This window comes from Schistocerca serialis, chromosome 1, assembly GCF_023864345.2.
Source record: "Schistocerca serialis cubense isolate TAMUIC-IGC-003099 chromosome 1, iqSchSeri2.2, whole genome shotgun sequence".
Taxonomy (NCBI): Eukaryota; Metazoa; Arthropoda; class Insecta; order Orthoptera; family Acrididae; genus Schistocerca; species Schistocerca serialis.
Window position 1 is genome coordinate 1,257,210,686 of NC_064638.1, and position 288,358 is coordinate 1,257,499,043.

The 288,358-nt window shown below is 43.2% G+C and overlaps 1 protein-coding gene and 1 non-coding gene across 2 annotated transcripts in view; one reads left to right on the forward strand and one right to left on the reverse strand.

The window, feature by feature from the left end:
* Positions 1–6,825, forward strand: part of LOC126456763 (uncharacterized) — a 9,210-nt gene extending 2,385 nt beyond the window's left edge. The window contains exons 3-5 of the mRNA XM_050092523.1: positions 601–3,189; positions 3,238–5,139; positions 5,188–6,825. Of these exons, the coding sequence (XP_049948480.1) occupies positions 601–3,189; positions 3,238–5,139; positions 5,188–6,825 (6,129 nt within the window). The remainder of the gene's footprint in view (positions 1–600; positions 3,190–3,237; positions 5,140–5,187) is intronic.
* Positions 6,826–98,098: 91,273 nt separating this feature from the next.
* Positions 98,099–98,173, reverse strand: Trnat-ugu (transfer RNA threonine (anticodon UGU)). Its single transcript has one exon. It is a non-coding gene; the product is annotated as a tRNA-Thr (tRNA).
* Positions 98,174–288,358: the final 190,185 nt, after the last annotated feature.

A 288,358-nucleotide genomic window follows, 5' to 3' on the forward strand; every position in this document is an offset into this window, starting at 1 on the left:
TCCTTCCATCCTGAATTTAAACCCACTCCTGATCCTTTCATTTACTTTCGTCATCATTTCGCTGATGGGCAGACTGAATAGTATGGGCGAAAGACTAGGTAGAGCCCTGAATTTTCCTGAGAAACTGAAACATATTCCACTATTTTACATCGTGGAACCCTTTTTGAGGGTCAATAGTTTAATATAGTGAACCTGCCTACATAACCGTAACTTGTACGTATACATGACCATTACATAAAAAGTGGACACATCTTAAACTGCTGGGATAAACGGTATTGAATATACACGTAATTCGGAATTATATCTTGCATCGCGTTTGCAGTCATCTCCATTCTTACCTGAACACACACGCAACTGAAAAATTCGTACTGAAACATTAAACTCAAATAAGTACACACATAAAGGTCCCGCATATTACGGCTGCACCAAACGAACATTAATAATGAGACATCAAGTATTTTTAAAATTGTTCTCCTTCTACCTTACAGTTAAAGGCAACAAAGTGATAGTTACAGAATTATTCTCGTAATATATATTGAATAAACATATATGATTTTGTGTTCCATGTCTCTTACCGAGCTTTCTGTATTCTGCCAACAGGAGTGGACTCGCCAATACCATCCCGCTGGCAGAAGAAGGCTAGATGAGAAAACAAATCAGCTCGAGAGAATTGCCGTGCCACCAGCATCAGAAGCCGCGAATACTGCAGAATCCCTATCTCAGGCCCCCGATACGCAGTTAGAGATACGTGCTAGACCACCAGCAGCCTCAGTGGTATCTTTTGCAGAATGGCCTGATGAGTGCTCTAATGAGAAGTTGGATGTAGATGATGAGCCACCAGAAGACTCAGTAGAAACTATTAGAGAATGGGCTGATGAGCGCTCTAATGAGAAGTTGGATATAGATGATGAGCCACCACCAGACTCAGTAGAAACCATTAGAGAATGGGCTGATGAGCGCTCTAAGGGGAAGTTGGATATAGATGATGAGCCACCACCAGACTCAGTAGAAACTATTAGAGAATGGGCTGATGAGTGCTCTAATGAGAAGTTGGATATAGATGATGAGCCACCACCAGACTCAGTAGAAACTATTAGAGAATGGGCTGATGAGCGCTCTAATGAGAAGTTGGATATAGATGATGAGCCACCAGCAGACTCAGTAGAAACTATTAGAGAATGGGCTGATGAGCGCTCTAATGAGAAGTTGGATATAGATGATGAGCCACCACCAGACTCAGTAGAAACTATTAGAGAATGGGCTGATGAGCGCTCTAATGAGAAGTTGGATATAGATGAAGAGCCACCAGCAGACTCAGTAGAAACTATTAGAGAATGGGCTGATGAGCGCTCTAATGAGAAGTTGGATATAGATGATGAGCCACCACCAGACTCAGTAGAAACTATTAGAGAATGGGCTGATGAGCGATCTAATGGAAAGTTGGATATAGATGATGAGCCATCACCAGACTCAGTAGAAACTATTAGAGAATGGGCTGATGAGCGCTCTAATGAGAAGTTGGATATAGATGATGAGCCACCAGCAGACTCAGTAGAAACTATTAGAGAATGGGCTGATGAGCGCTCTAATGAGAAGTTGGATATAGATGATGAGCCACCAGCTGACTCAGTAGAAACAATTAGAGAATGGGCTGATGAGCGCTCTAATGGGAAGTTGGATATAGATGATGAGCCACCACCAGACTCAGTAGAAACTATTAGAGAATGGGCTGATGAGCGCTCTAATGAGAAGTTGGATATAGATGATGAGCCACCACCAGACTCAGTAGAAACTATTAGAGAATGGGCTGATGAGCGCTCTAATGAGAAGTTGGATATAGATGATGAGCCACCAGCAGACTCAGTAGAAACTATTAGAGAATGGGCTGATGAGCGCTCTAATGGGAAGTTGGATATAGATGATGAGCCACCAGCAGACTCAGTAGAAACTATTAGAGAATGGGCTGATGAGCGCTCTAATGGGAAGTTGGATATAGATGATGAGGCACCAACAGCCTCAGTAGAAACTATTAGAGAATGGGCTGATGAGCGCTCTAATGGGAAGTTGCATATAGATGATGAGCCACCAGCAGACTCAGTAGAAACTATTAGAGAATGGGCTGATGAGCGCTCTAATGAGAAGTTGGATATAGATGAAGAGCCACCAGCAGACTCAGTAGAAACTATTAGAGAATGGGCTGATGAGCGCTCTAATGAGAAGTTGGATATAGATGATGAGCCACCAGCAGACTCAGTAGGAACTATTAGAGAATGGGCTGATGAGCGCTCTAATGGGAAGTTGGATATAGATGATGAGCCACCAGCAGACTCAGTAGAAACTATTAGAGAATGGGCTGATGAGCCCTCTAATGGGAAGTTGGATATAGGTGATGAGCCACCAGCAGACTCAGTACAAACTATTAGAAAATGGGCTGATGAGCGCTCTAATGGGAAGTTGGATATAGGTGATGAGCCACCAGCAGACTCAGTAGAAACAATTAGAGAATGGGCTGATGAGCGGTCTAATGGGAAGTTGGATATAGATGATGAGCCACCACCAGACTCAGTAGAAACTATTAGAGAATGGGCTGATGAGCGCTCTAATGAGAAGTTGGATATAGATGATGAGCCACCACCAGACTCAGTAGAAACTATTAGAGAATGGGCTGATGAGCACTCTAATGGGAAGTTGGATATAGATGATGAGCCACCACCAGACTCAGTAGACACTATTAGAGAATGGGCTGATGAGCGCTCTAATGGGAAGTTGGATATAGATGATGAGCCACCAGCAGACTCAGTAGACACTATTAGAGAATGGGCTGATGAGCGCTCTAATGAGGAGTTGGATATAGATGATGAGCCACCAGCAGACTCAGTAGAAACTATTAGAGAATGGGCTGATGAGCGCTCTAATGAGGAGTTGGATATAGATGATGAGCCACCACCAGACTCAGTAGACACTATTAGAGAATGGGCTGATGAGCGCGCTAATGAGAAGTTGGATATAGATGATGAGCCACCAGCAGACTCAGTAGAAACTATTAGAGAATGGGCTGATGAGCGCTCTAATGAGAAGTTGGATATAGATGATGAGCCACCAGCAGACTCAGTAGAAACTATTAGAGAATGGGCTGATGAGCGCTCTAATGAGAAGTTGGATATAGATGATGAGCCACCACCAGATTCAGTAGAAACTATTAGAGAATGGGCTGATGAGCGCTCTAATGAGAAGTAGGATATAGATGATGAGCCACCACCAGACTCAGTAGAAACTATTAGAGAATGGGCTGATGAGCGCTCTAATGAGAAGTTGGATATAGATGATGAGCCACCACCAGACTCCGTAGAAACTATTAGAGAATGGGCTGATGAGCGCTCTAATGAGAAGTTGGATATAGATGATGAGCCATCACCAGACTCAGTAGAAACTATTAGAGAATGGGCTGATGAGCGCTCTAATGAGAAGTTGGATATAGATGATGAGCCACCAGCAGACTCAGTAGAAACTATTAGAGAATGGGCTGATGAGCGCTCTAATGAGAAGTTGGATATAGATGATGAGCCACCAGCTGACTCAGTAGAAACAATTAGAGAATGGGCTGATGAGCGCTCTAATGGGAAGTTGGATATAGATGATGAGCCACCACCAGACTCAGTAGAAACTATTAGAGAATGGGCTGATGAGCGCTCTAATGAGAAGTTGGATATAGATGATGAGCCACCACCAGACTCAGTAGAAACTATTAGAGAATGGGCTGATGAGCGCTCTAATGAGAAGTTGGATATAGATGATGAGCCACCAGCAGACTCAGTAGAAACTATTAGAGAATGGGCTGATGAGCGCTCTAATGGGAAGTTGGATATAGATGATGAGCCACCAGCAGACTCAGTAGAAACTATTAGAGAATGGGCTGATGAGCGCTCTAATGGGAAGTTGGATATAGATGATGAGGCACCAACAGCCTCAGTAGAAACTATTAGAGAATGGGCTGATGAGCGCTCTAATGGGAAGTTGCATATAGATGATGAGCCACCAGCAGACTCAGTAGAAACTATTAGAGAATGGGCTGATGAGCGCTCTAATGAGAAGTTGGATATAGATGAAGAGCCACCAGCAGACTCAGTAGAAACTATTAGAGAATGGGCTGATGAGCGCTCTAATGAGAAGTTGGATATAGATGATGAGCCACCAGCAGACTCAGTAGGAACTATTAGAGAATGGGCTGATGAGCGCTCTAATGGGAAGTTGGATATAGATGATGAGCCACCAGCAGACTCAGTAGAAACTATTAGAGAATGGGCTGATGAGCCCTCTAATGGGAAGTTGGATATAGGTGATGAGCCACCAGCAGACTCAGTACAAACTATTAGAGAATGGGCTGATGAGCGCTCTAATGGGAAGTTGGATATAGGTGATGAGCCACCAGCAGACTCAGTAGAAACAATTAGAGAATGGGCTGATGAGCGGTCTAATGGGAAGTTGGATATAGATGATGAGCCACCACCAGACTCAGTAGAAACTATTAGAGAATGGGCTGATGAGCGCTCTAATGAGAAGTTGGATATAGATGATGAGCCACCACCAGACTCAGTAGAAACTATTAGAGAATGGGCTGATGAGCACTCTAATGGGAAGTTGGATATAGATGATGAGCCACCACCAGACTCAGTAGACACTATTAGAGAATGGGCTGATGAGCGCTCTAATGGGAAGTTGGATATAGATGATGAGCCACCAGCAGACTCAGTAGACACTATTAGAGAATGGGCTGATGAGCGCTCTAATGAGGAGTTGGATATAGATGATGAGCCACCAGCAGACTCAGTAGAAACTATTAGAGAATGGGCTGATGAGCGCTCTAATGAGGAGTTGGATATAGATGATGAGCCACCACCAGACTCAGTAGACACTATTAGAGAATGGGCTGATGAGCGCGCTAATGAGAAGTTGGATATAGATGATGAGCCACCAGCAGACTCAGTAGAAACTATTAGAGAATGGGCTGATGAGCGCTCTAATGAGAAGTTGGATATAGATGATGAGCCACCAGCAGACTCAGTAGAAACTATTAGAGAATGGGCTGATGAGCGCTCTAATGAGAAGTTGGATATAGATGATGAGCCACCACCAGATTCAGTAGAAACTATTAGAGAATGGGCTGATGAGCGCTCTAATGAGAAGTAGGATATAGATGATGAGCCACCACCAGACTCAGTAGAAACTATTAGAGAATGGGCTGATGAGCGCTCTAATGAGAAGTTGGATATAGATGATGAGCCACCACCAGACTCCGTAGAAACTATTAGAGAATGGGCTGATGAGCGCTCTAATGAGAAGTTGGATATAGATGATGAGCCACCACCAGTCTCAGTAGAAACTATTAGAGAATGGGCTGATGAGCGCTCTAATGCAAAGTTGGATATAGATGATGAGCCACCAGCAGACTCAGTAGAAACTATTAGAGAATGTGCTGATGAGAGCTCTAATGGGAAGTGGGATATAGATGATGAGCCACCAGCAGACTCAGTAGAAACTATTAGAGAATGGGCTGATGAGCGCTCTAATGAGAAGTTGGATATAGATGATGAGCCACCAGCAGACTCAGTAGAAACTATTAGAAAATGGGCTGATGAGCGCTCTAATGGGAAGTTGGATATAGATGATGAGCCACCAGCAGACTCAGTAGAAACTATTAGAGAATGGGCTGATGAGCGCTCTAATGAGAAGTTGGATACAGATGATGAGCCACCAGCAGACTCAGTAGAAACTATTAGTGAATGGGCTGATGAGCGCTCTAATGGGAAGTTCTATATAGATGATGAGCCACCACCATACTCAGTAGAAACTATTAGAGAATGGGCTGAGGAGCGCTCTAATGAGAAGTTGGATATAGATGATGAGCCACCACCAGACTCAGTAGAAACTATTAGAGAATGGGCTGATGAGCGCTCTAATGGGAAGTTGGATATAGATGATGAGCCACCACCAGACTCATTAGAAACTATTAGAGAATGGGCTGATGAGTGCTCTAATGAGAAGTTGGATATAGATGATGAGCCACCAGCAGACTCAGTAGAAACTATTAGAGAATGGGCTGATGAGCGCTCTAATGGGAAGTTGGATATAGATGATGAGCCACCAGCAGACTCAGTAGAAACTATTAGAGAATGGGCTGATGAGAGCTCTAATGGGAAGTTGGATATAGATGATGAGCCACCAGCAGACTCAGTAGAAACTATTAGAGAATGGGCTGATGAGCGCTCTAATGGGAAGTTGGATATAGATGATGAGCCACCAGCAGACTCAGTAGAAACTATTAGAGAATGGGCTGATGAGAGCTCTAATGGGAAGTTGGATATAGATGATGAGCCAACAGCAGACTCAGTAGAAACTATTAGAGAATGGGCTGATGAGCGCTCTAATGAGAAGTTGGATATAGATGATGAGCCACCAGCAGACGCAGTAGAAACTATTAGAGAATGTGCTGATGGGCGCTCTAATGAGGAATGTTTGGAAGCCACCTCTACCTTTGCAGCATATTGTCGTTTTAGAGCTGCTCTTAGTTGTGGCCCTATGAAACTAACGCCCTTAAAAACAAGACCATTTCCGATCAAAACAGCTTTTATCGTTACAGGCCCACCGAAGAAGAGGGCCTTTACTCAACGGAAGGTGTGTCCTATTAAGGCGGCCTTCATAGTCACAGGCCCGCCAAAGATAAAAGCATTTACTCCAAAGAAGGTCTGTCCCATTAAAGCATCCTTTTGTGTTACGGAACCACCGAAGAAGAAGGCATTCACTTGTAAATTGCTTGTACCAAGTTAAACTCAAGTCTCTGATTTTGATGTGACTGACAATGTGAAGTGCCCTTCAAAATTGCGTCAGTCTTGATTGTAGCCTTGTCATCACGAAAATTTTAATGTACGCTTTTTAGAAGTTGTTTGAAATGAATTTGGAAATGTCTTCAATAAATCAAAATTTAATGTGAACCTTCGTTTGCTTGTATCTTATTTACTCAGTTGTTGTAGAAATACAGCGAGGAAGATTTTTTTTTTTTACTTTTATTTGTTTGGATGACTGTTTTTGTGATGGTACTGGCTTGTATAGTGCGCTAAACTGCTATTTCGTCAGCACCCACACTTAACAAAAAGAACACAACTGTGGTTATTAATTGTTAGGAGCAACCAACAAAACGTAAATTAAAAAATGTAATCTACAACCATCTTGGAGTTGTCTTCCTCACATTTTTTCACAAGCAGCAAGAGAGGGACAAGCCAGGGCAGTGTGTGAGTAAAATACATTGACTGTAAAGACACAACCTCAAAATAGTGGAACATGAAAGTGTGTCTTCACGGGCAACAGGAAATGAAACGATGTAGCAACCATCTTACAGACAAAAGTAAATTCTTCTACCTAAGCCACTATCGACAAGACCAGTCATAAAATAGAATCTTAACACACGAACCACATTCAATTCGTCATCTAAAACAAAGGTCAACTGGTGAGTGGGTTGCTTGGTATAAAGCGCATTTAGTTACAGTTTGGCGTAGGAAAAGGTTTGCACTACAAGAACTGTACACAAGTGGGTCTTCCTGCCGAAGGAGGAACCCATGCGTCAAACAACATTATCCTATCCGGAGAACCGTTAAAAGTACTTGCTGCCGTCGCTGTCGCCGTAAGGAGATGCGCTACGGTCGTGTCGTCGGTTTCAAGGGCCTCAGCTTGTTCTCCAACGGTAACCACTCCTCCCACAGACGCACGAAGTTGCCTCTCAATGGCGAGGGAGCTGCATGGACAGTGAGAGGACATTCAGAAATTGTAATCTCCAGACTGGCATCATTAGCCGCTGCATCTGCTGCTACGTTGCGTTTGCCTAACTGAAAAGTAATTGTTTTTTCTGCGTTTGAAGTATCGAATTTATCGAGGATTTCAAAGAGTATCTCTGGAAGTTTTGAAGGGTGCTGCCCTGGCTGGACCTACAAGAAAAATTAAAGTAAATTTAACGTGAGAGCCAATCACTACGAGGTTTTCTGCTGGATGTACGTCAGCGTGGAATACGTAAACGACTGCAGCTACTTGCTGCAGTCGCGCTTGAGCCTAAACGTCGAATTGTAGTTCACTGCTGCAACGGCTCAGAACAGCGAGCAGGAATGTGCAGCTGCAGTAGTTTTAAATGCGTCCATTGGTCCGAGAGATTTCGTGACGATGACTGCATGCCAATAAACGTAGGTTGAAGCTATACTGAAGAAAGACGAATGCTTATCGAGCTCGTTAGGTTATTTACTTCATTTCGTATCCTTTCACGTGTTATTCATATTCTTGCGTCTCACTGCTGGCGATCGCTGAGGAGGAACAACTTGTTTTGACTGTCAGAGAAAGCAAATAGCGGTATTAAGAGCCTTTATAGAATGATCAGCCAGAACATTATGTCCACCAACCAACTATCGTTATAAACCCGTCCAGGCGATAGCAGCGTCACCTAGCGAGGAATCACTGCCAGTCAGACACAAACATGGTGCATGTATTACATGTACATGTATGCTGTCTGTGTGTAGAATGGGGAATGCGGGAGATGTACCTGAGTCTGACCGAGGGCACATTATGAAAACCTCTAAGGCTCGGTACTAGCATTTTGGAAACTGCGCGACTTGTTGGGTGTTCGAGGGGTGCTCTGTTGAATGTCCTCAACACGTGGCGAAACCAATATTAAACCACGTCCGGACGTCGTGGGGTTGGGCGTCCACCCCTCATTGCAGATGTCGGACGTCGCAGGCTGGGCAGACGAATAAAACAGAACAGCAGTCGAACTGTGGCGGAACTGCCATTTGACTTTAATGCTAGGCAGAGTACAAGTATGTCTGAACACAGAGCGCACCGAATATTCCTAACGATGGAGCCTCCGCAGCTGACAACCCATGCATGTGTCAATGTTAACACCGCGACATCGACAATTACTACTGAAATGGACACATATCCATCGATACTTGGCGTTGCCACAGTGGCAGAACGTTTCACGGTCTGATAAATCCCGAAACAGCGTATCCAGACACTCTGGGATGATGATGGCATTGAAACAGAGGATGACACGCGTAAAGCTGAAATACTAAACACCTCTTTCCAAAGCTGTTTCACAGAGCAAGATCGCACTGCAGTTCCTTCTCTAAATCCTCGCACGAACTAAAAAATGGCTGACATAGAAATAAGTGCCCAAGGAATAGAAAAGCAACTGAAATCACTCAACAGAGGAAAGTCCACTGGGCCTGACGGGATACCAATACGATTCTACACAGAGTACGCGAAAGAACTTGCCCCCCTTCTAACAGCCATGTACCGCAAGTCTCTACGGGAACGGAAGGTTCCAAATGATTGGAAAAGAGCACAGGTAGTCCCAGTTTTCAAGAAGGGTCGTTAAGCAGATGCGCAAAACTATAGGCCTATATCTCTGACATCGATCTGTTGTAGAATTTTAGAACATGTTCTTTGCTCGCGTATCACGAAACCCAGAATCTATTCTAGGAATCAACATGGATTCCGGAAACGGCGATCGTGTGAGACCGAACTCGCTGTATTTGTTCATGAGACCCAGAAAATATCAGATACATGCTCCCAGGTAGATACCATTTTCCTTGACTTCCGGAAGGCGTTCGATACAGTTCAGCACTGTCGTCTGATAAACAAAGTAAGGGCCTACGGAATATCAGAGCAGCTGTGTGGCTGGATTGAAGAGTTTTTAGCAAACAGAACACAGCATGTTGTTCTCAATGGAGAGACGTCCTCATACGTTAAAGTAACCTCTGGCGTGCCACAGGGGAGTGTTATGGGACCATTGCTTTTCACAATATATATAAATGACCTAGTAGATAGTGTCGGAAGTTCCATGCGGCTTTCCGCGGACGATGCTGTAGTATACAGAGAAGTTGCAGCATTAGAAAATTGCAGCCAAATGCAGGAAGATCTGCAGCGGATAGGGACTTGGTGCAGGGAGTGGCAACTGACCCTTAACATAGACAAATGTAATGTATTGCGAATACATAGAAAGAAAGATCCTTTATTGTATGATTATATGATAGCGGAACAAACACTGGTAGCAGTTACTTCTGGAAACTATATGGGATTATGGGTACGGAACGATTTGAAGTGGATTGATCATATAAAATTAATTGTTGGTAAGGCGGGTGCCAGGTTGAGATTCATTGGGACAGTCTTTAGAAAATGTAGGAGGTGGCCTACAAACACTCGTTCGGCCTATAATTGAATATGGCTCATCAGTGTGGGATCCGTACGAGGTCGAGTTGACAGAGGAGATAGAGAAGATCCAAGGAAGAGCGGCGCGTTTCGTCACAGGGTTATTTGGTAATCGTGATTGTGTTACGGAGATGTTTAGCAAACTCAACTGGCAGACTCTGCAAGAGAGGCGCTCTGCATCGCGATGTAACTTGCTGTTCGGGTTTCGAGAGGGTGCGTTTCTGGATGAGGTATCGAATATATTGCTTCCCCCTACTTATACCTCCCGAGGAGATCACGAATGTAAAATTAGAGAGATTCGAGCGCGCACGGAGGGTTTCCGGCAGTCGTTCTTCCCACGAACCATACATGAGTGGAACAGGAAAGGGAGGTAATGACAATGGCACGTAAAGTGCCCTCCACCACACATCGTTGGGTGCCTTGCCGAGAATAAATGTAGATGTAGATGTACCTTCTTCATGAAGCCGGTGGGAGGGCGCGAATCCGTCCTCTGCCAGGGGAAGAGCTCCTGGGCACCTGAACGGCGTGACGGAAACAGACTGGCGGCGGCTCCTTTGTGTCCTGGAGAACATTCACGTGGGCATTCATGAGTCCGGTGGAGATCGTGCAGTGCACCACAACGGCCAAGGAGTATCGAACACTGGTTGCAGACCACGTGCTCCCTTTCACGACGATAATGTTTCCCAATGGCAGTGGCATTCTTCAGTAAGATAAGGCGCCCTGTCAGAAGGCCATGAGTGTGATGGATTAGTCCGAGAAAGACAGTTGCGAGCTCCACAATTGATTTGGTGGCCCCCAACTCGCCAGATCTGAAACCAATGGAACACATCTGGGATGTGACAGAACGCGGCGTCAGAGTTCATCGCCCTCTCCCTGGAATTTACGCGGATTAGGTGACTTGTGTGCAGATGTGGTGCCAACTCCTTCCAGCAACCTACCAAGGCCTAATCGCTTCCAGGCCACGAAGCGTCGCCGCTGTTATCCGAGCCAAACTTGGAAACACCGCCTACTAGAGAGGTGGTCGCAATGATCTGGGCGATCAGTGTGAAACCGCCGGTCGTTCTTCTAGCGGCCAGCTGGTGTTCCAGCGCTCTGCTGTTGTCTCTGGGCTGACGGATGTTCCCTGCCGCCATCTCCCGAACAAAGCTGTACAAGGTATTCTACTACTACACAAATGCGCAACATACATTACACATAAAAAGTTACAAAATTTTACATGTCCCTTCACCAATTGTTTATTTGTCTCTTGCTGTTTCAGTAGAGTGAAGAGAAACCTAAGAAAATTACATCGCAATAACATGCGAAAATATTCTGTCCCAGCACAAATTATGCAGATGAATTCAATCGCTGTATCGCTGTTGACAGGCTCTCATAGAACTCTCAAATTTAGGGAGTGCTGACTGCAACGCTCTACTCCCTGTTTCCCCAATGTTTGTATGAGATAAAGATTGTGCGATTGAAATGTGCTGTCGAGATGTGGTATAGTACTTTAGCTTATCGCCTCCTCCTCCCCCCACCCTCCCCCCCCCCCAAAAAAAAACTGAAGTTAAAATTAATGTGACTGAATAATGTCTAGTTATTTGAATTGGAACTTTGGGCGAGAGAAGTCGCTTCCCCACTAGTTTTAAACAATCCCACAGGTAGAAATTTGGTTACTGCTTTGAATTCCTAAGTGCATAAAACAAAATGATTACAAGTTACAGCTCATAATCATACTTTGTCTGATTGTCGTTGTCGAAGTTACCACCTGGAATAAAATCTCTGTGGCTCTACGGAATTGTGGCGATCTTAAAATAATCAGACGCACATCGTACGCCGTGGGGAAATACGTATTGGGTGCTGTGAAGTTCTCACTGTGCAGCTTGGGAATCACTGTCCAAGTCGTGTGTCAATTTTGATAAAATCCAGAATTTAGCCTCTTAAAATAGAGCATAAACGACCGTAGTGCAGGCTCCACTGATTTCCCAGGATTCAAATTTCCCTACGAGTTAACGACACAGCAAATATTGTTCCGAGCCGCAGACAAGGGAGAAGTTAAAATAACCAAAGAACTGAAAATACTTCTCCCATTTACAAAATTATATTTTTCCATATGTGATCGTCCTAGCTATATTTCAGTATACATCATCCTCTTGTATGAGATGAAATGTTGTCATAATTCATTAAAAACTACGTTCGATATTCAAAAAGTCAGTTTTCAACAATGCCGCTAATCACAGTTTCGCTTAGATCCTACTCTGCGCAATTCTAAATCAGAAGTAATCAGTCCGTTGTACACGTAATGTTCCACATTGTATAAGCATTCCTTGTAAATTGCGGCTGGAACAACTGGAGGAAAATGAGTGGAGTGTTGTATGACAAGAAGGTGAGCAGCGGATTATACTGGTAAACAAATGATTGTAGCATGCGATAAAATTACAATCACATTTCATGCATTTTTTAATTAGTCATGAAAATACCGAAACGAATAGGAGATAACGAAACTAAATAACAAGAGTTAAAAACCTATTTTCATGCCTTACTCTCGTCATTTATGCGAGTAGAAAGACACAGAAAACCTTTAAAGTGCATTACAGTAAAGCGCTTGGTGAAATCATACTATTACAAAATAGCATTAATTTTACTATTAATTATTAAGTCACGCGTGAGAAGCGCTGACAAGCAGGACGGGGAGATTCGGAAATGTAGCAGAAAAGCGAGCCAATGAAATGAATGACAATAAATACGAAACACTAGAATTAAATGAGGAGAAACCGACACACTGAATTCTAAAGGAAAAATCAGTACACAACTAAAGGAATTCCACATACACTGTGTAACCGCTCAATGTCATTCAATACGATCACGACGATACCCCTCGATCGACGTTAACACTCGTGGTGTCACTCGCCTTCATACATGGCAGTGGATGTTTGAAAATTCGTGACGCTAGCTCATTGGTCGTCTATTGATTTAAATACATTTCCCGGCTGACTCTTAATTCAATTGCTGCCACGGGGGTGAGGAGAAAGAACACATCCTGGTGGTGCCAGCATTATACGTACTTAGAATTTCGATTAATATGGTTGGTTTGCAATATTCCAGCGATTCTATTCGAACTCTATGCTGATGTACCGACAAGGACCATTTTCGAAGATAAACATGCAAGTACGTAATGGATGTTCAGTTTCTCAATATAGTTCGTCGCACTCACACATTATACGTCCGCTGTAAGAACAATTTCATGCATTTACATTTTTGGTGTCCCACAATATTGGTTGGCTAAATATTATGACGATACGTTGCGTACGACTTCCACAGATATTGTTTATCATGTTGTCAAGACTACGTAATGAAGCCAAAATCGTGGATAAAATTGAAATGTAGTTTGTTTATTAACACTTCTCTTTTCATTAATTAAATATGAAATATGAATCGGGATTGGAGGTGATGATCCTATCCTTATTTTTTAGTATTTTAGGTCCCCGTTAATTAATATCTGGTAGTTAATAAACAAACTATTTTTTATGCTGGCGCGTTGTTTGTATCAGTTAACCCCGCAACCGTCCAAGGATAATATTCTATTTATGTTCCGCGCACACACGTTTCACCATTTTATAAAATGCAGAATTACGTAAACTATAGCTTTCCGTTGCGCACAACTTTCGTGGGTTCCACAACCGTAATAGTTTCCCAAGAGTATTTTTCCCAGCTAACACAAAGTTCGAATTATGTAGTCGGATTCATTTCCACTCCACCCGACAATAAACGGTTCTGATCACTTCGTCACACGTAATGTATTTTAAACGTGCTTGAAGAGTCTTTAAATAATCTCCTTAACGAATTTCGCAGTCGCGTACCACTTTTTCATCGACTAGCCCGATCGCGATAACTGAAGGTAGAGAGCTCAATAATGTGTTACATGTTCTTTTATATTTATTAGAAAACAAACGCGCCCCTATAACTTTCTGTCCCGCTTGGTCTTTGCTACTTTGCTTTTTATTACTTTTCATTATATTGCTTCTTAGTAATATTGTGCAGTTATTAAAGTTTCGTATAACTTTCCCCTTTTTAATTCTTCCAAAATAAAGTCTATTTATCTCCCATTTTAATTAATATAATGCTAATTGACACGCCTGCCCGCAAAGTACCGTTATAACTGGAATCGATATCTAGAATTTGATTTGTCTGTTGTGATAGAAGAAAAAACAGGGGTCGATTTATAGCGATGAAATGAACAGGAAATGCAAGGAAGCCAAGGCTAAATTGCTGCAGGAAAAATACGAAGAAACTGAAAAACGTGGTCGCCAGAGGGACTGATTCAGCACATAGAAATGTCAAAGCAACACACGATGAAATTAAGCCGGCCGGAGTGGCCGAGCGGTTCTAGGCGCTACAGTCTGGAACCGCGAGACCTCTACGGTCGCAGGTTCGAATTCTGCCTCGGCCTCGGGCATGGATGTGTGTGATGTCCTTAGGTTAGTTGAGTTTAAGTAGTTCTAAGTTCTAGGAGACTGATTACCTCAGAAGTTGAATCCCATAGTGCTCAGAGGCAGTTTTTGATGAAATTAAAGGCAAGACCGTCAACATTGACAGAGCAAGAGAAATTCCGCTTTTAAATCCAGAGGTAACAAACAGGGAAGAATAAACTGAAGGCCTATCTACGAACGACAGGAACTGTCTGATAACATGATAGAAGAAGAAATGGGAGTCGATGTGGAAGGCAAATGGCCCCAATACAAGAGTTTAATAGAGTTTCGGAAAACTTGCGATATAATAAGACTGAAGGAAGAGCGAACATTCCGTCGAAATTTCTAATATCTGGGGGATAAGTAACAAACAAGCGACTGTTCAACTTGGTTTGTAGAAACCATTGCTCTTTCGCAAAATTCTCATCCACTTAATCCCGAAGACAGCAAGAGGAGGTCCGTGCGAGAGTTATCCATCAGCTTAGCATCTCATGCATCCAATTTTTTCAGTTTACTCATTTTGACGCGCAAGGGACGATTTCTGATAACAGATTAAAGAAGATAAACTTCTTTGCCAGGCTCGCTAATAATAATCTTTATTCTTGATAAACGCTTTCTGTAATCAACGTTACTATCTTCAGATTTGGAAAGAATTTACAAAATGTAACTGTACGCAAAGTAATTGTAATATACAGTATCAGATAGAATGTAAAAGAAAAATGAACCCTGATCTGTTCTGTTGTGAATGGCACAAGACAGATGTATGTGGTGATGTGCTGTATATGAAATTGGTTTAATTCTGAATGCCTATGTATCAGTCCTCTAGTCATTGCGTACCTGCCAATTCATGAGAAAGAGTACTTTTACTGCTAATTTAAGAAATATCTGGGGGATACCTGTCTGTTCAGGTGTGATGTATTTCTGATTCTTTTTCTTCTATATATTGATCTGATATTGTTTATTATAGTTGTTTCCCATATAGTTATACTGTATAAATGCTTTTCAGATGTGAGGATGGTAGCACTGATTACTGAAACCCGTTATCGGGAATAAAGATTATTGTTGGCGGTCTTGGCAAAGACGTTTATCTTTCCTATCACTCATACATACATATTGCGATAAGAATAATACACATGAAAATAGAAAAGAAAGCGTAATATCTGCTAGATGATGATCAATTTGGATTTTCTTAAAGGTAAACACACCAGAGTGAATGTTCATAGGATCTGTCGACGTATAAAAAACAATGGATAATGCAAAATGGTCGAAGTTGTCAGAAAAGTAGTTGCAAGCTATGGGCGAAGACAGGTACATGCAATACGTACATGAACTGAGATGGAGAGATAAGAATGAAGAGAAAAGTGTTAGAATTAGAAAGCATAAACCATAGGGATGTAATATTTCGCCTCTGCTGCTCAATATTCACCGAAAAAATACCGACGGAAATAAAATCTTTAGCTATGGGATTAAAATTTTGGTTGAAAGGGTATCAATGATACGATTCGTTGGCAACATTGCTGTCCTTAGTGACAATGAGGAAGAATTACAGCATCTGTTGAGTGGAATGATCAATCTGCTGCGCATACTCTTTGTATTGAAAGTAAATAGAAGATAGGTGAATGTAATTCGGAGTAGCAGAAATGACATCCATACAGGCTTAAAAGATATATGTACATATGGATATATGTATATATGTTCGACATCTCCTTCTAAACCGCTAGACTGATTTCAACGAAATTGGTATACTTATCATTTACTCTCAGGGAAAAATGATTGTGGGGATAGGAACGATCAACCAATCAAAGAGGAGGGGGCGGGAGGAAAAAGCAATGTAGCCCAGGACGCGAAAATATCCATAGTTTAATTATCCAGTATTTGAAAATGAGAGCACTTCGACACTTGCAGCAAATTTTATACATACCGTAATTACAAACCTTAACAAAACCTCTTCTCGCTGACTGACTCCACAAACTGATGAAAGGAGAAAGGTTTGTCGCCAACGGCCTTGACGCAGTGGTAACACCGGTTCCCGTCAGATCACCGAAGTTATGCGCTGTTGGGCTGGGCTAGCACTTGGATGGGTGACCATCCGGTCTGCCGAGCGCTGTTGGAAAGCAGAATGTACTCAGCCCTTTCGAAGCAAACTGAGGAGCTACTTGATTCAGAAGTAGCGGTTACGGTCTCGTAAACTGACATACGGCCGGGAGACCGGTGTGCTAACCACATGCCCCTCCTAACCCGCATCCAGTGACGCCTATGTTCTAAGGACGACATGGCAGGCGGTCGGTACCGTTGGGCCTTCACGGTCCGTTCGGGAAGAGTTAAGTTAAGAAACGTTTGTCGCTTACTACATTTCCGCTGTTCATGCAGTAAAAATGCCACATGAAGCATGACGTTTAAATTTATTACTTCTTTACCAGTAACTGCATTAGTAATACATTTTGCAGACGGTATTCACATATAACAATGAATGTACCAAAAAAAGACATCATTGTACTACATGTAGTTCCGGAGAAACGACATTATAGACACTGAATGCGAGGAAAACTGCTCCACCATGCTAGACGTTTACATTTGTTTCTTCTTTGCTACTAAACCTATTCGCGACACTTTTCGCAGACTGTATCTAGGATTGCCGCTGAATTTATCTACAAAAAGGTATCGTTGTACGACGCTTAGTTCAGGATACATGACGCCAAATACTGAGATGGGTTAAAAACTGCCACATCATGCATGACTTCTTAATTTATTACTCTAACTCGATTCGCAACGAATTTCGCACACAGTATCCACACATGCTGCTGAATGTACCTAGAAAAATATATCATTTTACGACGGATAGTTCATGAGATATGACGTCACAAACACTGAGATGCGTCACAAATTCTTAGGTGAGAAAGTGGGGCGGCGGGTGGAGAAGCAAGGACAGAGAAAGGAGGCGGTGGAGATAGAGAGAGGTAGGCTTGGAGGTGATGAAGGGGGTACAGAAATAAGGAAGGAGAAGATGGATGGAAAAGGGAGTGAAGGAGAACCACTAAAAGAAATCTGGAATAAAGAAGTACCCGTGCAACACCGGGTTTCTCAGCTAGTTAGCGATAAACTTACCATCGAAATTGGGGTAGACGAAGTGAAGGAATTCTGCTGTCTTGAAGGTAAAATAAGATATGATGGACGAAGTAAAAAAGACGTAGAAAACCCAAACAAAGAGAGCATTCCTGGTTAAAAGATGTCAGCTGTTTTCAAATATAGGCCTCAATTCGAGGGAGAAGTTGCTGAGTATGTACTTTTGGAGCACAGTATTGTAAGGAAGTGAATCAAAATAGAAGAGACTCGAAGCATTTAGCATGTGGTGATACAAAAGAAAGTGGAAAATTAAGTAGACTTGATTAAGAAAACAAATAAGGAGGTTCTCTGCTGAATCGTCAAGGACAGGAATGTGTGGAAAACACTGACAAGAAGGAGGAACAGGACGATAGAGCTTGTTAGAAGACATCAGGATACTACAGGCAGTTGTAGAGAGTAAAATTGTAGGGGAACACAGGGACTGGCGCATTTTTACCATATAATCATGGACGTTTAATGAAAGTGCTACTCTGAGATGAAGACATTTGCATGGGAGAGGCACACCTGGAGGGCAGCAGCAAATCAGTTGGAAACTGATGATAGAAATGAAAAAACAGAAATCAAACCGTCGTTCCGATCATTTTAAATGTACTGCATCCCTTAGGGGGACAGAACTTAAATGGTGTCAAATCGAAGTACTTCGCTTTTAATGTAAATTATTTCTGTATTTTGTTTTCCCAACAATCTCTAAAGCCAAGATTTGGTGATTTCGTGGATATGGATCTGTGGAATGAATAATTCATTCAGTATTTTGTCCAGTCTATTGCCAGTTTAATACAATATAACACAACTAATGGAAAAATTGTAGCCGGCCGGTGTGGCCGTGTGGTTAAAGGCGCTTCAGTCTGGAACCGCGTAACCGCTACGGTCGCAGGTTCGAATCCTGCCTCGGGCATGGATGTGTGTGATGTCCTTAGGTTAGTTAGGTTTAATTAGTTCTAAGTTCTAGGCGACTGATGACCTCAGAAGTTAAGTCGCATAGTGCTCAGAGCCATTTGAACCATTTTTGAAAAATTGTATACTAGTTTCGTTAATGGAAAGGGGAAGGAAAATTAGTGGTTAACACCCGGCACAACTTGACTAGAAGAAGGGATCGGTTGGTAGGACATGTTCTGAAGCATCAAGGGATCACCAATTTAGTACTGGAGGGCAGCGTGGAGGGTAAAAATCGTAGAGGGAGACCAAGAGATGAATACACTAAGCAAATTCAGAAGGACGTAGGCTGCAGTAGGTACTGGGAGATGAAGAAGCTTGCACAGGATGGAGTAGCATGGAGGGTTGCATCAAACCAGTCTCAGGACTGAAGACCACAACAACAACAACCCCTTTAGTAATGATATCCACACAGCAGAGCATAAGCTAGGACTGGAAGAAAACAGGATAAGGAGTCCATCATTTCTTTCCAAGAGACCACCTAGTCATTTGCGTTTAGCGAATAGGTGAATAGAGATAAATGTGAGTACGTTTAGCCTAACGAGGCTTTCAACCATACATCTGCCATATGCGAGTCCAATGTGCCTAACGTGCCTGGTAGTACGTTTTTTCCTCTAAGATATGTGTAGGAATAGGATGGAAAGGAAAATAATAACACGTTTAAGAAATTGCTGGCCTTTAAGATATTAAATTCACGACAGTATGTTCAAATTTGTAAGGCCATTCGTAACCTACATCTGTGAAATACGGAACTAACAGGTACTGGTGAGCAACAGCTCAGCGTAATTGAAGGCAGGGTTCTGCGCAAGATCTATGGACCGATTTAGGAGATCAATGGTTTCTGGAGATATAGAGCGAACACTGAACTGGGTCGTTCATACAGGCAGCAGAATTGTAACAATGAGAAAAAGTAGGAGAATAGCCTGGCTTGGATATGTCCATAAGATGGATACTGGAAGAACAGGTAAAATGGTTTGTGAGTGGAGGCCTGCTGGAAGAAAACAAAGAGGCAGGCCATGGAATCGAGCGAGGTGGCGCCGTGGTTAGCACACTGGACTCGCATTCGGAAGGACGAAGGTTCAATCCAGCGTCCGGCCATTCTGATTTAGGTTTTCCGTGATTTCCCTAAACCGCTCCAGGCAAATGCTGGGTTGGTTCCTTTGAAAGGACACGGCCGACTCCCTTCCCCATCCTTCCCTAATCAAATGAGACCGATGACCTCGCTGTTTGGTCTCTTCCACCTAATCAATCCCCCAACCCCAGGCCATAAATGCGGTGGGTAGACTATGTGGATGCAGATATAAAATCTCTCAGAGTCGGGGAATGGAGGAGAACTGGACTGGAGAGGGCAGAATGGTAGAAAGTTAAAGTTCAAATCTTCTGGGTTATTAGGCTGCATAATATGAAAGGAAATATGACGCGTCCTAACAAGCCAGAAGATATTAACTTTAGTGACAACGGCCGCGAAAGCCTGCGGACTTACCTAAAAAGTTTGGAGGAAATTTGTTGAATTGGCCAAGAGTCAAGCAGGGCTGTAACGTCATTAGAAGAACAAGAAGGGTGCAAAGTCCACCATTTCTTCCCAAGATACACATCTAGTTGTTTGCCTTCAGGGCATAGGGAAATAGAGGAAAACGTGAATGTGTTTAGCCTACGAGGAATTTGGACGCTACACCTACGATAAGCTAGTCTACGGTGCTTCCAGATGCCTCACATTTCACGGTAGTCTATTGTTTTCTCTACAACTTTGTGATGTAGAGATTCAATGGTACCACAAAAACGACGGTGCACTGATATATTTAAATTAGCGCTCTATGCAGTGTGAAGAAGGCGACGTTTGATGACCACCACTGTGACCTGTCCTGGGACAGATAAGTAAGGACAGCATCCTACCGCCTGCTCTCACTGAAGAGTGATTTTGATATGTAAATACAGAGTGGCGCACGAAATGAGTTACCAATTGTTTTTTTCACAATTTACGACGCACATTAGATATCCCGCTGTGATCTCTACAGCAGTACCAGCAGAGCTTGGAAAAACAAATGAGTTACGAAATGACGTGTAATTCACGATACTGCCGCTAGGAGACTAGTAAGCAGCAATGGCTGACAATGGGAGACTGACGACACAACAATTGTGTTACTTTTTCATGAAACGAAAAGCCTTGTTGTGACTCAAAGGCGTTTTCGACAACAGTTTAACACATGATAGGTCCCTTGCAAGAAGACCATCCACAGGTTGTACGATAAATTTGTACAGGAAGGAACAGTATTGGAAGCGAAGCGACCTCGGCCTAAGCCTGTTTGTTCGCCGGAGAATACTGAAGCGGTACGAGTTGCTGTACAGAGAAGTCCCGGGAAATCGTGTAGAAAGGCAGCAGTGCAACTGGGAATATCTAGACGCTCCGTTCAACGCATTCTTAAAAGTGACCTCTTTATGTACCCATACAAGATGACCTGTGCACAGGAGCTCACTGAAGAACACAAGCAGCAGAGACTACTGTTTGCTCAGAGGGCGGAGGATAGGGAGGAAACTCTCAACAACGTTTCGTTTTCAGACGAGGCGTGTTTTCATTTAGACGGTGTGGTTGACAAACAAAATTTATGCTTTTGGGCCACTGAAAACCCACAAGTGCTTCATGACCGACAACATTATGCTCCGAGGATTACAGCGTGTGCAGCAGTTTCCAGTCACGGATTTATTGGACCCTTTTTCTTTGAAGAAAATGTGAACAGCGAGCGTTATTTGAGCATGCTTCGCAATAGCTTCATTCCTCAGCTTCTTGCTACTGTCTTGCCCTTCAACACGCAGTGGTTCATGCAAGATGTAGCAAGGCCACATACTGCAAACACTGTGTTGGAGTTTTTACACGAGCATTTCGACATGCAGATCATTTCACTCAGGTTTCCAGGTCGCTTCAATGACGGCCAAAATGGGCCCGCCAATAGTCCAGACCTCAATCCATGTGACTTTTTTCTATGTGGGTACCTAAAGGAAAAAATTTTCCCGAAACGTCCACGTGATTTAATGAAGCTCAGAAGACTTATTCTTAAAGCTTGCAGTGAAATTACGGGTAATCACTAACTTCAGTGTTCGTTTGAAGGAAGTTATGAAACGAAATGGTGAACATATTGAGCATGTGCTGAGTTAGAACAAATCTCCATGGACTGCTCTTCATTCTAGTATATGTTCCTTTCAGATTGTACTGACAATAAAGTTTATATTCAAAAACAAAATGGTAACACATTTCGTGCACCACCCTGTATATTTCAGTGGCCGCGTATACCTCATGCTAACACAGTTCGTACATGGGTGGGAGAGAAAGGAACAGAACGAGGTATTACGTAGACGTCTGTTACAACATAATCTCTCGCTTTTCCTCTTCTTTCCACAGCTAATGAGGTCTTTTATTCCCACACAGACAGCACCGCGCCCGGTCGATTGTACGTGACGGAATAAAAAAGGTCCTCGCGAGATGCGGCATGGGCTTTTACTTTAGCGCTTCCCCCTGATGATGTCGAGAAACCGAATTGAGCTCGTCATTAACCGAGAGAGTGGCGAACTTAATGGAACACGCCGCTGTTCGCGTGGGCCTCTGTGTTCACGTCCAGACGAGCGGCAGAAGTCACCGCAAGTTGGCGACTCATTCTTTTCTTCCCCGGGACGCGGCGGCGCTTGCTCGCTCATGAATATGCAGCGACCCCTCTTCCCCGAACGCTCAGGAATGATTAAGGCAGTCGGCAAACAAACTGCAGGACGGCATCCATCGCGTACTCGAACTGCAGCCGCTTCGCTCCGCGCTGCTGCGTTCACACAGAGGGAGGAAAAACCCTCCACCCTCTCCACTCTGCCCGGCTCCGGAGCGGCGCTACCCTCCCGCCGCTCCCCTTGAACGTAATAATCTGGCCCGCGCGTAATTAATTACAGTTTTACCAGCGTCCTCTCCGTTCCTCATTAAGGGCCCGTCATTTTCTCCGCCGGCGTTCGACGCTTCCCATCGCTCGCAGATTCACCCAGCAAAGGAAACCATGATACCGGGTACTTTGGACGCGCCACGGCGCGGTCGTTTCCGGGCTCCGTGACCTCGCAATGGTGCGTTTAATTGCTCTCATCTTTACAACAGTAAAAGATTTCACGTCGCATTTAAAAATCAGAGGTCTTTCAGGCGGTAAGCTGTATATTTAAAGTAAACAGCTGCAGTGACTATATTCAGTTGGAAACTTAACGTAGGCCAGATAACTACTTAACAAATTCTCTTCGTTACTATTGATAAAAACGTACCGTTGCTAATCTTTACTTCGGTGTAAAACTGAACTCCAAGCACAGAAACCTATATCGAAACAAAAAGCGACAACAGCGGTAAACGGTGTCTTGTAGTAAAACTGCTATGTTACACTGTGGATGAGTTTATTGCTGACTGCAGACGAAAAAGAATGGTTCAAATGGCTCTAAGCACTATGGGACTTAACATCTGAGGTCATCAGTCCCCTAGACTTAGAACTACTTAAACCTAACCAACCTAAGGACATCACACACATGCATGCCCGAAGCAGGATTCGAACATGCGGCCGTAGCAGCCGCGTGTTTCCGGACTGAAGCACCTAGAACCGCTCGGCCACAGCGGCTGATGACTGCATACATTTATCGTTAACGTATAGCTAGTTAAAAAGATACATCTAAGAATGCACGCAGTGTTTCATATCTGTTATCCGCTACAGAAGCTGTAAGTAAACATAACAACTGTTCACCACTGAGAATGTTATTATGCAGACACTATATCGTGCCAGTTTTGGTTCAAATGGCTCTGAGCACTATGGGACTCAACTGCTGTGGTCATAAGTCCCCTAGAACTTAGAACTACTTAAACCTAACTAACCTAAGGACAGCACACAACACCCAGCCATCACGAGGCAGAGAAAATCCCTGACCCCGCCGGGAATCGAACCCGGGAACCCGGGCGTGGGAAGCGAGAACGCTACCGCACGACCACGAGATGCGGGCGTGCCAGTTTTAGGTGGGTAGTCTTTTGAACTACGGTAGCGTAAGATATCAGTAGAGGTCGGGTCTGAGCTACCAGTTCCAACAACGGTAAACAATTGCCCTGTAACCACTATCAAATGTTCGATAAAAAGAAACTCAAATGATTCGAGGTAAATTTATTTGTACCAGATCTATGGAACACTACAAAATGCTTTGTGTACTCCCATTTATTTTGTGTTGTGGATTGATTGTTTTGTTTTCTTATTTTCAAATGAATAGAGAGACTAATCCTGGTGCATAAAGGGATTGGAATGCGCCTCTCATCACAACAAAAGGTATCAGCGATCCCTATGACCGTTATGTAGGTTCTGCTTTCGTCAAAGTACAGAACGCGGACTAAGGATGGAGGCGGGGATCATTCCCCACGCCACTTCTCGTCCCTCGGACAGTGTAACTTCTCGATTGTCTATGGTCACGGCTGACTACCATGATATCCGCTTGATACGCACCAGTCGTCAAAACTGTGATATATTTACTACATCTACATCTACATCTACATCTACATTGATACTCCGCAAGCCACCCAACGGTGTGTGGCGGAGGGCACTTTACGTGCCACTGTCATTACCTCCCTTTCCTGTTCCAGTCGCGTATGGTTCGCGGGAAGAACGACTGTCTGAAAGCCTCCGTGCGCGCTCGAATCTCTCTAATTTTACATTCGTGATCTCCTCGGGAGGTATAAGTAGGGGGAAGCAATATATTCGATACCTCATCCAGAAACGCACCCTCTCGAAACCTGGCGAGCAAGCTACACCGCGATGCAGAGCGCCTCTCTTGCAGAGTCTGCCACTTGAGTTTATTAAACATCTCCGTAACGCTATCACGGTTACCAAATAACCCTGTGACGAAACGCGCCGCTCTTCTTTGGATCTTCTCTATATCCTCCGTCAGACCGATCTGGTACGGATCCCACACTGATGAGCAAAACTCAAGTATAGGTCGAACGAGTGTTTTGTAAGCCACCTCCTTTGTTGATGGACTACATTTTCTAAGAACTCTCCCAATGAATCTCAACCTGGTACCCGCCTTACCAATAATTAATTTTATATGATCATTCCACTTCAAATCGTTCCGCACGCGTACTCCCAGATATTTTACAGAAGTAACTGCTACCAGTGTTTGTTCCGCTATCATATAATCATACAATAAAGGATCCTTCTTTCTATGTATTCGCAATACATTACATTTGTCTATGTTAAGGGTCAGTTGCCACTCCCTGCACCAAGTGTCTATCCGCTGCAGATCTTCCTGCACTTCGCTACAATTTTCTAATTCTGCAACTTCTCTGTATACTACAGCATCATCCGCGAAAAGCTGCATGGAACTTCCGACACTATCTAATAAGTCATTTATATATATTGTGAAAAGCAATGGTCCCATAACACTCCCCTGTGGCACGCCAGAGGTTACTTTAGCGTCTGTAGACGTCTCTCCATTGATAACAACATGCTGTGTTCTGTTTGCTAAAAACTCTTCAATCCAGCCACACAGCTGGTCTGATATTCCGTAGGCTCTTACTTTGTTTATCAGGCGACAGTGCGGAACTGTATCGAACGCCTTCCGGAAGTCAAGAAAAATAGCATCTACCTGGGAGCCTGTATCTAATATTTTCTGGGTCTCATGAACAAATGAGGCGAGTTGGGTCTCACACGATCGCTGTTTCTGGAATCCATGTTAATTCCTACATAGTAGATTCTGGGTTTCCAGAAATGACATGATACGCGAGCAAAAAAACATGTTCTAAAATTCTACAAGAGATCGACGTAAGAGATATTGGTCTATAGTTTTGCGCATCTGCTCGACGACCCTTCTTGAAGACTGGGACTATCTGTGCTCTTTTCCAATTATTTGGAACCCTCCGTTCCTCGCCGGCCGAAGTGGCCGTGCGGTTAAAGGCGCTGCAGTCTGGAACCGCACGACCGCTACGGTCGCAGGTTCGAATCCTGCCTCGGGCATGAATGTTTGTGATGTCCTTAGGTTAGTTAGGTTTAACTAGTTCTAAGTTCTAGGGGACTACTGACCTCAGCAGTTGAGTCCCATAGTGCTCAGAGCCATTTGAACCTCCGTTCCTCTAGAGACTTGCGGTACACGGCTGTTAGAAGGGGGGCAAGTTCTTTCGCGTACTCTGTGTAGAATCGAATTGGTATCCCGTCAGGTCCAGTGGACTTTCCTCTATTGAGTGATTCCAGTTGCTTTTCTATTCCTTGGACACTTATTTCGATGTCAGCCATTTTTCGTTTGTGCGAGGATTTAGAGAAGGAACTGCAGTGCGGTCTTCGTCTGTGAAACAGCTTTGGAAAAAGGTGTTTAGTATTTCAGCTTTACGCGTGTCATCCTCTGTTTCAATGCCATCATCGTCCCGTAGTGTCTGGATATGCTGTTTCGAGCCACTTACTGATTTAACGTAAGACCAGAACTTCCTAGGATTTTCTGTCAAGTCGGCACATAGAATTTCACTTTCGAATTCAATGAACGCTTCACGCATAGCCCTCCTTACGCTAACTTTGACATCGTTTAGCTTCTGTTTGTCTGAGAGGTTTTGGCTGCGTTTATACTTGGAGTGGAGCTCTCTTTGCTTTCGCAGTAGTTTCCTAACTTTGTTGTTGTACCACGGTGGGTTTTTCCCGTCCCTCACAGTTTTACTCGTCACGTACCTGTCAATAACGCATTTTACGATTGCCTTGAACTTTTTCCATAAACACTCAACATTGTCAGTGTCGGAACAGAAATTTTCGTTTTGATCTGTTAGGTAGTCTGAAATCTGCCTTCTATTACTCTTGCTAAACAGATAAACCTTCCTCCCTTTTTTTATATTCCTATTAACTTCCATATTCAGGGATGCTGCAACGGCCTTATGATCACTGATTCCCTGTTCTGTACATACAGAGTCGAAAAGTTCGGGTCTGTTTTTTATCAGTAGGTCCAAGATGTTATCTCCACGAGTCGGTTCTCTGTTTAATTGCTCGAGGTAATTTTCGGATAGTGCACTCAGTATAATGTCACTCGATGCTCTGTCCCTACCACCCGTCCTAAACATCTGAGTGTCCCAGTCTATATCTGGTAAATTGAAATCTCCACCTAAGACTATAACATGCTGAGAAAATTTATGTGAAATGTATTCCAAATTTTCTCTCAGTTGTTCTGCCACTAATGCTGCTGAGTCGGGAGGTCGGTAAAAGGAGCCAATTATTAACCTAGTTCGGTTGTTTAGTGTAACCTCCACCCATAATAATTCACAGGAACTATCCACTTCTACTTCACTACAGGATAAACTACTACTAACAGCGACGAACACTCCACCACCGGTTGCATGCAATCTATCCTTTCTAAACACCGTCTGTACCTTTGTAAAAATTTCGGCAGAATTTATCTCTGGCTTAAGCCAGCTTTCTGTACCTATAACGATTTCAGCTTCGGTGCTTTCTATCAGCGCTTGAAGTTCCGGTACTTTACCAACGCAGCTTCGACAGTTGACAATTACAATACCGACTGCTGCTTGGTCCCCGCATGTCCTGACTTTGCCCCGCACCCGTTGAGGCTGTTGCCCTTTCTGTACTTGCCCAAGGCCATCTAACCTAAAAAACCGCCCAGCCCACGCCACACAACGTGTTTCGGGACTACGTTATCCCATTATCAATCCCATTTTTTCCGTTTAGCAACAAAAGGGGTTAAATTTCTTTCACGACGACAAACTGGAGCAGAGTTTCTGATTGTTGAGATTTTATGCAATTTACGAGAGGAATTCGTGTTAAACGAGAAAACATACGTGCCCGAGTGACACTTCTGCGCCCCATCTTTGCGACGTCCTCCTTGAGAAGCAGCCATGTATCTCCGAACGAACATTCCAGCGAGCTATACAGACACTGCAATAATGAATTCCGTACCAAATCCAAGGCAACCAGACCAGAAAAACAAATGTCTCTCCCTATGCGGGACTCGTACAACGGTGAGAGCGATATGGGATGCACAGACTAGGTAATATAGAGATTTGAGTCGGTCCTGTAAGTGTGCTCAGATAGCCGAAGTTGTGATAGTAGAACCAGGACAGCGACCAGCTTGAGATGTGGGGGAGGCATCGTGGACAGGCCATGGGATTCGACAGCTTCCCACCTTGTCTCTACCCATCCTTAAGCTGGCTGTGTCCCTACTTCCCTGGCCGTACAAGGGAAAATTTGCCAATATGCAAACGTCCCGAGAAAAAAGTGTGTAATACTGGCAATCCATTACCTCAGGTTGATTCATGCTGTTACCAGTTTTATTTTCGTTTTATTTTATTCCTAAAAAGAAATGGTCAGCATCGCGACATTCTGATTTTGCGCCTCGTGTTCAACCCCCAGTATTTTTATTTTATTTTTATTGTTTGCAACTATCTGCCCATGACCGTGGCCGGCTTATGCAGGAAAGTTTCTTATCAAATCAGGAGATACAGGGGCGTTATATAATTGTGAAATTACGCATTTTTTGTAGTACATATTTGTATAATATGTTGAGGGGTTACCATATTTTTAAATTCTCATATTCTAATATTACATTCTTGTATCAATTATTATATTAATTGTCATGTTTTACTCATATGTTCATTCTTCAGGAAGATTTGGTGCAAAGAAAAGCTGTTCAGGCGATTGCACGTAGGTTCGAGTCCCACTCCTGAACAGAGTTTCATATGATTTTAGTATTGTAAAAGTTACTGCACTGTATTAAGAAAAGTTGTTAAAAATTCCAAAAGTATGTACATTGTATCTGATATTAGCACATCTGATAATAAAATTAAAACAATTTGGAACATTGTTAAAAGGGAACGAGGGTAACCGAGAGCACAGGAAGACCGTATTTCCATCAGACTCAATGAAAAGTTTGTTAACAAGAAGTCAGAAGTATAAAACAGTTTTAATAATCATTTCTTAACTGTTGTAGAGAAAATAGGATCCACGTGTTCTTCAGAAAATGCAAGGCAATATATGGAAGAGACAATATCTATGCAATTTGATAAAATTGAAATCCATCCCACCTCTCCTGCTGAAATTAGGAAAATAATGAATTCACTCAAACGTAGAAGCTCACATGGAATTGATGACATTTCCAACAGAGTGCTAAAAGCTTGTTCCCAATAGATAAGTAGGATTCTCAGTCACTTATGTAGTAGCTCACTGAAACAGGGTATTTTTCCATATAGACTCAAACACGCCATTGTTAAACCATTACATAAAAAAGGGGATAAGTCTGATGCTAACAACTACCGCCCAACCTCACTTCTGACAGCATTACCCAAACTTCTCGATAAAGTAATGTATTCAAGAGTAGCATCACATAATTGTAAAAATTAAATACTAACAAAATGACCACTTGGTTTTCAGAAAGGCTTTTCAACAGAAAATGCTATATATGCATTCACTGATCAAATATTAAATCCATTGAGTAACTGAACATCACCCATTGAGATATATTGTGATTTCTTAAAGGTTTTTGATTGTGTGAGTCATGAAATTCTTCTAGATAAGCCTAAGTATTGTGGTATGAGTGGGACATTGCACAAATTGTTTAATTCATACTGAACTGGAAGAATGCAGAAGGTTGAAATTAACAGTACAGATAGTCTGCGAAAATCGGCAAAGTCCTCTTACTAGGGACATATCAAGAATGGTGACCCACAGGATTCAGTCTTCAGTCCCTTATCGTTCTTAACATGTATTAATGACTTGCCGCTCTCTATTAATGAAGGTGCAATGCTAGTGCTTTCTGCTGATGATACAAGCGTAGTAATCACACTCAACAAACAACAATCAGCTGAGGAAATTATAAATAATGTCTTTCAGAAGATTATTAAGTGGTTCTCTACAAATGGACTCTCACAAAATTTTGAGAAAACACAGTATATGCAATTCTGCACAGTAAAGGCAAAACACCATTGACAAAAATAGACTGTGAACAGAAGTCGGTCGATAAGGCAGAATATTCTACATTTCTGGGTGTGCACATTGATGAGAAATTGAATTGGAAGAAACATATCGATGATCTGCTGAAATGGTTAGGTTCAGTTACTTATGCTATTAGAATTATTGCAAATTTTGGTGGTAAACATATCAGTAAATTAGCCTACTGTGCCTATTTTGATTCATTGCTTTCATATGGCATTATATTTTGGGATAATTCACCATTAAGAGAAAAAGTATTCATTGCACAAATGCCTGTAATCATTATAATAACTGGAGCCCACCCAAGATCACCTTGCAGTCATTTATTTAAGGAACTCGGGATATTCACAGTACCTTCACAATACATTTATTCACTTATGAAATTTGTTATTAATAACCCATCCCAATTAAAAATGTAAGAGTGAAGTTCAGAGCTACAACACTGGAAGAAAGAATGATATTCACTATTCTGGGCTAAGTCTGACTTTGGCAGCGAAAGTGGTGAATTATGCTGCCATAAAAGTCTTTGGTCATTTGCCAAATAGCATTAAAAGTCTTACAGATAGCCAAACAACATTTAAAAACAAATTGAAAATAATTCTGAATGGCCACTCGTTCTACACAATAGACAAATTTTTAGATATGAATTAGTAACTGCAAAAATAAAGAACTACGTAAAAAATTATTTTGTGTAAAGGAAAGTTATGTTAACAGTGACACATCATTATGAAATGTTGAATTCATGATCTATGGAACAAGTATTAATGTATGAACGTATGTATGTAGCTGTTGTGGTACAGTATTTGCAATATGCTAATACACTTCATGATTATTCTGTTTAGTGATTTTAAAGTGTCCTGTTGGTCAATCTATGAGGATACAGACACTGCAGCATAAGTGAGTTATCGTTTCTATTGTTGTGGATGGGTGCCAGTAGGTACCGTATTAAGACTTTCCAAATGATTTATTCTTTATTAGTTTCGGTGCCCCATTCACCTCGGTCCGTGTCACAGGGTCCCTCAATGCTGAGGCCACCGCCCCAGTGACCCAGTACAACACGCTGTGTTGAGCTGGCCCTGTTCTCCAGCTGCAGAGTTCCGATTACGACAGGATGGCTGCGCCAGCAGCCGACTCAGCAGCCACCTTCCCCGTTGTCTCCGTTCTGCTCTGCTGGGAGACATAGGCCGGCCCTGTTGCTGCCTCTTCCTCACTGGCATAGCTGAGATAGCGGCAGCAACAAGCGCCCGCTATCTGGCGTCCGAATCTGTGGCCTTCACCTCGGGAAGGCTCCAGCGTGTGTAGGGAGCTGAGACGACTACCCGCGGTAGCGAGACGAAGAGTGGCCCGCCGCTGGCTGGCTGCGGACCCCGCATCAGTCTCAGAGGTTCAAACCAACGACCCGCCGTGGACTGGGACGCTGGTGCCCCATCTGTTGCTGCGTGTAGCCGCCGGTGTGACATGCTTCGCCATCCAGGAGAGCTGCCACACTTGACTGAATCTCGTTAGGAAACAGCACCTATTTATACTCGGCTGTGTGCCTCTGTTTTGCCAAGCATGCCGTTTCGCACCACACATGCATAACACTTAGGTTGGCCAGTGGTCCTGTTCTGCTTGTGACTTGCGCCATGGAAACTGCAGTGTGCGCCCTCTACGGCAGTTCTACACCCCTGTGACCTCTATTTGCCTTCGCAACTGCTTGTATGCTTAACGTAATGCAATCTGGCTCGCACCTGGCTGTAACTCGTGCTCTGAATATCGCACAAAACTAACTTTCCCTATCCTAAACGGTGGAGCTGGTACAGTATGAACTGCAGAGACTTGATATATTGTTCAAAGATTATACGATAGAGAGTAGCATCGTTGGCAGCTGTGATGTATGCGTAACAGGATAGTACTATCTTTGGTAGGTGAAGGCAGCTAAATCCACTTACAACTGGGGCGTTCTGAGAGTATTATGCGCCAACATAAGGTGTTCAGGACGAGTTTTGTGTTTGAAAATACATGTTCGCCGCTGTATTTTTACTTCTAGGTCATAGAATCTTTAAGACATGTTATACTCCATGACAATATAGGTATTTACATCGTTGCCAGTATGTGTATGTATTGCGATGTATTGTTTTGTTTGCTTGTATTATAGCGCTTTATAACGAGATAACATAGTTCCGAAACATGTTTCAATAAATACGTCAAATATCTGGCAACTGGTGCGTAACATTCTCAGTACTGATTCGAGAGACGATTGTACGATGGCTTCACAAGACGTAAAAAGTGTTGAAGAATTGTCACTTGCGAAAATGCTTCTAAAATTATCTTCTTAGTTAAATATGAAAGGGGAACCTTTAACTGGTACGCTAGTTCAGAATAGTGCATGTTTAATTTTATTGCACACGTGATTAAGTTTGTTTTAGGTACGTTTCTACTGTTTGCATTTCCTGTGATGTATGCAACTAAGTGCCGCCCATTTCGTGGCGTATGAATATGACAAGTGGTTCTGGCGTGTTTGATGTTGTATCCGTTATGGCGACTGCTTTCTTTTTCCGATGAGGCCAAACGATTGATAGATCACTCTAACACACACGAAACAGTCACAAACATTACGACCACTGCCCACGGCGACTTTGGTGCCACCTGGTCGTGTTGCCGGCACGTGATGCATTCACTAAAGAATGTAAGCAGAGCATGCACTGACGGGGGATCACACTAGCGAAGATATGGGCTGCAAATGGGAAAACCCATTGAGATAAGCGACTTTGACAAAGGGCAAATTATTAGTACGCAGACACTGTGAACGAGTATCTCGAAAACGGCGAAGCTGTGAGCATCTACGGAAAGAGGTAGAAGGCCAGTGAAACTATCACTAGGCGCTGTGAGGTTGGACGTCCACGACTCTTTACACATCGTAGGGTTCGAAGGCACCTCTCCCGAAAGAGCACAATGCTGTTGCGAGCACAAGTGTTTCGGAGCACACCGTTCATCGCACATTGTTGAACGTGGAGCTTCGCAGCAGACCACCGTTACGTGTTCACATTTTGACCCAACAACATCGTCAATTACGATTGCAATGGGCATGGGACCATCGTGATTTGAACGTCGGTCAATAGAAACGTGTCGGCTCTTGGGCTAAATACATTTTTGCTACACTAGGTCGATGGTCGTCTCTACAAACGCAGTCATCAGGGTGAACGGCTGCTCGGAACGTGCAGCGCGCCTTGGACGTAGGCTGGTGGGACGGCATGATACTACAGGAAACATTTTCCTGCACTTGGGTGGGACCTGAGGAAGTAATCGAAGACAAGTTGACAGCTGCGAACCACCTGCATCCATTCAGGCTTGATGGCTTCCCCGACTGCATTCCCATCTTTCAGCAGGATAAGTTACGGCAAGAAAGGAAGAATGAATTGATTGTTGGTGTTAATAACGATCATCCCCCTTTACCTCCTCTGCATTACTGCAGACGACGTGTCACTGAGCACATTTGTTCTATGAATGCACCACACGTGAGGCGCCTGGTTGTTTCCACTGCACTGTGCGGAATACGAAGGTTCTGTTATACAGGGTGATTCAAAAAGAATACCACAACTTTAGGAATTTAAAACTCTGCAACGACAAAAGGCAGAGCTAAGCACTATCTGTCGGCGAATTAAGGGAGCTATAAAGTTTCATTTAGTTGTACATTTGTTCGCTTGAGGCGCTGTTGACTAGGCGTCAGCGTCAGTTGATGCTAAGATGGCGACCGCTCAACAGAAAGCTTTTTGTGTTATTGAGTACGGCAGAAGTGAATCGACGACAGTTGTTCGGCGTGCATTTCGAACGAAGTATGGTGTTAAACCTCCTGATAGGTGGTGTATTAAACGTTGGTATAAACAGTTTACAGAGAATGGGTGTTTGTGCAAAGGGAAAAGTTCTGGACGGCCGAGAACGAGTGATGAAAATGTAGCACGCATCCAGCAAGCATTTGTTCGCAGCCCAGGAAAATCGACTCGCAGAGCTAGCAGAGAGCTGCAAATTCCACATCAACTGTATGGAGAGTCCTATGAAAAAGGTTAGTTATGAAACCTGAACGTCAACTACCCGAGGCGATGGATCGGCCGCCAGGCAGCCCGTGACAGAGCACTTCATCACTGGCCTCCAAGAAGCCCTGATCTTACCCCCTGCGATTTTTTCTTATGGGGGTATGTTAAGGATATGGTTTTATGGCCACCTCTCCCAGCCACCATTGATGATTTGAAACGAGAAATAACAGCAGCTATCCAAACTGTTACGCCTGATATGCTACAGAGAGTGTGGAACGAGTTGGAGTATCGGGTTGATATTGCTCGTGTGTCTGGAGGGGACCATATTGAACATCTCTGAACTTGTTTTTGAGTGAAAAAAAAAACCTTTTTAAATACTCTTTGTAATGATGTATAACAGAAGGTTATACTATGTTTCTTTCATTAAATACACATTTTTAAAGTTGTGGTATTCTTTATGAATCACCCTCTAGTTCACTAACCTGCTGTCTTCAGGTTGATGTCCCCAGCGCAGAAAACAGCACGCAGGTCGTACGTTCTGTATCTTGAGGCTGAAACTGACTTTTAGCGAGGTTCTGTTCTGAAATAATGTATCACTTCTTTGCAATGCCACTCGCGTATTTTAATATAGCCACACAAGTAGACTACATGATCTTAATACAACACCTTCTGATACAGCAAAGTTCCTTGATCAAACACAATGTTACGAAAATGTATCTTTATACTATTTGTGGTACGTGTCTGTGCCTCATGACTACTGGAGTGAATCTTTTAATACTGAATACTGGCAAACACAGCCTGCCACAGACAACATGACTGTACATCTCGACTGCCTAATCCAGAGTGACGAACAGGAACTTAAGTAAAAATTGTAAACACATCCTACGACAGACAACATGTCTGTTCTTCTCGACTGCCTAATCCAGAGTGACGAACAGCCCGAAATACTTCGCTCGCCATACCAGAAAAGGCGCGACCCAAACGCTTCCGAAGTGCTTCGTCTGTAATTTCGTCAGTCTTTTGTTTTTGGTTTAAATTGTTTTTAATAATTCTAAAACGACTGATTGATAGTCAGCTGTTGGGAGACATTTATATTAAAAAGTGAAGTCATTCTAATGAGTAGTTTAACTAATAATAATAACTATACCGTATTGGCGCCCTTGCTCCGAACACAGCAGCCAATCACAGAGAAGTAGCGTTATGCAGGCGGTCTTTCTCAAAAAATGGTTCAAATGGCTCTGAGGACTTTGGGACTTATCTTCTAAGGTCATCAGTCCCCTAGAACTTAGAACTACTTAAACCTAACTAAACTAAGGACATCACACACATCCATGCCCGAGGCAGGATTCGAACCTGCGACCGAAGCGGTCACGAGGTTCCAGACTGTAGTGCCTAGAACCGCTCGGCCACAACGGCCGGCTGGTCTTTCTCACGGGAATGGTACCGAATCTAACATCTGTCACAGGTACCTCACACCCATTTCGTCTTCTTTATACTTCTTGCATCTCCACTGCTCTGGGACAGCTTCTTGAAGCCTAGTGTGATGGCTGACTAAGCCAGAAATATTACAAACTGACTTTTTCTCGGAGCCAGAATCGTGCTACAGTGGTTTGAGGAGCATTATGTGAACTCACGTTGATGTCTCGGCCACCAAATTCGCCTGATGCAAAACCTAATGAATCCATCTGGGTCGCTATCGACCGCCATCTCCGCGTGCGCATTTCAGCGTCCCGTTGTTTAAGCGAATTGCATGACCTGTGCGTAGACATCAAATGCCACATGCCTCCACAAACCTATCCACCAAAAAACTGTCGAATCCATCTAACGCAGTATCAGTATATATTTAGCTCAAAAGACGGGCAAACAAGCTAGTTACTGGAAATCTAAATTGCAGCAAAATTTTGCTGGAGTGAGCAACCGAAGAACGATGAAGCCTACATTCTATAGATATTTGGACTGTATAGAAGATTACAACTGAAGGCCACAGAGACGACGACACGAAGCGGAAACTCATAACTTCCACGTTAAAGTGCAGTTTCAACACTTCGTGTTTCACCTTCAGTCTTGGCTGGCATTACAAGTAGCAAACATGCCGAAACCTATTGTTGTTACCTAAGTAGAGATTTTTATGTTTCATTCCATTTACTTCCTTACACATTTATTTATTATTATCGCTCCATGTTAGTCCCGAAGGTGGTGTGGCCATCGAAGTGTAAGCCGGTACTCGTTTTTGTTGCATGGGTTTCTGAAGTGCATTTGCAGAGCTGGCGGTTTATTGCTAGAACTTCCTAGCTGTTTCTCGATATCGATCCTTCAGTCGCTGTACGTTACCCATATGCAGTTCTCGCGCTGGAATAGTCCCAAGGAAGGTGAAAGTCAGTCACAGAGCCCTGTTCTGAACTTGTTGCAGCCATCGGATGTGGACTCGAGAAACGGCTGCATACCAGAGAAAAGGTCGTATTAAGCGCTCTTAGTTAGCAAGAACGGCATTAGTGGGCAGCGTAGAGTTTGGCTTGAATCGTCCAGAGATCCTGTCACGTACTGGTCTGTGCGTTGGCGCCACGTTAGGTACCTGTCCAGTGTGACACCGAGGTATCGGGGCAGGTGACTTCCAGTTTATGGCTGTTCCCTTGACAATGACGGTCGACAGAGCTGCTGTTACCACCCTCTTCGTAATGATTTGGCCTGCCTTTTGTCTGAGATGAAAACTGGCCACCATTTTGTCGCCCGTTCGCCGAGTTAATTTATAGTTGTCGGGAGTCTTCGTTGCAGTGACTGTGTATTAAAGCTCTAGGTGCACAAGGCTGTGTCATGAACGTGTAAGCTCAGCTTCATCTGTAGAGATGTCTGTTGTATACAACGCATACAGGGTGCGACAAGTGCTGACCCCTGTGGTACATCGGCTGCTCTGCAGTAACTCGATGTCGCTCCTTCCGCAGCACGTACATGGAAGGTATTTAGATCCAAGTAGTTTCCCTCTGGTTTAAAATGTGGTGTTGAGACTAAGTAAAACCAAAATATTACGGAAGTAAAAGCTGTAGGCGTAGCCACTAGGGCATAAGTCATTTACTTTAAAACACACTAAAAACATGCACCACAAGGGAAGCATCCGAATGGGACGGAAATTGGTACATGTGTACACAAGCAAATGATTACAGTTTCGGAAAAATTGGACAACTTATTCAAGAGGAAGAGCTATACAAATTGATCAAGCCAATAATACGTTGGTCAACCTCTGGCCCTTATGCAAGCAGTTATTCAGTTTGGCGTTGATTGACAGAGTTGTTGGATGTCCTCAGGAGGGTTATCGTGCCAGATTCCGTCAGACTGGTTAATCATCTGTAATGTGAAAAATAAAAACAGTGATATGTAAAAAATATACGACAGTCTGCCAATGTAATCGTATTCGTATTGACTCAATAGTAGCGGCTGAAAACACTTCTTTGAAAATGACTCACAAGAATGTTCTTAATAGTGCAATATCTTTTACGTTAGCCCGACGCAGATCAGTAATTAATAAAATAGTCAGTGCTCAGGGTAGTTACGTAATCGTCGATGATTAATTGATCTTTCCTTCTTCACCCAGCACCACAGATATTATTCCAGGCTTATGAGAAATCGTGTGCTTATTGCACCAGAGAATATTTCACAAGTCTGTTCCATATAAACTACTGCAATACATAACTTAATGTCACGGTTTCGTCTCGATACCCCAATATCAGATAAAAAGAGTAGCATCTACAAATAAAATCCTATAATGAAACTGGAACCTTGTTACCATATCTTTTCTGCCTGGGATGGTATCTCGTTGTATAAAGAAAAGCTGTAAGTAATGTAAGTAGGCTGTTTATGTTTTCTCTATGTAAGTAGGCTGTTTATGTTTTCTTATTGGCAACGTTACGTAGCGCTCAATATGAAAATCACTGGCTGTGCTGTGTGCAGTCTGTGGCTGCTTTGCATTGTTGTAATACTCGCCATTGTAGTGTTAGGCAGCTGGCTGTGAACAGCGCGTAGCGTTGCGCAGTTGGAGGTGAGCCGCCAGCAGTGGTGGATGTGGGGAGAGAGATGGCGGAGGTTTGTAATTTGTCATGAACTGCTATATTTATATATGATGATATCAAGGTAAATACATTGTTCGTTCTCTATTAATATCTTTCATTTGCTAACTATCCCTATCAGTAGTGCCTTCCATAGTTTGAATCTTTTATTTAGCTGGCAGTATTGGCGCTCGCTGTATTGCAGTAGCTTGAGCAGCGAAGATTTTTGTGAGGTAAGTGATTTGTGAAAGGTATAGTTTAATGTTAGTCAGGGCCATTCTTTTGTAGGGAATTTTGAAAGTCAGATTGCGTTGCGCTAACAAAATATTGTGTGTCAGTTTAAGCACAGTCATGTATAATTGTTGAAAGGGGACGTTTCATATGTCGACCCTTAGCCTAGGATACCTCACTGGAATCTTCTGATTTTTTCTTGTAGTTTGTGTAATTAGTATAGCTTTTGTTTATTGCTAGCGCGTAATTGTAGAGAGAATCCCCTTTGTAGTTGTAGCCTTTCATTGTTGTACAGTAAAACAGTTGTGGCATGCATATAGATTTGCACCAAGTATTTCGCAGCTACGCTTGCAATTAACTAGATATTATTTTCAGTGCTATGTTAATGTGTTCTCCTATTTTTGCACTTCAAATTGTGCTTTTCTGTGTTATCGTGTGAAATATTGTGACAATTATGGCGTGTGAAAAACGTAACACTAGGCTCCAAAGTAAATTGAGAAATGATAGTGACGACGAGCGTAGGTTGCCAGCACCACTGGGTAATGAATTAACTGATGTTCAAAGTAGTAATTTGGTAATTGCGCATAGGGAAATGGAGCGGGCGGCAAACAATGGTGTAGACAGTGAAACAGGTAGTGAACAGGGAAGCGTTATCGATCGATTGGTCGGCAACAGCTCGCCTCAGGAATCGGGAATGACAGAACACAATATTGCAAATACTACAGACTCAGGTTTTGGGTTCTTACCGTTTTCTCAAATGAGTCAAGACACATTTTCCGCTTGTCAAAATGTGAATGTTGCCGGTGCAAATTCACTGCCGAAAAGCACTGAGGAACATGTTTCAGACACCAGTGCATTGTTATTACAATTAATGCAACAAATGGGACAAAAGCTTGAAAAGTTAGACACAATGGAACAAAATCAGAGACAAACACAGCAAAAGTTAGACACAGTGGAACAAAATCTTCAAAAGTTAGACACAATGGAACAACACCAGAGACAAACACAGCAACAGTTAGACGCAATGGGACAAAATCTTCAAAAGTTAGACACCACACTTGAACAAACACGTGAAGATTTAACTAGTGAGTTACATAACATTGAATCGAAATGTCAAAAAGTCTGTAATGACATAAAAACACAAATTTGTGAGCATTTTCAACCCATTTTTTCGCGGCATGAAAATGTATTACAGAATCACGAAGCAGCCATAAAAGAACTGCAAACCATTGTTCATGAAAATCACAACACCTTGCAAGCTAAAATTGACTCAGTTGCATCTACCGATTCGGTTACGCAACTTGCAAAAACTCAGGAAAACTTAAAGGACACAGTAGATACGATTTCAACACAAATGGACACTCTGAAACTTGGTTCAGAAAAACACGCTGAGGAAATGTGTTCACTATCGGAGAAAGTAGCCGAACTTTCGGATAAGGTCACTAACTTATCTACAAAGGTAGATGATGATCTGAATGACACAAGACCCGTAGCCTTCACTGACACAGAAGAGTATGAACAAATAAGAAAATTCAAACAAAATCAGAATCAAATTAATACACAACACCAAAGAGAAATCCGAGAAGTACAAGATCAGCTGACACAGGTAATACAAGAATTACGTATTTCAGAGGATACTCGCGCCCCAATACGGGAAGAGGGACACAGAAATACGGAACAGCCACAAAATAATAACACAGGGCATTTCGGAAGTTATGAAAGAAATCGGCAATGTGCACCGAATTTTGAGTTGGAACCGCCGAAGCGACGTAACAATGACCGACATGCGACTCGCCGACATGATGATTTTGACTATAAGCTGTTCATTACTACACGTAAATTCAAAACATTTAAGAATTCAGGCAACGACATTCATCCACAAGCATGGCTCCATCAATTCTCTCATTGTTTTCCTCCCAACTGGTCGTTAGAACACAGATTAGAAGTTATGTGTGGCTATTTGGAGAATGAACCAGCTGTAAGAATGCGATCGGTAATTCACGATTGCCACAGTGAAGGAGAGTTTTACCATGCCTTCCTCTCAGCATATTGGTCTCAAGCCACACAAGATCGAATAAAACATAGCATCATAATGATGAAACGTTTCGAACAATCTGAATTTTCCAGTATTGTGAAATATTTTGAAGACATGTTGCATAAGAATCAGTATCTTTCAAACCCATACAGCCCCTCAGAACTCATCCGCATTTGCTTAATCAAACTGCCTGAACATTTACGCCATATTATTTTGGCAGGACGTTGCAAGGACGACATTGAAGCATTTCAGGGACTGTTACAAGAACTGGAAATTGACACTGACAATCGCGGAACGCAGGAGCACAACAATTACAGATCACGTCCGTCGCAATTCCGCGATGAAAGAAATAATAACTGGGCACAACAAAGCTATTCTCACAACATATATCGTGACCAAAACAGACACCACCCGTACGACAACCGTTGGCAGAGTAGTAATAATTACAGGGAAAGGTCACCTCTCCGCGGTAGTGACTATCACAGAGACAATCAGAGAAACAAACAATATGGGAACCAAAATAATTATTACTACGGGATACAGAATAACTTTAGACGCAACGGTCCAGCGCGCAGTTACGATTCAGGGAGAAATTCTCCACCACTTAACCGACAAGAAAGAAACTACAGGAACTACCGACATGACGACAGACGATGTGATCGTAACGACAGACCTGAATTGCATCAGAACTGGCGGGACTTAAACAGGGCAGGGCCCTCTCGTCACGGTAAATTCGTAGAAGTTAGGTCTCCAAATCCCAATAACGACGCACGCCAACAAAGGAACAGACAATGACTCGCACAGCAGGCAGCCGCGTGCGCCCGCTGGCTCCGAGAAAAATAACATAAGACGCTAACCTTGAGAAATATTCCAGTATTCTTTACCGACGTATACCGCACGATAACTGGGTTGATGTTGAAACTCTGAGTACTATGAAGAGTAAAAGATTGTACCAAAATCCAAATGTAAAACCGTTTATTGAAAGATAATCTGCTTTTTAACTTTGTCTTTGCCATATAACTTTTCACTTTACATTACTAGTATGCTTGTCAGACTTAGAATCTGTTAACATGCAACAATGTTTGAAGTTAAATATCCAGTCAAGAACCAAGAGAACTTATTGAAACAGAAATGACGAATGCATTGTTATAGTGAACAGACATCACAGTGTTATTGTGTGTGTACATTCTTGCTTGTTAGTTGCATGATTATGGAACGACTATAAGGCTTACATACTTAGAACATTTACCAGTACTGCTAATGAGATTTTAATGCAACATTTTGGTTTACTTGAAAATACATTCTGGGTTTAAAGTTACCAGACGACACAGTGGTTAGTTTATGTGACAACTACACGGTTTTATCACGACGCTACTAATGTGTGACAATTTACATTGTTGCTTTTGCGGAGTATCTGTTTTATATCTGCACAGTTTTTCTGTATTATTCTGGAAAGTAAAACATGTTTTAATAGTAACTTTTGTGATATAGCTACAATGAGACAGCCTTTTCCGTAGCACAACAATACATTACAGCACAGTAATTTATTCATCACAACAATAAGCATAATAAGTAAGATATCTATACGCAAAGCATTTCACTTTTGTTTATCATGAGGTAAGTACATTGGCTTCTGCAGAACTTAGCTTTTGGAGGACGATAACTACGACACTTCCACAGAGATTATCTTACAACAAGATGCACATTTAGCGCTGCAGGACACGCATTTCAGTGATTAATGTTGTACTTAAAACATTTATTTTTAAAGATTTTTGAATTACAAAGAAAGTTTTCCGTGATACATTTCATTCCATTGCTGTAATTTGTAACACCTGGGAGTATAATTACATTTATCCTCAGGGGGGTATACGCCTACTTTGTGTACCATGTGTTTGGCAACCACAAGGAACCCTAGCTAATATGGTATTTGCTTATACAACTTTACACATCGGTACCATATTTCTCTAACACACAAATTACACAGCTATCTGATCATGTAACTGAGAGATAAACATTTTTTTTATTACATCAGTGACATATGTTTACGCAATTACACAGTTGGATAACTTCACACTTATGAAACTGTATTTTGTCTGTACTTTGTAAACTGTTCATATTTTTTTGGAACCATTGTGATACTATGAGAGCTTTGAATGATGTATTTGGTATGGATTCATGATTTTTAAAGTACGTTTGAGGCATATGACACTTTTGACATGAGCAGAGAATTTTTTTAATTCTTGGAGGAAGCTACGACGATTTTGAGATTTGACTGAGGTGTTATGATGTTATTTTTACGACGACGATGTGTATTATGCTGTTGCGGTATGTTTATGATCAATAAGCTGATGCTGTATGAGTTATTTTATTATGCTACGTATCTGTGATGATGAAATATTGAAGAGGTGTCTACGAATAAGGTAAGAAATAATGAGTAGAAGTTAGGGACTCTGATTTGTGGAAAAGGTTGTTGGAAACCAAGAATCGTACTTTAAGAGTTATGAAATGTGTGTAAATGCATGAATGTATCACAATGCCGACGAAAACGTTTTGAACACTGTTATATCAATAGGATTTTGTTTCTACAGATTTGTAACCCAAATTCTTGACCTCTGAAATTTTTTATGTGAGACTGCCACTGTAGCGGAAACTGTTGTCGTAAATATTTCCATAAGAAAATTAAGTGACCACCTGCACGTAATGCGTCTAATGCGTCGTGGGCACCCAGCTGTGTCAGACGCCTGGAGAAAAAGCCATTAGCGCGTGCCTTTCAGAGCACAGGAAGAAAAAAAAAAAAGGGAGGACATTATCCTGGCCATTGTCATTCCTTTACAGAAAGCATCGCAAATCCGACACGCTGATTACTTGGAAACATATCGTACTTTCTGATATTTACTGAAATGCCTAATGAAATGACAAGAAATAGTTTATCTACACACCTGATTATGACAAGCGTCTTTCTATGAGAGTTGAGAGAATTTCTACTAACTTATGAAATGTCACATGACTACTGAATGATATTTTTATGCTTTGCTTTTCATAGTTGCTTATTTCATTTGATATCTGGTTTCCAGCTGTGTTGCAGCATTGCTTTTATAAAATGAAATGCATTTGCTAATGTGAACACTTTCTGTCAACAGATCTATTAAATAATTATTTTATGATCCATATTCTTTAAAAAAGGAGCACTTGGAAAGGAGAGAACAATAAGAAGGAACTAGTAACAGTAACACATAATTTTCTTTTCAAGTACATGGTAATATTTTTTTTACAATAAGTTGTTATGGTGCACCACTTTAATTACGTAGACATTAAGATGTGAATATACATTTCCTTTATCTGCATTGTTGTCTTTAGTGTAATGTTTTTTTTTTTTTTTTTGCTTGAGCTATGTCATGTTTACGTATAAGTTACTGCTGTTTGCCAGGCATAGTGTTACTGAATTTGACTTTGTGTTACTCTGTTAAGCTAGTTTTACTACTGACTTATTTTTCTTGCTACTGTACATTGGCTCATATTAGTTGTAATGTTGAATTGCTTGGTAATTTAGATTTACTGTAGCTTGCTTTGCGATTTTCCATTTTTTTTTTCATTGATGTTTATATTAATTGTTTTATGTGCTGCTGCATTGCCTCGACCCTTAGTTTAGCATCTGAGCTCAGTAGATTTAAGTTAGCTTAAGAGGGGGTAGACTATATAAGAAACGAACTATGGAGAATAGGGAAAGAATGCTTTGAAAGTTATATGAAAACGATTTGGGCCTAAATGAGTATTGTACAATGAGCCATATTTATTTTGAAAGAAATATGAATAGAATACAGAAAGCAGGTATAGATAGGACGTTTTGGGAATAATGACGAATGAAGGGAGATCTCCGAGAAAAATGCAAAATACTGCAGTACAACAAACCCTGTCCTTTCTGTTTGTGTTATCCCACTATATGTTTGTGTACCATTGTGTATTTGTTCTCTTCCTGTCTCTGTGTAGTTTCATAGAATTTTTTCTTCTTTTAATATTAAGCTACATTCACTATGATGAGGAATACTGTTATCCTCGAATATAATTGGCATTAATAATATGTTATTTACTTTGTAAAGATGTTCAGACATTATTAATTCTGTTCTGTTTAATGCTCATGTGTGAAGTTGATGTTTCAAAGGTTATTGTGATCTTTTATGTATGTACTCATGTCATAATTCCACTGATGTATATGTCTATTTCTATTCTTTTGTAACGCCTGTTTTACTACAAATGTTATCTGTATTGTTATGTTCTTTAATGATGTATTTTGTACCTTTGTAATTGTATTCTCATGTTACCAAATTGTAATTGTTACCAGTTCTTCAAATTAAGTAACGTTTCACTGCACACGTTTCTGTTGGTCATAGTATATGGACAATATGTGAGAAGTAGGGACTGTTAGTGTTTGCACGTGTGTTAATAATTCAGCAAGGGACTGTATAACAGCATTGCTGGTTCTAAAGACAATCCCAATAACTTTGTGAATGCACAAGTGGTGGTTATGGACTTGCTATATTATTCGCAAGACTCTTCGATGGTGATTGTGCACCTGCACTGTCGCAACAGATCGCAACAGATGGCTGCTGGCCATCTCTACAAGGACTACAGTGGGTCTGCATCTTTGATGACCCACCAATACCATGATTACTACAAGGACTGCAGTGGGTCTGCACCTCTGGTGGCCCACCAATACCACAATCTCTACCAGGACTCCAGTGGGTCTGCTCTGTGATGACCTACCTACCAATATTCTTCAAAACTTCGAATGACTCTGCTGTGGGTTTGCTCCATTGTGGCCCATTACCTGTCAGCATGTCAAGAGTCAGCACTGTCTTTCCGTTGGAAGGACAACACTACTTCTTCAAGACGGCATGGAAATCCACTACTTCTGTGTGCATTGTCTTTTACTGCTCAGACTTTGAGAAAAGAAACGGCAGTTTCACTGTGATTAATGATCAGGACTGTCTTTATAGACTGTGAGAAAATTTTAGCTTTTGACCAACATTGTATCAATAAGTGTGTGCATTTGATATCTTTGTTATTGTAATTATGAAAAATTTTTTCAAATCTGTGTTGGCCACTGCCCAATCCAATTTGTAAAAATTTTTGTGGGGAGCATGGGGGCTATGTAAGTAGGCTGTTTATGTTTTCTCTATGTAAGTAGGCTGTTTATGTTTTCTTATTGGCAACGTTACGTAGCGCTCAATATGAAAATCACTGGCTGTGCTGTGTGCAGTCTGTGGCTGCTTTGCATTGTTGTAATACTCGCCATTGTAGTGTTAGGCAGCTGGCTGTGAACAGCGCGTAGCGTTGCGCAGTTGGAGGTGAGCCGCCAGCAGTGGTGGATGTGGGGAGAGAGATGGCGGAGGTTTGTAATTTGTCATGAACTGCTATATTTATATATGATGATATCAAGGTAAATACATTGTTCATTCTCTATTAATATCTTTCATTTGCTAACTATCCCTATCAGTAGTTAGTGCCTTCCATAGTTTGAATCTTTTATTTAGCTGGCAGTAGTGGCGCTCGCTGTATTGCAGTAGCTTGAGCAGCGAAGATTTTTGTGAGGTAAGTGATTTGTGAAAGGTATAGTTTAATGTTAGTCAGGGCCATTCTTTTGTAGGGAATTTTGAAAGTCAGATTGCGTTGCGCTAACAAAATATTGTGTGTCAGTTTAAGCACAGTCATGTATAATTGTTGAAAGGGGACGTTTCATAGTAAAAATTGTTCAATTACTATCAGCTGCCGCCGGGCTTGTAGGATATGAAAGATAGTTAATAGTCCTAACCGATGGCACGTCTCGTACATGAGCTAAAAGAAAACTATTAAAGATTTTCTAAGATGGTGCCTAACAACGAAAATTCTTTGTGAAGGCCCATATCTACTTAGGGCAATCCAGGTATCAGATTACAAATTGATTGACCGCATACACAAATTCTTTAGACAAAATAACCTTTACATTTCGTTGTTTTAAGTAAAACTTACATTATTAGCTGGTACAGCAAAATGAGCTTTACACAAGAACGTCCTCTTAGGTCCAAATCCAAGCAGATAAGATAAGCGAATGACAAAGGAAAGATAGTTCATGCATAGAAACGCAAGTGTCCATGGAATTTCATGTCCATTGTAGTTCTATATCTTCTTCCTTGGCGTAACTTGTCGGTTCTTTATAAAATTTATCGTAATATTTAGTTTACATTTTCTTAAACCCAAGACCACCCAGGAGAAACAGTACACATCAAAATAAAGTGCTGATTGGAAGGCTTTGCCGTTAATGTTCGAAACATTCTCAATTGGGGAGAGACTCGGTGAAGTCACTGGTTAAGGTAGGGTCTCGCAAACACGAAGACAAACAGCAGATACTCTCATCATGTGGAAGTGGCCATTATCTTGCTGAAATGTAAGCCCAGGATGGTTTGCCATGAAGGGCAACAAAATGGCCGTAGAATATCGTCGACATACTGCTGTGTTGTAAGGATGACAACCAAAGTGTTCCTGCCACGAAATGAAATGGCATCCAAGGCTTCACTCCTGGTTTTCTGGCTGTATGGCGGGCGTCATTCAGGCTAGTATTTCACCGTAGTCCAGGCTTCTCCCGACACGTCTACGCTAGCCATCGGGGCTCAGTTCGACGCGGGACTCATCACTGAAGACAATTCAACTCCAGCCAATGAGATTCCAGGCCGAAGACATGTCTGTGGAAGCCCCAAATAATAGTGGGATACCAACCTGGTTGTCGTCGGCTATGTGGCCCGACAGCCTGGAGTGAGTACCTGGGATATTACTTCACTTCATAGCAGGACCGCATTGGTTAGCATTGGCGGCACCCTTACAGCACAGCGGTACGTCTACGATATTCTGGAGCCAGGTTTGTTGGGGCAAACCATCTTGGGCCTGCATTTCCGCAATATAATGCCCTCCTGCACACGGTGAGAGTTTCTACTTGTTGCCCTCATGCTTGCAAAACCCTAACTTGGCCACTAAGGTTCTCAGAATCTCTCCCCAACTGAGAACATTTGGAGCATTATGGGCAAGGCCATCCAACCAGCTCATGATTTTGACTATCCAGCCAACTGGACAGAATTTGACACGACATCCCTCAGGAGGACATTCAACAGAATTGTCAATCAATGCCTAGTTACATAACAGCTTGCATAAGTGCCAGAGGTGGACCAACGCACCATTAACTTGATTAGTTTGTGAAGCTCTTTTTCTGAAACTGTAATCATTCGTTTATCCGTACACTTACATCACATCCACCGACTTCCGTCCCATTCGGATAGTTCCTCCGCGGTGTGTTGTCTTTTTGGCATAGAGTGTACATAAGGCAGTGGTTAGTAAATTGCATTGTCAGATATGACAGGGAGATATAAATCACTGAATCGGAACGTGTGCCAAGGACAAACTGCGATTAATATTGCTCTGTTGTTGCGAAAGCAACGTAAATTTTGTATTACATGGCTCAAGCTTTGGTGGAATCTTCTGCTCTGCAAATATGCCTCAGTGTCTATAGGACGGGTTGGGCCATGTTTGAAACGTCCCCTTAGAACAATTATACATGACTGTGCTTAAACTGACACACAATATTTTTAGCGAAACGCAATCTGACTTTCAAAAATCCCTTCAAAAAAATGGCCCTGACTAACATTAACCTATACGTTTCAAAAATCGCTTACCTCACAAAAATCTTGGTTACTCGAACTACTGCAATACAGCGAGCGCCACTACTGCCAGCTAAATAAAAGATTCAAACTACGGAAGGCACTAACTACTGATAGGGATAGTTAGCAAATGAAAGATTTTAATAGAGAACAAACAATGTACACTCCTGGAAATTGAAATAAGAACACCGTGAATTCATTGTCCCAGGAAGGGGAAAATTTATTGACACATTCCTGGGGTCAAATACATCACATGATCACACTGACAGAACCACAGGCACATAGACACAGGCAACAGAGCATGCACAATGTCGGCACTAGTACAGTGTATATCCACCTTTCGCAGCAAACCAGGCTGCTATTCTCCCATGGAGATGCTGGATGTAGTCCTGTGGAACGGCTTGCCATGCCATTTCCACCTGGCGCCTCAGTTGGACCAGCGTTCGTGCTGGACGTGCAGACCGCGTGAGACGACGCTTCATCCAGTCCCAAACATGCTCAATGGAGGACAGATCCGGAGATCTTGCTGGCCAGGGTAGTTGACTTACACCTTCTAGAGCACGTTGGGTGGCACGGGATACATGCGGACGTGCATTGTCCTGTTGGAACAGCAAGTTCCCTTGCCGGTCTAGGAATGGTAGAACGATGGGTTCGATGACGGTTTGGATGTACCGTGCACTATTCAGTGTCCCCTCGACGATCACCAGTGGTGTACGGCCAGTGTAGGAGATCGCTCCCCACACCATGATGCCGGGTGTTGGCCCTGTGTGCCTCGGTCGTATGCAGTTCTGATTGTGGCGCTCACCTGCAAGGCGCCAAACACGCATACGACCATCATTGGCACCAAGGCAGAAGTGACTCTCATCGCTGAAGACGACACGTCTCCATTCGTCCCTCCATTCACGCCTGTCGCGACACCACTGGAGGCGGGCTGCACGATGTTGGGGCGTGAGCAGAAGACGGCCTAACGGTGTGCGGGACCGTAGCCCAGCTTCATGGAGACGGTTGCGAATGGTCCTCGCCGATACCCCAGGAGCAACAGTGTCCCTAATTTGCTGGGAAGTGGCGGTGCGGTCCCCTACGGCACTGCGTAGGATCCTACAGTCTTGGCGTGCATCCGTGCATCGCTGCGGTCCGGTCCCAGGTCGACGGGCACGTGCACCTTCCGCCGACCACTGGCGACAACATCGATGTACTGTGGAGACCTCACGCCCCACGTGTTGAGCAATTCGGCGGTACGTCCACCCGGCCTCCCGCATGCCCACTATACGCCCTCGCTCAAAGTCCGTCAACTGCACATACGGTTCACGTCCATGCTGTCGCGGCATGCTACCAGTGTTAAAGACTGCGATGGAGCTCCGTATGCCACGGCAAACTGGCTGACACTGACGGCGGCGGTGCACAAATGCTGCGCAGCTAGCGCCATTCGACGGCCAACACCGCGGTTCCTGGTGTGTCCGCTGTGCCGTGCGTGTGATCATTGCTTGTACAGCCCTCTCGCAGTGTCCGGAGCACGTATGGTGGGTCTGACACACCGTTGTCAATGTGTTCTTTTTTCCATTTCCAGGAGTGTATTTACCTTAATAGTGTTGAAAAATTATAATATACATAGCAGTTCATGGCATCCAGTCTTACAAATTTCAAAATTCCGCCATTTCTCTCCCCACATTCACCACTGCTGGCGGCTCACCTCCAACTGCCCAACGCTATGCGCTGTTAACATCCAGCTGCCCAACACTACAATGGCAGACAACAATGCAAACTAGCCACAGACTGCACACAGCCCAGCCAGTGATTTTCATACAGAACGCTACGTAACGTTGCCAATAAGAAAACATAAACAGCCTACTTACATGTTTAGTGGCTGTATGCTGCCATCCGATCAAGAGCTTTGAATCTCCTGTTATCCATTCTGTGGGAAATTTGCCACGTGCTCTTGACGCCATGTGCGGCGTTAACTACTTTGTTTAAGGCGAAATCCAAATATCGATACACTATTTTTTCTGTTAAATATCGTCTTTGCACCTGCTGCAAAAGTTTATATCACTCTGTCCGACGTAGAAATTGTCCCAGTTGTCACAGTCACATAGATATCTGACTTTGTTTACGAGTAATCTTTGTGCTTTATTCCACAAATAGTGGTTCTTAGTGAGTTTTATGTCCGAAAACTGCTTTGATCTTCGATGTCTTATTCAGGTGCACACATTTTCAATAACTTACCAGCATCCTTACAAAGCTTAATAACCAATGAAATTCAGTTTAAGAGAAGCCTAAAGGATTTATTAGTGGCCAACTCCTTCTACTCCACTGATGAATTTCTCAGTAGAAACAACTGATTTGTGTTTGTGTTTGTGTGTGTGTGTGTATGTGTGTATGTGTGTTTAAGTGCAACCTTAGTTCTGCATCCTTTCAGTGCAGTAATGTGTTCATTGTAAATAAGTATTGTAGTAGTTCTATTACATGTTTATTACCTTATAAATAAATTAAACATTTACTTTATTTTAAATTCAGTGCATTAATGCGATCTTAGTAAATGAGGGTTTGTAAAATGATTCTTTCTTTTAGAGTTCATTAAAAAAATGACGATCATTCCACTTGGGACCTGTGGAAGGTACATTAGCTTATTTGTTTCAGTTGTAAATATTTGTTATGTATTATTGCTTTTCTGGCATGTTCTACATCCTGGAACACCTCCTCACTACGTATCACTTGGAATGAAAGTACATCTAATCTAATCTAATCTAAAAACACGAGCCACACAAGATTCTGATTTGTGGGATAACTGCAGACCCGGGTTTTTCTTTTACAAGAATCTTTTCCCAATGTAATTTTCTTGTCCACTACAATTTGTAGAGAGCTGTGGTCCAATGTCATTCTTTTTGCAATAGAAGGCTCGTTAGATTAAGGCGTAGATATGGACGAGGTCTACAAATTGTCACTTATCAGGTAACAAGGGAAACAAAATCCACCTAGGTTTTCAGTATTGATTTTCCTTTCCTTCTGTTTCTAAATGCAATCACACGTCAGGATGGATCAAAAGCAAACCAGGAGATGCTACCAATGTGACAATAATACGGTCGCCAGCCTAATTAGGCGTTAACTGAGTTTCTTCCTTGTAACACTGTATAATACAGTAGAATTTTAGAACCATAAAATCTATTGAACTGATAGTTTCACGTTCTGTACTGATATGGAAAATCATGAATACATAACAGTACACTACAATGTTTACTACAAAACTTTATACTGTCTATTAATCTGATTAAAATCGGGCATACGTTACCCTAGATATTGTACTTTCATGCCACACACAAAATGTCAATTTTGATAAAGATAAAACACTGATAAATTTTGACTTTTATATTGACTTCACTTTTGCTGGTCAAACCAATTTAGAACACTTCAGCATTTAAATGAATGAAGGGGGGACCCTGAATCTGTTATGATCGTTGTATTTGAAAAAAATGATTACTCAATTTATTATTCATTCAAGATTTCCACTGTATAAGTTACAACTCTTTTCATCTTATTTACTGCTCATTTAAACGCCTTTAAATCTGTCTCGAAATAATAAACTTCATTACTACATCAATACTAAAGTTATCTTTCAACTTCGTTAGACCGCAGCTATTCATTTACTGGTTCATTAACAAAACATTTCTTTAAACACCATTCTAATACAGCTAGTTCTGCAAATAATTATTATTAACACTTTTTTTAATTTTCATTTCGGGACACTCGGATTGCACAACGTTTGGAAAGGACCCTGTCTAGGTTAGTTGTGAGGATAATTGAATGATGGAAAAGTTCTGGTAAAATTTAGGTTATTATTGCACCAAACAAACACAGTTCACTCTCTGATCCATACGAATACAGTACTTCTTAGCTTCGCAATACTTTTCCATTTAGTGCCTATGGAATTTTGCCACTCTGTGTGGGCGCTGGAACGGCATACCCGAGGCTCACTGGAGCTATATCTTCCAGGAGAGCCTCACGGTCCAGAAGGTTTTGCTTAAACCACTGCCAAACTCCAACGACTACTGTGCCCGCTGTGCCGTGCAGTGCCCGCGCGCATTTTCCCGCGCTCGCCTTCCATCCACCTTTTACCTCTCCCTGACAGACCGGGTTTTCACCCGAGGTTTTACATTCCACATATCCTAACACATTGCCTATGTATGGACCAGACGCACAGTTACAATTTTAAACATCTTACAACAGTTTCAACATTTGTTACATTTCAATTCTATTACAATATTACTTGACATTTGACATAAATATTAATTTTCACATTGAAAATTATTTACAGTTTTCTTAACATAGTGGCATGAAACAAAAAGAAATGAATTAGAACATCAATTACACAAGTTTATCGTAAAATAAGATGAAGAGAATTACTTATATGTACAATAGTACAGAGCTGTTGTTGTTACGCGGCCACCCCTTAAATTAACAATGCCAAGTCCGTCAATAACTACGCCGACTCTGCGCTGATGTGGGATAGAGGCACAAGGAAAAGAAGAGGGCAGCAGTTACTAATACGGTGTACACACAAATGGAGAGTTTACCAAGATTTTTCCATAATTTTACGGAAGATGGGAGACTATTTAACAAATTATGTACCTGGGAAAGCATCAAGTCATTTCCAGTCACAACATCTAAGTAATTTCTTTCATGAAAATATATCCCTCCCAGCAGTAGGCAGTAGAGTTCTTGAAAGATGTGATGTTGAATATTCATAAAGAAATATAGTTTCAACAGGATGACGCATGCCTGCTCCTTTTTTGCAGTTCCTTTCAGAGACAATCTCTATGCGACATTTAGGGAAAGGTCAACAGGTCGAGCTGGATCACATGATCGGGCACCAAGGTCCTCCTAAGACCTCATGTTGTTACATTGCACATGATATTGGAGCTGAGATTACCGAAAAATCAGAACACATTCGTAGGATTTGTAGATCTAGGTAAACAGTATGACAATGTACTCGTAACATGGTGAAAATACGTGTAATATACAACATGTGCAATAACCAAGTAGGCAAAAAAGACTATAAGGATTAAATAGAAATGCTAGAATTGAAAAGGTAGTAAGCAACGATATATCTTTCACTGTTTACATGTACAGTAAAGAGTTAATGACGAGAATAAGAGAAAAGTGAAAGAATGTCAGTGATAAAATTCGGCGATGGCGTTGTTATCCTTAGTAAAAATGAGGAACAGTTACAAGACCTGTGGAATAGGGTGAACAGAGTGACTGACAGAATATGTACGGGGAGCTAGCCAAAGAAAGGCAGAAGAAATAAGGAACAGGAGATGAGATCAGCGATTAACTCAACATCAAACTGGGGTTCACATTGTTGGCCAACTGAAGGAATTCCCAAACTCACAAAGCCAATTACATAAGAAACATATTAGGGCAAGCAAAAGTATGTCCATTAGTATCAGACATGAGAGTTTACGCGAAAAATTTGTAGAATGAGCATATTGGAAGTGGGTATTGTACGGAAGTGAACCTTGGACTACGAGAAAATTGGAACAGAAGACAATCGAAGAGTGTGAGATGTTTTATTATAGAAGGAAACCGATACGTGCTGTGATAAGATGTGAGGAGGCAATTTACAGTATCGGCGAGAAAAGCAATGTGTGTAAGACACTGTAGAAAAAAAGGCGTGTTCTGGTATTCTTATGATATCAGTGAGTAACCGTCATGTTAACAGAGAGAGTCGGAGATGGAAAAAACTGTAGCAAAAGACAGAGATCAGAATCCCTCTAGTAGATCGTCGAGGAAGTTTAGTGTAAGAACTGTTGACATATTGAGCGAAAGTGTTAAATTTATTTTGGAAACACACCATCCTTCTCTTTCATCCGCAGATGTTTCAGTGTATTTCATATTCGTCAGTAGGTTCCCTACATTTTCTTAATAATACATATTGTTCTTCATGTAACTCTCTGTCGTCTGCAGTACAGTTAATATTTTGGTATGGTCTGTCATCTCCAGTTTGTGTGTTTCCCGCGTTGTCATGATTCCATGAAACTGTACAGTACTCTCAGAGACAAACGCTGCCGTTCCTTGGGAGTTGAATTTTTACTTGAATCCAGACATGGAGACAAGAAGTAGCATTGATTTTAAAACGAAAGTGCGATTGGCTCAAAGGACATCAAAGCTTTTCTCTCGTTACCAGCTTAGGTTTTACTTTCATTCATTCGTCGTGTTTCCTAGATACTATCAAGATGGATAACCTGAAGAGCTAGAACGAGCCAAGGTATACGTTAACACAGGGCAAGTACGCCACAGAAACGTAATCTCCACACCCTGTCAACAATAAAAATATCTGTACTCCTTTATTCTACTCATGCTGATGCTGTCCAAATGTCGACAATCAGTAAGAAAGGTGTTACCTTAGAATCTGTTGCCTCCTCAGTTTTACTGTATAGCTGTTGCTTGTGTACTATTAGTAGCTTAACATTTACTTGATTATAAATCATGTTTTTCAAATAAAACCTTTTTTACGTCTGTAAAGACTGAGTAATATGTAGACTACATTATTATTTGTGATACAGCTTTACAATAAATACTGCCATTTGCCATGTAGCCAACATAATTTTCAAATCCCTGTATGTAGATATTTGGATAAACGAGTACGTTTCTAATTTTTATCTGAATTGGTAGGCGTTCATAATTTCTTGTTTTGTGCTAGATGGGAATTTGTTGATTATCTCACCACCAGATTTTACGTTTAGCTCCATTCTGAACACTGGACACGGAGGCAAACTCTAGATAAAAATTAGTTTTCTGCCTTCTGTTGTCTTGGAAAAGATGAAAACATCAGCCAACTAGTACCGTGACACAGGTTTATTATTAACGTTGACATAGGTTTCGATAATTATAAATAGTCTTCGGATGGAGGTATAACGTCTAAACATAACACACTGTTTACAGACGTTTAAGGAAACCAGAAATAACAAATTCGGATACATTACATGCCCTAGATGTCAAGAGTACAAACTTACTTATTACATCTTGTTTGAAAAGCTGTATTATAATAAAGCCGTTTGACTCTTGTCAAGTAAATATTTCACCTGAAAAACAACAAAATTGCGAGTCATGGATATCAGATAACGTCAGGGTGAACTTTCCGGATAAAAATTTTCAACTGAGTAATGTACTACGCTCTAAGTTAAGACTACCTCCGTGTAGAGGGCACTGCATGTATAAAGCGCAAAAAATACGCAAATAAACATGCTGAGTGGCTTGCGTAAACTTGGCTGAGAAATAAAAACAGCACATGACTATGAGTGCATAATAATGCTGTGTAGCTTACGTCTAATAATTGACAAAATAGTGCTCGATTATCGAACATTGTAAGCCTACCAGAAGCAGCTCAGTAACAAGAATTTTATCGACGGCTTGCTCACAGTCATTGAACCGTTGTTTGTTGCCTGCGCTTACTCCGTGGAGGATGTCATTTTCCTCAGCCACACTTTCGTATGTCACTTATCCAGCACTACATACTTTGTGTTGAAGTCCAGTAGCCGTACCGCAACAAATTACTCCTATGTCTTTATATTGACAACTATTTTCAGACATCATGTTTTATTTTATATCCTCAGAATTTTAATTAGAATCTAAAATATGTTAGCACTACATTTCATCTGCTAGAAGCAACAGTTTATGTTACTAGAGAAGGTTTTAACGACATTATATTTTTGTAGAGTATTTTTGATGTCATGAGTTTTAAGGCAAATTTTGTCAGTAATTTTTTATTAGCATCATTTAATTCGCAAAATATTTTATGTCCTACATTTCTCTGGTTTAGGTAGCCTTATTGTGTTCATATCAAGCTGTGTTTTATTTGTCAGTTATTACTAAACTAAGCTGTAACAGCTATTGGTCAACTGATATTAGGAAAGTCACTCAGCAAGCTTATTTCTTGCATGTTACACATGTACATAGGTGTATAGGGAAGTCACCTTAACTTAGGTCTAGTACTTTAGTCAGTTGACAACTTCCATCCGAGAAGTTCACAAGTTATCTGATGGCCATGTCTTATAGTTTTAATCTTTTATTAAGGTGAAACTTTTACTTGACAAGAGCCAAACGGCTTTATTTTAACGAACCTTTTCAACATTAGATGTAACAAGTAAAAGCGTTCTTCGAAAGACAAATCTTAGTTTCAGAGGAAACAATAATTCATTGACGCGTTTCGCCCTTCAGAAAATTTTAATATACCTCAAAATTTGGATTCGACACATCTATGGGGACCTTTGCTTGTAGATTAAACATAGTTAAAAAGTAGTTGAAAAAGCAGTGCTGATCCCGGCGTGTTTGAGGTACAGACAATGGTCCCCACAGGTGTGACGAATGAAAATTGAGCAGTGTTGATGGCGCCCAGGAAGGAACACACCTGTGACCAAAAATATTGTTTCCACTGCGACCAAGACTTTTTTCTCGAAATACTACTTACGATTGCTGTAACAGATGTTCTATGGACAGGGAAGAATTGTAAGTGTGTACTCCTGGTTTCCAATATTTTATTCACATTTTGTCTTGTTACCAATGTGTAATTTTTAGGTGTTACATATCGGCATTTTGTATTGTGACCAGTGTGTTATTTCTATACATTACAGTTTCTCTGACGAAACTTGGGCCAAGGGTTCTAATAAAACTGCAATGTTGGCTGACTTTTTTCCTCCTTTCCAAGACAATATCATAACACTTGCTGTCTACAGCCATATTGAAGATCATGTGTTGTGGTTGTTTATATTAGCTTTCAGCTGAAACTAATTTTTAACATCAGTAGCAGAAACTATTAATTTATTAAAATGTGACTGTAAGAATCCCAAGATCCTTAAAAAGGTTTGCATAACAGGTACGGTTGATCACTTTACACAAAATTCTTACTGCTCACTTCTACTGAATGAACACTTAATTTACTTTCGGTGCACTTCCTGAGTGGTACTACCATAGAACGACATGATGTTAAAATATCCAAAATAAGTAAACTCCCCTGTTCTCAGGTTAGTGTGATAAGAGCTGCTTTTAAGGGGTTTTGTACTCACCGTTCACATTTTGTCAACTTTTTGGGCTCCTGACGATTATTTTGTTCTATTTTGTTTCTGTGCACTGTACTGAACATAACGTAAACATGGAAGAAACCAAGCCCTTGTTGGCTTGTCATCTTCCACGATTTTTGGTCCATTTTTAGCACTCACTCGGAACGTTCTTGTTGGAAGCAGGCAGATGAAGGTAAAGTGATCGGCTACTGGGAGCTCTACATTCATTTCTTCTGGAGCTAGTCTCGTTTCTATATTTTTCTCCTGAATCTGTGTGCGTGGCCGCCGCTCTGTGATTAGTGGTGCACTTGAGAGAATCGCCTGTGGTCCGGCCAGAGGGTTCCCGGAAGGTGGCAGGTCGGTGACAGTAGCGGGGTGTCGACAGAGGCTGTTCCTGGGGAACGGTCTGCGGTAGGCCTTTGTATCAGTTGGGATGTGGAGGTCGTCGGCCCGGATGAAGTTTGGACCGACAGGCTGGAGCCTCGCACAATAGCGTCACTACTGACACCATGGGGATGCCCCACAACGCACCAAACGTAGTCTTTATTTTGCAGTTCTCGGGCACAAATTCTCACGCATGTGTCATTCCGCGTGCTGCAAAAAGGAGTGAGATGGTTGGAGGACACTATAGAGTGCTACTCAGATTCGGCATGTAACGCCGGAAATGCATATCCTCCATCTACTGTACCATAAATTTTTTCCTTATTTTGTTATCTGAAGATATGACATTTATGTGGCTTTATATATTGTAATTGTTTCATAATTTATATATATTTATTTATGCATTTATGTCGATGTATAATTTGTTTGTTTTGTAAATATTATTTGTATTTTTGCGCTGGGTCTGGTCAAGGGAAAACTATGCCATCGAAAGATTACATCGATAGGTCGTGTGGAGAACCAAAGTGTTTAGGATCTTTGGTAGTGTTAACTCTGCCGCATGGAGCGCGGGCAGAGGGAGTCTGGCTGGAGTAGGACGGTGGAGCAGGTGTGTTGTGTGACGCTCCCGCGAGTTGCCGCGCTTTCGGGGTTTGGCAGCATGTAATTGCACTCGACTTGGTATGATAGTTTCTGACTCGGTGTCGCGGACGGGAAACATTAGCTGGCGCACATCAAGAGCCCGTTTCGCCTGGTGACAGTGCCGCCAACATCCAGCTTCTGCAACAGCGACGAATGACAATGAGTGACTGTCGCCACCTCCTCGATCGACGGCTTCAAACCTTCAATCAATCAACAAGGAAGACTGGAAGCACGTAAAGTTTTAGAACTGTATGGCAGACCTCAGCTTTTAAAATTTGCCTCAAAACTACAGCAGCTTAGCATGAACATTTGTTGCTCATTATCCCCATTGCATTACCAAGCAGGGTCCCTTCCTCTTCCGGAATGTACCTGAGTGTCGTTGAAATTCAAACGCCAGCATTGAAGTAATATCATTCCATTTCACTGCTTTAATTTTAAAGTTCAGTTAAAGTATTCATAGCTGGTTACAATATTTAGATTACACAAGCACAAATTAAGAGAGCGAGTTTTGTTACCATATTTTAGCTTACCTGTGACTGCATCTCAACTTGGTATGTACTAAATTTTATTATTGTTAAATGTTCAGAATCATTTAATTCAAGTTCAAAGTTAAATCTCTTATTTCTAAATTGCGTAGATTCAACTAGCTTTTGAAATGATTGTTGAGGTAGTCCAAGACTAACCTTATTGTATTGATTTTCGTAGTGCTTCAGAAACAAATTTTAGTCATTAAATTAACTTTCAATTTTTCGGTTTTATTTATTCTTTTGCTAAATTACGTCAGAGTGTAGCGAAATTTATTACTTCTGACAAACATTCAGTTTTCACACAACACGTGTCAAACTTCAGTTGCCACGCTTTTAGTGCTAGTTATATGTGCATTAATCTTTCATTTTCAGTTATTATAGTAGTTGCCCATAGGATTGGCGACCGTAATTTTCCCCAAATCACAAATATCTAATTAACGCCAATTAATTGTTAACGTAACGACCACACATTTATTTTCTTTATTAATTTTACCCTTTTCTCAAAATTAATTTCCATCAATTTCATTTGCATTTTTCCTTTCATTTAGATGTAACCCTTTCCTCCCTGTTTACCGACAAATCAACTTTGCTGACGATTGCTTTTCCCAAATTTCCATTAGGTGCACGCAGTTTAATTTTTCACTGTCATTAAGGTCGATAAGTGAGAGGGAGGTTACACGTGGCGACCTGGTGACAGGACAATCTGCGGATTTGAGATTGTTCTGGACACGAATTTTGCGTTGTGCAAATCTCATAACAAAATACTGATTACGAACAGGTCGTTACGTCAGCGAGAAAAAGTAGTGGGAGGAATTCTAATTAGATTTGAGACTTGGCATTTATGTAGAAAATTGGTAAAATGAGTGAAGTCAACAATTACCAGACTTTGGTAGACTTGGGTACGGAACAATCGGTCGAACAGTGGGAAACGCGCACCGCGGAACCCACTGTTCAGGGGCAGGCGGCTAGCATGAAAGACGCGACCGCCGAAACGCAACAAAGAGCAGAAACGGAATTCCAAATTTTAGAAAATGATTCGGAATCAGAAGTGAAAATCAAATTTGAACCAATTGATGAGGAATCGGGGGGGGGGGGGGGGGGCAATTAAAGAGGGAGCCGCTATGGAAGTAAAACCGGTAGTTTCCGGGAATTTAACTGATTTATTGAATGTTTTGATTAACGAAATCACGGCTCAGTCTAGCAAGATAGGAACCCAATCGGCAAAAATTAAAGCTCAGTCTGAAAGAATTGACAGGAAGCTAGACAATCAAAACAAAGCTATTAGTGTTGTTAACAACAATGTTGGAGTTGGTACCACAAAAGTTGATTAAATCAAAGAAGATATTGCTGCGATTAATTCCGAAATCGGTAATCTTAAACAGGAAATGATAGGAGTTCAGGCGGAAATTCCGAGCATAAATACACGTTTTGATTCCGAAATTAGCAGAATCGAGAAAAGTGTAGGAGAAGCAGTTGCTTCGATCATCGAGAATAAGGTTGCGGAACAAATTCAATTAGTGAAAAAAGAGGATCAGCAGAAGGTGGAAACTTTAAAGGCCTTAGTATCCGAATTAGATACTAAAGTGAGGAAGCAGGCTAATACCCGCGAAGAGAAAATGAGGGAAGTGGATACGCTTGCAACAACCACTTTCCAAGTAATTACGAGAGTGTCGGAATTAGAAAAGAAACTTGACGAAAAACAGAGCTATGTGCCAATCTGTGCATATAGTTCGGAATTGTTGACGAAAGAGGAGCGGTTCAACCCCTTGAAAAAAGGCGGTATACACGCGACGGATTTCATTAAAAATTGTGAAAGAGTTTTACCCAGATCAGGGACTAATGAGAGAAAAATTAATGCGGTTATTGGCGTGTTGGCTGGTGATGCCAAGCGTTGGGGCTTAAACCTCAGCATCACGAAGCTGACTTTTGACGAGTTTAAAAACTTGTTTCTGGCTGAATACTGGTCAGAGCAAAATCAACAAAATGTCTGGCGCGAATTTGTCGTATCGAGGCCTTTCGATGCGAATTCGCGTGGTTCGATGAAGGAGTTTTGTGAGGGCTGGATCCGCGAGTTGGAATATTTGCGTGATCGCCGCACGGAATCCGAAATAGTCTGGGAACTCTACAAGAAGCTTCCAGATGATACAAAACGCTATGTAGGAAGCAATTACAGGACAATCAATGATTTCCTGGAAAGAGTTGAGGACGAGGACAATTGGCGCAATAATCGCGACAGTGGTAGAGGCCGTGGTCACAACAACGGGTAGGACAACAACCACAACAACGATAACCATGGGAATAATGCATACCGCAACCATGGTAGCAATAACAATAATGGTTCAGACCGTAATAACAATCGGTACAATGCAAATAATAACAGGAATGACAGAAACCAGTATCATACTAACGTAATACGGGCTTCATAGAATAGTAATAACGCCAGAGGGTGTGATCAGCCGCCTCAGCAGCATCCGGGGAGCAGATCTGCTGGGACGAGACAGGGAAACCATTAACCGCGCCGGTGAGGGGCCGACCGAACGTGGAGAAATTTTGGCGTCCTAATAACAGTAGAAAACCGACTTGTAGTCGTTATGAAAACTCCGTGTTGAATAATCAAAGGCGGGAGAGTGTGCCAGTGTTAGGAGAAAGGAGTGCGCCCACAAGTAGTAGATCGGTTGTAGAAAATACATTCACTGTCAGTGAGAACAATTTAAGTAGTGTTCCGGAAATCGATTATAAAGTCGAAGCTGTAACACCCACAGCGGAACTGCAGAATGAGTTTAAGAATGATTCGCAAGTGTTGAGAGGAGATCAGATGTCGGATAAAACGTCCGTCATTGAACGAGGGGATGCAGAGAGGGATGAGGTCTGGTTAAGGCAGTTCGGTCGCTTATACGACGTACTAACAGATTATAGGGGCCTGTATGGGAGAAGTGTTTATGGGGAGCGCTTGCAGGATTTGCAGCGTCTCGTCCCGCAGGAAGATAGTGTTTGTGAAGTGATAGAAAGTTCTGGCCCTAACCGGCAGACTTTATCAGAAATAGTTGATGTTAATGGGGAGCACGACCAATATTCGTCGTGTTTCGTCCCGCAGAAGTTAGATGTTGAAGTAGTAACGGAAAGTTCTGGCCCTCACCGGCAGACTTTACCGAAAGTTATAGTGGTGGAAGTGGCCGACCCATCCGACGCAAAACTCCAGTTTAAGCATTGCGAAAGTATTAAGGAGAAAGATTACGAGAATTTTAGTGACAGCCGGACACGATTGGTAGAAAAGCACGCAGATTACAGCGTATATGAGGTTAGACCTGACGTTATACGGTCGGACGATAGCAGTGTGGGTTGCGCAGATCCAGAGGAAGTAATTGCAGATACACTGGGCACATTCCTCCAGGTAGACTGGCAGATGAGATCAATCTGACCAAAGAGAAATCAAAGAAGGTGATAATTAGTGAATTGATAGCACAGCAACACTCACTAGTTGACGAGTTACAGTAAAAGGTTTCGGTATTGGAGGCGAAGCTACAGACTAAGCCTCAGGACAAACGTGTTGAAATTAAAACTGTATGTGAACAGAGGCTGAAAAAGCCGCCAGATAAGCCGGATTTAGGATCAAAGCCGGATGGTTTTTTCTGGAATGACCTGGATATAGACGAGGATTTATTGTGGGAAAATAAAGAAACAGTCGAGGACAAGTGTAGACAGACAGTAGTGTCTGTTAATATGCACGACCTACAACTAAACGTGTTGATTGACACCGGTGCAGAATTGAGTGATGTATCTGGGAAAATATTTGAGTTACTGAAAGACAGACCTGGTGTCGAAGTTATGCCAGTAAGAGGAGTGAAAATTATCAGTGCTACTGGGAAGGCCAGTAAACCGGTCACAAAACAGATTTTTGTCAACTTCTAGATATGTGGGGTACGATTTGAACAAGAGTTTGTCGTCGTGCCATACTTAACTACGGAAGTAATTATCGGGTTAGATTGGCTATTAAAGTACCGTGCAGTGATTAATTGCGAAAGCAAAACTTTGACATGTACGTCACAAGATAAAACAATAGTAGTTAGTTTTGACGGGGCAGAATATGGTGTGCATAGGCAATACCAGCCTATATACATTGTTAACTGGCCGGATGCCATTGACGTAGGTATGAATTTGAACTGCTGTGGGAATCTCGGCATTCACAATAGTGTAGAAAGTGAATTGGAAACTACTGTAGACGGTGTGTCAAACGTAACACACGAACAAAGAAGAGGCCTATATGAAGTGATAATGAGGAATAAAAATGAGTTTTCAGACAAACCGGGACTTGTGGGAGAGATAATCAAATTCCCTCCACGGATTGACATTAGTATTGGTGTGAAAAAAGATCGTTTGCGATAAATAATGAAGCTAAAAGCCGATGCTCGCATACGTCGTCATGACGCTAAAGCCCGTTTTGCTAAGTTTGCAATCGGAGACTTAGTACTTGTAAAAGCTCATGAGAAATCGAGCGAGATAGACAATGAAATCTCTAAATTTAAGTTTGTTTTTAATGGACCATATAAAGTCATTGGTACACCTCACACAAATGCTTATTGCTTAGAGTATCCAAGCTCTCGAAAACTGTTAGGTATACGGAACATTGTAGTCTTGAAATTGTACCAACCTAGGATTGATTAATACCACAGAATGGGTAACTTGTACAGGATGCAATAGAGTGTAAGGTTTTAGGATTTACTAGGTTGCCATGCTTTTGCCTGACCAACTAACACTGTGCAAACATTTTGAATAGTCTTACATTATTATCAAGTACCATTCTGGTGCCTTCAGTTTTACGAAACCCAAACTGATTGTCTAATAGGTTGGCAAAAATTTTCTAACACCAAAATCACATACACTACTGGTCATTAAAATTGCTACAACACGAAGATGACGTGCTACAGACGCGAAATTTAACCGACAGGAAGAAGATGCTGTGATATGCAAACGATTAGCTTTTCAGAGCATTCACACAAGGATGGCGCCGGTGGCGACACCTACAACGTGCTGACAAGAGGAAAGTTTCCAACCGATTTCTCATACACAAACAGCAGTTGACCGGCGTTGCCTGGTGGAACGTTGTTGTGATGGCTCGTGTAAGGAGGGGAAATGCGTACCATCAGGTTTCCGACTTTGATAAAGGTCGGACTATAGCCTATCGCGATTGCGGTTTATCGTATCGCGACATTGCTGCTCGCGTTGGTCGAGATCCAATGACTGTTAGCAGAACATGGAATCGGTGGGTTCAGGAGGGTAATACGGAACGCTGTGCTGGATCCCAACGGCCTCGTATCACTAGCAGTCGTGATGACTCAATGTAGACCAGTGTAATGTGCTGCGAATACATTGAAAGGAAGATCCTTTATCATTTAGCTACAATATAGCAGGTCAGCAACTGGAAACAGTTAATTCCATAACTTATCTGGTAGTAGGCATTATGAGTGATTTAAAATGGAATGATCATATAAAGTTGATCGTCGGTAAAGCAGATGCCAGACTGAGATTCATTAGAAGAATCCTAAGGAAATGCAATCCAAAAACAAAGGAATAGGTTACAGTACACTTGGCGCCCACTCCTTGAATATTGCTCACCAGTGTGCGATCCATACAAGATGGGGTTGATAGAAGAGATAGAGAAGAGCAGCGCGCTTCGTTACAGGATCATTTAGTAATCGCGAAAGCGTTACGGAGATGATAGATATACTCCAGTGGAAGACTCTGCAGGAGAGACGCTCAGTAGCTCGGTGCGGGCTTTTGTTGAAGTTTCGACAACATACCTTCACCGAGGAGTCAAGTAATATATTACTCCCTCCTACGTATATCTCGCAAAGAGACCTTGAGGATAAAATCAGAGAGATTAGAGCCTACACAGAGGCATACCGACAATCTTTCTTTCCACGAACAATACGACACTGGAATAGAATGGAGAACCGATAGAGGTACTCAAAGTACCCTCCACCACATGCCGTCAGGTGGCTTGCGGATTATGGATGTAGATGTAGACATGTATCTTATACGCATGGCTGTAACGGATCGTGCAGCCACGTCTCGATCCCTGAGTCAACAGATGGGGACGTTTGCAAGACAACAACCATCTGCACGAACAGTTCGACGACCTTTACAGCAACATGGAGTATCAGCTCGGAGACCGTGGCTGCGGTTACCCTTGACGCTCCAACACAGACAGGAGTGCATGCGATGGTGTACTCAACGACGAACCTGGTTGCACGAATGGCAAAACGTCATTTTTTCGGATGAACAGAATCATCATGGTCGCATCCGTGTTTGGCTACATCGCAGTGAACGCACATTGGAAGCGTGTATTCGTCATCGCCATACTGGCGTATCACCCGGCGTGATGGTATGGGGTGCCATTGGTTACACGTCTCGGTCACCTCTTGTTCGCATTGGCGACACTTTGAACAAAGGACGTTACATTTCAGATGTGGTACGACCCGTGGCTCTACCCTTCATTCGACTCCTGCGAAACCCTTCATTTCAGCAGGATAATGCACGATTGTGTTGCATGTCCTGTACGGGCCTTTCTGGATACAGAAAATGTTCGACTGCTGCCCTGGCCAGCACATTCTCCAGATCTCTCAGCAACTGAAAACGTCTGGTCAATGGTGGCCGAGCAACTGGCTCGTCACAATACGCCAGTTACTACTCTTGAGGAATAGTCGTATCGAGTTGAAGCTGCATTGGCAGCTGTACCTGTACACGCCATCAAGCTCTACTTGACTCAATGCCCAGGTATATGAAGGCCAGAGGTGGTTGTTCTGGGTACTGATTTCTCAGGATCTATGCACCCAAATTACGTGAAAATGTAATCACATGTCAGTTCTAGTACAATATATTTGTCCAATGAATACCCGTTTATCATCTGCATTTCTTCTTGGTGTAGCAATTTTAATGGCCAGTAGTGTATTTGCATGTGTCAGACCATAGACGAGTAATCTTATTCGATCACCGTTCCACATCGTAGTTGAGATTTTAGCCTGTTTGAAATTTCAGCCTGCTCACAATAGAACGTAGGTAATCGTAATTGCATAATAGGACCCACCAGCCTTTGCCAACACCTCATTCTAAGGTACCTTTTCTGTTTGCGATTACATTACAGAATTATTTGGCTGTATATTGAACTACCTCCGTATCCTAACAAATCTCATAGTGATACCCAATCTGATTATCACTTCAATAGTTATGGTACGAAATTCAGTATCCCGTCCCTGTGCCATATATTTTTGGAGGATAGTAATTAAACAAATTGTCACTAAAATAAATTAAGCTGCAGGTCTCTACTGTAACTCTCCACTCTAGAGCCTACATAATTTCTTGAAACGTTAATTATTGTCCAGTGCGTGACAGTAAGTGGCAGCACAAGGGGGGGTTGGGCTGTACCTGTATACAGATTTATATAAAATCGGGTGACCATGCCACCTCTCCTCCCTGGCAACCCGCAAACATCCGTACAACTTGTCTTCGTATATAATTTTTGTCCCTTAGCCTGTTTAGTGTTCTTTTGAAGCACATTCTGTATTCATCGCGAACTAGCAGAAACAAGCCTTGGTGTGTAGTGGTAGGGGGGGGGGGGGGGGGGGGGTACAGAGGAAAGTGTGCGATGGGATGTCACATGGAGTTCGTACATCCATATACATCATACATACTCTGCACTCTGAAGTGAATGGCACATGTTAGGGTTTCTTCCCATTCCAGTGGCGTTAACTGTGTGACATGTGATGGTTGGAGCTTTGTAAAACTTGTTGATTTAACGGGATTATGAGACCACTGTGCCAATTTGCGAGCTGCTAAGCGATTTGTTAAATTACACTGACGCAAAAAAATTGCAACACCAAGTATGGGTTATGCGACACAAATGAAAACTGGTAGCCGTGTCTTTCATCTGAAAGATGGTGACTATTCACATTCTCCGCCAGTCGCATAGTACTGACGCTAGCAGCGCCACTATGAGAAAACAAATCAGGCTTGCTTTAAATATACGCTGTAACCGTCATGAGAGTTACTTATCTTTGAGAGTGGACGTGGTACGTTGACGTTATTTAAGTATGTTTTAAGGCGACAGAGAGACCGTATCACGGTATAACTGTATATTTTTATTTTTATAATTATATATTTTACAATTTTGATTGGGGTGGCTTTAAACATTGTGAGCTAGCGTGAGACTTTTAGTTAACTTATACCGCGATAGCACTCGTACGAACATCAGCTGCCCCGAAGTACGTACTATATAATATTTTTTAAACACAGCGCGCGACTCACCGCCTTCTAGTAAATAGTTTACGTGAGCGCTGATATTTAGAAAAGAAAATATACGTATTCTTACGCAAACTGTAATTATTAATATGGGTCTCAGGGGTTACTGGTTATTTATGTACCAAATTACATAAAGATTAACTGAGATATTGCGGATTGTAATGATTTTCAATATTTCTTTTTCATTATTTGCAAGGCAAAACTGGAGAGAATCTCGTTCCATTAAGTTTCGGGTGTGCAGCCGAAACTTAATGGAACAGTCTTTGCGCCGCCAAAACCTGAAAATTCACATGGAGAGAATCTCGTCTGCCGTTAGGCGGCCAAAATGAAACATAAAAAAATGGCTTTGAGCACTATGGGACTTAACTTCTAAGGTCATCAGTCCCCTAGAACTTAGAACTACTTAAACCTAACTAACCTAGGGACATCACACACATCCATGCCCGAGACAGGATTCGAACCTGTGACCGCAGCTGTCGCGCGGTTCCAGACTGTAGCGCCCAGAACCGCTCGGCCCCCCGGCCGGCAATGAAATATACTGAACTCATTCAGTGCTGTGAATTTTGGTAACTGAAATTAATGAAAGATCAAAATTGAGAAGTCTCTCGCATTTTCATCTAATATTATGGTATGAAATTTTAATTAAATAATACAGTCAGCGTAATGGCCGACTAAATCCTGCTAGGGGAGATGAACTCCCTGCACTACGAATTTCTGTAAAAATTTTGTTAATTATAATTAATGGTTGCAATCTTGAGAGGTGACAACTAAGTCAATAATACACTCTTTCTAATGACGATTTCTATTATATTTTTCAAAAATACAGATAAAACTTACGTTAATTATCAGACAGCACTACATTGGCGGCCTACCGCTAGATGAAACAAAACAGGAGAGCTAGATCAATCAAAGCATTGTCTTTGATCTTCATGGCCTATGTTACACAGAGATTATACCACAAAAACTGTGTTTTGTTAATCACATCGATATTTGTGTTTTGATAATAATAACTTACATTCTTTACTATTTGTTATACATCGCGCACACGTACACAGTCTTGAAATAATTTATAATTCACACGTCGCATAACAAAAACTTCCTTTCCCTTTCTCCAAATCTACATCTACATCTACATCTACATTTATACTCCGCAAGCCACCCAACGGTGTGTGGCGGAGGGCAATTTACGTGCCACTGTCATCACCTCCCTTTCCTGTTCCAGTCGCGTATGGTTCGCGGGAAGAACGACTTTCTTAAAGCCTCCGTGCGCGCTCTAATCTCCCTAATTTTACATTCGTGATCTCCTCAGAAGGTATACGTAGGGGGAAGCAATATATTCGATACCTCATCCAGAAACGCACCCTCTCGAAACCTGGCGAGCAAGCTACACCCCGATGCAGAGCGCCTCTCTTGCAGAGTCTGCCACTTGAGTTCGTTAAACATCTCCGTAACGCTATCACGGTTACCAAATAACCCTGTGATGAAACGCGCCGCTCTTCTTTGAATCTTCTCTATCAACCCGACCTGGTACGGATCCCACACTGATGAGCAATAGGTCGAACGAGTGTTTTGTAAACCTCCTTTGTTGATGGACTACAATTTCTAAGGACTCTCCCAATGAATCTGAACCTGGTACCCGCCTTACCAACAATTAATTTTATATGATCATTCCACTTCAAGTCGTTCCGCACGCATACTCCCAGATATTTTACAGAAGTAACTGCTACCAGTGTTTGTTCCGCTATCATATAATCATACAATAAAGGATCCTTCTTTCTATGTATTCGCAATACATTACATTTGTCTGTGTTAAGGGTCAGTTGCCACTCCCTGCACCAAGTGCCTATCCGCTGCAGATCTTCCTGCATTTCGCTACAATTTTCTAATGCTGCAACTTCTCTCTGTATACTACAGCATCATCCGCGAAAAGCCGCATGGAACTTCCGACACTATCTACTAGGTCATTTATATATAATGTGAAAAGCAATGGTCCCGTAATACTCCCCTGTGGCACGCCAGAGGTTACTTTAACGTCTGTAGACGTCTCTCCATTGATAACAACATGCTGTGTTCTGTTTGCTAAAACCTCTTCAATCCAGCCACACAGCTGGTCTGATATTCCGTAGGCTCTTACTTTGTTTATCAGGCGACAGTGCGGAACTGTATCGAACGCCTTCCGGAAGTCAAGAAAAATAGCATCTACCTGGGAGCCTGTATCTAATATTTTCTGGGTCTCATGAACAAATAAAGCCAGTTGGGTCTCACACGATCGCTGTTTTCCGGAATCCATGTTGATTCCTACATAGTAGATTCTGGGTTTCCAAAAACGACATGATACTCGAGCAAAAAACATGTTCTAAAATTCTACAACAGATCGACGTCAGAGGTATAGGTCTATAGTCTTGCGCATCTGCTCGACGACCCTTCTTGAAGACTGGGACTACCTGTGCTCTTTTCCAATCATTTGGAATCTTCCGTTCCTCTAGAGACTTGCAGTACACGGCTGTTAGAAGGGGGGCAAGTTCTTTCGCGTACTCTGTGTAGAATCGAATTGGTATCCCGTCAGGTCCAGTGGACTATCCTCTGTTGAGTGATTCCAGTTGCTTTTCTAATGTCCATTTATGTGACGTACCGTCACAACTGCCATCATCACCTCACTGAGTTTGAAAGAGATCGTGTAATAGGGCTACGAGAAACTGAATGTTCCGTCTGCGGTACTGCAAAAGGACTTGGCAGGAATGTAGCCACTGAACATGACTGACGACAGCTGTGGTCACGGTAATCCACTGTTGCAAGAAGATCGGGCTCTGGATGGCCACGTGGCGCTACCGAGAGAGAAAACCACCATGTTCTGCTTGTAGCTCTTCAATAGTAATCTGAGTAGCATTTGGCACTATACTAACTCAACGAGTTGTTACAAGTCGGTTCCTTCAAAGGCAGCTCCAAGCCAGCCGCCCTGCAGTGTGCATTTCACTGACCTCAAACCATCACCATTTGCGACTTCGGTGGTGTCAAGCGAGAGCTCATTGGAGGGTAGGATGGAGATGTGTTGCGTTTTCTGATGAAGGTGATAAAGCTGGTTCTGCCTCGGTGCTGGTGATGACCGTATTTTGGTTAAAGGGAGGCCTGCTACCAACCTGCCTACGTGGTGGACACACTGGACACCTGGAGACGTAGTCTGGAGTGTTACAGCAGGCCCACTCTCCTTAATATCACACCCACCCTGACTGCAGAATTTCAAGATACTGGACATTCCGTTCAGCTGCTCTTCTAAGGTCTTTGGTGTCTGTGACAGAATTACAATGTCATCGATAAACAACCTCAAAGTTTTTATTTCTTCTCCCTGAACTTAAGTTCCTTCTCCTTTACTCTTTCCTCAGTTTACAGATTGAACAACATCAGGGATAGCCTTAACCACTGCTTTCCTTAGGTGCCCCCAACTCTTATAACTGCCATGTGGTGTCTGTACAAGTTGTAAATAGCCTTACGCTCCACTTACTTTACCCCTGCCACCATTAGAATTTGAAAGAGAGTACTCCACCCAACAACAGCAAAATGGTTCTCTAAGTCTGTAGATGTTATAAACGTAGGTTTGTCTTTCCTTATCCTATCTTCTATGAGAAGTCTTAGGGTCAGTATTGCCTCACGTGTTCCTACATTTCTCCGGAATCCAAACTGATCCTCCTGGAGATCGGTCTTTACCAGTTTCTCCATTGTTCTGCAAAGGATTTTTGTTATTACTTTGCAACCACGCCTCATTTAACTGATAGTTCTGCAATTTCCCCACCTGTCAGCATCTGCTTTCTTTGGAATTGGAATTATTATCTTCTTCTTGAAGTCTGATGGTATTTCGCCTGTCTCATCCATCTTACTCGCCACATGGAAGAGTTTTGTCATGCCTGGCTCTCCCAAGGCTATCAGTAGTTCTAATGGAATGTTGTCTATTCTGGGTGCCTAGTATCGACTTATGTCTTTCAGTGCTCTGTCAAATGCTTCACGCAGTATCATATCTCCATTCTCATTTTCCTCTACGTCCTCTTCCGTTTCCATAATATTGTCCTAAAGTACATCTCCCTTGTACACACCCTCTATACTCCTTCCACCTTTCTATTTTCCCTTCTTTGCTTGGGACTGGTTTCCCATCTGAGCTCTTGATATTCATACAGGTGGTTGTCTTTTCTCCAATGGCTCTTTAATTTTCCTGTAGGCAGTATGTATCTTACCCTTAGTGATATATGCTCCTACATCCTTACATATGCCCTCTAGCCATTCTTGCTTAGCCATTTTGCACTTCCTGTCTATCTCATTTGTTGTACTTTGTATTCCCTTTCGCCTGCTTCATTTTTTTTTCTTTTATATATTTCCTCCTTTCATCGATTAAATTCAATATATCTTGTGTTACCCAAGGATTTCTACTAGCTCTAATCTTTTTACCTACTTGATCCTCAACAATTTTTCAAATGTTTCGTTTCATAACGTTACAAACCAATGGATGGGCCATGTGGGTCTCCCAGTAGCAGTGAATGCTAGGCATTTGAGCAAGTCCTATTCTGAGGAACATGCCTAACATTGGTTCCAGTACCGACTTGCTTGTTTTCGCTGTATGCTTTACTGATTCCAATTGTCTACCAAGATGTGAAGGATGTCATCCATCACCAGAGTTCTGAAATTTTCCACGGGACTCATTAGTCCAGTAGGAAATTAAACAGGAAGAGGAACAAAATGGCTCAGTGACTGGTGCAAAATCACCCTTCTCCCACAGTAGTCGATGAAACTTTTCTCCAATATTGTCGTCCCCCTGCATGCATTCTTCATCTTCTTCATCTAAACAACATTCAGCTTCATTTTCAGCAGAAAATGGAATACAAGAGGATACTTGTTCACGTCCTAGCGGGTCTCTTGTCATAACTGCAATTGTTTCATCACAGTCGCCATCAGCACCATCTCAGAACAAATCTTCTGTGTCACTGACATCAGGCTCGTCCAGAACGGAAAGTACATCTTGGATGGATGGGTACAAAAGCGATAAAGAGTAATTATTACTTCAATTTTATGACGAGTTCCATTGTTTTATGAAACGAAATAATTTGGGATTCATCCACAACTTTATTACTCACTGCCAAACGTAATAAATTTGTAACATGCGTATTCAACCCTGTTACTGCACACTATAGAATAATTATTCCATTGCCAGACAATATTTACTATTTGTAGAATGTCAACATAAAGCAATAGATCAGAATATTTTTTAAAAACTGCAGTAATATGAAAACAAAGAATGCAACAATGTGACCCAGCGTGACATCGCTGTTCACAGCCAGGGGTCGGATGACGAAACTACGTTGTTGGGCCTTGTCCGCAACACTGATTCATACACTATGTGATCAAAAGTATCCGGACACCTGGCTGAAAATGACTTCCAAGTACGTGGTGCCCTCCACCGGTAATGTTGAAATTCAGTATGGTGTTGGCTCACCCTTAGCCTTGATGACAGCCTCCACTCTCCCAGGCATACGTTTAACCAGATGCTGGAAGGTTTCTTGGGGAATGGCAGCCCATTCTTCACGGAGTGCTGCATTGAGGAGAGGTATCGATGTCGATCGGTGAGGCGTGGCACGAAGTCGGCGGTCTAAAACATCCCAAAGGTGTTCTACGGTATTCACGTCAGCACTCTGTGGAGACCAGTCCATTACAGGGATATTATTGTCGTGTAACCACTCCGCCACAGACCGTGCTTTATGAAGAGGTGCTCAATCGTGTTGAAAGACGCTATCGCCATCCCCGGTTTGCTATTCAACAGTGGGAAGCAAGAAGGCTCTTAAAACATCGATGTAGGCCTGTGCTGTGATTTTGCCACGCAAGACAACAAGAGGTGCAAGCCCCCTCCATGAAAAACACGACCACACCATAACACCTCCGCCTCCGAGTTTTACTGTTGGCACTACACACGTTGGAGATGTCGTTCACCAGGCATTGGCCATACCCACACCCTGCCATCGGATCGCCACATTGTGTACCGTGATTCGTTACTCCACACAACGTTTTTCCACTGTTCAGTCGTCCAGTGGTTACGATCCTTGCACCAAGTGACGCGTCGATGGCATTTACCGGCGTGATGTGTGGCTTATGAGCAGCCGCTCGACCATGAAATACAAGTTTTCTCACCACCCGCCTAACTGCAGTGGATTTTGCAGAGGAAGCTGATGCAGTTTGGGATTCCTGTATGATGGTCCGGATAGATGTCTTCCTATTACAGATTACGACCTTCGTCAACTGTCACCTAACATGAAAAACGTATGTTTTTGGGGGTTTCCGGATACTTTTGATCTCATAGTGTATAAACGACACCAGAGATTGCCAGGGAGGCATTAACACATGTGTCGCCCCAGGCATTAAGCCAAAAGGGAGCAAATTGTTGTCTCTGCAGCATTTCAAACCCAGTGTTACACGTCAGGCAGGGCACGAGAGGGTTAATTGTCTCTTTTTGGTTGTATGCGTGATGTTTATCAGACGGTTGAAGTTTAAAATTATGTTCTCGTCTAATTGGAATTGGATCTGAATGCAGTCAGCTGCCTCTGCTCTCTCATGGAGATTACAACGTTAAAACTTGTTGGTCCTCTATTCGAGTGCTGTCAGTGGACATGTAAGAACGTGTCTTGAATATTTGGTTCAACTTGTTGCCTTTGCCGTTGTGATGACAGCTGTTAATGCGTCAGGATTGGCCAGGAGGGGAAAGCGGTAGCCACCCGTTGAGGTGAAGAAAGAAACATAATTTAGCCTGTGTGAAGTTTTAATGCCGTAAAGAAAGGCAGGCCTGGAGAAGCCGCCGAGACTGAATGGGCAGCCGCCCAAGAGAGCAGGTGAAGAGGGCGCCTGATCGGTTTGGAAGCTGCCAGCAGAAGAGAGCGGACGGCGTGTCCGCTCCCGGCAGCTGGCCGCAGTTCCACCCCCACTTGACCACCTCCAAGCCTCCCTATTGGTCGGTCAGATCGTAAGACGCGTAGTTCGGTAGCGTTACCTCGTCAGTAGCACGTGAGTTTAGCTGCTGATGGTTCAACACGTGATTTTCAGGGTGGTTCTATCCGGTTCTGGGCAAAGTGATTGAGACGCTGCAGATTACCGCCAGGCAGAAGGCACTGACGAACATAAAGTGAAAAAATAAAAATCAAATTTTTACATTAATAAATGCTTTCAGTATCGGCCCTCACTGTACACAGCTAACATTAGCGTGAATTGCCTGCTTCAGATTCTCGCTCAGTAGGACTCACCATCGAATTATGTGTTATTTCTTGCAATTTAATAATAATAATAGTAATCATTTTTTAATTTTATTTAAGTGATCGCGTGAGGAGCGCCTTTTATTAGTAACTAAAGTATATTTATTGAAGTTTTAGCAAGATTAATTGCGCCTGTAGTGGGTGCCAGGTGTGATTAATTCTGTATATGGTCCAAGATGCTACTCCAGGCGGGTGTAAAATGAATGTGCGCAGCGGAAATACTGAACGCGAAAATGAAGGTTTGGCCCTGTTTGACTACCCCCTGAAGCAGGTCTCAGGATCTGTTAATGGTGATTATCTCCTTCTTGCTCTTTAACATATAAATTACAACATAAACATAAATTAATGATTAAGGGAACTAGTAACTACCAAATGATAAATGCTGTATCGGCTTATACGATTATTGTAGATGAAAACCCCTTATATATTAAAAATGTTTATACAGGGTTTTACAAAAAGTTACGCCCAAACGTTCAGGAAACATTCCTCACACATAAATAAAGAAAAGATGTTATGTGGACATGTGTCCGGAAACGCTTAATTTCCATGTTAGAGATCATTTTAGTTTCGTCAGTATGTACTGTATACTTCCACGATTCACCGCCAGTTGGCCCAATTGAAGGAAGGTAATGTTGACTTCGGTGCTTGTGTTGACATGCGACTCATTGCTCTACAGTACTAGCAGGCATTGTTGGTGATGTCTTGATTGGGCCCCATGTTCTTACACCCACGCTCAATGGAGCACGTTATCATGATTTCATACGGGATACTCTACCTGTGCTGCTAGAACATGTGCCTTTACAAGTACGACACAACATGTGGTTCATGCACGATGGAGCTCCTGCACATTTCAGTCGAAGTATTCGTACGCTTCTCAACAACAGATTCGGTGACCGGTGGATTGGTAGAGGCGGACCAATTCCATAGCATCCACGCTCTCCTGATCTCAACGCTTTTGACTTTCATTTATAGCGGCATTTGAAAGCTCTTGTCTACGCAACCCCGGTACCAAATGTAGAGACTCTTCGTGCTCGTATTGTGGACGGCTGTGGTACAATACGCCGTTCTCCTGGGCTGCATCAGCGCATCAGGGATTCCGTGCGACGGAGGGTGGATGCATGTATCCTCGCTAACGGAGGACATTTTGAACATTTCCTGTAACAAAGTGAAGTCACGCTGGTACGTTCTGTTGCTGTGTGTTTCCATTCCATGATTAATGTGATTTGAAGAGAAGTAATAAAATGAGCTCTAACATGGAAAGTAAGCTTTTCCGGACACATGTCCACGTAACATATTTTCTTTCTTTGTGTGTGAGGAATGTTTCCTGAAAGGTTGGCCGTACCCTTTTGTAACACCCTGTATATCCATGTCCAATGGACAAAGAGAGTTACAAATGAATTTCTTAACTAATACGTTTGATCAATTGCTCATATCTGCCCCTTTTCGTGGCTACGCGATCTAATATAAATAGCGCGAGACGACTGACATCATCTACGTACCAAACACTAGAAGACACTACTTTTATAGATCACCTACAGTGGTGTGCAACCTCAGTCGAAATAAAATTTACGAGATCACAGCTGTTTAGCTTTATAGCCCTAATAAGCCGACACATTTAGCAATATCACCGTACGTACTGCATCCTGCGCATCGGAGTGATGGTTCTCGTACACGTCTGCGACGATAGTATGACCCCAGCCACAAAATAAAACTCTTTCAAACACTAGGACGGAAGAAGGCGGTCCTCCGACTATACTGTCTTCTACTCTCTGTGTTCTACAGACAAGAAACGCGAACTCCCAGCCACAAGGACAGAATTCAGATAACGTCTCTACGTGAGTATAGACAGATGAAGTGCTCTCAATTACTGAACACTGCATACTCAATGGCGACTCCCTACCCGGAGGTCAAATCCAGAATCGTATAAGTTCGCAACAGTATACCGTTCTGACTATAAAATATCCCGAGAGCAAAGACAACAAGTCGGTCTGTACCAACAAAAGCTGATACTGAGCGACCATCAAACCTGGGCGCTCAAAACGGAAGACCTCATTCTCTCCACAACTGGCTTCCCAGCAAAGCTCGGCTCCCCTCCCTCGTAACTCAGAAGGCGAATCATATTCTCGAAATCACGGAATATTCTCCCTCTCTACAGATTATTCTGAACGCCGACCAACCATATTTTAGTCTTTTGTTGTCCAGCGCAGGAAGTTTGCGAGGAAATACCTACGCTCATGCAATGGGGCCCTTCTCAGGAATAACCCAGCCTGCGATTTCCAACATAACACTTCCTCGTTCCTCTGTGCTGTGTCCAAGATTTTCAGAGTTTCCAAAGTATTCTCCGGTTATGTTTCCTGCTCCTGCTACCTGCCGGCCGGCCGCTGCTGTATTGTGCTTCCGCACTCAAGTGTCCATACCGTCCGTTCTGGCGCTTCCTGTGTGAAGCAGGACCAACACGTCTGTGCGGGCTTTTCCACTCAGGGCTTGAGTTACGCCTGCCGTTTCATTTCCACCGGCGTTCCAACCTCTACTAGTGTAGGCAATAATTCATTACGTCATTTCGATAATAAAAACAGTCCGTCACCTTTCATGTGATAAGCGTTAACAATTGTTTACAAGGTGTACGTGACAGTGCCAGTGTTGGTTAAATACAATGTAGAACCTTTCAAATGATACCTAATTCCGGTTTTAAATCACGGCAAAGTGTAGATGAGTGCTTGTAATGTGCGAAATTATAGCCACCTTACAATAGGACCTGCGTCAGTAGACTATTTATGTTTTGCTTGCGTAAAACAATTAATCATGTGAATCACTGTGGTTTACCTCGTTGAATTTTGTACGGTATGATGTGTCAGCTTTTGTTAAAATACAGTTAAAATACCAGTGTTGAAACATTCCTTGGTGTTTAATAGATTTACCAAGAGCAGGCATTGTCTGCAGGCGGAGCGACTCTTTTCGAAAACGACCGCAAGTCCCACTTTGTATTTTTCATTAACCAGTTTCGGCGTTCAAATGAACAAGAGCATCATCGGAATATAGTGTTTGAAAATTGGCTGGCAGCATTAAAGATTGCCTTTACGGTTGTCTGACAGCTATAAAGATTAAATGTGGTTGCACTATAGCGCTTAAACTTACGTTCAAGGTATACAGTAGTAAATGATGACATTGAAAGCGCTGTCAATCAAGCGGCCTATGTCATCTGAGTACAAAGATTCGTAACATTCACAAAGTAGCTGCGGATGATCAGTAGTATCTGTTTCTTCATACGTGAGTTCATGTCTGAAAGAACGTTGTATAGTGTGAATTGTAGACGCAGACATCGTAAAATAAAATTATAAGGAACGAAGTTGTGCCATTTATTACTATTACACTACTCAGATCTTACAGTGTGGTTTACACAGTATCAAGATTTTATCTCATTCTTTACGGTTGTTGTTATTTCTTTTTCACTTATTAAAGTTTTTTATATTCAGCCGGCATTTTATTGCTGTATGTACTTTATAAACATAAAAAATATCTCTTCAGTCCCTCCCCATAAATACTGTATTGTAAACACTGTAATGTACTGTATTTCTGCTACTTTTTGAAGTTTTAACTATATGGCATCCTAAAAGTTGGAGATACGAAATTTTTGGCACAAAACAAAGCAAAAATACTGCTTGCACGACTCTTAGCTATAACGACAGTAAGCCGCCGGTCCCTTTGACATTATAAGCGCTTTCAACTGTATTTAATTTGTACTTTTTAATAAATGATTGTCAACGATATATTATTGTCAAATGTTTTTTATTCCAGTCTTAGATCACAATATCAATTCTTTAGACTATGAGCGGTTTCAGTCCGTAATGACCATCCTCAGATCTTTTTTGCACCATGACCTAAAGTAATAAGGGCATAATGGCTTCGTCAAAACATATAAATATAATCAGCACAGAATCGTCACATAGATCTAAAATAAGGTGTAGAATAGGCCACATCGTCCACACAGTCATTATTGCAACTGGCAATCACTTTAGGACATGGTGTTTAAAAGATCTGAGGATGGTTATTACGGACTGAAACCGGTCATCGTGTAAAAAATTGATATTGTGATCAAAGATTGGAATAAAAAACATTTATAAAGGCGCTGCAGTCTGGAACCGCAAGACCGCTACGGTCGCAGGTTCGAATCCTGCCTCGGGCATGGATGTTTGTGATGTCCTTAGGTTAGTTAGGTTTAACTAGTTCTAAGTTCTAGGGGACTAATGACCTCAGCAGTTGAGTCCCATAGTGCTCAGAGCCATTTGAACCAAAAAACATTTAACAGTATTGGCTCTGAGCACTATGGGACTTAACTGCTAACGTCATCAGTCTCCTAGAACTTAGAACTACTTAAACCTAAGGAGATCACACACATCCATGCCAGAGGCAGGATTCGAACCTGCGACCGTAGCGGTCGCATGGTTCCAGACTGTAGCGCCTAGAACCGCTCGGCCACTCCGGCCGGCTAACAGTATTGGATCACTGTTTGTATACACGACTACGTCGCAGCTGGTGATAAATAATTGTGCTGCCCGTCTTAGGTGTTATGGTAGTGATCGCCCTGTGGCGAGAGTAATTGCAAGCGTAAATACAGGAATTACTTTTCTGTGGTAGGTTGTTCAGGTCCTTCCGTCTTTCACATTCGGCACCCAACTTGTTTAGTGAATACTGCAGTATCAGTTGAGGGATATTGTTTTTTTTTTCTTTTTTCAAATATCTGTCGATTGTTATTAATACAAATAAACACGATATGTTACGTATTGAGTTGTAGTTATTTTCAGGATTTTTCTCGATTTACGGAAACAAGCGTGTATGCCAGGATAACCAACGAGCGAGCACAGCCAGCGGAATAGCAGCACTGCGGAGCGGGCGGCGGACAGATGAAAGCCGGCTTTTGGCAGCGACGCCCCCGCCGCCCGCGCCGGGCCATCCAAATTTTAAGCCGCGCCCCGGCAGCGGGGGCGAGCGAGTTTGCCGTGCGTGCCGCTGCCGCTGCCTGCGCCGGTGGCGGTGCTTGCTTTGTTCCCCGCGTTTGCGCAGCGCCATCGGCGCGTAACGCAGTTTGCCGGGCCCTGCGAGCTGTCGCGCCGGCCACTCGTCCGCTCTCTGCTGTGTGGCGGCCGGTTGCCCGGGGTTACCGCCGCGCGAGCACATATCGGTCGCGCAACACGGCGTAAACAGGCAGGCAGCGGCGCCACCGCCGACGACCAGCCGGCAGAGTTTCGGATTGTCTGCACCAGCGCAGCCACACATCGGGCGAGCCAGACGCCTGTCCCGAGACTGCAGGCAATACAAGGACCTCTGTTCGCACAAGCCGTAGAGTAGTAGTCAGGAACCCAGATAAGCTATGCGAGTGTTTCTGCTAGATAGGGCGGATGGCAAGTTGTTAACATCTCAAAATTGTTCAAATGGCTCTGAGCACTATGGGACTTAACCTCTAAGGTCATCAGTCCCCTAGATCTTACCTAAATAAACAGTTTTCATAATATGCAAAGATCAGCACATTCCTCAAACTGGGGAACTATCAGGAATGGGGTTCCACAAGGGTCGGTCTTGGGTCCTTTGTTGCTCTTAATATATATTAATGACTTGCCATTCTACATTCATGAAGAGGCAAAGTTAGTTCTCTTTGCTGATGATACAAGTATAGTAATCACACCTGACAAACAAGAATTAACTGATGAAATTGTCAATAATGCCTTTCAGAAAATTACTAAGTGGCTCCTTGTAAACAAACTCTCACTGAATTTGGATAAGGCACAGTACATACAGTTCCATACAGTAAATGGTATGACGCCACTACTAAATATAGACCTTAATCAGAAGCATATAGCTAAGGTAGAATATTCAAAATTTTTAGGTGTGTCCATTGATGAGAGATTAACTTGGAAGAAACACATTGATGATCTGCTGAAACTTTTGAGTTCAGCTACTTATGCAATAAGAGTCATTGCAAATTTTGATGATAAACATCTTAGTAAATTAGCTTACTACGCCTATTTTCACTCATTGCTTGCATTTTGGGGTAATTCATCACTGAGGAATAAAGTATTTATTGCACAAAAGCGTGTAATCAGAATAATAGCTGGAGTCGAGCCAAGGTCATCCTGCAGACATTTATTTAAGGATCTAGGGATATTCACAGTAGCTTCTCAGTATATATACTCTCTTATGAAATTTGTTATTAACAGGCAAACCCAATTCAAAAGTAATAGCAATGTGCATAATTACAACACTAGGAGAAAGGGTGATCTTCACTATTCAAGATTAAATCTAACTTTGGCACAGAAAGGGGTGAATTATACTGCCTCTAAAGTCTTTGTTCACTTACCACATAGTATCAAAAGTCTGGCAGATAACCAACAAGTATTTAAGAAGAAATTAAAAGAATTTCCGAATGACAACTCCTTCTACTCCATAGAGAAATTTTTAAATATAAATTAAGAAAAAAAGAATAAAACCAAACAAAAAATTATTAAAAAAATAAAAAAGTTGTTATATTAACTTAATTATGTTGTTAAATTAACTTAATTATGTCATGTATTGGAAAATTTGACTCGTTCCACATCGTTACGAAATATCGTATTCATCATCCATGGAATTAGTATTAATCTAATCTAATCTAATCTAACTAACCTAAGGACATCACACACACCCATGCCCGAGGCAGGATTCGAACCTGCGACCGTAGTGGTCGCGCGGTTCCAGACTTTAGCGCCTAGAACCGCTCGGCCACCCCAGTCGGAGTTAACATCTCACCCAGACATTGATCTGATATCACTTAGTTCCAGTGTTCCAGTAAGAAGGTTGGTTGGTTGATTTAGGGGAGGAGACCAAACAACGAGGCCACTGGTCCCATCGGATTGGGGAAGATTAGATTAGATTGGATTAACACCTGTTCCATAGATCATTAATACGACACTTTGCAATGATGTGGAACGTGTCAGGTTAATAAAAGGTGTCTAAAGAAGATATTACATTACACAAAATATTACATGACACTTAATATTGTTGACTTTTTTTTTTTTTTTTTTTTTTTTTTTTGCTGGTGGGTGGGGAAGTTACCCAGTTACTATATCCAAAACTTCATCTAATGAGTAGAAGGAGATTCAGAAATTCTTTTAATTTCCTCTTAAATGCTATACGGCTATCTGTCAGACTTCTGATGCTATTAGGTAAGTGACCAAAGACTTTCGTGGCAGTATAATTTATCCCCTTTTGAGCCTAAGTTAGATTTAACCTTGAGTAGTGAACATCATCCTTTCTCCTAGTTTTGTAGCCATGTACACTGCTATTACTTTTGAATTCGTTCCGATTGTTAATAACAAATTTCATAAGTGAATATATATATTGTGAGGCTACAGTGAAGATCCCTAGCTCTTTAAATAAGTGTCTGCAGGTTGATCTTGGATGAGCTCCAGCAATTACACTGATTACACGCTTTTGCGCAATGAACACTCTTTTACTCAATGATGAGTTACCCCAGAATATGATGCCATATGAAAACAGAGAATGAAAATAGGCGTGGTAAGCCAATTTACGGAGATGTATATCGCCAAAATTTGCAATGACCCCAATAGCATAAGTAGCTGAACTCAAACGTTTCAGCAGATCTTCAGTGTGTTTTTTCCAGTTCAACCCCTCATCAATGCATACACCTAGAAATTTTGAATATCCTACCTTAGCTACCGATTTCTGATCGAAGTCTATATTTATTAATGGTGTTATTCCGTTTACTGTGTGGAACTGTTTATACTGTGTTTTGTCAAAGTTTAATGGGAGCCCATTTGCAGAGAACCACTTCATGATTTTCTGAAAAACATAGTTTACAATTTCACCAGTTAAAGTCGGCCGTGCCCTTTCAAACGAACCATCCCGGCGTTTGCCTGAAGCGATTTAGGGGAATCACGGGAAACCTAAATCTGCATGGCCGGACCCAGGTTTGAAGCATCGTCCTCCAGTAAGACGGAGGTAGAGAAATTATGGGCAAAGTTTAAGCACATTGTAAAACGTGCTCTGCAGAGGTATGTGCCTAGTAATTGGATAAAGGATGGAAGAGACCCACCATGGTTTAAGAACGAAATTCGGAAGATGCTGAGGAAGCAGAGACTGTTGCACTCTCGGTTCAGAAGAGAACGCACAAAACACAAGCGAAGGTTAGTAGAGATTCTTGCGTCTGTGAAAATATCTACACACAGGCTCATAAATTAAGGATAATTGGTGAATGCGGTGACACGCAACGTGGCACTACACAAAACGGGCACTAATAGTCTAGGCATATAGGGAACACACACGACACAGATCTGTAAGTCCACGGTATTGGTTCAAAATGATTCAAATGGCTCTGAGCACTATGGGACTTAACATCTGTGGTCATCAGTCCCCTAGAACTTAGAACTAATTAAACCTAACCAACCGAAGGACATCACACACATCCATGCCCGAGGCAGGATTCGTACCTGCGACCGTAGCAGTCGCGCGGTTCCGGACTGTACGCCTAGAACCGCTAGACCACCGCGGCCGGCACAGTATTGGTGATGAATTGAGAAAATCGCCCGGAAACACATGTGCTACAAAACGCTACTGTTTCCTGCGCATGTACCCCTACATCAATATGGGATATGAGCACCATCCACACGTGCACAGACCGCACAACGGGTTGGCATACTCTGGATCAGGTGGTCGAGCAGCTGCTGGGGTATAGCCTCCCATTCTTGCACCAGTGCCTGTCGGAGCTCCTGAAGTGTCCTAGGGGTTTGAAGACGTGCAGTGATACGTCGACCGAGAGCAACCCAGACGTTCTCGATGGGGTTTAGGTCTGGAGAACAGGCAGGCCACTCCATTCTCCTGACATCTTCTGTTTCAAGGTATTCCTCCACGATGCCAGCTCGGTGGGGCCGTGCGTTATCATCCATCAGGAAGAAGGTGGGACCCACTGCACCCCTGAAATGGCGGACATACTTGTGCAAAATGACGTTCCGATACACCTTACCTGTTACAGTACCTCTGCCAAAGGCATGCAGGGTTGTACGTGCACCAATCATAATCCTACTCCACACCATAAAACCACGACCTCCATACAAATCCCTTTCAAGGACATTAATGGATTGGTATCTAGTTCCTGGTTCACACCAGATGAAAACTCGGTGAGAATCACTGTTCAGACTATACCTGGACATGTCCCTAAACATAACCTGGGACCACTGTTCCAATGAACATGTACTGTGTTCTTGACACCAGGCTTTACGGGCTCTCCTGTGACCAGGGATCAGCGGAATGCACCTTGCAGGTCTCCGGGCGAATAAACCATGTCTGTTCAGTCGTCTGTAGACTGTGTGTCTGGAGACAACTGTTCTAGTGGCTGCGTTAAGGTCTCGAGCAAGGCTACCTGCAGCACTCCGTGGCCATCTGCGGGCACTGATGGTGAGATATCGGTCTTCTTGTGGACGTCCCGTACTGTAGCGCCTGGACACGTTTCCTGCCTGCTGAAATCGTTGCCATAATCTTGAGATGACACTTTGTGTTACACGGGGGGCCCATGCTACGACCTGCTGTGTTTAACGTCATCAATATGTATTCTTTGAGCCATTTTCAACACACAGTCACCATTAGCATGTCTGAAAACGTCTTCACACTTATTCGCTGCACCGTACTCTGACATGCACCAGCACACCTCTGCGTATGTGGACTGCTGCCAGCACCGCATGGTCATACCCCGAGGTGATTTAAACCCGCAAACCCTCCACCAGAGCGTTGTTTCACCATGTTTCAGCATTATCCTTAATTTATGAGCATGAGCAACAGGCAGAGAACCCGAAGAAATTGTAGTCCTATACGAAATCGCTAGGCGTGGCTAAGGCTTCCATTCAGTTCCTTATTGACCAGTCCGGTGTAGCAGTTGAAAATAGCAAAACGTAAGTCGAAGTTTTAAATTTAATGTACGAGTAATCGTTCACACAGGAGAATCGTTCGAACATACTTCCATTTGACCATTGGACAGATTCCCGTATGGACGGTATAGTAGTAAGCATTCCTGGCGTAGAGGAACGACTGAAAGATTTGAGAGCAAATTAATCGCCAGATCCGGATGGAATCCCGATTCGGTTTTACAAAGAGTTTTCTGCGGCATTGGGCTCTTATCTAGATTGGATTTACCGTGAAAATTTCTCCCGACACAAACTCCCAAACGAATGGAGAAAGGCCTAGGTGACTCCTGAATGTAAGAATGGTAAAAGACCGGACCCACAATATTACAGACCAATATTCCTAACTTCGGTCTGCTGCAGAATCTTTGAAAATATTCTCAGCTGGAATCCAATAAACTTTCATGAGACTGAGAAGCTTTTGTTCACAAATCAGCAAGGTTTTAGAAAGCATTGCTCTTGCAAAACACAGGTTGCCGTTTTCTCACATGATATACTGAGAACTATGGATGAAGAGAAACAGAAAGGTTCCATATTTCTAGATTTTTGGAAAGTATTTGACACGGTGCCCCATCACAGGCTGTTAACGAAGGTACGAGCATGTGGAACAGGTTCACAGATATGTGAGTGGCTCGAAGGCTTCTTTAGTAATAGAACCAAGTAAGGTAAGAGTATCGTCGGGTGTACCTCAGGGAAGTGATTTTAGACAGCTATTTTCTGTATACATAAACGACCTATGGAACAGCATCGGCAGTAATCTACGGTTGTTTGGTTCAAATGGCTCTGAGCACTATGGGATTTAACTTCTGAGGTCAAGAGACCCCTAGAACATAGAACTACTTAAACCTAAGGACATCACACACATCCATGCCCGAGGCAGGATTCGAACCTGCGACCGTAGCGGTCGCGTGGTTCAAGACTGTAGCGCCTAGAACCGCTCGGCCACCCCGGCCGGTCCCCCCGCCCTTCCCTTTGATATTAAACTGCTGATTCCTTGATGTCTGGGGCTGTGTCCTATCAATCGATCCCTCCTTTTAGTGAAGCTGTGACACAATTTTCGTTTCTCCACAATTCCTCATTATTTACGCGATCTTTCTATCTAAACTTCAGCAAGCTCCTGTAGCTACATATTTCTAAATTTTTTATTCCTCTTTAATTTAACCAGCTTATTGTCTACGTTTCACATCCATATAAGGCTATACTCCAGACAAATGCCTTCAGAATACACTTCCTAACATCAAAATTTATGTTGGCTGATAACAATTTTCTTTTCTTCAGGAACCCATTCCTGCGATTGACAGTCTACATTTTGTATCCTCACTACTTCGTCCATCCTCAGTTATTTTACAACGGAAATAGCAAAAATCGTTTACTACGTTAAGTGCCTCATTCTGTAATGTTGATGCTCATTTTATATCCCCCTTTTAAAAGTGGTTCAAATGGCTCTGAACACTACGGGACTTAACTGCTTTGGTCATCAGTCCCCTAGAAATTATAATTGCTTAAACCTAACTAACCTAAGGACATCACACACATCCATGCCCGAGGCAGCATTCGAATCTGCGACCGTAGCGGTCGCGCGGTTCCAGACAGAAGCGCCTAGAACCGCTCGGCCACTCCGGCCGGCTATCCTCCTTTTTAGACACGGTCAGTCCCGTCCTGCCTCTGACAGAAATGCAGTGTCATCGGCAAACCTCGAAGTTTCTAATTTTACTTCCTCAATTTCAATTCCTTTTTTCAATATATATATACGAGGGCCATTCAGAAAGTAACCTCCGGTTGATTTAAAAAAATACACCAAGTTAAATAAAAAGATTTTAATATATACATCTTACAACTACATCTTTGCACTATTTTTCTACATAGTCTCCATAGCGATTGAGGCACTTATCGTATCTCTTCACAAGCTTTGAAATTCCTTCTGCATAAAAATCACCCGCTTGTGCCTGGAGCCAGCCTGTGACCGCATCTTTGAGCTCTTCGTCGTCATCAAACCGCTGTGACCCGAGCCATTTCTTCAAATGTATGAAGAGGTGATAATCACTTGGCGCCAGGTCTGGGCTGTAAGGTGGATGGTTGATAACGTCCCACTTGAAGGACTCAAGAAGGGTCGTTGTTCTGTGAGCAGAGTGAGGACGGGCGTTATCGTGCAAAAAAACGATACCGGAAGTCAGCATACCACGGCGTTTGTTCTGTATAGCCCGTCGTAACTTTTTTATTGTTTCACAGTACACGTCTTGATTAATGGTCGTACCACGTTCCATGAATTCAACCAACAACACCCCTTTGGCATCCCAAAACACCGTTGCCATCAGTTTTCTGGCAGAAAAATCTTGCGAGGCTTTTCTTGGTTTGGTAGGCGAATTTGAATGTGCCCACATCTTTGATTGTTCTTTTGTCTCAGGGTTCACGTACTTAATCCAGGTTTCGTCACCGGTCACGATTCTGTTTAACAATGGTTCTCCTTCGTCCTCATAACGTGACAGAAAGTCTAATGCAGAGGCCATTCTTTGAGTTTTGTGGTGGTCGGTAAGAATTTTGGGCACCCATCGTGCACAGAACTTACGGTAACCCAATCTTGCTGTCACTATCTCGTACAAGAGAGTCTTAGAAATCTGTGGAAAACCAGTAGACAACTCCGACATTGAGAAACGTCGATTTTCACGAACTTTTGCATCAACTGTCTGAACGAGTTCGTCAGTCACCAATGATGGTCTACCACTCCTCTCTTCATCATGAACGTTTTCTCGTCCACTTTTAAATAAACGTACCCATTCACGGACAACTCCTTCACTCATAACTCTTGGTCCGTACACGGCACAAAGCTCACGATAAATAGCTGCTGCAGAATATCCTTTGGCTGTAAAAAACCTTATGACAGCACGCACTTCACATTTGGCGGGGTTTTCTATTGCAGCACACATTTCAAACTGCCACAAAAACTGAACTAGCGCAGGTACGACGTTCACTCGACCACGGCTTGATGCCGACTGACCTGTTGAGTGCGTGAACGCAGAGATGGCGTCGCTACTCCCCCCACAACCCACACTGTGACCAATCGGAGGTTACTTTCTGAACCGCCCTCGTATATATATATATATATATATATATATATATATATATATATATATATATATTGACAAAAGGAATTGAAATTGAGGAAGTAAAATTAGAAACTTCGAGGTTTGCCGATGACACTGCATTTCTGTCAGAGGTCAGAGGCAGGACGGGACTGACCGTGTCTTAAAAGGAGGATAGCCGGCCGGAGTGGCCGAGCGGTTCTAGGCGCTTCAGTATATATATATATATATATATATATATATATATATATATCGAAAAAAGGAATATTTGCCCAATGAACAGATTAAATTACATAGCGGGTAGGCTGCAACACTATCTCACTTCCTTCGTGATCAAGGCTTCCTTTTCATGTTCTTTGACTTTTCTAACTGCTGTCTAGTTTCTGTGCTTGGCTCCCCGTATTTTAGCCCTGCTGCCTTCGAAATTTCAGAGAATGTATTCCGGTGATCATTGTCAATAGCTTTCTCTAGGTCTCTTAACTGGTGTTCTGAGAAGAATCCCAGCTCCGTATTGCCTCGCGTAATGCTACGTTTGTCCGGAACCAAAGTGATATTCCACAAGGTCGACTTCTAGTAGTTTTTGCGTTGTTCTGTAAATAATTCGTGTCAGAGTTTTGCAGCTATGTTCTATTAAACTGGTAGTTGACTAATAGTCACACCTCTCAGCCCCTGCTTTCTTTGGGATCGCAATCATCACATTCCTCTTGGAGTTTGAAAATTACGTGTGCTGGATCCTTCGCAGCATCGACGAGGAAAGGAATATTTAGGAAACACATTGTAGAAAAAAAGACGGAATTGTAGGCTATTCTTAATATATCAGTTAATAATGCCCGTGGTACTAGAGACAATCGTGAAGGGCAAAAACTGTAGCGGAACACACAGATTGGAATATATCCAATAGATTGTCGAGGACTTTAGTGTAAGAACAGCTCACACACTTACCGTTTCTTTTTCTTTCTTTTTTTGAGTCATCAGTCTTCAGATATGGTTTAACACAATTACAGTATGTGCTGATTCATCTCCTCGTTTTAACATTCTTCAATTTAACTTTTTCCTGGCTATTTCAATCGCTTTTCTGGGTGAGCTTTAGCAATGCGATGCGCTGAGGATACGGGAAAGGAGAGCAACAAAAGTGAAATGCTGAAACTGGCTCCCTGAGGATCGAGACAGCGCGACCTCTGCAGAACTGCTAGGAAGGGGGTCAAGAGGTAGAAGCTAATCGTCCCGGCTAGTATGACACAGGCGTCCATTCTCTTACGCACTTTATTGCATGCATCCACATAGGTTGGACGAGCTGAATGCATTTGTTTCTGATGACAGAACTCTGCAAGGCACCTGGTGGGCACCCAGACCAAGCTAAATAGTACATCCATCTGATAAACATCTCCTAGTTGTCCAAAAAAAGTGGCAAAACAGTTCCGACATATTACAGGTTCAGAAGATGCAACAGCGTCGACAGAAAGCCTGAAGCACAGTTTTTTAGCTTTTGCTACAGCCTGTGATGTAAGGCTAATTAATGCTTGAGAGAAAACCTGTTGGAAAAATGGATGTGATGTCAGGAGGACATAACGCACTGGGCAAAGCTTTTATCGAAAATGATGAGGAAAGTTTTGTTTTCTAATGTTTCGTCTCTTCTAGCTAGAGATTTTTTTTACAAGGAAACAACTACTCCATTGGCACACCAGTACAACTTTAAGAGGATTCGTTGTCGAGATTCTTAGTGGGAATAAGTGAGTTGTTAATTCTTTACTGACTAGAAATTAAGGACTTCATCTGTGGACTAGGCGCTGAACGCATCGGTTCTCTGCAAGCTTCGCTGTCAACTAGGACAGAATACTCCATTAGTAGACTGGGATCCAGTGTTCAATTTCCCGGCATAGAGACTCTAGTGACATACGTGACGGCAACCAGACACACCAACGATGTGCTCATATCGCGCCGATGACTGTGACGAACATAACTTGCAGCTTCTGTACGTTAGGATGATCACAAATTCAGAATCGGGCAGCTGCATGGGCCTGTTGCTTTATCTGGTGAGACAAAAAAATCACTAACTGTTCTGTAGGCAGGTAGACTTAATTTTCACAATCTCGGATATCTGGTCATGAGCTAATTCCAACACCCACCAAGTAACTTTGCCAACCGATAGTTCCACTTATCTACTTCTCACATTTAATGTTCTGTGTTTATAATTTTCGTGATTTAACGGCTTACTTAGACTTCTGTTAATTCTCACGCCTTTTTAATACGAGTAAACTAAAGAATTTACTTACATCATGTCTTTGATTCCTTGACGATGATTTCTCTGATTATGCAAAACTAAGTGTCTGTTACATTTCGTGAGTAAACTGCTGAACCTATTTCAATAAAATTTGATATGGAGTTAGGCTGAACCCTAAGGAAGAACACAGGCTGCTTTAGAAATTGGTTATTGTAGCATAGGATATTTACTGGTTTGAAGAATATTAGGTGAATTGAGGACCAATATTTCCTTTTGACTTTTGAACTACATCATATTTGCGAAAATTCTTTTATTGGTTGATATGTTCTATGTGATTCGATTCAGTATACTTATAAAACACTTATAAAACTCTAAATGTGCTTAATCCATGCCTCCACACTAATATTATTCAATGGCAAAGTAACTTTGTTAAGTTTTCACGATGCAACCACTGAACTGGTTCCGATTAAATTTAGTACAAAGGTAGCTTGAATCCTGAGGGAGAACACAGGTTAGAAGAGAAAGATCAGCAGGTTGTGGGAAAGAGTATATGGAAAATATGCTGGGATTGTGGGAATGAAAAATGGGATTTAAGTCTCGTGATCTCTGACAGCTTTATACGAAATAAAATATTGCAGTAACAAATCCAGTTGTTATATACGTGACGACAGTTGAGGGTGATACGCGTCCCACGTGATGACGAAACCAAGCCGGCAGTTGACCCATTACGAAGCTTCAGCGCTGGAGAGCTGCCGTTACGCGTGGCCAGCCAGAGCGTTGCCTAATGGCTAAGCGCTGTCATGGCTAACAGCCGGGGGCCATAAACCACCCCAGCGACCTAGCTACGGGGCCATCGCGCTGCGTCGGAAGCGCCGTAGATGCGCATCGTCATAGTGGCGTGTAAATACCGATAAAGAGGAAAATGCAGTGGAGTGTTTTCAGCGAATTCGGGAAGCTTACAACACTCGCAGGACATACAGATTTGGTGATGTAATTAAGCTGTCTTATACAATAAGGACTTGTATTAGTAGAAACTGAACCAGAGCTGTAGGAACAAGAGAATTAGGGAAGCCTTTTATGGAAGGCATAGGTTCATGGCTTCCAACAGAAGCTGAATGCAACTATTTATTTTTGAAGGGGAATCAAGTCCCCAGTTGAGTGTAGTAATTATTTATTTCAAAATCGCAATGTCGGCCTATGGGCCATATTCAAGTGGTACTGCAAAAGATTTCGCTTCAGCACATGTCATACTTTAAAATCCGGCTATATGTAAGCGTGTCATCATCAGAATTGATGATGTGTATACGTGTCAGAAGAATTTAAAGTCTGGCATGCGCTGAAGCAAAATCTTACGCAGTACCACTTGAAAAAGACCCAAAGGCTGAAACTGAAATTGTGAAGTAAATAATTTCTACAGTCAATGGCGAATATGATATCCTTTAAGTAACTGTACGTGACTGTGAAACCTGACTGAGAAGGTGAAACAGTATTTATTTTCTGATGGAATTATACACTACTGGCCATTAAAATTGCTACACCACGAAGATGACGTGATACAGACGAGAAATTTAACCGTCAGGAAGAAGATGCTGTGATATGCAAATGATTAGCTTTTCAGAGCATTAACACAAGGTTGGCACCGGTGGGACACCTACATCTTGCTGACATGAGGAAAGTTTCCAGCCGATTTCTGATAAACAGCGTTGCCTGGTGAAACGTTGTTGTGATGCCTCGTGTAAGGAGGAGAAATGCGTATCATCACGTTTCAGACTTTGATAAAGGTCGGATTGTAGCTATCAAGATTGCGGTTTATCGTATCGCGGCATTGCTGCTCGCGTTGGATGAGATCCGATGACTGTTAGCAGAATGTGGAATCGGTGGGTTCGAAAGGGTAATACGGAATGCCGTGCTGGATCCCAACGGCCTCGCATCATTAGCAGTCAAGATGACAGGCATCTTATCGCATGGCTGTAACGGATCGTGCAACCACGTCTAGATCCCTGACTCACGTTTGCAAGACAACAACCATCTGCACGAACAGTTCGACGACGTTTGCAGCAGCATGGACTGTCAGCTGGGAGGCCATAGCTGCGGTTACCCTTGACGCTCCATCACAGACAGGAGCGCCTGCGATGGTGTACTCAACGACGAACCTGGGTGCACGAATGGCACAACGTCATTTTTTCGGATGAATCCAGGTTTTGTTTACAGCATCATGATGGTCGCATCCATGTTTGGCGACATCTCGGTGAACGCACACTGGAAGCGTGTATTCGTCATCGCCATACTGGCGTATCACCTGGCGTGATGGTATGGGGTGCCATCGGTTACACGTCTCGGTCACCTCTTGTTAGCACTGACGGCACTTTGAACAATGGACGTTACATTTCAGATGTGGTACGACCCGTGGCTCTACCCTTCATTCGATCCCTGCGAAACCCTACATTTCAGCAGGATAATGCACGACCGCATGTTGCAGGTCCCGTAGGGCCTTTCTGGATACAGAAAATGTTCGACTGCTGCCCTGGTCAGCACATTCTCCAGATCTCTCATCAATTGAAAACGTCTGGCAACGTCTGGCAACTGGCTCGTCACAATACGCCAGTCACTACTCTTGATGAACTGTGGTATCGTGTTGAAGCTAGATGGGCAGCGGTACCTGCACACGCCATCCAAGCTCTTTTTGACTCAATGCCCAGGCATATCAAGGCCGTTATTACGGCCAGAGGTGGTTGTTCTGGGCACTGATTTCTCAGGATCTACGCACCGAAATTGAGTGAAAATGTAATCAAATGTCAGTTCTAGTATAATATACACTCCTGGAAATTGAAATAAGAACACCGTGAATTCAATGTCCCAGGAAGGGGAAACTTTATTGACACATTCCTGGGGTCAGATACATCACATGATCACACTGACAGAACCACAGGCACATAGACACAGGCAACAGAGCATGCACAATGTCGGCACTAGTACAGTGTATATCCACCTTTCGCAGCAATGCAGGCTGCTATTCTCCCATGGAGACGATCGTAGAGATGCTGGATGTACTCCTGTGGAACGGCTTGCCATGCCATTTCCACCTGGCGCCTCAGTTGGACCAGCGTTCGTGCTGGACGTGCAGACCGCGAGAGACGACGCTTCATCCAGTCCAAAACATGCTCAATGGGGGACAGATCCGGAGATCATGCTGGCCAGGGTAGTTGACTTACACCTTCTAGAGCACGTTGGGTGGCACGGGATACATGCGGACGTGCATTGTCCTGTTGGAACAGCAAGTTCCCTTGCCGGTCTAGGAATGGTAGAACGATGGGTTCGATGACGGTTTGGATGTACCGTGCACTATTCAGTGTCCCCTCGACGATCACCAGAGGTGTACGGCCAGTGTAGGAGATCGCTCCCCACACCATGATGCCGGGTGTTGGCCCTGTGTGCCTCGGACGTATGCAGTCCTGATTGTGGCACTCACCTGCACGGCGCCAAACACGCATACGACCATCATTGGCACCAAGGCAGAAGCGACTCTCATCGCTGAAGACGACACGTCTCCATTCGTCCCTCCATTCACGCCTGTCGCGACACCACTGGAGGCGGGCTGCGTTATGTTGGGGCGTGAGCGGAAGACGGCCTAACGGTGTGCGGGACCGTAGCCCAGCTTCATGGAGACGGTTGCGAATTGTCCTTGCCTATACCCCAGGAGCAACAGTGTCCCTAATTTGCTGGGAAGTGGCGGTGCGGTCCCCTACGGCACTGCGTAGGATCCTACGGTCTTGGCGTGCATCCGTGCGTCGCTGCGGTCCGGTCCCAGGTCGACGGGCACGTGCACCTTCCGCCGACCACTGGCGACAACATCGATGTACTGTGGAGACCTCACGCCCCACGTGTTGAGCAATTCGGCGGTACGTCCACCCGGCCTCCCGCCTGCCCACTATACGCCCTCGCTCAAAGTCCGTCAGCTGCACATACGGTTCACGTTCACGCTGTCGCGGCATGCTACCAGTGTTGAAGACTGCGATGGAGCTCCGTATGCCACGGCAAACTGGCTGACTCTGACGGCGGCGGTGCACAAATGCTGCGCAGCTAGCGCCATTCGACGGCCAACACCGCGGTTCCTGGTGTGTCCGCTGTGCCGTGCGTGTGATCATTGCTTGTACAGCCCTCTCGCAGTGTCCGGAGCAAGTATGGTGGGTCTGACACACCGGTGTCAATGTGTTCTTTTTTCCATTTCCAGGAGTGTATTTGTCCAATGAATACACGTTTATCATCTGCATTTCTTCTTGGTGTAGCAGTGTTAATGGCCAGTAATGTATTTTCCTAGACACTTATGATTGTCAACTTTGTCTTCGTAATGGACAGAAGTTGAAGTAATGAATTAAAATTTTTGCAAAGGCCGGAAGTTTTGCACGGGTCTTCTGCTTGCTGGTCACACATGCTAACGACTATACCACCGTGGCACTGTGCCACAGAAGCCTGCACGGACTACCGTAGTCGAATGCCCTCCCTAACACAAACCTCAGTTCGCATCAGCAATATAGACAAAGCAGCAAACAGTTTCCGGAAATTGGTATTTGGCCAATGGATGCAACTAAATTCAATGAACATTTCGTAGACGTGACGTCAGTGACACCTGACACACCGGTAGCATTGACATCAAAAGTGTCAAGAGTAGTGACACTTGATACGCACATAGACCTAGATTCGACATTAAATCTGCAGCAGTGGCCAGTAATCCCTGTAGCTTTCCTGGACAGATCAATTCCACTTGACCATACTGCTAGGCCTAATGTTACCAAACTTACATATTCGAAACGTAAAGAAACGTCAGAAAATGACGTTCAGATATAATAACCAACTCTCCTAAGAAAGATACTGTAAAACAGGAGCTGATGAAACAAAGTGAACAGACTGTACGTTCCACTACAGGTAGAAAAGGTGTGAAGGCCCTTCAATCATTTGTGGAGGGCATCATTAAGATGAAGGTTCAACCAAAGGACATACCACGCAAGAAGAAAACTTGCCCGCGAAAGGCAAAGGCCCCGAGTTCGAGTCTCGGTCGGGCACACAGATTTAATCTGCCAGGAAGTTTCATATCAGCGCACACTCCGCTGCAGAGTGAAAATCTCATTCTTCAAGTAGAAAAACGTTTGTGAAGTCGCTGTTCAATTGGCTCTGAGCACTATGGGACGTAACTTCTGAGGTCATCAGTCCCCTAGAACGTAGAAGTCCTTAAACCTAACTAACCTAAGGACAACACACACACATCCATGCTCGAGGCAGGATTCGAACCTGCGACCGTAGCGGTCGCGCGGTTCCAGACTGTAGCGCCTAGAACCGCTCGGCCACTCTTCCCGGCGTGTGAGGGAGAATGAGCATTATAGCCTTATTTGTAAAAAAAAAAGTATAAATATCGCCTACTGACGATTGGGTAAAATGTTACAAAAGTAATTTATGGGCCCACGAAAACTGCACAAGTGGTGAAGGTACATTGAAAGGATGTATCTGTGACGTGATGATGAGACTACGTCCGTTATCGCCCCATACATCATACGTAATTAATCTACGACACCAAGGTTTTATTTTTGCTAATATTTGACGTTGTATTGAAAATGTATCTACGTTGGTTGTCGAACTGAAAACTGATTCGCTTAAGTAAAGTTATAGTAACGAATAATACTCGTAAATTTACCAGGTTTTATTTCAGTTCTCCCTTAAGTGTTCCCAATTACCCCACTCTCCCCTTCATTAACTTTTACGTACTTCATCTCAAATTTAGTTCCTGACCAACAAAACGTCTTTATACTAACCGCACAAGTAATATTAAAGGTGTCTATTTCTGAATCTTGTCCCCTCTCGTGAAAATTTCTGCAGTTGTCTATGAATATGGATATTTACCTGCAGCATTCTCCAAGTTTTCACTAAAGTATTTTTGTTAGATGACTTAACAGCCATCAAGTAATTCATGAAATCTACATACCAGGCTGCAATTGTCGAGAAATAGCCCAAAGATAGATGAGAAATGCTGCATATGTGACGTCACGAGATGACGTACCACGCTGCACGTGCAGAAGCTCGGCTTGGACAGGAAGGTATGATTGAGCGATGCAGTACTCGCATTCGAGAAAAAAGTGTAAATTGTGAATACCTTTTGTGAATGTGATCTGCTCTAAACGCAGAAGTTACAAAATTACGGTCTTCGCTGTAATCAAGTAAAAGCTGTTTTTTTGTGTTTCTTTGGTTTCGTACCTTCTTCCTTGGTTGACAGGCATTATTTAGTAAAGGGAATGTAGGTTATTTACAGGTGAGAATGTAGTCTGGAATATTATAATGATTTACTTCTGACGCAATACGGTAGGCTTATGTTGTACTTCGCAGTAAGCCAGTGGAGACCTCGAGAGCGGCAAATAAAATAATAAATCTTAGTGTAAAAACACAGTTGTCTGACAATGACAAAAATATCATGTGGCAGACGCAAGACTCGAATCGTGAGCCCCACGTGCTGAAGTCACGCACGGAGGCCCAGAGCTACACCGGCGGGAATACTTGGACTTTGGTTGGGATGATCATGTGCAACAGACTGATAAGCTCAACCGCTGCAAGTGCGGAGAGGTACATCATCTGGTGTCGTCACATGTTCAACATCTGTCATCCACTTTCGGGGTATTTCCCGACATGTGTGACCCCATGTGTCTTATATTACTTGTTTCAGAGTCATCTAGACACTTCGAAGATTTTTAGACTTTGTTCAGAATCACCCTGTAAGTACACCACTACCATTAATGTCCACCGAATCCTTGCTGCACACACTGTTAGCACCCAGAAGACACGATCGGATGTTCATGTGTCTTCATACACTTGCGCACTTGTGTCAGACAGCGTTATCAACACCTGACCGGGGTTGAAGGAGGCCTCATTGTGGGTCTCCAAGAGGCTGGATCGGCGTATGGTGCAGAATCCTGATTTTTGCGGCTGGTCCGCTACTAGACTGCATGGGAACGCGAAAGCAGGCAGACTCATCGTCAAAGTTCCGGTCTACTGCATCTGACGATCGCACTTGAGGATCAATGTATTGTGCAACAAGCACATTGTAACCCCTTTAAATTTGCGCATGACATCCAAGAGCAAACAGTGGAACCCCAGCAACATTCTGTGTCATCACACAACTTTGGTGGAAGCTGGTCTAGAGAATTACCACCGCATGTGTACGCTGCCTTTAATACTACAAAGCAGACTGCTGTGTTTTGAGTATGCCGTGACTAGGAAGCATATATTTATTTTATTTATTTATTTATTTAACCTGATCAGATTAGGGCCTTCAGGCCCTCTCTTACATCGGACCAGTGTTCCACACATGCAGCATTTCACACATCAGAGTTATATCATGACCATAGTTTAAATGAGAGAATTAGCTTACTCTAGTGACAATAGGAATAAAGAGTAGTGACTAAGACCTAATAAAGTAAATGCGGAAGTATTTTTACAACAGTTGCTGTACATACGGATTATGATAAAAGCAATAATAATAACAGTAAAACAAAAAATCAAATAATAATGATAAACATGACTAAGACGTAATAAAGTAAATGCTGGCAGTATTTTTACATCAGGTGCTATACATACACATTATGGTGAAAGCAATAATAATAACAGTAAAAAAAATCAAATAATAATGACAAACATGAGAAAGATTGGCAATAGTAATGAAGGTTTGTGCAGATGTACATTAATATCTTGGTGTGTAAAGTAGATGTTTACTAGTATAGCGAGTTTTGGGTAAGGGAGGTTTAAGGAGGGGGAAAGAGGGAACTAATGAGGTGAAGTGCACTCATGTACTGTTGCTTAAGTAGATACGTCATTAACTGTTTTTTGAAGCCGGTCATGTTTTTAAGTTCTCTAACATAACGAGGGAGGTTATTCCAGAGTCGGGTTCCCGCTACTGTAAAGGACTTGGAGAAGGTGACTGAGCGATGCAGTGGAACGGAGAGGATTTTATTATGATGGGAACGTAGATGAGACAGAGTGTATGGAAATCTCTTAGTTTGTCTGCACGCAGCCAGGACAATTTTGCATATGCTGGTGAAGTGTGATCAAAAAGTCGAACGTCACAGATATATCGGACGCAGGCATTCGTGACCAGTTCTAGACGTCGGGAATTTTCCTGAGAGAGGCCTTGTAGGATAATATCGCTGTAGTCAATGATTGGGAGTATAAGCGTTTGTACTAATTTCTTTTTCAGATCGAAAGGGAAGAGTTTTTTATATTTTTGTAGGACATGAAGGGATGCTGATGCTTTTTTGCACACTGCAGTTACGTGCTCTGTCCAATTTAGATTTTCATCTATTATTACTCCCAAACTCTTTGCTGAGGGAGAGAATTTAATATTTGTTCCATTTAGGATAAGAGGTGGTACGGATTCCCGATGTTTTGGGCTAATGAGCTTAGAGTGACCAACAAGTACTGCTTGGGTTTTAGATGGGTTTACTGCTGATGAAACGCGTCGCTTTGTGTTCAGCGATGAATCACGGTTCTCGTCTACCCCACATGACCAACAGTGGCGAGTAGAGCTGATACCTATGCAGAAGTCCCATTCTTCCTATATTTTGGATAGACACATCGGTGTTATCCTGGCGTCGTAGTGTGGGAGGGGCATCGGATACGACTTCCGATCAAGGGTGGTGGTGGCTCAGGGAAAATGGATGGCACAAAGGTACATCATGAACATCCTGCGTCCTCGTGTGTTACATCTCCTGCAACATCTCCTGTGCCATACTCATCTACACACGAAGCGTATCTGTACGAACTGGATGCGTGATGTTGAGGTACTCACATGGCCAACAAGAATCACAGATCTGCGCCTGATAGAAAATACACGGTGAGTCACTAGCTATTGCCACTAACAATAACTTCGAAAGTGAAATGATAATTAAATGGACACCCTAGCTGCAAGCAGGCGTTGATACACTTCACTGGGGACATGTTGAAAATGTGTGCCCCGACCGGGACTCGAACCCGGAATCTCCTGCTTACATGGCAGACGCTCTATCCATCTGAGCCACCGCGGGCACAGAGGATAGTGCGTCTGCAGGGACTTATCCCTTGCACGCTCCCCGTGAGATCCACATTCCCAACATGTCCACAACACTACATTCGTAGTGCGCCTAATAGATGTTTGCCCATCATACTCATTACTCGTGGCAGATTAATCTACCAAGTCCCGTACGAGTTCGGGCATAGCGTGTGCGTTCGCACAAGAAGGTCAAAGGCCGGGAACCCCATATTTTTAACTATATATGACGGTAGTATCTGTTCCCGAAAGAACAGTTACTGTCAATGACCATGCAGCTTTGCTAGAAATGAAATGATAATTAAATGGACACCCTAGCTGCAAGCAGGCTTTGATACACTTCATTGGGGACATGTTGAAAATGTGTGCCCCGACCTGCCATGTAAGCAGGAGATCCCGGGTTCGAGTCCCGGTCGGGGCACACATTTTCAACATGTCCCCAATGAAGTGTATCAACGCCTGCTTGCAGCTAGGGTGTCCATTAAATTATCATTTCATTTCCAGCAAAGCTGCATGGTCATTGACGGTAACTGTTCTTTCGGGAACAGATACTACCGTCATATATAGTTAAAAACTCCGAAAGTATGATAGGAGCTGAAAAGTTTATGGGACAAAAGTTGCATGGGACAAGGGGGGCCATAATATGACGATGGTTTTTTGTTGTTAGGTGGGGTCGCGTCAGAGATATGAAGCTCAACATTGTTCTTCTTTTTCTTTTTTAATGGGATGCTGTAGTTTGGTACTTATTTTCTGATAGCGGCTATCGAGACGAATCCAATGATGAGTAACAATGAGGTATTTGAAAGTCAACGAAGGTCACTTAGGTGGCATGAACCTCCACTTACAGAAGGTGTTCGAAGCGGTGACCATTGGTATCAGTACAGTGCTGCAGTCTTCTTATCATGGATTGAGTGGCATCCCTTACCACATCGCCACTTATTGAAGCACATGCTCTGACAATTCTCTCTCGCATATCTTCAGGTGTAGTAGGAACATCTTTATAAACAATGTCTTTTACGATTCCCCACACGAAAAAATCCTGAGACGTCAAGTCTGGCGAACGAGCCGGCCACGACTCATCTCCTCCGCTTCTAATCCAACGATCTGGGAATTGTCTCTGCAATGCATTTCTATCCATCAGCGAAAAATGTGCCGGACACCCATCGTGTTGATACCACATTCTGTTCCTTACTCCTAAAGGTATTTCTTCCAATAACAGACCTAATGTTTCTTCCTACCATTAAGATTTCCTTCGATGAAATAGGGGCCTATAACTCTGTCCTCTGCCTCGTGATGGCTGGGTGTTGTGTGCTATCCTTAGGTTAGTTAGGTTTAATTAGTTCTAAGTTCTAGGCGACTGATGACCTCAGCAGTTGAGTCGCATAGTGCTCAGAGCCAACTCTGGCCTCCAGAATACCACACCATACATTCACCGACCACGGTTTTGGTGTGCAACTTGCCGCAGCCAACATGGATTTTCAGTTGCCCAATAATGCATGTTATGCAAAGTAGCATTTCCATGGTTCGTGAATGTAGCCTCGTCACTAAATAAAATCAAATTAATAAATACGTCATCCCTCCTGAATCTGGAGTTGAGCCCACCGGCAGAATTCAATTCGACGCATACAGTCCGTACCAGTTAATTGATGGTGGAGACTGATACGGTAAGGATGATATTTATGGCGATGCAGAACACGAACAACACTACTCTGGCTCATTCCAAATTCCCTTCCGATTTGAAGCTAACCAACACAAGGATCTCGAACCACAGTGGCAAGAGTACCAATTTCCGTTTCCACGTTAGTAACTTTCCTTTGCCGGAAATGTTTCCAGTGCATTCAAGATCCAGTTGTTCTCAATTTATCATACAAATATTTAAATGTACGACACGTAGAGCGAGTACGTTGAGGATATCTTTCAGTGTCTCTAGCTCCTACTGAATTTCTTTGGCATTCTCGGTAAATGAGAAGCATACCGACTTGTTCTTCGAAGGAATATATCTTTCTCATTCGTTTCATTCGGCTACACTAGGACTACCGTTCCTATTACTGCTGTATTGCGAAACCGTAGATTGGTGTTTACATGTCAATGCCACTTTAGATGGATACGACGTATTCTCCGAATACTTAGAGAGATAACTGTCGGAGTATGAGCTTAGATAAGTGACGATGTGATAAGGAATACCACTCAATCCACGATAAGAAGTTTGCAGCACTGCATTGATACTAATGGTCATCACTTCGAACACCTTCTTTAAATGGACGTTCATGCCACCTTTGTGACTTTCGTTGACTTTCTAAGACCTTACTGTTACACATCATTGGATTCGTCTCGATAGCCGCTATCAGAAAATAAGTACCAAACTAAAGCATCCCATTTAAAAGAAACAAAGTTGAGCTTCATATCTCTGACGCGACACCACCTAGCAGCAAAAAACCAACGTCATATTATGGCCCCCGTTATCCCATGCAATATTTGTCCAACCAACTTTTCAGGTACTATCATGCTTGCGGAGTTATTCTAGGTGGCAATAGTTAGTGACTCATCCTGTATATGGGACAATCTCGGCCGTCAACTTCGTCCCCACACCAATATCCAGGATATCAAGTACCAGTTACAACACTTGCTAGCTACTTTGCTCAGGAGAGGATAAAACGGTTTTACGACACTTTCCCAACCGAATCAGTGCACATATTCAGGACAGAGGTGTGCAACTACATGATAGTAAATGGGCTCACACTGCCAAGTTCTCTGACTCGATTATCCATCATCACATCACATACCCTATCAACCTGTGAATTTAATTTCGTTTCCATCTCCCCGTCTGAATTCTTCACAGTGTAATTTAAAACTTCTGTGTTGTTTACCCATTGTTTCACTCAAATTTCAGCTCGTGGTACTATGTGGTCGATAGCAACGTTAACATATGAGGCTTACTCTGAGACCTTACCGAGCACGTAATTAATTTCATATGAATATGTCACCACTACGATTAATGTGACCTGTTAGTCCTCTCACCGATTATGAGATGTTTGACCAATCAGGCATTTGAAGGGATTCCTCTAATTTAAGGATTCGCCTTTGCCTGGGTGGCTGCTACGTATGGGTAGTGCACGCCTGACAGATATTCTTAAGAATCCGCATCAGAACTCGTCACAGAATCGTCACAATCACCAGCTTAGAGCTGCCACTCGGCCTTACGTCAAAGTACTGTGGTAGAACTCTGGGTGTGATGCTATAAACAATGAGTCGTTTTTACAGGACGGATTCTAAGGGTCTAAAGAAAACGACCATGCGCTCAACCATAGGCATCATTTGTTCCGACAAGAGCTATTATTTGCAGCCGATGGGTTCAACAGCCGCCTATCAAGCCTCGTCTGCATCTTGAACAAGATCTTCTGGCATATAGAACGATTGGATATAGGCCTACCTTCGCGACATGCCATCTACTTTCCTGAAAGCCTCCATTATCTGCTGTACGTTGGGTCCCCAATGAGTAGCACACAGTCCGGAGCCGCGAGCCTGCTACGGTCGGAGGTTCGAATCCTGCCTCGGGCATGGATGTGTGTGATGTAATTAGGTTAGTTAGGTTTAAGTAGTTTCTAAGTCTAGGGGACTGATGACCTCAGATGTTAAGTCCCATAATGCTTAGAGCCATTGGACCATTTGAGTGGCACATCCACCCTAAGCAGCTTCAGATATCCTCTCAAAAATAGGCAGCACGTCGTACTTTTTTTGAAACATTCAGTACCCATCATGTACTCACGCCAGTCCTTATCTCTAGGAATGATTGATTTATTCTGTTCTGAAAATAAGGCTACACATGGATGGAGGGCGGCCCCTACCAGCAACGCCACCATAAATCTTTACGTGCAGCCACAGGACGTCGTGTTACGGCCCAAACTGTGCGCAATAGGCTGCATGATCTGCAACTTCACTCCCGACGTCCATGGCGAGATCCATCTTTGCAACCACGACACCATGCAGCGCGATATAAATGGGCCCAACAACATGTCGAATGGACCGCTTAAGATTGGCATTATGCTCTCTTCACCGATGAGTGTCGCATATGCCTTCAACCAGAAAATCGTCAGAGACGTGTTTGGAGGCAACCCGGTCAGGCTGGACGTCTTACACACACTTTCCAGCGAGTGCAGCAAGGTGGGGGTTCCCTGCTGTTTTGGGGTGGCATTATGTGGGGCCGACGTACGCCTCTTGTGATTGAAGGAGCCGTAACGGGTGTACGATACATGAATGCCATCCTCCGGCCGATAGTGCAACCATTTCGGCGCCATATTGGCTAGGCATTCGTCTTCATGGACGAATATTCGCGCCGCCATCGTACACATCTTGTGAATGACCTCCTTCAGAATAACGACATCGCTCGACTAGAGGGCCCAGCATGTTCTCCGGACATGAACCCTATCGATCATGCCTGGGATAGATTGAAAAGGGCTGTTTGTGGACGACGTGACCCACCAACTGCCCTGAGGGATCTGCGCCAAATTGCCGTTGGGGGATGGGACAATCTGGACCAATAGTGCTTTGATGAACTTGTGGATAGTATGCCACGACGAATACAGGCATGCATCAATGCAAGAGAATGTTCTCCTGGGTATTAGAGGTACCCGTGTGTACAGCGATCTGGTCCACCATCTCTGAAGGTCTCTCTGTACGGTGGTGCAACATCCAATGTGTGGTTTTCATAAGCAATAAAAAGGGCGGAAATGATGTTTGTGTTTATCTCTATTCCAGTTTTCTGTATAGATCCAGGAACTCTCGGAACCGAGGTGGTGCAGATTTTTTTAATGTGTATATCTACCTGTTTCATAATTAAACAGTACTTTTCTATGACTAATTTACAAACATTCTGTACATGAGTGAATCACCGTTGTGTGACGCGACTGTAGAAATTTCAGTGAACTTCTTTCGAACCTGCTTCACGAGTGACCTGACTGTTGTAAAAGTTGCATGTGACTGGCGCAGAGAGCTTGCCGCCAGTGTGCCTGACCTCGTTAAACATGTAAGGACCGTGCCACAGCGACAAGAGGTGTTTATTCTGGTGTCGATAGCGAACCACAGCCCCTGTGTACTGGGTGCTAAAAACGCCGCGCCGCTTAATCCGTCATTTATAACGCACAGTGGGGTGCACGCGACCTGCCTGGGAGGGGCAAAGCCTGATTGACACGTGGGTGCTCGGCGACCAGCAAAACATAACGTGGAGTCTTCTCTTGCACGTCTACGAGTGTGGAGAGAATGATAAGGATTTACAAGATGTCATGTGATATACCGGGTGATCTGAAAGTCAGTATAAATTTGAAAACTGAATAAATCACGGAATAATGTAGATAGAGAGGTACGAATTGACAAACATGCTTGGAATGACATGGGGTTTTATTAGATCCAAAAAAAATACAAAAGTTCAAAAAATGTCCGACATATGGCGCTTCATCTGATCAGAATAGCAATAATTAGCATAACAAAGTAAGACAAAGCAAAGATGATGTTCTTTACAGGAAATGCTCAACATGTCCATCATCATTCCTCAACAATAGCTGTAGTCGAGGAATAATGTTGTGAACAGCACTGTGAAGCATGTCCGGAATTATGGTGAGGCATTGGCGTCGGATGTTGTCTTGCAGCATCCGTAGAGATGTCGGTCGATCACGATACACTTGCTACTTCAGGTACACCCAAAGCCAATAATCGCACGGACTGAGGTCTGGGGACCTGGGAGGCCAAGCATGACGAAAGTGGCGGCTGAGCACACGATCATCATCAAACGGCGCGCGCAAGAGATCTTTCACGCGTCTAGCAATATGGGGTGGAGTGCCATCCTGCATAAACATCGTACGTTCCAGCAGGTGTTTATCAGCCAGGCTGGGGATGATGCGATTCTGTAACATATCGGCGTACCTCTCACCCGTCACGGTAGCAGTTAAAAAACCAGAATCACGCATTTACTCGAAGAAAAAAGGCCCGATAACGGTAGATGGAGTAAATCCAACCCATACCGTGACTTTCTCGTCGTACAATGGAGTTTCCAAGACAGTTCTACGATTTTCGGTAGCCCAAATTCTGCAGTTGTGGGCGTTGACAGACCCTCGGAGCTTCGTTGGTCCACAACACGTTACTCAACCAATCGTCATCTTCCGCCATCTTTTGAAACGCCCACACCGCAAATGCCCTCTGCTTCACTAAATCGCCAGGTAACAGTTCACGATGCCGATGGATTTTGTACGGATAGCATCGGAGGGTACGCCTAGGTGCCAACCAAACAGTAGTGTATGGAATGCCGGTGCGACTTGCGACTGCACGAGCGCTGACTTCCCCGTGCATAGACGAACCCGCTACAGTCTCCATTTCTTCCTGAACTGTCTCAGCAGCATTACGCCCTGTGCTCGGTCGGCCACTACGTGGTCTGTCGTGTAAACAACCCGTGGCTTCGAACTTCGAAATCATTCTCGCCACAGCTGAATTTGTCATCGGACATTTACCCGTTCGAATCCCCTTCCTATGGGGATAAGATCGTAACGCTGAACTAGCACATTCCCCATTCTGATAATATAGCTTCACTAAAAGAGCATTTTCAGGTAACGTCAACATGCTGCGACAGCATCTGATTCTCTCTCTCATCCTTTTATATTCTCTCTCTCATCCTTTTATACACGATTGTTATGCGCAGTCACCTCTTGTTAGCACTGACGGCACTTTGAACAGTGGACGTTACATTTCAGATGTGTTACGACCCGTGGCTCTACCCTTCATTCGATCCCTGCGAAACCCTACATTTCAGCAGGATAATGCAGGACAGCATGTTGCAGTTCCTGTATGGGCCTTTCTGGATACAGAAAATGTTCGACTGCTGCCCTGACACGTACATTCTCCAGATCTCTCACCAATTGAAAACATCTGGTCAACGGTGGCGGAGCAACTGTCTCGTCACAATACGCCAGTCATTACTTTTGATGAACTGTGGTATCGTGTTGAAGCTGCATGGACAGCTGTACCTGTACACGCCATCCAAGCTCTGTTTGACTCAATGCCCAGGCGTATCAAGGACGTTATTACGGCCAGAGGTGGTTGTTCTGAATACTGATTTCTCAGGATCTATGCACCCAAATTGCTTAAAAATGTAATAAAATGTCAGTTCTAGTATAATATATTTGTCCAACAGCCGTTTATCATCTGCATTTGTTGTTGGTGTAGCACTTTTAATGGACAGTACTGTATATGTTTCGAATCTCCTGCAGACACTGTTCTGCTTCGTCGCAGGTAACGGGTGCATCACAGTATACGACTAAAATGGCGCGGTATCTAGAAATGTACTCCAAAGTTTTTGTACGCTGGGCAGTAAGTTTTTTTCTTTTGGGAAAACATCTAAACTGCTCACAGATTCACTGATGTTCTGACAGCATAAGGACCAAATGCAATGTAGCGTCCTGCCATAGTAAGATTTAATTAAAGCCACACACACGTGGGGGCTGATGATCGGCTCCTGATGTTGCACCATAACATCTCCACCAGCTTTCCGGTAAGCTGAAAGAACATCCGCAGGTGGGCCAGTAGAGGGGGGGGGGGGGGGGGGGGGGCGGGGAGGGGGGGGATGTGGTGCGGGGGAGGATGTTGTAGCGATGAGAACGTTTACTCATCAGTTCCATCGACGAGTAACTGAATGATTTTTAAAAAGTTCCGACCGATGTTGTCAGAGATTTGGTGGCTTTGCGAATTATGGAGTCGTGTATTTGTATCACTTTGAAGTGTAGTGCACCATTCAATAAAAGTTACTTGGCTTGGCATAATACAGCGTATCTTACTTTTCGAAGTCCTCTCGCAGTACTGCATGCTACTACCAGAGATTGCATTTGGTGTCACCAATGAAACGTCAGACTAAACTTATGCATTCACGGATATTTTTGTACCCGTCCCTTAATTGAGTGTAAACACATAAAACTGCAAACAGTCTTTTTTTGAATAATTATTTATTATTTCACGAACCGGTTTTAGAACCTGTTCAGATTCTTCTTCGAATGGTATCTTGAAGTTACATCAATATTTCTGGCATAAGGCTCTGTGGCAAAGGATGGAACAAGCTTTAATGTATCGCCATGACTATTGTTTATATGTCGATATGGATGCAAATTTAGTTGTTTACTTACTGCGGTAGTTTCATCGGCCTTGTTTCATTCGTGTCCATCTGTCTGCTTCCATTTTGATGGCCAGTTTTCTGCTATTCGACTGTTACTTGTAACAAAGATCTCCACAAAAAGATACGCCTTAGACATATTTTTCTCAGATAGGTAATTTGTTCTTGTTTGCGTGTACTAAAGTTGATATAAGGACAAATATTTTAATCAGAGTGGCGATAATATGTGAGTACAAAGTAAAATAAACAAATGAATGAATTACTACAAGAACAAACTTCAAGTCATCTGATGTCTTATTTCTGTTCGTATATTAACGTATAATAGAGTCAGTGTATGAGCAAATAATGAAGATTAGTATTAACATGTATGCCCAGGAACAATAAGTCAACAGTCTTTTTGTGTATGTAAAATGTTATAAATGTGTTTTAGCAGTATGAATGATGCGTGAGTGTGGTTTAAGGTCAATATGAAGATAATTGTTTAAAGTGTTATGTAGTAGGATTTAGTGTGAGAACATTTCGAAGAAGTATGGATAGGAACAAAGGGGATTTTTGGAGAATAGATTTGTAAAGTAAGTTTATGGTAAAGGGAAAATTAATTCAGGTATAAATAACAATAGCAAATAACTTTATGCATAAGCAAAACTTCAGCATATTAGATAATTACGTCGTAAAAAGTGCAGTCGTTAGGTTTACTATTTTGCGATTGGTTATTGATGAAAAGCGCGGATTGACGCGGGAGGGTGTTGTTTTGCTATTGGCTGTTGAGTAAACTGACCAATGGTAAAGCAATATTTTTCGCGCGCCTTTCTCTGCTGGTAGAGTAGACTTATAGTATTCTAGAGAAGAGTGGAAGCCTTGCTATGAAACAGTTCTGACGTGTGTAGTAGTAGTTCCGATGGAAACGGTAAGTTGCCCAATCCAGCAGTGTTTCATACATCAAAAGTGTGGTAAAGCGACGACATAATTATTCCGATGGGCGAGTAGAAGTTTCGGAATTTTTTAGTGAATTTTGTGACGAGAAAAGACATATATTCCGCGTGGCGTATTGAGCAGGTCGGTGGCTAAAAAATGGTTCAAATGGCTCTGAGCACTATGGGACTTAACTACTGTGGTCATCAGTCCCCTAGAACCTAGAACTACTTAAACCTAACTAACCTAAGGACATCACACACATCCATGCCCGAGGCAGGATTCGAACCTGCGACCGTAGCAGTCGCGCGGTTCCGGACTGCGCGCCTAGAACCGCTAGACCACCGCGGCGGTGGCTAAAAACTGTGACTGCATTAGGTACCGACAGACTTGATATTTGGCGAGCATTCTCAATCAAAAACAATCAGTATTTTTGTAGCTATTACGTTTTCGGGAAATGCAACACCATAAACTTGCTAACGTGAGTGAAAGGGTGACTGTGTTAAGACTAGCACGGGCTTGGCAGTGATACTTGTTCACCTAAGTTTCAGAATATATTGAGGACAAAATTTCCAACCTTTCATTTCGTGTGAAAACTTTCTCCCGAAACGTAGATTAGTGACTTTAATTGCAGCCTGTTTCACGTGGAAGTACAGTAGGTTTCGCTCGGCTTCCCTGCTGATGATATGCTGAGACAGTGTTCACAGGCAGGTGCAGGTTCGTCGTAAAAAGGGACGGAAGGAACCGCGCCGCCCCAAAATGATATACCAACAGGCCATCAAAATGGAAGCAAACAGATGGACACTAACGAAATAAGCTGCCGATATTGTCGCAGTAAGGAAAAAAGCTAAATTTGCATCCATATCGACAGATAAAGAGTAGTCATGGAGATACATTAAAGCGTGTTCCATCCTCTTGTACAGAGCCAGCACCCAGCTTCACGCTAGAAATAATGATGTAACTTCCAGAAACAATCTGAAGATGAACCTGAAAAGGTTTGACATCCGGATCATCAAATAATAAATAATTAATATAAAAGGTGACCGGTTGCAGTTTTATGTATTTACAACCAAACGTCTCTCCCAGCCTCTTTGTTTCCCCACGTCCTGTTACACAGACAATACTCATATGCAGTCTAGTGGTACCAAGTGCCCGCTTCCATGCACTACTGAATCCGAAAATTTGCTAAAATTGTTCACTCCCATTCTCTTCACTGCCTCTTCAGTGATTGAGTACACGTAGCTTGAAATGTGGTCTGGAATTCAGACTCAAGACAAGCGAATTTGCTGATTCGAGCTATGTGACGTATCCGTACGCTTCTGCATGGCTGGGTCAGCTTAATGTCGGTCTTCTCGGACGCTACCTGCGTGGGGCTCAGAAATCCTGCATATAATTGGTTGGGTCTTCCTGAACCCCTCCGATACCATACGCGTAAGACAGTCGTAAATCCAGAATGAGATTCTCACTCCGCAGCGGAGTGTGCGCTGATATGAAACTTCCTGGCAGATTAAAACTGTGTGCCCGACCGAGACTCGAACTCGGGACCTTTGTCTCCGCAGTATCCTTTGTTTCAGGAGTGCTAGTTCTGCAAGATTCGCAGAAGAGCTTCTGTAAAGTTTGGAAGGTAGGAGACGAGATACTGGCAGAAGTAAAGCTGTGAGGACCGGGCGTGAGTCGTGCTTCGGTAGCTCAGTTGGTAGAGCACTTGCCCGCGAAAGGCAAAGGTCCCGAGTTCGAGTCTCGGTCGGGCACACAGTTTTAATCTGCCAGGAAGTTTCATATCAGCGCACACTCCGCTGCAGAGTGAGAATCCCATTCTGGAAACATTCCCCAGGCTGTGGCTAAGCCATGTCTCCGCAGTATCCTTTCTTTCAGGAGTGCTAGTTCTGCAAGGTTCGCAGAAGAGCTTCTGTAAAGTTTGGAAGGTAGGAGACGAGATACCGGCAGAAGTAAAGCTGTGAGTACCGGACGTGAGTCGTGCTTCGGTAGCTCAGTTGGTAGAGCACTTGCCCGCGAAAGGCAAAGGTCCCGAGTTCGAGTCTCGGTCGGGCACACAGTTTTAATCTGCCAGGAAGTTTCACAGTCGTAAATACCTGATCAACGTGAAGAGCTATTTCGCAGATCAGACAAGTCCATTGAGATGATGTAGGCAGAAGTGAGATTTGTTTGAAAAGATATGATGTCATTTCTGGTCCAGTGTTGGATGCGGTGCTGACGATCTGTGGCGCGCCAGACATCTCTGCACTGTCTGTTGGGATATTTGTATTTCTATAGACAAGGCAGTTTGCTGACTGCAGATGGGTGGGAAATATTGCACACTCAAGTGAATAATATATCTGTCCTCTCAGGCGCTAGGCACGTGGGGCCGCTGCGATCCTGCATGCCTTTGCCTGAACTGTCGATTCCTTATTCACATGACGATTGTGGTTTCCCGATCAATGCAAGCAGCAGTACCGTATAACGATAAACCTGACAAAAACAACGGCTCTGCCACACTTGAATTCCGACATGTATTAAGAGATTATACACGGTCCTGTCACGTCAATGTGACAGCTACCTATGTCCGACGTCAGGTTGCAATAACCACTGAAGAGGGTTGGTGGCAGCTCTACCAGCCCAGGATACATAAAGCGTGTCGGGGGTGCGGAGTAGGAGGGAGGTGCGTTCGGTGCGGAAAACAGTGTAGGCATTATCATATTGCAGAAACGGAGCGATTTACACTATGTGATCAAAAGTATCTGGGCACCTGACAGAAAATGACTTACAAGATCGTAACGCCCTCCATCGGTATTGTTGGAATTCAATATGGTGTTGGCCCACCTCTAGCCTTGATGACGGCTTCCACTCTCGCAGGCATACGTTCAATCAGGTACTGGAAGGTTTCTTGGGGAATGGCCGCCCATTCATCACGGAGTGCGGCACTGAGGTGAGACGTCGATACCGATCGGTGAGGTGTGGCACGATGTTGGCGTTCTAAAAGATCCAAAAGGTGTTCTATAAGATTCAGCAGTCTGTGCAGTCCAGCCCATTGCAGGGATATTATTGTCGTATGACCACTGAACCAAAGACCGTGCATTATGAACGGGTGCTCGATCGTGTTGAAAGACGCAATCGCCATCCTCAAATTGCTCTTCAACAGTGGGAAGGAAGAAGGCGCTCAAAACATCAATGTAGGCCTGTGCTATGACAGTGACATGCAAAACAAGGGGTGCAAGTCCCCTCCATGAAAAACACGACCGGACCATAACACCACCGTTATATTGTTGGCACTACACACGCTGGCAGATGACGTTCACCGACATTCACCATAGCCACACCCCGCCATCGGATCACCACATTGTTTACCGTGATTTGTCACTCCACACAACGTTTTTCCGCTGTTCAATCGTCCAATGTTTACCCTCCTTAGACCAAGCCAGCCGACGATTGGCATTTACAGGCGTGACGTGTGGCTTATGAGCAGCCGCTCGACAATGAAATCCAAGTTTTCTCACCTCCCCCCCTACGGTTAGAGTTCGGATAATATGTGTGCACCCGCACAGAGGAGGAAGGTCATGGCTGGTATTGCTAGAACTATATACTTATATGGATATGGTGTCTGTTCTTTCGGTCATGTACGAATTAACAGACACCATATGCATATAAGTATATAGATGACAGGAGTGAACGACGGGTGCGGGGAACAGGCGTGCAAGTGTTGAGCAGGTGACCACCCAGATGAACCAGGGGACTAGGTACAGTGTCTCCTCAACGACCGATCAGCGTACGTTGCTGCGAATGGGCTTCCACGTCAGGCGCCTGCACCCATGCTGGTTGCTGCTCATCGGCGACGAAGGCTGATATCTGCATGCCAGTAGCGCACCTGCACGTCCACGGGCGACGGGTGGCCTTTTCGGATGTTCTACGCTCCTTCGGACAGGTGACTGTTGACTTGTAGTGTGTGAAACGTCTGAAAGCAAACAAGGAGGGAGCGTTATGGTCTGGGGAATATTTTCGTTGCATTCCGTGGGTGGTCTCGTCATTCTGGAAGGAACAATGGATCAACAAAAGTATGCATATATCCTTGGGGACCGTGTCCACCCCAGCATGCAGTCTGTTTTGTCCTACCAGGAGGACAATGCAAAGCGACACACAGCTCGCTGTGTGCGTGAGCGACGCGGAGAGCATCGGGACGAGTTTACTGTACTCCCCTGGCCAACAAACTCCACGGATTTAAGGCAGATCGAGAATCTGTGGGACCACTTCGATCGGGTAGTTTGCGTCCTGGAGGAATTTAGCGCAGTTGGGCACGGTAGTGAAGCTTGTGTGGCTACACGTCCCGGTCGGTAGCTTCACGAACTTCATTGTCGCTGTTCCTACACGTCTGGCAGCGGTCGGCGCTGCCAAAGGTGGGTATTCAAGCTTTTGACAGGTGCTCACATTAACGGACTGGACAGTCTATTGAGAATGTGGGTGGTGTTAGTTCTACGTACTTTTTGCAGTTGCTCTGGAGTGACAATCATATACATATCCAAACAGGTAGTACACTTCACAGCGGTTTGGTGCTTCATGCATTGTTTTGTAATTTCAAAGGAGAGAATCATGTGCCAGCTTCATCGAGAATATATGTGCTCATTCAAAAAACAACTGCGGCGTCTCCAAACGCCCCCATTGAACTAGTTGGGTACATCAGGTCAGCAGTCAGAGGTGGACAATATAGAAGGCCGTCCATAACCGGCGGTCTACGGTGCGCTGAATAGTCTGGCTAGCGAGGGGTGGAGAGGGGAGGTGTGTACACCGGGCACTTCCACACTCGTTGACCTGGACTGGCGCTTTGACGTCGCAGCGCGGGCCTGTTTTAATATCCCGGCCAGTCAGCATCGGACACAAGTGCCTCTTATCAGTTCAGTTCAGTTCGGTTCGGTTCTACTGCCGCCCCCCCCCCCCCTCACCCCTTACCACTCCGCACGGTGAGCCACACGCGTGCTCGTTTTGCCACAGCTTGCGCCCCCAGCGGTTCTGCCGACTGCTGTCCCTTTGATGTGTCCGCGCCGCAAAGTGAAATTAGCGACGAATTGTACGGTGCGTCCGTCTGCACTCGTCAGTTCTTTGATGCACGCTCCCCTCCGCTAAATGTTTAGTGCGCACATTGAACCTACCACTGTTCGATGACATGTAAAGTTCTACAATCAAGCCTCTGTGTAACAGACTGGAACTCTCGCTGCGAAAAAAATACGGTTGAGTTCTACGTAAAAGAACAAGAAGTCATTATTAATTATTCTTTCTACTGAAATAAAGCCGTAGTTGCTACATCCGCAGGGCACCTTCATACAGCTCTAAACGTTAAGTTTGTTTATCTTTTGCGTACTGGTAATGATGACAATTTGCCACTGTGCTGAAATGTTATCTTTCAAACAGGCACATAACGCGTTTATTTCGAAGTGCTAATAGCAGGCAGTGAATGACGTTGTTCTCATCCAACACATATTGTAGATTTCGTTAAACTGTCGGAAACGAAACTAATACTAGACAACAATTCGTAAAACCAGGCAGCATTAACAACATCACTGTTACTTTATGGCAAATGCTGTAACGCTCTACTTTATTCCCGCAGATAGTCGAAGCTACTTCCACAGATGAACGTCTTCCACATATGTTTCATAATATGTAGTGGCAGCCACACAATTCAATAATTTGAAAGCCTGTATTCTACAGGGTAACGCATATAGACATACGCCATTCTTATACAAGTTGTTTGCAGCTACTTCTGGAGAAATATAACACTCTATACTTAATGGCCTACAGACACAGGCATTCCTTTTCATCATGCACGTTTCATACCCCCTCTGTCCATCTTGCCATTAGCTTGTAGCGTCGGTATTAACTTATTTCTTCCAATATAGTTACGGTGTGATGTCTTTCGTAAAAGAAATTAATATACACGGCAATAATTGACATGGACGATAATCGTAAATAAATAAAGAACTGATAGAAAGATATGCTTTAGGTTTTGGACTACACCGTGCTTCGTCCTTTGCACTATGCCGAATAAATAATACGATGGTTGGAACTTTAATAGTGGCAACTACTTATTTACAGCTGGTAAAAAATAGATACGTGTTTCAAACCCGTTGACAGCAATGTGGAAGTCGTGGGATACTCTTAGCAGTGCCAGCTGTGTTGACAGTTCGAGTGGCGCGGTCTATTGCCCGACGAATCTGTAGCATTTCTGAAACGAATGCCGTGAAGTGTTTCCTTCAGTTTAGAAATCGAGTTGAAATGGTTCAAATGGCTCTGAGCACTGTGGGTTTAACATCTGAGGTCATCAGTCCCCTAGAACTTAGAACTACTTAAACCTAACTAACCTAAGGACATCACACACATCCATGCCCGAGGCAGGATTCGAACCAGCGTCCGGAGAGGTCGCGCGGTTCCAGACTGAAGCACCTAGAACCGCTCGGCCACACTGGCGGGCTAAATCGAGTTGAACTTACGAGGGCTTAAGTCAGGGGAGTGCACTAGGCCGTATAGCACTTAGCAGCCCCATCAGTCAGAGAAATCAGTACCAGCTTTCTCCGTATGTGTTTGAGCATTGTACTGCAAAATGATGGTCAGGTCCTCCAGAAAGTGTCATCACTTCTGACTCTAAGCTGGTCCTGGGTTGTGTTCCAAAAATGAACAGCCTAGAGACAGAAGTGATGGCACGTTTCTGCAGGACCTGACCATCATTTTCAGGACAGTGTTCAAGCACGTACTGTGCAAGCTGGTACTGATTTGTTTGACCGATTGTGCTGCTAAGTGCTATACTACTTACTGCATTCCCCTGAGTTAAGTCCTCGTGATTTCAACTCGATTTCTAAACTGAAGGGAACACTGCACGGCATTCGTTTCAGAACTGCTACAAATTAGTCGGGCAATAGACCGCGCCGCTCAACTGTCAACACAACTGGCACTGCTAAGAGTATCCTATGACTTCCACATCGCTGGCAACTGGTTATACACAATGCTGGTGACTAGTTTGAAGGTCAGTAAAACTTTCAAACACGTATCTATTTTGTACGAGCTGTAAATAAATAGTTGCCTCTGTTAAAGTTCCAACCCACGACTTCTTTACTGAGAACGCCTGTTTTTAAACTGACGGGTCCATCTCTCCTGACATTTAGTGACCAACTGCACACTACACAGGGTGTCCGGATACTTTGGATCGATAGTGTATTTCGTTGAGTAAATTATTAGATTGTAAAAGTGGACACTAGGGGAGATCTTTGTAGTTCCCCTACAAAACAGCTTGTGAGGCCAACAATACCTAAAGGGGATCTTTCAAAACGCGGCAAGTCTGTTTCGCGAGTGTAAGTGCCACAGCAATACGCGGTCTCTGGAGAGCTGCTCGCCAAATTAATCACATTAACAGGCACACTGGTACAGTCGGACTGTGCTGCACGTGAACGAGGCCTTACAATAGCCGCGAAGACGAAAACACGAGCGCGAAGGAAGTATGGACTTCAGATACACTTCAGGTGGCAAGTTTGGCTCTGGTACCTCCTTCCGGAGTCTTGCCGCAAACAATTTCCTGCGGGCGGGTGCTGCGCCCGATTAAAGAGCGGCGGCAACGTTTACTCGGTGCGCAGACTTTACCGTCAACAGCCCTGCCGCGAATAATTAAAGGCGGCCTCAAAAGAAAATACCCCTCCCCCCCCCCCGCCTCCCCCACCGCAGAGGCATCAGATGCTGATGAACGCGGGGCGCCGGGCTTAAGTGGGAAACGGATGAGGTCTGTAAAACTGTAATTAATTATGAGCCGAGCAGAGAGCGGGGAGCGGGTTATTACTGGCGGAGAGACAGCCCTCGTTTATACGCCGCTGCTCCAGTATTAATTTGTACGGCTGCCGAAAGACCGGAAGGACGCCCCCCGGGATTAGAGTCTCTAATTCTCTATGAATATTCAGCGGACCGCATAAGCGTGGCGCTGCGGAGCACATCTTCAGGCGAGTCGGCGCCTCTCCCGCGTATTAACTAACAGGCGCGCACAATAGGCCCCGCCGTAGCGGTGCATTAAATGGGACGTTCACACTCACGACAATACTCCCGTTCCCACAGTCGTACGACTGAGGCTCCGCTATTCCTTTACTTCTCAAAGTGAGAAGTCTCGCGTCATACTGTTAGAGCAAAATCCGCATTATTCAGCATTAAGATTTGTGTTTTCATCATTGGGTGGTAAGTGACCTTTAATACCTAAAAATCTGTCAGGTTTTCAAAATGTTCGTAAATACTATCTCACACTTCAATTTCGTTTTCGTTCACAGATCGCACTAATGATATCATAGACAGTATCGAGTTCTCTCGTTACCTGCAAAATCCCGGGAGTAGACAACATTCCATTAGAACCACTGACAGCCTTCGGAGAGCCACCCCTGGCAAAACTCTACCATCTGGTGAGCAGAATATATAGCCGGCCGGGGTGGCCAAGCGGTTAAAGGCGCTACAGTCTGAAACCGCGCGGCCGCTACGATCGCAGGTTCGAATCCTGCCTCGGGCATGGATGTGTGTGATGTCCTTAGGTTAGTTAGGTTTAAGTAGTTCTAAGTTCTAGGGGACTGATGACCTTAGAAGTTAAGTCCCATAGTGCTCAAAACCATTTGAGCAGGATATATAAGACAGGCGAAATACCCTCAAACTTCAAGAAGAGTATTATAATTTCAATCCCAAAGAAACCAGATGTTGACAGATTACCGTACTATCACTTTAATAAGTCACGGTTGCAAAATATAACACGAATTCTTTACTGACGAATGGAAAAACTGGTAGAAGCTGACCTCGGGGAAGATAAGTTTGGATTCCGTAGAAATGCTGGAACAAGGGAGGCAATACTGACCCCTAGATAGATTAAGGAAAGGCAAACCTCCGTTCCTAGCATTTATAGACCTAGAGAAAGATTTTCACGATGATGGCTGGAATACTCTCTTTCAAATTCCGAAGATGGCAGGGGTAAAATATAGGGAACGAAAGGCTATTTACAATTTGTACAGAAACCAGAAAGGCAGTCATAAGAGTCGAGGGGCTTAAAGGGGAATCAGTGGTTGGGAAGGGAGTGAGACAGGGTTGTAGCCTACGCAAGATGTTATTCAAACTGTATATTGAGCAAGGAGTAAAGGAAACAAAAGAAAAATTCAGAGTAGGAATTAAAATCCATGGAGATGAAATAAAAACTTTGAGGTTCGCCGATGGCAGACAGCAAAGGACCTAGAAGAGCAGTTGAACGGAATGGACAGTGTATTGAAATGAGGGTATAAGATGAACATCAACAAAAGCAAAACTAGGATAATGGAATGTAGTCGAATTAAATCCGGTGATACTGAGGAAATTAGATTCGGAAATGAGACACCTAAAGTACTAGATGTGTTTTGCTGTTTTGTGAGCAAAATAACTGATGATGTCCGAAGTAGAGAGGATATAAACTGTAGACTAGGAATGGCAAGGAAAGCGTTTCTGAAGAAGAGAAACTTGTTAATGTCGAGTATAGATTTAAATGTCAGGAAGTCGTATAGAGTGTAACCATGTATGGAAGCGAAACATGGACGATAAATAGCTTAGACAAGAATAGTATTGAAGCTTTAGAAATGTGATGCTACAGAAGAATGCTGAAGGTTAGATCGGTAGACCATATAGCTAATGAGGAGGTATTAAATAGAATTGAGGAGAAGAGAAATTTGTGGCACAACTTGACTAGAAGAAGGTATCGGTTGGTAGGACATGTTCTGAGGCATCAAGGGATCACCATTTTGGTATTTGAGGGCAGCGTGGAGGGTAAAAATCGTAGAGGGAGACCAAGAGATGAATACACTAAACAGATTCAGAAGGGTGTAGGCTGCAGTAGTTGCTGGGAGATGAAGAAGCTTGCACAGGATAGAGTAGCATGGAGAGCTGCATCAAAATGGAGTGTCTGGACTAAAGACCACAGCAACAACATCTGCTGATATATTTAAAAACAAAGAAATTATTTCTTGTGTACCTACAATAAATCGCTTCGTCTTTTTCTTGTGCCTTTTGACCAGCATTTTCGCAGGGTCCGCACGGTTACGGTCGCATGTGGCATGGTTAGTTTTTAAGCGGTGGGAGGATTCCCTTTCTGTCGCCACCTCTTTGAAGACAACACAAACACCCAGTTCCTAAGCGGAGAAAATCTCCGACCCAGCCGGGAGTCGAGCTCGGACCTCTCGGCATGACAGCCCGGCACACTGACTACTTAGCTATCAGGGTGGACATCCTTGCAATAAATCTAAGTCTCCTATTCACATTACCTGTTACAGGCTACTTGTGATCGTTCCAGTTCATATTCATCCTTAGCATTACAACAAAATACCCTGCCTGAGGCCGTCCGCGGTGACAGAGCGGTCCTAGGCGCTTTAGTCCGGAACCGCGCTGCTGCTACGTGCACAGGTTCGAATCCAGCCTCGGGCATGGATGTGTGTGATGTCCTTAGGTTAGCTAGGTTTAACTGGTTCTAAGTATAGGGGACTGATGACCTCAGAGGTTAAGTCCCATAGTGCTTAGGGCCATTTGAACTATTTTGAAGACTGCCTGACAAAAAAATGTGGTGCACAAGTAAACTTACACAGCTACACACGTTCGGCCGGTGTGTACGTGTAAATTATTAAGAGCGTTAATTCTCTGCGACAGGTGGAACGGCCACCAGAGAGCATTAGAGCTAGTCGTGTTTAGAGTTGGTGCAGAGGAAGACAGAGATTGGAACACAACCAACAAATAATTGGCGACGTACGTGGCAATTGCTATCCTGAGGCGAAAAGGTTGGCGCAGGGGAGCAATTCATGGCGGGCCACATCAGTCAGAAGATTAACGACTCAAAAAAAATGTGTTGTCCCAGACCTGGTAGGTTGTATATGGAACGTGAGCACCGTCATATCTTGAGTGATCATTGTGAAGGAGGCGTTATCACTATCTGAAAGGAGCCTCGTTACGGGTCACAATTTGTACAGCTAGATGAATCGTGCAATATCCAAATCTGTGTGGCTTTTGGATGTCATAGTCACCTGATGCTGTACTGCGTGGCAACATGAGGGCAGGTATCCAGAATGAGATTTTCACTCTGCATCGGAGTGTGCGCTGATATGAATCTTCCTGACACATTAAAACTGTGTGCCGGACTGAGACTCGAACTCGGTCCGGCACACAGTTTTAATCTCTCAGGAAGTTTCATATCAGCGCAAACTCCGCTGCAGAGTGAAAATCTCGTTCTGGAAACTTCCCCCAGGCTGTGGCTAAGCCATGTCTCCGCAATATCCTTTCTTCCAGGAGTGCTAGTTCTGCAAGGTTCGCAGAAGAGCTTCTGTGAAGCTTGGAAGGTAGGAGACGAGGTACTGGCAGAACTGAAGCTTTGAAAACGGGTCGTGAGTCGTGCCTGGGTAGCTCAGATGGTAGAGCACTTGCCCGTGAAAGGCAAAGGTCCCGAATTCGAGTCCGGGTCCGGCAGGAAGTTTCATGAGGGCAGGTATACTCGCCGTCAAGGGTCCACTTGAGAACATCTGGTGACCCGTAGGTGGTAGCGTTGTACTGTGTCCGAGAGCAAGTAATTGACTCCCTGGAACGTTCTATGTCACCCCCTAGCAGCCGGACTGAGAAATAGTCGCCCGAGCGTAAGCCACGGTTACACCACGACACGAAACAGCTGCGTTTGGCGTGGAGCTGTGACAGGGGCAGGGAAAGCCGATGAATGGCCTCTTATTTTGTTATGAATCGAGGTTCTACACTACATCGGATTACCGTCGTTGACGAGTATGGCGATTATAACCCTCCTACCTCTCCGGCTAATGAGGCTTTCCTATATGATCGTGGACCTACAGTCCCTAATTTGTAGAGAAAAGGTATCTACTCCGAACAATAATGCACAACCAAGAGAAGTTGATGAAGTTCCAACCGAATCGTCACTGCTCAGTACTTTAACAATGATGGTTAGGAACAAAGTTCGGGTAACTTTATATATTTTTATTACGTAAACTAACTTTTAACTAACAGTAGTTAGTGTAAAATTTGGAAAAAAGCTTTTCAAACTATATCATTAACGAAAATAGCCAACGGTGGCCAGTTCCTCACCGGAACAAGTTTAATCAAATTGAAACTGAACTATATACTCGTAAACAATCTTACGTAAGCATAGTTATTGGCGTCATGTCGTAGGAACAGTACCTAACACACACTTTCAAGTACTTCACACCACGCATGTCACAGTAGTCAGGTAATAATCAAATAGCATACACATACAACATATTATATTATACAATCAATTTAACTAAGATTGTTTACTGGCTGTGGACAGAAACTTTTCCTTACACTCATTGGTAAAGACTGTCTCTTACCTATCAGTTAATCTGATATTTCTTTGTAATAAAAGTTGTAAATTGCGCCGCAAGCTATAAATTAGAAACTGTGCTTTGACAGCGAAATTCAGTGTCCAAGCTACATACAGTTTTACTACCAATTTTTTATTAATAAGTTACTCTATTTTTATCGCTGGCTTTTGCTCCATTCTATTTCTGACATTTTCTTACTACAGCCAAAGATTTCATTATTACGTAATTGTCCAAAAGTTGGAAAAATTTGTTTTGATAATCTAATAAATTAATGTTCACTTCGTTTTCAGTTCAGTTTCTGATTATTTCGGATCGTACAAAGGAATAGGATGTATACTACTTGGACTATGACTTAGCAAAATTATTTACCTGACACGATGCACGAAAACAATGTTATTTAAGCAATAAAATTCCAATTACGCTGGTCAGCCTATTACAGTTCTAGTTATAAAAGTCTACATCTTAGTTCACTTTATTATGCAGTTGGTTTGTCTAGTGGCTTCATGTAATGCTAAAATAGGGCACAGGTTGATGTTCTTGCCATACCATAGCCAACAGCAAGGGCCCAAAATACTCTCGCTGTTATGAGAATTACTGCTGCTGCATTTGTACTGTGCGCAATAAATGTCATAGTTTGCTCAATTAAACATCCGCCAAACCAACCATTTCAGTTTTCACTGCTCCGCACTTCGGGAACAGGCTTTATATCTCCGCACTTTTGCATAACCACGCCGGCGAATACACGCAACCAACGACAACAACAGTCTCTTTGTAACTCCGAACTACTACTTTTTTGGCGCCCTCAAACGCCCAGCGATAATGCATTTACAGTTTACTACCCTCTTTGACCATAGCTTTTCCCTGACTGGGCCAGCATGTCTACTTACAAAATGTTAACATTCCACTCGTATTCTCTTTCTTAAATAACAAATAGCATTTGTAAATTTCCAGCATGTTTACAAGAATAATATTCAGCACAACTAGTAAAGCAAACATCGTAAAAGACGTAGAAAATGAATGACCATCCAGAGAGTTGTGGTGTTATACGATGACCTATGGAGAGGTTCCGTTCTTTCAATGTTTTGGAGAGGCATGGCTTGAGGAGCCATCGGGTATGACTTCACGTCACGGTTGATAGTGACTGAAAGAACGCTGACGTCAAAAGGATGGGACTTCCTACGTCCCCATATGTTACCTCTCGTGTAACAATATGGTGATGCCCTTTCTCAACAGGATAGTGCTCGTCCGCACATGGAAAGTGCCTCTATGATATGTCTGCGTAACGTTGAGGTACTCCCATGGCCAGTAAGATTGCCAGATATGTCCCCACTAGAACATATGTGCGGACCAGCTCTGACGTAATCTCTGTCACAGTGCCAGTACCCATGATATCGATAACCTGCTACAAGAGTTGTGGATCGGCTTGCCTCAGGAGGATACAAGGGCTTTATGACACCAATGCAAACAAAATCGATGCATGCATCCAGGACAGAGGATGTGCAACATCATACTGACGAGCGGGCTTATTCTGTCAAGTTCCTTGTAAATTTGTGGCGATTTTGTAATTACTGAAATAAAACCTCATACCTTCTCAAGCCGTGAAGTTTCATTTCATTTCCTCCTCTCCTGGGCGCTTACATTTTTTGGCAGACAGTGTGTTTATATCATGTGACTTACTAGATATGGTTGTGTTGTCGTCCCGGTTGTAGTTTTTACTTGTAATATTTCATCTGTCCAAAGCCACATACAACTTAGCATGGAATACCTATCCAAGGTCCACGTTTCCTGGTTAGCCTCTCCCCGATACAATCTGTATATTGAGCAAGCAGTAAAGGAAACAAAAGAAATATTCGGAGTAGGTATTAAAATCCAGGGAGAAGAAATAAAAACTTTGAGGTTCGCCGATGACACTGTAATTCTGTCAGAGACAGCAAAGGACTTGGAAGAGCAGTTGAACGGAATGGACAGTGTCTTGAAAGATGAACATCAACAAAAGCAAAACTACGATAATGGAATGTAGTCGAGTTAAGTCGGGTTATGCTGACGGATTTAGATTAGGAAATGAGACACTTAAAGTAGTAAAGGAGTTTTGCTATTTGGAGAGCAAAATAACTGATGATGGTCGAAGTAGAGAATATATAAAATGTAGACCGGCAATGACAAGGAAAGCGTTTCTGAAGAAGAGAAATTTGTTAACATCGAGTATAGATTTAAGTGTCAGGAAGTCGTTTCTGAAAGTATTTGTATGGAGTGTAGCCATGTATGGATGTGAAACATGGACGATAAATAGTTTGGACAAGAAGAGAATAGAAGCTTTCGAAATGCGGTGCTACAGAAGAATGCTGAAGATTAGATGGGTAGATCACATAACTAATGAGAAGGTATTGAATAGAATTGGGGAGAAGAGGAGTTTGTGGCACAACTTGACAAGAAGAAGGGACCGGTTGGTAGGACATGTTCTGAGGCATCAATGGACCACAAATTTAGCATTGGAGGGCAGCGTGGAGGGTAAAAATCGTAAAGGGAGACGAAGAGATGAATACACTAAGCAGATTCAGAAGGATGTAGGTTGCAGTAAGTACTGGGAGATGAAGAAGTTTGCACAGGATAGAGCAGCACGGAGAGCTGCATCAAACCAGTCTCAGGACTGAAGACCACAACAACAACAACAACAACAACAACAACAACGGAAATTTTTCAATGTTTGCTTATAATAATTTCAATTTTTATGTTTTGTAGGTTAGGCTTTCTATTGCGTTAAAATGAAAATACAATATTACCCGAAGAACATGGATGTCAGCTTTAACAACATCAAATCAATCAGACTTCAACTGCATTCATTAAATCACCGCTGACCGCCGTAGAAGTTCTACACACAATTGAATATAATAAATCTAAATTTTCTCTTTTAACTTACTAATTCACAAACCGTTTGACGTACGATTCAAAAACATCTTTCCAGACTGCAGATTATAACAAAAAATGATAACATATTTTCAGATAAAATTAATTTCTGTCTATATGCAAATCCAGCATTAACTTTCCGGCTTCAACGATTTTGTTTTCATGTTGTAAGCTTTTTACATCTGAATGAACAAGCCAGTCAGATAATATCTGCATACCACTCAAAAACCATTTCCAATAAATGCATATAAAGTTGCAAAAAATTACGATAAAAGAGCTCATGGAGAAAGCAGAAATAATACGTTATCGTTGCTCTGAGTGATTACGGTATTTGTGGTACGACTTGTGATGAGATATTGGAGAGTGCCATTCACCTTCATAGATGTCACACATTCTCCCCCGTGTTCATCCGTCGCATGAAAAGAGAAATATGCGATTTCTCTAGTCACGTAACAAACAAGATATTTTTAATATAAAAAATAACTTGTAAAACAGCTTACACATAGTTTGCGTCGGCGATTACAGGCAGTTAGTATCACCGATAACTTTGCGACGCCACAAAATATTCATAGATATACGAGGGCCGTTCAGTAAGTAATGCACCAAATTTTTCTAAAAAGACAAACGTCCTTGTTGGTGCTTCACATTAGATGTTCGTTCCGTGCGCCAGTGAAATTTCGAAATCTTGTGTACAGATGGCAGCGTCAAAATGCCGTCTACATACGACTCACGTTACAAGCAGCGTGCTGTTATTGAATTCTTGTGTGCAGAAAAAGAAATCGTGTTGAACATCCGTAAACGTTTGTGTGCAGCGTATGGCGATGCTGCAGTTTGGCTATAGGTAATGAAAGTTACAGCCTCAGGAAATGCAGAAACAGAGCTCCATGATCAGCCACGCTCGGGACTTCCTGTCACAGCCACTGCTCCAGACATACTGAACCGTGCCGATCGGCGAACCACAACTCGACAATTGGCTCTCTACAGTTGGCGGTCAGTATCGGAAGTGTGCCTGCAATGATCGAGACTCTCGGATATTCAAAGAGGTACTCACGATGCGTTCCACGAATGCTCACAGCGGGCCACAAGATTCAAAGAAAGGCCATTCATCTGAATTGTTGGAGCGTTTTGACCGATGGAGAGGGCTTTCTGTCACTGATCGTAACGGGGGACGAAAGCTGGAAGCACCACTTTGCGGTTTTACCAGCAGGGAATAAACGCTCTTCCACAACGTTGGCGCACGGCCATAGAACGTGATGCAGACTACGTAGAAAAGCAGGACATGGACAAGACATGTTGATGTATATTGTCACCAAATTCTGACTCTTAACAATAAATATGTTCTGAGAAAAAAAATTTTGGGCATTACTTATTGAACGACTCTTAATTTTTTACCGGGTACTGTCTGATTTTTTTCTCTTCCATATGAGAACTTTCTTTATCTACTTATATAGAGAACATCATTAGTTACATCATATGGAAATTATGTTATCGCTTTTCTCCATTTCTTTACGATAATCCAAGGACGAGACATTCCTGTAGACAACAGGACACACAGAAAACAATCTGATAGTGCTCATAATGCTATGTGATTTTTTACGTACAAGATGGCCCATTCTTCTACAGTTAAAACACGTGAATGAACATAAATTTGAAGGCGAATAGTATCAGATAGGAGAGAGGAAAAGCCTGTGGGCCTGTCACTAACATGGCGGCCATTTTGGAAGTGGCCATCAAGGATACAGCTCGCAAATTTCCAACAAAATTACATCATGTGACATGTCATACAGATATAGAATTATACAAGGACAACAATGGTGCCATTGAACTGAGCACAGCTACATTTAGTTTCAAGTCATAAATGTCGTTTCTTCCTTCCACATGACGTGAAAGATGATGGCGTTAACACAAGCCAAACACCAAAAGAGAGTAACACCCGAGGAATCGCAGAGGATTTCAACCGACGCCACACAGGCAGACTATCTTTATCCACACTGCACTGGTGAAACTTCTGACGAAATTCCGTAACAGAGTGTCGCGGACAAAGCGATATCTGGAATATCGAAAACGATTATGGCTGAAGCAATATTAACCGCTGTTCTAACATCATTGAGTAAGACTCGAGAGCATAGCATTCAGCGCATTTCACATAAAACTAGGGTTAACCATACATTAATAATGAGAATCTATGCCGCACATAAGCAGCAGCCTTACAAAATTCGAATCTCACCTAACACGACCCAGATCGTTGGGTTTAGAACGCAGAATGAGTGATACTCAAACTGGACAAAAATCATCGTTTCCCCTGTGAAGTATTGTTTACGGATGAAGCTAACATCCAGGTGAGTGGAGAGGTAAATAAAAAGAATCACAATACAGGTCGATATCAACCCCACTGGATCGATTCATCGACGGTAGTTGGCTGATCGAAAGTGCCAGTTTGCTGTTGCTGTGTGACGAAGTGTTCTCATATAGTTGGGTCCTCCTTCAAACGTTAGCAGCAGCCCGTTGTCTGAAGATGTGCAGACATCGCTGCTGTCTGAAGAAGGGACATTTCCAACTTTCTCTCAGCAGGAATGTGCCCCAGCTCATTACATGATAGCTCTCCGTGCTTACCGGGATAACCAGATTCCTCGGAGATGGAAAGGGCGTAGAGGTTGGATGGAGCGGCCACCTCCTTTCCGAGATTTACGTCCACTAGATTTGTAATAAATGAGGCATTAGTTATTGATTGTAAAGGGCAAGGAAAGGTTTCCAGACGGTTAGTGGGAGTATTTTGAGGACCTAATAATTGCTCAAGATGCTGAAATGTCTCCCCAGAAGCAAAAATTGCAGAGTGGATGGAGGAAGAAGAAACTGAAGATTGAACAATTAAGAGACTGAAGAATAGTAAGAGACCAAGAGGAGATAGGATAACGGGAGAGATGTTAAAGGCAGTGACTGAAGAAATTCAGAAAGAGATACTTAATCTTATAAGTGAACCATGGAGAAAGAGTGGAGGTGAGCTACCATTATCCCACTGCACGAAAAGAACAGTAAAGGGAATTTTAGTAATAACAGGGATATTTCTCTACTAATCGTACCATACAAAGCGTTATCATTAATACATTAATAGCTCTTGAAAAGCTGAAGCCTTTTACTGCAGAGTGCCAGACAGGCTTTCAGGTAGGAAGGTCAACTGCGTATCATATTTTCACCTTGAGACAAATCAGGGAGAACTGTTGGGAATTTAGCCATCGGTTTCCAGTAACATTTGTAGATTTCTCAAAGGTTTATGATTGTATACACAGATTAAGTACGTACGATGTGCTTAGGGAGCTTTGCATACCAAGGAAGTTAATTAAATCGGTGAAGATGTGAGCAGCGGAGGTATCCAAGGAATTCAGCATCAGAATAACTGTGAGACAAGGTGATGCAATTTCACCGTTACAGACGTTGGGACATGCAGACGACATTGCAACCATAGTGGCGTCAGAGAAAGAGATATCATAAAACCGTGGAGGACTTAGCAACGAATACCAGTAGGGGTGGACTGTGGAATGACACGGAGAAGACTGAAAAACCAGAAGTGTCGAGAGAAGCACCTCATAATGCCTCGTTATGGGGTGGAAAATTTTAAATAGCTTGGTACCAGGTTCAACAGACATAATAACCGAAAACAAGAAAGAAATCAATCAAAAAATCTGTCAGTTAAGACCAATCTTAATGTCTATAATGCAGTGATAGTACCGCTTCTTTTATATGGAACAGAAAACTTCACCACCGCAAACAAATGAAGAGAACCTATTTATCACTGAACTGAAGATCATGAGAAATATCTTTGGACTAATTCGCGAGGAGAACAACTGGAGACGTAGAAAGAAGCAGGAAATGTACGACCTAATGAAACAACCGAACATTACCACATTTCCTTAATTTTGGAGCCAGACAGACAGATTGTCGCTATTAATACGTAGAAAGCAGTCCACATGTCTACCTACAAAAGGAAGACATTGGTGATGTGAGGAGGGAGTGCTTTCGCCTCTAGCCAGCGCCCTAATGGAAGTTTAATAAGTTTTCTTATTCCCTCTTTTAAACAATGGTATTTAATAAACATCTTGCTGTTGAAGCTCTTTTGTCCGTGTTTGCTTTAACAATACATACTTTTTTGGATGTGGTCCGCCATTAGCAAAACACAATTTTGTTTCTTATCCCAAACATGTTTCACTGCAGGTTGCAGCATCATCAATGGTATTTTATTCTATGGCTTTTTACCGCATGGCGTAGTTTCCCTGATGTGGTATGTTCTTACTGTGGCTGATTTCTTTCTCAGTTTGTCATGTTTTCTGTTTCCCTCATCTTCTCCACTGAGACTTTCTATGTATACAGCCGTCATTATCACTGTTTCTCTGTTTACCAGCTGCAACTGCAGTGAAGCATGTTTGTGATAAAAAACAAAACTGTGTTTTGCTAATGGGGGACCCCACCCAAAACATATGTAATGGTATTGAATTTTTATGAGCTGTGGTCATTTTCTGAAATTATAAAAAAAAATTCTGTAAAATTAAGGTTTCTACAAATGTGAAAGCGTGTTCCAAGGTACAACATGGACATGTATCTAGCAATAAATATTCGAGTGATACTTAAAAGTTCTGCAGTCGAAAATGTCTTGCCAGTAGTGCTTATAATAGTCTATCCGGTAGATTATTACTCTGCTATACACCAATTATTAGTAAGTGAAATCATATTAAGCAGACGTATTATCAAAAACATGTTAAGAGTTAATTACATTTCAAAACAGAACATACTGCAAACATAAATTTCCATTTTAAATATAGGGAAAACTGTTAAGACATTAAAGAAATTCAGTTCGTTTGCAAGTATCATACGTTCCACGGTAAAAGACGGTCTTCATTTCAGGGTACGAGTTGGTGCAGGACCGGCGAAGTATAGCATAACTGTTCAGATGTTATATAATTAGTTCTGAAAACATGAAGAAATTTTTTGGGATTTTACAATATCTGTTCCTTCAGCCATGCATGCATGCCTGAATGAACAGTCATTGTAAAAATAAGTATTACAAACCTAGACGGGCAAATCGATAACAATGCTAACGCTGAACACACTTGTATCATTAATCTCATTGCGGGAATCCAAGTAAAGTTGCGAGCTATAGGGGCGTAGATAGTCAGGCACATGGAGGTTTGGATAGCCGAACTGGTTAGGGCGACGTATCAACAATCAGGAAATCCACTTTAGAGTCCTACTCCGGCATTAATTATCAAATGTCTCCAACAAATAATGTTTCTGTACCCAATACAGGTGATGCTGAAGCATTCGCAAGGCGAATAAATTTCGTAATACAGCATTTTCTCATCTTAATATTCTGTACATGAAGAATTAACAATATTTTCCAAACAGATGTAATATGTTACACAGCACATAAATGTGCAGAATAAGACATATTTACAAATGCTGCGGAAAAGTCAGCTTCATGTCTGACAACAACAAAAGTGTGCAAAATGGTGGAAACTGCATACGGTGGCCTTAAGAACCTATTCCTTAAGGTGATTCTAAAATCAAATCATGTGATCCTAGGTACGCTATGGTCAAGATACAATATCCTCCCTTACCCTCTTCAAATTGCGACTTCTGCACACCCGATGACAGCAAAAATTTGGAAGTTTGTTATAAGTTCCTACGGTACCAAGCTGCTGAGAGGTCATCGATCTCCAGGCTTACACACTACTTAATCTAACTTAGACTAACCTACGCTAAGGACAACACACACACCCATGCCCGAAGGAGGACTCGAAACTCCGACGGGGGGAGCCGCGCGAACCGTGGCAAGACGCCTCAAACATCGCGGCTACCGACGCGGTTCCAGATGACAGCATCCTGAAATTTGCGGTGGAGTTTGTTAGATGTAATAAAGAGCGAAATTACTAGACAATGTACTGAAAGTAGATTATTAATCCTCTCTCCATTTTTGCCTACGTCATTCCGGAATTAGTCCAGTGCGTATGTATTTGATTGGTTAACGTTTTACATCTCCATCTTATGTTTCAAATTTGAACTACACAATGCTGACTTTCTTTGTATTAAATTCTTCATTCGTATGGCCATGTCGTCCACCATTGTACAGTTACACACATCAAAAAACGCTTTTCATCAACCCCTGTTCCCAGAACACCTGAAGATAGACGTTGACTGTGAATATTTTATCACAGACACAGTCCCTTTGACTCTTCATAGATGTCACTAAACTCGCTCAAAGATGTCAATAACCTTACATGAGGAGCGCCTATTAGACGGAGTGGGTCTGACAGCCTATCAGTTCCAGTCATTCCACCAGGAAGGAGCTACACGGCTGGTGTTGTCTGTAGTTCAACCATGCCTAGTCGGTCAATACCGCGGTTCGATCGCGTCCGCATTGTTACTTTGTGCCAGGAAGAGCTCTCAACAAGGGAAGTGTCCAATCGTCTCGGAGTGAACCAAAGCGATATTGTTCGGACATGGAGGAGATAAAGAGAGATAGGAACTATCGATGACAGGTCTCGCTCAGACCGCCCAAGGGCTATTACTGCAGTGAATGACAGCTACCTATCGATTATGGCTCGGAGGAACCTGACAGCAACGCCACCATGTTGAATAATACTTTTCGTGCAGCCACAGGACGTCGTGTTACGACTCAAACTGTGCGCAGTAGGCTGCATGATGCGCAACTTCACTTCCGACGTCCATGGCGGGGTCCATCTTTGCGACCACGACACCATGCAGAGCGGTACAGATGGGCCCAACAACATGCCGAATGGACCACTCAGGATTGGCATCACGTTCTCTTCACCGATGAGTGTCGTATATGCCTTCAACCAGACAGTCGGCGGAGACGTGTTTGGAGGCAACCTCGTCAGGCTGAACGCCTTAGACACACTACCCAGCTAGTGCAGCAAGGTGGAGGTTCCCTGCTATTTTGGGTCGGCGTTATGTGGGACCAACGTACGCCGCTGGTGGTCATGGAAGGTGCCGTAACGGTTGTACCATACGTGAACGCCATCCTCCGACCGATAGCGCAACCATATCGGCAACATATTGGCGTAGCATTCGTGCATATCTTGTGAATGACTTCCTTCAGGATAACGACATCTCTCTACTAGAGTGGCCACCATGTACTCCAGAGATGTACGGTATCGAACATGCCTGGGGTACATTGGAAAGGGCTGTTTATGGACGACGTGACCTACCAACCACTCTGAGGGATCTACGACGAATCGCTGTTGAGGAGTGGGACAATCTGGACTAACAGTGCCTTGATGAACTGGTGGATAGTATGCCACGACGATTACAGGCATGCATCAATGCAAGAGGACGTGTTACTGGGTATTAGAGGTACCGGTGTGTACAGCAATCTGGCCCACCACCTCCGAAGGTCTCGCTGTATGGTGGTACAACATGCAATGAGTGGTTTTTTTTTAGCACTAAAAAGGGTGGAACTGATGTTTATGTTGATCTCTATTTCAATTTTCTTTACAGTTCCGGGACTCTCGGAACCGAGGTGATGTAAAACTTTTTTTGATGTGTGTTGTAAAGGTATTAGACATCCGACTTTGCAGCTACTATGAAATGCGTAGTTGTTTTACTATGCTGTTTTGTTTTAACGATTTAAAAAGTCGTCAGTCACCAGGAATGAACGATACTTGCAGGTTTTGATTTTCGTAGTGATGTAACAGTGTTTGGTACAAATAATATTTTTTTAACTTATTTCCGTTTACGTCTGTAAGTATGTGAGCTTGTATATTTTCCGGATATTCCTGTGTTTATCACGCTGTTTTTTGTCTCATATCACGTTGACTTGCAGCACTACGCATTTCTTGATATAAAAAATTTTCTCGTGTTTTACCTCAAGTAAAGTGTAATTTTATTAGCTAACGCGAAATTGAGCCAAATGCGTCAGCTACAAACCCAGTAATGCGCGGGAAAATTGTAACCACGCAACAGTTCCAGACGTAAGCGGAAATAAAACGAATTTGCTGTAAGGAACAACTCACTTAAATATTTTTTTAACGAACTGTTTTTAGATCTAGAAACAAAACATAAATTGGTAAAATAAATAAGCATTTTAGTAGCTGGAAAGACGGACTTTTAATACCTTCCATCCTAGTATTCATGATAAAATAATATATAACTATTTGGTTTACACTGTTCACTAAATTATATGGCAAATTTAAGGAGAAATTATCGTTCTCTCACATCTTTCAGTAACTCCATGGGATAGAAAAAATAATGTGAACACCTTTGCTTACTTGGGAACGGCTTATTAATATGGGATTGGACCGACATTTTACGGTAATACAGCTGCGATTATTCTTGGAATACTGGCATAAAGTGATTGTATAGTCTCCAGTGGAGCCCCTTCCAACTCTTATAGTGACGAGAGAGGCGGAAATCTTCTCTGGAGTCTGCGCTCCAGTACCACCCACTAGATGTAACGTCGCGAGTCAAACCGCAATAGCATTTTATTGCCAGTAAGCAACCTTGCAGTACGGGCTCGTCGCTTTGGAGTCGGTGGCGGTGACAGCCGCTTGTATCTCGGCGTGTTTCACTCGCACGACCGTGGAAAGTGCTACTTGTGTCAGTTCCAGCGACAGAATACTCAAGCCCTTAAGAATCTAAATAAACTATACCAAATCTTATTCAATTTCGAAAAAAACTTTATATTTAGCCTTTTGTTATAAAAAAAGGCTTTCTGACAGTATACTTTCAGAGTTAGAGAAAATTACCAAAAATACCAAAAACCGACACTAGTAAGATTAAAGTCAGTTCGGATGCATAACAGTTTGTCCTTTGCTATCAGCTGGAATCATTACTGAAGTTTACAAAATGTTAGGTCAACTTGTTTGAATTTTTATACTTAAATAACGTTCACTATTTTTCGATTTCTTAATAGAGAATTCAGTAAAAATTAATATTTATTTAATAACTGTTTTGTTGTGTAAATAAGAGTGTGTATGCGGGATATACGTAAAGATTCAGTAATATCTCCTGTTAAACATTATGTAACTTGGTCATGGAAAAGCGTGCAACAAGCTGTTGCAACGAAAGCTGTAATTACCTTTACTTGCTGAAGACGTATTTCCACGTGTGCTTCTTTTTGTAAGAAGGCAGCCACGATAGTTATTTGTAGAGTAATGTTTTTCTAAAGTTATTTCAAGATTAGTTTTCCGTTGGTTTGGAGGAACGTTTTATTAATATTTGCAGCATAAAATGGCATAAATGCATCTGTGAATGTTGATTGGAGTAAAACAGTTTAGGTGCGAAAATGATCTTGAAAGACTGATCTGATTGGCTGTTCATTTGATCAACCAATCAGAGTGAACTGTGGGCACCGCCATTGAGGCAGTCGTAGTCTCGTTGTCGGACGCGCAGGTTGTTGTGTTAGCAGAATAGCTAACACCGTGTTACAACTGGAGGCCGAAATGCACTCGTTTTAGCTCACGCAGGCCGGCGTGAGGAGGGAAGGACTATACTGACGTGAGGTCTGGAACATGAGAAGGAATGAGAGTTCAGAAAGCGGACGTAATTAGTTTGATACTTAACTTTAATCTATTAATGAGGAACATCGCTCTTGACGATACATGATTCAGAATATTATCTGTTCAGAAGACATATAGTAACTGAATATGGCGCCTTGCTGGGTCGTAGCAAATGACGTAGCTGAAGGCTATGCTAAACTGTCGTCTCAGCAAATGAGAGCGTATGTAGACAGTGAACCATCGCCAGCAAAGTTGGCTGTACAACTGGGGCGAGTGCTAGGGAGTCTCTCTAGACTAGACCTGCCGTGTTGCGGCGCTCGGTCTGCAATCACTGATAGTGGCGACACGCGGGTCCGACGTATACTAACGGACCGCGGCCGATTTAAAGGCTACCACCCAGCAAGTGTGGTTTCTGGCGGTAATGTTACTTTAAATCCGTCTTGATTGCAAATTTTTTTTTATTATTCATATGACCGGTTTCGGTTCATTCAGAACCATCTTCAGATCTGATATTTAAGTTACAGGAGTAACCCGTCCAATTCAGCAACTTTCACATGCTACGTCACATAATTAAATTTGCAATCAAGACGGATTTAAAGTAACATTATAAAATCACTGATTGCTGTTATCCCATAAGACATTATGTCTGTTTTTGCAAAGTTTCTGGCGGTGACACCACACAGGTCATGTTGAATGTGTCCTAAAAAGTTATATGTAAAATTCAGAAGGTACTGTTATTTCGCGTTTGGTGTACATCGCCGTGAAAGCAGATGCATTTACGGACAGATTGTGAGAATTTGAGCTTTGTGAAGGAATTTGTTGGAGAGATAAACGCGTGTGAACTCTCGGCCTCTGTGAAGAATTCCGCGTGGCGTATTTCGTAATCGTTTACGGAATAGTTGGCGAGCAACTTCTTTTAAAGAAATCCACTGAAAAGGACCGAATGCAAAACTCATATTGTAGCTGAGTATAAACTGTGAAAATAGCGTAACAATTCGGGTTGAACTTTGGTACATTTCTGGCTGTCTTGCGTGTGTACTAGATGGTATTTGCTGTGAGATGAGGACAGTGATATTAGCTGTTAGTTTTAAATGCGGGCTGATGGTACTTATTTAATTTGGCATCTAAATCAAATAAAGAACTTCAGTATGGGATCGAAACAATCTTCAGGCCCACCAAGAAGATTAAGGAATATTTAAGAGCCTCGTGATGACTGGGTGTTGTGTGATGTCCTTAGGTTAGTTAGGTTTAAGTAGTTCTACGTTCTAGGGGACTGATGACCGACCATAGATGTTAGGTCCCATAGTGCTCAGAGCCATTTGAACCAATATTTAAGAACTGCAAAAGACGCCCGACACCCCCTAGCAACACCTGGGGTATACAAAATTCCATGCAGTTGTGGACAAGTATATATTGGAACAACGAAAAGAAGTGTAAACAACTGCTTAGCCGAACATAAAAGAAACTGTCGCTTAGGACACATCCAAAAATCGGTCGTAGCTGAGCATGTGTTTCGAGATGGGAATCACGAAATTAAATTTAATGTGACAAGCGTTCTAGCCCGAACATCCCATTATCATGCGCGCATGTATAGAGAAGCAATAGAGATTCACAAACACCATAACAATTTTAATAGAAAAGAGGAAGTTTTAAAGTTAGACAAAATATGGGTGTCGGCGTTGCGCCAGCAGAATGACAATCGATTACTCTTAATCGAGAATGATGACGCCTTCCAAAGATAGGCATACCGTCGGCATCACGTGACGAATGGTGGTGCCCTCTATGCTCTCTATAAATGCTAGAGTACCTGGAGCCTCATTGGCAGTAGCCGGACGACCTCAGAAGATGTCTCCCGCAGCTGGAGACGAAACGTCAGGTAGAAATTTTATACATCGACCACTGCCTCTCAGCCAGGAAGTTTTAACTGAAGACAACACCGGCCGTGAAAGCGTACATTGTATGATTAAATAAAGAACTATTTGCCGAATTTTGACATTTTTCTAAGAGATGAAACAATCACCCTCCCCCGAAAATTGTTACAAGATATTTACATGACATTTAGCTACAGAGTTAATGAGGACTGTGCTAATGTAAGTACTGACGATGTTCTTCTTCAAGGCTGCCTTTAACATCGTCAGAACAGTATCTACGTTGCAGAGAAGCGGGTTGGTGACCAGACGCCGTACTAAGGTAGGTGGAACTTTTGTGGTTGACAGTACGACTAAAGAAGCAGTAAGTAGTTACGCGAATTAAAACCCAGCAACCCCGCAAAGCGTTCGATAATATCCAAGTCCGGGGACTGTGCTGGCTAGGGAAGATGCTGCAGTTCAGTTGCTTGCTCCTCATACCACTATTGTACTGTCCTGGCTGTGTGAATGGGTGCATTACTGTCCTGAAATACGGCATCATTGTTAGGGAACAATATCTGAATCATGGTGTGCATGTCATCACCTAAAATGTTCACATAATCGTTGGCTGTGAAACGGCCTTTAAGAGTAATGATGGGACCAGCAGAATACCATAATACGTCTGCCCACACTGCCACCTCCATGCATAACTGTTGGAATCAAGCAATCCGGATTGTAGGCTTCTTTTGGCGTTCTCCAGACGTATATCAGGTCCGACGTTGGAAATATCGAAAACGTTGACTCGTCGGACCATACGACGTGTTTCCACCGACCATTCGTCCAGGATTTATGCTTCTGACACCATGTTTTAGGCTTCTTTGCATTGGTTGTCGTCAGTAATGGTCTCGGTATAGCAGCTCGTCTATAAATATTCGCTTTATAGAGTTCTCGGCGGACATTGTCGATGCATACGGGTTCTCGAAGATGGCTGTTGAGCTCTGCGGTCACTTGAGTCGCCTTAGTTTTCAGTTGTCTTCACACAGTTGGTGTTAGCGTATGACTTTCTGTGTCCTTTAGTTTTGATTTGCGTCCAGTATTACGTTTACACGATGTGCCTTCCCATGTTTTGTGTAGGCTGTCACGAATGTCGAAGCAGTTGCTCTTGAAACATTCAATAAGTTGGCTGTCTTGGTTACTGATGTTCCAGCTAATCGGGCACCCACAATCTGCCCCCTTTCGAAGTCCGTTAGGTCTTTCAGTGCATGTCGACCTCGGCCTCTGAATGGAAATGCGAAGTGTGCACCACTCGTAAACAGCCTGCACTAGTGCTCAGTCTGCACTGAACACGTGAAGTCCAGCGCGACACGTGCCTTACCTGCGTTGTTGACCGTCAAACACAACCATCCCATTAGTACCACAGTTCACATTAATCTGCCTATTCCCTGTATATACAGGGTGATTCAAAAAGAATACCACAACTTTAAAAATGTGTATTTAATTAAAGAAACATAATATAACCTTCTGTTATACATCATTACAAAGAGTATTTAAAAAGGTTTTTTTTCACTCAAAAACAAGTTCAGAGATGTTCAATATGGCCCCCTCCAGACACACGAGCAATATCAACCCGATACTCCAACTCGTTCCACACTCTCTGTAGCATATCAGGCGTAACAGTTTGGATAGCTGCTGTTATTTCTCGTTTCAAATCATCAATGGTGGCTGGGAGAGGTGGCCGAAACACCATATCCATAACATACCCCCATAAGAAAAAATCGCATGGGGTAAGATCAGGGCTTCTTGGAGGCCAGTGATGAAGTGCTCTGTCACGGGCTGCCTGGCGGCCGATCCATCGCCTCGGGTAGTTGACGTTTTTCGTAGGACTCTCCATACAGTTGATTGTGGAATTTGCAGCTGTCTGCTAGCTCTGCGAGTCGATTTTCCTGGGCTGCGAACAAATGATTGCTGGATGAGTGCTACATTTTCATCACTCGTTCTCGGCCGTCCAGAACTTTTCCCTTTGCACAAACACCCATTCTCTGTAAACTGTTTATACCAACGTTTAATACACCACCTATCAGGAGGTTTAACACCGTACTTCGTTCGAAATGCACGCTGAACAACTGTCGTCGATTCACTTCTGCCATACTCAATAACACAAAAAGCTTTCTGTTGAGCGGTCGCCATCTTAGCATCAACTGACGCTGACGCCTAGTCAACAGCGCCTCAAGCGAACAAATGTACAACTAAATGAAACTTTATAGCTCCCTTAATTCGCCGACAGATAGTGCTTAGCTCTGCCTGTTGTCGTTGCAGATTTTTAAATTCCTAAAGTTGTGGTATTCTTTTTGAATCACCCTGTATTTGGTCAACGGGACAATGCCTGAAACTATTTAACGTAAGTAAATAATAGGTGAAGGTTGTTTCAATGGGTAGTCGTAGCTATGTGTGCAAGTGTTAGTTCTACCATCACTTCATCTCTCATGCCACATGAGTTCCTCTTATTTGACATTATTTACATCTCAATTTCTTACGTACATATGGCGATTAATGGCCACGTATTTTGCAAAGAACCAGTGGCCCAGCTCCGAATACAGTCACATTTACTGCAACACGTACAGAGTTAATGATCCGTCGTTGTGGGCACAACCGATATCCATTGCTGTCTGCCACATGCAGCAATAAATTTCAGGCATAAATTCAATAACGGACGGTAAATTAAATAAACGAACAGCGCTGTTAATGAAACGTAGAGGTGTAATAACTGCACGTGTCTGTGGCGACGCAAAGGCGCGGATATATTGAAATACAATGATTTTTGAGTTAATTTATAGCGTTTATTGGAAATAAATGGGATGTTATCGCTATCACCATAACACGCCAGCTCTCGGATGTGCTAGTATAGACGCATGATGAGTGTTGTTGCAGAACATGGAATTATACGAAATATAATTTCGTTACCTAACGTAGTTGAGATCAAGTGAAATGATTTTTAGTTTCCTGGGTTGGTATACGTCTGATTATTGTACAAAACACTCGTTTTCTAGTTGTAATTTGGTCTTCATTTGAATAACCCAGAGTGTTCGTATTCTTTCATACTCATGACACATCTTTTGATCTGATCCAATCCATCTTTCTCAACTGTGCACTTGTTTCATTTTACACGCCTATTGCAGTGATGAACTCCACAATATTTTTAGCATACCTTTGTCTTTCTCTACCCATACAATATTTCCCTCTCCACTTCTCCTTACTACACTACAATCGTTAATGCTGACTACCTAAACACTAGCAAGTCAGCGTAGCGCAGCGGTAAAGGTTCACAGCTACGGTCCTGGAGGTACCGTGTTCGAATCCTGCTCCCACATGTTTCTGCTCACCGGTGTGGGATCCGTACCAGATTGGGTCGATAGAAGAGATAGAGAAAATCCAATGGAGAGCAGCGCGCTTATTTACAGGATCATTTAGTAATCGCGAAAGCGTTACGGAGATGATAGATAAACTCCAGTGGAAGACTCGGCAAGATAGACGCTCAGTAGCTCGGTACGGGCTTTTGTTGAAGTTTCGAGAACATACCTTCACCGAGAAGTCAAGCAGTATATTGCTCCCTCCTATGTATATCTCGCGAAGAGACCATGAGGATAAAATCAGAGAGATTAGAGCCCACACAGAGGCATAGCGACAATCTTTCTTTACACGAACAATACGAGACTGGAATAGAAGGGAGAACCGATAGAGGCACTCAAGGTACCCTCCGCCAAACACCGTCAGGTGGCTTGCCGAGTATGGATGTAGATGTAGTAATGATAATCTGTCACTAACTCTCTCTTTTCATATCTCGCTTACCTCTTCACTTACTATTTCTCCTCCATATTAACGATTACAAAATTTCTTTCTCAAGTGATACTAACCTTTGATAGCACATGTACCCATCCGCAGAGGAAACTCTTCATTGCTTGCAGTTTTTTGCTTTTAATATCTTCCTTGCGTCACCCAGAGTGAGTGATCCCGCTTCCCGGATGACTGACATCTTTCACTTTTTTCAGTACCGCGTGCAACTTTGATGTTAAAGAAGTAAGAAGTAATAATATTCGGAATATAGCCTATACATTCATACAAAAAAATTATACATTGAGTATTAGGAAAAGTACGTAGTATGCTTTACCTGTAGACACATTTCGGCTACGCTACGGGTAAGAGATGAAACTCAGTGTGTACTTGAAATGGCGCAGCGACTGGAAACATACTTCGAAGTTGACATACACGGCATGTTACGACTCTTACGGGCATAAAGTTTAAACTGCACATATATTTACCGCGAAATTCTGGCGGTATACTGAGCAAACGCAATGTCGTGTCAGCGGTAGTGAAATGGTACTAATAATTTTACCAAGGCCGTACCTTATGTGTGTGTGTGTGTGTGTGTGTGTGTGTGTGTGTGTGTGTGTAGTGTTATTACGCTAGAATCAGATTCCTTTCTACTAAATGTTTTCACATTTGTCTTTGGTTATTCTTAATTTCGTGCTATTTATTCTCTCAAAGCGTTAACTTAGCTTACAACTTACTTACCCCCTCTCTCTTAACAATAATAAAGAAAGACACCGTCCGAACAGACCTTGAAGGGCCAACGATTCCGACCGGCCGCCGTGTCATCCTCAGCCCTTAGGCGTCGCCGGATGAGGATACAGAGAGGCATGTGGTCAGCACACGGTTCGCCCGGCCGTTGTCGGTTTTTGTGAGAGGAGCCGCTACTCCTCAATCAAGTAGCTCCTCAACTGGTCTCACAAGGACTGAGTGTAACCTCTTGCCAACAACTCCCGGCAGAGTACTTCGCACCTTGGTTCACAGGGCCCACGTTATCTTAGACCCTGAAAGTTTGGCAGCTGAGCTAGCACATCTCGAAGTCACCTTTCGTCAGAATGGTTATAGTGAGAGGCAGATCAAACGTACGTTGCGTCATCAGCCTTCTGTGCAACGGGTGAGTGACGATAGCAACGAAGTGGCACCTAAGTCTACGGCCTTTTTGCCTTACGCAGGAAGCATTTCCAGCAGGATTGGCCGTATTTTGCCCTGTTGGCGTCCGTAAAAGATGCTCTTGGTTTGCGTAAGGCTGGGGTCTATCGTATTCCTTGCAGTTGTGGCATGTCATATACTGGTCAGACAATCAGGACTGTGGAAGACCGATGTGTTGAACATAAGCGTCACACACGCTTACAACAGCCGAGCAAATCCGCTATTACAGAACATTGCCTTGACACCGGTCATCCTATGGAATACAACAACACGGAGATTCTGGCTTGCACTTCAAGCTATTGGGATAGTGTTATTAAGGAAGCTGTTGAAATCAGACTATCAAGCAACCTTATTAACAGAGATGGTGGATTTTGTTTAAATGCTGCTTGTAATCCGGCTCTGTTTCTCATCAAAAAGCAGAGGGACAGAATTAGTGCTACCTCACCTATTGATTAATAGTAGCCATCGATATTTCTGATGATGGTTACCTTTGGTTGTGTTGACACTTGTTCTGTGTGTGGTGTCTTCCTTGTTTCTCCTCTATGAACCGAGGTAATAAATTTGCTTTCACACTTTTTCTTCCTTGCATTTGTGCCTTGAGAATGGCAGGGTGTGCTCCTGTCGAAATATCGGCGGTGTTCGACGACGTCACCCGGCAGCAAACCCGTAAGTTATTTGAACAAAGAAGTCATTTGTTTGAGTTATTTCTTTGTCTCTGTGCTTATTTATGAATAATATTGCTTTCTTCTCTTCGTGCTGGCCCGACATTTCACAGCAGTCTTTTAAGACTGATAAATTACTATGCCCTTCTACATATTTTACCAGTTCTTCTTTAATTTGCCGTTATAATCTAGCCTGGTAGGAGAGACATAAAGGTGGACATAGCTGCTTCACAGTAGCTTCATTTCAATGAGAACAATAAATCAGTTATATTTGTTGCTCTTAGCTACTCTCTCCATAGCTATTCATCTGCAGTGCGTGTTACCCACGTCACTAATTTTGGATTTATCCAAGTGTTATCACCTGATCAGAAGTCTTCGTCCTCGTTCCATTACTTTTAACCAATCCCTGCACTCCTAAAGTCAGCCTATTCACACGTCTCTCAAGATCATTATACTCCTTTACAATGTTTTTATAGTTCCAACACTGAAATGTCCTGCAAAAAATTTGGAAATTTGTGAGCCAACACCGTGTTACTAGTGGAGGCCGAAATGCACGCGTTTTAGCTCACGCAGGCTGGCGTGAGGACGGAAGAACTATACTGACGTGAGGTCTGGAACATGACAAGGAATTAGAATTCAGAAAGCGGACGTAATTACTTTGATACTTAACTTTAATTCATTAACGATGAACGTCGCTCTTGACGGTACGTGATTCACAACATTAACTGTTCAGAATAGTAACTTAATATGGCGCCTTGCTAGGTCGTAGCAAATGACGTAGCTGAAGGTTATGCTAAACTGTCGTCTCTGCAAATGAGAGAGTATGTAGTCAGTGAACCATCGCTAGCAAAGTCGGCTGTACAACTGGGCGAGTGCTAGAGAGTCTCTCTAGACCTGCCGTGTGGCGGCGCTCGGTCTGCAATCACTGATAGAGGCGACACGCGGGTCTGACGTATACTAACGGACCGTGGCCGATTTAAAGGCTACCACCTAGCAAGTGTGGTGTCTGGCGGTGACACCACATACACACTACTTAATCTAACTTACGCTAAGGACGACACACACCCAAGCCCGAGGGAGGACTCGAACCTCACACGGGAAAAGCCGCGGGGACCGTGACGAGACGCCTCAACCGATCGGCTAGCCCGCGCGGCGAAATGTCCTGGAGTATGCATTTTACGTGTCTGTTATGGAGTGGTTCCCATTTCCTTCTGTATCATTGTATCGTTCATAACTTCTGACTCTACCGCCTTCCATTAACAGTTCCCCAAACATAATGCAACAGGATACTCTGATATACTATTATCATATTCTCGTCAGAGTGGAAAATCGAGGCCAATACGGGAACGGTACAACCTGTTGTACATAATGCGAGTGCCTAAGTCGATACTGTATCTATCTGTTCTTCTCGCGTAATAGTGCGTGCTCCACTGCTTACAAAATTAATACACACAGTGATGAGTCCAAACATTATGATCGCAGGAATAATAGCGACTTGGTCCATTTTTGAAACGCAATACAACAGTGATTCAGTGTCGTATATGTGCAGAGGGATGTTTCACGATACGTATAGGCACAGATCGACCGTTTTCGTACTTTAAGGGGGGTAGGACGTCAAACGGACCGATTAAGAGCAGGAGAGGCACCATAGGACATTTTAAGTTCTACTATCTATACTTTTATAAATAAATTCATAAAACTTTGTCAGCATGACCAGGAAGGATTGAGGACTCACACTCATAGCAGTGGAAGTTAAAAAACGTAGCAAAATACCAAAAGACCTTTTTTTTACATGTGCAGTTTCATCATTTTTTTCCCTTACTACTGGCTGGATTTGTTTCTGTAGGTACACTTTTCTTCCTAAGTAAGAGAGATTCTTCGATGAATTTTGCACAGCATACAAGCAGTACTTACAGGTGTATGAAACACTAGAATTTTCCAAATCTATTAGAAACTGTGGTAAAAATTGAGATAATTAACTAGAAAATTTGAGTTTTTTCTGAAGATGAAGTTTAAGATTCATTTCTTCATAAATTAAATAAACTCTAGAGTTTCATACACTTGTAACTATAGTTTGTATGCTGTGCAAAATTCATCGAAGAATCTCTCTTACTTAGGAAGAAAAGTGCACCTATAGCAACAAATGCAGCCAGTAGTAAGTGAAAAAATGATGAAATTTCACATGTAAAAAAATGTATTTTGTTACGTTTTTGAGCTTCCACTGCTATGAGTATGAATCCTGAATCCTTCCTGATCATGCTTTCAAAGTTTTATGAATTTATTTGTAAACGTATAGACAGTAGAAATTAAAATGTCCTGTGGTGCCTCTCCTGCTCCAAGTCGGCCCGTTTGACGTCCTACCCCCCTTAAAGGCTAGTGTTTCGGGGATGCGGAGCTGATGTCTGATTCTGTACCAGATGCATTTCACTGGATTCAGATTAGGCGAATTTGACGACTAAGACGTCAAATGGAGTTCGCTAACATGCTTGTCAATATAATATAACGGACTTCTGACCATGTGACAAGGACAATTGTCTACTTGTAAGGTGCTGGCGCCATCCGGGAAGACACAAAACCTGAAAAGATGCAGTTGCTTCGCAATAGTGTTCACACAGTCCACGCCTGTCTTGGAGCCTATTAGAAGCGCCATAAAATTCCACGCGAGTGTCACCCATAGCGTAATACAGCCTCACCTGCCTGTCTTCATGGCGCGGTGCATGTTTCGATAAGCCGATCAGCAGCATTGGTCCTCGGTCCAATCTTGGTGATTTCTCCCTGCAGTCTTTGTCAGAACGTTGACCTTCATCGCGTCCTGCCCATAGGAATGTGTCATAGCGGGCTGAATATAAGAACATGAGTAACCCGTGAGCGACGAGGGAGCAAATACAAACTGCTAGCGTGCGGTCGCGCTGGCGGGACGCAGCAAACGTCCTCCCTCCGCAGCTGCTGGAAGCAGGCTGAGACCCTTAGACAACACACTCTAGACTTTGGCTGAGGTTTGTGAGACCTGTACTGAATAGGACTAATAGCGGCTACGGAACGTATACAAAGAAGGACAGAACAAATTGTCCCAATTCTGTTCGACCCGTAGGGATCTTCTATGTTGAAGATAGAAGCCATCTACTAGAGTGTATACGCGGTGCGAAAGCCTTTGTTCGCTACTGCTTGCTTTCCATGATGCTCGGATTCAGCCAGCTCGCTATTCCCTCACTCACTATTATGCGGCCGTTCACCCACCGATTGCTAGGCAGTAGGGAAGTAGTCCTATCACAGTGCTAAAGAAACACAGTGGCTACATCACGACGCAGTAAGATGTGAGGGCTGAGTAAAGGAAGTGCATCGTGCACGCACATTTTTCGATTTCCTAACCCACGGGCAAGCGATCGCGACCATGCGTGTGCCCATAGACACCGCTCTCGCGGCTGTGTTATCAGACGAGGTAGTATGGGTCTCCTCGGCAACTTTCGCCAAACTATGCGGAATGGGTTAACCTGTATCTCGGACATTGTTTCCGTGTCTTGATCATGTGGATAGGCCAGGTGTCTGTATGGCTCTGCCATCTACAGTGCGAAATCCTATTCCTACATCTACATACATACTCCGCAATCCACCGTACGGTGCGTGGCGGAGGGTACCTCGTACCACAACTAGCATCTTCTCTCCCTGTTCCACTCCAAAACTGATCGAGGGAAAAATGACTGCCTATATGCCTCTGTACGAGCCCTAATCTCTCTTTTCTTATCTTTGTGGTCTTTCCGCGAAATGTAAGTTGGCGGCAGAAAAATTGTACTGCAATCAGCCTCAAATGCTGGTTCTCTAAATTTCCTCAGTAGCGATTCACGAAAAGAACGCCTTTCCTCTAGAGACTCCCACCAGAGTTCCTGAACCATTTCCGTAACACTCGTGTGATGATCAAACCTACCAGTAACAAATCTAACAGCCCGCCTCTGAATTGCTTCTATGTCCTCCCTCAATCCGACCTGATAGGGATCCCAAACGCTCGAGCAGCACTCAAGAATAGGTCGTATTAGTGTTTTATAAGCGGTCATACCCCAGGGTATGAGACTGGGGATAAGACCTTTAATGACAGTATTTCGCATGGTTTTAATCTACGATCATATAAATTTACGAGGGCTATTCGGAAAGTAAAGTTCGAGGGGTTGCGAAATGGAAACCGCAGTGAAAATCTAATGAACCTTTGCACAGATGTGTTGGGCAGTGTCTCTAATATGCCCGTCGATCGTGTCACGTCGCCATTTTCTGTTCTGAGCGCACAGTGAGCACGTAAAGATGCTTACAACAATAGTGTCTACCGCCAAGTATGGGGGCCTGGTGTGAGATGTCGTCTGATGTCATGCAGCTCACATAACATAGCTGTCGTACGTTTCCTTCTCCATGACAATTCTCGGCCGCACTCTAAAGGGGCGATGAAGATACTCCTGCAGCGTTTTCGATGGGAAGTGTTTGATCACCCACAACAGAGCCTGTAATTGACTCTCCCTGAGTTTCTTCTCCGCTCACATGAACCGCTAGCTATGAAGACAACGTTATGGATCAGACTACGGGCTGTAGACCAGCGAAGAGAATTGCAAGAAGCACAGGCGGCATCCTATGACGAGGGTATTGGAAAGTTGGTACAACGCTACGACAGATGTCTAAGTCAGAACGGCGACTTTGTAGAGAAGTAGCTGGAAGGTGAAGTTAACTGTTGCAAATAAAACATTACTTGTGAAGAAGGTAGACACAAAACGTAACGACGCAATGCGCTGCATTACTGGTTCCATAAAAACAACCCCACGTCACTGGTTTCCTGTACTGAGTCACATCCCTCCGCCTCACATAAGGCAGAAACAAGCTCTACTGAGGGAGGCCAAGAAAATCTCTGCATCACCCACTTTACCACTGCACCAGGAATTCTGTCATCCACCACAGCAACGACTGCGATCAAGAAGACCAGCAAGTGTTACTGCAGGACAACTCATCGCGGATGGTTTTGACCCAAGTGAAAGCTGGAAGCATGAATGGTCAACAAAAACATTGGGAACAAGAGACAATCACCTTGATCCCACAAAGAAGCCAAAACGTTTTGACCTACCGAGGAACCTTTGGTGCCGCCTCAACAGGTTAAGGACTGGACATGGTTGTTATAGCTACTTCCGGTACAAATGGGACTGGATCAGTTCACCAATGTGTGAATGTAATCAAGAAGAGCAGACAATTGAACATTTAGTCCAACGCTGTCCACTTCATTCATGCCCTGGAATTCCCGATGACTTGTTCACTCCCACATCCAGCTTAATTAACTGGTTGAAAAACATGGGCTTTAAGGTTTAATCTTGTCTAATATCATATGTATATTGTATAAAATCATTTGCCTTATATCAACTGTATATTGTATAAAATCACCATTCGATTAAATAAATAAATAAATAAAACATTTTTTTTATTTTCACAGTGGTTTCCATTTTGCGACAGATCGGTTCTTACCTTCCGAACAGGCCTCGTATTATAATTTTAAAATCATAAATTTCGCCATAAACACAACATTCCTGTTTTCTGTTAAAATGACTGCGAAAAGGGAAACAAAACCGCACATTTTCACACCACAGCTTAGCATGTTCTTTCTGCGAACCGGTTTATCAGAAACTGTTTATTGTATAATATTCTTATTCGATTTGGCTCCAAACGCTATCCACGCTTGCAGTCACTCCCATTGACTCTATGATCATGTAGTTGCCTTGAGTTGCTTGTACACCGACCGATATTTCGGCCCCTCAGTGGTGGTATTTTTTCCAAAGAAATAAACCACGAACTGAAATTAGCTTAATGTTTGTAATACACCAGATCACCACGAACTGACATAAATTTATTCTCTGCAACACACTAAAGATATGATCACCACCAATAACACAGGGCTGACTGTTTTTTTCTTGACGTTCCAAATTCTTTTGCGCGCAAACTCAAACTGCGGGACTAGAACACGACTGTGTCCGTTGTTCCGGAGTCACAATGGATTGCACTTGAAAAATTATTATTCATTTTGACCAAAACTATGTCTACGCTCTTCGTCACTCACGTTAACTCGACGATCATGTAGTTGGCCTACAATGTGTGTACTCTAGCTGATATTTCGGTGCCTTCCTGGTGGTATTTTTTTCCAAAGTAATAACCCACGAACTGAAATTAATGAATGTTTGCAACACACGAAATTACTATTTCAATTTTCGCAACACTCCAAACAGATGAGCACCACTGATTACACGTTGAAATATCGCTTTAAGTTGTATTCTTTTTCGTTATGAAAACATGCGACATTAGAACTGTCAAAATGAATGTCACATCTTTTTTAAGAAAACATATGACAGCAGAAGTGTCAAACCAACCGTCATATTTCTTTCAACGAGATTTTAATACAAAAATGCCATCCAAATTTTCGACGTTTCCGGTGTATTTTCTAAATATTTTATTTCATGCAAACCTTGTCCTGACAGCTAAGAACTAAAAAAAGGATCAACCAAATCGATCGAACCGTTGATAAGTGATGATCTTTCAAACATGCCGGAACTTATTTTTATTTATAGAGATTACTGATTCAGTAAATTTAATTATTTGTGTGAATGAAGGTGTTAATGTGAACTAATATGAAAACAAATATCATTATGTATATTAACTCTGTACATGCAAAAAGCACAAAACCACTCCGTCTTCAGGCTACAAGTGGCCCATCGGGGCCATCCGACCGCCGTGTCATCCTCAGCTAAGGATGTGGATAGGAGGGGCTTGTGAACAGCACACCGCTCTCCTGGTCGTTATGACGGTTTTCTTTAACCGCAGCCGCTATTATTCGGACGAATAGCTCCTCAATTGGCATCACGAGGCTGAATGCACCCTGAAAAATGGCAACAGCGAATGGCAGCCCGCATGGTCACCCATCCACGTGCCGGCCATGCCCGACAGCGCTTAACTTTGGTGATCAGACGGGAACCGGTGTATCCACTGCGGCAAGGCCGTTGTATATGGCGGCACGATAATTGTATCTGGACAATGTGTAGTGCATAATTCACACGTTTCTAGTACTAGGGGAAACAAGAAACATACTATAGCTATTCAGATGAGTAGATTTTGTTGACTGTGGGTTTTATAAATATGTTCATTTAATAAACTGGTTCGAAACGTATTACGTCACGATTGGTTCACAGCAGAAGACGCGGGAAAGCTTGGTTCAATACTGATAGCTGGCTGTCGGTAATGTTTCTCAGCTAGTCAGCATAGAGAATATTCGAGCTTACTTTTTGAGCTATAAAATTGCCTTGTGGACTCTAGGAGGACTGTAAGTTCAGCCATCATCACGTTCGAACGCTTTTATCTGAGCTCTGAAAAGGTGTTGCAATTTTGCGGAAATATGGTCTAACATCGATATTGGAGTGCTGTAAAGTGTTAACGGGTAAATGATAAAACCGGCTGTGCGAATTCGGATATTCTGTATGAACTGTAACTTAATGGATAACTAAAAGCCGCTTGGCGTGTTATACGAGTCGTGACAGAGAACTCTGTTTTCAAAGTGACTGATTTCTTTAACATAGAGCGAGCATTCTATTTCAAAGAAAATCCGTTGTTATTGTTCTGGTAATTTGGTGCGTGCCGTAAGCTAGGTATTAAGAGCGTCTGTGATCTTGTGTGAACAGAGTTGTAAAACTACCGTAAGTTACTGCTGACTACCGTAACTAATTGTAGACTAAGGTAGTTTTCCTAGTAGTTTTGGTCAGTTATAGTCGTACCTGCGTTACCCGTACGTTAGGCGTGTCGCATACATATCGGACGTTACCTCATAACAATCGCTTTCTTTACGTATGCGATCAGCGTTTTAGCACATCCCACTGAAAACCGAGAGTGGTGAACCATCTACTAACTGATGAGGATACATAAGGGCCGGGTGAACTATGGAATGTTTTTGTTCTACATAGTTCCTTCCTGTCTGTTACCTTAGAATAAATACTGTTTTTAGTGCAACTGAAATTGTCAATGTTTAATCCCGGTTTCATTCGAAAATTGTAGATGTGTAACGTGAAACAGAGGGATAGTGCAGTAAAAATAAATAAAATAATACAGTCTTATCATACAGACCTAGAAAATGGAAGTTCCTCAACAAAAAGATAAAATTAAAAAAAAGGTATCTCAAACATCACATCAGTACTTCGTCGAACTTCTATAAGACATGTTTCTGTTATTCATAAACAACTTTCGCATTTATCTATAATAAGAAGAAATTCTTGCCTTTCATCATGATGAAGAACGTACTATTGGGCACAAAATAACAATAATATGTACATTTCTACGTTTGTGCATATACTTGCATCACAAGTAATTACTTTGGTTGGATACAAGCGCAGAAGTTACGCGATCAATCGATTTTTATGACATAAAAATCCACCTAATGTTCTCTAAGCACTTAAAATACCAATGGACTAGCACTGTTATGTGCAAAACAAGTAACAAAACAAACAAAGAAGCAAACATAAGTCGTCAGCTCCGATTTTCTCTCTTACATACCCATTTATGTTTTATCCTTGCCAGTTCCACCAATACTACCGGTAATGCTATCGTTTATTACGTCATTTACCTGGAGTGCCAACACTAATGAACCTCAGTTTTAGAAGAGCGAACTTTATGTGTGAATGATGAAAATATAACTTCAGATTAGTATGAACCTGGCGGTTAACACATGTCAAAGAAGTTAAAATATATCGTAATATTCATTTTATGACTTTTTATCATTCAATACTGTAGCTAGTTAAAACAAAGAATTTGGAAAGAAACCCTTTGTGGCCCCTTTGGATATGTTTAGTGCAACTGGTTCAGCTATAGATTCTTCTGTCGAGGAACATTGCTCGTTTTCAAATATCGCAGGAGTGACTGCTACAGAAGAAGGCGAAATCACTAAAAAGTGAGTAGACGTTTTCTCAGTAGACAGAACATAACCATCGAGATGCAAAGCCCTTACGCATTGCTACTGAATGGACCGTGAAACAGGATTAGATTGATCGCAATCTACAGAGACGCACTGAAGCTATCTTTCCTCCTGTGTTCCATACACGAATGCAGGGGCGAGAAGTCGTATAAGTAGCACAAAGAGATTTGGCTGTTGGCACGCACTTCGCAGGTTATGACTGCGGATGTAGAACTTGTGGGCTCCTACTGACGGAAACGTCAGGGAGACCGCTTTATTAGCATAGAGAACTATCCCGGCTCGGCATCATAACGCCAGCAGCCAGCAATTGATCCTCCGCCATTCGCTGGAAACGTCGACTCGTGCCTGTGGTCTGCCGTTCAATCGCAACTCATTATCGCCATCGACCAGCTGCCGGCCCACATCAAAAGCACAGATATCAGCGCGCAGACCCGCCCTAATTCAATCAGCCCCCGCCGCTACCCCCCCAATGGGTGAGCCCAGACTGCGGTACCACTGTGCGCGCGAGTTGCAGCCGCTTCTGCATCTGCATAACTACTCTGCAGATAACACTCATGTAAACGGAAACATGGTCTGTAGTAGGCCGTAATTCGATATTTCTTTAATCGTACATCTGGAGGCCGTGGATATCTTACTTACTTCACTTTACCTTACATGTGGCAAGGGCCTTATCGACCATACGCTTGCTCTATGAGCCTCTTCCACTTCTGCCTGTTCAATGTGCTGTTTGTCCAGTTGCTGCTGCTATTCATCCTAGTTGGGTCCTCCCGAATGTTATCCCGCCATCTGATTCTGGGTCTGCCTCTTCCTCTCGTTCCATCTATTGTTCTGCTGAATGCCATTCTTGGTAGTCTATTCTCTGTCATTCTTGCTATACGGCCTGCCCAATTCAACCTTCTCCTCTTGTGCACTTCGACGATGTTACGGTGTTTGTACAGCCCTCTTAATTCTTCATTTCTTCTTATTCTCCATTCCATGTTTGTTATTTTCGTCGTATACAGGTCCAAAAATTTTCCTTAGTACTTTTCTTTCGAATATTAACAGTTTTGCTTCATCTTCCTTTCTAAATAGTAATGTTTCACATCCATATAACACCACAGGTATAATGGTCGATTGATATAAGCGGATTTTGAAGTTACTGCTAAGTGATCTTTTTCTTAGAATTTTGATGAAACTAAAAAGTGTCTTGTTTGCTGTTGATAAACGGGCATCTATTTCTATATCTGTTCTGTCGTTATTACTAAAAATACTTCCTAGGTACTTGAAGTGGTCAACAGTCTTGAAATTGAATCCATCTACAGTCAGAGGTGCATCTTTTCTGGTTTTCTTACTTATGGGCAGGTACTCTGCCTTTTCTTCATTAACATGTAATCCTGTTTTCTCAGCAATTTTGTAGTAATTTAGCATCATTCTGATTAATTCTCTTTTGGAACTACTTATTAGTGCTACATCATCTGCGTAGGCAAGTCTTGTAATGTTCACATCCTGTAGCTGGATCCTTTGTAGACTGGTTTTAGAAAATTCTCTATCAATCTTCTCTGGGTCAAGGTTAAATAAAACAGGTGAAATGGCATCCTCTTGTCTCAGTCCAGTGTACACCTTAAAATCTTCAGTTTCTCCTAGCGGTGTCTTTATGCGACATAAAGTTTCACCGATACACATTTTAACTAATCTGATTAATTTTGATGGTATTTTAAATTCCTTCATTATATTTAGGAGTGTCTGTCGGAGTATGCTATCATAGGCCTTTTTAAAATCTACGAATATGTGGACATCAGCACTGAATTCCCACGCCTTCTCAGTTACTTGTCTTAGGGTGAATAAGTGATTTAATGTGGATCTGTTTCTGCGGAAACCGCATTGGTAGACCCCAATCAGTTCTTCTGTTATTGGTATCAGCCTGTTTAATAGGCAGCTTGATAAGATTTTGTAGGTGACATCCAGTAAGGCAATTCCTCTGTAGTTATCACAAACTAGTGGATCATTCTTCTTAAATATGGGGCACAGAATTGCAGTTTTCCAATCTGCAGGAATGGTTTCCGTCTCCCAAATTGGATATCTACAGATACAAAATTTCACACTTACGTTCGTGGCAGCTGGTTCATAAAACCAATTTCAGGCCATTTCCCTGCCATCCCACTCTCGAATGTCACGTGGAAAAATGAACACATCAGAGTATTCACGTGGCAGCTTTGATTTCTCTTATTTCATCGCTACGATCATTTCTCACTATGTAGGCGGGAGTCAACAGAATATTTTAGCATTCGGAGAAGAGATTTCGTGACTTATATGGGGAAAGAAAGATTTCGCCGTCTTGGAAAACACCTTTGTTTTTGCTGTTTGTGATACCAGCTCGCTTATTTAAACTTTGACATCCTCTCCCCGACTTCACGATAATACGAGCTGCCGTTCTTTGAACTGTTCTTTCCCAAGAATTTAGATTGGCACCTAAAACTAAACAAAGCACACAGCTACGTCCCACGTCAGCTCTGCAGCCGATCTCACTTTCATAACAAACATTCATTCAATAATTCATAGCAACATAAGTGGATTAAGGAAAGGATGTGCATAATATGATTGAATAAATGATCAAACTGGCGGCCATCCCTTCTCCATAGGTTCACAGTAGCAGATGAAACATACAAGAATGACCAAAACGTCATTATGACTCGAGACCTCAGGGTACTTCGTGATACACTGAAGTAAAATGAAATGAGCGTGCCGGCCGGAGTGGCCGAGCGGTTCTAGCCGCTACAGTCTGGGGCCGCGCGACCGGTACGGTCGCAGGTTCGAATCCTGTCTCGGGCATGGATGTGTGTGATGTCCTTAGGTTAGTTAGGTTCTAGGGGACTGATGACCTCAGAAGTTAAGTCCCATAGCGCTCGGAGCCATTTGAACTTTTTTTTTTTTTTTTGTTAATGAGCGTATGGCTGGGAGACCCCATTCTGGGAAGTTCGGCCGCCATGTGCGAGTCTTATTTCATTCGACGCCACATTGGGCGACTTGCGTGCCGGTGATGAGGTTGAATTAATGGTGAGGACAACACAACACCCAATCCCCGATCCGAGAAAAATTTCCATCCCGGCCGGGTATCGAAATGGGACCACTTGCACGGGAGGCGAGCATGTTACCACCCAGCTAAGCAGCCAAAATGAGTAGTTCAGTCTCAGTTTTGATCTAATGAGTTCACCCGCCCTCCCCCCATAGAGAAAATGGATGAGCCATGTAACAGGTACTGTGGGAAGCCAAGTGCGGGCACCGGAGGTGTTCATAGAGATGGAAATAATCCCAAAGGAAGCTGCCGGGGCAAAGGGCTGTACCCTGAGAGATCATCTGCAAGTAGAAACTTCGTCCTTTATCAAAGGGGCCACTTTCTAAAAGAATTCAGTTTTCGAAAACTGTAGCGTGTGAGGCAAATAAAAAAAAAAAAAAGTATACCAGAATGAGATTTTCACTCTGCAGCGGATTGTGCGCTGATATGAAACTTCCTGGCAGATTAAAACTGTGTGCCGGACCGAGACTCGAACTCAGTACCTTTGCCTTTAACGGGCAAGTGCTCTACGAACTTCTTTTTTTTTTTTTTAATCTCATTTTGTTCCCTTTTGTTCGTTGAATCTGCTCAGGGTGGACGTCGTAAGACATCCGTTTAAGTTCGTTGGTGATCGATTAACTCAGTTTTTTTATTACAGAGGGCAGCTAACCCTCTGGCCGAACACGCTGAGCTACCGTGCCGGCTGTCCAACTGAGCTACCCAACCACGACTCACGCCCCGTCCTCACAGCTTTACTTCTGCCAGTACCTCGTCTCCTACCTCCCAAACTTTAAAGAAGCTCTCCTGCGAACCAAGCAAGACTAGCACTCCTGAAAGAAAGGATACTGCGGAGACATGGCTTAGCCACAGCCTAGGGGATGTTTCCAGAATGAGATTTTCACTCTGCAGCAGAGTGTGCGCAGGAGAGCTTCTGTAAAGTTTGGAAGGTAGGAGACGAGGTACAGGCGGAATCAAAGCTATGAGGACGGGGCGTCAGTCGTGCTTGCGTAGCTCAGATGGTAGAGCACTTGCCCGCGAAAGGCAAAGGTCCCGAGTTCGAGTCTCTACTTATATTTTTAAAAAATTTAAAAAAAGTTGGTAGAGCACTTGCCCGCGAAAGGCAAAGGTCCCGAGTTCGAGTCTCGGTCCGGCACACATTTTTAATCTGCCAGGAAGTTTAAAATATATATATATATATATATATATATATATATATATATATATATATATATTACGAGCCACTGTCTCTGTTAAAAGAACATCTCGGCCGTGCGTTTTTCGCTAAAAACCTTTCAATAAACCTGGGGGCAGCCGTACTGGGCAAGAAACAGTTAGATCGCGGTTTCCGTGTGAGAAAGCTATGTTGATGTTACTAATGAAGTTTTCCTTCGTCTCGTGGGGGAGGAATGTTGTCATCCGATTACAAGACCACGTGAACAACAACATTTACCCTGTCCCGACGTGTGAAAGCGCCTAACTGAGTGACCTAAAGAATATGTAATAGGAAAGAAGTTACAGTTCAACTTCTTAAAATTTCACTGGGTATCACTGGCCACACTTTCCCATTCGTGGAGGAAGGTCTGCACGGATCTTTTATGGGAAACTCTATAGCAGATAGACAGTTTTAAATTTTCAAGGCACTTGCTCTTGGTCGGTAGATGTAGACAGAGTCTAAGAATTTTTGACATGTTGCAGCCCTGTCAGCAACTGTGATAAATTAATAAGTCAAGAATCCGCCACAGTTGCGAAATGCTACTAGTCTTTACCCAGGATTCAGCTAGAGTAATCTGGCCTTCTTCAGAACCATAAAAAAAACTAATACATGCCAGAAAAAGGCACGGTCAAACATAAAAAGTTAAAGTTCCGTGATACCATGTCAATCTACACTCCTGGAAATGGAAAAAAGAACACATTGACACCGGTGTGTCAGACCCACCATACTTGCTCCGGACACTGCGAGAGGGCTGTACAAGCAATGATCACACGCACGGCACAGCGGACACACCAGGAACCGCGGTGTTGGCCGTCGAATGGCGCTAGCTGCGCAGCATTTGTGCACCGCCGCCGTCAGTGTCAGCCAGTTTGCCGTAGCATACGGAGCTCCATCGCAGTCTTTAACACTGGTAGCATGCCGCGACAGCGTGAACGTGAACCGTATGTGCAGTTGACGGACTCTGAGCGAGGGCGTATAGTGGGCATGCGGGAGGCCGGGTGGACGTACCACCGAATTGCTCAACACGTGGGGCGTGAGGTCTCCACAGTACATCGATGTTGTCGCCAGTCGTCGGCGGAAGGTGCACGTGCCCGTAGACCTGGGACCGGACCGCAGCGACTCACGGATGCACGCCAAGACCGTAGGATCCTACGCAGTGCCGTAGGGGACCGCACCGCCACTTCCCAGCAAATTAGGGACACTGTTGCTCCTGGGGTATCGGCGAGGACCATTCGCAACCGTCTCCATGAAGCTGGGCTACGGTCCCGCACACCGTTAGGCCGTCTTCCGCTCACGCCCCAACATCGTGCAGCCCGCCTCCAGTGGTGTCGCGACAGGCGTGAATGGAGGGACGAATGGAGACGTGTCGTCTTCAGCGATGAGAGTCGCTTCTGCCTTGGTGCCAATGATGGTCGTATGCGTGTTTGGCGCCGTGCAGGTGAGCGCCACAATCAGGACTGCATACGACCGAGGCACACAGGGCCAACACCCGGCATCATGGTGCGGGGAGCGATCTCCTACACTGGCCGTACACCACTGGTGATCGTCGAGGGGACACTGATTAGTGCACGGTACATCCAAAGCGTCATCGAACCCATCGTTCTACCATTCCTAGACCGGCAAGGGAACTTGCTGTTCCAACAGGACAATGCACGTCCGCATGTATCCCGTGCCACCCAACGTGCTCTAGAAGGTGTAAGTCAACTACCCTGGCCAGCAAGATCTCCGGATCTGTCCCCCATTGAGCATGTTTGGGACTGGATGAAGCGTCGTTTCACGCGGTCTGCACGTCCAGCAAGAACGCTGGTCCAACTGAGGCGCCAGGTGGAAATGGCATGGCAAGCCGTTCCACAGGACTACATCCAGCATCTCTACGATCGTCTCCATGGGAGAATAGCAGCCTGCACTGCTGCGAAAGGTGGATATACACTGTACTAGTGCCGACATTGTGCATGCTCTGTTGCCTGTGTCTATGTGCCGGTGGTTCTGTCAGTGTGATCATGTGATGTATCTGACCCCAGGAATGTGTCAATAAAGTTTCCCCTTCACGGTGTTCTTATTTCAATTTCCAGGAGTGTACGTTACTTAGTCGAGGAACAGCCCCGGCCCCACTTTGTGCAAAAAGGTCGGTTAGCCGCGGCTAACCGACACTAGCTGAAACCTGGGTAAAGACCAGTAACATTCCGCAACTGATGTAGACAGAGTCACTTTTATTAAAGGCGTGGACACGTATTGAAGAGTTTGAAGAGTTGGCTCGTCACTTCAGGAGTGATGGGCTCTTGCTGGTAGCAACAAAAAGCGAATGCAGGTCTTGCCGTTCTGAGTCGTCGTTTTGATGACAATAGCTTGCAGCGAACGTTACCACATAAGGAACACGTTTAGGCCTTTCCTTTTCGTTTCTTTTAAACTTCGGCGGTTAATGAAACTTGCCATTACTCTACTGGCCATTAAAATTGCTACACCACGAAGATGACGTGCTACACACACAAAATTTAACCGACAGGAAGAAGATGCTGTGATATGCAAATAATTAGCTTTTCAGAGCATTCACACGAGGTTGGCGCCGGTGGCGACACCTACAACTTGCTGACATCAGGAAAGTTTACAACCGATTTCTCATACGCAAACAGCAGTTGATCAGCGTTGCCACGTGAAACGTTGTTGTGCTGCTTCGTGTAAGAAGGAGAAATGCGTACCATCACGTCTCCGGCTTAGATAAAGGTCGGATTGTAGCCTATCGCGATTGCGGTTTATCGTATTCCCACATTTATGCTCGCGTTGGTCGACTGTTAGCAGAATATGGGATCGATGGGTTCAGGAGGGTAATACGGAACGCCGTGCTGGATCTCAACGGCCTCGTATCACTAGCAGTCGAGATGACAACCATCATATCCGCATGGCTGTAACGGATCGTGCAGCCACGTCTCGACCCCTGAGTCAACAGATGGGGACGTTTGCAAGACGACAACCATCTGCACGAACAGTTGACGGCGTTTGCAGCAGCATGGACTATCAGCTCGGAGACCATGGCTGAGGTTACCCTTGACGCTGCGTCACAGACAGGAGCACCTGCGATGGTGTACTTAACGACGAACCTGGGTGCGCGAATGCCAAAACGTCATTTTTTCGGATGAATCCAAGTTCTGTTTTCAGCATCATGATGAGCGCATCCGTGTTTGGCGACATCGCGGTGATCGCACATTGGAAGCGTGTATTCGTCATCGCCATACTGGCGTATCACCCGGCGTGATGGTATGGGTTGCCATTCCTTACACGTCTCGGTCCCCTCTTGTTCGCATTGACGACACTTTGAACAGTGGATGTTCCATTTCAGATCTGTTAGGACCCGTGGCTCTATCCTTCATTCGATCCCTGCGAAACCCTACATTTCAGCAGGATAATGCTCAACCGCATGTTGCAGGTGCTGTACGGGCCTTTCTGGATACAGAAAATGTTCGACTGCTGCCCTGGCCAGCATATTCTCCAGATCTCTCACCAATTGAAAACGTCTGGTCAATGGTGGCCGAGCAACTGGCTCATCACAATATGCCAGTCACTACTCTTGATGAACTGTGGTATCGTGTTCAAGCTGCATGGGCAGCTGTACCTGTACACGCCATCCAAGCTCTGTTTGACTCAATGCCCAGGCGTATCAAGGCCGTTGTTACGGCCAGAGGTGTTTGTTCTGGGTACTGATTTCTCAGGAGCTATGCCCCCAAATTGCCTGAAAATGTAATCACATGTCAGTTCTAGTATAATATATTTGTCCAATGAATACTCGTTTGTCATCTGCATTTCCTCTTGGTGTAGCAATTTTAATGGCCAGTAGTGTATTTCTTCCAGGAGGGGACTGATCCATGACTGACAGGTTTCGATACTCGCTTGTGAAACCAGTATCTTGATTCCTGGTATGGTACGATCAGAATAATTATTACTCACCAAGCAGCGATCATTCATTTAAGGGGAGGACCGTCACTCTTAGGGTGACCATTCCTTGCTGGACTATTAAGCCGATTTAAGATGCCGTTAAATTATCCTGATGTTCACTGCTTGTATTTCTTTTACTTGTTTTTGTATGTGCAAATCACATTAACGTGTACTTCGCTGTTGGTGTGTTGCTCACAAAAAGCGAATAAAATTGGGGTTGTCTGAATCAATATTAGCACTTCAGAAGATAGATTACCTTTTCCACTTATTCACCCTAAATGATTTTGTATGAACTGGCACTCATAACACAATTACGAGGGCTTTTCTTTTGTTATCACGCAACCCACTGCGTGACGAGTTTGTTAACAGAACTGAGTTTGTGGGGAGCAACCTGTTACCTTGTCAGTGCAGTTGGAACATATTGAAACGAGTAAAAGGTTCATTAGCTCGAGTCGGCGTCTTGCAGTGTATCCGCTGCACATGTGGGTTATAACTGAAAAAGTAACGATGATCTCTCCTTTGGCAAAATGTTCCAGGTCAGTCTCCTAGTCAGATCTCCGCGTTGAGAGTGGGGGGACTGCAGGCAGGGAAGAGATGTAGCCATGACAGAATGAATGAATAACGAATGAAAGGATAACATGCTTTGAGCTGCAGTAGAATGTCAGAAGTCCTAATGCGGTTGGGAAGTTAGAAAATCTGAAAATGTAAATGAAAAGGCGAAGTCTACAACCAGTGAAATAGATAGAACATAAGAATTTCTCCTCAAAAGAATGGAAGACAGTAGAAACAGTAGCAGAAAAGTAGAGAACATTGGATCAGTTGTATTACTGAGACAGGCGAGAGTCTAACTGAGCTCTGCGATAAATTTCAGAGGAGATAGTAGACGTGAATTCTAGCTAGAGATTCCGATATCAAACATTTGATTGAAGGATATACCGAGGAGCAGATAGAGACTCGGATCATAGTTTAATAATGGTGAAGAGTAGACTGAAGTTTAAGACAATTGTTTAGAAGAATCATTATAAAAATGAAATAAGATACTGAAGTATTGGGTAATAATGACGTGCGTTTGTAATTCCCTAAAGCTGTGGGCCCTGCAATAACGAATACCACAGTAGGCGAACTAGTAGAAATGGGATGAGCATCTTTAAAAGGGGTAGTAATAGATGGTCAACAGAAAAATAAAGGTACCAGGAAGGTAAGTGCTGAGAAACCTTGCACAACAGAAGATGTACTTCAAATGATCGAAAAAAAGGACGTATAACTATAATACGTATAATACCTATTATACCTATTACTTATTGCTTATTATTAGTACAATACCTATTATACTTATTATAGTGATACGTCATTTGCTCTGTGACATATTAAAGAATAGAATGCAATATTTAATGATATCCATGGCATGCACCCTCGAGTGTGTTTAAAATTTAGAATGTATCACTATAAGTAGTTTGTTCGTTATGTAGGTGTACGTGTTATCGTGTCTTGTGTCGAATGCTCTGTTTTAGTGACCAAAAAACGGAGACGTGGAATAGAAATAGGACAAATAGTGGCTTACTCCGTCTCCCAATCACTGACGCATCCATTAAAAATATGCTATTCCCTCTACTCACATTCTCCCTTGTCGTCCAAATATATATATATATATATATATATATATATATATATATATATATATATATATATATATATAATTATATAATATATAATATAATTATATAATTATATATAATTAAAAATAAAAATATCGAAACTCCATATTCCCACTTTGAAGACGAATAACGAAAGAACGTCGGCAACACAGCAACACTTGATTTGAGAAATATGACTATGTAACTACGGCGTCCGCTAACATTCTTTCACGCAAATTGCCAACTGGTGGTTCTCGTACATATGTGATAATTGTCTGTTACGCGGCATTGCTTTCTCAGCTATTTGTGCTCCTGTAGCCTTTAGGGCCGCCTTCAAACGTCGGTTTTACGCAAATGTTGAGTTTTACAGAAGAACGACCTTGAGGAGTGGTAGAACAGAAACATTTTCTTGTTTTAAAATCATTTTATTCGAATTCACGTAATTTCAAAGTGTGGGTTCGCGGTAGGGCTGAGGGAAAGGGCCATTGGCTCTGCTCCTCCCCCGTAAATGAGATGCTGTAACCCTCATTTTAAGCAGGTCACACAAGCAGCAAACTATATAGTAATTATTTGTTTCGATCAGTTTTTGATATATCCATTTAACATAACTTCCAAGAAACTGCAACGAGTTTGCAACTCATGGTTCGAAAAAATTAAATTTATTTGTGTCGTGCAGTTGATTTTAGAAATATAATAGTAACAAACTCTCAACTTTTACAGATTCGTAATTTATGCAATATATTATCGAAACTTGCACACACCGTTATCACGGACTATGCACACGTGAGTGGATTATTGTTTTGTAACTAACAGTAGCAATTCTCAGCCTGTCAGTGGGTGGCTTCTCATGGCTGGAACGTTTTTTGCAGGCCGTCAGGACGCAATCCCATTAACGTGGGCACGTCCTCAATCGACTGGAAAGTCTCCTCCTCTTTTTGTTGTTCGTTTGTTCCGCATCGCCGCAGGAATGGCATTGTTAGTAGCGGATGTGGCACTGTTAGTTGAAGGGGTGGCTGGTTGCCCTTCGTTAGCCCCTTGCCCTCCGGTGACGAAATGTGTGAACCTCAACTGTCTGCGTGTAGTGTTGTTCGAGTGAAAGTGAGAAAAAATTTTCTAAATGGTTGCAAACCTTATAGCTCAGGTGGGACTTGGTATTCACGTGAGGGAAACCACCTAAGAATCGCATCGCGACTGGTCGGCACGCCCACCCTCGTCGTTAATCCTCCGAGAGGGGTTAGATCCGCAGCAGGCACACAAGCCCACGCCCAGAAGCGCCACCTTAGGAGGCACGGTTATCAGGCCGAGCTAGCCGAAACTATCCTCTGTTAAATATACCCCGTAATTTACTGCAGTCCTTGCCATTTGCGAGACTCTTTCCTTTAATACTACTTTAAAAAATGGCTGAGAAAATTTGAAATTGATATACGTAAAATACAAACGCTGTAGTGATGGAAATACGGTTCTGCTTTGAGCAAAGGCACTTTTTTCCTCTTCTACACCCATACATCTTTTGATGATGTTTCACGACCATCAGCGGGTCCTTTTTATAACAACAGATAATTTTACATCGTAAGGCATAGCTTGAGCCACCGATAGAATTTTAAGGTAGTTTATAGGTTTTATAGGTACTTTCCAAGTATTTTAGTATGAGGAACCCGTCGTCTCCAGTGACTTATTGTAGGATCATTTGGTTTGATTTCTTACCCCTTGTGTCGGTATTCCACTGAAAATATCTGCAAAACTGTGCAAGTGTCGATGGTATGCTCCATTTTTCTTTTCTTTTTAACAAACTTATTCCATTCACTCACGGTGGTTACCGTTGACAACGGTAAGGCGATTCAGTACTGATCGATCCCGTCTCGGTTTTATTTCTGCACTGTTATTAGTACCTCAACAGTAACACACATTAGTACGGATAGGTTTTCCGACTGATGCATCTCGTCTGTGTGTTCACTGAATGAAATGGAACAGCGTCACGACAAAGCTATTCCCAGCTGATCCCGCAGCGGCAGCAACCATTTCATTGTAGTTTCGCGTTTGTACGTAGGCACCAGCGAATAAACGGATCCTTTCGTGTGTATACGTTTTGCTGATTGCACATTTCAGGATTTATCACTGTTATGAAAGTATTTTCACAGAAAAAAAAATATCAAAGCCTAATAAACCATAATTACATTACTATTCCGTAACATGCCATCAGAGAGCACGGATCGCTTGTACCAAAGTGCAAAGAAAATATCCCTCAACAACCTCCGAAGCTGTCTGTGGAGTTCTGTTTCAGCCAGTACAGAATTTTGAAATGCTTATGTAGCCATCAACGTTTTATATTAAGGTATAAAAATTAATAGTAATATTATGAATGTAAACACAATAATCGCTAAACTGAATACGTTACCAAGTAAAATTTTTATATTATTTGTTAGAAGGACTGATGATGGTCAAACTTCACCGAAACATGTATGGATGTTAAAGAAGGAAAAACTGTTTTTGTACACTGCAGAACCCTATTTCTATAACAATATATGCGAAAGCAAGGCCACCGCCCTCCACTCCACCTTGGACGCATGCCTGGCACTTCCCTTGTCAGGAGCACACTTCGGTGGTGAGGTAACCCTCAGACTTGGATACAGTGTGAGTGACGGCTGATCAGTGACGTCATAGGAGCTCTTGCGAAGAGTGCGGTCGCGCCCAGAGACAACGTGAGGCGCTGTGCGCGTGTCTGTGGCGGACTAATTCGGGAGAGATGGCCCCGATGGACGTCATTTGCCTCAGCAGGCGCGGTGGCGCGCCAGACAGGTAATTAGCTACGTGCCGCAGAGGACGCCCCGGGGGACGCCGAAACGTCGCCCGTGGGACCGGCAACACGTTGCAGTTGTCGCTGTAGTAGCGGAGTACACGTAACAGAGGAGACGGAAAGCTTACGACCGTTTGGGCTGAAATACGTCGCGGTGTAAGTAAGGTCTCTTTGCGTCCAACAGTCACTCATTTTAGTAGAACAATATACAAGAAAAGAAACAGCAGCAATTTCGGCTTACATTGATGAAGAATGTATTAAACATAAATGATAATTCTAGGTCTGTATTTACATCCAAGTCTATGTTCGTAGGCCACTTTACGGTGCACTTCGTGTACCTTGCCCCTTTTCCTGCCGGCCGCGGTGGTCTAGCGGTTCTAGGCGCGCAGTCTGGAACCGCGCGACTGCTACGGTCGCAGGTTCGAATCCTGCCTCGGGCATGGATGTGTGTGATGTCCTTAGGTTAGTTAGGTTTAAGTAGTTCCAAGTTCTAGGGGACTGATGACCACAGTAGTTAAGTCCCATAGTGCTCAGAGCCATTTGAACCATTTGAACCCCTTTTCCTGTTCCAGTCGTGAAGAACTTGTAGTCGGTAAGCCTCCATAGGAGTTTTAATCTCTCTGATTTCATATTCGCTCTGATTACGGACACATTTCTACGGATAAGCATCAAACAGCACGCTCCAGAGACTCGACACTATGCAGTACGAGTACAAAGCCTTGCGTATAGTTACTGACGCGTTCACGTCAGCCCCAATGAACGCATTACTGGGCGAAGAATGAGCCACAATTAGAATTGCGACGTACATTCCCCTGTAAGAATTTCCTACTGCCGCTCTATATCGATGAATATGAGCGCCTTGACGAAAAAATCCGGAATTAACATTCTGCTGAAGATAATAGATACATAAGCAACTACCATACGTCGCGGCTGAATATATGGAGATGCAGACACTAAGGCACAAAGTGTTGAAAGTCCTCTTCTACCGCGCTACAACAAGCCATACGAAAATCCGACTCACTACAGTGATGCCAGGACCAGTTTAACGTTTCAAAACCAGGACCCAATTAACCCAGTGTCAGTGGATTTCCTGTCTCACTATCATGATGCGTGAGTCCAACTATAGTGACGGCGCTGGTAGTGCCTTCCGGGTACCCCGAAGCATACAACAACAAGGCCTGTACAAGGTAGATCCACACCTCATAGCTGAGAACTGTGCCATTTTGGAAACTCTGCTATTCGCACAGACGACCACAACATACAGGGTGTTACAAAAAGGTACGGCCAAACTTTCAGGAAACATTCCTCACACACAAAGACAGAATATATGTTATGTGGACATGTGTCCAGAAACGCTTACTTTCCATTTTAGAGCTCATTTTATTACTTCTCTTCAAATCACATTTATCATGGAATGGAAACACACAGCAACAGAACGTACCAGCGTGACTTCAAACACTTTGTTACAGAAAATGTTCAAAATGTCCTCCGTTAGCGAGGATACATGCATTCACCCTCCGTCGCATGGATACCCTGATGCGCTGATGCAGCCATGGAGAATGGCGTATTGTATCACAGCCGTCCACAATACGAGCACGAAGAGTCTCTACATTTGGTACCGGGGTTGCGTAGACAAGAGCTTTCAAATGCCCCCATAAATGAAAGTCAAGAGGGTGGAGGCCAGGAGAGCGTGGAGGCCATGGAATCTGTTGTTGAGAAGCGTACGAACACGTCGACTGAAATGTACAGGAGCTCCATCGTAAATGAACCACATGTTGTGTCGTACTTGTAAAGGCACATGTTCTAGCAGCACAGGTAGAGTATCCCGAATGAAATCATGATAACGTGCCCCACGGAGCGTAGGTGGAAGAACATGGGCCCCAATCAAGACATCACCAGCAATGCCTGCCCAAACGTTCACAGAAAATCTGTGTTGATGACGTGATTGCACAATTGCGTGCGGATTCTCGTCAGCCCACACATGTTGATTGTGAAAATTTACAATTTGATCACGTTGGAATCAAGCCTCATCCGTAAAGAGAACATTTGCACTGAAATGAGGATTGACACATTGTTGGATGAACCATTCGCAGAAGTGTACCCGTGGAGGCCAATCAGCTGCTGATAGTGCCTGCACACGCTGTACATGGTACGGAAACAACTGGTTCTCCCGTAGCACTCTCCATACAGTGACGTGGTCAACGTTACCTTGTACAGCAGCAAATTCTCTGACGCTGACATTAGGGTTATCGTCAACTGCACGAAGAATTGCCTCGTCCATTGCAGGTGTCCTCGTCGTTCTAGGTCTTTCCCAGTCGCGAGTCATAGGCTGGAATGTTCCATGCTCCCTAAGACGCCGATCAATTGCTTCGAACGTCTTCCTATCGGGACACCTTCGTTCTGGAAATCTGTCTCGATACAAACATACCGCGCCACGGCTATTGCCACGTGCTAATCCATACATCAAATGGGCATCTGCCAACTCCGCATTTGTAAACATTGCACTGACTGCAAAACCACGTTCGTGATGAACACTAACCTGTTGATGCTACGTACTGATGTGCTTGATGCTAGTACTGTAGAGCAATGAGTCGCATGTCAACACAAGTACCGAAGTCAACATTACCTTCCTTCAATTGGGCCAACTGGCGGAGAAATCGAGGAAGTACAGTACATACTGACACATGTCCACATAACATCTTTTCTTTATTTGTGTATGAGGAATGTTTCCTGAAAGTTTGGCAGTACCTTTTTGTAACGCCCTGTATACGGTAGTCATCTTTTATGATAGTATTTCAGCCCTAAAACCGATTACCAACCCTTATTGGCAGCAGTTATTGACGTTGTGTCACGGATGCAGAGAAACTATCGCAACATCGTGATGGTGTGGATGAAAGGCCACTATGAGCTACCTGGAAATTGGTAACAAAGCAAACATCTCTACATCGAGCTATTAAATACGACAAACTCCCTCTCACAGATGTAATACCTATATTCAGAAAGCGGTTGTCATCGGAATGACAGGAGGAATGGCCGAGGACATCTAAAATCAAAAGTAGCCACTACTCACTAATTCCTCTCCAATTTCCAAGAGTACCATGGTATACAAACATCGACGATCTTCACGAATGCTATAGCATGGTTGAAATTTAATCATTGAAAGTTCAACAGACACCTCTGTTGGGCCAGCCGGGGTGGTCGAGCGGTTCTAGGCGCTTTAGTCTGGAACCGCGTGACCGCTATGGTCGCAGGTTCGAATCCTGCCTCGGGCATGGATGTGTGTGATGCCCTTAGGTTAGTTAGGTTTAAGTAGTTCTACGTTCTAGGGGACTGATGACCTCAGATTTTAAGTCCCATAGTGCTCAGTGCCATCTGAACCATTTTTGAACACCTCCCCTGGCTCAACCTAAGGTCCACCACTACCTACCTTTGCGGAGAAGAGAGATCGAAAGCACACATTCCTGCAGTGTCCTCCTAATATATATCGGATAAGTGTACTTCCAAGTAATCATCAGACGCTTGGTCATCAGTTCCAAGCAGCCTCGAAACCTTGTTAGCATCCAACGATGTAGCAAAGTATAAAATCCTGTATGATTTCGTCATCAATTCCAACATCCCAATATACACTCCTGGAAATTGAAATAAGAACACCGTGAATTCATTGTCCCAGGAAGGGGAAACTTTATTGACACATTCCTGGGGTCAGATACATCACATGATCACACTGACAGAACCACAGGCACATAGACACAGGCAACAGAGCATGCACAATGTCGGCACTAGTACAGTGTATATCCACCTTTCGCAGCAATGCAGGCTGCTATTCTCCCATGGAGACGATCGTAGAGATGCTGGATGTAGTCCTGTGGAACGGCTTGCCATGCCATTTCCACCTGGCGCCTCAGTTGGACCAGCGTTCTTGCTGGACGTGCAGACCGCGTGAGACGACGCTTCATCCAGTCCCAAACATGCTCAATGGGGGACAGATCCGGAGATCTTGCTGGCCAGGGTAGTTGACTTACACCTTCTAGAGCACGTTGGGTGGCACGGGATACATGCGGACGTGCATTGTCCTGTTGGAACAGCAAGTTCCCTTGCCGGTCTAGGAATGGTAGAACGATGGGTTCGATGACGGTTTGGATGTACCGTGCACTATTCAGTGTCCCCTCGACGATCACCAGTGGTGTACGGCCAGTGTAGGAGATCGCTCCCCACACCATGATGCCGGGTGTTGGCCCTGTGTGCCTCGGTCGTATACAGTCCTGATTGTGGCGCTCACCTGCACGGCGCCAAACACGCATACGACCATCATTGGCACCAAGGCAGAAGCGAATCTCATCGCTGAAGACGACACGTCTCCATTCGTCCCTCCATTCACGCCTGTCGCGACACCACTGGAGGCGGGCTGCACGATGTTGGGGCGTGAGCGGAAGACGGCCTAACGGTGTGCGGGACCGTAGCCCAGCTTCATGGAGACGGTTGCGAATGGTCCTCGCCGATACCCCAGGAGCAACAGTGTCCCTAATTTGCTGGGAAGTGGCGGTGCGGTCCCCTACGGCACTGCGTAGGATCCTACGGTCTTGGCGTGCATCCGTGCGTCGCTGCGGTCCGGTCCCAGGTCGACGGGCACGTGCACCTTCCGCCGACCACTGGCGACAACATCGATGTACTGTGGAGACCTCACGGCCCACGTGTTGAGCAATTCGGCGGTACGTCCACCCGGCCTCCCGCATGCCCACTATACGCCCTCGCTCAAAGTCCGTCAACTGCACATACGGTTCACGTCCACGCTGTCGCGGCATGCTACCAGTGTTAAAGACTGCGATGGAGCTCCGTATGCCACGGCAAACTGGCTGACACTGACGGCGGCGGTGCACAAATGCTGCGCAGCTAGCGCCATTCGACGGCCAACACCGCGGTTCCTGGTGTGTCCGCTGTGCCGTGCGTGTGATCATTGCTTGTACAGCCCTCTCGCAGTGTCCGGAGCAAGTATGGTGGGTCTGACACACCGGTGTCAATGTGTTCTTTTTTCCATTTCCAGGAGTGTAGCTCCCTGTGCTGCTAACCTAAAACGCTCTTGGTAATTAGAATTCCGGAGCAAGAGGCGAAAATGTGGTTTAGAAAGTGATGTAGCACGGATAAACAAGCTGTAAAGTATCCCCATTACAATCAGGTGGTAGGGTTCTGGGAACCCAATCTTGTAGTACACATGCACATGCAAAATTTTTGTGTTACATAAAATCCTGTTTGAGGTAAAAATTTAGTTTTACGTTATTTCAGATATTTTGCTGACCCGTAAAAGATCTCCATGTGAGTGAGATGCCCTGCTGTAGCAAGGAAACAAAGGGAACCAGCAAAAAAATGCTCCTACTGGGAAAAAAGGCGAATATCCCTCTGTTCAAGATCCTCTGAATGAAAAGTGGGGCATTGGCTGCCTCATTCTACCTTGCTCGGTACCTTTTTTTGCGAGAGATGGATACAGTGACATTCGGAAAGACATCGAGTAGTAATAAATACTGAATAATACTTGACGGTGGTCGTTGTATACAAAGTGCGAAAGAGGCAATGGTACGAGAGAAAGAGAGGGGCAGTGGCAGTAGAATGCAGTTGATAGTGACTGAACAGAGGAAGGGAAAAAATGAAAGAGACAATACCAGTGGGAGTGGAATAAAGAGAAGGAGAAAATGGAAGTGAGTGGTAGCCAGTGATAATGAGATATATAGTGTATGACACTGACAATGAGGCAGAGAGGGATAGTGACAGTGAGAAGGGGCAGCAGCAGTGGGAAGGAATGAGACAGCGGTAAGAGGGAGACAGTAACACTGAGACGAGACAGTAGTGGAAGGACAGAAAGCAGAAGACTGTGGCTGCGAGACAGCAGACAGTGACAGACGGACGCAAAGAGATAATGACAATGAACTGCGCTGATTGAATGAGTGAGAATGGGCAATAGAGAGTGGGCGAATATGAGCGATTTACAGCGGTGGATTAGTTACTGTGAGTTAGAGTTATGGGCGCTTGTGGAAGTAAGAGATAAGTTGCATATTAAAAAGAGAGCGAAAATATTCGCGTCCCAAATTTTTTGGGAAATTTTTTAAAGATGCTGAGGATGGTCAAATGAGCGAGCTGGTATCTCTCTTTTTACTAAGTCCTGTAAATAAAAGCATATTCGCCTATTGGTGCACCTGTAAAACCATTTTTCCGCGGGTAAAGTATAATTTAGCTAATAAAATTAGGGTTGTGTATTTTCATGTTCTCGCGAGGCAATTATTGCTCCAACAAATTTCGGGTGTGCAGCCGTATAAATTCAGCGTCGTGTTCTAGTATTTCGGCTGTATATCTTTTCGCCATCCTCAGAGTGAAAGACAGACGCGGACCGCGTCACTGAGCACGCGGCCGCAGATATGCAAGCTGCAGAGATATTGACTGGCGGTAAGCAAGTACACACATCCATAAATTAGATCTGTGACTGCGCGGTCGATCCACGCTGGGATGTCGACGTACCACTGTGAGCTGAACTGTCGCCACGTCTTTGCAAGTTTATCACAGAAAGCACCTGTTTCCATGGCTTAGCCAAAAGTGAAGACACTGTCTCTATTAATTAAGTTCGTCTCAAGCGAAATTAAATGGCCTCTTTTACCACCGAGTCCTAGAATGATGAAGTAGACGATAAAATTTCGACGTTTTTGTTGAACATAGAGTGAGCTGTATCAGTCAGTGCTCTCTCACAGCCGATTTTTTTGCGCTGTAAGACCTGGGTGGTCTTGGGGTTTCCGTATATCTATCAAGGACTATTCAAATCGTCTGTTGCATTAAAGGCCACATTCACACTTCTGGAGCACCAAATCACGTTTAACGGAACCTAAGGGTGTTGCTGTCGTCGGTGGAGGACGAAAAACCATTTTATTTTGTGTTTGCCGAAGATTAGTACTATTTAAGACGATAGGCATCCAACATACGGCAAGAAAACTATCAACTAAAATCTTTCTGTCTTCGACTACACCGCTGATGGCCACATTTGTTTTCATTCGTAGCACCTCACGTATCTGCCGTAGAGAACACCAGTTGGCTTAAAAACTCTAAGTGTGGAAGCTCGTCCTGCATGAACACGTTTTTTTTTTTTTCTTTATTGTGATTTTAACACCTTATACAAAGGCGGGCTGGCAGCAGCACAATACGCCGCTCTTCAGCCTTGAGTGTTACAACAAGTAGTACATAAAGGTGGCACAGAGTAGACAGTAAAAACGGTGGGCAAAAAATGTAGACACTAAAAATCGATAAAACATGTAGCCGTTCACGCTAGACGAGAAACATCACTAACACTGGGCGACACGATGCACAGAACATGGATGATGGCGACGGCACGTGAACGGTGGGGGCGTGACGGCGAACAACACTACACACAAACGAAGGCACACACACGAAACACTGACGGCGATGATCCCCGGCGCGCGAATGTTCACTGAGCGTGTACGAGTCCGGGGACCTGCCAAGAGAGGAGGTGGAGGAGGAGGAATGGGAAGGGGAATGGGAGAGGTGGGAGCAGAGATGCCATGGGCAAAGGAGAGAGGGGGAGGGAGGAAGGGGGAGGGAAGCCCGGTGGAGAGGGGAGGAGGGAGGGGGGAAAGGAAAGAGGAGGGAAGGGAAGGGAGGGAGGGAGGGTGCCTAAAGGAGAGAACATAGGAGGTGGGGGGGAGGATCAAAGTTGATAAGAGGGGTAGATGGAGGGGACGAGGACATCATCAGGGAGGGGGAGCTGGCGGAAGCCACCTTGGGAGAGGGTAAGGAGGGTGGAGAGATGGAGACCGGGTGGGACGTGGGAATACAGGCGTGGCAGCGGGCGGGGGTGGGAGAGGATCGGGGAAACGAGCGGGTGAGGAGGATCAAGTTTACGTGAGGTGTACAGGATACGTATCCTTTCAAGGAAAAGGAGGAGGTGGGGGAAGGGGATGAGATCATACAGGATCCGCGTGGGGGAGGGGAGACGGATGCGATAGGCAAGGCGGAGAGCATGGCGTTCAAGGATTTGGAGGGATTGATAGAAGGTAGGGGGGGCGGAGATCCACGCTGGATGGGCGTAACAAAGGATAGGGCGGATGAGGGATTTATAGGTGTGGAGGATTGTGGAGGGGTCCAGACCCCACGTGCGGCCGGAAAGGAGCTTGAGGAGACGGAGGCGGGAACGTGCCTTGGCTTGGATCGTCTGGAGATGGGGAGTCCAGGAGAGGCGACGGTCGAGGGTGACGCCAAGGTACTTAAGGGTGGGAGTGAGGGCGATAGGACGGCCATAGACGGTGAGATAGAAATCAAGGAGGCGGGAGGAAGGGGTGGTTTTGCCTACAATGATCGCCTGGGTTTTGGAGGGATTGACCTTCAGCAACCACTGGTTGCACCAAGCGGTGAACCGGTCAAGATGGGATTGGAGAAGGCGTTGGGAGCGTTGCAGGGTGGGGGCAAGGGCGAGGAAGGCGGTGTCATCGGCAAACTGGAGGAGGTGGACGGGGGGCGACGGCGGCGGCATGTCCGCCGTGTGCACACGGTTCTCGTCACCAATGATTTATGCTTTATGAACCACAGTTCTGAGAACGCTCATCGTCTGGGAAGCATGGTGGCAGCTATTAGCGCGTAAATACACATCTGGCCAATAAAATTGCTACACCACGCAGATGACGTGCTACAGACGCGAAATTTAACCAACAGGAAGAAGATGCTGTGGTATGCAAATGATTAGCTTTTCAGAGCATTCACACAAGGTTGGCGCCGGTGGCGACACCTACAAGGTGCTGACATGAGGAAAGTTTCCAACCGATTTCTCATACGCTAACAGCAGTTGACCGGCGTTGCCTGGTGAAGCGTTGTTGTGATGTCTCGTGTAAGGAGGAGAAATGCGTACCATCACGTTTCCGACTCTAATAAAGGTCGGATTGTAGCCTATCGCGATTGCGGTTTATCGTATCGCGACATTGCTGCTCGCGTTGATCGAGATCCAATGACTTTTAGCAGAATATGGAATCGGTGGGTTCAGGAGGGTAATATGGAACGCCGTGCTGGATCCCAACGGCCTCGTATAACTAGCAGTCCAGATGACAGGCATCTTATCCGCATGGCTGTAACGGATCGTGCAGCCGCGTCTCAATCCCTGAGTCAACAGATGGGGGCGTTTGTAAGACAACAACCATCTGCACGAACAGTTCGACGACGTTTGCAGCACCATGGACTATCAGCTCGGAGACCATGGCTGCGGTTACCCTTGACGCTGCATCACAGATAGGAGCGCCTGCGATGGTGTACTCAACGACGAACCTGGGTGCACGAATGGCACAACGTCATTTTTTCGGATGAATCCAGGTTCGATTTACGGCATCACGATGGTCGTATCCGTGTTTGGCGACATCGCGGTGAACGCACATTGGAAGCATGTGTTCGTCATCGCCATACTGGCGTATCACCTGGCGTGATGGTATGGGGTGCCATTGGTTACACGTCTCGGTCATCTCTTGTTCGCATTGACGGCACTTTGAACGGTGGACGTTACATTTCAGATGTGTTACGACCCGTGACTCTACCCTTCATTCGATTCCTGCGAAACCCTACATTTCAGCAAGATAATGCTCGACCGCATGTTGCAGGTCCTGTACGGGCCTTTCTGGCTACAGAAAATGTTCGACTGCTGCCCTGGCCAGCACATTCTCCAGCTCTCTGACCAATTGAAAACGTCTGGTCAATGGTGGCCGAGCAACTGGCTCCTCACAATACGCCAGTCACTACTCTTGATGAACTGTGGTTCGTGTTGAAGCTGCATGGGCAGCTGTACCTTTACACGCCATCCAAGCTCTGTTTGACTCAACGCCCAGGGGTATCAAGGCCGTTGTTACGGCCAGAGGTGTTTGTTCTGGGTACTGATTTCTCAGGATCTATGCACCCAAATTGCGTGAAAATGTAATCACATGTCAGTTCTAGTAGAGTATATTTGTCCAATGAATACCCGTTTATGATTTGCCATTCTTCTTGGTGTAGCAATTTTAATGGCCAGTAGTGAATAAGTATGTTTGCGTGAGTGTTACGGTATGGTGCATGACCCAAAGTATCACAATCTTTGCCTAAAAACAAACTATCCAAAATTGGAAAGCATCTCTCATTTCCAATTTCCATTGTAAACTGGATTTGTCCATGGATGGAATTCAGAGGGTTTAAAAATTCTTGTAACTTATCTTAACCAAGGGTCCACACTCCAAATTTGTCATCAACGTATCTCCAGAATACCTTGGACCTTAAGATAGCGGATTCCAGCTCTTCCATAAATAAACTGGCTACCAAGGGCGACAAGGGACTACCAATGGCGGAACCGTCAGTCTGTTCAAAAAATTCGCTATTAAGTAAAAAGTATGTCGAGGTCACAACATGTCTGATCAAAGGTTGTTAAAAGCCTAATGGAAGTGTACGATAAAACACCTTCGGCACTGTACTTTCACATCTTAATGCATATAATAGCAAACAGTGAGCACAAGATGTGTGCTGCGTAATACTGACATCTTTTCATTGGACACACATATGTTGTGAGCTGAAACAGTCTATATATCTTCTAACCATAAGATATTAATGCAGAACGAGTTCTGTATGTTGTGTAGAAACTTCTAAAGAAATAGAGACTTCTGCATAACAGGTATAAAACAAAGTATAGGACTGTAGAGAGAAAGATGCTGAATGAAACGCGTTTAGCTGTCAAAAGAGCAATGCGTGTAGCCTTCAATGATTGCCGTGGCTGAATATTGTCAAATGATTTTTCTCGAAACCCAAAGAAATTCTGGTCGTACGTAATGGCTGTTTGTGACTCTGAAGTTAGTGCTCAGTTCGAGCGAAAGAGACAGGAAATGAACCTGTGGCTAGTAAAGCAAAAGCTGAAATGCTTGACTCTGTTTTCAAATATAGCTTAACAAAGGAAAAACCAAGATAATTGTCCCAATTTAATCCTCTTAACTCAGGAAAAATAAGTACTAGCGTCAGTGGTGTTGAAAAACAGCTAAGAACGTTAAAGTTGAACAAAACTACAGTAACCAATGGAATACATAATTGATTGATTGTACACTGAATTTGCGGCTGAGTTAGCCCTTCTTCTAGCTATAATCTATCGCAGATCAGTCGAACAAAAAGCCTTGCCCAGCCTTGCCCAGCAGTTGGGAGAAAGCATAGGTCACACCCGTCTACAAGAAGGATGGTGGAAGCGATCCACAGAACTACCGTCCAGTATCCTTGATATCGATTTGTTGCAGAATATTAGAACAAATTCTGAGCTCAAACACAATATCTTGAACAGAGTGACCTCCTTTATGGCAAACAGCATTGATACCGAAAACATCGATCTTGTGAAACCAAATTCACACTTTTCTCATATAACATACTGAAAGATTTGGCAGTTAGGTAGCTGTAATATTTCTTTTTTTCCGAAAAGCATTTGACTCAGTACCACTCCCGAGCTCATTGTCAAACGTACGGTCATATGGGGTATCAAGTGAAATTTGCGAGTGGTTTGAGGAATTTTGGTAGGATGGACACAACATATTATCTTGGTTCGAGAGTAATCGTCAGTTGTAGAAGCAACTTCCGGTGTGTTGAGACCCTTGTTGTTCATGTTGTACATTTATGACCTTGCGGACAATATTAATAGTAACCATAGACTTTTGGCGGATGGTGCTGTGATCTGTAAGAAGCTGCATAAATATTCAGTCATATCTTGATATGATTTCAAAGTGATGCAACTTGCTTTAAATGTTCAAAAATGTAAAATAGTGCAGACTTCTCCGACTTCAATAGCAATAAGTCACAGTTGGAATCAGCCGACTCACACAAATACCTGTGCGTAACACTTTGTAGGGGTATGAAATGGAATGATCACATAGCCTCAGTGAAGCGTAAAGCCGGTGGTTGACTTCGATTTATTGGTAGAATACTGGGGAAATACAATCAGTATACAAAGGAGATTGTTTACAAATCACTCGTGCGGTCCTTTCTACAGTTTTGCTGAAATGTGTGCGACCCATACCAAATAGGACTAACAGGGGATATTAAACGTATACAGTGAGGGGCAGCACGAACGATCACGCGTTTGTTTGATCTCTGGGAGAGTGTTACAGCGGTACTGAAGAAACTGAACTGACAGACTCTTGAAGACAGACATAAACTATCCAGAGCAAGTCTACTAACAAAGTTTCAAGAACTGGCTTTAAATAAACTACAACACTCTACGTATTGCTCACATACGGATCGCAAGGACAAAACTAGAATAATTACTGCACGCACAGAGGCATAATTTTCTTTCCGCGGTCCCTACGTGAATGGAACAGGCGCAAGCCGTAATAAAAATGGTTCAAATGGCTCTGAGCACTGTGGGACTTAACTACTCAGGTCATCAGTCCCCTAGAACTTAGAACTACTTAAACCTAACTAACCTAATGACATCACACTCATCCATGCCCGAGGCAGGATTCGAACCTGCGACCGTAGCGGTCTCGTGGTTCCAGACTGTAGCGCCTAGAACCGCACGGCCACTCCGGCTGGCAAGCCGTAATAACTCTTACAATGGGACGTAACCTCCGCCATGCGCTTCATGGTGGTTTGCAGAGTATAGACGTAGATGTAAGTAGTCATATGCGTGCATGAAAAAATTTTTTAACTTTTAGTTTTGTTTTATTGTATACTGAATCATGATTTATTGAGACACGGAGCTGAAATATACAATATATTCATTCGCACACGATTTGTGAGTGAATAAACAACTTTATAACTACTGGTTTGCTAAGGTTAAATAATAACTTTGACGATTAATGAACCAATTCTATGCTGAAACGTCGAAATAAAATTTCGTCCTGTTTCTGTGATCTGCGCCGGCCGGTGTAGCCGAGCAGTTCTACGCGCTTCACTCTGGAACCGCGCGACCGCAACGGTCGCAGGTTCGAAATCAGCCTCGGGCATGGATGCGTGTGATGTTAGTTACGTTTAAATAGTTCTAAGTCTAGGGGACTGATGACCTCAGATGTTAAGTCCCATAGTGTTCAGAGACATTTTTTCTGTGATCTGCAAAGCAATAACACTAACAATCACTCGTAAGATTCGAGAATTTATCATAAAAAAGCTGCTGATTTGTATATTTTCATTACGTGTTTTAGCTCTAAAAGAAAACGTGTAAGTATTAATTACACCCCCTATCAATGCAGGTACTACCTAATTAAAAAACGGTGAAAACAAACTACTTCTCTGCGACTGGCCCCACGATTTTGATAATCAGGCAGAGTGAGGCAATGCACGAAACAATGAGCTGGCATCAAGATTTAGCCTTCCTATGGTTTCTCTAACTCGCTTAAGGTAAAAGTCCTTTGCTGCGAAATTCGTTTGTAAATGACACTGTCAATTTCCTTCCAAATCCTTCCCCAATATGACAGTCTCATCTGAGAATGCTTAATTGCTTTGCCAAACACATTTCGTTTTATCGGATTAAAACATATACAGGGTGAGTCAGGAGGAATGGTACATGCTTTGAGGGGTGATAGTATTAGTGATTCTGAACAAAAAACTTCGTATGGGTGTATGCGCTATTCTGAATGGTTTCGAGATAGAACACATTTAATATTACTTTTGTAAGTTTTTCTTGAATAACTCTAAAACTGCAGCGAAAACATTTAATATAGTTTAATTCCGAACTGTGACACGTTTTCGCTGGAGGTTCCAGTTTTCGAGATATTCAAGAGAAACGTAAAAAAAGTGATATAAATGTGTTCTTTTGAGAAACCATTCGGAATAGAGAATACGTCCATATGAGATTTTTTGCTCAGAATCACTAATACTATCACCTCTGAAAGCATGTACCTTCTCTCCCGACTCACCCTGTATAACAGACATTCCTCCCTGTCGATCTGAACTTTCCAGCCTCTTTTCATTTTCACCGAAATTCTTGCTCATTTACGAGCCACTTTGTAGGCGCATGGAACTACTTAACCGTGAAACAAGGAGCAGTTAAGTACAATCAGAAACTTTTTCTCTCTCGTTGCTGCTTATGACGTCACTGATTACGAAACGTAAACAACTGCTGTGAGTTTGAGATTTTTTTTGGGGGGGGGGGCGGTGATATTAACATTTTCAATACTGATACAGCTGTGAAAATTACAGCAGTCAGGCACCGTTCTTTTCAAGTGTTTGCTATTGAAACATACAGGGTGTTACAGAAAGGTACGGCCAAACTTTCAGGAAACATTCCTCACACACAAATAAAGAAAAGATGTTATGTGGACATGTGTCGATTAATTTCCATGTTAGAGGTCATTTTAGTTTCGTCAGTATGTACTGTACTTCCTCGATTCACCGCCAGTTGGCCCAATTGAAGGAAGGTAATCTTGACCTCGGTGCTTGTGTTGACATGCGACTCATTCCTCTACAGTACTAGCATCAAGCCCATCAGTAAGTAGCATCAACAGGTTAGTGTTCATCACGAACGTGGTTTTGCAGTCAGTGCAATGTTTACAAATGCGGAGTTGGCAGATGCCCATTTGATGTATGGATTAGCACGGGGCAGTAGCCGTGGCGCGGTACGTTTGTATCGAGACAGATTTCCAGAACGAAGGTGTCCCGACAGGAAGACGTTCGAAGCAATTGATCGGCGTCTTAGGGAGCATGGAACGTTCCAGCCTATGACACGCGACTGGGGAAGACCTAGAACGACGAGGACACCTGCAATGGACGAGGCAATTCTTCGTGCAGTTGACGATAACCCTAATGTCAGCGTCAGAGAAGTTGCCGTTGTACAAGGTAACGTTGACCACGTCACTGTATGGAGAGTGCTACGGGAGAACCAGTTGTTTCCGTACCATGTACAGCGTGTGCAGGCACTATCAGCAGCTGATTGGCCTCCACGGGTACACTTCTGCGGCTGGTTCATCCAACAATGTGCCAATCCTCACTTCAGTGCAAATGTTCTCTTTACGGATGAGGCTTGATTCCAACGTGATCAAATTGTAAATTTTCACAATCAACATGTGTGGGCTGACGAGAATCTGCACGCGATTGTGCAATCACGTCATCAACACAGATTTTCTGTGAACGTTTGGGCAGGCATTGTTGGTGATGTCTTGATTGGGCCCCATGTTCTCCCACCTACGCTCAATGGAGCACGTTATCATCATTTGACACGGGATACTCTACCTGTGCTGCTAGAACATGTCCCTGTACAAGTACGACACAACATGTGGTTCATGCACGATGGAGCTCCTGCACATTTCAGTCGAAGTGTTCGTACGCTTCTCAACAACAGATTCGGTGACCGATGGATTGGTAGAGGCGGACCAATTCCATGGCCTCCACGCTCTCCTGACTTCAACCCTCTTGACTTTCATTTATGGGGGCATTTGAAAGCTCTTGTCTACGCAACCCCGGTACCAAATGTAGAGACTCTTCGTGCTCGTATTGTGGACGGCTGTGATACAATACGCCAATCTCCAGGTCTGCGTCAGCGCATCAGGGATTCCATTCGACGGAGGGTGAATGCATGTATCCTAGCTAACGGAGGACATTTTGAACATTTCCTGTAACAAAGTGTTTGAAGTCACGCTGGTATGTTCTGTTCCTGTGTGATTCCATTCCATGATTAATGTGATTTGAAGAGAAGTAATAAAATTAGCTCTAACATGGAAAGTAAGCGTTCCGGACACATGTCCACATAACATATTTTCTTTATTTGTGTGTGAGGAATGTTTCCTGAAAGTTCGGCCGTACCTTTTTGTAACACCCTGTATACTGCCAGTCTGATTAAACAACGCCTCGTGTCAAAGCGCGTAGTACCACACAATGCAACTGGCAGAGGGGGGCAAAGGGAAGCAATGTGCGACGTATCAGGCGTGGGTGCGACGTTGCCAGGCAGAATGGAATGCCGGTGTTGGCATGTCGATGTATGTCCGTTGCAGCAGACCAGTGGAATTCTGCGCAAAACAGGCGAGCTGCTCGCACGTACAGCGTAAACTGTCAAACCAGCAGATTTCCGCTGTGTTATTAAAAGCGCCTCCCTTTGTCACAAATGACAGTGTTTACCGAGAATACAAACAGATGTTTATATGACAATACAGAAGGAATGGAAGCAGCAGTGTATAGTGTCATTCGACTTTATTTAATACAGGTGTAGGATGCCCTCAGTGATAGCAAAAGTTTCCAGGAATGGATAATAACATTTTATTTCCCAGTAAATATTTTCAGATTTACTGAATTTTTAAAATTCGTAAGCTTTATGTACAGAAGTCTTTACTACTGGTTTGGGTATTACATTCGGAACATACTTTTCGCTGAACTGCAAACCTTCACCGATGAAGAAGGTACTTACTAATGTTTTCGTAAATTTTATTGAATGTTAACTAAATGGCAAAGTACCGGGTGACCAAAAAGTCAGTATAAACTTGAAAACTCAATAAACCACGGAATAATGTAGATAGAGGGGTAAAAATTGACACACATGCTTGGAAAGACATGGGGTTTTATTAGAACCGAAAAAAACAAAGTTCACAAAATGTCCGACAGATGGCGCTGGACAGCAAATTCGTCAGTGACTGTGCATGGCAATAGTGTATAAAAGGAGCTGTAATGAGAGAGAGAATCAGATGCGCCAGCAGTCGCAGCATGTTGACGTTACCTGAAAAGGCGCTTTTAGTGAAGCTGTATTATCAGACACGTGAAAAATCTGTTGGGCTCGTCGTTTGGTGATGATCGTGTGCTCAGCCGCCACTTCCGTCATGCTTGGCCTCCCAGGCCCCAGACCTCAGTCCGTGCGATTATTGGCTTTGGGGTTACCTGAAGTCGCAAGTGTATCGTGATCGACCGACGTCTCTAGGGATGCTGAAAGACTACATCCGACGCCAATGCCTCACCATAACTCCGGACATGCTTTACAGTGCTGTTCACAACATTATTCCTCGACTACAGCTATTGTTGAGGAATGATGGTGGACATATTGAGCATTTCCTGTAAAGAACATCATCTTTGCTTTGTCTTACTTTGTTATGCTAATTATTGCTATTCTGATCAGATGAAGTGCCATCTGTCGGACAATTTTGAACTTTTGTATTTTTTTGGTTCTAATAAAACCCCATGTCATTCCAAGCATGTGTGTCAATTTGTACCTCTCTATCTACATTATTCCGTGATTTATTCAGTTTTCAAATTTATACTGACTTTTTGATCACCCGGTACTTGTATTGGTCGCCAAAATAATTTTTTATTTATCGCCTCTTGACACATTTCGATAAAAAGGCATCATCAGATCTGTGGTATGAAACATGCAATTCAAAACCAGATGTTAAAAGTCATACACTGAAATAACGCAGTGATGCTGCGAAAATTACATGTTAATATCAATATTGAGTATTGAGTCGCACATTCCTAACACCTTCACTGCCTTGCACGCATTTTTAAAGTTTACCGCTGAGACAGAGAAATTGGTTACTTAATTGTGTTGACCCTTTTCATAGACGAAAGGGCACTTACTTTATTACTAACCAAGATTTCTACCATTCCTTGGAGCCAAGCACTCTTATTTTCGTTGTATGCTACCTAAGCAAGTAAATTAAATCTTAGCCCGTGAGCGTGAACTCATTACTATTATCCGAGTTGTGATTCTTGAGTTTCTCCCGGCGTATTTGATAGTCAAAATATCCACGGGTGTGCTGCCGGTCTATAGTGTCCAACGGGCACAATATTTCGGCGATCATACATGTCGCCATCATCAGGTGAACTGACGGACTGAGCTCCTGTGAACGTGCCGGCACGGAGATCCGTACGCTATGGCTGCTCAGAGGGAACTGGGTTCGGTCGCGGCGGCGGCCGATTTAAATACCCTCCGCCCGCGGCGCGCTCCCTCCGCCGTCCGCGCCCCGCGCCACGGTCGCGCGGTGGAACAGATTGCGACGGCGTCTGAGATGACGTCGGAGTGATGGCTCTGTCCGCCGTGGTCGTCACAACTATACGTTTGCTCGATTTACTCTTGATTAACCCGATCGCTGGTTCCCAAGCCTTGCTAAGATTATAGCCACAGTCACGGTTTATGAGGTCGTCATTGGTGCGAATTTCGATGGCCTCTCTAACAACGCTGTCCCAGTATCTCGACGTCTGTACCAGAATCCTCGTGCGGTCATATTCCATGGCGTGATTTTCCGACAAACAATGTTCAGCGACCGCCGACTTGCTCGGATACATCAGGCGAGTGTGCCTCTGGTGTTCACGGCATCGATCCTCGACGGTACGCATCGTCTGACCAATATACGACTTGCCACATTCCGTGTCAATGTGGCAAGTCGTATATTGGTCAGACGATGCGTACCGTCGAGGATCGATGCCGTGAACACCAGAGGCACACTCGCCTGATGTATCCGAGCAAGTCGGCGGTCGCTGAACATTGTTTGTCGGAAAATCACGCCATGGAATATGACCGCACGAGGATTCTGGCACAGACGTCGAGATACTGGGACAGCGTTGTTAGAGAGGCCATCGAAATTCGCACCAATGACGACCTCATAAACCGTGACTGTGGCTATAATCTTAGCAAGGCTTGGGAACCAGCGATCGGGTTAATCAAGAGTAAATCGAGCAAACGTATAGTTGTGACGACCACGGCGGACAGAGCCATCACTCCGACGTCATCTCAGACGCCGTCGCAATCTGTTCCACCGCGCGACCGTGGCGCGGGGCGCGGACGGCGGAGGGAGCGCGCCGCGGGCGGAGGGTATTTAAATCTGCCGCCGCCGCGACCGAACCCAGTTCCCTCTGAGCAGCCATAGCGTACGGATCTCCGTGCCGGCACGTTCACAGGAGCTCAGTCCGTCAGTTCACCTGATGATGGCGACATGTATGATCGCCGAAATATTGTGCCCGTTGGACACTATAGACCGGCAGCACACCCGTGGATATTTTGACTATTATCCGAGTTGTTCAGAAAAATAGATATAAAGCAAAAAAACGACGTAAGTTGTTCCATTCTATTCTACACTAACGCAAAGAAGAAGAAGAAGAAAAAACTTTTTCCCACTAAGTTTAACTTGGAGCTCCCTCATGGTAACTGAAGGTATGACGGAGATAGCAGACTATGATGTCTCAGATAGTTAATGAATTGTTAGCTTCATTTTATTAACTGAATGTATGGTTGTGACCAAGTTAACTAAAACAGACTTGGAATTGTCGTACAGAGAAGCTCACGCAGGGCAGAACACGAGTTGTATGGGAACCTGCTGCACTGCCAGTTCTTCGAAGAAAAGTTTGTTTCCTTCCGCACGAAGTCTCGTAGCTTCCAAAACTTTTAACAGGAAGCCACATTGTCGGTAGCAGATAGTCTTTTATGTGCTCAGATGCCCAGTTCGACCAGCTTCTGACGATTTCTTTGCCACATTTTTCTTTAGACCTTTATTACTACTACACACAGAGTATGCAGAGCCCAATCGCAGTTCTGATGCTCAGCCATCGCCGATAACATCAGGAGTTAGAGGAATGAATTTACAAACGTGAATTTGTATCATGGCACACGCATTAAACGATATAACAAAACCACAAATAAACGTTACTGGTGAGGATACGAGCTTAAACCACACGAAGTAACGTAAAGTAAAGGGGGAAACACAATGAACAGAAAAGTTCACAAATAATTTTATTGAAGCAGGAGAGTAAAATTGTTATTAGTTTTATCAATGTACGAAAAATCTTTAATAAACATCTGCCGGCCGTTGTGACCGAGCGGTTCTAGGCGCTTCAGTCCGGAATCGCGCTGCTGCTACGGTCGCAGGTTCGAATCCTGCCTCTGGCATGGATGTGTGTTGTCCTTAGGTTAGTTACGTTTAAGTTGTTCTAAGTCTAGGGGACTGATGACCTCAGATGTTAAGTCCTATAGTGCTTAGAGCCATTTGAACCTTTTTTGAATAAACACCTCTGGACAGTTATGGACGAAGTAAATTAAATTTCTTGTGCAACATCAGTTACACATACTTATCAAGATCACGAAATTATTATCAAGATGCGATGATGCTGTTAGAGGTCAATAGGAAATTATTTAGCCAACCAGCTTGCCGCAATGGTAACATGTTTTCGTCAGATCACCAGAGTTATGCGGTTTCGAGCATGGATAGCACTTGGATAGACGACTTCCTGAGTCTGCCGAACGCTGCTGGAAAGCGACGTGCAGCTGAGGAGCTACTTCACTGAAAAGTAGGGTCTCCGGTCACGAAAGTTGACAAAGACTAGGAGAGAGGTATGCTGACCACGTGACACTCCATATTCTCATCTAGTGACGCCTCTCGACTGAGGATGACACGCCGGTCGGTCGGTACCATTGGGCCTTCCGAGGTCTGTCGGACCGAGTTCAGTTTTAGAAAGTTGTATCACTCGATAATTGAAGTTTTAAGATGTATATAGTCAGCATAAGATATTTTTTCGGAAATGAAAATTTGTGTGACGTGCTTTACCAATTTTCCTAGATACTTGTGTCATATATCTTTTCAAGGAGTCTGTTTCCCAGTCAGAGTTAAATATTGGCTAGCGACACCTCTAAACGCGAGAAAGGGGAATAGGATGATAGTGATAATCCCGGAAATTGGTTTTAGGAAAGGCTGATTAATTAAAGCAGGTAGTGTACACCATCCTGCAAGATTTATTGTAATATATATTCCCTGTGCATATTCGGTGGCTCAGTAAAGTTTTCGAAAGTTATTGAGATAATTTCTGTAGGACACAGAAAATCGCTTAGCACATAAATGTATCAGAAAATGAATTGTTACCCAACTGAGATTCTGAAACTTTGGTTATTCTTCACGCGTTCTTTGTTGATTGGTTATCTGGTATAGAGCGCTCATCATCGATGTTTTCAGCGAAAGTATATAACTGAATAACTGATATCGGTGTGTTAAAATTACAATAAGGATCATGAGATGAAATACTTGTCAACTGACGACCAAGCCGTTTAAAATTGCTTCTCAAGGGTTGCTGGCATATTACTAATATAAATCGCAGAAAGAATTAGTTGATTTGGTACCTTCCGATGCGTCTCTGCTAGTAATTACACAGATACTCAGACACAACGTCACTCAAGCACTTCTACAGCTGTTACTTAAAAATATTTAATATGAAGACATGAAGTAACATTAAATATGCAGATATACGTGACTGATTAATCACGCAACATATAAACGTAAGAAGGCTGTATACATGGAAGAAGACTGGAGATACTGACAGGTTTCAGATAGATTATATAATGGTAAGACAGAGATTTAGGAACCAGGTTTTAAACTGTAAGAGGCCGGCCGAAGTGGCCGTGCGGTTAAAGGCGCTGCAGCCTGGAACCGAAAGACCGCTACGGTCGCAGGTTCGAATCCTGCCTCGGGCATGGATGTTTGTGATGTCCTTAGGTTAGTTAGGTTTAAGTAGTTCTAAGTTCTAGAGGACTGATGACCTCAGATGTTAAGTCCCATAGTGCTCAGAGCCATTTGAACCATCTTTAAATTGTAAGACATTTCCAGGGGCAGATGTGGACTCTGACCACAATCTATTGGTTATGAACTGTCGATTAAAACTGAAGAAACTGCAAAAAGGTGGCAATTTAAGGAGATGGGACCTGGATAAACTGAAAGAACCAGAGGTTGTACAGAGTTTCAGGGGGAGCATAAGGTAACAACTGACAGGAATGGGGGAAAGAAGTACAGTAGAAGATGAATGGGTAGCTTTGAGGGATGAAGGCAGCAGAGGATCAAGTAGGTAAAAAGACGAGGGCTAGTAGAAATCCTTGGGTGACAGAAGAAGTATTGAATTCAATTGACGAAAGGAGTAAACTTAAAAATGCAGTTAATGAAGCAGGCAAAAAGGAATACAAACGTCTCAAAAATGAGATCGACAGGAAGTGCAAAATGGCTAAGCAGGGATGGCTAGAGGACAAATGTAAGGATGTAGAGGCTTATCTCACTAGGGGTAAGATAGATATTGCCTACAGGAAAATTAAAGAGACACTTGGAGATAAGAGAACCACTTGTATGAACATCAAGAGCTCAGATGGGAACCCAGTTCCAAGCAAAGAAGTGAAAGCAGAAAGGTGGAAGGAGTATATAGAGGGTCTTTACAAGGGCGATGTAGTTGAGAACAATATTATGGAAATGGAAGAGGATGTAGATGAAGATGAAATGGGAGATACGATACTGCGTGAAGAGTTTGACAGAGCACTGAAACACCTGAGTCGAAACAAGGCCCCCAGAGTAGACAACATTCCATTGAAAGTACTGACGGCCTTGGGAGAGCCAGTCCTGACAAAACTCTACCATCTGGTGACCAAGATGTATGAAACAGGCGAAATACCCTCAGACTTCAAGAAGAATATAATAATTCCAGTCCCAAATAAAGCAGGTGTTGACAGATGTGAAAATTACCGAACTATCAGTTTAATAAGTCACAGCTGCAAAATAGTAACACGAATTCTTTACAGACGAATGGAAAAACTAGTAAGTCGACCTCGGGGAATATCAGTTTGGATTCCGTAGAAATGTTGAAACACGTGAGGCAATACTGACCCTATCTTAGAAGCTAAATTAAGAAAGGGCAAACCTACGTTTCTAGCATTTGTAGACTTAGAGAAAGCTTTTGACAATGTTGACTGGAATACTTTCTTTCAAATTCTGAAGGTGGCAGGGGTAAAATACAGGGGGCGAAAGGCTATTTACAATTTGTACAGAAACCAGATGGCAGTTATAAGAGTCGAGGGATATGAAAGGGAAGCAGTGGTTGGGAAGGGAGTGAGACAGGGTTGTAGTCTCTCCCCGATGTTATTCAATCTGTATATTGAGCAAGCAGTGAAGGAAACAAAAGAAAAATTCAGAGTAGGTATTAAAATTCCTGGAGAAGAAATAAAAACTTTGAGGTTCGCCAATGACATTGTAATTCTGTCAGAGACAGCAAAGGACTTGGAAGAGCAGTTGAACGGAATGGATAGTGCCTTGAAAGGAGGATATAAGATGAACATCAACCAAAGGAAAACGGGGTAATGGAATGCAGTCGAATTAAGTCCAGTGATGCTGAGGGAATTACATTAGGAAATGAGACACTTAAAGTAGTAAAGGAGTTTTGCTATTTGGGGAGCAAAATAACTGATCATGGTCGAAGTAGAGAGGATATAAAATGTAGACTGGCAATGGCAAGGAAAGCGTTTCTGAAGAAGAGAAATTTGTTAATATCGAGTATAGATTTAAGTGTCAGGAAGTCGTTTCTGAAAGTATTTGTATGGAGTGTAGCCATGTACGGAAGTGAAACATGGACGATAAATAGTTTGGACAAGAAGAGAACAGAAGCTTTCGAAATGTGGTGCTACAGCAGAATGCTGAAGATTAGATGGGTAGATCACATAACTAATGTGGAAGTATTGAATAGGATTGGAGAGAAAAGAAGTTTGTGGCACAACGTGACCAGAAGAAGGGATCGGTTGGTAGGACGTGGTCTGAGGCATCAAGGGATCACCAATTTAGCATTGGAGTTCAGCGTGGAGGGTAAAATTCGTAGAGGGAGACCAGGAGATGAATACACTAAGCAGATTCAGAAGGATGTAGGTTGCCGTAGGTACTGGGAGATGAAGAAGCTTGCACAGGATAGAGTAGCATGGAGAGCTGCATCAAACCAGTCACAGGACTTAAGACCACAACAACAACAACAACAACATAAACGTAAACTGAACGGGGCACTCTGAGACTCATCAAAATGTCCACCTAATATTTTGAGGAGTTCTAACAATAAACTAAAGCATAAAACACGTATTACTCTCCATCTTTCCTTACCTAATTTGTTGCATAAGACCTCATTTAAGCTAGACCGCGTCTTTCTGTCAGTTTATAAGATACAATAAGTTCAAATATACAGGCGGTAGGCTAAAAAAATGGAAACACAACAAATAAAACACAGTATAACACATAATACAGTGCAGGAGAACCGATGGCATTCAAAACAGCTTCCACTCGTCTCGGAATGGATAAATACAGGTCCAGTATGGTTTTCAAAGAAGTCTCATGTCATTCTTCCTGCACGATAGTGGTAAGTTCGGCTAACTACGATGGAGGTGGGTAGCGATACACACACTTCTCTCCAGAACAGACCCCAATAGCTCAATAATGTTAAGATCTGGTGACTGGTAACCAGGGGACATGCTAAGATTTATCCTCGTGCTCACAAAACCAACTCTTGGCGATCCGAGCTGCGTGAACAGTGATCTTGCCAACTTGGAAACAGCATCACCATTTTGGAGCCAACATTGTACCATGGGTTGGACCTGCTCACCCGAAATGGGCACATAAACCTCGACAGTAATGCGACCGAGCCGAGTATCCATGGGGTCCATGGAATACCACAGTGTGGCTGCCCAAATCATCACCGAACGCCCGCCGTGTTTCCCTCTTACGACATAAATTTAGCCAGACGTTTGAAACAGTGTGAAACAAGACCCACCCGTGCAAAGGACGGTTTTCCATTGCTCTGTATTTCACTGAAAGAAGTGTTTAACAAGCAATGCAAACAGACGTATCCACTTTCCGGAACAAAGAAGGCAGACGTTCCTGGAATAAGGCAAACATCTTCTTCTTGTTTGGATTATCTGTCTTACGACAGTTGTCCTCTTTCCTCTGCCCTGTGCCTTTTCTTTAATATGTTGACAAAGTCGTCCGTTTGTAATGTAATATGGCGTTACAGAGCCTCCCTCCTGTTATAACCAGGAATAATACAATAAGTATATCACCGTTCTCTGATTTACTGACAGAACACTGATACAAAAAATTTCACCAGGCGCCAAGTTGTAGATGAACACTTTATGGAAAATTACAAGGGTTGCAACTTAAATAGTGGCAACTATTTATTCACAACCGATACAAAAGAGTTACATGTTTGCACCTGTTACTGTCCTTCAAAGTAGTCACCAGCGTCGTGTAGAAACCGTTGCCAGCGATGTGGAAGGCGTAGTGTACAGATAGCAGAGCCTGTTCTGTTGATGGTGCGAATGGAGCGGTCTACTGCCTGTCGAATCTCTGTAACAGTTCTGAAGCGAATGCCACGAAGCCGAAACTGAAACGCCTATCCAACGAATGGCGTCATTCTGGGTCACCGCGAAAGTCGAAAGTGCGTCACAGCCACAGTATGGTGAAAGTTATGGTGATTCTCGTGTACGACTGTGATGGTGTTATCCTAATGTATTACGTTCCTCCACGGCAGACTGTCAGTGCAGAGTATTACTGTTCGTTTTTGGAGCATCACCTGCGGCCAACTTTGCGAAAGAAGCGGCGACACTTTCTGCGCAACCCACCCATCATTTTGCACGACAATGCGAGGGAGCATACAGCGCAAGCTGTGGCTGCTCTGTTCGGTTTATGAAACTGGGAAGTACTGTACCGTCCACCATACTTCCCGGACTTAAGTCCTTGTGACTTTGATTTGATTCCGAAGATGAAGGAACCACTTCGTGGCATTCGCTTCAGAACTTTTTCAGAGATTCGACAGGCAGCAGACCGCTCCATTCGCACCATCAACAGAACAGGCTCTGCTGACGGTATACTACGCCTTCCACATCGCTGGCAATTGGTTCTACACAACGCTGGTGACTACTTTGAAGGACAGTAACACGTGCAGAAATGTAACTCTTTTGTATCGGTTGTGAACAAATAGTTGCCACTGCGTAAGTTCCAACCCTCTTATTTAAACTGATGGTGGATATGCTAATGTCCAGGAAGTGCAAGTGAAATGCAGAATTCCGGCGGAAATCACAAGTCCGTTGACATGCTAAGCCTGGTGAACGTTGAAGTCCAAGTTCCAGTACAGCATTCGGATTTTACGTCCAGAGCGCAACCAGATCTGGATCGAACAGCAGGTCCACCGCAGCGTAGCACTTCCTAGTTGTGGAATAAAATATAGCACAAGGAGACCTGGCATATAGATGTATTTAGCGGCGTTAAAGAAGGCTCCATAGTTAATGGTGACGGTAGCAGGGTTCGCTGTATTTCTTGGCTGCTAATCGCTGAGTGTTATAGGTGGTCGATCGCTGTGATTTGAAGCGCGCGCGTGCGAAGGCAACCTGCGATCTTAGTAACAGGTCGTGCACGGGAAGTGCGGCCAACGATGTGCTGCTCGGCGCGGAGATTAATAGTGGTGCATACAACGGTTCCCTTCTTTACAAACTTACCTTCGTTTGCAGGCAATTTCTTATAGACTTGTATCGCAGCCAAGATACTTTCCACATTCTCAGATGCACTAAAAATAATAACGTGTTCAGTAATGTTAACACTAATCATGTATACATAACTTGTAAATTGTTCCATTGAGTATCGGGTGTGCAGCTGCGAGAATTCTCCTTCTAATATTTCGGCTGCATAACGTTCAGCCATTTTCAGAGTGAGTCGCAAGACTGCCGCTCCAGTGCTCGCTTCGCCTCTTTATACTCGTTACCGCGCAACTGCGCATGCGGCCACAGATGCAAATGCGCCAGAAACGTTGGTCGGCGGCGGAGACGCGCACAATGCGCGAGGTACATCTACACTCCTGGAAATGGAAAAAAGAACACATTGACACCGGTGTGTCAGACCCACCATACTTGCTCCGGACACTGCGAGAGGGCTGTACAAGCAATGATCACACGCACGGCACAGCGGACACACCAGGAACCGCGGTGTTGGCCGTCGAATGGCGCTAGCTGCGCAGCATTTGTGCACCGCCGCCGTCAGTGTCAGCCAGTTTGCCGTGGCATACGGAGCTCCATCGCAGTCTTTAACACTGGTAGCATGCCGCGACAGCGTGGACGTGAACCGTATGTGCAGTTGACGGACTTTGAGCGAGGGCGTATAGTGGGCATGCGGGAGGCCGGGTGGACGTACCGCCGAATTGCTCAACACGTGGGGCGTGAGGTCTCCACAGTACATCGATGTTGTCGCCAGTGGTCGGCGGAAGGTGCACGTGCCCGTCGACCTGGGACCGGACCGCAGCGACGCACGGATGCACGCCAAGACCGTAGCATCCTACGCAGTGCCGTAGGGGACCGCACCGCCACTTCCCAGCAAATTAGGGACACTGTTGCTCCTGGGGTATCGGCGAGGACCATTCGCAACCGTCTCCATGAAGCTGGGCTACGGTCCCGCACACCGTTAGGCCGTCTTCCGCTCACGCCCCAACATCGTGCAGCCCGCCTCCAGTGGTGTCGCGACAGGCGTGAATGGAGGGACGAATGGAGACGTGTCGTCTTCAGCGATGAGAGTCGCTTCTGCCTTGGTGCGAATGATGGTCGTATGCGTGTTTGGCGCCATACAGGTGAGCGCCACAATCAGGACTGCATACGACCGAGGCACACAGGGCCAACACCCGGCATCATGGTGTGGGGAGCGATCTCCTACCCTGGCCGTACACCACTGGTGATCGTCGAGGGGACACTGAATAGTGCACGGTACATCCAAACTGTCATCGAACCCATCGTTCTACCATTCCTAGACCGGCAAGGGAACTTGCTGTTCCAACAGGACAATGCATGTCCGCATGTATCGCGTGCCACCCAACGTGCTCTAGAAGGTGTAAGTCAACTACCCTGGCCAACAAGATCTCCGGATCTGTCCCCCATTGAGCATGTTTGGGACTGGATGAAGCGTCGTCTCACGCGGTCTGCACGTCCAGCACGAACGCTGGTCCAACTGAGGCGCCAGGTGGAAATGGCATGGCAAGCCGTTCCACAGGACTACATCCAGCATCTCTACGATCGTCTTTATGGGAGAATAGCAGCCTGCATTGCTGCGAAAGGTGGATATACACTGTACCAGTGCCGACATTGTGCATGCTCTGTTGCCTGTGTCTATGTGCCTGTGGTTCTGTCAGTGTGATTATGTGATGTATCTGACCCCAGGAATGTGTCAATAAAGTTTCCCCTTCCTGGGACAATGAATTCACGGTGTTCTTATTTCAATTTCCAGGAGTGTATGACCCCGCAGTCGATCTGTGTTGGCATGTCGCTATATCATTGTGAGCTGCACTGTGACGACGTCTTTGCGAGTTTATTACACTAAGTGCCGGATTCTGTGATTTATCAAGGTTGAAACCACTATCTCTCTTAATGAAGTTGGTCGTCAAGCGAATCTAAATTGCCTCCTTCGCTATCGAGACCCAGAAAGATGATGCAGTAGCCAAAATTTCGACGTTGTCATACAACATACTCTGACTAGTGTCAGTACAGTGCTTTGTCACTCCCGACTTGTTATGTTGTAACAGTCGTGTGTACCTCCGGTGTTCTGTACATCTTTCTTGGACAGCACCAGTCGTTTGTCCAATGTAAGTAAGGAGACATTCACATGGAATTTTGTAAACTCCAGATTTTCAGAGCAGCATATCATCTTTGACGGAGCCTACGAGTGGAGCTGTCTCGGGTGGAGGACGAAAAATCACTTTTACTCTGTCTCTGCTGAGAATCCGTCCTATTTTTGATGAGAGGCTACCCACATGTGGCAGGAAGGCCATCGATTTAAAGGTTTCTTCGTCTTCTTCTGCTGTCTTTGTGGCCTCTTTCGGTTTCATTTTCAGTGCCTTCTGTATTTGCTGTGGGGAGTACCCAGTGTCTTAAAACACTCTTTGTAAGTGAGAAAGTATATCTTGCAGATTGCTTTCGTCAGAAATAATAAGCGCTCTATGGGTCAAAGTTCGGAGAACACTCATCTTCTGGGCAGAATGGTGGCAGCTATTTGCACGTAAATAGAAATACGTGTGCGTCGGCTTCCGATACACTTCAAGTGCCATCCTCTCTGCGCCGAACCAGAACATCCAGGAATGGATGACATCCCTCGTTTTCGATTAGGCACACTGGACAAAAAAAAAAAAAAAAAAGAAATTGCCTCTCCTAGCAGACTTCACTACGATGCCATGTAACACTTCTCTGCCGTTCATAGTGCCTCATTTCGTCACGGAAGGTAGTCCATACGTTACTAGAGGTATGGAGTACAATTCCAACGGCCTTGTCTCAGCGGTAACACTGGTTACCGTCTGTTGACCGAAGTTAAGCGTTGAAGGGCACAACTTGTATCGGTGACCACCCGAGTCTACCGAACGCTGTTGACAAGTGGAATGTGTTCAGTCATTTCGAGGCCAATTAAGAAGCTACCTGATTGTGAAGGGGCAGCACCGATCAGGATAGCTGACAATGGCCGGGTTTGCTGTCTGATGAGCTCTTAAAGTTCATAAGGCTGTTCCTATTTTCTTCGAGGATCTCTTTTAGTTCCCTGTTGGTAGCATCCATCTTTCTTCCAACCATGCAAGCATACAGCCTTGCAAATGACCTCTGACAATTGCTGCTTAGACATTCTACACTTTTTGTCAATCTCATTTCTATCGCCTTTATTCCCTGTTGTCTGTTTCACTTCCTGCATTTTCATATTTTCTCATTTCATCAATTAAATCAAATACATGTATGATATCCAAGGTATCTTGTCAATTTCACCTGTTTGATAGTCTGCTGGCTTCAAGATACCGATATGTCTGCTGTTGCATTAGTGACACACCTATTCTCATGTTGTTGGTGGCCATTGAGCTAACTGTAAGTGGAGTTATATAATAAATATGCAAAACAATAACCTATAAACAAAGCGAATATGCTTTTCATCTATACAGGAACAAACTTTTCGACACAGTTGTGATGCGTGAGTATTAAGAATAACTTAGACATTTCTTACGAGGGGCGTATTTACCACCTTGTTGTCGAAGACATCACCCAGCTGCAGTTCCGTAAGTTGTTTGAATAATTTATAATGCACCAGAAAGTACAATTCTATAACGAATTTTATGACCAGTGCCTGAAGATGGCCGACGTTTAGACCGAAATTGACAGTAGCTGATACAGTAGCTGCAAAATACGTATTTCATCTTCCAATAAATCTGACTCTGGCACTTGCCTTCCTCACAACTACACATTTTTTGTTTCAAATCTCTCCGAACAGATACAACTAGAGTCCTACACATATTGTAACAGAGTCCAATGACTAATCTTTGATAGTGTAGTTAAGTTATATCTATTTATGTGTGTTACATTACATTTACTTTCCCCTACAACAGTCGATATTAGCACCTGGTGCTGCTCATTTGCTTGTCTCCTACAGTTGACGACTTTTCTTTGGCTCTGAGCACTATGGGACTTGACTTCTGAGGTCATCAGTCCCCTAGAACGTAGAACTACTAAAAAACCTAGCTAACCTAAGGACATCACACACATCCATGCCCGAGGCAGGATTCGAACCTGCTACCGCAGCGGTCGCGCGGTTCCAGACTGTAGCGCCTAGAACCGCTCCGCCACTCCGTCCGGCGGCTTTTCTTTACCAGTGTCACATAGTCGTTTGCATTCTGCGTCGTTTACCGACCGACTCATAGGGCTACAGACCTTATCCGTTAGTTCATACACATACTGGCATATGTTTCGAAGGCTGGAAGGTAATTAATTTTAATTTTTGACTTGAGGGCATCTGCTCGAAACTTTTACCATTGTCTTCTCGCAATGGAACTTTACGGTTTCTTAAAATTTCATTCTGATGAAGACATCCTTAGACGTGTCTAAACCTAGGTCAATGTACCAAACAGTAAAAATGTAAATGCCGAGTGGCTAGAGCCACCCATCGGGTAGACCGTTCCTCTGGTGCAAGTCTTTCGAGTGGACGCCACTTCGGCGACTTGCGTGTCGATGTGGATGAAATGATGATGATAATGACAACACAACACCCAGTCCCTGAGCGGAAAAAATCTCCGACCCAGCCGGGAATCGAAACCGGGCCGTTGGCTGTACATTCCCTCGCGTTGACTACGCATCTACCATGGGCGGACTACGAAGCAGTTGTTTGCAAGCGGTGTGATTCCTGTGTTGAAACTTATATACGACTGCTGAGAAACAGTCATGTTTAAAACTGAAATAAATGCATATACATACACATACCTCCTCATGAAGAGGGAGACATACTGAGTTTGGGCTGGAGCGATTTAATCACATATTTGATGGAAACTTCAGCAAGTATGCAGTTTGTTTGCTAAGCTATAAAGCGGATATTTATAAAAGGTTCGTTGGAAGTCAAGAAACAAAGCATTGACCCTATCTTCACCACACTGTATAGATCTCATGAGCAAGCTGGGTTTTACACGATGTTGATTATTGCTCAGTAATATTTCGGTCTTCAGAAACGTCATGATCTTCAGCAGAAGTTGAATATAGATACCTTTTTGATTATAATACTGCCTACGTCCATCGAAATTGATAACCTCGAAATTGATAACCTCAAAGATGTGCACTATTTGCTTCACATACTTTCCTTCTTTGAGGTAATGTAGTACTCGTTTAGCACTTTCAACAACTTAGTTGAGGCACAAAGAATAATAATCTCTTACCCAGACTTTGCCGGACATCTAGTTACCTTTATGATAGGCTAGTCATAACATGAACTTGCTTAAATGGAACAGAAGTGTCCACTTTGCGTATCTAATGTTGTGAAACCATCACATACTTGTTGTGAAGGCAAGACTGTGAAGCGTATTTGCAACATTTCCATCTGGTTCCCGCTAGAGTTGAAGGTGGACAGTGATGAACGGCGTGTTTTGAAACGAAAGTTGAAGGCTTTTCTCCTGGACAATGCGTTCAATTTTCTATAGAAATGCGACGACTCTGTTTAAGGGCTCTATGAAAATGTGGTCAGCTGGAACAGATAGAATAGTCGATAATGTTCACGTATGAGTACTCCATGTCTGCTTTAATTGTGAGACACTGAAACACATCGAATGAACGAAACCTGTCCAGGAAAAACCTGTTCCTAAAATAGCTATTTCAATTTCCCAGGATTTCCGAATCATTCCAAACGAATGGCAGGGTGGAATCTAGATGAACACTTAAACACCTACCCTTCCCATAGCACCTTTACGTGATTGAAAAATGAGGGAAAATCCTCTTCATTGTTATTATTATTACAAAGTAGTCTGTGCGTGGGCATAACTGACCATTAATAACTCGGATGCGGTCACAATCACTGTCGGAACATTGAATAAGTACCACGACTATGGCAGCCGAAGGCTCACAGCATAAGAGGCAGTGCTGCTAAAGATTCGGCGCAATTTCTACCCGTGGATGGAAAACTTAATCCAAAAGAGGGAAGAAAGAACATCTACAAAAATTAACGACTTTAGAGTGCAGGAGGGAATGAAAATTAATGTATTAAAGACATTAAACGTGTTTTCTTCTTTCATTACAGATCACTGCCGTAAGCATTCATGTGTTCACACACAAAACAAATAATGTATAATATTCCATTACAACCTGTTTGAACGCGCCCGCATTCCATCACCGCAGCTTTACCATGTATACAAATTGCTTCGTTAGGCCATTTTAATAATTTCTGTTTTGCCGCATTCGAATGTGCAGGTCTCAAATTCTCCTATGTAAGCATCCACAAACTGACAACAGTTTCCAGTACACTACTAGTTTGTTTGATAAGGAAGCTTCCTTTAAAACTATGTCAGAATGTGCCCCCGTGAGACACACTCACTAGCCGTGAAGAAAAAGTATTCATCGCTGTGCAAGTTCTTGTTATAATTGCAGTACTATTAGGCCTCTTGTGTGAAACAATGGCATTCATAAATTATTTTTAGTTTCTGTTGCCTAAGTAATTCCGATTCAGCTTGTCGACCTCCGATTATAAGACCCGAACGTCTAGAAAATTGACAAATAACTTCAGAACGTCTACGGGATGCACATGATCTGGTAGGCTATTCAAGTCCTCGACCTAGCTACGAACATCTCTGGGCTAAACAAATATACAGAGATTACTCAAATGTGACAGATGAAATAATGAGGCATTTAACATTAACCTTCGGCCAAGACCATTTCTACTTGGCTGCCAGTATACTGCATCAACCAGTTACCATATTGCTCAATATATTTCGGCACGTATAAACATAAAAAGACAGTGAAATAGAATTTATTATACGAAACACTGATCAGTTAAATTATAATAGATCTTAATTTCAGTACTTCGCGTGAAACGGTTACTAATAAAAGCCATAGTTACTGTTGCCATACTGTATTAAAGACCGCTTCATCACTACACGTAACTGAGTGCAGCAGGTCCTCAGTTGTACAATAACTCTATGTTATGTTTCATTGTTTCGACTGTTGAAGAGATGAAACAAAAATCCAGATATTTATGAAAATAATAACATTACGGGGGTAATGCCAGGCAGATGTATAAAATCACTCGTAGTTTGACCAAAGAGAAGGCACCAAAATATGATGGTATACGAAAATGATTATCTAAAGGTTTCGTAACAGGTGTACAGCTATAACTGGTAATATTGCTTATAAAATATTTGTATAAGATGAGTAAGCTTACAGAACCGGAGCAGTCCTGTAATAATTCTCCTTCACGAGAGATGGGTGACAAAAGACAAACTATAAACCCATGAGCAGCCTATAGACTAAAACACGCTCTGTCGACAATGCACCAGACATTCACGAATATCACCACCAACCAAATAGTTGCTTATATATATCAACGAGGCTAAGAACCATACTGTCTACAGTAGTAAGTAAAACACCAGGGTTAATTGCATATAGTGAATGGTATTTTGCTTTATTATTAGTCTATTACACTATCAAATTTATTAGACAAAGAAATTTGATCAAAAATTGGACAAAGGTCTTACAGAAAGATCTTTGACTTAGCGCAAAAAGGTGGTATTACACTGTCACCCAGTATTTCAGTATGGCGGACAGCAACTTGTTACTATGCTTTGCAGTTGGTTGTACTGTGAGTGCATTATGTTTGCGTCTGGAAGAGGAGCGCAAAAAAAGGAAAAGGAACAATACTTGGGAGAAGCCCATTTCATGACGATATAATAAAAGCGTACAACAAAATTTGTTATGGGACATGCAAGCCGACGACGCAAAGTCGCATGAAAATTACTTGCGAATAGATGAGAGTACTCACGAAAGGGGCTCCTCATATTACGAAGCAGAACATTCACCTCAGAAATGCAACAGTGCGATTTCTTCCAACAGGAGAAAGCTCCTACAGTTTACAGTATAGTACTCGAATACAACAGTGTAAATTGACGAAAATAATACTAGAAACTTGTGAAGCTATTCATGAAGAACTGAAGGAGGAATATCTGAAGGCAGTACATACTATAGCCATTAGCAAATGTTTTTATTTCTACAAATGTTGCAGATTTCTTTTCCTTTATATCCTAGGGGTTAAATCTTGGCTTTACATCACAGGTATTGTCTTCCGCAATCTTTTTTATACGTTCACTTCTCCTTATTCTATTCTTGTGCTGAGGATGTCTCAAGTTATACAGTACTTCATCTGCCTCGTCCATTTCTATCAATTTCGTCGTAGAGACGTTGTATCACGTAAATTTCGAAGCCATGTTCATAAACTTCAGATGTTAGAGAGCTACACCGACACTAGCGCTGCTAGTGGCCACATTTATCATTGAAGTGAACAAAAGACGAACGACTTCTTTGAGCTAATCCAAGCCGAGGCGCTTGATTCGATCAAATAAATGGGGCTAAAGGCGACATGTGACAAAAGTTCCCTATTACACTATGACCAATTTATTGGACAAATCAACTTTGTCCAGTAAATTTGCTAGTGTAATATCGGCCTAATCATTCAAACTGTAACGCTATAAAAGCGACATTCAACAAACCTCAAAACTGGCATGAAGTGTACTACATCTTTGGATATGCAAATAAAAAGTATTTCAGCGCCCCGCCTGGGTAGCCGAGCGCTCTAACGCGCCGCTTCCTGGACTCGGGTAGGCGCGCTGGTCCCGGATCGAATCCACCCGGCGGATTAACGACGAGGGCCGGTGTGCCGGCCGGCCTGCGTGGATATTGTTTTAGGCGGTTTTCCACATCCTGCTAGGTGAATACCGGGCTGGTCCCCACGTTCCGCCTCAGTTACACGCGTCGCAGACACTTGAAACACGTCCGCACTATTTCACGATTTACACTAGACGCAGACAGTTGGGGTACACTGATTCCGTCCTGGGGGATACGGGGTGGCGGCAGGAAGGCCATCCGGCCATCCCTAACACAAACATTGCCAAATCCGTTGTAACCACGCCGACCGTGCGATCGCTGTGGGACTATGGCGTAAGCGAAAGAAGGAAACACGAATTAAGTTGAGTAACCCCATCTACATTCGGTATATTAGAAAAGATTATGTACTAACTACCTGCCTTCCGCATGGAACACACCTGTCTCACCATTGACTACTAGTGTTAGACACATATGGTTACTGTCAACAAGTATGTGCCTGAAGATGATGTTGTAACAACATCGAAACTAGTTGACAATAAAACCAACACCTTAATACAGCTCGAGGAACTACGTCATTTTTAACATATATTATACCAACTGACATCCCAAGTCGTCCGTTTTAATTATGGATATACGAAGATACAATATAGATATATATGTAGAACATTTCACCAACACGATGAAGACCGATAGAGGTGTAGCACTAACGAACATCTTCATCAGTATACTAATACAGCTTAAATGAACCTCTTGCTTTAAAAGAGCTGTTTTTGCACTTCGATAGAAATGTTATTGTCAGTCTAGAATCGCAGAAAAAATCCCAACACCAAGAAACAGTTACTGTAGAGTAATGAAATTTCCGAAATACATTTGTCTAGGTAATATATTTAAGTGATTAACGTTGCAAGATCACAGGTTAATGTATGTGCGAGAGAAGCCTTTGCAAATTAGAAATGATCGTCCATTAATAACCATTGTGACCTCCAGAATGTTGAATACAAGCGCGCAAACGTGTTTGAATAGAGTTGTACAGGTGCTGGCTGTCAGTTTGTAGGCCAGAGTTCCATGCTAGTTGCACTTGGTAGGTCAGTAGAGGGACGGTTAATGCTGGCTGTGGGAGACGCCGGAGCTCTCGTCCGATGATGTCCCATACGTGCTCTACTGGAGACAAATCTAGTAATCCAGCAGGCTAAGGTAACAAGTCGCCACCTTGTAGAGTATATTTTTAAAAAATTAAAAAATTGCAGCAGACAAATAATGAGTGTTTCTACAGGTGGTGTGCTGTGACCGGTTGGGGGAAAAGATCAAGGATGGATACGCTGTACAGTAGATACTTTTTTCTTTTCGTTTACGATGCTCAGAGTTATGGGAGATTCGAACTATCGAGACTCTGCTGTACTTTGTACTTCAAGCTCGAAGAAAGCCATTTGTTTGTACCGTGTGACTTAATAAATATAGTGGAAAATCTTAATGGGAGTCTCAGCAGAGGCATATTTAACACTATCATTTTAGCTGTAGAGAATTTATTCGGTGTTTGAAAGATAACGGAAAAACGTCAGCACAGAAAGAGTGGCTTGTTTGTTACAATACTGAAAAATTATTCATCGTAATTGACATGCAGGGTGAGCCACCTCCCGCAGTTCAGATAGCATTCCTTACAAATCCATTTATACATTGCGATATTGTGTAAAATAATTACCCGCGAGTCAACACATATTTGGAATATTTCGTTCTAGGTGGCGTCTTGCGTCGTATAAAATTTTTCATTTGTTATTGGTTGCGTACCATCCTTCGCAATTGCTGCCGAGAAAAATGCGGAGTAATTTCATAACAGAATCTTCATCTCATTCCACTGCACTATCCACTTTTTATGACGTCAAATAACATGCAACGGCTGGTTTATTTAAGATGTGAGCATAAAAATAAGCACTTCTGTGATGTGGTGCTAGACGTATATTTTAAAAGTACACTTAATCTCTGCAACACAGTTCTTCCCAAACGTTTTGTAACGTCCTGTATGTGGTGTCACCGCCAGACACCACACTTGCTAGGTGGTAGTTTAAATCGGCCGCGGTCCATTTAGTACATGTCGGACCCGCGTGTCGCCACTATGTGATCGCAGACCGAGCGCCACCACAAGGCAGGTCTCGAGATACGGACTAGCACTCGCCCCAGTTGTACGACGACTTTGCTAGCGACTACACTGACGAAGCCTTTCTCTCATTTGCCAAGAGACAGTTAGAATAGCCTTCAGCTAAGTCCATGGCTACGACCTAGCAAGGCGCCATTAGCCTTACATAGTTTGATACACTCCTGGAAATGGAAAAAGGACACATTGACACCGGTGTGTCAGACCCACCATACTTGCTCCGGACACTGCGAGAGGGCTGTACAAGCAATGATCACACGCACGGCACAGCGGACACACCAGGAACCGCGGTGTTGGCCGTCGAATGGCGCTAGCTGCGCAGCATTTGTGCACCGCCGCCGTCAGTGTCAGCCAGTTTGCCGTGGCATACGGAGCTCCATCGCAGTCTTTAACACTGGTAGCATGCCGCGACAGCGTGGAAGTGAACCGTATGTGCAGTTGACGGACTTTGAGCGAGGGCGTATAGTGGGCATGCAGGAGGCCGGGTGGACGTACCACCGAATTGCTCAACACGTGGGGCGTGAGGTCTCCACAGCACATCGATGTCGTCGCCAGTGGTCGGCGGAAGGTGCACGTGCCCGTCGACCTGGGACCGGACCGCAGCGACGCATGGATGCACGCCAAGACCGTAGGATCCTACGCAGTGCCGTAGGGGACCGCACCGCCACTTCCCAGCAAATTAGGGACACTGTTGCTCCTGGGGTATCGGCGAGGACCATTCGCAACCGTCTCCATGAAGCTGGGCTACGGTCCCGCACACCGTTAGGCCGTCTTCCGCTCACGCCCCAACATCGTGCAGCCCGCCTCCAGTGGTGTCGCGACAGGCGTGAATGGAGGGACGAATGGAGACGTGTCGTCTTCAGCGATGAGAGTCGCTTCTGCCTTGGTGCCAATGATGGTCGTATGCGTGTTTGGCGCCGTGCAGGTGAGCGCCACAATCTGGACTGCATACGACCGAGGCACACAGAGCCAACACCCGGCATCATGGTGTGGGGAGCGATCTCCTACACTGGCCGTACACTACTGGTGATCGTCGAGGGGACAGTGAATAGTGCACGGTACATCCAAACCGTCATCGAACCCATCGTTCTACCATTCCTAGACCGGCAAGGGAACTTGCTGTTCCAACAGGACAATGCACGTCCGCATGTATCCCGTGCCACCCAACGTGCTCTAGAAGGTGTAAGTCAGCTACCCTGGCCAGCAAGATCTCCGGATCTGTCCCCCATTGAGCATGTTTGGAACTGGATGAAGCGTCGTCTCACGCGGTCTGCACGTCCAGCACGAACGCTGGTCCAACTGAGGCGCCAGGTGGAAATGGCATGGCAAGCCGTTCCACAGGACTACATCCAGCATCTCTACGATCGTCTCCATGGGAGAATAGCAGCCTGCATTGCTGCGAAAGGTGGATATACACTGTACTAGTGCCGACATTGTGCATGCTCTGTTGCCTGTGTCTATGTGCCTGTGGTTCTGTCAGTGTGATCATGTGATGTATCTGACCCCAGGAATGTGTCAATAAAGTTTCCCCTTCCTGGGACTATGAATTCACGGTGTTCTTATTTCAATTTCCAGGAGTGTAGTTATTGTATGAAATGTCTCATCAAGAACGTTGTAAACCAATGACGGAATAAAAGTTATGTATTCCCAAAGCAACGTACTTTTCTTTATAGCAATTCATTGAGCGTCCTGTTTCAGACTTCTGTCTAGCCTAAGTGAGATTACGCGTGCCTTTCGGCTACTTCAGTGTGGCGTAGCTGTCTTGTTACGCCACAACACTGTAAACAACCTAAATTGGCGGATAACATAGTTAGGGTCTTTATGACATGTGGTCATAAAATTTTAATTGTCATATTGCAAAAATCAAGATGCACATACGAAAACTAGTGATGGTGTTAGTCCTTTTCAATGCAACATAGTTTTTTCTACCTGTGGATGATTTGGCGGAGATCTTTCTTGTAGAAGTCTGGATTCTGGCTGTTTACGAAACATTGCACTTTGGAATTAATTACGTCGTTTACCTGTAAATGCCTGCTTCACCATGGTGTACAGATCCGAGGAAAGAGTTGGAAATCACGGGATGCTATATCAGTATAAGGCTTGAGGAAAAATCTGAGAACCCAAAGAGCACCATGTGTGGCTGTATCTTACGAACAGAGCTGGAGCATTTTCATTGAGAATATACAGCACTTTGGACAGCTTGCAGTGATCCTAAGACTTGACAGTCTCCCATTCTTACGTCAAGACATTATAGTGGTATGCTCCTGAGATGATTTGCTACTATCGAGCAATATCTGTTAGCACCACCACAACAGTCCCAAAAAAGATCGACATCATCTCGTATGATGATGGTTTGGTCTTGTCTGTTTTCAGCAGTGGTGAATCCACATGTTTTCACCACATGCTTTGCTCCTCTCAGTCGTCCATGGTGATTATGGCTAAGGAAAACATCTGCATTGGCCTGGCGTAGCTGCCACATTACTGTTGCTGCTTCAGTGCGGCGTGCGAGTAGAATTGTAAAACTACCGTAGACTACCATAGACTATCATAAATAAGAGTAGGCTACGGTAATTTTCCTAGTACCTTTGGTTAGTTAAGGTCGTACCCGCATTACCTGCACGTTCGGAGTGTTGCATACCTATCTAGGGTTACCTCATAACGAGTGATTTCTTTACATAGGTGATCATTATCTTACGACATTCTCCTAAATCTGGGAAGCGGTGAACCTTCTAGAAACTGGGTGAGGATATATAAAGGGCCGGGTAACCTACGGAACCTATTCGTTCTACGTAGTTATTGTCTTGAAAGTAAGCCGCGTGGGATTAGCTGAGCAATCTAAGGCGCTGCAGTCACTTACTGTGTGGCTCGTCCCAGCGGAGGTTCGAGTCCTCCTTCGAGCATGGGTGTGTGTGTTCGTCTTTAGGATAATTTAGGTTAACTAGTGTGAAAGCTTAGTGACTGATGACCTTAGATTTCACACACATTTGAACATTTTTGAATTTAAAGTATTTTACAGAAAACTGAAATTGTTAATGTCAATACTTAATTCAGGTTTTATTCGAAAATCGTGAATTTGTAACTAGAAACAGAGGGATTTTGTAGTAAAAATAAAGAAAAGAATATAGTTTTATAGCATAGTGCTAGAAAACGCAATTCCCTGAACAAAAAAATGAAATGTAACGAATACACAAAACAAAAGTATGTCAAACATTTTTCTCATATTCATAAACAAGTGTCGCATTTATCAGTAATAACAGGAAATTCTTGTCTTTGATCCTCATGAAGAACGTTCCATTGAGTACAAAATAACAACAATAATTATACTGATTTTTTCTGCTTGTAGGCTGTACTTGGATTGAAGTAATTGATTTTGTTACACAAAACGTTATAAAATGCCATTTAGTTTTGGCAGGGATATGAAATACACAATAAACTAACACTGAATGAGTGCAGTTCTTATTATGTGCAAAAGTAACAACCAAGCAAATAAGAAAAAAAGAAGAGAGGTCGTCGGTCACAGAACATCAAAAATGGTTCAAATGGCTCTGAGCACTATGGGACTCAACTGCTGAGGTCATTAGTCCCCTAGAACTTAGAACTAGTTAAACCTAACTAACCTAAGGACATCACAAACATCCATGCCCGAGGCAGGATTCGAACCTGCGACCGTAGCGGTCTTGCGGTTCCAGACTGCAGCGCCTTTTACCGCACGGCCACTTCGGCCGGCCACAGAACATCTCTTCATCTACATCTATATCTACATGATTACTCTGCAATTCACATTTAAGTGCTTGGCAAAGGGTTCATCGAACCACAATCATTCTCTGCCATTCCACTCCGGAACAGCACGCGGGAAAAACGGACACCTAAACCTTTCTGTTCGAGCTCTGATTTATCTTATTTTATTTTGATGATCATTCTTACCTATGTAGGTTGGACTCAACAAAATATTTTCGCTTTCGGAAGAGAAGTTGGTGACTGAAATTTCGTAAATAGATCTCGCCGCGACGAAAAACGTCTTTGCTTTAATGACTTCCATCCCAACTCGCGTATCATATCTGCCACACTCTCTCATCTATTACGTGATAATACAAAACGAGCTGCCATTTTTGCACCCTTTCGATGTCCTCCGTCAATCCCACCTGGTAAGGATCCCACACCGCGCAGCAATATTCTAACAGAGGAGGAACGAGCGTAGTGTAGGCTGTCTCTTTAGTGGACTTGTTGCATCTTCTAAGTGTCCTGGCAATGAAACGCAACCTTTGGCTCGCCTTCCCCACAATATTATCTATGTAGTCTTTCCAACTCATGTTGTTCGATATTTTTACACCCAGGTACTTAGTTGAATTGACAGCCTTGAGAATTGTACTATTTATCGAGTAATCGAATTCCAACGGATTTCTTTTGGAACTCATGTGGATCACCTCACACTTTTCGTTATTTAGCGTCAACTTAACGTTTATTTATGTTCCTCTCTCCACCAATGTCAGCAGGACTACTGTTAATGCTACCAGGTACTACCTCATTTATGTAGTATACCAGAACACCTAACAGTAGTTTTGGTTGAGCGCAAATTTAAGTGTGAGCAGTCGAGGTCACGGCGGATGACGTCTTTCTTTAAGTTTAAGATGTACATCTACATCCATACTCTTGCACTGTGAAATACATATACTAGGGCTTCGTAAGTACCTACATTCATCATTGAAAGATGGCTCTTGAAACTTTAGAGTAGACTATCTCGGCATAACTTGCATCTCTCTCCAAATGTCTGGGAGTTTAGTTTCTTCATCACCTCTGTTACATCCTCCCATGGTGAGAAACCAACCTGTGACCGTTCTTGATGCTCTTCGCTGTATACATTCAATATCTCCTGTTCGTAGTATGTGGTATGGGTCCCACACATTTGACAATATTCTAGGATTTGTCATTCGTAAGCTATCTCCCTTGTAGGCTGTCTGTATTCCCTAAGTGTTCTATGAATAAACCGAAGTCTGCCATCTGCTTACCCACGACTGAGCCTGTGTGATCACCCCTTTTCAAGTCTCTGCAAAGCGTTCCCTAAAGGTATTTGTATGAGTTGGCCTATTCCTATTCTGACCTACTGGTGTTATAGTCATAGGATGCCATGTTTTTTTTTTCGTTTTGTTAATAGCGCAGTTTTACATTTTATATTTAAAGGAAGTAGCCGATATTTAAAATCCTATCAAGACCTCGCTGAATATTTATGGAGCTTCTTTCACTTAGTATTTCATTATAGATTACTGCTGCATCGGAGAAAAGTCTGAACATGCAATTGATATTGTCTGCAAGATCTTTAACGTACACCTTGAACCGCAAGGATACCAACATACCCGAAATTAGTTCCACATCTGTCGATGTCTGTTCATCCAAGATAACAAACTGCATCCTCATTACCAGGAAATTCTTAAGTTTCGGTTGACACACCATATGATAGTACTTTTGGTAAAAAGTATCCATGTACTCGTACACTGGGTCAAATGCTTTTCGGAAATCGAGAAATACTGCTTCCTCCTGACTGCCTCGAACCACGAGTCACTAAACTGGGCTGATGTGGGGCCAAAAGGGCCAAAACCGCGAAAAACAAAAATGACTATAAAATTTCAAAATCAAAATTAAGCAGAATATTATTCATATGGATCAAAAGATCACATTTGATTATAAATTTACAAAACTGGACATGACGTAATACCTCGTAATTTGTAAATATATCTGTATGGCTGTTTTAATTATTTAATATTAATTAGGCAATGTTTTTGTATGAAGTAAATAACATGTGTTGAGAAATTTCAACCTTTTACATCGGCTGTGATACTCGATTAATTCAGAAGGGTTCAAATGGCTCTGAGCGCTATGGGATTTAACATCTGTGGTCATCAGTCCCTTAGAACATAGAACTACTTAAACCTAACTAACCTAAGGACATCACACACATCCATGCCCGAGGCAGGATTCGAACCCGCGACCGTAGCAGTCGCGCGGTTCCGGACTGAGCGCCTAGAACCGCTTGACCACCGCGGCCGGCAATTCAGAAGGATTTCCATACAAAAAATTCTATTATATCTCAACGGGTGGCTCCGTCTTTCAATATGTGTTAGTAATTCTGGGGATAATTTATAAATAAGAAATCAAATAAGAAAACTTGAATCGTTAGAAGAAAAATGATGTAGTAAATACAACTAAAAATGTCGTTGTGGAAAGAGACGGATAATTTAAAACAGTTTTGTCTCCATTCGTCCCTCCATTCACGCCTGTCGCGACACCACTGGAGGCGGGCTGCACGATGTTGGGGCGTGAGCGGAAGACGGCCTAACGGTGTGCGGGACCGTAGCCCAGCTTCATGGAGACGGTTGCGAATGGTCCTCGCCGATACCCCAGGAGCAACAGTGTCCCTAATTTGCTGGGAAGTGGCGGTGCGGTCCCCTACGGCACTGCGTAGGATCCTACGGTCTTGGCGTGCATCCATGCGTCGCTGCGGTCCGGTCCCAGGTCGACGGGCACGTGCACCTTCCGCCGACCACTGGCGACGACATCGATGTGCTGTGGAGACCTCACGCCCCACGTGTTGAGCAATTCGGTGGTACGTCCACCCGGCCTCCTGCATGCCCACTATACGCCCTCGCTCAAAGTCCGTCAACTGCACATACGGTTCACTTCCACGCTGTCGCGGCATGCTACCAGTGTTAAAGACTGCGATGGAGCTCCGTATGCCACGGCAAACTGGCTGACACTGACGGCGGCGGTGCACAAATGCTGCGCAGCTAGCGCCATTCGACGGCCAACACCGCGGTTCCTGGTGTGTCCGCTGTGCCGTGCGTGTGATCATTGCTTGTACAGCCCTCTCGCAGTGTCCGGAGCAAGTATGGTGGGTCTGACACACCGTTGTCAATGTGTTCTTTTTTCCATTTCCAGGAGTGTAGTTGTTCCCTGGTGGCGCCCATTATCATAACTAATGGCAAGAAACCTCAGGTAACAATACGAGGGGGGACCCAAAAGAAACCGGACTCCGAGGGTGCTGCCACTCGTAGACGTAGTACAGGGTTCCGACGCTAGATGGTGATAGTAGAGACCTTCATGAAACAGCTGTGCAGACGGCGTCAGTGTAGAGCTGAACGTGCAAGTGTGGTATTGTGTTTCTTTGAATGTTGGCGGGTTACCTCTGCGAAGATCAACGAGGATCGTCGCCAAACGGGCGACCAAATTTCAGCAGAGACAGGAATCAGTTGGAGCTCGTGCCAGCGGATTTTGAGTGAGGATTTGCACATGAGACGTGTTGCTGCTAAATTTTTTCCGCGCCTTCTCACACAGGAGCAAAAAACCATCCGCAGAGATTGCACGTGATCCAAACTTCTTGAACAAAGTCATTACAGGGGATGAGAGTTGGTGTTACGGGTATGACACAGAAACCAAGCAAGCGTCAAGCCAGTGGAGGACTCCGAACTCTCCTTTTATGTTTGTGGAATTGCGCATCGGGAATTCGTACCCCCTGGCCAGACTGTTAACCAGCACTTTTACTTGGATCTTTTAAGGCTTCTGCGAGAGGATGTGAGGAGGAAACGCCCGGAACTTTGGCGATCAGGTGACTGGTTTCTGCATCACGACAACGCTCCAGCACACACGGCCTTACGAGTGACCCACTATTTGGCATCTCAGAGGTGGTCTGTCGTTCCCCACGCTCCATATTCGCCGGACCTAGCCCCGTGCGACTTTTTCCAATTTTCCACGAATAAAAAAACGCTAAAAGGGGAGCGTTATGACGATGTGCAGGCGGTAAAGTAACTTCGCAAAGGGTAGTGGACAATATCAAACTTTGCCGGCCGCGGTGGTCTAGCGGTTCTAGGGGCGCAGTCCTGAACCGCGCGACTGCTGCGGTCGCAGGTTCGAATCCTGCCTCGGGCATGGATGTGTGTGATGTCCTTAGGTTAGTTAGGTTTAAGTAGTTCTAAGTTCTAGGGGACTGATGACCACAGTAGTTAAGTCCCATAGTGCTCAGAGCCATTAATATCAAACTTTAAAGAGTTCCAAACATGCTTCCAACAGTCGGAAAAGAGACTTGACAAGTGCATCGCATGTAATGGAGAGCATTTAGAAGGTGACTGAAGTAATTTTGTAAAAAGGTTCATCAATAAATTTTTTATGACAACAATCCGGTTTCTTTTGGGTCTCCCCTCGTATCTCAATAGGAGAGCAGTAGGCGTGCGGAAATCAAGAATGCGAATAAGAACGAGCTTTCGCAGTGTGATTCCACACACGACATTTTCAACAGTTTTTCTGTTCTGTCTGTTCCAGGTGCCTCTGAATATATGTCAATTTTATGAAACTTTGCTTGTCAAAAAAGGAAAAAAAAGAGAGAGGAATGAAGCGTCTTGAGTGAAGTGTTACGTGGAGGTGAAGTTGATGATTATGACTCAGTCCAAGCCCCTCTTTCTCTGTACAAGGGCGCAGAGCGTGGTGACAAAATATCAGCAAGCTGCAAGTGGAGCAAAACGGAGCATTTGAGAGGGGATTTCTAGTTCCAGCGGTAATAAAGGGAAATCTCACAAGAAAATTGGTCAAAACCTTGGTATTCAAACAGTTTTCTTTTGTAATTACCTGACACTATCAGAACGAGAACGATCTATACATCAGTGTAAAAAGCTTTCAGAATAGAAGTTCCATCGCCAAGATCGCAGTTGATACATATCCTGATCACTAGTTTCGGCAAACTTACTTTGTCATCTTCAGATCATCGGATACATTTACATCTACATTTATACTCCGCAAACCACCCAACGGTGTGTGGCGGAGGGCACTTTACGTGCCACTGTCATTACCTCCCTTTCCGGTTCCAGTCGCGTATGGTTCGCGGGAAGAACGACTGCCGGAAAGCCTCCGTGCGCGCTCGAATCTCTCTGATTTTACATTCGTGATCTCCTCGGGAGCTATAAGTAGGGGGAAGCAATATATTCGATACCTCATCCAGAAACGCACCCTCTCGAAACCTGGACAGCAAGCTACACCGCGATGCAGAGCGCCTCTCTTGCAGAGTCTGCCACTTGAGTTTGCTAAACATCTCCATAACGCTATCACGCTTACCAAATAACCCTGTGACGAAACGCGCCGCTCTTCATTGGATCTTCTCTGTCTCCTCCATCAACCCGACCAGGTACGGATCCCACACTGATGAGCAATACTCAAGTACAGGTCGAACGAGTGTTTTGTAAACCACTTCCTTTGTTGATGGACTACATTTTCTAAGGACTCTCCCAATGAATCTCAACCTGGTACCCGCCTTACCAACAATTAATTTTATATGATCGTTCCGCTTCAAATCGTTCCGCACGCATATTCCCAGATATTTTACAGAAGTAACTGCTACCAGTGTTTGTTCCGCTATCATATAATCATACAATAAAGGATCTTTCTTTCTATGTATTCGCAATACATTACATTTGTCTATGTTAAGGATCAGTTCTCACTCCCTGCACCAAGTGCCTATCCGCTGCAGATCTTCCTGCATTTCGTTACAATTTTCTAATTCTGCAACTTTTCTGTATACTACAGCATCATCCGCGAAAAGCCGCATGGAACTTCCGACACTATCTACTAGGTCCTTTATATACATTGTGAAAAGCAATGGTCCCATAACACTTCCCTGTGGCACGTCAGAGGTTACTTTAACGTCTCTAGGCGCCTCTCCATTGATAACAACATGCTGTGTTCTGTTTGCTAAAACCTCTTCACTCCGGCCACACAGCTGGCCTGATATTCCGTAGGCTTATCAGGCGACAGTGCGGAACTGTATCGAACGCCTTCCGGAAGTCAAGGAAAATGGCATCTACCTGGGAGCCTGTATCTAATATTTTCTGGGTCTCATGAACAAATAACGAGATTTGGGTCTCACACGATCGCTGTTTCCGGAATCCATGTTGATTCCTACAGATTAGATTCTGGGTTTCCAGAAACTACATGATACGTGAGCAAAAAACATGTTCAAAAATTCTACAACACATCGACGTCAGAGATATAGGTCTATAGTTTGCGCTTCTGGTCGACGACCGTGTTTGAAGACTGAGACTACCTGTGCTCTTTTCCAATCACTTGGAACCTACCATTCCTCTAGAGACTTGGAGTACACGGCTGTTAGAAGGGGATCAAGTTCTTTCGCGTACTCTGTGTAGAATCGAATTGGTATCCCGTCAGGTCCAGTGGACTTTCCTCTGTTGAGTGATTCCAGTTTTCTATTCCTTGGACACTTATTTCGATGTCAGCCATTTTTTCGTTTGTGCGAGGATTTAGAGAAGGAACTGCAGTGCGGTCTTCCTCTGTGAAACAGCTTTGGAAAAAGGTGTTTAGTATTTCAGCTTTACGCGTGTTATCCTCTGTTTCAATGCCATCATCACCCCGGAGTGTCTGGATACGTGAATTATAAAGCCATTACATGTGATACATTGCCATCTGGCCGTTGAAAAGATGGAGGTAAATTCACAGGACAGACACTCCAATGCAACACTGAGTGCATTGAAATAAAAGGTGTAACTGTATCAGCAAGACACGGAGGCGTCAAATACATCTGCGATCTGAGCAATACAGCTTATATTTTGGGAGCTTTTTTAAATTTTAATTTGATTTGTCAACTAATGTGGTCTATTGTTCCCCATAAAAAACAAAAGTGGTACGTATGCATGTGCGTGCTTGTCAGGGGGAGGGGACGGAGGTGAACGTTGTAACGTGTGAGGTGAGCTGGTAGGACATGGCCCGATCTGCGAGTTGAAAGATGCCCAGCAGGTAGATTCAAGCCCCACATTGACAAGGACAAAGCGTTCGTGGGCAGCGACCAGCGCGCGCGCACAGTAGTCTGGACCAGAGGGGAGCAGACCACACCGGAGTCGAGCGCTCTGCGGTCGGCCGCACGCTATTGTGTGCTTTGTCACGCGGACTGCGGCGCGCCTGCAGAGCGGCAACCGTGCGTGACGCTGCGCCAGCGCAGCCGTGACGTCGCGTTTATCTGCGCAAACAGCCGGCCATTATGGGATATTAAGGTACAGCGCGGGGAACGTTTCACGAAGCATCTCATTAACAAAATAAAAAAAAAAAAAAAAAGAAATTGCGTTAACTTCTAGGGGAAAGGAAAAGGATCATAATAGCACGTAGGCGGAAGAAATTACGCAAACTGTCCTCTATTCGTCGTAAGATTAACACGGAAGCAAACATTACGCTCTGTATTCCTCCTCGTTTGGAGTCTCCTTCCTACGCAATGTAAAAGACGCCCTCCCCAGTACATTCGCGCACCTTCATTACGGGAAGTTTAAGCTGCAGCCTCGCGGCTCGCACATCGCCTTACCCGCTGATGCGTGTATTCTGTAGTTGCACTGTCCTCACACCTGGGGTTCGCGTCGGTGTGGATTAGGCTTCATCTGAAGCCATCATTATAACAACATATCGTGAAATTCCGTGTGTATAGGATTCGAAAAAATTATGTGGAGCAGGCGAACAGTATACCTTCATATTTTATTTAGTACTTTTCTTTTTCCATTATGTTCATTTTTTCCTATTTAATACAGTTTTTAATAATGACGAAATAATTTACGGTAAAAAAAAACCGGAATAAGCACCGCCAGAACTCAGGCAGAAAGCGAAAGTCGCTGGAGACAACAAGCAGCAGAGAAACATGTCACAAACGGATATTTTAACTGTTCGGGGTATTTTTTATGTAAAAGCAACCTGTTGTGACATCAAAAATAGACAGTTCACCTGTGTTCTGTTTGTCTTTCCGCGCACCTAATACACTCCACAGACAAACTCAGTGTAATTCAGATGTTATTTCTGATATCTGCCGTGTCGGTAGCGACAGATTTCAATATTTTTCAAAAATATCTCGAAGGTATTAAGCGTGCTGTTCCTCCCTGCTTTTTAACAGTGTTATGCTGCTATATTTCATTATAGAAACCGACACAACTTCACACATTTTCACAGTACATTCGAACAACAAAACCACAGTAGCACAATTAGAGGAACACAGAAAGCGTCTGTCTACACGGATTTAAAAACAGAGTTCCACGAATGTACACTACTGGCCATTAAAATTCCTACACCAAGAAGAAATGCAGATCATAAACGGGTATTCATTGAACAAATATATTATACTAGAACTGACATGTGATTACATTTTCACGCAATTTGGATGCATAGATCCTGAGAAATCAGTACGCAGAACAACCACCTCTGGCCGTAATAATGGCCGTGATGCGCCTGGGCATTGAGTCAAACAGAGCTTGGATGGCGTGTACAGGTACAGCTGCCCATGCAGTTTCAACACGATACCACAGCTCATCAGGAGTAGTGACTGGCGTATTGTGACGAGCCAGTTGCTCGGCCACCATTGAGCAAATGTTTTCAGTTGGTGAAAGATCTGGAGAACGTGCTGGCCAGGGCAGCAGTCGATCATATTCTGTTTCCAGAGAGCCCCGTACAGGACCCGCAACATGCGGTCGTGCATTATCCCGCTGAAATGTAGGGTTTCGCAGGAATCGAATGAAGGGTAGAGCCACGGATCGTAACACATCTGAAATGTAACGTCCACTGTTCAAAGTGCCGTCAATGCGAATAAGAGGTGACCGAGACGTGTAACCAATGGCACCCAATACCATCACTCCGGGTGATACGCCAGTATGCTGATGACGAATACACGCTTGCAATGTGTGTTCACCGCGATGTCGTCAAACACGGATGCGACCATCATGATGCTGCAAACAGAACTTGGATTAATCCGAAAAAATGACGTTTTACCATTCGTGCACCTAGGTTCGTCGTTGAGTACACCATCGCAGGCGCTCCTGTCTGTGATGCAGCGTCAAGGGTAACCGTAGCCATGGTCTCTGAGCTGATAGTCCATGCTGCTGCAAACGTCGTGGAACTGTTCGTGCAGTGGTTGCTGTCTTGCTAACGTCCCCATCCGTTGACCCAGGGATCGAGACGTGGCTGCACGATCCGTTACAGCCATGCGGATAAGATGCCTGTCATCTGGACTGCTAGTGATACGAGGCCATTGGGATCCAGCACGGCGTTTCGTATTACCCACCTGAACCCACCGATTCCACATTCTGCTAACAGTCATTGGATCTCGACCAACGCGAGCAGCAATGTCGCGATACGATAAACCGCAATCGTGTTAGACTACAATCCGACGTTTATCAAAGTCGGAAACGTGATGGTACGCATTTCTCCTCCTTACACGAGGCATGACAACAACGTTTCACCAGGCAACGCCGGTCAACTGCTGTTTGTGTGTGAGAAATCGGTTGGAAACTTTCCTTACGTCAGCACGTTGTAGGTGTCGCCACCGGCGCCAATCTTGTGTGTATTCTCTGAAAAGCTAATCATTTGCGTATCAGAGCATCTTCTTCCTGTCGGTGAAATTTCGCAACTGTCTTCCATCTTCGTGGTGTAGCAATTTTAACAGCCAGTAGTGTATAATATAGTCTCCGACTTCTTACCGCATCTGTTCAGGGTGAAACCTCGCCCTTTCGAAGGTTACCACCGTTGCCATCATCAGGATCAACTAAGATATCTACAGTTACAAAGTACAGTCTCACAAACAAAGTTCTGTTTGATAAAACAAAAGTTTTGTCCCTGGCTTCTATATACCGCGATTCTATCAAGGAGGTGGACAACTTCAGCTGGATAACGGATATAATGTTATCGGAGCATGGAACTGAGCTCTCGACGCAGAGAAGACACAAAGAAATTCATCGCAGTTTTAACGCTCCTAAGGGAGCGGTGGTGCCACCGGCGATGACGTCAGCCCATCCACGGCTTCTTGGCGTAATACCGACCAATCATAAATCGTCCATGGGCTATTCGGGGCCACCACAGTAGCAGACAAGTTGTTCCTGAAGAAGACGATTCTGGTAATAGTCCAAAGTACGAGGTTTTGCCCTCAATCGACGCGGTAAGAGCCCCGAGAATATTTTACAGAAGAGTGTCGTTGTGAAAGAACTGGAAGCGAGGTGTAGCAAAGCTAATGCAGTGAGCGCTCAGCTACGATCTACTCTCTTCTGCAAGAAGGAAGTCAGTACCAAGACTAAGTTATCTGTGCACCGTTCAATCTTTCGACTAACTTTGTTGCATGGAAGCGAAAGCTGGGTGAATTCAGGTTACCTTATCAATAAGGCTGAGGTTACGGATATGAAAGTAGCTAGGATGATTGCAGGTACTAGTAGATGGGAACAATGGCAGGACGGTGTCCACAATAAGGAAATCAAAGAAAAACTGGGAATGAACTCTATAGATGTAGCAACCAGGGCGAACAGGCTTAGATGGTGGGGTCATGTTACACGCATGGGAGAAGCAAGGTTACCCAAGAGACTCATGGGTTCAGCAGTAGAGGGTAGGAGGAGTCGTGGTAGACCAAGGAGAAGGTACCTGGATTCGGTTAAGAATGATTTTGAAGTAATAGGCTTAACATCAGAACAGGCACCAATGTTAGCACATAATAGGAATTTTATAAGGGGGACTATGCTCCAGACTGAACGCTGAAAGGCATTATCAGTCTTAAATGATGATGATGATTATGATGATGAGTGTCGTTGTGAAAAACTTCGCTCTCAAGAACTACACTAGTTAACCCCAACCTGGTGTCTGTTCTAATGCATGAGTGTGCCTCCCTGTGTCATTTATTCTAGGATAGCAACGAAATAACCAGTACAAAATTGGGGCCTGTTTCCATGACACCATAATACCAGGCGTAGAAGCACTGCTTTGGACGACCTGTCACTTAGGGTAGTGAGCACGCTTTAGTTTATTTTATTTTTAAACTTAAGATGCATAAGGTATAGTCGTGCTTCCTAAGGATTACGCAGCGAAAATATCATACACGACTTCTTTTGTAGGAAACACAATAATAAAATACGTTTCTAAAATACGCCTACTGTCTCCTCATTGGCGTTTTAATTTCGTCAATGTACTACACTTCAGCAGCAGATGTTATATAAGGACCTTCATTGTTATTTCAGCACGTCAGAAACGCAAATATTCGTGAATGTAATCTCTGTTGTCATTTCCAAAGTTGTGATGGAATCTATACACAATTGCAGAAGAATATAAAAGTAGAGTTTTGCTACAACATAAAGTAGGATAGGTGGGGGGTAAAGCCCCGCAATTTCCGTTCTTTTAATACAGTAATCAATGAGGGCAATGAGCGGAGTGGCCTCGCGTTTTGGGGCGCCATGTCACGGATTGCGCGGCCCCTTCCGCCGGAGGTTCGATTTTCCCCCTTTTGCATGGGTGTGGTCGTTGTTCCTATTATAAGTTAGTTTAAGGTAGTTTAAGTAGTGTGTAAGTCTAGGGACCGATGACCTCAGCAGTTTGTAGGTTGATCTGTTACCTATAACCCATCCAAATTCCAGTTCTGTTTGGTTTTTAATTACAGAAAAATACACAATTTAGCTCAAACAAAAAATGATGGGTTGTACCTCACAAAACGGGGTAGTGCCCGTCAGTGCGGATTTTTGTCCCATTTGAGATAAACATGGATAAAAATTAATGTCTACATAACGAAAACGATTGAAATGACCCTTTGTAACTTTTTGCATTGTAGCCAAGTTATCCAACACAATATTGAATTGAAATGACTCGTAAATTGAAAAAAATGGCAACAAATTCTCCCTGAAAAGAGGATTAGTAGGGTAACGTGAAAGCAGTTACTGATGCTACGCTATCTATAGACCTAGTAAATGGTGTACTTCCGTTTTTGTTATTGATTTAAATGAATCGAACGTAAGTCGTTCCATTTCTATAACAGCCGTCCGGAGTGGCCGAGTGGTTCTAGGCACTACAGCCTCAGGCATGGGTGTGTGTGATGTGCTTAGGTTAGTGGTTCAAAGTTCTAGGGGACTGATGACCTCAGCAGTTAAGTCCCATATTGCTCAGAGCCATTACTATAACATGATCTTTTCTTGCTTTGGCACATCTTTCCTTCTCAGCAGAAAGCTTTTATTTACCCACGCTTCCTTCCACTATTCGTTATTTATTTGGTGTTGCATCAGAAGCACAGATTTCAATGATTTTCCAGATAATTTCCTCTAAATCTTTATTTTAGGCAGCAGAATTATGTCCTCAGTTGGTATTACCTCACGCCATGTGTGTTGAATTTCATTAAAATATTGTCGTCACATTGTTGGAGATGCGGGGATTAACCCCAAAACGCTAGCTGAGATTTGCCCCACTTTGCAATTTTCTGACAAATGCCCCACTGTTGATTTTGGAGAGACACTGGAACAACAATGGTGTCCAAAATTAAAACAACAGACTGCCATTTCCCTGTCCTGTGTGTAATTCACGATAAAATCATATAAACTGTCAACAGATGTCTTTACCATCGTGTTCTGCACGGAAGATGGCATTCCGATCAACGGATAACCACGCCAGCAATGACGTCAGGGCACCTGTCAAGCGGGATAATGTTTGCACAGTTGTCCACATCTACAGTCGCTGTGAACACAGTCGGATAGCGCAGTATGGCACAGAGACGCCTATAGACTCTCTGCTGTTGAGGGCCTTACGAAGAATGGAAGCGGGAGAGTCACGAAATGATGTGGCCCGATGGCTTAATGTCAGTCGTTCTGTTGTTATTCGGATGAGGCGAAAGTTTATAGATAGCGAAACTATATCCTGGAGACCAGAACAGAGCAGACCACATGTGATATCAGCAAGAGTGGACCGTTATTTGGCTGTAACGGCACGACGGTACCGCTTTGGTACTAGATTGGAACTGTCATCTGACCTCTCAGCACCTCTGTACGTGTTGTATCGAGGCAAACGGTGCACAAAAGGATTCAGCAGAGTGGCCTTTATTGTTGGAAACCTGCTGTCTGGTTACCTGTGGTGTGTCTTCACAGACGAGAACGTCTAGAGTCTAGCGTCAACATGCCACCTGGACGGTCGAAATGTGGGCCAATGTTCTTTTCACACATGAGTCCCCATTTGGTTTTGAAAGTGGTTATCGACGGATTCGCATCTGGATGGCACGTGGGACGCAATTTCGGGACCCAAACATTGCGGAAAGAGCCCGATATTTATGAGAATCCCTAATGGTGTGGGAGAGGCTATGTGGACCACTCGACCACCTCTTCATGAAATTGTATTGATGAATCAAAAAGATTTAACTGCTGTCAGGTATCGTGAGGAGATCTTGGGATCTCATGCGCGTTTAATACGAGGTGCTGTGGGCCCATACTTATGGACGGTAATGCTCGACCTCATATAGCACGGATGGTTAATGTTTTCTTTTTGGAAATGGAAGATATTTCACTCATGGCGTTGCCTGCTCGCTCTCCTGAGTTGAGTCCCATAGGGCATCTCATCAGCATCCACCAACCATTCTCCAAGACTTGTGAGCAGCTCTGCAGGAAAAATGGGCGCTATTGCTTCAACATGAGATTGATGATATCTTTCACAGCATATCCCGTCGTTGTCTTGCGTGTATTGGTGCCCATACTGAGCACATTAACCAGTTGTCACAGTGTGTGTGTAAATCCGTTAAGTTGAAAAAAAAACGAAAATTATTTTTGTCTACTGTTATGCGTGTTGCAGTTGATTACGTTCTCTATTCTTTGCATTGTTTCTACTTTACTATCAATGGCTCTGAGCACTATGGGACTTAACATCTGAGGTCATCAGTCCCCTAGATCTTAGAACTACTTAAACCTAACTAACCTAAGGACATCACACACATCCATGCCCGAGGCAGGATTCGAACCTGCGACCATAGCAGTCGCGCGGTTCCGCACTGAAGCGCCTAGAACCGCTCGACCACAGCGGCCGGCCTTTACTATCTCCTGGTTATACTGTTTTGTGGCAAAATAAATGCAACACTGCAAAACTTCCGTTTGTTGCTTTAATTTTGGACACCAGTGTATTTCCACGCGAAAATGAAGCTTAAATGCAGTTGTGTCACCGAGAAATTCGTTGGTTCTTCTTCTCAAACTCTACATTGTACCCTGTTAAGGAAAGACATCAGAAAAGTTACTTGTAACTAGTAAAAAACAGACTTACACTTCCTCACCTGTGGAGTGAGCTGTCGGGACGAACTTTCGTGGAACAATAAGTAACAATACCACAAACCTGTCATCTGACAGTCAACTCCTGAATCAATGGCAGTCAATTCAAGAACTCGTTGGGGGTTTTTACCCCATGCGGGGCTTTACCAATGCCTACGCTACCCACCTGCATATTTTGCTGATTTCTTTTTTATGCGAAATAACAGTAAATAAAGAACATCGTATAAGTGTTTAGCTGTAGAAGGTCGGCCGGTGTGGCCGAGCAGTTCTAGGCGCTTCCGTCTGGAACCGCGCTACCGCTACGGTCGCAGGTTCGAATCCTGCCTCGGGCATGGATGTGTGTGGTGTCCTTAGGTTAGTTAGGTTTAAGTAGTTCTATGTCATAGGGGACTGATGACCTCAGATGTTGAGTCCCATAGTGCTCAGAGCCATTTGAACCATTTTTAGCTGTAGAAGTAATATTAAATGGCCCGACGTACAATGAATACTAAAGAAGGTGAATAGAAAACTTAGATGTTTTGGAAGGACTCTGGGAAAATGTAGCGCAACTGTACAGGTAATCACACACAAGATGCTAGTGCGACAAGTTCTGTTGTTCCACTATTTGAAGTGTTTACCTAGTGTGCATGACAATAGAGAGCGAAAGAATTATAGCCCGGGGTTACGATCTTAAAAGGCCAACAAAGCCCATAGGTAGGTGTAACACAAATTCTCGGATCCTTTGAAGAAATATGTTCTTATTCTCGTGAACCTTGTTAGGTTAATTTTGAGAACTTGTTTTCGAAAAATATGAGACCTGTGTGCTGCTGCCACAATGACGAGAAATGGATGCGAGAAATTAGTGCCGACCAGAGTCACATAGACAGCCATTTTTGCCTCGCTCGATATACGACTGGAATACGAGAGAAAATCAATAACATTGGAACGATGTACCAACAACTTTATACTTTACTGTGCCTTGTCTAGTATCTACGTAGACGTAGATAAAAAGTACTGTGAAGAAATGACTGAAAAACTGCTAGCGTTGTTTTCAGACTTAATATTGCACTCTGCGCTGGTATGTGTACTGTTTTCAAACTTCCACATTAGCGGAGTACCGTTTCTAGAGCCCAAAACTTACTTTTCACAGCCGGTTTCCGTGATATTTTTTATTCCAAGCAGTTACATTATACTGGAATGCTCTGGAGTCTTACTCGGGTAACACTTAAATTCCATTATTGCATCATCTATTTTGTTAATTGCCAGTAGGTGATTGGAAATAATATGGACATCGAAAACAAGACTTTTTCTTTCCGCGCATATCACTGTGAAGTCAATGCATTCCTCTAATGATATTTTGAAGATACATGCGCCACTCCGCATTCCACTTTAGCAACTACGAGGTCAAATTCATGTCGATGCCCCCCACATACTTCACTCTGTGGCCACCGGAAAAGATATTCCGTGAAATTTCGATACGGAATATTCGACATCCCTGTCCCATAATGGCATGGAAAGGGCTTTATTGCCCTTTTCCTGCTGTCCTAATGGCCGCACCGAACATCAATTCGCGCATTTAACTTCCGCAGGAATCGGAGGGTCACAAATAAAAACGGACGACCGCCCCTTACACAGTAAATAACAATCGATAGAGCCATAAAACTGAGACCGCGTGGAACGTCAGTAAATGAAATTTCTCACTGCGGCATAACTCCCCCAATGTCTTGCACACAGTAGAATACACCCAGCGCTCGTAAACTACTGGGTACTATTTCTAAGGTGAAGGAGCAGTGAGCTATATGAGTTCGTTTATCGTTTCACGATAAACCTGCGATTTCGAAGCTAGGGTACAGTCGCAACGCAATATCAGAAGAAGAAATGCAGGCGGCTATATTTCTCAATTTAACGAATGTCCTTGAGTGTTTTTCGAGAAGTATAGCGAACTACATTATGTCCTGGTCTTACAATCAGAAGTACGTAAGAGAAAACTGCTGAGTAAGACATCTTTCTAGAAAAGATGTGATTATAATTAAACTTTCGCTACTTGAGAGGGCCTCCATGACGTTGAGCAATGAAACTTCATGGAAACATTTGTAACGACGCCCGGAAGAGAAATAACTAATAAACCGCTGAAAGAATGTATCTTAATTTCCACGTTGGAGGGTAACATTGATCATCTGCGTACCGTGTTTACGTTGCAGGCTACAAATGTTGCGCATTGTAACTGCTTTCCGCATCCACGACAGCCTGCAACCGCACTACAGATTCCTATACTGTTGCCGGAAACAATGGTGGACCATGGAATGTTGATCTGTCGTGATACAGCTCATGCACTGCTTGAAGATCGCAAAAAGCGTCCAGCATTCTCAGCCATGATGACAGGAACTTCTTCAACAGTTTGTCGGCCTCTCCCAGGAGCTATTCTCAAATGGACTGTCAATTCGAACATCCCACTCATGTTCTTCGTCCCCGGAGCAGAAGTAGGACCTGTCGGTATTACTTTAATGCGTCGATACTTGGGAAGAACAGTAGCAACACTGTTGCTGTTTTGATGAAACAGCTTTACGAGGAAAACCTTGCTCACCTTGTCCAGACCGATGTTTACCGCGTGCAACTATAATGCACTGATGCTTGTCTTTGATGTTGTGACTTGGCAAGACAGCCAAGCCACTATGAGACAGCCGAAAGGCACGCGTTTAAGCTCACGCAGGCTGGCGTGAGGTCTGCAACAGTTAAAGGAGTTGAGTCTAGTAAAAATAGTACGTAGCTTCTGGAATACTTAACTTTAATCCATAATTGGTGAACATCGGTCTGACGGTACATGCATCAAAAGATAAATAGCAAATGATATGGCGCCTTGCTAGGGACGTAGCAAATGACGTAGCTCAAGGCTATGCTAACTATCGTCTTGGCAATTGAGAACGTAATTTGTCAGTGATCCATTGCTAGCAAAGTCGGCTGTACTACTGGGGCGAATGCTAGGAAGTCTCTCTAGACCTGCCGTGTGGCGGCGCTCGGTCTGCAATCACTGACAGTGGCGACACGCGGGTCCGACGTATACTACCGGACCGCGGCCGATTTAAAGGCTACCACCTAGCAAGTGTGGTGTCTGGCGGTGCCACCACATTTGAACCCTACGCCACTGTACCAGCGCATAACAACAAGCCGTGACAATATCACTACTAACAACGCAAATCCTACTGCACACAGTCTGGATATCATGTCCTTAAAGTTGGTTACGCATGCCACAAATACACACATCAAAAAAAGTTTTGTGTCACCCCGGTTCTCAGAACTCCTGAAGATAGACGTTGACTGTGGATATTGTATCACAGACACAGTCCCTTTGACTGTTTAGAGATGTCACTAAACCTGCCCAAGGATGTAAACAACCATGCATTAGCAGCTCCGACAGCCGATCAGTTCCAGACATTCCACCAGGAAGGAGCTACATGGCTCGTGTTGTCTATAGTTCAACGATGCCTACACGGTCAATACCGCGGTTCGATCGCGTCCGCATACTTAATTTGTGCCAGGAAGCACTCTCAACAAGTGTCCAGGCGTCTTGGAGTGAACCAAAGCGATGTCATTCGGACATGGAGGATATACAGAGAGACAGGAACTGTCGACGACATGCCTCGCTCAGGCCACCCAAAGACTACTACTGAAGTGGATGACCGCTACCTGCGGACTGTGCCTCGGAGGAATCCTGACAGAAACGCCACCACGATGAATAATGCTTTTCGAGCAGCCACAGGACGTCGTGTTACGACTCAAACTGTGCGCAATAGGCTGCATGATGCGCAACTTCACTCCCCACGTCCATGGCGACGTCCACCTTTGCAACAACGACACCATGCAGCGGGGTACAGATGGGCCCAACAAGATGCCGAATGGACCGCTCAGGGTTGGCATCACGTTCTCTTTTCACTGATGAGTGTCGCATATGCCTTCAACCATACAATCGTCGGAGACGTGTTTGGGGGCAACCCGGTCAGGCTGAGCGCCTTAGGCACACTGACCAGCAAGTGCAGCAAGGTGGAGGTTCCCTGTTGTTTTGGGGTGACATTATGTGGGGCCTACGTACGCTGCTGGTGGTCATGGAATGCCATCCTCCTACCGATAGTGCAACCATATCGGCAGCATATTGGCGAGGCATTCGTCTTCATGGACGACAATTCGCGCCCCCATGGTGCACATCTTGTGAATGACTCGCTTCAGGATAACGACATCGCTCGACTAGAGTGGCCAGCATGTTCTCCAGACATGAACCCTATCGAACATGCCTGGGATAGATTGAAAAGGGCTGTTCATGTGCGACTTGACCCACCAACCACTCTGAGGGTTCTACGAAGAATCGCCGTTGAGGAGTGGGACAATCTGGACTAACAGTGCCTTGATGAACTTGTGGATAGCATGCCAAGACGAATACGGGGATGCATCAACGCAAGAGGACGTGCTGCTTGGTATTAGAGGTACCGGTGTGTAAAGCAATCTGGACCACCACCTCTGAAGGAATCACTGTATGGTGGTAAAACTTGGAATGTGTGGTGTTCATCAGCCGTAAAAGGGACGGAAATGATGTTTATGTTGATCTCTATGCCAATTTTCTATAAAGGGTCCGGAACTCTCGGAACCGAGGTGATGCAATTTTTGATGTGTGTAGTTTTCTGTGTACACTGGCTCATGTTACGAAACCTTAATTACAACCACCTTCTATGAATATAATAATGTTGTTTATCTGGTAGTCACAGAACACGAATACTGCGGGTGACAGATAGGTGTTCGAAATACGTGGAACAACTAAGAAAGGAAGGAATATTGTGGGTTAATGTTACTTCCACTTACTTATCACTAGAATTCCCTATTTTTCTATCAATCGCCGAGTTACCTCACTTAGTGCTCTATCCACAGCTGTAAGAAATACGATAGCACGTTAAATAAAAGGAATCAAGTAAGCTGATATCGAGTTCAGTGGAAATATCAATTATGTTTTGTAGCCATCCAACACGGGGATGGTAAGTTTCTATGGGACCAACCTGCAGTGGTCGTCGGTCCCCGGACTTACACACTATTTAATTTAACTTAAACTGACTTACGCTAAGGACAAAATACACACCCATGCCTGAGGAAGGACTCGAACCTCCGCTGGGGTGAATTTTAGTGTTGCATTATACACGCTGGAAGATGACGTTCACCGGGCATTCGCCATAGCCACACCCTGCCATCGGATCACTACATGATGGACCGTCATTCCTCACTCCGCACAACGTTTTTTCACTGTTCGCTCGTACAATGTTTACGCTCCTTACACCAAGCGAGGTATCGTTTGGCATTTACCGGCGTGATGTGTGGGTTATGAGTAGCTGCTCGACCATGAAATCCACGTTTTCTCACCTCCCGCCTAACTGTCATACGAGTAGTAGTTGCAGTGAATCCTGATGCAGTTTGGAATTCCTATGTGATGGTCTGGATAGATGTCTGCCTATTACACACTACCGCCCTCTTCAACTGTCGGCAGTCTCTGACAGTCAGCAGACGAGGTCGGCATGTAAGCTTTTGTGCTGTACGTGTCCCTCCACGTTTTCACTTCACTATCACATCGACAAAAGGGAACCTAGGGATGTTTATGAGGGTGGAAATCTCACGTACAAACGTAGGACACAGGTGACATCCAATCACATGATCACGTTCGAAGTCCGTGAGTTCCGCGGTGCAATGAAGAGCAAACGAGGATGGCTATTTCATCATCTTTCAACACGATCGAGCACCTGTTCATAATGCACGGCCTGTGGCCGATTGGTTACACGACTAACATCCGTGTAATCGACTGGCCTGCAAAGAGTCCTGACTCGAATCCTGTAGAACACCTTTGGGATGTATTGGAACGCCGACTTTGTGCCAAGCCTCACCGACCGACATTGATACCTCTCCTCAGTGCAGCACTCCGTGAAGAATGGGCTTCCATTCCCCAAGAAACCTTCCAGCACCTGATTCAACGTATGCCTGCGGGCGAGGAAGCTGTCATCAAGGCTGAATTCCAGCACTACTGATGGAGGACGCCACTAACTTGTGAGTCACTTTCAGCCAGGTGTCCGGATACTTTTGATCACATAGTGTATGCTGTCATAATATCTTATTCGTCTTAGTGTATATACTATCTGATGAACAGTATCTGGACACCTTATGTAATACGTAATTGGCTACTACGTAGATGTCATGAGAGGCGCACTCGCCAGTATAAAAGGAGCCAGGCAGTATTCAGTTGTCAAATGAGGAGCAGTAACAGAAGAGCTGGTCAGTCAGCACAGCTCAGACACTTCAGATGCGAACAAGTCATTAGATATCACCTGCGTAACAAATTCATCTGCGAGATTTCAGTGTTACTAAAACTGCCCGAGTCGATTGTTGTTGATGCAAAGGTGAAATGGAAACGCAAAGGAACAACCACAGGTAAATCAAGACCAGAAAAATCTCACGTACTGATGTACAAGGACCGTCGAGAATTGCGCTGAGTGGATTTTGAAAAATCGGATGAAATCTGCAGGACAACTGACTCGCCAGTTCCAAAGTTCTACCACCAGTCCAGCTACCACAACGTCTGTATTTAGGAAGTTAAAAAGAAAAGGATGCAATTGTCGAGCACTTCCTCATTAGCCACATGTATATGTAGTCACAGCTAAGCTTGGTATAGAGATCGACATCAGTGGACGGCGACTGACGAACCGAATGATTAGGAGTGATCAATCATGCAATACCCTACGGCAGTCCGATGGAGGGGACTGAGTTTGCCAACTGCGTGGAAGACTTTACCTTTCATCAAGTATGGCGCCAACAGTTAAGAACAGAGGAGGCGGTGTTAGAGTCTGGTGGCGTTTTTTATGGTTAGGAGTGTGGTAGCCTCATTTAGTTTAAGAAAACGCTGACTGTGGAAGGTTATGAACACATTTGGCAGCACTGTGCACTGCGTATAGTAGAGTACGGTGATTCAATCAGCATGACTGTGTACCCAGTCATAAAGCATGGTCTGTGAGCGAATACTTTGAGGAAAACAACATTCCTGAAATGGACTCGCCTGCCCAAAGTCCCAACCTGAACCCAATACAACATCCTTTGGAGGAGCTAGAAAGTCGACTTCGTTCCAGACTCAAGCGTCCAAGATCACTGCCTTATTTAGTTTCAGCCCTTGAGAAAGTTCCCGGGGGCAGAAAATCCCCGACGAGGCTGGGAATCGAACCCAGGACCACGTGATCAAGAGGTAGCAACGCTAGCAACTATACCACCAGCTGTGGACCTCGAGAAGATTCAGCATGATCCTCAGCAATGATCAAGCCCTCATAAAGGTGAACGGTAGACAAATCTCAAGTTTATGTCTGGTAATAGGTGTCTGCATACTTTTACTCTGGGTGCATACTTTTGCTCAGACACTGTATACAGCCTAAGTGGTAACATCTACATGTTTTTTGGAAGTTGTCTTCAGTGAACAAATAATTAGTGTTGTGCCCACCACGAAACAGACGTAGAGTAGTATTGAAATTGTGGTGTGCGTACTGTAAGACCTTCGGTACACACACCATCAGATTATTTGACTTGTCGCTCTAACGAAGTAGGCGAGTGTCAGCAATATGTCTCGCGGTCTTATCGTGGCGTGTTTATTTTCTGCCGTTAGGTCAGACGATAGAAATGCCGCTTGCACGCTTAAAGTAGCAGATTGACGGTGGCCAACTTTAAACAGTACTTGATCAATTTTCACACACATTTATTAAAATAATAAAAAAATATAGACATGACGTAACTTGATTCTGGATGCTGTTTACAACTGACAATCTGAAGTTCCTTGGGTATTGGTACGTTAATCTTATCCTCACATATCTCTGTTACTTGACAAAGTGTCTATACATTTATCTTCATGGCTATGTACAGGAATATGATAATCTTATTAGGTGCAGACTGAAACTTGACTACAGATTAATGCAGACTGGTACAGACTAATGCAGACTGACTAATCGGAGGTCTGTACACTCGTTATAATACCTCGCGCGTTCAGGAATCACTGCGCGAGTGTGATCCGCGAGGAGAAAAGGTTCTACGTTAGCAGCCATGTCATAGGCTGCGTTACATATTAATACGCGGATCGGCGGTAGCAGAATTTCTTCCGTCTTTATGGCAGCGCCATCTCGTAGTGCGGAGACGGACGAGCGCTGCGCCTGCGCTGTTGTGCTTAGCGGGGCGCGCTCTAGTGGGAAAGTTGTGTACGCGCTGACTACGCGGAACTATGTACACAACAGAAATTTTAATACATTGTACTACAAAAGTACCCTCTGATGCGCACATTACAATGATTTGCCGACCCGGAGGTTGGTTAATACTCAACGCAGAAAACCGTAATGCAATGGCAGAGAACTAGGATCTACGAATAGTAAGATTCTAGGCATTAAGAAAATTATTATTTTAAACATATTTATTTGCCACAGAGGCTAAATTTAATACAAACAATAGCGATCAATTAAGCTCAAAGGAACGTCACAACACACCACAATGGGTTAGCAAATCGTTATTGTCCTTTCAATATTTCAGGAAACTCAGTGCTTTTTACCCTACAACAAAATAAAATTTTGAAGTTCATAATCATTATTAAAGTGGACCCCAGAGGCACACAATGGATTTAACAATTATTTTAGTACTTGAAAATCAGTATTACAATAACGACAATATGAGTAACACTTTAAACATCAAACAAACTTTCAAGGGAGCAGAATGTGTGACTTCTTCATTACTTTTAAAATAAGAAAGTGACGATTGGCAAATTACGAGGATAAGCAATTATTCATAAGAACAGATTAGGACAAAATTAAGGTTGAAACACATCGGCCAGTCAACAGACGATAATCACATAGAATACTCATTATATTTAAGTAACAGATAAATGTCAAACATCACACGGGCCTTTAAGCATGACAGATAAAATCTGGGCAGAACTAGCGCGTACATAAGGCTAATACATTAAAAATTTGTGTAACACAGTAAATTGCAACACGGACTGGGGCCTTTTAATTCTGACTGAGAAAACCAAATTAAATAACTGAGCTTATATGACCAACAGGTTAACTGATAAGGAAAAATTTTGGGTCAATTGAAGAAAGGGATACAACTCGTCGGAGATGCTTTTTGCCACTTACCAACGGCCTTGCCGCAGTGGTAACACCGGTTCCCGTCAGATGACCGAAGTTAAGCGCTGTCGGGCTGGGCTAGCACTTGGATGGGTGACCATCCAGTCTGCCTAACGCTGTTGCCAAGCGGGGTGCACAAAGCCCTTCGTGAGGCAAACTAAGGAGCTACTTGATTGAGAAGTAGCGGCTCCGGTTTCGGAAACTGACATACGGCCGAGAGAGCGGTGTGCTGACCACATGCCGCTCCATATCCGCATCCACTGACGCCTGTGGGTGGCCTGTGCGGGAGTTTTCTTTTTTTTGCCACTTGTGGTAATTTTAAATCATTTGTGTACAAATTCTGAATTATACCTTTGTCTCTTAGTGAGTTGTTCCAGTCGTTTCCTCTGCAGTTGATGCATATCCTGTACGTGCAGGTCAACTGGAGAATAGGATATAAGTACTAGCGACAGCAAAAAAGGCAGCGTACATAACACAGTTTTCCTATATAGGGCAGCTTAAGTGCCGGCCACGGTGGTCTCGCGGTTCTAGGCGCGCATCCGGAACCGTGCGACTGCTACGGTCGCAGGTTCGAATCCTGCCTCGGGCATAGATGTGTGTGATGTCCATAGGTTAGTTAGGTCTAAGTTCTAGGGGACTGATGACCACAGCTGTTAAGTCCCATAGTGCTCAGAGCCATTTTTCAGCTTAAGTACAGGATACAAATTTTATGTTTGTCGCGTTTTCCGCCTTCGCTGGTACTAGTGTCGTATTCTTCAGATGACACTAGTTCTAGTGAAAGTGAAAAACAGACATACATAAAATTTTTATTTTGTACTTCAGTTGTTAATAGGTCAACTGAAGTTAAGGACGTAACAAATGGCTCTGAGCACTATGGGACTTAACATCTATGGTCATCAGTCCCCTAGAACTTAGAACTACTGAAACCTAACTAACCTAAGGACAGCACACAACACCCAGTCATCACGAGGCAGAGAAAATCCCTGACCCCGCCGGGAATCGAACCCGGGAACCAAGGATGTAACATATTTTATGGCAATGTGAAGTATGTCGGTGTTTTTTTCCGCTGGCACTAATATTCTATCCTTCAATTGGCATTTATAGATCTACTTAAAAATGGGATATTAGGACTTTGTGCTGCGGAAAATGTGAGATGTGTAAAATTACGCCGGCCGCAGTGGCCGAGCGGTTCTAGGCGCTCCAGTCTGGAACCGCGCGACCGCTACGGTCGCAGGTTCGAATCCTGCCTTGGGCATGGATGTGTGTGATGTCCTTAGGTTAGTTAGGTTTAAGAAATTCTAAGTTCTAGCGGACTGATGACCTCAGATGTTAAGTCTCATAGTGCTCAGAGCCATTTGAACCATTTTTTTTTTAAGAGTCGTCTGGTGTTTCGAAGTGTAGCTTGAGTCAGCCCAAACAAATGGTTATCCCGTTTTTCATATGCCGTCCGGTGTCGACGGATATCTTCGCTATCCGCAGCTCGTGGTCGTGCGGTAGCGTTCTCGCTTCCCGCGCCCGGGTTCCCGGGTTCGATTCCCGGCGGGGTTAGGGATTTTCTCTGCCTCGTGATGACTGGGTGTTGTGTGATGTCCTTAGGTTAGTTAGGTTTAAGTAGTTCTAAATCCTAGGGGACTGATGACCATAGATGTTAAGTCCCTTAGTGCTCAGAGCCATTGGAACCATTTTTGATACCTTCGCTTTCTTTCCCGTTACAAATAATATGGTTCTTTAAGCGGAATTTTACGTGCTCATTCAATAGCGCGGCTCCAGTTTAGTCTAGTACGATGTTTGTTTCACCGAAATGTATTTACAGCAGCAGTGCTCCAGTAGCTAACTGAACAGCGCTGATGCATGGCGATAGCAGTCATCGCGGGCCTGGGTGGTGCTTTTCGCTCCTTGAGTACTGGCTGCTCATCGCGTTTCACTCTCCCCGTTCATACAGATTCATGCAACGAATATCACACTAGATTAATTTTTGACCGCTCAATCGAATAGGTCTGTAAAATTCCACATTAAAAGTCATCATCTTTGTGACCGGAAACAAGCGACACATTCCATCGACACTGGCATGGAAGACATGATGAGCAGTATTTGTTATGGATGATTGAAAAAACTAAATTTCGAATATCCGCCGAAATACCAGAGAAAGAAAAAGAACTACTGCGTTGCGAGGCAGCAGTTTTTACGACATTACGAACAATACAAAGAAATACTTAGCGACAAACACAGCTTTTGTCATACAGCATATGTCTTCTCTGAAAGCAATAGCTCTGTCTATTTTGGAAGCTACCAGAATAAATGAGTCATAATGTGCTAACGATACACAATGCTTCATAATATATATATATATATAGTCCAAAATGTATTCGTATAGTCGTAATTTTTTCAAAAAGCGAAGTATATGTCACGTGAAAGGGAGGGAACATAAAACATTGGTAAGTCATTTTTATTGATGGACAAGGAAATAAATACATCCATAGCAATTACAAATTTGACAAAATGGAGAATTTATTCAAGGGCTACTTCAAAAAATGTTCGTCCACTCATTTTTTTTTCTAATTTACGATCTGAAAATATGATTTCAATTTAAAAAAATTAATATTTGCAGCTATTACTGCTTGTAGTCGTCAGGGCATCGACTTGACCAAGTTTGCAGTCAGAGAGGCAGGAATTTTGTCCCATTCGTGTTGAAGTGCTTCCTTTAGGTCTGTCTTGTTAGAAATGTGTCTTGTCCTGAAGCTATCTTCCAGTACTTTCCAAAGGTGTTCAATAGAATTAATGTCTGGCCTGTGAGGAGGGGTGTTGAGTTGTTTCGGGGTGTTGTACAGGAGCCACAGTCTCGTATTTAGAGCCATATGCTTTGGGTCGTTATCCTGTTGAAAAATGTAATTTCCTTGCAGACCTAATTTTTCGGCGCTACGATTCAGATTTTCCTTTAAAATGTTGATATACATGTGGTGATCCATTGTACCTTCTATGAAATGTAATTTTCCAACACCTGCAGCATTCATACAGCCCCACACCATCAGGGAGCCACCACTGTGTTTAATCGCTGGCACAAGATTGCCTGGCAACATCTCCGCATTCTTCTTGCGCCACACCATTCGCCTGCCATCCGACCCAAATACGTTATATTTACTCTCATCAGAAAATATTACTCTATTCCAGAAGTAATTGTTTTTGAATCTATGTTCCATCGCAAACCGAACACGTTTCTTTCGATTCTGTTCACTGACCCAAAATTTCTTGCGCGCTACCCGGCCATGATATCCATACATTTTTAAGGTATTTCTGATTGTGTTGGCACATACCTTCTTTCCTGTAGACTATAACCGCACTGCAGTTCCTTCTCTAAATCCTCGCACAAACGAAAAAATGGCTGACATCGAAATAAGTGTCCAAGGAACAGAAAAGCAACTAGAATCACTCAACAGAGGAAAGTCCACTGGACCTGACGGGATACCAATTCGATTCTACACAGAGTACGCGAAAGAACTTGCCCCCCTTCTAACAGCCGTGTACCGCAAGTCTCTAGAAGAACGGAAGGTTTCAAATGATTGGAAAAGAGCACAGGTAGTCCCAGTTTTCAAGAAGGGTCGTCGAGCAGATGCGCAAAACTATAGACCTATATCTCTGACGTCGATCTGTTGTAGAATTCTAGAACATGTTTTTTGCTCGCGTATCATGTCGTATTTTGAAACCCAGAATCTACTCTGTAGGAATGAACATGGATTCCGGAAACAGAGATCGTGTGAGGCCCAACTCGCTTTATTTGTTCATGAGACCCAGAAAATATTGGATGCAGGCTCCCAGGTAGATGCTATTTTTGTGACTTCCGGAAGGCGTTCGATACAGTTCCGCACTGTCGCCTGATAAACAAAGTAAGAGCCTACGGCATATCAGACCAGCTGTGTGGCTGGATTGAAGAGTTTTTAGCAAACAGAACACAGCATGTTGTTATCAATGGAGAGATGTCTACAGACGTTAAAGTAACCTCTGGCTTGCCACAGGGGAGTGTTATGGGACCATTGCTTTTCACAATATATATAAATGACCTAGTAGATAGTGTCGGAAGATCCATGCAGCTTTTCGCGGATGATGCTGTAGTATACAAAGAAGTTTCAGCATTAGAAAATTGTAGCGAAATGCAGGAAGATCTGCAGCGGATAGGCACTTGGTGCAGGGAGTGGCAACTGACCCTTAACATAGACAAATGTAATGTATTGTGAATACATAGAAAGAAGGATCCTTTATTGTATGATTATATGATAGCGGAACAAACACTGGTAGCAGTTACTTCTGTAAAATATCTGGGAGTACGCGTGCGGAACGATTTGAAGTGGAATGATCGCATAAAATTAATTGTTCATAAGGCGGGTACCTGGTTGAGATTCATTGGGAGAGTCCTTAGAAAATGTAGTCCATCAAAAAAGGAGGTGGCTTACAAAACACTCGTTCGACCTATACTTGAGTATTGCTCATCAGTGTGGGATCCGTACCTGGTCGGGTTGACGGAGGAGATAGAGAAGATCCAAAGAAGAGCAGCGCATTTCGTCACAGGGTTATTTGGTAACCGTGATAGCCTTACGGAGATGTTTAACAAACTCAAGTGGCAGACTCTGCAAGAGAGGCGCTCTGCATCGCGGTGTAGCTCGCTCGTCAGGTTTCGAGAGGGTGCGTTTCTGGATGAGATATGGAATATGTTGCTTCCCCCTACTTATACCTCCCGAGGAGATCACGAATGTAAAATCAGAGAGATTGGAGCGCCCACGGAGGCTTTCAGACAGTCGTTCTTCCCGCGAACCATACGCGAGTGGAACAGGAAAGGGAGGTAATGACAGTGGCACGTAGTGCCCACCGCCCCACACCATTGGGTGGTTTGCGGAGTATAAATGTAGATGTAGATGTAGATGTAACTCCCCAGCCAACATAGGAGCGATGATTTAATGTTTCTTCTTCATTTGCCTCATGATAAATCTCACGCCTGCATCACTCAAGGTGTGAGGGCGTCCGGTACGTGGTTGGTTTCTTCATGATTTTGTTGCGCAAAATCGATCTGTTGTCAACTGAACCGTCGATCTGGGTCTATTGACTACTTCAGCAGTCTCTTAAGAATATTTGCACTAATTATGTAAGCGTAGAATAAGTTTCCTTTCGATCAGCGTCGTCTCACTACGCTTACGGCCCATGGCGCTAACTGCTCTATATCGGCTTCGTTCCGAACCACAACAGACGATAGAGTGGGGCCGCGCACGATTGACTCTAGTGTGTGCCGTGGGTCAGCGCTAAATATTTGCCACTGCGCGCAGAATTTCCTCATGTTCAGATGGTGGACGACTACTTTATGAACTAGCTCTTATATTACATTTTCCATTTTGTTAACCTTGCTGTCGATTTTGATGCACGCCCGGGTTCCCGGGTTCGATTCCCGGCGGGGTCAGGGATTTTCCCTGCCTCGTGATGACTGGGTGTTGTGTGACGTCCTTAGGTTAGTTATGTTTAAGTAGTTCTAAGTTCTAGGGGACTGATTACCCCAGATGTTAAGTCCCATAGTGCTCAGAGCCATTTGAACCATTTGATTTTGATGTATTTCTCTCCTTGCGTTTCAACAAACATGACTTACCGAGGTACTTTTTACATGACTGGCTCTTTAGATTTTGTATACATTTCTTCTCATCTAACACAGACTTTGTTTTCTAGAAAAATATGCAGCTAGACGAATACTTAAGCCGCTAATGATTTACTCAGGCGAAAATAGGTTTCATAGACACTACGCTGTGTATAATTGTTGACACATTGATTATGTGCGAGAATGATTGTCAAACAGGAGCTTCAGTCATAGCTGAATTATTGTGATGTGCACGGCGGTGGCGTTCAGACGTGTAGCGTTTCGCCAGTGAAGGCTGCTGTGTAAGGGCACGAGGGCACGCCAACACCCTAACTTATGACAACTTGCGGATTTGTTGGCTATTTTTCTTTAAACGTAGCATAGATGCGATAATCTGAAATACACGGCACTAAATCTACTGCGATAGGTATCGGTACTCCTCTAGACTTTTTGAAACTTGGCATCACGGTCGCGAGCACATGTACAGTCCTGCACGTTTGAAGTTGCTTTTGCGCATCCGCAACTGTCACGACGCTACTTCCTTATGGGTCAAATACAAACGGATTTGATAAACAATGTGCAAGGTTCACGGCGTGCTCAGCTAGCCCTTACGACCAAACTACAAATTTATGTCGATGCCACTAGGTGGCAGCACACTGCAGCAGACTTTTATCACTGTCCGCTTGGCAAAAGTCGCGCTAGACGGTACCACACTCCTCAGGTATCCCAATTCAGTGACTGTATAGTAAAATTATATTGGACGTCATTATAAGTTATAGAAAAACCTATTTTGTGGATTTGTGAATGAGTTATAGCATATTAAGTTTTGGATTTGATCATACAGTAATCCTTTTGAGGCAGTGAGAACCATAAGAGCCCAAAGCACATCATCGTCGACTCTGAGACTGTAGCGTTTATTCATGCTTCTGAGATCTGTTGACCTTTTGGTGAGTTAGGTTTATCAGTGCTGTATGCCCACACGGTATATATGAATATTCAAGAAAAGCTGACTCTCTGGTTTCGCTTATATTCACTTGAATATGGAATCGACGAAAGTGTGCTTTACGCCCTTATTGTTCTCAGCACCTCATTTTTTTCTGGTTAAGTGACCATGTTGGTAGACATTACTGTAGTTGTTGTGGTCTTCAGTCCTGAGACTGGTTTGATGCAGCTCTCCATGCTACTCTATCCTGTGCAAGCTTCTTCATCTCCCAGTACCTACTGCAATCTACATCCTTCTGAATCTGCTTAGTGTATTCATCTCTTGGTCTCCCTCTACGATTTTTACCCTCCACGCTGCCCTCCAATGCTAAATTTGTGATCCCTTGATGCCTCAGAACATGTCCTACCAACCGGTCCCTTCTTCTTGTCAAGTTGTGCCACAAACTCCTCTTCTCCCTAATTCTATTCAATACCTTCTCATTAGTTATGTGAGCCACCCATCTAATCTCCAGCATTCTTCTGTAGCACCACATTTCGAAAGCTTCTATTCTCTTCTTGTCCAAACTATTTATCTCCTATGTTTCACTTCCATACATGGCTACACTCGATACAAATACTTTCAGAAACGACTTCCTGACACTTCAATCTATACTCAATGTTAACAAATTTCTCTTCTTCAGAAACGCTTTCCTTGCTATTGCCAGTCTACATTTTATATCCTCTCTACTTCGACCATCATCAGTTATTTTGCTCCCCAAATAGCAAACCTCATTTACTACTGTAAGCGTCTCATTTCCTAACCTTATCCCCTCAGCATCACTCGACTTAATTCGACTACATTCCATTACCCTCGCTTTGCTTTTGTTGATTTTCATCTTATATCCTCCTTTCAAGACACTGTCCATTCCGTTCAACTGCTCTTCCGAGTCCTTTGCTGTCTCTGACTGAATTACAATGTCATCGGCGAACCTCAAAGTTTTTATTTCTTCTCCCTGGATTTTAATTCCTGCTCCGAAGTTTTCTTTTGTTTCCTTTACTGCTTGCTCAATATACAGACTGAATAGCATTGAGGGTAAGCCACAACCCTGTCTCAGACTCCCTTCTCAACCACTGCTTCCCTTTCATGCCCCTCGACTCTTATTACTTCCATCTGGATTCTGTACAAATTGTAAATAACATTTCTCTCCCTGTATTTTACCTCTGCCTCCTTTAGAATTTGAAAGAGAGTATTCCAGGCAACATTGTCAAAAGCTTTCTCTAAATCTAGAAATGCTAGAAACGTAGGTTTGCCTTTCCTTAACCTTTCTTCTAAGATAAGTCGTAAGGTCAGTATTGCCTCACGTGTTCCAACATTTCTACGGAGTCCACACTGATCTTCCCCGAGGTCGGCTTCGGTAATTTTAACACCTGTCAACACCTGCTTTGTTTTGGATTGGAATTATTATATTCTTCTTTAAGTCTCAGGGTATTTCGCCTATCTCATACATCTTCCTCACCAGATGGTAGAGCTTTGTCAGGATTCGCTCTCCCAAGTCAGTCAAAAGGTCTATTTACTACTTGAATTTAATCATTTCTACAAACGGCTGTTCATGTTCGAAGTTGGTCGTGTACTGCGCAATAATCGGCTTTCGTGTGTCGTGACAACACCAACTCTGTTGAAATCTGTTTTTAAGTGCTAACAGAAAAAAAAATTACCACGAAAATTTAGCTGCAAAGGACCTAGGGTTTCCCAGACCACATCCGTTAACAGAGGAAGTGACAAAATCAAATAAGCTTTAGTACAAGCGAACATTTAACAAAGAAGTGTACAATTGTGTAAGTTGTTTTTTTGTGCATGTTAAGATGCTGCTACGGTCGCAGGTTCGAATCCTACCACAGGCATGGATGCGTGTGATGTCCTTAGGTTAGTTAGGTTTAAGTAGTTCTAAGTCTAGGGGACTGATGACCTCAGATGTTACGTCCCATAGTGGTTAGAGTTATTTGAACCATTTTTGCAAGTTAAGACTCTCTGAATTTCTGCCTGGAAGTTAATTCGTGGACTAATACATGTGTTACGGATCCTGTACATTTGTCTGAAAAAATAAAAAAAAGCACAAAACTATTACATATACAAAAACTCGGAAAGGAGAGTAGCGAAAGCTTACAGATTATTTCGTTCCTGCCCTAAACTGTACTTCATTGTGTACCACACAACAAAATTCGAGAAAAACAATTTTTGTTTGTTTGACAAGTTTGTTGTTGTTGTTGTGGTCTTCAGTCCTGAGACTGGTTTGATGCAGCTCTCCATACTACTCTATCCTGTGCAAGCTTCTTCATCTCCCAGTAACTACTGCAACCTACATCCTTCTGAATCTGCTTAGTGTATTCATCTCTTGGTCTCCCTCTACGATTTTTACCCTTCACGCTGCCCTCCAATAGGCATCCCTTGATGCCTCAGAACATGTCCTACCAACCGATCCCTTCTTCTAGTCAAGTTGTGCCACAAATTTCTCTTGTCCCCAATCCTATTCAATACCTCCTCATTAGTTATGTGATCTACCCATCTAATCTTCAACATTCTTCTGTAGCACCACATTTCGAAATCTTCTATTCTCTTCTTGTCCAAACCATTTATCGTCCATGTTTCACTGCCATACATGGCTACACTCCATACAAATACTTTGACAAGTTATGCATACTATTATTATTACTGTTATTAACATTACAGGCAGTGGCTGTAGTTGTGTAAACTTACTGATAAGCGTAACTGTTATACAGCTGATGCTATCTGTATCTAAAAATTTGTGAACACTTACAATGTATACTCACGAGCCGCCACTGCGTGTGGCAGTGCTCCACTGGTAAGAATACCGGACTGTACCGTCGCTGCCTCGCCTCACTGTTTCTCGCCTGCAAATAGGGCGATGCTGCCACCTCGGAAGGTCTAAGTTCGCTTTTCCGGGTAATAATCAGGATATCCGGAGATGTGCGTAACGATCTGATTCAGACGGCGTACCTCGCATAGTTTCCTTGCGCACTCTGCTGACGGTTGCGCCTGTATTCCCCAGGCGGCATCGCAGCTCGTCCGCAGGGCGAGTAGCCCCGCCCCCGGGCCCTGGCTGCGTTGTCGGCAAAACACCTGGCGCATAATCAGGGCCTCATTACGCTGTTTGCTCGGTGACTGCGGCTGCAACAAGCGGAATACGAATACAGCGGCCCGCCCCGCCTCGCTGTTTACACGACGCGCGGCCCCAGCGTCAGCTAACCACAACAGCAGGCACCACGGCGCCCGCCGGTTGTTCGCTATTAGCCGACTGCCAAATAACATCACGTCCGAGCGCGCGGATCATACGCCGCGCCGGAGCTGAACTACACTGTTACTTCCCGCGTCTGCACCTCTCTATGGACCGGCAAATTATGTATTGTGTGCGCAGAATCCACAATTTTACGATTGAAATGTGGAAACAAGTGCTATGAAGTTCCAAACCAACTATGATATACCCGTGAAAATTGCAGTACTCCAAATTTTCTTTGAGGAATATTTTACTGCTCATGGAAATACCAATACGATGATGGAACTCTCCTGCAGTGTTCAATAGCAGCGATCGGAGGGTCATACGTAATTTTATCAAATGCTTCACCAAAGCACAAGCACTCCGTCTTCAGGCCACGAGTGGCCTACCGGGACCATCCGATCGCCGTGTCATCCTCAGAGCAGGATGCGGATATGAGGGGCGTGTGTTCAGCACACCGCTCTCCCGGTCGGTATGATGGTATTCTTCACCAAAGCCGCTACTATTCGGTCGAGTAGCTCCTCAATTGGCATCACGAGGCTGAGTGCAACCCGAAAAATGGCAACAGGGCATGGCGGCCGGGCTGGTCACCCATCCAAGTGCCGTCCATGCCCGACAGCGCTGAACTGCGGTGATCTCACGGGAACCGGTGTATCCACTGCGGCAAGCCCGTTGCCATCAAATGCTTCACCTGGATAAGAGACTGATTTTCAGAGATTTCAACCAGTCATAATACTTGTTGGCTGCGTAAATTATTCAATGTAACGACATTGTTGCGGCACCAGTGTTTAGGATAGGGAAAGTTAGTTTTATGCAATATTCTGAGCACAAGTTACAGCCAGGGGTGGGCCGGATTGCAGTGAGTTACGCATACCAACAGTTGCGAAGCATAATAAAGGCCACAGCGCCGTCAATTTGCTGAAAGAGTATACGTAGTGGTTTTGCATGTCGCAAATCATAGGCAGAAGAGGCCCACTGGCCACCCTAGCGTGTTACGAGTACGTGACGCGAAGCGGCGCGTATGGCAAGACAGAGGCGCACAGCTGTGTATAAATAGGTGTAGGTTCCTAACGAGATTCATTCAAGTGTGGCAGCTCTCCTGGACAGTGGGGCGTGTCACACCACCAGCTACATACAACATCAGATGGGGCGCCAATGTTCCAGTCCACAGCAGGTCACTGGTTCGACCCTCTGAGGCTGACGTGGAGTTCGTAGGCAGGCAGCAGTGGACCCCTCCACGGCTCGCTACCACGGGCAGTCATCCTGGCTTCCAACACACGCTGGAGGCATCCCGAGGCGAAGGCAGCAGATTCGGACTCCAGATGATGGGCACTTGTTGTCGCCCCGACCTTAGCCACACTGACGAGAAGCACGCAGCTGGCTGCCTGCGGCTCACACCGAGCAGCGCTGAGTCAGCATGGACGCAGACCGCTGAGTCAACTGCCAGCATCCTGACGACATCACAACTCCGCTGCTGTACATGGCCGACTCACAGCAGTGCGTGCACGGGTCGCTGAGGCAGCCATTCCGCGCCAAACCGTTTTTCAGCCAGCAAAGTGGTGTCCTTGGCATTGTGGGACCCAGTGACATAGATCGTGAGGAGTGGTGGCACTGTAGTTGGAGACAATAAATCACTTGGAAAGACGAGAAAAGTCTTAATACAGTGCCTTCTATCTCTTCCTACAACATTTCGTGTTGCTGTTACATTCGGTGGCAGAAGTTGCCATTACAACATGTTTTGAAGTATCAACCTCGTTTACTATGGTAATACAAAAAAAATTTAACAAAAGATCGAATAACTGTTAAAGTTTTTCTGTACAGTATTGCCATTTGCTGTGGACATCCTGTGGAGAAAGAGAAGGGAAACCTAATATCATAATCGTTTTGTAAAGAGCTTCTCAAATTGAGCAAATAAATAACGCATTGGTTCACCTCTAGTCTTAATGCTAGTAAGTTATTTGGCTTGGCATTGATGACTGAGTTGTTGGATGTCCTCAAGAGGGATGTTGTGCCGAATTATGTACAACTGGCGCGTTAGATCAAAGTCCTGAGCTGATTGAGTGGATCTGCCCAAAATGCTCCAAACGTTCTCAACTGGTGAGCAATTCAACCTTGCTGGTCTAGGTTTGGTTTGGCAAGCACGAAGACAAGCAGTGGAAACTCTTGCCATGTGCAGGAGGGTATTATCTTGCTGAAATATAAGCCCAGGATGGCTTTCCATGATGAGCAACGAAACGGGGTGTATAATATTGTCAACTTACTGAGTCGTACTGTACGGCGGGTGACAGTCAGGTTGTTATCCCACTGCTGTCTGGGCATGTGCAGACACGTCTTTGCTTCTCATTGGGGTTCAGTTTGACGCGAGGCTCAGCACTGAAGTTAATTCAACTCCATTCAGTGATATTTCAGGCCGACAATGTTCTGTTAAAAATGACAGAAGAAAAATTGTATTCATGAATTATGGGATGTCGGGTTAGTTGGTCACTGTGGAGCCACAGAAGAAGGATCCTTTATTGTATGATTATATGATAGCGGAACAAACACTGGTAGCAGTTACTTCTGTAAAATATCTGGGAGTATGCATGCGGAACGATTTGAAGTGGAATGATCATATAAAATTAATTGTTGGTAAGGCGGGTACCAGGTTGAGATTCATTGGGAGAGTGCTTAGAAAATGTAGTCCATCAACAAAGGAAGTGGCTTACAAAACACTCATTCGACCTATACTTGAGTATTGCTCATCAGTGTGGGATCCGTATCAGATCGGGTTGACGGAGGAGATAGAGAAGATCCAAAGAAGAGCGGCGCGTTTCGTCACAGGGTTATTTGGTAACCGTGATAGCGTTACGGAGATGTTTAATAAACTCAAGTGGCAGACTCTGCAAGAGAGGCGCTCTGCATCGCGGTGTAGCTTGCTCGTCAGGTTTCGAGAGGGTGCGTTCCTGGATGAGGTATCGAATATATTGCTTCCCCCTACTTATACCTCCCGAGGAGATCACGAACGTAAAATTAGAGAGATTAGAGCGCGCACGGAGGCTTTCCGGCAGTCGTTCTTCCCGCGAACCATACGCGACTGGAACAGGAAAGGGAGGTAATGACAGTGGCACGTAAAGTGCCCTCCGCCACACACCGTTGGGTGGCTTGCGGAGTATAAATGTAGATGTAGATGAATATTCATAGTGATACGTATGGAAAGGTACACCATCTGCCTAAACTACAGTTTGCTTGGAAGCTTCACAGACGAAAGACCTCTGTTTCATTGTGTGACAGTACAGCACCTACAGCTACTGTGGTGAACCTGTAGATCCAATTGAAGCGCTACTGATGGTGGTTTTCGTAAGGCTGCTTAACTATGACTGGATGTCCACAGGTAATGGGGCTAGACAGTTTCATGAACAGCCTACATTGTTGCAAAATTTATTTCAGATGGTGGATTAAAGATGACGACTGCATATGTAGCAATATCAGACTGACCTCATGGTGGGAAATTCAAATTTTGGCAAGAAATAGAGCATTTTAGGTACATAGCCTAACTTAACTCCCCCACCCCTTCCGCTCCTACTACTATGTCATCAACCCCCACCACCATCCCACCCCCTGGAAATGGTAGGAAACGGTCAGTCCCCGTCCAGCCGCTGGAAAGAAAGATTAGGTTAGTGTAGTTTATTTATTTTGGTGGGAAATCTGTTCTTGGTGGTGTTATCCCCTGACAGATTGTCCACCACACTCCAGCACCCCTACCCTGATTTTCTGCTGTCCCCCACCACCATTTTTTCTGATCGTGCATGTTTATGTTTGCCTCCAAGTTTGAAGACGGCCTACCCCTGTCCACAATACCCCCACCAGAGGGTGGCTGAAATTATCACACAGCCACTCCCCACTTACCGCCACCCTCCACATCCCCATTTTCCGAGTTCCAGCTGCTTGTTTGAAGCACTGTCAGACAGAAAAGAATTGCAAAGCTCTACACCTACTGTGGTGTTCCTTACTTTTCTGAAACGCTGATTTGGCTTAGTTTATTTTCGCTGCTGGAGTCAGGGATGTTAAGGCACTTATTTTTTATTTTCCTCACTTTTCGAAGCACAGTTCTGCAGTGGGAAACCCACACTGGTGTTTAAGCACAGACAGGAAAATCAGAACAATTGTGTATCGAAAAGCTTATGACATATTTCGAAACCAACGTCAGATCATGAAAAAAAAGAACACAGACACACACCAGTACAGATATCTAGAAAAGGCAACTAGTATTCGAGGCAATGTCCTACAGACGAGAAAAACGGCTGGACATTTCGCTAAATATTCGATGTCCTATGACCGCTGGTCTGGGTAAAGCCACAATGGCAGGTGGGGGATAGCATCCCACCTGTCCAAACCAGAAGACGCTGGTCTTTTTGGACTTGTACATGAACTCTCAAACAAAACTGACATCACGTGACTCTCTGGCGTCACGGGACTTTCCATAGATGCCTTGTTCAGCCTCCGACTTGTTCGAACCAGTCTGCAGAGATTCCTGTGCCCCCCATAAAGGAAGTCTTGTGACTATCGGACGTCGTGGAACTTTCTGCGAGTGGAGTGTCCTGATTGGTTCTTACTGAATTTACCTGCCAAAATGCTGTTGCTGGTGTGGGAGCACTGTCCACCACTTTCTACAGTTGGAAAATTTCGAGAATTTCAGCGGAAATCATGTTGCACTGACAGTGAAATCCTGCAAATGTGGACTGCAGACCATGAAATACGGAAACTATTGCTGAATTGAATTTTTCGGTGTGAAATCGATTTCTAACGATGTAATATCACCACAAACCATTGTACCACCAGTCCTTATCGCTAAGTCGCTGTAGTAAACGCAATTCATATCCTGCACCACACAAAATCATCACTTCTGCATATAGCTACCGACAGCCAGACACTCCTACATCTACCACAAACACACAGAGATCCCAAAAACAGAAACACACGCACCATATATAGTCGCAGTGTTAGATATCCCCCGCGAGGTCGGCCATCCACCGCTGCCAGCAGTCGTGGGACAACTGCGCCCGCACGCGATGCATGATTGAGACGCCCCCTGTGGACAGCAGTCACTCTCCAAACTGGTGCAGTTGTTTCTGCAACGAACTGCTAATATCGTTATACTCTGGGATTAAAATAATATCTACTTTCTGAGCTCTGTCGATGAGAAATGCTGCATCAATCACGAATTTATTTACCGATCTCTAAACCAATATCAGATCAAATGTTCGCTTTTACTGGCCAAAAACGAAGAAGGCTATATTTGTAACATTTTTATGCTGATATCATCGAGTAACATACCAAAATTTCCAGAATTTCATGTACACTATGTGATCAAAAGTATCCGGACACCTGGCTGGAAAAGACAAGTCAGTGGCGCCCTCCATCGGTAATGCTGGAATCCAGTATGGTGTTGGCGCACCCTTAGCGCCGGCCGGGGTGGCCAAGCGGTTCTAGGCACTACAGTCTGGAACCGCGCGACCGCTACGGTCGCAGGTTCGAATCCTGCTTCGGGCATGGATGTGTGTGATGCCTTTAGGTTAGTTAGGTTTAAGTACTTCTAAGTTCTCGGGGACTGATTGTATCACGCCCGGGAGTACAAATGGGGGTGGGGGACGCTTAAACTGTTACTGTTTCTGCTTTTCTTGACCGTGCGCCCTGTCCACACCACGTACCTGGTAATACCGCGGGGTCGTACTATTCTGCTCCACACTGCTGCTGGCTTGCCTGAAATTATCTATCGAAATATGCAAGCGGGTTTAGGGGAGCCACTCAACGTTAAACACAACACTGTCCTATGTTTGGTATTAACATCTATATTCTGAGATGATATGGAAACCACAGGTTGCACTGTTTACACTCTAAATCGTAATTATTATCCCAATTACCAATCTTGATGATTAACAGTCCAAAATATCATTCGGACGAGCGTATGCGTAACCGACACGACGCGGGTGATTGTTGATGATGCGGAAGCCGAATGATTGAACGAAAGTTCTTACGCTCGTCACACATACAGATATCTGGTAATAGTCCTCATTGTCATTAGTAATGATATAACACTGTTCGTAAAGTTAATTTTTCAGTTCTCAGTTCTCACTTGTACGAGCGAGCGCGTAACCGTCGCGGCGCGGAGCGGCTGTTTGTTGATAATGCGGAAACGCGATGATCGAACGCATGTCCTCACGCTCGCTACAAGACACTGGCACTTGACTGCACTCGTTTATGGTAACTAATTTCTACTGATTCACATCAGTTCATTCTGAGAGGCCGAACACGGCGCGGATGATTGATACTGAGCGACACGCAACGAGAGGATACACAAATGCAGTATCGGTGGCACTGCTCATTTTTAATTATATCTTGATGCACTTTTCTCTGAATTACTTCCATATTTAATCACTTTACTGTAATATCACATGTAGCAACATTTCAACCTGAATACTAACAATGCTTCTTACATGCGGAGCTACACACTACACAACGTAACAGTTTCGTGTGCCGCGCTCGACTCTCTAGACGCAGCTGCCCGCAAAGATACTCCACAGCTAAACCAGCCTTACATGATGACCTCAGAAGTTAAGTCCCATAGTGCTCAGAGCCATTATTGAACAACCCTTACCCTTGATGACAGCTTCCACTATCGTAGGCATACTTTCAATCAGGTGCTGGAAGATTTCTTGGGGAATGGAAGCCCATTCTTCACGGAGTGCTGCACTGAGGAGAGGAATCGATGTCGGTCGGTGAGGCCTGGCACGAAGTCGGCGTTCCAAAACATCCCAAATGATTCAGGTCAGGACTCTTCGCAGGCCAGTCGACTGCAGCGATGTTACTGTCGTGTAATCACTCCGCCACAGGCCATGCGTTATGAACAGGTGCTCGGTCGTGTTGAAAAATGCAATCGCCATCCCCGAATTGCTCTTCCACAGTGGGATGCAAAAAGGTGCTTAAAACATCAACGTAGAACTGTGATAGTGCCACGCAAAACAACAAGGGGTACAACCCCCCCTCCATGAAAAACTCGACCACACCATAACACCACCGCCCCCGAATTTTACTGTTGGCGCTACACACGCTGGCAGATGATGTTCACCGGGCATTTGCCATACCCACACCCTGCCATCGGATCGCCACATTGTGTACCGTGATTCTTCACTCCACACAACGTTTCTCCACTGTTCAAACGTCCAGTGTTTACGCCCCTTACACTAAGCGAGGCGTCGTTTGGGATTTACCGACGTGATATGTGGCTTATGAACAGCCGCTCGACCATGAAATCCAAGTTTGCTCACCTTCCGCCTATCATAGTACTTGCAGTGAATCCGGATGCAGTTTGGAATTCCTGTGTGATGGTCTGGATAGATGTGTGCCTATTACATATTACGAGCCTGTTCAACTGTCGGCGGTCTCTGTCAGTCAAGAGACGAGGTCGGCCTGTACGCTTTTGTGTTGTACGTGTCCCTTCACGTTTCCACTTCATTATCACATATGAAACAGTGGACCTATGGATGTTTAGGAGTGTGGAAATCTCTCGTAGAGACTTACGACTCCCAATCATCTGACTACGTTCGAAGTCCGTGAGTTCCGTGGAGCGCCCCATTCTACTCTCTCACGATGTTTAATGACTACTGAAGTCGCTGATATGTAGTACCTGGCAGTAGGTGGCAGCACAATGCACCTAATATGAAAAACGTATGTTTTTGGGGGTGTATTTTCAAACGGTTTTCCTGAAAATCATACCATTTATGCGGCTTTTCGCGATATCGACCGATAGCAGTGTATTCCATCAATCACCCGCACAGATTAATTCTGAACATAAAGAGAGCTGGTACTTTAACGAGTTCATTACGTGGGACATGCTGCAAATCACGTATGTAGAAACGTATCTCGTCTGCGAAGAGTTTTACGTGGAAACTTGAAAATAGAGGAAACTGGTAGGTCCACTCTTATTTTTAACGAATAACGATGTCAATGATATAACAGGTTCCAAGTCATCCTCCTACTTTAGAAAGTTTTCTATGGTTGTAATGCTCATAATCATATGTTTCTCTCCTGTCTATAAAACCAGCAAGCATCTCTTCCACCGGTGTTTCACCATCTCGATGCAAACAAAACATCACAGTCCATGTTCGCTCAACCAATTTGTGAGTTAATGATCATTGCGCTCTCATTTAAATATATGGCCGAAAGAGTCAGCCTACAGGAATTGTGAAACGAACCCTGTCGTCCAGGACCATGAGCCACAAGATGCGAAATGCGAAAAATCACAGGCCTCTATTGTCTATCGAGGCCTAAGCGGTGTAGTGTGCAAGAGAGACAGACGAGAACCTATGTCGTAGGGAAGACCAGTAGAAGGCGTTTGTAGGCAATGAGACGTAGCAGTGTTAAATAAATATGGCGGACCTAAGATCGGCCATGAAGGGAAACATTTATGAAAACTATTTAATTCTGTAGAAATTAAGGCAATGAAGCCACACAATTTTAATCTGCCATCCTCGATAAATTTTCGTGGTGATCCCAATAAAACTGGGATATTGATCATATATGTAATAGTTTAGGATTTACTCTTAAAGTGAAAGTAACAAGTTTTGTAACAAAGACCTGAATGCTAAAACCTGAATGCTTTGATCGATCTTAACGATCGACATTTCTTATAGAAGCGCATCATTAAAACGACAAACGTTGTAAATATCAACTCTGTAACTTTGTTTAAAAGATATGGTAAATTTAAATTATCAGTATTTTCAGTTAAGCATCATATCATCATTTCCTCCACACAAAACACATTGAGTGATGACAGCATGATACCTTATTGAATCATTGGGTAATAGAATATTTGTTGCAATGTTTAGTGCATAATTGTTACTTTGTTCTTTATTTATTTATCAGAAAGCACACTGTTGCAAGGCTACTGGCCGTAACATTCGAAGCTAAGAAGGAAATTGTGTTGGTTTTATGTAAAAGAATTTAACGTTTATTATGTAACGGATATTATTGTTACTTTATTTAGGACTTGAAAGTGGTCAATCTTTGATTATTTAAATATGTTAAAATGTAAAATAATGTAGAATAAACTGTAGCCAATCAGATGGACGACTTCAGGAAAGGGAACTGCCCTAGTCAGTTGAGGGAGGATGTTAGTCGCGCGGGAAACGCGGCCGGGGATGGGCAGAGGGGCAGTGCTGGAGCAGACGCGAAAGCGGGCAGTTGGCTGCAGGCACCAAAGGGTACAGTTCGGACTGAGACGCGAAAGAGGACAGTCGGTCTCTAGGCAGCTAGAAAGTTAAACAACTCAGAAAATTTCGCATTATGTGGTATCGCGGGACTTCATATCTGAGCGGTAAGCAGTCGCGCGCCTCATGTGAACTCTAATTTTAAGTGTAAGTATCGAGGTGGAGTATTGTGTTTCGCGATGAGATTTTGAATGATCGAACTGTGTCAAATGGACATGTGCTCGAGAGTAACAGTAACTCTAAATACGACCACTTTCGTGATTAGTTTTCTTTCTGAATAAACATTATTCTAACCAAATCGCAACTGTGTAGCCTACATAATGGGTCGTTAATTTATTTCCCGATATTATTATTACTGTTATTATATGTTTCATGAACTTTGTTTCATACATTTTCGCAAACTTGCCATCAGCCATACAATTTAACCAAAGGGTGACAAGTGTCTAATTTAGGGCATGTAATGTGACACACGCGGTTCAACCCCTAGACGAGTTTGAGCCAAGACATTACGACGGACAGGAACCGCATGTGAGCCTGAACATCTTTGGGGTGTTAGCTCGCAAGATAGAGACGGGAAATATGTAGAATGGCAGTATACGTCACAGTCGAAAGAGAGGCTTCTTGAACTCTCCGCCGGCCGTTGTGGCCGAGCGGTTATAGGCGCTACAGTCTGGAACCGCGTGACCGCTACGGTCGCAGGTTCGAATCCTGCCTCGGGAATGGATGTGTGTGATGTCCTTAGGTTTAAGTAGTTCTAAGTTCTAGGGGACTGATGACCACAGCAGTTAAGTCCCATAGTGCTCAGAGCCATTTTTTGAACTCTCCGACCTGCCGAACCGACGACAGGAAGAGAGTGAGAGAGAGAGAGAGAGAGAGAGAGAGAAAGACGTGAGGCTTGTCTGAAACAAGTACGAAACTGGGTAGTCGGAGGCAAGGCAGCCATCCATATATATATATATATCTATATAAATTCGACAATGAGTGAAATCCCTCTTCCTGACGGCTATGGCTCTGTAAATATTAATTTACCACGTAAATCTGTATCCTCCTTATGAGTGGACATAATTTTCCACGTGAAATCTTTCATACCATTACGGCTGACATGTGGTGAAATCGCAGTTTCCAACGCCGAATCTATATCTTCCTTACGACTACACATAGTCTGTTCACTTCCAACCCACTTCATTTCCTTTGCTCATGTCGCAACGTAGACCTCAATAACTTTACACTCAAACAGATACGCGTTTTAGACAAGCAATGCATTTATCGTTTCTATGTGTTTAGAGTCCAAAAAATTATGGTGTGTCCACACTCACACCGGCTAGGTGTCTCGAGTCCCGCCTGTTCTAGGAAATTATTTGACTTTTAGGTCTTCCAGCCCATCATATTTTAGAACAGATTGCAGATATTTTCAGTCAGTGCTTCCGGAAGCTGCTGCAGCCCGCCAAGACTCCCTCAAACAAGTGTTGTAAACCACAAGTGTCTGCACTGTGCGATAATCAACAGCATTTACACTAACGAAAGGGTTGGAAAGACATCACCGATATGGGCGATTGTACATTTATAAACATCGCAATCGGTAGTTTCTCAAAGAACATGTGAGAAATTGCTTAAGGGCGGCGATGAGAGGACATTCTGTGTGTACAAACTGTTACAGCCGTATTGTCTGCCCTGTTTGTACACTATAGTAGATCCAGTTCAACCCTTGCATTGGTAAATTATGCAGCCGGCCGCTGTGACCGAGTGGTTCTAGGCGCTTCAGTCTGTAACGGCGCTTCTGCTACGGTCGCAGGTTCGAATCCTGCTTCGGGTATGGATGTGTGTGATCTCCTTGGTTAGTTAGGTTTAAGTAGTTCTAAGTCTAGGGGACTGATAACCTCAGATGTAAAGTCCCATAGCGCTTGGAGCCATTTGAACCATTTATTTTTATTATGTGCAGGTGTCGCCCATTACAGTCAGATATCCATGTCAATATCCTGAAATCCCAATTCCCCATGTCAAATCTGTCCTCCCCTTATGGCAAGACATTCGCTATTTTTTGCAGCAATAATAGTCTCATCACCTGCAACACACGTCTGGTGATACATCGGAACGCTGACTACGGTAACTTTACATTCCAACAGCATAACATCCCCGACAGGTAGAGTGATTATCATTTACAAGTGTACAGCATCCGAAAAATTATGGTATGTCCACACTCACACCAGCTGAGAGTCGTTTTCCCAGTAGCAAAACCCTCCCCTCACATCGGCGTTATCGCATATTTGTTGAGGAATAAAGGGGACAATTACAATTTCTGCGTAGTTACAATTGGAAAGTGTTGTGGCGTAACAAGCTAGCTACGCCACACTGAGAAGGGAGCCGAAAGGCACGCGTACACACACGCCGACTGGCGTCAATTCTGGAACAGGATACGTTATGACTGCTATAAAGAAAATACGTAGCTTTGGAATATACTTAACTTTTAATCACTCCTTGTGATACATCTCTCTTGACTATACAAATGAGACTCGTAAGATACATGCACTGTTACAATTGGCGCCTTGCTAGGTCGTAGCCATGGACTTAGCAGAAGGCTATTCTGTCTCTCGGCAAATGCGAGGAAGGCTTCGTCCGTATAGTCACTAGCAATGTCGTCCGTACAACTGGGCGAGTGCTCGTCCGTATCTCGAGACCTGCCTTGTGGTGGCGCTAGGTCTGCGATCACACAGTGGCGACACGCGGGTCCGACCTGTACTAAATGGACCGCGGCCGATTTAAGCTACCACCTAGCAAGTGTGGTGTCTGGCGGTGACACCACAGAAAGCCCTCGCATCTTTTATTTATATTATGTACGTTCTTGCATGATAGCGTATGCCTGACCGTGCAGAACCGAACTGCTTAATGTAGAAAGAGTAACTTAGAAGGGTATAGGTCTCCTCCCCCAACCCTCGCCATGGTTTTTCCGATGACGTATTCCACTCTGCAGGATCTCAACACACAAATGCACACTTAACCTCGCTTATATAGGCGGGGGAAAGCAAACACAAGCAGGAGCTGTTCTGGAACAATAGCGCGTTTCCACCTGTGTGTGCGTAGTATGCGGTCGGTGGAACCAGACAGTTATTCGTAGACACAATTCCTCTTTGGAATATCTCACGAACCGTTAAGCGTTCTCACTTCCTGCGCGCTGAGGGCAAATGCTTTCGACAAACGGAAAGTACTTGTCTTGTGAACAGTAGCGAAATACCTCTCTGTTGACCTCCACTCTCCAAATGTATATCACCGTCTCGTATTCGTACCGACTGAGCAAACATCTAACTGCATCACAGAGTTTCCAGTACACTATCCACTGAATCATTTACACTGGTGCAACAACCTCGCACCTCTACGCATAATTCAAAGCTACTGCAGGAGTTGGGGAATTCAGGACTTAAACACAGCATTGTTCAGTTTTTACCCTAACGCTCCACTTGATAGTGAACCGACCATGATACGGCATTCCTGCTAGAGCAGAGTATATCCACAAGTGTAGCACGAATATGCGTACCGGAAATTATTTATTCAGAAGCAAATCCAGTACTTGCACGCTTATCCAACTATCATACACCAAGAGCCAATTAACAAACAAGTACAAGCTGGAACAAATCAGTGTCAATATTTCGTCCTTCAGCAGTCTGTAGGTGACATATTGGTAGCATCTGCTACCATTCACCTCCAAAACAGTCATTTCTTAGTGGGTGGACCACACCTCTTTTAAAAATCAATGCAAATGAATTTGAGCCCGACATATTCTTCTGCTTTAGCTCACCGACTTGTCAGTTCCTAGCGCTTGGGATGCTTTCCTTAAGATTCCAGCAAATGAAACCGAACCCTACATATGCATTCTATTTCAGCATTAAGGTTTCACAACTATCGTCACTTTTTAGGGGGGTAAGACGAATATTGCAGCTGATATAGGTTTCGAGATCGGTAAATTAATTCGTGACTGACGAATCTTTTTCACCGACAGAGCTCAGAAAATAAATTTTCTTGTAATCCTAGAGTCTGGAGATGGTCACAACTCGGTGAAGAAACCACGGCAGGCCCGACCGGAAATAGTACCGACAGCGGGCGGATGACAAACTGACCTCGCGCGGGATATCTAGCACTATGATTATATATGGTGCATGGGTTTCTGTTTTGGGGAACTGTGTGTCTTCTACATCTACATCTACATTTATACTCCGCAAGCCACCCAACGGTGTGTGGCGGAGGGCACTTTACGTGCCACTGTCATTACCTCCCTTTTCTGTTCCAGTCGCGTATGGCTCACGGGAAGAACGACTGTCTGAAAGCCTCCGTGCGCGCTCTAATCTCTCTAATTTTACATTCGTGATCTCCTCGGGAGGTATAAGTAGGGGGAAGCAATATATTCGATACCTCATCCAGAAACGCACCCTCTCGAAACCTGGCAAGCAAGCAACACCGCGATGCAGAGCGCCTCTCTTGCAGAGTCTGCCACTTGACTTTGCTAAACACCTCCGTAACGCTATCACGGTTACCAAATAACCCTGTGACGAAACGCGCCGCTCTTCTTTGGATCTTCTCTATCTCCTGCGTCAACCCGACCTGGTACGGATCCCACACTGATGAACAATACTCAAGTATAGGTCGAAAGAGTGTTTTGTAAGCCACCTCCTTTGTTCGTGGACTACATTTTCTAAGGACTCTCCCAGTGAATCCCAATTTGGCACCCGCCTTACGAACAATTAATTTTATACGATCATTCCACTTCAAATCGTTCCGCACGCATACTCCCAGATATTTTACAGAAGTAACTGCTACCAGTGTTTGTTCCGCTATCATATAATCATACAATAAAGGATCCTTCTTTCTATGTATTCGCAATACACTACATTTGTCTATGTTAAGGGTCAGTTGCCACTCCCTGCACCAAGTGCCTATCCGCTGCAGATCTTCCTGCATTTCGCTACAATTTTCTAATGCTGCAACTTCTCTGTATACTACAGCATCATTCGCGAAAAGCCGCATGGAACTTCCGACACTATCTACTAGGTCATTTATATATATTGTGAAAAGCAATGGTCCCATAACACTCCCCTGTGCCACGCCAGAGGTTACTTTAACGTCTGTAGACGTCTCTCCATTGATAACAACATGCTGTGTTCTGTTTGCTAAAAACTCTTCAATCCAGCCACATAGCTGGTCTGATATTCCGTAGGCTCTTACTTTGTTTACCAGGCAACAGTGCAGAACTGAATCGAACGCCTTCCGGAAGTCAAGGAAAATAGTATCTACCTGGGAGCCTGTATCTAATATTTTCTGGGTCTCATGAACAAATAAAGCAAGTTGGGTCTTCGTGGTGTTTGCAGGACTGTCTGGCGGTCGACAGCTATATGCAGAAGTTTTGATTTTTGTATTGTGCAGAATATGAATTATGTTTACTACAGCGATGTAGCGATGTGGCTTGGTGGTACAATCGTTTTTGGTGATGCAGCCTCACTGGAGGTCAGTTTCACACTGAAAGATTCAAGCTTTCCTCGACAGTAGCAGAGCAGTGTAGTTGACTAATTGTCTTTAGCAATAGTTTCTGTATTTCATGGTCTTCAGACAGCATTTGCAATGTTTCATTGTCAGTGATTTTCTTCGATCGGTACAAAAATAGTTTTCCGCTGAAGATCTCGAATTTGTCCATCTGTAGAAAGTGATGGACAGTGTTTCCCACCGAGCGAGGTGGCGCAGTGGTTAGCACACTGGACTCGCATTCGGGAGGACGACGGTTCAATCCCGTCTCCGGCCATCCTGATTTAGGTTTTCCGTGATTTCCCTAAATCGTTTCAGGCAAATGCCGGGATGGTTCCTTTGAAAGGGCACGGCCAATTTCCTTCCCAATCCTTCCCTAACCCGAGCTTGCGCTCCGTCTCTAATGACCTCGTTGTCGACGAGACGTTAAACACTACCCACCACCACCACAATGTTCCCACACTAGCAGCAGCATTTTGGCGGGTGAATTCATTAAGAATCAATGTGGATGTTCCATTCACAGGAAGTTACATCACGTCAGAGAGTCACAACACATCCTTTGCGTGTGTGGTGGAGGGGTGGGGAGGGGGGGATGGGGGAGCGGGGGGGGGGGGGGAGCGAGAAGCATAGCGGTCTCTACGGACTGGTTACTGGTTCGAACTAGACAAGGGACTCTACGGAAAGTTCCATGACGTCAGAAAGTCACATCATGTCTTCATTGTTTGAGTGTTAGAGAGAAGTGCGGGCAGGCCGACGTCTTCTGGTTCACACGTGTTATTGTGGCCTTAGACCATCTTTAGACCAACAGTTGTATGGCATCGAAAATTCACCGAAATTGTCAGCGAGTTTTCTCGTCTGTAGAACAGTGTTTCTAATTCTAGGAGAATCTTTCAGACGTGCAATCTATGACTGCATTGTTTTTTCGCTATTAGTTGTGAGTTTCGTAATATGTCTTGAACTTTTGGATATGTAATTATTCTGATTTTCAACCTGTGCTTAGACACCAGTGTGGGTTTCCATTTGAAGAGCTTTGCTTCGAAAAGTGAGGAAAATAAGTAGGTGCCTTAACATCGCTGACTCCAGCAGTGAAAATAAACTAAGCGTATTGAAAGGTGGCTACACTGAGCCACTGCGCCAGAGATTGCGCCAAAGAGTATTATTAAGCCGCCTACACAGTGCTTGGGGAGAGCTCGTAGTAGTCAGTGCCTGTTGAGGTCTCGTACTAGTCTGTGCTGAGATGTCATAGTGAGGAGTGTTTGTTGAGATGTGCTAGTAGGCAGTGCTTGCTGAGATGTGATATTGGAGAGTTCTGGTTGAGATGTGGTAGTAGCGAGTCGGTGTCGAGAGATTGTAATGTCTAGAGTGCTTTTCATCAATATAAATTAAGGTAACAAACTACTTTTCTTTTTTTTCTCATTATTTCAATGTCCTGAATAATGCGTCATTACAGGTTCAGTCAACAAAGCATCTGGCTTGTGTTCTTGTATTAGAGGGTAATTCTGGTTTTCTTGCGCAATTATAGTATTTCTAATTTTTTTTCTATCACGTCAGTATAAATGGTATTTGAAATTTCTTGTCTTGTTGCAGAAGAACCGTGCCAGATGTGTACGTTGAGTCACACTCCCACACACAGAACAGTTATACTTGTGCTTTGGTTTCGTAGGTTTTATAGTTGCTGGGGACTTAATTAATTGTGTTAACGAAAATTTTCATTTCATTCTTTGTTGTAGTTCTATGCAGTCAGTTTGCGTAATAATACTAGTCAGGGCCAACCGTTTACGAGACACAGCGTAATCGGACATACAGCTACCAAAATATTTACATTTTAAATAATTAAGCCCCCATGCACGTGGCGACCGCTGCTTCGGATCGTCCCTTGGAATTATTCTGATTGTAAAGATAGTAGACAGTAGTATTGTTGTAGTAATTTGTAGTTCAGTAATTGTAGTCTAGATTGCATGTGTAGATTTGGTAATTGTCATTCTTCTAATGGTATTTCATAATTTAATTTTGTTGTCTTGTATATGCGTTTGACAATCTAGTGCAATTATTTCAATTGTTCGTTAATCGTGTTTGAGGGAAACATCTCGTGTGAATGGTATTGTTGTAGATAAAGAGTCATTGTGTGTAATTTTCGTACAGTGACGAGTTTTGTATGCTTTGTAAATGATTACGCGATCGATGAAAAAGGCAAAAATGATGGATAGTCAGAATGACGAAATTGTTGACATGGCGAACTCGCCAACACAGGAGAACAGTGTGATGAATAATGAAGTGGAAAACAATGTAATAAGTCGGGAAAATAGTCCGGAACCATTTCAAAATTTTTCTCAGTCAGAAAATTCACAGAATACGAGATTAACGATAGAAGATTCTGGAATAGTATCGAACACAGATAGCTTTACAGCTATGACGAAGGAAACTGGCTTTGCGGGAAATGTTAGGGGCGAAAAGAATTTCGAACAAGTTAATATGGAGCAGTTGATGAGTGCAATATTAAATTTACGATCTGAATTAAAAACAGATAGGGGAACAATGGAAACACGGTTAGACTCACTGGGGTCACAAATAGGAACAATTAAAACAGAGATAGGAACAATTAAAACCGAGATGGAAACTTTGGGATCTGAATTAAAAACTGACATGGGAACAATGGAAACACAGTTTAGATCTGAATTAAAAACGCAGATGGGGACAATGGAAACACGGTTAGATTCACGAATAGGGACATGTTTCAAAAATATGAAAGATGAATTAAAGAAAGAAATCAGAGAAGAAGTACAACCGATTTTGAATTCTCACAATAATAGATTAATTGCAGTAGAGATTAGACAAAGGGAACAGGATAGAGAACAGGAAGAAAGAGATCGCGTGATAGTACAGAAATTTCCAGAGTTAAATTTACAACGTGCAAAGGATAAGGATGAAATATTTGAGAGAATCGAGGAATCCGTACCAAATGACAGATTAAATAATCTAACACAACAATATGAACAGTTAGCTACCAAATGTGTTAATACTGAAACCCGAGTCGCGACACTTACGGAAGACATAAATAAACAGAAAGAACAAATAGGTGATTTATCGGAAAGAGTTGAGGAGATATCAGATAAACTGACAAGTCTTAGTTTAAGTGGGGACAGAGATTCAGATGATACAGCACCATTGCCATTTGCAGAAACCGAAGAGTATCAGAACATAAATAAACATGTTGAAAATCAGGGAAAATTTAATGAACGCGTTAGAAGGGAAGTTGAGGCATTACGAAAGCAAGTCAAACAGATAGAAGGCGAAATTGTAGGAAAAGACAGCAAAAGAAATTTGGAATCACAGTTAGCAGAGGGGTTTGAAGAAAATAATTTGTTTCATTTACGGAATGTGACAAGAGAGCGCCAGGCGCGCGAACTTGACAATAATCGTCATTGGGACTGGGACAGACGCGGTAGGTCTTTGTCGCCACGAGGCGAAAACTTTGACTATAAACACTTTTTGACTGTTCGGAAATTTAAGATCTTCCGCAATTCTAAGAATGATATACATCCATGTGCATGGTTAGATCAATTTATGTACGCACTTCCACCAAATTGGCCACTAAGTCACAAACTGGAATTTATGTGTGGATATTTAGAAAACGAACCGGCGACGCGGATGCGCGCACTCATTAGAGATTTTAATAATCTAAATGATTTTTGTCATGCATTTCTATCGGCATATTGGTCCGAAAACACACAAGACAGAGTCAAACACAGTCTTATTATGCAGCGTAATTTCAAACAGTCTGAGTTCCGCACGCCAGCAGAATATTTTGAAGACATGATTCGAAAGAATCAGTTCCTTTCCAACCCTTACAGCCCGACTGAATTAATTCGCATTTGTTTAACTAAGCTGCCACAATCCATAAGACAAATTGCTTTAGCCGGAAGATGTAAAGACGACATCGAGACTTTTAAGACTTTGTTGCAAGAACTTGAGTATGACAACGACGACGGGACTTCTTGCAATTTTTTCAGTAACAGTAATTACAATAGGTTTTCAGAGAAAAGGGATAGTGATCGGAACGGACGTTATATGGGTAATTTTGAGAATGACAGACGTAACAGACAGGACAACAGATACCAGCCCTATGACAATAACAGACGTTCTAACAGAAATTACACAGACAATTATAATAGCGGTAATTCGTACCGGAATGATCAATCATACGGAAACAGTAATCGGTATCATCAGGACAAAAATTATTCATACAGTAATAGAAATTCTTACTACAGAAATAACCAGGGTAGTAGATATAACAATAATTTCAGAAGTGACAGTCGAAATTACACAAGAAGTAGTTATGCAGACAGACAGGAAAACAGAAATTTTAATAACAGACACAACCAAGAATTTGCATCTAACAGACAGGAAGGACCTAATTGGCATCCTCCACGTGACAGAACTTCAGAGAGACAAGTGCAAATCGTAGAAATTGATCCGCGAAATGACGCGAATACTCAAAGACGTGACGCAAACAATCGACAATGACTTGCAGCTTCGGCTTCTGGCAGCAATATAGACGGTTCAGAAAGTAATGACACTACGACTTTACACTACGTACGCCTGGAAGACATGAGAGACATTTTGTTAGACGAAAAGGAAAATAATGTAGACGCGTTTTTACATCCTGTTATTGAAGTATGTGTGGGTAAGAATAAGTTCACTGCAGTTTTAGACTCTGGGAGCCCATTGAATGTCATTAGCGAATCAGTTTTTCGTATATGTGTAAGAACTATTGCTTGTCCTGTGTTACCTATTTCTAAAACTACAATTCGAGGAGCGATTTCTGGAAAAAGTGTGGAAGTCAAACAACAGACCAACTTAAATTTCATTTGTCAAGGATACGAATTTTCTGCTAATTTTATTATTGTTCCATTACTCAGTACACAAATTATATTAGGTATGGAGTTTCTTAACGCACATAAGGCAATTTTGAACTTTAAAGAAGGAAGTGTGAATTTGACTGTTGCCGGAATGCCGAAATGTTTGAAATTTTTCGAGTGTTTAGCAAGATCTGAATCAGATACAAAATGTTTAAGGTTTCTTACTTCTGATGTTTTCGTTGAGCATTATGACGACAGTGTGTTTATTCATGACAATGACAATAGATACAGAGACGCGATGGATGATATAATTAATAGCGAAGAACTAATTAATAAAAAGGTTAAGAAAGCTGAAGTGCCAGATGACGTTGCAAGAGAAGAGCTGCACCAAATTTTGACTTCACATGCTACAGTGTTTAGTCATCACACAGGAACTATACAAGGCTTACAATATTTATTTAAAGTAAAAGAACACACACCATTTCGCGGGAAAACGTACGCTATTCCTTTGGCTTACAGAGACAAGGTTAAGAATGAACTTCAGTGCATGTTAGATCAGGGCATTATTGAGCCTGCAGTCAGTCCTTATACCAGCCCATTACACGTTGTTCTTAAAAAGGATGGGTCAATTCGTTTGGTTCTGGATTCCAGACAGATAAATAATATCATCATTCCTGAAACTGACCGTCCAGAAAATTTAGATGAACTTCTTCAACATTTCCATGGAATTAAAGTTTTATCCACGATTGATATGCGCGCAAGTTTTTGGCAAATAGACCTCCATCCTGATTGTAGAAAATACACTGCCTTTTTAGCCTTTGGTAACTGTTACCAGTTTCGGAAATTACCGTTTGGACTTACTGTATCTTCAGCAGCATTCATTCGTAGCTTAAATGAAATTTTGCCTGTTTATCTTCGTGACAATATTGCTTCATATGTTGACGATATTCTTATTGCTAAAAATTCTTGGAGTGAGCATAACAAAATTTTGGATTCATTATTACGTATTTTTGCAAGAGTTCGCATTACAGTGAACTTGAAAAAATCTGAATTTGGTCGTTCTCAGGCGAAATTTCTTGGTCACATTATTTCTACAGAAGGTATTCTTCCTGATCCAGAGAAATTAGACGCTATTCGTAACTATGCTGTTCCTACCACAAAACGTGATGTTAGTAGTTTTCTTGCTGTCTGTAATTTTCTTAGACGCTTTGTTAAATTGGACGATTTGGCCACACCTCGTTTATGTGAACTATCCGGAAAGAATTCTAATTGGTGTTGGGATGAGGAAGCTCAATCAGAATTTGAACAATTTCGTGATGCTTTAGTTGCTGCTCCACTTCTTTCACATCCGGATTTATCCAAAGGTTTTTGTTTGGCGACGGACTCATCATACAAAGGCCTAGGTGAACATTTATTTCAAGAGATAGAAGAAGACGGCGTTGTAGTACAGAAAACTATTGCATTTGGAAGTCGTGTTCTTTCTAAATCAGAAAAGAATTATTCGATTACGGAACTTGAAGCTTTGGCTGTTGTTTGAGCTTTCACAAAATTTCGCACATTTTTGTTTGGCAGACATACTAAGGTTTACACCGATCATCGAGCTCTGGAATTTCTTATGTCAACAAAACTAACTCATGGCAGATTGTCACGATGGGCGTTGTATCTACAGGAATTTGATTTTAGTATTGTTTACATACAGGGTTCTTCAAATATTGTTTCTGATGCTTTATCACGTGCACCTATGGGTTTGAAACAAAGTGCTGAAGAGGACTGCAAGGAAAACAATTATTGTTTGATGTATATTCAAGGTGTTGCGTTTGAGAACTTTATTTCGTCTTCGCTCCAGGACATCGCTAAGGAGCAAAATAAGGATCCAATCTGGAAGCACATTAAGGAGAAGTGGAGGAGAAAGGAAAGCGTAGCGATTAGACAGCATTATCTAGTTCGCAATGACATTCTTTTTAAACGAAAATCGGTCGACAACTCTGTTTGGTTAGTTTGTATTCCTGATGAGTGGGTCAATAAATTGATTTGGTATACGCATTTCAGTTATGCACACTTTGGTCCCAGAAAATGCTTTCATAAATTACGGGAAAATTGCTACTTCAGTAATATGGAAAAACGTATTCGATCTGTTCTGGCCAAATGTAAATTATGTCAAAAGGCTAAGCCGCCAACAATTTCTCACAGAGCACCGTTGTTTACTATTATTCCAGCGAAATTAAAGGAGATGGCTGCAGTTGATTTGTTCGGTCCAGTGGTTCGTTCTACTAATGGTTTTGCGTACATTTTCGTAGCAGTGGAGTTGACGTCAAAATATGTGTGTTTTACACCTTTACGCAAAGCAACAGCTCGTTCAGTATCTAACGCTTTCATCAAACATTTTCTTAAAGAAGTGGGTCATGTTGATAAGGTTATATCAGATAATGGATCACAGTTTCGTTCTAAAATTTGGTTTCGTACTCTACAGCGTCGTAAAATTAAACCAGTTTTCATTTCACTTTTTCACCCTCAATCTAACGCTTCAGAGAGATGGAGGAAGGAAATCAATAAATTGTGTCGTCTTTATTGTCATCAGAATCACAGAACGTGGGATCAGTATCTTCATATTTTTCAAAACATTCTGAATGAACTCCCTAATGACTCAACTTCTTTACCGCATATACTGATATTAAAAAACAGAGCACCGACAAATCGCATATCTGAAATCGTTCCTTTTCCGCCTACACGGAAACTGCGGCATTCTGAAGTTGTGAACATGGCTCTGCAAAATATTGCATCTGCGGCTGCTAGAAGAGAGGAAGCAGCTAAGCGTCCTGGTCGTTTAAAAATCCTGTCAGTTGGTCAAAAAGTGTTAATTAAGTCTCATCGTTTGTCTCACAAAGGAAAAGGCTTGTGTCTCAAATTTTTTCTGCTTTATAACGGCCCATATAGAATTCGCAAAATTATTAATGATAACACTGTTGAAGTAGAAACTCTCAAATCACGACGCTCTAAGGGAATACATCATATATCTATCGTAAAAATTTTTGTGGAATGACATACTTGTGAGAAACTAACAGCTACATGTAAACACGCAGAGAGTACAAGGATACCGCCCTGTGTTTTGGCGGCGGCACATACTCAAAGCAACAGTCAAGTATGCGCGCCTACAGCTGATCGAGCGCTCAGTGCGAATGCACTGACAGCCGTAAACAAATACACTGTCTAATTTCTCCGATTAAATTCAGTATAAAGTTATAGTGACTTGATGAATTATGTTATTAACGTTCAGTATTTTTCAGGATACGGTTCTATAAAATACACTCCTGGAAATTGAAATAAGAACACCGTGAATTCATTGTCCCAGGAAGGGGAAACTTTATTGACACATTCCTGGGGTCAGATACATCACATGATCACACTGACAGAACCACAGGCACATAGACACTGGCAACAGAGCATGCACAATGTCGCCACTAGTAGAGTGTGTATCCACCTTTCGCAGCAATGCAGGCTGCTATTCTCCCATGGAGACGATCGTAGAGATGCTGGATGTAGTCCTGTGGAACGGCTTGCCATGCCATTTCCACCTGGCGCCTCAGTTGGACCAGCGTTCGTGCTGGACGTGCAGACCGCGTGAGACGACGCTTCATCCAGTCCCAAACATGCTCAATGGGGGACAGATCTGGAGATCTTGCTGGCCAGGGTAGTTGACTTACACCTTCTAGAGCACGTTGGGTGGCACGGGATACATGCGGACGTGCATTGTCCTGTTGGAACAGCAAGTTCCCTTGCCGGTCTAGGAATGGTAGAACGATGGGTTCGATGACGGTTTGGATGTACCGTGCACTATTCAGTGTCCCCTCGACGATCACCAGTGGTGTACGGCAAGTGTAGGAGATCGCTCCCCACACCATGATGCCGGGTGTTGGCCCTGTGTGCTTCGGTCGTATGCAGTCCTGATTGTGGCGCTCACCTGCACGGCGCCAAACACGCATACGACCATCATTGGCACCAAGGCAGAAGCGACTCTCATCGCTGAAGACGACACGTCTCCATTCGTCCCTCCATTCACGCCTGTCGCGACACCACTGGAGGCGGGCTGCACGATGTTGGGGCGTGAGCGGAAGACGGCCTAACGGTGTGCGGGACCGTAGCCCAGCTTCATGGAGACGGTTGCGAATGGTCCTCGCCGATACCCCAGGAGCAACAGTGTCCCTAATTTGCTGGGAAGTGGCGGTGCGGTCCCCTACGGCACTGCGTAGGATCCTACGGTCTTGGCATGCATCCGTGCGTCGCTGCGGTCCGGTCCCAGGTCGACGGGCACGTGCACCTTCCGCCGACCACTGGCGACAACATCGATGTACTGTGGAGACCTCACGCCCCACGTGTTGAGCAATTCGGCGGTACGTCCACCCGGCCTCCCGCATGCCCACTATACGCCCTCGCTCAAAGTCCGTCAACTGCACATACGGTTCACGTCCACGCTGTCGCGGCATGCTACCAGTGTTAAAGACTGCGATGGAGCTCCGTATGCCACGGCAAACTGGCTGACACTGACGGCGGCGGTGCACAAATGCTGCGCAGCTAGCGCCATTCGACGGCCAACACCGCGGTTCCTGGTGTGTCCGCTGTGCCGTGCGTGTGATCATTGCTTGTACAGCCCTCTCGCAGTGTCCGGAGCAAGTATGGTGGGTCTGACACACCGGTGTCAATGTGTTCTTTTTTCCATTTCCAGGAGTGTATTTAAGAACTTCAGGTAAATTCTGTGTGTCTCCGACGTTAAGAGGACTTGCTATCGAGAAAATTTCAGAAAGAATGTAATTTCCAAGAAGAAACTAATAAACTAAAAAGGTAACTATTAATTGAGTTTATTTTTCAGGTAACATATTTCCACTTAGGTACGTACTTTAGACGTAGTTTGCTGCTCGCGATTACGTGATTTATACTTTGTGCTACTTTCATGTTCTATGAATTTACTTGTGAAGCGACGTGCTTGCGTACGTTAATTGATTTTGACAATGATTGTTAATGAACTGGGATGTAACTTGTGTATATTATGCATCGCTTCGCTGCACTGCTTTTTCACTGATGTCATATTTTTTCAATTATGTGCCTGCTGTGCTTATTTATTTAAATTATAATTGTAACCTGATTAATTGTGCTGACTGTGATTATGTATGTAAGTTATACTTTGTGATTTATCTGCTTGCGCCTTCATGTTTACTTATTAAGATTACATATGAACATTTATTTGCTTATGCTGATATGATGCTAATGACCTGTTTATTACGTAAGATATATGTTTACTGCTATGCGTATGGATTGCATATTTATACATTTCTGTTTGTCGTCACAACTACTCTTTAATTTGGTATATAGAAATGCTGTTGTACTGTGTATGAACATAGAGTTTAGGTCACATTATTGTATTAATTATAGATTGTTCGCTTGGCAGAGCCTCGTTGTAAGAATTGTGCTGCATCCACTTGTTGACATTCTGTTCTCTACTGGTATATTTACTCGCTATTGCTTGTTTTGCTTACGCTCAGTGCCTTATATTTTTAAGATAGAAAAATGAACTGCTATAATTCGACATAAACGACATTAGTACAAGAAACTTCATAGAAGCTACATGAGCTGAGGTTTTATGAAAGGTGTATAAATGTATGCTAATAGGAAGGAAGCTAACGACATGACATACCAAAACTAGGTTTAGACCATTGACAGTTATTACACTGCATTTTTCGTGAGCAATTGAAATAGGAAGTGACACTTGACACAAGAAATACTCCACATGTTTGCTTCTGCCATAATTCTTGCAGTGATGTACACACTGTGAAATATTATGATCATTCACACTCCGTAATCGTACTTAATTACTGAGAGTTATTTGCACTAAGCCTATTAGAGGTCATGTATGCATTTCTTTTGTTTATAATTCATAATGAGTAGAAGATTTGGGTCAGATGGATTACACAGAGGTTGTGTGTTGACAATGTGTCTTCGGATTGTATGGGATGATGGACTGAAGTTTGCACTAGGATTTTATTGGTACTTGTTCGAGGAGACTGACTAGAGGAAAGAGTTGTTATGTAAGTGAAATGATATGGACTGTTACTTGTACTTTTTCTACATGATTGGTGCCACTAGGACATGTTTAATTTCTGCTTATAAACTCTGATGAACAGTGTGATCAGTGATAGTGAATATTATGGACTGCTGTCTGCACCTACTCAATATTGCTGGGTGCAACTGATAGAACTGCTTCTACTGAAATGATGTTACTTCTTGCTGTCTGCACCTGCTCAACATTGCTGGGTGCCACTGATGGACTGCTTCTACTGAAATGAAGTCACTTGTTGGTGTCTGCACCTATTCAACATTGCTGGGTGCCACTGTTAGAGCTGTTTCTACTGAAATGATGTTACTTCTTGGTGTCTGCACCTACTCAACATTGCTGGGTGCCACTGATGGATTGCTTCTACTGAAATAATGTCACTTGTTGCTGTGTGTACCTGCTCAACACTACTGGGTGCCGTTAATGAACTGCTTCTACTGAAATAATGTCACTTGTTGGTGTCTGCACCTGTTCAACATTGCTGGGTGCCACTAATGAACTGCTTCTACTGACATAATGTCACTTGTTGGTATCTGCACCTGTTCAACATTGCTGGGTGCCACTAATGGAACTGCTTCTGCTGAGTGATGTCACTTGTTGGTGTCTGCACCTGTTCAACATTGCTGGGTGCCACTAATGGAACTGCTTCTGCTGAGAAATGTGACTTGTTGCTGTGTGTACCTCTTCAACATTACTGGGTGCCACTGATGGACTGCTTCTGCTGAAATGATGTCACTTGTTGGTGTCTGCACCTGTTCAACAATGCTGGGTGCCACTAATGGAACTGTTTCTGCTGAGTGATGTCACTTGTTGGTGTGTGCACCTGTTCAACATTGCTGGGTGCCACTAATGAACTGCTTCTACTGAAATAATGTCACTTGTTGGTGTCTGCACTTGTCAACATTACTGGGTGCCACTGATGGACTGCTTCTGCTGAAATGTCACTTGCTGGTGTCTGCACCTGTTCAACAATGCTGGGTGCCACTAATGGAACTGTTTCTGCTGAGTGATGTCACTTGTTGGTGTCTGCACCTGTTCAACATTGCTGGGTGCCACTGATGGAACTGCTTCTGCTGAGAAATGTGACTTGTTGCTGTGTGTACCTCTTCAACATTACTGGGTGCCACTGATGGACTGCTTCTGCTGAAATGATGTCACTTGTTGGTGTCTGCACCTGTTCAACAATGCTGGGTGCCACTAATGGAACTGTTTCTGCTGAGTGATGTCACTTGTTGGTGTGTGCACCTGTTCAACATTGCTGGGTGCCACTAATGAACTGCTTCTACTGAAATAATGTCACTTGTTGGTGTCTGCACCTGTCAACATTACTGGGTGCCAATAATGAACTGCTTCTACTGAAATAATGTCACTTGTTGGTGTCTGCACCTGTCAACATTACTGGGTGCCACTGATGAACTGCTTCTACTGAAATAATGTCACTTGTTGCTGTGTGTACCTGCTCAACTTTACTGGGTGCCACAGATGGAACTGTTTCTACTGAAATGATGTCACTTCTTGGTGTCTGCACCTGCTCAACATTGCTGGGTGCCACTGATGGACTGCTTTTTACTGAAATAATGTGACTTGTTGGTGTGTGTACCTGCTCAACACTACTGGGTGCCACAGATGGAACTGCTTTTACTAAAATGATGTCACTTGTTGGTGTTTGCACCTGTTGATCATTGCTGGGCTGGAATTATCAACTATTTGTTTTTTTTAATAATTAAAAGTATTTTATGTGAACATTTGTATAAACTGATTTTTTGTGTATTGTGTAAACTATTATGTAAAGCCACATGTATGAAAGAATTTGTATTGCCTACTGTATTTTATATATTAGGTTATTGAAAGGTCAGTGCAAATCCAAAATTTTAACTAATTATGTGATATTTAGGTATTAATATTATCTTTATTTTTGTCTGTATTTTTGAGGACGAATTTGGTGGTATTTTCACCACCAATGCTGGCAAAAATACCATCAAATTCTGGCCTGTGGAGGAGGGGCATATGAAAGGTGGCTACACTGAGCCACTGCGCCAGAGATTGCGCCAAAGAGTATTATTAAGCCGCCTACACAGTGCTTGGGGAGAGCTCGTAGTAGTCAGTGCCTGTTGAGGTCTCGTACTAGTCTGTGCTGAGATGTCATAGTGAGGAGTGTTTGTTGAGATGTGCTAGTAGGCAGTGCTTGCTGAGATGTGATATTGGAGAGTTCTGGTTGAGATGTGGTAGTAGCGAGTCGGTGTCGAGAGATTGTAATGTCTAGAGTGCTTTTCATCAATATAAATTAAGGTAACAAACTACTTTTCTTTTTTATCTCATTATTTCAATGTCCTGAATAATGCGTCATTACAGGTTCAGTCAACAAATCATCCGGCTTGTGTTCTTGTATTAGAGTGTAATTCTGGTTTTCTTGCGCAATTATAGTATTTCTAATTTTTTTTTCTATCACGTCAGTATAAATGGTATTTGAAATTTCTTGTCGGACATACAGCTACCAAAAACTTAAAAAATATTTGCATTTTATTTAATTAAGCCCCCATGCAGTATTCAGCATCTCGGAAAAGTAATGAACACCACAATAGGTGTGCCTCCAAACAAGCAGCTTAACTGGAAAAGTGGTGAGGTAGGGGCAGCATAAAGTGGGGACTGGTTGTAGGATACTTTCAAGGTCCTCTGGTGGAAGTATTGTGGACTAGGACAGTCCGTCTTCAAATTTCAATGCCATCATATACAGGCATGATCAGAAAAAATTTGGGCAAGGGGCAGCAGCAAGTGAGGGCAGAGGCAGTGCTGTGTTGAGAACAATTCACCAGCAGGATAATACCACCAAGTACACATTTTACCCCAAAATAAATAAAGTACACTAACATCAACTTTCTCTCCAGCAGCTGGACAGAGACCGAGTATAGGAGTTGGGAGAAGGGGTGGGAGAAGTTAGCTTAGCAGAGGTACCCCAATTGCCCTGTTTCCCACCAAATCTGAATTTCCCACTATGACGGCAGTGTGACACTTCCAGATGTACAGCTGCCAACTTGGATGCCCCATCTTGAATAAATCTGGCAACAATGCAAGTTGTCCCAGATACCAAGTAGCCCCACTACTTCTGTATCGTAATATTTTATATGTGATCTCTTTAGTTGCATGGTATCTATTTTGTTTTTGATATCCCTATGGAACTAGTTTTTCATACTTCAGTATGGGGTCAGTTTACATATCCCATACCTATATAGCCCATACCTATATCAACTTTCCCCTCCGTTACTGTTCATTAAAAAGTAAATACTTTGTGAAAAAAATGAACACATGTACACCATTCCAGAAGAAATTTGCCCTTTACGCAATCCTAGGCCACAACAGCAAACTACCTACGGCCAAAGCAAGAAGTTTTACTGCTATTCTGGAAGGTGGACCCTACAAAAACAGAATGAAAAATCCACGTACATGTCAAGAAGTGCGACATGACTAACGCTGATAAGTCGAAACAGAAGAAACTTCTTATATAACATCGATTTGAATTGTCTCCTGTGGACTGGACGGCATGTTACATATTAGCCAAAAGTCATGACAGGTTGGCCTTTATTAATGACAGTTCAGAATCTGAAGAATCTCCCCATAGTGCAGAGGTTTCACCCTCAGCCTCCTGTCAAGCCCATGTTAAGGGTTCTCATTCGACAGTCCCCACTAACCCTGGACAACGTCAAAAAGATGACAACAGTTCACATGATCACCCTAAATGCCATGTAAATGACTTGGTTTAGTCTAGTACCATGCCTGCCATTATAGCCTGGGAACATTGTCGAAACCGATGGCAGCGAGGTTCCGATGTCCATCATGGTCAAAAAGGAGAAAAATTGGAGATGGACAGACGAGGATAATTCAGTTTGATATTATCAAACTAAGGTAGCGTGGAATTTGAGCCCACCAATACAAATAAACGAGCGTCAAATTCCTGCATACGCGGTTGAATAAAAGCATTGAACATATTCTATACGAATAACCATGGCTATTAGAATAATAAGCGAACTATTTATCTTGGAGAATTCATTATTTATTCAGAAGAGGGCTATTCGGAAAGTAGGGTCCGATCGATCGCGCAATAAAAATCACACTGAAAATTGAAAACGTTTTATTTGTAACAGTTAGCCACATCTTCCAGCTACTTCTCTTCGTAGCCGCCGGTCCATCTTAGACATTATGTCGTAGCGTAGCACCATATTTCCAGTATCCTCGTCAATGAAGGCAGCCGTTTCAGCTTTCGGCCAATTCTCTGTGCTGGTCTGCAGCTCGTTGTCTGTGCTCGTTGTCTTCATAGCCTGAAGTTCCTGTGAGCATATAACACTACAACAGCGTTTTTACGTAGCTAATACTATGAAATACCAAGTTTGGTTTATTACCTAGTATGTCCCAACAGAACAAATAGTCCTGTCACGGTCGCCACGTATAACACTACAACAGCGTTTTTACGTAGCTAATACTATGAAATACCAAGTTTGGTTTATTACCTAGTATGTCCCAACAGAACAAATAGTCCTGTCACGGAAAAGCCACGTATAACACTCCCTGTCTGCTACTGCTATACCTTAACCTCAAAACTGGAGGCAGTTTGCAAAACAGGATTATTTTGTTATAGCAATTATGGTATAAAGCAACAGAGCAGTGTTACCCTCTGAGAGGAATTTTGTTATGTTGACCGTGTTGTTCCTAACGGAGGTGGCTTATCGGAATGAAAGTCAAAATTACGTAAATATTGGAATAGTAACAAACAAAATTTTGCCTAGCTATATTGTTTACAGAATAAGGGAAACGGTCGCCAGCCTAATTAGGCAAGAGAAAGATTAACGTTCTCGTTTAAGAAAGTAGGTATAAGTAACTATAATGGACAAACACAACCTAGACATAGTCACACGCGAGTGCAATGAACTCTGACACACATATGTTTTAATATTGAAGCTAACAACTGGAGCAGCATGAACTATTTGCTAATTATAACATATACCGTAACGCACTATTACTTTCAGGGGTTACACAAAGTGAATGGTCTTTATAACATTACTCTTAATATGCACTTCTAATACACAAGAGAGACAAACACTTAGCAATCATGAACATAGTTTTCTATTATTGCAGTTCCCCACTTTTTACTACAGCGAAACACAATGTTGACAAAATTGCAAGAAACTGACTCACCTTTTAGAATTTACTACTGGCAACAATGTGATCATTTACTTTATAAGCCTCAGTCTTAAGAACTTTTAAGTTTTGAATTTGGCAACAGCACTTTAGTAAGCAGTTTTAATAGGAATATCTTCAACGAACAACATTTACTTTAACTCACTCTATTGCCACATTAACTTTAACTTTCTTTTTACTAAGTTCAAAAGGCATTAATTAGCAAAACTCTAGGCTTTAATTTCTTTTAGTAAGGACACTCGGATATCACTTTAGCTCAAACGGAGAGGAACCTGAGAGGTGTTATGAGGAGAAAATTCAAGGTAGGTACATAAATTCAGATACAAATTACCTTATATTTCAGCACAATAACACATCCATTAAGCTGATCCTTCACTGTACATCAATAGAGTATTACGTTGCAATGATTGCGCAATGTGGTGGCAACTGCATGTTGGTAGGTGGAATTGTAGGCAGAATTGATGGACTTTGTCATTTCTTGGTGGCGATGATAGAAACAAACTCCAGAATAGTTCCAGCTATTTATCCATCCACCCGAGGCCTTGGAAAGAAGCAGGAAAAGCCTCTCTCGGAATCAGTACAATATGCACACTGTGCATAGCAGTGCACAGTTTGGTAGCTCATCTCCGACCGGTGGCTTGTCCCCGACTCGTAGCTTGTTGCCGACTGACTATCAGTTCCACCTTTTCTACACCTAGGCCAACCACAATTTGCGCGCACTACACAGTTCCGTTCCCGAGGGGAACCACACTACCTCTTACATACAGAATAACTAAGAGCCCTAAGTGAGGATCAGCAGTTTACATAATAGCAACCAAATGTATTAAATAAAACAGAACATTTTCACATATTGACACTTCTACAAAAATTATTCACACAAAATTACAATCATATACAGTAAGTATTGTTCCCTCCAAATGGGTCAAAGCATTTAAACGAGAGATATGTTACACAGCATACAATCAAATCATGACATCAAAGTTTGACAAAGAAAAGAGTACACAATTTTATGTTATCGATTCAAACACATTTACAAAAGATCAACAATGTGACATTAAATAAAGCAAAAACAAAAAAAAAAAAAAATAAATCCATGCAGCGTAAGAGCTGTGGTGTTACACATGCCCCATGTTTCGTTGAAGTTTCCTGTAAGGGATACTTCAAGGAAACATCTATAACACCTAAGTGGTGCTAGCTGCAAAAAATTATACCATCCAACATCAGTTGGGACAAAAACAATACACATATTACAAATATACAGTATATACACTAAGAAGATTCATACATTTCTTCCAAAACATCCTCAAAGTAAAGCATTTACAGTAATTTTCATTTTCAGACTGGTTTAAGGAAACTAATTTTGCATCGTTATACAAGTTATCATTGAGCATGTTCATTTCATACACATACAGTTCAAATAACAAATAACAGTACACAAAATAAGCTTCATATTAGTAGAATAGGTATGGCCTTCAAACAAAAAAATAATACACATATACAACAGCACAGAACATTCTAACTCAACAAAACACAAATTTGTCTTTCAATGTTGTTAAAGAATGAAACTTTCAGAGACACACAAGTAAACTAATGATGACATTACATTTTGCAAGGTTCAGCAATTAATGAAATATTGAAAAATTCAGTTTGCATCCACTTATGTACTAATATTTACAAAAAACAGCTATGAGAACTTTTTCTAACTGATTCTTTAAATACAAAAGTAACTTTTCAAGGTTTTCTCAAAACAATTAACTTTAAAGCTGCTCTTCATTAATAGCAGTCCAAAATATTTGTTGCACATAAATACATTAACCTATCCAGAACCTATCTTTAATCATCACTGCTGTATTTTAAAAACAGACAGTCCAAAACTTTAAGTTATTCCAAAAACCCCAGCATCAAAACATCTACATCCATTTGAATAAGAATCCATATATATTCTATAATAAATTTTCACTGACTTCAGAAAAATAGTCAGTTCATAACACATTGACCAATAAACCTAACTAGGTTCACTGCTTGCCTCAGCACTAGCAGTCCATGTTACACATTCTGCCCGCTATTGGTTTGCCAGTCTTTATAAACATTTAGGCACAAAAACACAATTTAGATTAAAAACACTAAAGAAAACACATTTTTAAATTGACACACTGCCCCATCCTCTGGGTTTGGCAGTTCATGACCACTTATCAGCTCCTTGCCCCACAATGGCAAGTCCTTTGGCAACTGCTCAACACAGCATATTTGTTGTTTGGTCTTGTTTCTCTGCCCAACAGCATATTTTTGAGCAGTTTATTGTCATCATCTCCAGGTTTTTTCATCTTTATATCATATCTTTGGTAAAATTTGCTTTAATGGTATAAAACATAAAACCTGCAACTTTGAAACAGCAATTAGATACTGGTAACAAAACCATTTCTTTACACCATGACCAAATCAGGCAATATACACATCGTTAATAGAGTAAATTTAAATGTCATATTTGGGATGAAGTTAGGATAAAGTATTTTTACTACTCAATTGTCATTGCTTTTTCAAACACTGTTAGGTCATTACACACACCAAGAACAGGACAATAATTTTATATACTAGTGCAAGTGGTTTCTGCCAACTTTTTGTGGTACAAGACATGTTCATATCATATCTATCTTATACACAAGTTTTTCAACATCATAATTATCCCTATTTTCAGAAAAAAAAAACATTTACATTCAACATATTATAGTAATCATTTGCCTTGCTTTCAGTATTCTTACCTTATCTCACGCATATTTCTCTTTCCAACTACTTTTCCATTACATTTTTTTTCTTTTATAATACTTACTACACTTTCATTATTCTTGGTCATTTTCTAGTGTACCCAATTTAATTATTCATTTACTTGTCCACAAACAATACACAGTATCTTACATTATTTCCACACTTTTCAGTTTATTCTGAGAGAGAAGAAGGAAAGAAGATAGTAAAAGTTCTGAATGATGAAGAGGAAGGTTGGCAGCACGAAAAGAAATGGAAGTAGTGCTGGCAACGACTCGGGTCCCTGGTGCTCGTCAGGCACCTGACAATGCAAAGAGTGCATGTCCCCTGAGGGTTGAACAACCCTCACCTGAGGACATGTATCTTTAAGTAAACCACATATTGCAAACATAAGCCCTTTCTGATCTTTAAGTATATTAGGAATAAATTATTATCTTATGGAGTTCCTTGCACTCTCGTTAAGTTACCATAATCATCATTATTCATAAAGTATTCAGGCTTCTCACACTAAATGGCCCTGTCTTCATAATTAGACTGGCAACAGTAAGTATTCAATTGAAATTGAAACAGTTCCTAAGCAGAGTCATACAGTACACTACAATAAATAAACAACCTCCCCCAAGGTCTCAGGATCAACAAAACAATAATTCACCTTCTGGTAACACTCAGATACAACAATAATAAAGTCATACATTACATTAAAAGAGTATATACATACATCCTGCCCCCAGTCTCTTAATTAACAAGGCAGTCTTTTAGGGTTCATAAAATAGTTACTAAGTCTGGTGGCTTTTTAGGCCTCCTATTTTCTACATCTTTCACTAAGCTATTCAGATCTTGCCAACGTTTTGTTTCATCAGGTGGCTTTTTAGGTTTTGGAAATTCAAAATCTTTAGCAAGGTACAACATCTCCTGTTCTGCTATCATTTTATCAGGTGGTTCTTTTAGTTCCTGTAATTCACACTCCTTCAAAACATTTATTAAGGCTTGCCCCAGTATAGTATCATCTGGAGGTTCCTGCAAATTATGCCCCTGTGTTACAATACTTAATAATTCCTTCGGTTTTGGCCCGTTTTCACTTTCTGTATCTTGCTTTGGAAAAATGTCACTAATTTTCTCATACCCTCTTTCAGTAAAAGTATATTCACTTTCGTTTACACCTGAGAATTCATCTTCACTGGAGTCATCACTACTCCCTTCCTCACCATCAGATTTATTTAAGTACTCGACTTTTGAACAATAGGGAAAGTTAGTATATTCATTCTTATCTGTATTCATATACTCTTCATCACCTGAACTAATTTCATTTTCGTCATCAGATTCTAGCAGGAAAGCAACTTTTAGACAGTGGAGCAGATTATCACTAGATTTTTCAGCCACTTCGTTTTTCGACTCATTTTCTACACAATGCACATCGTTTGGACACGTAGGCACTTCAGTAGTAGCACTGGACAATTTCAGCCTTAACTTCATATTTAGTATAATCGTCATATATTTCGATAACTTTCATTTCATTTTTTTCCATGCTGTCATTTTCAGGTAATCGTGCGAAATCCCTATCAGATCCTTCTGCATTAAAATCATTAAGCACCTTTCCATCAACAATAACTTCACCTGCACTGCTTATAATGTCATGTTTACTAACGTCCTCCTCTACATCATTTCCACCTATTTTTAATTGTGCACACGTCTTTTGCGTGGCGTATTCTACCTTCCTCTCCTCTTTATTCATCATAACCTCCCCCACATCTACGTCTTTTACCTCATATACATTATTAACAGTACTAATATTCCCTTTTTCACTCGCGTTTTCTATCTCCCTTTCATTCTTTAATGAAGTCTTTTCGCGCGATTCCGATACTGAGTTATCTTTATCATATGACATATTAACTTTATTTTCATTTCTACATTCATCTACTACTGAAACCGGACATCGGAAGTGTCCGATCCCGCCTCTTCTGTTTCTCTCTACGGCAGCCATCTTGTTCTGACGTCTGCCATTTCTGTCTGCTGCCAATTGCAATGTACGCTGCTCCGGCAACCGCTGGCCCGAGCACGAACGGTCACGTGACTTCGCACTGGGAACGCCACTATGTATCACTCCGCGCCCGTCTGCTATAGGCGCGCCCTTAACCTTTCTGCCCCGTAGTTTACGTATTTCCTTCTCGAATCTAATATTTGACATCTTTTCTTTGGGTCCAAAACCAGTTTCCGCGTGAATCCGGCCCGTAACACACGCGGTTTTCAGTTTTCCATTTCTTCTCTATTTTGGAAATTCCGCGTCATGTATCCTCTACCGCGCGCAGTATAATTTCCCCTGCCTCTCGCACGACCTCTTTGAATCGTGTTTACACGATATCTATCGTTTTCATGTCGTTCAGCTTGGTCATTACTTTCTCGCGAATGATTGTTATTATGAGGACGGGGCTCACGATTCCTTCGCCAGTGATCTTCATCCTCTACCCTTTCCAAAAACGCAGAAAAACTTCTATGTGTACTTCCAACATACCGTTTAGAATCCTCAGGCAGTTTCTGCCAAAGAACCCAAACGATCTCGGCTTCAGTCCTTCTAGCCTTCAAATATATCAGTTTTCTGTACCATGATTCGCAAAATTCTTTCATGGTTTGCCTACCTCTGATATCATACACCCTGGCCATTAAAAACTCACGCCACAACTGGTCTTGTTTTTGTTCTGACCAGTACTCGTCAATAAACTTTTGCTTAAAATTTTCAAAAGACATGTGGTTTGTATCCAGATTCAACCCCCAGCTTTTTGCTTCTCCCGTTAGTGCACTAATTACAACATTAATTTTTTCCTGGTCAGATAAATATTCAGGAAAGTTCCTTTCGCAGTTCTTTACAAAATCAAGGGGGTGCCATCCGTTATGTCTCTTTGCAGGGTCGAATTTTTCCTCGCCCTCTAATATTTTACTGAAAGGGATCCTTTCTGTAAATTGTGTAGGTCCTGTTTGTGTTTTTCTTTCCAAGTCATACATTTTGCCTTGGATTTGTGAAGTTTTATGGTCACACTTTTTTTCGCAATTAACAATCTGTTTGGTTAGTTCTCTATTTTTCTCTGTTACAGATTGTTTAATCTGTGCAAATTCTGCGTTACATTCGGTTTGTATTTCGGATTTAATACCGAATACCTTTTCGTCAACTTTAGTACAGACTAAGGGTTCTATTTGATCTTGAATTTTAATTACTTCAGTGTCAAATCTTTCGTTAATGTCATCAATTTGTCCCTGTATGTTGGCAATATTGCCATTGATGACAGTAATTTCGCTTTTGAGGTTTTTAATTTCATTACTCACAATGTCTACTTTTACATCAACCTTCTCAATCTGTTTACTAAGATTCTTGCCCTGCTCTTGCACTTGTTTACTAATATCACTACCTAGTGCTGCGTTTTGCGCTGCGTTTTGTTGTCCCAGTGCTGCAATTTGTGTTGCAAATTGCGCAGACAACATCCTGAACAAATCAGTTACATCTGGTGTCTTTTCACTTTTAGGTTCTGCTACATTTTTGTGTTTGAGTCCTACTTCCCTTTCAGTTTTTGGTGATTCAAACATATCCCGCGATTCATTAACATAACCACTGTCTTCGACAACATCACCCATATTGTCTTGCTTAGTACGCGCGACATACATAGCTTCGATCTGTTTATTGACGTTTGCGTGATAACGTACGTAATTTAACTCGCGCGTAATGCCATCTGTTGGTGAGCTGCCTGAACTGCTCTCGGTTGCATTCTGTTCTCGCGTGTCTAGATTTATTTCTAGTTTCCTGTCCATTTTAGCTATTATTAAGTACTGACACCTTTTATTTTCAATTTAAAATGAACTTTCACTACCAGTTCTGTCAAATAATGTACAGGTTCGTGCCGCTGGACGTTTTATGTTCACTCTATATTTGTAAAATGCTAACTACTTATAATTTTTTTCCGTCTGTATGTGCAGACTGAACAATGTCCTGTCACGCGGTCGCCACGTATAACACTACAACAGCGTTTTTACGTAGCTAATACTATGAAATACCAAGTTTGGTTTATTACCTAGTATGTCCCAACAGAACAAATAGTCCTGTCACGGTCGCCACGTATAACACTACAACAGCGTTTTTACGTAGCTAATACTATGAAATACCAAGTTTGGTTTATTACCTAGTATGTCCCAACAGAACAAATAGTCCTGTCACGGAAAAGCCACGTATAACACTCCCTGTCTGCTACTGCTATACCTTAACCTCAAAACTGGAGGCAGTTTGCAAAACAGGATTATTTTGTTATAGCAATTATGGTATAAAGCAACAGAGCAGTGTTACCCTCTGAGAGGAATTTTGTTATGTTGACCGTGTTGTTCCTAACGGAGGTGGCTTATCGGAATGAAAGTCAAAATTACGTAAATATTGGAATAGTAACAAACAAAATTTTGCCTAGCTATATTGTTTACAGAATAAGGGAAACGGTCGCCAGCCTAATTAGGCAAGAGAAAGATTAACGTTCTCGTTTAAGAAAGTAGGTATAAGTAACTATAATGGACAAACACAACCTAGACTTAGCCACACGCGAGTGCAATGAACTCTGACACACATATGTTTTAAGATTGAAGCTAACAACTGGAGCAGCATGAACTATTTGCTAATTATAACATATACCGTAACGCACTATTACTTTCAGGGGTTACACAAAGTGAATGGTCTTTATAACATTACTCTTAATATGCACTTCTAATACACAAGAGAGACAAACACTTAGCAATCATGAACATAGTTTTCTATTATTGCAGTTCCCCACTTTTTACTACAGCGAAACACAATGTTGATAAAATTGCAAGAAACTGACTCACCTTTTAGAATTTACTACTGGCAACAATGTGATCATTTACTTTATAAGCCTCAGTTTTAAGAACTTTTAAGTTTTGAATTTGGCAACAGCACTTTAGTAAGCAGTTTTAATAGGAATATCTTCAACGAACAACATTTACTTTAACTCACTCTATTGCCACATTAACTTTAACTTTCTTTTTACTAAGTTCAAAAGGCATTAATTAGCAAAACTCTAGGCTTTAATTTCTTTTAGTAAGGACACTCGGATATCACTTTAGCTCAAACGGAGAGGAACCTGAGAGGTGTTATGAGGAGAAAATTCAAGGTAGGTACATAAATTCAGATACAAATTACCTTATATTTCAGCACAATAACACATCCATTAAGCTGATCCTTCACTGTACATCAATAGAGTATTACGTTGCAATGATTGCGCAATGTGGTGGCAACTGCATGTTGGTAGGTGGAATTGTAGGCAGAATTGATGGACTTTGTCATTTCTTGGTGGCGATGATAGAAACAAACTCCAGAATAGTTCCAGCTATTTATCCATCCACCCGAGGCCTTGGAAAGAAGCAGGAAAAGCCTCTCTCGGAATCAGTACAATATGCACACTGTGCATAGCAGTGCACAGTTTGGTAGCTCATCTCCGACCGGTGGCATGTCCCCGACTCGTAGCTCGCCTCCGACTGACTATCAGTTCCACCTTTTCCACCTAGGCCAACCACAATTTGCGCGCACTACACAGTTCCGTTCCCGAGGGGAACCACACTACCTCTTACATACAGAATAACTAAGAGCCCTAAGTGAGGATCAGCAGTTTACGTAATAGCAACCAAATGTATTAAATAAAACAGAACATTTTCACATATTGACACTTCTACAAAAATTATTCACACAAAATTACAATCATATACAGTAAGTATTGTTCCCTCCAAATGGGTCAAAGCATTTAAACGAGAGATGTGTTACACAGCATACAATCAAATCATGACATCAAAGTTTGACAAAGAAAAGAGTACACAATTTTATGTTATCGATTCAAACACATTTACAAAAGATCAACAATGTGACATTAAATAAAGCAAAAGCAAAAAAAATAAATAAATCCATACAGCATAAGAGCTGTGGTGTTACAAGCAGACATGAAACTCAGGGGAGCCAATTACGGGCTGTAATGTGGGTGATCAAACACTGTAATTCGAAAATGCTGCAGGTGCATCTTCATTGCCCCTGCAAGGTGTAGCCAACAATTGTCATGAAGAAGGAAACGCATGACAGTTTATCTTATGTGGGCTGCAAGACATCAGATGAAATCTCTTGCCATATCCCTGAGCCGTGGAAAAAAAAAAATTGCTGTTTTGAAGAGCGCGCCGCAGCGCGTAGTGTGAAGCAGTTGCCCTCCGTTTCTGGCGGTGGCGCCGCTGTGGCAATCGCAGCTTTGGTGTCTCCCTCCGGTGGGAAAGGGGAAAGGTTGCCTGTTGACGTGCATTTAAGGGCGCTATGAGCCCGCCACTCGCTCAGTCGGGGTCAGTCTGAGTCAGTCGGAGTCAGTCTGGGTCAGTCTCAGCGAGTGGTCGCCCGGTCGGGGCTTAGTTCCTGCATCTGAATTTGCGCGTTAGGCCGCCAGTCTGCTCGAGTAGCTCAGGCAATGGTCATTGGCGGTTGGATCGATCGGTTGGTCGGCCGCGCACTGAGACACAAGATGACTTGTCCGTCTTGAGCGTCGGCGCATGTGAGGTCACCACGTGAGTCCAGTGGGCCGCGCCGTATAGCGAGGGATAGTGACTTCGCGGTCGACAGGAGAGCAACAGGAGCCAATCCACGACATCAGTCTGGCCGTTGCGAGCTGCGACGCCGTGGCGTAAGTGGTTCTCCGAGCGCTTCTGGGCCCCTTCAGTTACCATCTTGGCTCGGTCCTTTCGTGGTGCAGGGATGTCGTTTTGCCAGTGGGCGTGTTTCCTCTGCATGGTTGGGTGCGAGCCAGTATTTCCGCCGTCGTGTGTGTGGAAGTGAGTGGGAGACACACCAGCAGTGCAGTCGCGACGGAGCAGCAGTTGCGGACTGAAAAGCAATCCAGTCGGTCGGTTGATGCGGACCAGGAAAGACGAGAGATCGGCGCGCCTTCCTGCGTCCGTTGAAGCGGCTGGCAGCGGACGGTTCGGGAGAGCGATTTGGGGGTGCTGCGCCAGCTCTTCTCGAGAAATCGCAGTTTATTAGAAGTTAAGTGATTGGTGATATGTTGTTTCATTTACTTGTTAAATTCTACTTGTTTTCTTGGTCAGTCTCTCGTCTCCAGCTTGCTCGTCTGTCTCTCGTCCGCATTTGTTAGGCAGTTAGTGTCTGTCTGTCTCTCTGCCGTACGTTAATAGCTGCCTCTGTCATGTTTGTCTGATTCGGTGTGTTAACGAATTTATTGCTTGGAGTGTAACGGCCTAATTCCTGAAATATGTTTTTATCTTGCCTGTCATCTTGAGAGGCGGTATATGTGTACTGTAGAGCATGTAAACTCGTTTGACCAACCTTGTATAATTTTATGTAAAATTGAATTTCATGGGCTTCTATTTAAATGGTCATTTTAGTACATAAAGTTGCCACCCTTCCACCGTAAGACTTTTCTTAGAAGTTAAAATCAAGTTGCACCTTGTAACGCCGGAAATGCATATCCTCCTATTTCCATCTATTGCACTGCAAATTGTTCCCTATTTTGTTACCTGAAGATATAACATTTCTGTGTCTTTGTATATTGTAATTGTTTTACTATTTGTATATATATATGCATTTATGTTGATGTATAATTGGTTGGTTTTGTGAATATTATTTGTATTTATACGCTGGGTCTGGCCTAGGGAAAACTATGCTATCGAACGAATACATCGATAGCTCGTGTGGAGAACCAAAGTGTTTAACATCTTTGGTAGTGTTAACTCTGCCCCATGGAGCGCGGGCAGAGGGGAGTCTGGCTGGAGTAGTGCAGTGGAGGAGGTGTGTTGTGTGACGCTCCCGCGAGTTGCCGCACTTTCGGGGTTTGGCAGCCTGTAATTGCGCTCGACTTGCTATGATAGTTTCTGACACGGTGTCGCGGACGGGAAGCGTTAGCTGGCGCACATCAAGAGCCCGTTTTGCCTGGTGACCGTGTCGAGAAGGAGGCGCGCCAACATCCAGCTTCTTCAACAGCGACGGCCTATAATGAGTGACTGTCGCCACCTCCTCGATCGACGACTTCAAACCTTCAATCAACCAACAAGGAAGACTGGTAGCACGTAAAGTTTCAGAACTGTATGGCAGGCCTCAGCTTTTCAAACTGTTAAATTTTTCTCACCAAATTACAGCAACGTAGCATGAACCTTTGTTGCTCATTGTCCCAATTGCATTACCAAGCGGGGTCCCTTCCTTTTCCGGAATGAACCCGAGTGTCGTTGAAATTCAAACGCCAGCATTAAAGTAATATCATTCCATTTCACTGCTTTAATTTCAAAGTTCAGTTAAAATATTCATAGCTGGCTACAATATTTAGATTACACAAGCACAAATTAAGAGTGCGAGTTTTGTTACCGTATTTTAGCTTACCTGTGACTGCAGCTCAGCTTGGTACGTACTGAATTTTACCATTCCTAATTGTTCAGAATCATTTAATTCAAGTTCAAAGTTAAATCTCTTATTTCTAAATTGCGTAGATTCAAGTAGCTTTTGAAATGATTGTTGAGGTAGCCCGAGACTAACCGTATTTTACTGCATTTCGATGTGCTTCAGAAACAAAGCTCAGTATTAGTTTCAGTCACTAAATTAACTTTCAGTTTTCCGGTTTTATTAATTCTTTTGCTAAATTAAGTCAGAGTGTAGCGAAATTTATTACTTCTGACAAACTTTCAGTTTTCACACTACACGTGTCAACCTTCAGTAGCCACGCTTCTAGTGCTAATTATATGTGTAATAACCTTTATTTTTCAGTTACTATAGTAATTGTCCATAGGACTGGCGGCCGCAATTTCCCCCAAATCTCAAATATCTAATTACAGCTAGTTAATTGTTAACGTAACGGCCGCACATTTACTTTCTTCATTAACTTTACGCCTTTTCAAAATTAATTTCCACCAGTTTCATTTGCATTTTTCCTTTCATTTAGATATAACCCTTTCCTCCCTCTTTACCGACAGATTAACTACGATGACGATTGCTTTTCCCAAATTTCCATTAGGTGCACGCGGTTTAATTTTTCACTGTCATTAAGGTCGATAAGTGAGGGGGAGGTTACAACCTTCGGTAGCAAGTTACTCTTTTAATTTTAGTGTTTGTAGCATTTCCATCCCTCCTACGGGGTGCATAGTTTGTGTGCTTGTGTGAATTGTTAAAAGTTTTAGTTTAAGGTAATCTGGTGTGTTGCAGATTTTCGCCAGCGTAGTCTTTCAGAGGTTGTTGTGAGCGGTCGTAACTACGGCCGTGTCAAAGGGGAGCGGCAAGGTTCTCAGCCCGAAAGCTCATGCAGTCAAGAATTTGTTTTTTCTGCCTCTGAATAAATTGTAACTTGATATTTAGAGGGTGCTTTCTCCTTATAATTTAAAATTTGTTTCTTTTAAAGAAGTGATTTTAGGAATAAAATTCCCATTTGTTGAGAGCAATTTGATTTTGATTTCATCAGTTACTCCCTGTCAACTACTTCCACGCTCACATAGTGTGATTAAATGTGTTAATGTTCTTGATGAATCGCTAGTAAATAAAATAAATTTTTAAGAATATTCTTTGAAGATAAATCCAGGGTTCAATCCTCATACTTGGCGGTAGACACTATTTTACAGGCATTTTACGTGCTCAATGTGCCCTCAGAACTGGAAAGAGCGATGTGAGGTGATCGACGGGCGTACTAGAGACACTGCAGAACACATCTGTGCAAAGCTTCATCAAATTTTCACTGTGATTTCCATTTCGCACCCGATCGGATCTTAGTTGCCGATTAGCCCCCGTAGAGTCACGTTAACGCTGTTGTTTGTATGTTTAAGCAGATTTAATTCTTGCATAAGTGTTATTTTTTCATGAGTAATTCACTTTTTGAAGAATTTATTCATTAAAAAGGCAGTTACCTCTAGTACTGCCTTCAAAAATTGTTGTGTTCTGCCTATTCATATCAGGTTACGTCAATTCATCCCTAGGGGTGTGCCAACTAAGCCTGCACATGGGGATTACTAAATGGGCATTCTGTTAGTAAAAGGGTGAATGGCCTTTCAGACCATGATGCACAAAGTTTAACACTAAAAGGCTTTTGTACTCAAACAAATGTTACAGATAATTACAAACTACGTAGGAAAGCTAATCCAACAGCAACAAGAGTCGCAGGATATTTATAGTGCCGATAACATAGAAGAGAAATATAATGCTTTCCATAGCATATTTCTCATGCTCTTTGAGAGTTGCTTTCCATTAGAATGTATCAAACTAGCAGTAAAAGCAGCCTGGGTGGTTCACTAGTGGGATAAGGATATCATGAAGAACAAATTGGGAATTATATCAAAATGTTACAAGCTGTCACAATCAAGCTACAGTAGCCCATTACAAACAGTATTATAAGGTGCTCAAAAATGTATTAAGAAGACAAAGAGTATGGCGTATGCAATTTGAATAGCTAATTTACAGGATAAAATTTAAACCATATGGTCAGTTGTGAAGGGAGTGTCTGGTCAGCAGCACAAGGTCGACTATATAAAGTCAGTTCGCAGTAAAAACATTTCTGTTACTGATAAGTCAGATATATGTACAGCATTTAACAATCTTTTTCTGAGGATTGCTGGTCAGCTAAATAAAATTTTAGTTTCTACAGGGAATAACATAACCCACTTTATAAAAATGGAAAAATGGATCAAGTAGACAATTTTAGACCGATTTCTATGCCATCAGTGTTTGCTAAAATAATTGAAAGGGTTGGGTATGCAAGGATAATTGAGCATTCTATATCATATATATATATATATATATATATATATATATATATATATATATAGACATTATTTTATTTTCTCTGTGAGGTACTGGATGGATTACGTCAAAAAGTTTCGAACGCTAGGCATATTTTTTAATTTAACTAAGGCGTTTGCTCCAGAAGTTGGTCCATTATGGAATACAGGGAGTATTTCACAATTGGTTCACCTCTTACTTTAACAACAGACAGAAAAATTTTATTATTCACAGTGATGAGAATGACTATAATGTGAGGTCTGAGTGGAGCATGGTCAAATGAACGATGCCCCAGGGATCAGAGTTGGGGCCACTCCTGTTCCTTATTTATATAAATGATATGCCCTCTAGTATTACAAGTAATTCTAACATATTTCTATTTGATGATGACTCTAACTTGGTAGTGAAGGATTTTCTGTGCAACACTGGCTCTGTCTCAAATAGTGCAGTTCATGACATAAGATCACAGCTTGTAGAAAATAAACTTAAGTTAAATCACAGTAATACTCAGTTTTTACAGTCTCTGACACACAATTCAACAAAACCCGACTTTTTAAATTCACATAATGGGCATATGATTAGTGAGACTGAAGGGTTCACATTTCTAGGTGTTCGGATTAAACTGTCATGGAAAGCCCATGTTCAGCATCTTGTTCAAAGATTTAATGAAGCCATTTTTGCTATTCGTACGGTATCTGAAGGAAGTGACCTTTCGACACTTAGTAGTCTACTTTGCTTATTTTCATTCGCTTATGTCATATGGTATCATATTTTGCAGTCACTCTTCCCGTTCTCAAAGAATATTTTTTGGTGAGAAACAGACAGTTCAGGCAATAAGTGGTGCAAGTTCACGAACCTCTTGTCGACCCCTGTTCACTAGTCTGGGTAATCTGACATTGGCCTCTCAGTGTATATATATATATATATATATATATATATATATATATATATATATGTGTGTGTGTGTGTGTGTGTGTGTTTGTGTGTGTGTGTGTTTGTGTGTGTGTGTGTGTGTTTACATATATATATATATATATATATATATATATATATATATATATATATATATATATGTGTGTGTGTGTGTGTGTGTGTAAATACTTATATATATGGGTGTGAGTGGGTGTGTATTACTGTCGATTCTTGTTAACAGTATCAGCTTATTCCCAAGAATTAGCAGCTTTCACTCAGTTAATACAAGGCAGAAATCCAATCTGCATTTGGGTCGCAGTTCCTTCACTCTTGCACAGAAAGGTGTGCTGTAAACATCTGCATCCATTTTCAATAACCTACAACAAGAATTCAAAAATCTTAGCAGTAATCCACGCGCCTTGATGTCAAAACTGAAGAGTTTCCTCATGGATCACTCCATCTAGTCTGTCGAGGAGTCCCTTGAAAAATTGAGCTGATTCCTATGTTATGTTGTTGATTGCGATTACTTAAACGTATGGTCTGACTTTTTTGGATTCATAAATATTTTATTTTATCTGTTTTTACTTCTATGTTGTAATTTCATGTACTGATACGTTCCATGACCTTGGAGATTTGCTTCTCAATTTGGTGCTACGGAACTAAACGTGTAAATAAAATAACTGCGGCTAGTTGGCGTAGTTGAAAGTTTTTAGGAAAAATGATTTTTAGGTGACTTAAAGACATATTTGTTTAGTTGGTGCACCATAATTTTGTAATAAAAATGTTACCCTATCAGCCCCATTCAGCAAAATCTCTCCACGTATTACACAAAAAAATAGAAATATATGTGGAACGCACGTATGGTATATAATTGGACGGAAGAAAAAATGTAAACTTTATTAAATGGATTCAGTAGCTGACACAAAAACAACCAATTCACCAGAACACTAAAAAGGTAACAAAATTAATTTTTTTAGACATGAAAATAACTAAACCTCTGAGAATTTTTTTTTTTTTTTTTTTTTTAACAGTCATGACCGATTAACGATCAATACGGCTTTAAATTTTTCACCATAAAGACTCGTAGTTTCCATAGGCACGTATTTCGTAATGTTAACACGTTGGACGACGCAAGCTTAGTGAGGGTTGTTTCACCGCAAGGCCGCGCCAGGCAAACTGCGTCAGACTCACAGTTCTGCTGTGGCTACCGGCGGCCACACGGCAGTCAATGTGTTAATCGTTCTCGAGATAAAGAGGCTACTACATGAAGTTACAGCGAGTTCCTTTCTGATAAGAAAAGTAATTTGAATTTACTTAATACTACTTAAGATACAGTACGTGCGATATCGGGCGCTTAAGTTCATATAATTTGACTCTGTGAACCGGCGCAGTGAGAGGCCTAAACAAAAATCTCCCCTGGGACGATTAATTTGCCAGTGTAAACATCATTACAGGGCCCCTAGAATTCATAGGTGAACGATGCCATGTAGATGGAAAGGCCATACAACAGCAAGAATTAGAATGGGCACCACTAGAAGTACGGACACTGCAACGAACTTGTGACGTCACACTAATGGTCTTGTCCGCCCACCGAGCGAGGTGGCGCAGTGGTTAGCACACTGGACTCGTATTCGGGAGGACGACGGTTCAATCCCGTCTCCGGCCATCCTGATTTAGGTTTTCCGTGATTTCCCTAAATCGCTTCAGGCAAATGCCGGGACGGTTCCTTTGAAAGGGCACGGCCGATTTCCTTCCCCATCCTTCCCTCACCCAAGCTTGCGCTCCGTCTCTAATGACCTCGTTGTCGACGGGACGTTAAACACTAATCTCCTCCTCCTCCTCCTCCTCTTGTCCGCCATACTTCGCAACGATTGGCTCCGTGTAGGTCCATGGGGAATCACTGAGCAATGGTAAAGGTGCCCATTGGAAGCCTTAACTTTTTCATGTGCTATCGAGAGCTTGTATCCATTAAGAATTATCAAATTCAGTTGAAATACACTACTGGCCATTAAAATTGCTACACCACGAAGATGGCGTGCTACAGACGCGAAATTTAACCGACAGGAAGAAGATGTTGTGATATGCAAATGATTAGCTTTTCAGAGCATTCACACAAGGTTGGGGCCGGTGGCGACACCTACGACGTGCTGACATGATGAAAGTTTCCAACCGATTTCTCATACACAAACAGCAGTTGACCGGCGTTGCCTGGTGAAACGTTGTTGTGATGCTCCGTGTAAGGAGGAGAAATGCGTACCATCACGTTTCCGACTTTGATAAAGGTCGGATTGTAGCCTATCGCGGTTGCGGTTTATCGTATCGCGACATTGTTGCTTGCGTTGGTCGAGATCGAATGACTGTTAGCAGAATATGGAATCGTTGGGTTCATTTTTTCGGATGAATTCAGGTTCTGTTTACAGCATCATGATGGTCGCATCCGTGTTTGGCGACATCGCGGTGAACGCACGTTGGAAGCGTGTATTCGGCATCGCCATACTAGCGTATCACCCGGCGTGATGGTATGGGGTGCCATTGGTTACACGTCTCGGCCACCTCTTGTTCGCATTGACGGCACTTTGAACAGTGGAAGTTACATTTCAGATGTGTTACGATCCGTGGCTCTACCCTTCATTCGATCCCTGTGAAACCCTACATTAGAGCAGGATAATGCACGACCGCATGTTGCAGGTCCAGTACGGGCCTTTCTGGATACAGAAAATGTTCGACTGCTGCCCTGGCCAGCACATTCTCCAGATCTCTCACCAAATGAAAACGTCAGGTCAATGGGGTGGCCGAGAAACTGGCTCGTCACAATACGCCAGTCACTACTCCTGATGAACTGTGGTATCGTGTTGAACCTGCATGGGCAGCTGTACCTGTACACACCATCCAAGCTCTGTTTGACTCAATGCCCATGTGTATCAAGGCCGTTATTACGGCCAGAGGTGGTTGTTCCGGTTACTGACTTCTCAGAATCTATGCACCCAAATTGCGTGAAAATGTAATCACATGTAAGTTCAAGTATAATATATTTGTCCAATGAATACCCGTTTATCATCTGCATTTCTTCTTGGTGTAGCAATTTTAATGGCCAGTAGTGTAGTTACTCGCTCCGGTGCCTGTCTTTCTCGTAGGCCTTGAACTCAAAGTTGTGACATTTGTGACATCACTGAGAAACGGCGAACGACAATAGTTTTGGGAATAAAGGAACTCGCTGTGATAGTTACAAGACTGTTATTTAAGTGCACAGACCTCATATTATGTGTTACTAAGTTGTGTTTGTATGAGTTCAGCGCAACATAAATACGTCTGTGTAGTTACTTCGTCATTATGGTTCAGAAGTGTTGCGGACCGAAAGTTAATGGAAATTGTGCTGCAGAAAACGAGATTCATGTGTTAAAGTCTCCTAAAGACAACACAGTGAAACAAAAATGGCTCCATTCAATTCCAAGGCAGGATTTCACAGTTGCTAATTATTCGGAGGTTAGATCAACATGTACCTTTGTTGTGAAATCAAGGCACGTTTTACATCATGATACGGTATGTTAATGTTTGCCTGATCACTTGCCTTGAACGTAGTACGATTACTGTATTTCACTGCTCTTTCTTGAGGTGTCAAGCACTTCAAAGTTACCGACATTATCTGGAAGGCATTTCCAACACAAAGAAAAGCCGCGACTGCTCCACCTTCAGAACCACGTCTTGATTCAAATGCAGCACCCTGAATTTTTCTGATCTGTTCGGTCTACCTATCTTTAGCTGCAGGACAATGCAGAGATGTATCAGGAGAAAAAAACACAGCAGTACTGCTGGAAGCCATCGAGATTAGAGTAGCCATCCTTAATGAATATTTAAAAAGAATGTCATATAACATCATTCAAGTACTGAAAGATAATTTAATATCTTTGTTGAAGAACTGGGCGAAAATAGTGTAACAAGAGTTTCTTATTTCTATGTATATCGATTTATCTGTGCAGTTCCATTACTTAGTTTATATTGTGATTGATAATTATTTGAAAGTGGAGGTCGATTAAAAATTTCATTAAACAGTCTAGTCCCTCAGTTCATTAAGTTATAATGGTAACAGAAACCTGAGTAAATTAACAGAAAACTGAGCGAATACAACCGAGTGTGATGTGCATAACTCAGTGTTCTTGTATAAAAACATTATTTCGAAGCTTGTGAATGTTTTACTAAACAACTACTCTACGTTTAAATATGCTCCAGATTTTCCTGACAGTTCATAACCACGGAGTAATCGCATTTATTCGTAGAACTGAGCTGCGCTGTTTACAAATGTCCAAGTCATGATGTAAATGCTACGCACCAAGTTAATAGCCGTTACGAGTTTTTAATTGTTTTTGTCTCACTGCCACTTAAACAGTTATATGGGTTTTCTCTGTTATCTAACTTTATTCAAGCATCAACTCAAAAATCGCTAATTGTACGAGTCACGCCATTCTTTTGTCTTCGGCCGCTTTATATTAATATCTCTGCTAGGCTATGACGTCACGGTACAGTTGTCTGTCCTCGTCCCTAAGTTCAGCTGAAACAGCAGTGATGCTAGCTGAATGCATTAAAATATTTTCCGCTGTTACGGGCGCTACTAACAAAACCAAAAATACTGAATGTTATAACAGACAGTAAATATTTGTCTCAGCTTCAAACAGCAATTTAAAAGAACAGCGAACTGCACAAAATTACTGAAAATAAAATGAAAAATATTTTCATCCCAGTTCACTATATAAAATTAAACCATTGTTCAGCAAATTAAACACGCAGTATATATTCAGCACTATTCCACCTAGAAAAAACTGTGTAACAATCCTTGAAAAGTATAAATGATAACTACAGTAGCCCTGACGAGAACATACATCGGTCAGTACGGAACGAATACAATGTAAAACTGAGTATCACAATGTTTAACTTTGTCTTTAATTATGCAGACAACCGCCAGTCGTCCATGCCGACTTGCCTCTTGCAAGGGGACTACGCGGCAATAACATTTTACAATTTTCGTATTTATGGTATTTGAACTTCAGAACTCAATATCAATCATCAAAAGCAGTTCAATGCAACTCTCAAAAATGCTCTATAAAATCGACTTTGAAGTATTGCGACCGTCTTTAATATGCTATAGCAAGATAGATTTTTCTCGACAAGTCGTGTGGCTATGTAGTAGAATGCTGGCCTTCTAGGTGTGTGGCGTAGGTTCGATTCACAACACTGGTAAAATTTCAAACAAAGCTTCAGGTTTAATGAAAGTATCCCTGAAGCGTAAATAAGTATGGGTGAAAAAGAATTTAATTTGTAATTTTTTTTTATTCAAACATTCTCTCGTAGGAGATCAGTAACCGAACGGAAAAAAGCGGAAAAAAATGACCGAAACGAGACTCAAACCACCAATTACTAGACTCGAGCGCTACTGTTTGTTTTTCATCTTTAAATAATTTAAACTTCACGTAATCGTTAGCAGGGCATGAACCTCTGTTTAAAAACTCTCCAGCCAGGAATCGAACCTACAGCCCCCAAGGGGAGATGAACATTTCACCACATAGCCACATGTCCAATCGAGAAAAATTTCCCTTGCTTCACTACATTAAAGACGGTCGGAAAGATTCAAAGTCGATTTTCTTCAGAATTTTTGAGAGCACCTAACTATTTATGGCGATTAATATTTGAGTTCTGAACGTCATGGGCAGTAAATAAAAAAAATTACAAATATCCGTTTCACGTGTGTTCCCCTTGTCAGATGTTGTTCTGCACCTGAATCAGCTTCCCGGATACTGCGTTCTCCGGAAGGCGAAGCTGGGCGGCAGCTCGGACGTTCCTAGCCCATTCTTTTTTTATTCAAAATTATTAATAAAAGGATTTTTCCCACCTGTCACCCTTCTCCCATCACCCAGCAACACTTTGATATTAATATTCCTAACTTTACAACTGAAATTAATACACACAAAGATTAAAAACGCGCCACGAACAGGTATCGATGGCAAATACAAAATTGTAAACTTTGGCGGCCGACGGGAGAATGTGTGACGCTGTAGCTCAGTTTCACCGCATAGCTGGCAAGAATAGAAAACAGGGGACATGCCGATACGAGGGTTTAAAGTCTTCGCGAATTTCATTCCATGATCTCCATTGGGCAGTAACTGTTCCTCGTAGACAGGCGCGTGAGTAATATACGCAGATTGAATTTTTCACTCTGGAGCAGAGTGTGCGCTCTTATGGAACTTCGTGGCAGATTCAAACTGTGTACCGGACCGAGACTCGAACTCGGGACCTTCGCCTTTCGCGGGTAAGTGCTCTACCATCTGAGCTACCCAAGCACGTGTCAGGGCCGGTCCTCACAGCTTTAACTGTGGTAGTAGAGCACTTGCCCGCGAAAGGTAAAGGTCCCGACTTCGAATATCGGTCCAGCACACAGTTTTAAACTGCCAGGACATTTCAGTATACGCAGATGTCGGCATTTGAGAGAGGATGTGTAGTTGGGCTCAAAAGAAGCCGGTTGGAGAAATTGGCGTATCGCTTGACTTTTGAATAGGAGCAATTGAAACGTCCCCTTAGAACAATTTATACAAGACTGAGCTTAACCTGACACACAATATTTTTAGCGCAACGCAATCTGACTTTCAAAAATCCCTACAAAAAAAAAAAATGGCCCTGACTAACATTAACCTATGCGTTTCACAAATCGCTTACCTCACAAAAATCTTGGTTACTCGAACTACTGCAATACAACAGGCGCCACTACTGCCAGCTAAATAAAAGATTCAAACTATGGAAAGCACTAACTACTGATAGGGATAGTTAGCAAATGAAAGATATTAATAGAGAACAAACAATGTATTTACCTTAATATCATCATATGTATATATATAGCAGTTCATGACAAATTTCAAAACCCTGCCATCTCTCTCCCCACATCCACCACTGCTGGCGGCTCACCTCCAACTGCGCAACGCTACGCGCTGTTCACATCCAGCTGCCCAACACTACAATGGCAGGCAACAATGCAAACTAGCCACAGACTGCACACAGCACAGCCAGTGATTCTCACACAGAGCGCTACGTAACGTTGCCAATAAGAAAACATAAACAGCCTACTTACATATATCTTTTCGGAACCATTGTGATACTATGAGAGATTTGAATGATGTATTTTGTACCTTTGTTATTGTAATTATGAAAAATTTTATCAAATCATTATTGGCCACTGCCCAAAACAATTTGTAAAATTTTTTGTGGGGAGCATGGCGGCTATGTAAGTAGGCTGTTTATGTTTTCTTATTGGCAACGTTACGTAGCGCTCTGTATGAAAATCACTGGCTGTGCTGTGTGCAGTCTGTGGCTAGTTTGCATTGTTGTCTGCCATTGTAGTGTTGGGCAGCTGGATGTGAACAGCGCGTAGCGTTGCGCAGTTGGAGGTGAGCCGCCAGCAGTGGTGGATGTGGGGAAAGAGATGGCGGAGTTTTGAAATTTGTCATGAACTGCTATATATATACATATGATGATATTAAGGTAAATACATTGTTTGTTCTCTATTAATATCTTTCATTTGCTAACTATCCCTATCAGTAGTTAGTGCTTTCCATAGTTTGAATCTTTTATTTAGCTGGCAGTAGTGGCGCCTGTTGTATTGCAGTAGTTCGAGTAACCAAGATTTTTGTGAGGTAAGCGATTTGTGAAACGCATAGGTTAATGTTAGTCAGGGCCATTTTTTTTTGTAGGGATTTTTGAAAGTCAGATTGCGTTGCGCTAAAAATATTGTGTGTCAGGTTAAGCTCAGTCTTGTATAAATTGTTCTAAGGGGACGTTTCACAATGTCACTATACGACAGTGTTGGCAGGAGTAGGTAAACCCTGGTCGATCACAGCGTCAGGAAGGAAGCGGTCGACCTTGAGACGATAGGACCGAGCCTT